At 40.7% G+C, this 277,517-nt stretch overlaps 34 protein-coding genes across 60 annotated transcripts; 17 read left to right on the top strand and 17 right to left on the bottom strand.

The window, feature by feature from the left end:
- Positions 1-932: 932 nt before the first annotated feature.
- Sf3b1 (splicing factor 3B subunit 1) lies at positions 933-7,894 on the bottom strand. The gene is made up of 19 exons (XM_025303811.1): positions 7,813-7,894; positions 7,357-7,535; positions 7,012-7,186; positions 6,793-6,872; positions 6,526-6,693; positions 6,124-6,340; positions 5,526-5,930; positions 4,824-5,287; positions 4,387-4,744; positions 3,954-4,246; positions 3,674-3,799; positions 3,209-3,430; positions 2,909-3,091; positions 2,635-2,823; positions 2,267-2,442; positions 1,909-2,181; positions 1,541-1,757; positions 1,094-1,433; positions 933-1,013 (listed from the first exon to the last, which is right to left on the bottom strand). Exons 1-18 carry the CDS (start codon positions 7,838-7,840, stop codon positions 1,275-1,277), a joined length of 3,912 nt encoding a protein of 1,303 aa, XP_025159596.1. The 5' UTR covers positions 7,841-7,894; the 3' UTR covers positions 933-1,013; positions 1,094-1,274.
- Positions 7,895-8,801: 907 nt separating this feature from the next.
- LOC105183418 (protein lin-54 homolog) lies at positions 8,802-15,548 on the top strand. 2 transcript variants are annotated; one of them, XM_011141512.3, is made up of 12 exons: positions 8,802-9,101; positions 10,123-10,517; positions 10,601-10,921; positions 11,055-11,291; positions 11,435-11,653; positions 12,025-12,141; positions 12,216-12,353; positions 12,438-12,686; positions 13,049-13,236; positions 13,684-13,927; positions 14,247-14,443; positions 14,543-15,548. In XM_011141512.3, exons 2-12 carry the CDS (start codon positions 10,134-10,136, stop codon positions 14,724-14,726), a joined length of 2,478 nt encoding a protein of 825 aa, XP_011139814.1. In that variant the 5' UTR covers positions 8,802-9,101; positions 10,123-10,133; the 3' UTR covers positions 14,727-15,548. The 2 variants fall into 2 exon arrangements, with proteins under 2 accessions (XP_011139814.1, XP_011139813.1); XM_011141511.3 differs by having other exon boundaries at positions 8,802-9,683.
- Positions 15,549-17,372: 1,824 nt separating this feature from the next.
- On the bottom strand, positions 17,373-19,180 carry LOC105183417 (uncharacterized). Its single transcript, XM_025303951.1, has 3 exons — positions 19,067-19,180; positions 18,196-18,975; positions 17,373-17,900 (listed from the first exon to the last, which is right to left on the bottom strand). The coding sequence occupies exons 2-3, from the start codon at positions 18,962-18,964 to the stop codon at positions 17,455-17,457; spliced, it is 1,215 nt and encodes a 404-aa protein (XP_025159736.1). The 5' UTR covers positions 18,965-18,975; positions 19,067-19,180; the 3' UTR covers positions 17,373-17,454.
- A 2,511-nt stretch (positions 19,181-21,691) lies between these two features.
- Trf (TATA-box binding protein-related factor) lies at positions 21,692-23,813 on the top strand. The gene is made up of 5 exons (XM_011141509.3): positions 21,692-21,963; positions 22,073-22,179; positions 22,411-22,654; positions 22,748-22,946; positions 23,019-23,813. Exons 1-5 carry the CDS (start codon positions 21,865-21,867, stop codon positions 23,093-23,095), a joined length of 726 nt encoding a protein of 241 aa, XP_011139811.1. The 5' UTR covers positions 21,692-21,864; the 3' UTR covers positions 23,096-23,813.
- A 568-nt stretch (positions 23,814-24,381) lies between these two features.
- On the bottom strand, positions 24,382-27,229 carry 7B2 (Secretogranin_V domain-containing protein 7B2). Of its 2 annotated transcripts, none has more exons than XM_011141508.3 (5): positions 27,044-27,229; positions 26,432-26,533; positions 25,611-26,022; positions 24,873-25,066; positions 24,382-24,684 (listed from the first exon to the last, which is right to left on the bottom strand). In XM_011141508.3, the coding sequence occupies exons 2-5, from the start codon at positions 26,531-26,533 to the stop codon at positions 24,613-24,615; spliced, it is 780 nt and encodes a 259-aa protein (XP_011139810.1). In that variant the 5' UTR covers positions 27,044-27,229; the 3' UTR covers positions 24,382-24,612. The 2 variants fall into 2 exon arrangements, with proteins under 2 accessions (XP_011139810.1, XP_025159657.1); XM_025303872.1 differs by lacking the exon at positions 27,044-27,229 and adding an exon at positions 26,956-26,979.
- Positions 27,230-33,604: 6,375 nt separating this feature from the next.
- LOC112589669 (uncharacterized) lies at positions 33,605-34,483 on the top strand. Its single transcript, XM_025303851.1, has 2 exons — positions 33,605-33,649; positions 33,902-34,483. Exons 1-2 carry the CDS (start codon positions 33,605-33,607, stop codon positions 34,439-34,441), a joined length of 585 nt encoding a protein of 194 aa, XP_025159636.1. The 3' UTR covers positions 34,442-34,483.
- LOC112589668 (uncharacterized) lies at positions 34,481-38,485 on the top strand (the record flags this gene model as incomplete). Its single annotated transcript, XM_025303850.1, has 2 exons — positions 34,481-36,910; positions 37,110-38,485. Coding segments are annotated over 2 exons (3,345 nt in total), but the record flags the coding sequence as incomplete, so codon positions are not given.
- Positions 38,486-39,894: 1,409 nt separating this feature from the next.
- Positions 39,895-49,151, top strand: VGlut (Vesicular glutamate transporter). 3 transcript variants are annotated; one of them, XM_011141507.2, is made up of 9 exons: positions 39,895-40,007; positions 42,530-42,662; positions 43,077-43,297; positions 43,388-43,707; positions 44,986-45,160; positions 45,227-45,519; positions 45,614-45,994; positions 46,331-46,540; positions 46,688-49,151. In XM_011141507.2, the coding sequence occupies exons 2-9, from the start codon at positions 42,589-42,591 to the stop codon at positions 46,937-46,939; spliced, it is 1,926 nt and encodes a 641-aa protein (XP_011139809.1). In that variant the 5' UTR covers positions 39,895-40,007; positions 42,530-42,588; the 3' UTR covers positions 46,940-49,151. The 3 variants fall into 3 exon arrangements, with proteins under 3 accessions (XP_011139809.1, XP_025159671.1, XP_025159672.1); XM_025303886.1 differs by lacking the exon at positions 39,895-40,007 and adding an exon at positions 40,014-40,266; XM_025303887.1 differs by lacking the exon at positions 39,895-40,007 and adding an exon at positions 41,171-42,266.
- An 11,980-nt stretch (positions 49,152-61,131) lies between these two features.
- LOC105183413 (pancreatic lipase-related protein 2) lies at positions 61,132-67,455 on the top strand. Of its 2 annotated transcripts, none has more exons than XM_011141505.2 (7): positions 61,132-61,953; positions 62,912-63,023; positions 63,601-63,749; positions 64,572-64,826; positions 65,060-65,197; positions 65,778-65,946; positions 66,375-67,455. In XM_011141505.2, the coding sequence occupies exons 1-7, from the start codon at positions 61,896-61,898 to the stop codon at positions 66,487-66,489; spliced, it is 996 nt and encodes a 331-aa protein (XP_011139807.1). In that variant the 5' UTR covers positions 61,132-61,895; the 3' UTR covers positions 66,490-67,455. The 2 variants fall into 2 exon arrangements, with proteins under 2 accessions (XP_011139807.1, XP_011139806.1); XM_011141504.2 differs by having other exon boundaries at positions 65,006-65,197.
- A 337-nt stretch (positions 67,456-67,792) lies between these two features.
- Syt1 (synaptotagmin 1) lies at positions 67,793-89,606 on the bottom strand. Of its 3 annotated transcripts, none has more exons than XM_025303910.1 (10): positions 89,188-89,606; positions 81,989-82,097; positions 81,693-81,812; positions 81,236-81,381; positions 81,056-81,154; positions 80,674-80,868; positions 80,389-80,565; positions 79,934-80,185; positions 79,342-79,558; positions 67,793-68,316 (listed from the first exon to the last, which is right to left on the bottom strand). In XM_025303910.1, exons 2-9 carry the CDS (start codon positions 82,092-82,094, stop codon positions 79,364-79,366), a joined length of 1,290 nt encoding a protein of 429 aa, XP_025159695.1. In that variant the 5' UTR covers positions 82,095-82,097; positions 89,188-89,606; the 3' UTR covers positions 67,793-68,316; positions 79,342-79,363. The 3 variants fall into 3 exon arrangements, with proteins under 3 accessions (XP_025159695.1, XP_011139802.1, XP_011139805.1); XM_011141500.2 differs by lacking the exon at positions 67,793-68,316 and adding an exon at positions 78,966-79,021; XM_011141503.2 differs by lacking the exon at positions 67,793-68,316 and adding an exon at positions 78,966-79,021 and having other exon boundaries at positions 81,056-81,148.
- A 3,575-nt stretch (positions 89,607-93,181) lies between these two features.
- On the top strand, positions 93,182-95,639 carry LOC105183409 (fibroblast growth factor receptor substrate 2). Of its 2 annotated transcripts, XM_011141499.3 has the most exons (4): positions 93,182-93,533; positions 93,826-94,145; positions 94,243-94,637; positions 94,722-95,502. In XM_011141499.3, exons 2-4 carry the CDS (start codon positions 93,837-93,839, stop codon positions 95,500-95,502), a joined length of 1,485 nt encoding a protein of 494 aa, XP_011139801.1. In that variant the 5' UTR covers positions 93,182-93,533; positions 93,826-93,836. The 2 variants fall into 2 exon arrangements, with proteins under 2 accessions (XP_011139801.1, XP_025159693.1); XM_025303908.1 differs by lacking the exon at positions 93,182-93,533 and having other exon boundaries at positions 93,837-94,145; positions 94,722-95,639.
- A 5,754-nt stretch (positions 95,640-101,393) lies between these two features.
- Positions 101,394-106,263, bottom strand: LOC105183408 (serine/threonine-protein phosphatase 6 regulatory ankyrin repeat subunit B). The gene is made up of 3 exons (XM_011141498.3): positions 104,458-106,263; positions 103,430-103,770; positions 101,394-102,787 (listed from the first exon to the last, which is right to left on the bottom strand). The coding sequence occupies exons 1-3, from the start codon at positions 105,345-105,347 to the stop codon at positions 102,225-102,227; spliced, it is 1,794 nt and encodes a 597-aa protein (XP_011139800.1). The 5' UTR covers positions 105,348-106,263; the 3' UTR covers positions 101,394-102,224.
- Positions 106,264-107,066: 803 nt separating this feature from the next.
- On the bottom strand, positions 107,067-110,941 carry LOC105183407 (serine/arginine-rich splicing factor 7). Of its 2 annotated transcripts, XM_011141496.3 has the most exons (6): positions 110,858-110,941; positions 110,652-110,730; positions 109,995-110,374; positions 108,005-108,052; positions 107,544-107,766; positions 107,067-107,426 (listed from the first exon to the last, which is right to left on the bottom strand). In XM_011141496.3, exons 3-5 carry the CDS (start codon positions 110,372-110,374, stop codon positions 107,547-107,549), a joined length of 648 nt encoding a protein of 215 aa, XP_011139798.1. In that variant the 5' UTR covers positions 110,652-110,730; positions 110,858-110,941; the 3' UTR covers positions 107,067-107,426; positions 107,544-107,546. The 2 variants fall into 2 exon arrangements, with proteins under 2 accessions (XP_011139798.1, XP_011139799.1); XM_011141497.3 differs by lacking the exon at positions 108,005-108,052 and having other exon boundaries at positions 110,652-110,936.
- Positions 110,942-114,357: 3,416 nt separating this feature from the next.
- LOC105183406 (ribosomal RNA processing protein 1 homolog) lies at positions 114,358-117,255 on the top strand. Its single transcript, XM_011141493.3, has 7 exons — positions 114,358-114,886; positions 114,977-115,200; positions 115,288-115,458; positions 115,528-115,710; positions 115,787-116,058; positions 116,145-116,338; positions 116,447-117,255. The coding sequence occupies exons 1-6, from the start codon at positions 114,652-114,654 to the stop codon at positions 116,311-116,313; spliced, it is 1,254 nt and encodes a 417-aa protein (XP_011139795.1). The 5' UTR covers positions 114,358-114,651; the 3' UTR covers positions 116,314-116,338; positions 116,447-117,255.
- An 804-nt stretch (positions 117,256-118,059) lies between these two features.
- Positions 118,060-121,005, top strand: Nnp-1 (Ribosomal RNA processing protein 1 homolog Nnp-1). Of its 3 annotated transcripts, none has more exons than XM_011141484.3 (8): positions 118,060-118,134; positions 118,351-118,537; positions 118,699-118,922; positions 119,010-119,180; positions 119,298-119,480; positions 119,550-119,824; positions 119,915-120,590; positions 120,678-121,005. In XM_011141484.3, the coding sequence occupies exons 1-8, from the start codon at positions 118,117-118,119 to the stop codon at positions 120,912-120,914; spliced, it is 1,971 nt and encodes a 656-aa protein (XP_011139786.1). In that variant the 5' UTR covers positions 118,060-118,116; the 3' UTR covers positions 120,915-121,005. The 3 variants fall into 3 exon arrangements, with proteins under 3 accessions (XP_011139786.1, XP_011139787.1, XP_011139785.1); XM_011141485.1 differs by having other exon boundaries at positions 118,106-118,180; XM_011141483.1 differs by lacking the exon at positions 118,060-118,134 and having other exon boundaries at positions 118,187-118,537.
- A 1,354-nt stretch (positions 121,006-122,359) lies between these two features.
- On the bottom strand, positions 122,360-125,162 carry LOC105183404 (lysocardiolipin acyltransferase 1). Of its 2 annotated transcripts, XM_025303940.1 has the most exons (6): positions 124,958-125,136; positions 124,462-124,573; positions 123,951-124,124; positions 123,635-123,842; positions 122,965-123,534; positions 122,700-122,866 (listed from the first exon to the last, which is right to left on the bottom strand). In XM_025303940.1, exons 3-6 carry the CDS (start codon positions 124,116-124,118, stop codon positions 122,700-122,702), a joined length of 1,113 nt encoding a protein of 370 aa, XP_025159725.1. In that variant the 5' UTR covers positions 124,119-124,124; positions 124,462-124,573; positions 124,958-125,136. The 2 variants fall into 2 exon arrangements, with proteins under 2 accessions (XP_011139789.1, XP_025159725.1); XM_011141487.3 differs by lacking the exon at positions 124,462-124,573 and having other exon boundaries at positions 122,360-122,866; positions 124,958-125,162.
- Positions 125,163-126,296: 1,134 nt separating this feature from the next.
- On the bottom strand, positions 126,297-129,329 carry LOC105183402 (regulator of microtubule dynamics protein 3). Its single transcript, XM_011141482.3, has 7 exons — positions 129,190-129,329; positions 128,561-128,743; positions 128,271-128,496; positions 127,976-128,161; positions 127,436-127,650; positions 127,071-127,309; positions 126,297-126,980 (listed from the first exon to the last, which is right to left on the bottom strand). The coding sequence occupies exons 3-7, from the start codon at positions 128,459-128,461 to the stop codon at positions 126,702-126,704; spliced, it is 1,110 nt and encodes a 369-aa protein (XP_011139784.1). The 5' UTR covers positions 128,462-128,496; positions 128,561-128,743; positions 129,190-129,329; the 3' UTR covers positions 126,297-126,701.
- A 427-nt stretch (positions 129,330-129,756) lies between these two features.
- On the bottom strand, positions 129,757-131,865 carry Vps2 (vacuolar protein sorting 2). 3 transcript variants are annotated; one of them, XM_011141477.3, is made up of 6 exons: positions 131,558-131,864; positions 131,259-131,371; positions 130,941-131,112; positions 130,687-130,862; positions 130,391-130,525; positions 130,050-130,254 (listed from the first exon to the last, which is right to left on the bottom strand). In XM_011141477.3, exons 3-6 carry the CDS (start codon positions 131,106-131,108, stop codon positions 130,050-130,052), a joined length of 684 nt encoding a protein of 227 aa, XP_011139779.1. In that variant the 5' UTR covers positions 131,109-131,112; positions 131,259-131,371; positions 131,558-131,864. The 3 variants fall into 3 exon arrangements, with proteins under 3 accessions (XP_011139778.1, XP_011139779.1, XP_011139780.1); XM_011141476.3 differs by lacking the exon at positions 131,259-131,371 and having other exon boundaries at positions 129,757-130,254; positions 131,558-131,863; XM_011141478.3 differs by lacking the exon at positions 131,259-131,371 and having other exon boundaries at positions 131,569-131,865.
- A 2,366-nt stretch (positions 131,866-134,231) lies between these two features.
- On the top strand, positions 134,232-141,277 carry Tango14 (transport and golgi organization 14). The gene is made up of 5 exons (XM_011141475.3): positions 134,232-134,720; positions 140,058-140,177; positions 140,532-140,781; positions 140,883-140,976; positions 141,103-141,277. Exons 1-4 carry the CDS (start codon positions 134,426-134,428, stop codon positions 140,971-140,973), a joined length of 756 nt encoding a protein of 251 aa, XP_011139777.1. The 5' UTR covers positions 134,232-134,425; the 3' UTR covers positions 140,974-140,976; positions 141,103-141,277.
- Bap60 (Brahma-associated protein 60) lies at positions 141,225-144,578 on the bottom strand. 4 transcript variants are annotated; one of them, XM_011141472.3, is made up of 7 exons: positions 144,485-144,578; positions 143,844-143,968; positions 143,555-143,730; positions 142,881-143,226; positions 142,597-142,794; positions 142,259-142,517; positions 141,225-142,107 (listed from the first exon to the last, which is right to left on the bottom strand). In XM_011141472.3, the coding sequence occupies exons 2-7, from the start codon at positions 143,955-143,957 to the stop codon at positions 141,701-141,703; spliced, it is 1,500 nt and encodes a 499-aa protein (XP_011139774.1). In that variant the 5' UTR covers positions 143,958-143,968; positions 144,485-144,578; the 3' UTR covers positions 141,225-141,700. The 4 variants fall into 4 exon arrangements, with proteins under 4 accessions (XP_011139774.1, XP_011139776.1, XP_011139775.1 ...); XM_011141474.3 differs by having other exon boundaries at positions 142,881-143,211; XM_011141473.3 differs by lacking the exon at positions 144,485-144,578 and adding an exon at positions 144,326-144,448.
- A 163-nt stretch (positions 144,579-144,741) lies between these two features.
- On the top strand, positions 144,742-149,485 carry LOC105183398 (mediator of RNA polymerase II transcription subunit 25). The gene is made up of 15 exons (XM_011141471.3): positions 144,742-144,807; positions 145,250-145,372; positions 145,478-145,523; positions 145,607-145,731; positions 145,943-146,162; positions 146,242-146,848; positions 146,923-147,218; positions 147,313-147,491; positions 147,614-147,776; positions 147,846-148,031; positions 148,121-148,276; positions 148,362-148,547; positions 148,619-148,678; positions 148,816-148,938; positions 149,017-149,485. The coding sequence occupies exons 2-15, from the start codon at positions 145,254-145,256 to the stop codon at positions 149,167-149,169; spliced, it is 2,619 nt and encodes an 872-aa protein (XP_011139773.1). The 5' UTR covers positions 144,742-144,807; positions 145,250-145,253; the 3' UTR covers positions 149,170-149,485.
- Positions 149,486-149,674: 189 nt separating this feature from the next.
- Rnft2 (ring finger protein, transmembrane 2) lies at positions 149,675-153,087 on the bottom strand. 3 transcript variants are annotated; one of them, XM_011141468.3, is made up of 5 exons: positions 153,013-153,087; positions 152,053-152,290; positions 151,345-151,977; positions 150,880-151,095; positions 149,675-150,801 (listed from the first exon to the last, which is right to left on the bottom strand). In XM_011141468.3, the coding sequence occupies exons 2-5, from the start codon at positions 152,281-152,283 to the stop codon at positions 150,568-150,570; spliced, it is 1,314 nt and encodes a 437-aa protein (XP_011139770.1). In that variant the 5' UTR covers positions 152,284-152,290; positions 153,013-153,087; the 3' UTR covers positions 149,675-150,567. The 3 variants fall into 3 exon arrangements, with proteins under 3 accessions (XP_011139770.1, XP_011139768.1, XP_011139769.1); XM_011141466.3 differs by lacking the exon at positions 153,013-153,087 and adding an exon at positions 152,682-152,977; XM_011141467.3 differs by lacking the exon at positions 153,013-153,087 and adding an exon at positions 152,526-152,686.
- Positions 153,088-153,810: 723 nt separating this feature from the next.
- Positions 153,811-158,520, bottom strand: LOC105183481 (citrate synthase-like). Its single transcript, XM_025303849.1, has 8 exons — positions 158,511-158,520; positions 156,698-156,969; positions 156,090-156,428; positions 155,028-155,233; positions 154,683-154,815; positions 154,374-154,568; positions 154,198-154,299; positions 153,811-154,014 (listed from the first exon to the last, which is right to left on the bottom strand). The coding sequence occupies exons 1-8, from the start codon at positions 158,518-158,520 to the stop codon at positions 153,811-153,813; spliced, it is 1,461 nt and encodes a 486-aa protein (XP_025159634.1).
- Positions 158,521-158,722: 202 nt separating this feature from the next.
- On the bottom strand, positions 158,723-167,642 carry LOC105183480 (ras-like protein family member 10B). Of its 2 annotated transcripts, none has more exons than XM_019841601.2 (5): positions 166,526-167,642; positions 162,936-163,096; positions 161,633-161,869; positions 160,790-160,993; positions 158,723-159,759 (listed from the first exon to the last, which is right to left on the bottom strand). In XM_019841601.2, exons 1-5 carry the CDS (start codon positions 166,593-166,595, stop codon positions 159,634-159,636), a joined length of 798 nt encoding a protein of 265 aa, XP_019697160.1. In that variant the 5' UTR covers positions 166,596-167,642; the 3' UTR covers positions 158,723-159,633. The 2 variants fall into 2 exon arrangements, with proteins under 2 accessions (XP_019697160.1, XP_025159629.1); XM_025303844.1 differs by having other exon boundaries at positions 162,936-163,075.
- A 2,590-nt stretch (positions 167,643-170,232) lies between these two features.
- Orco (odorant receptor co-receptor) lies at positions 170,233-180,384 on the bottom strand. The gene is made up of 9 exons (XM_011141465.3): positions 180,005-180,384; positions 179,277-179,411; positions 178,577-178,960; positions 178,068-178,322; positions 176,782-177,035; positions 173,955-174,054; positions 173,684-173,788; positions 172,739-172,894; positions 170,233-172,546 (listed from the first exon to the last, which is right to left on the bottom strand). Exons 2-9 carry the CDS (start codon positions 179,409-179,411, stop codon positions 172,496-172,498), a joined length of 1,440 nt encoding a protein of 479 aa, XP_011139767.1. The 5' UTR covers positions 180,005-180,384; the 3' UTR covers positions 170,233-172,495.
- A 1,924-nt stretch (positions 180,385-182,308) lies between these two features.
- On the top strand, positions 182,309-184,194 carry LOC105183479 (uncharacterized). Its single transcript, XM_025303848.1, has 4 exons — positions 182,309-182,441; positions 182,833-183,301; positions 183,379-183,706; positions 183,922-184,194. The coding sequence occupies exons 1-4, from the start codon at positions 182,309-182,311 to the stop codon at positions 184,180-184,182; spliced, it is 1,191 nt and encodes a 396-aa protein (XP_025159633.1). The 3' UTR covers positions 184,183-184,194.
- A 4,353-nt stretch (positions 184,195-188,547) lies between these two features.
- On the top strand, positions 188,548-194,459 carry LOC105183394 (alpha-tocopherol transfer protein-like). Its single transcript, XM_011141464.3, has 6 exons — positions 188,548-188,847; positions 190,812-190,950; positions 191,139-191,298; positions 191,422-191,527; positions 192,055-192,418; positions 192,738-194,459. Exons 1-6 carry the CDS (start codon positions 188,563-188,565, stop codon positions 192,887-192,889), a joined length of 1,206 nt encoding a protein of 401 aa, XP_011139766.2. The 5' UTR covers positions 188,548-188,562; the 3' UTR covers positions 192,890-194,459.
- Positions 194,460-198,241: 3,782 nt separating this feature from the next.
- Positions 198,242-203,825, top strand: LOC105183478 (uncharacterized). Its single transcript, XM_025303978.1, has 14 exons — positions 198,242-198,323; positions 198,454-198,597; positions 198,818-198,910; positions 198,980-199,144; positions 199,957-200,091; positions 200,178-200,353; positions 200,652-200,768; positions 200,812-200,915; positions 201,177-201,381; positions 201,630-202,068; positions 202,448-202,665; positions 202,757-202,925; positions 203,149-203,462; positions 203,584-203,825. Exons 1-14 carry the CDS (start codon positions 198,242-198,244, stop codon positions 203,737-203,739), a joined length of 2,517 nt encoding a protein of 838 aa, XP_025159763.1. The 3' UTR covers positions 203,740-203,825.
- Positions 203,826-204,898: 1,073 nt separating this feature from the next.
- LOC105183392 (glucose dehydrogenase [FAD, quinone]) lies at positions 204,899-227,551 on the top strand. The gene is made up of 9 exons (XM_011141463.2): positions 204,899-205,082; positions 213,012-213,181; positions 217,906-218,149; positions 218,414-218,672; positions 219,946-220,206; positions 220,902-221,132; positions 224,906-225,233; positions 225,767-226,035; positions 226,664-227,551. Exons 2-9 carry the CDS (start codon positions 213,012-213,014, stop codon positions 226,705-226,707), a joined length of 1,806 nt encoding a protein of 601 aa, XP_011139765.1. The 5' UTR covers positions 204,899-205,082; the 3' UTR covers positions 226,708-227,551.
- A 151-nt stretch (positions 227,552-227,702) lies between these two features.
- LOC105183391 (zinc metalloproteinase nas-4) lies at positions 227,703-232,175 on the bottom strand. Its single transcript, XM_011141462.2, has 4 exons — positions 231,552-232,175; positions 230,638-230,943; positions 229,349-229,482; positions 227,703-228,156 (listed from the first exon to the last, which is right to left on the bottom strand). The coding sequence occupies exons 1-4, from the start codon at positions 231,904-231,906 to the stop codon at positions 228,004-228,006; spliced, it is 948 nt and encodes a 315-aa protein (XP_011139764.1). The 5' UTR covers positions 231,907-232,175; the 3' UTR covers positions 227,703-228,003.
- A 1,285-nt stretch (positions 232,176-233,460) lies between these two features.
- LOC105183390 (leucine-rich repeat-containing protein 47) lies at positions 233,461-238,461 on the top strand. Its single transcript, XM_011141461.3, has 6 exons — positions 233,461-233,588; positions 236,028-236,203; positions 236,410-236,999; positions 237,127-237,597; positions 237,674-238,001; positions 238,101-238,461. The coding sequence occupies exons 3-6, from the start codon at positions 236,411-236,413 to the stop codon at positions 238,312-238,314; spliced, it is 1,602 nt and encodes a 533-aa protein (XP_011139763.1). The 5' UTR covers positions 233,461-233,588; positions 236,028-236,203; position 236,410; the 3' UTR covers positions 238,315-238,461.
- A 2,169-nt stretch (positions 238,462-240,630) lies between these two features.
- Positions 240,631-242,594, bottom strand: Pis (phosphatidylinositol synthase). Its single transcript, XM_011141457.3, has 4 exons — positions 242,180-242,594; positions 241,361-241,649; positions 241,093-241,256; positions 240,631-241,006 (listed from the first exon to the last, which is right to left on the bottom strand). The coding sequence occupies exons 1-4, from the start codon at positions 242,223-242,225 to the stop codon at positions 240,852-240,854; spliced, it is 654 nt and encodes a 217-aa protein (XP_011139759.1). The 5' UTR covers positions 242,226-242,594; the 3' UTR covers positions 240,631-240,851.
- Positions 242,595-243,200: 606 nt separating this feature from the next.
- Positions 243,201-262,777, top strand: tyf (twenty-four). 7 transcript variants are annotated; one of them, XM_025303867.1, is made up of 10 exons: positions 243,201-244,992; positions 245,396-246,213; positions 253,730-253,843; positions 253,931-254,293; positions 254,442-254,720; positions 254,875-255,262; positions 255,765-256,220; positions 256,741-257,116; positions 257,507-259,305; positions 260,389-262,777. In XM_025303867.1, exons 2-10 carry the CDS (start codon positions 245,818-245,820, stop codon positions 260,457-260,459), a joined length of 4,242 nt encoding a protein of 1,413 aa, XP_025159652.1. In that variant the 5' UTR covers positions 243,201-244,992; positions 245,396-245,817; the 3' UTR covers positions 260,460-262,777. The 7 variants fall into 7 exon arrangements, with proteins under 7 accessions (XP_025159652.1, XP_025159651.1, XP_025159653.1 ...); XM_025303866.1 differs by having other exon boundaries at positions 245,304-246,213; XM_025303868.1 differs by having other exon boundaries at positions 243,201-246,213; positions 254,445-254,720.
- Positions 262,778-265,268: 2,491 nt separating this feature from the next.
- On the bottom strand, positions 265,269-271,339 carry LOC105183389 (CXXC-type zinc finger protein 1). Its single transcript, XM_011141460.3, has 7 exons — positions 271,148-271,339; positions 270,814-270,935; positions 270,600-270,690; positions 270,302-270,522; positions 269,650-270,226; positions 268,906-269,431; positions 265,269-265,554 (listed from the first exon to the last, which is right to left on the bottom strand). Exons 1-6 carry the CDS (start codon positions 271,175-271,177, stop codon positions 268,916-268,918), a joined length of 1,557 nt encoding a protein of 518 aa, XP_011139762.1. The 5' UTR covers positions 271,178-271,339; the 3' UTR covers positions 265,269-265,554; positions 268,906-268,915.
- Positions 271,340-277,517: the final 6,178 nt, after the last annotated feature.

Raw genomic sequence — 277,517 nt, 5'->3', positions numbered from 1 at the left:
GAAGGAACGTCATGATTTTTCCAGCAAATGTGAAGGACATGCGTACCAACTTAAGAAAGCAAACGGATTTGATTTACAGTTTATATCGCGATTTAAAAAAAATAAAGTTCGGATACTTTTTGATCACAGTAGTGTGATATATATATTTTTAGATTTAAAAATAGTATACTCTAATTAAATACAAGAGCTCATTAACTATAGTTACTACAAAACAGGATCAATGTTGCCGTTTAAACGTAGTCAATGACACCAAAATGCAATGTCCACAAGAAACTAATTTTCTGAATCTGATAAAATGAATATATTGGAACATAGAGTGCTAATGGAGTAATTATCAGTTCTTTTCACTGACTAAAACTGTCAACTGAACCCTACATTAATAATAAGCATAAAAAAGATCGATTTTTGTGTCGGTCTGGGATCGAAATAATCGATTTACTAAAAGATCTAAAAAATTGATTTCCTAAAACTAAATCTAAAAAAAGAAATCGTACGCACTAAGATATTTAAATATATAAATAATAATACAATAATAGTTTATATATATATATATTTTGTTGTATATATTTATGATTAATTAAGACTGTTAAGATTTTCTTTCATATTAACAATTTCAAAGATATTTAATCCAAAATTATTTGATAATAATGAACCATTTGCTTCTTTGCTGTTACTATACGAAATGCATTTATTATGATTAATATTGCAGTTAAAACACAAAGAAATTATTTACAATTGGTATAATATAATAGGTACAATCTAATCTAAAGAAGATTCTCTATTTATAGTTGACAAGAAACCTAAGACCCAAGGAACCTAAAATTCAACAAAATATGGGAATCTATTAATCGTAAGGAAAATCCAGGATTAAAAACTACAATATAAAAAAATTATATAGGTTACAGAGAGAGAGAATACGATTCTTAATTCTTCTTAATTCTTGATACACATCTCCATCTCTCCAAAATTTATATCACAACTGACAACGTTTACAAGAGCACCATAACATGTCTCTGCAATTTAAATAAATTTTCAGTCCTTCATATGAAACGTCAGAACTGTGATTACATTCATATATTAACGGCACACCTACATATTCAGAAATTCACTCCATTTATATATCAGATTAATGAATTCCTTCAAAACTCCGGTTTTTATTTTGAACATTTTCAAAGAACTTGGAGATGCTGCAAAACTGAATCTTGCGTAGCACAAGTTTCCAATGTGGAGCATTAGAAATTTATGAACTGCGCCTCATAGCTGCTAGTTTTGTATTACAGTACATAGTCCAATTCGTATCTTAAATATTGGTTCTTTGGATCGTTCATAATACGAGGATAACCAGCCACGAGAGCATCCTGACCACCGATGTAGAGGGAATTATAAATCTTCCAGTAGACATCACGTACTTTGCGAGCCGGATGAAACAATCCCTGTAAAGGGAAAAAGAACATAAAATAGTAAGTAACATATGTTTAGTACATATCGAAAGCATGCTTGCTTACATAATATGTGCCATGTGATTCAACTAAATACATACTTGCAGTGTATACTGCAAAATCTTGATTGGTCCGAGTGCAACACGCAATCCGTCCACGGCATCCATAAACGCTTGTACCAAATGCGGTGAAGTTTCGAAAACATTGGGCCATACGTGATTTAGTAGATGTATTAATGCATCTTCACATCCAAAACCGTAAACACCCAATGCCATGTGTTTAATGGCAGCGCATGCGGTCTGCCTGTGTACCAAGTCCCTGATAAAACACGAAATTAATTAGATATAACTTACAATTTTTATATAATCCTGAATCACGTACCAATTCATAGCATGAATAACGTATAATATGAAATTGTATATGTAGAAATTATAATAAATTAAAATATATTAATATGTGGGCAATTTACCTGTCCATAAGAGCATCTTCCAACAATGGACTAACAGCGTAAATATAATCTTTGCCCATCTCGCCGATATATTCGAATAAGAACGACAAAGATTTCAACACCCCGTTTTGTACATTTAGCTCAGGTACCCTATATTCGTTCATCAATGCGGGTAAAACAGTAAAAGGACTACAAGTTTCAGCAACGATGGCAATAGCGACTGTGGTGCAAACGCGATTCTGACGTTCTTGGACTTTTAAGTTGTTTAAAAGTGTTGCCAAGACGTCATGCGGCCTATTTGAGGAAACAGAAAAAATGATATGTAAATATACATATATGTATATGCAGAGAGAACATCAAATTAATCAATTCAGCTTACCCAATGGCTTTGGCAATATAACCAAAGGTATTTACTGTTGCTCTTCTGATAGCTTTTTTATGTGCCTTCAATAGTTCCAATAATTCAAAGCATATCCTCATCCATTCTCGAGCAGAAACGTACTCAGGACCTCGATCTGCGATTCTGCCTACTAAGTCGATACAGTTTTCTTGCACCTGTAAAATTAATTACGGTAATTATGTAAAATTAAATTATGGTATTTGAAATAATCAGTAAAGAATACTAAGTCGTAATAGCAGTACGTATATCTGAGGCGAGATCAGTTCATAAAATATTTCAGCAAAATCTTTTTTCCCGCAACGATACAATTTAGATAAAAGATAATGAACAAAAAATTAGATTTTCACCTTTTCGTGTCTGTTCTTTAAAATTGGTGTCAGCCTCGGTAATAAATCCTTGATGGGTGGTGTCATCTTCGTCATTCCTATGACATTTACAATGGCTTTCAAGGCTCCTAAAATACTACCTAATACCTCTGGATATTCTTCGCCTAGATACTCATATAAGACGACTCCTAAATGTCCCATTAGTTTTTCCTAGAAGCATTATGTTCGTCATAAATTTATTCCAAATTATAAGGATTGCAGAAAAAAAATGCTATTTACACAATGTGTCTCTTACTTCTTGACAAGTCTTCATAACCACAGCGATACGTGAAATAAGATCTGCAGCTTGCTGTCTGACTTTTGCAGACTTGTTATTCAACCTCCATAATATCGTACCACAAATCTGTGGAAGATATGCCTTCACTCTTTTACCTAATGTGTTCACGATCGTACCAAAACCATTGAGCATGACAACATCCTACGAAAAAAAAATCGGTTAATTGGTTTTACAACTTACTTTATAATATATATTATCATTATTTTATTATTTTATAATTTTATAATTATTTTATAATTTTTACTAGGTCTAACAAACCTCGGTAGTTTGTTCCTGGAAGGCGTACAAAATGCCGTCAATGAGCTGCTCTTCCAAACGGGAATCGACATCTGCCGCTCCCAAATTACCCATTATCTTCTCGATAGTCTCCATTACCATTTTTCTATACTGTTCATTTTCATCTTTCAAATCATCCACTACTCTGTTAATGATCTCTGAAGCGCCCACTTTGTTAGCTATTTCCACAGTAGTATCTACAAGCTATCATTATATATTTTTAAAAATTTTGTTAATATTTATATTTATTTTGTTGCATATTTTAAAAAAAGTGAATGCGAGTAAATAATTCAGCTTTTAATATATATATATATATATATATATATAAATTGCATAAAATCTCATGCATTAACAAGTTTCATGTTGTACAATTTGTGGAATGTATGTAGATATACCTAGTTGTGCTATATACATATTTTAAAAATCTACTTAGAAATTTTAGATTACCTGTCTGTAATTTCTACGATCCAATGCCATACGGTGATTCCAAAAGTGTTTAAAAAAGTGAGGTAAAATTTCATCTTTTATATATTGCGCCTCCACACCATCTGTTCCGCAACATTGTTTTACTACCTATATAACAAAAGTGCAACTTTTTAAAAACAGAAATAAAATTTCTTTGCAATAAAATTAATAAAGCATATTATACGATAAATGTATGAGACATAATTTATAAATCACACAAATGTTATATATCACTTTAATATATAAACATCACTGTAAATACCTTTAATACGATCTTTTTCATTTCTTCATCCGGTGACTGGAATTCACGTATAAGGATAAGCATTACTTCTCTAGTGTAATAATTTGCATACTCCGCGTCCATGAGTGGGATCAGATAACCGATAGCTTTTAAGAACGCTGCTAGACCTTTACCTCTATGTGTGCGAATACCTTTCCATAGAGGTTTCAATACGGAGTCGAAACTTTCGATACCATACGGCGTCGCAGCTTCAGCTAACGCCGCAATGGCTAACGCAGTGATGGTTCGTACTTTTTGTTGTTCATCCACCAAACCTATAATTTGTTATTATTATTGTAATCAGTTTATTCTCCAAATAATTTCCATTTCAGAAATAATAAGACTTTAAGAAATACATGAGGATTATAAAAAAATTTAATTATAGGAAGATTATCTTATTAATTTATTTATTTACCATGTTCAATAATCTCCACCAAGCTCTTCAAATGTGGTAAGATAGCGCAGCCCATGAGGATAGCTATTTGTTGCACGATTTTGATGCCAGTGTGTCTCGCTTGCCAGGATTTCTTACTGCGACAAACGGCTTTTAAGAACGGAAGTAACGATGGGATTCCAAGAGCCGATGCCACAACAGCGAACGCTCTGGCCGTCGTGTTGCGTACATATTCGTCGATGTTATCGATGTCGGGTCTCATTGTAGAGATCATCGTCGCCAATCCTGCAGCTTTGGCTAAATTGGAAATGATTTCTCGGCCTTCGACACGGGCATAGTAGTCTTCATCGATCAATAAAGGCTCGATAACAACTAGAATCTAAATGTTAATGGTAGATAAGAAAATGAAATAGCACAGCAAAATTAAATAAAAAATTACATAATTGCAAAGCAATTACCTTGTGCACATATGGCCGCACCAGGTCATCGAGTTTATAAAGAATGCGATCGATAACTTTCACGAGCAAATGACGTTCCTGGTCCTCGAGAGTGGGTGACATGAGAAGTGGTAGGATTTGATTGAAAAGCGGACCAGCGCCAAATTCTCTCGCTTTGTCGGTAATTTGTCTTAGAGCAGCTTTACGCATCGGAGGTGTACCGTTTTTAATTTTCAGCAACAGCTTCATGATTTTCCGCTCTTTCTGCTCTTCGGGGCTGAGCGACTCTTCGTCCACGTCTACCAAAAGCTTGTCGAAATACTGCGCGTCTTCCGGCTTCATGAATGGCAAGTTACCCTTTGGTTGATTATCCACGTATTTGGCATTCTTGTCCTCGGTTTGAATAAAGAAACCCTGAGGCGTGCCGGCGATAGGTGTGGGTGTCGCGGTGAGCTTCCTAGCAGGTGTACGAATAGGCACATATCCTAGGAAAAGGTAAATAAATTATACATTTTAGATTATATATGTGTGTGTACATTTATTACAACACAAAATGTTCCAATATCTTATATAATGTTCAAATAACTTTCCCAAATTTTATTTATTATATAGTATCTTCAAAAATTTAGAAATTGAAACACTCGTAAATATTCAAACTTTAAACCTTTAAACGACAATAACTCCTAGTAAGCAGAAAACATTAATTTCCTATATATGTCTCACCTGCCGGTGGTTGAAGGATCTTGTATCCGGGTGGAAATAAAGCATCTAACTCGTCATCGGATAACGGTCTATTTCGTTCGTCTATTTCACGTTCCCAACGGTAAGCTTGTAACTGCTCAGGCGTCATAGACATCAAGTGTCCTGGTGTAGGAGTAGCCAAACCCATTGCTTTCGGTCCAGTTGGCGTAACTGCGTTGGGTGTCAAAATAGACGTTTGATGAGGAGTTGTGAGTGGCGTTGCCGGTGTTTGCGGTGTCATCGAACCCGGCGTTTGATTCGACGGTGTTTCGTCCCATCTACTTCGTCGTTTGCTTGCTGAAGGCGTCGGAGTTTCTTGTATCAAGTCACCGGCCACACGATCGGTCCTCGGAGTCTCTGCCCAACCACTACTATGTCCGGGAGTTTCTGCAATATTAGTAATATAATCATACATATACTTATGCTTGAATCAAAGGCACAGTTTAAATCTCGTTCAAATTATGAGTTATCTTATTCATAATTATAACCGATATAAAATTTTCACATAATGGTATCGTTGACACATACAATTTTATAATTAGTTACTTATTTATAAAACATGAAGCAAAATAATTTCAACCTCGTTCAGTTTTTGGAGTTTCATCCCAACGATTTCGTCTGCTTGAGACTGGCTTTTCATGAGAGGGTGTCTCTCTGCCTGGAGTTACAGCTCCTGGTGTTGCATGAGCTGGTGTAGCATCCCACATTCTCGTACTAACTCCAGGAGTGGCACCAGGAGTCTCTGCTCCTTTACCATGGCCTGGAGTTTCATCCCATCTAATAGCAGCTGGTGTTACCTACAATATTCGTGTAAAAATGATTTCAAAGCGGAACGCAAGAAAAATTTATAAAATTGGAGTCTTGATTTAGACTGTTCTAAATTAAGAGTGATTTTTTCAATAATTTTCAATAAATTGCATAAAATTACACAATTTGAATGAATATCAGAATAGATATTAAATAATATCAAAATGTGACATACATCTGCATTATCCCAAGATGTAGGTGTTGCCGAAGTACCAGATAACTTTCTCTGCACCGGGGTATCATCAGTTTGATCCCAACGACCTCTTTTTTTGGGTGCTGGTTTAGGTTCACCATTGGCTTTCAAAGTACCATCTTTAGCTTTTTCTGCTAATCTCTTTCTCAGCTATAACATGTGCAACATATATAGATTTTTCTTATTTTTTAAATATTTATTCTATTCTATCATCTTATATATTCTCAGAGTATTTAAACTTTTATATACCTCAGTCTCTTCACCTTTGAGCATTTGTTCTCGCATAATTTCAGTATAAGTTCTGGAACCAACATCAGGTGTCTTACCACCTGTGATCAAGTTACAACAATAACTGTTATATTAAGTGTCTAGAGAATATAAAAAAATATCTATATTTGTTTAAATACATGTCTAAATTCTAATTGATTGTTACTTTTACATAGTTTAAAAGAAGAAAACTAGACTAACCTTCAGCAAAAGGATCAACACGTTCAGGAGAGATAATCATCCTTCGTCTTTTCTGTCTATATTCATCTTCTCTATCAGCTATAGTAGGTCTTCGTCTATCTGCAAATGGATCAAAATCCTTTTCCTCCCTATCAGTTATGGTGGGTAGTCGTCTGTCCGCAAATGGATCATAATCCTATTTGTAAAAGCCATTAGTCATAAGGTGTTCTTAACATAATATTGTTACATAGAAGTTATATTTTACAATTAATTCTGATTATAAAACTTGGTACTGTTAATCTTACTTCTCAACTAAATAACGTTATAATGATAGATAAAATAAATATTTTATTAAGTTTCCCATACCTCAATCTCATCATTGGCTGCAATTGATGTAACATAGCCATCAAACTTATTATTACTGCCATCATAAATATCCTGATCATAAAATCCAGTTTTTCCTAGAGCAACTTGTTCTTTTTCAGCAACTGTATTCAAAATCTCCTTCTTTTTTGACTGTATTTCTCGTATCTGAGCTTCAATATCTGTAATACATATACATATAATTGTTTAATATCTTAGATAACAAACATTTTTTCACATCAAACCTATTCAATGTTCAGTTATTGATCTTTTATAACTCGTTTAATCAGAAACAATTATTTTTTTGATTGGACACAGGAATTACAATCTACTAACAGATGATTAGAGCCTCAATATTTGTTATTTGCACATGTAAATTTACACAATGCGCAAATAACTACAAACACTGATAACTAATAGAAATTAATTGGAAAATGCTAAACTGATATAAGAAAAAACCTTTATGCGTTCTCGGTATCGAATCCATCGTGGTGTAAAATCATGCGAAAGCCGCAAAGAGCGAGAAATGCATCAAGTTTAGGTTGAATTAATTGTGTGGCAGGATAACGTACTGTCAAATCTAGTAAACTCGACTGCACTGCACTCTTGTGTCAACCAACCATATTTCTTAGAATGTTTCAATTGTGCATGAATTACCGATTGCGGTAAAAAAATATATATTGTTATTAGCTAAAATCCGTAAAAAATATAATCTTCTATTGAGTATCGATGGTTTGTATACATGTATGCGTACAACGTCGAACACAATGTGAATCTTCCAATAATACATATATTGATATTAATTGATAAAAGAAAATTAATAATAACCCATTTTTTACAAACCATTTTTATTATATTATTTTATATTTGTTATTATTTTTTATTTAGTTATTACATTATATTAACCAGCAAATTGCTAAAAATTTGACTATTGTTTAAATTTATCAAAGTTTATAATTATTAAAAAATAGAATTAAAACACTTTTATTTTATTTTAGCCTTTTTATATTCTTTGATTGCTAATATATTAGATATTCGATAGGAAACTTTATTTTCTAATGATTCTCTCTCTCTTCTTCAAAAGTTAAATTTCCTATTGGATTCTGATGTACTCGTTGTATTCCAAAAACCATTGAAAAAAAAGCGTTGTTAAGCCGATGGCCTATAATTAGTGAAATCCAGTGTAATATGTTAAAAATGCTTTATTTTCATACATTTCTAATATATCATTCGATCTTATTAAATCCAACATAAAATTAAGCATCGTAGGCCTATTCCAAAATCGGTTTCGGAAACTGTTCCGAAATCGATTTCGGAAATTTTCTACATGCAAAGTTTTAACTGCCTTAAATATAAAATTTTACTATAAACCCGCCCTAAGTGCTGTCGGTTGTAACTTTTCATTCCTATTCTATTCAACCTGCCTCAGGTGGCGCTGGAATACGATTCAATTGACGACACAGAAGAGACTTCACCATCTTGCAATTAGTTTGGGATTCAATCTTCGACCCAGTTCGCCCGCGTAAGCGCGAAAAATGTTGCACTTGATAAAGTGCGTCAGATCAAGTTCGCGTTTCGCTGCCACTCGTTGTCGTTAATACAAGTGTTCGTCTGATCGATTTATTCGCTTTATTGCGCAAGGAGGTCAGTTTCTGCGGGTTTTGCACGCAAAAGTTCGCGATGCATTCTGGGCCAGCAATGGTGGGCGCGTGATTTTGAACAATTCGAGTTATCGAAGAAACGCGCAGGTACGTGTCTCCGACGTCAAATATTTAACGCGAATCTTGTTCATCCTATTTCCCCGAGTCGGACTTTTGAATTTGAAGATAAACAGTGTCCTCTTGATTACGGGTTTTGATTTCAGTGATTCGATCTCGACTTCGTCGTCGATTCGAACAATTTGAGGTTATGTTTCATGTTATTCGAGCTGCGCGCCGCTTACGCTTGACGGTTTCCTCGATGATACGACCGTTCCCGAGTCTCTAATCGTGAATTCTTCGCTATGAGTTCGTGCAACTGATTGTTTAAAATCGCATCTTCTACAGTACACTCGAAAATACATTTCACAAAAATGGCGCGTTCCACTAAATAAATGGCGCTGATGTTCTACGGGTTATTCGCGCTTCGAACTCGTTTTTTTGGCGTATTCGAATCTGTCGTTCGGCATTCGAATCCTCGCATGCTTCACTGGTGAGTGTTGTGGAGGCACAGCCGACAGCTGTTTCGCGATTTTGAAAGTGCAAGTGCAAGAAATCAAGTTTCCTCCGTTCCGAAAAGGACTATTGTGGGTTGCATCGGCGATGAAACGATAGAATTGCAGCGATTAAAATGTAAATAATGTTATACCATTAATAGGACGTGTATTTGTGCGCGATCTTAATATTTATGTTATTATTGACATTGATTACTTCGAATATTCAAGTGAATATCAATAAAATTCGATGTGAATAAAGTGGATAAGTTTTCCAATTGTTTATTAAGCGTTATTTTTTTTTATTTACAGCTCAATTATATATCTATATAATCATTGAACTATTCTACATTTATATTGTTACACAATTGTTACACAATGATAAATATTGTGACTAACTTAAAGTCAATATTTTCATAGTTAAAATTTAATCAGGCTTTATTTGTTCATATTATTTCTTTGTGATAATATAAAACATTTAAATAATATTTCCTGAAAATTATTCGAAAGATAAGTTTTTGTTATCATTATAATTTATTTAAAAAAAAATATTCTATGTTCAATGTTTCATCAATCAGGTGATATTATCATGTCCACGAATAAAGGACAAAATGCAAGGGCTTTGGTGGAGCCTGTAGCCTTGGATTCACGTACGCTGGGAGATAGTGACCTTAGTGCACTGAGCTTATCGCACAACAGTGAGCAATACAGTTCGAATGACTTTGATGCCTTTGCAAATATTCAAGCAGACTTCGAATGTATGAATGCCGAAGAAGTTATGTCAACCGATGAGGATCGGATAGTAATTGAGCGAAATATTGAGACTGATACGATAGTACCTGATGTGGAAATGACTGATATTTCTGGGCAAGTGCAGGCGGAACATGTTTATACAATGGCTAACCAAAACAGCCAGAATATCGTGTTTCAAACTAAGCCTACATTGCAGAGAGTGCCTGTATCTGCAGTTCAAGTAACATTATTAATTCTGTTTGCAGTTAATCACTAGATGATGCTTTATTTATTTGTAATTTAATTTATTTTTACTATTATTAGGTGAAGTCAAATGTCTGCCAAACTACACAGAGTCAATCAATTATGATAGTGTCACCTGCCAGTGGACAAGGCACTAGTCAGATTCTTAAGATATCACATCCACCGACAGCTTCACCTGAACAATTACAGTCATTGGCTCAGACTCTCATAACGGGAAAATCTACTGATGGAAGTGTCGTTCAATTGAGATCGACTCAGCCTACTAAATCTATTACGACATCTAGTTCTTCAGGAAATATCACAATTAGTAACATGCAGAATGTAAAAATAAGTCAGCCGACGTTGAAGCGAGCAACGCAAAATGTTCAGCAAGGGCGTAATGTACGTATGGTGATGTTGCAGTTTCTACAATCTGAAATTATGTCAAACAAGAACTTATATTTTAAAATTGCTGGATGTGTGCATGTGTATAAGATTTTGTTTTTCATGAATTTTGAATATTTTAATTGTATAGGTATATACAAAAATGATATTGACGGGAAATCAAACGCAGTCTGCTCAACAAGTTCTCATTACAAGTTCACAGAGTGAAAATCAACAGAGCCAAGGAATTAAATTCCTTAACAATAGTTCTTCCACTTATAGTGTTACGAGTCCAACAAAGACCATAACATTAGCGCAAGCGCAACAAATGGGTATACTTTCTACAAATAAAGTACAACATATTTTACCATCATCATCGCAGAAACAGGTATGTTGCAAATTTTTACACTGAGTATATAATAATAATTTATCATAATTCATTAAAATATCAAACACAAGTAAATTGTATGTGTTATATTTATAATTGTATCTGTATGTCTTTATGTAAAGTACAATTATATATTTTTTAAGGGGATGATTTTGAATAAATTGCTGCAATCTTCGACGTCGCAGCCATCAAAAGTAACCATAGTGCCCACCAGCAGTGCTGCAAAGTCACCAACAAAAATTCTCCCTGCACCAGCTACGACGATTCAGCCGAAATCTTCAACAACGACGAATCAGCAATCTACATTTATTTCAACCAAATCATCCACACAACAAAATCCACAGAAAGTGATAATCAGACAGGTCGGTGAGATTGCAAGTAATTAAAGTTTGAAAACAAATTTCAATATTACTATTTCTAGTTATAATTGCGGGAAAAGTAGAAGAAGAAAAATAACTTTCTTTCCTATACTTCTCTCTCTCTCTCTCTCTCTCTCTCTCTCTCTCTCTCTCCCTCTCTTTCTCCCTCTCTCTCTCTCCCTCTCTCTCTCTCCCTCTCTCTCTCTCCCTCTCTCTCTCCCTCTCCCTCCCCCTCTATCTCTATATATATATATATATAATATATATAATATATCTATATATTTTGGTTGATTAGTAATTTATTTTCTAATATTTCTGATGAAGTTGATGTCATGTCATAATATTTAACTTTTCAATAGAAATATTTTCCTCAGAGTTCTTTGAAACCTGGTACTGTACTTGGAAGTGGGCAAGTTATTAGAATACCTGCTAATCAAAACATCATGACTGGATCAAATCAAGTTCACCAAATCCAAATGCCTGGAAGACAAGTATTTTATTTTTCAATTTATCTAGTTGATGAATTGTTATAAATGAATATATATTATGTTGTCCTATTTTTCAGGTGCAATATGTGAGATTAGTTAGTACACCATCATCAGGATCTACCAACGTCGTTACTGTAAGCAAGTCAAAATCTGCCACAACACTTCAAACTGTAGGCATTGGTCAGAAAATAGGAAATCAGCAACAAATTGTAAAGGTATAGGATATTTAAAACACGCATGACATATATATTATAATATACATCAGATTATATATAACAACTCTTTTATATTTTTTTTAGGTTGTGCCTCTAAATACTAATCAATCTTTAAGAACTGTTGCACCTAAGACAACACTTACGAGCGGAAGTCAAAGACTGCTTATACCTGCAGCAGCTACTACTGGAACAACTGTCGGCAATCAGCCGAAAAATACTGTAGCTATTCCTGCTTCAGCATTAAGCCAATTAGCATCAGGTCAGGCAGTTTTATCAGCCAATTCGAATGTTGGAAATATCGTTGTTCTTCCCGCTCAATACATTCAACAACAGGTTCGTTAGTTTATTTTTTCTTGTTTAAATTTTTTTAATATTTTGCATAGATAAATTATTAGTTTTTCTAATGTTTTGTAAATAAATTATTGAATATCATTTATTTTAGTATAATATACTGCACAATATAAACGTATGTTTTAAATCACTTTTTTCCTGTAAAGTATGCATTATATATCAAAAAGAATTTTCCATTCATGTTTGTGTGCCGTATCAGAAAAATTGAGGATTTTTATACACAATAGTTTTGTATGATTGTATGATGTCTTAAATTAACTTCAATTCTTTTATTTACCAAATTATCTATCTATTAAATCTTGTAAAAAATTCACATCTCTATATCTAAAATGACATTAAAATAGTCGACGGATGATGCAAAGTTGAAATCACAACAAACAACATCAAACCTAATGGGAAGCTCACAAAGTTCCACGGCAACTCTATGTGTAATAGAAGGGAAGAATTCTCAAAGGGGTTACGGTAATATTGAACCGAACGGTATTAGGCCAAGAAAACCATGCAACTGCACAAAATCACAGTGTCTTAAACTGTAAGTACTTTATCAGAACATCGGACATTTCTTACAGTAATTAAATTTTTCTTTCTCTTGCGATATAAATGAGTCATATAATTTTTTCATAATTTTTGATTGAATATTCTATTTTATTATTTATTCGTAAAGAATAAATGCCGTGTAATAGGCTTTGAATTTTGCCGCTTTCCTTTGTTATCGTCATACGACGATTGACATAAATTGAGGAAGTATGACTGATTTTGAAATATCTTTATAAAAATATTCGTTAGAACATGCACGATGTTCTTCGTGAGCGAAATATAGCTTGGGCAGACTTAATCGAAGTAAGCACTATAATTATAAAGATATTTAAAAATATATTCAAGATGAATTAAAAATATAATTAATATTGTTTTATGTTTAATTTGAATTTAAATAGAATATCGAATGTGTATATTTAAGTATTTTGTCCTCTTGTTACAGCTATTGCGATTGTTTCGCGAACGGCGAATTCTGTCACATGTGTAATTGCAACAACTGTTCAAATAATCTCGGGAACGAAGAAGAAAGACAGCGTGCTATTAAATCCTGTTTAGAACGCAATCCTAATGCTTTTCGCCCGAAAATTGGCAAAGGCCGTGAGACCGGTGACGACATAAGAAGACATAACAAAGGCTGCAACTGCAAACGTAGTGGTTGTCTAAAAAATTATTGCGAGTGTTATGAGGTAAACTAGGATATATCCATACAGCTATTAAATGTGCTTTAAAGCACAACCATTTCTTTTTCTTTTTTTAATAAGAAAGCACTTGGATAATATTAAATATTTTTAGTAATTACATATAGAAAAGGTTACACATTTGATTTCTTTTATTTTAATTAATGATTAGTTTGAACTCCATCCTTTATAACATATATTAAAATCGAAGAAATCTAAGATATATGTAATATTTTCCATATTATTAATTTTTCAAATCTGTATGGTTTTCACCATATTTTTCAAATTTGTATGCTTTTCACAGTATAATTAATTCTATTTTTTTTAGGCTAAGATCCCATGTTCTGCAAACTGCAAGTGTATAGGCTGTCGTAATATCGAAGAACCAATATTGGAGAAGAAGAGTTTGAAGGATCTGGCGGAAGCAGCTGAAGTCAGAACGGCTCAGCTCAGTTTGAATAAAGCACAGCTGCAATTGTCAGAGATGGCATTTAGACCACCAGCAACGTCTAACTCTGGGACAAGGTATCTATGATAATTTCGATTGATTATTTTTTTCTGATTTTACTCTAATTCCTTTGGTTTTATGTATTGTGCCTGCTTACTGGCTTTTATTTGTTACAGACAACCATTTAATTTCTTGACGGATAAAGTGGTGGAAATAACATGTCAATGTTTGATGGCACAGGCAGATGAAGCGGAACGTAATATGTTTGACGACGAGACGTCGCAACGACTCATTATTGAAGAGTTCGGTCGATGTCTGAAGGAGATTATCGAATCAGCACATAAAGCTGAGGCTACCTAGCAGGTGCACTTGTGTATTTTCCCTAAAGTTATATCGCAACACTTGTTTTTCATTGTTTATTAACGTGTTTATGGGAGTCGAGTCAAAGTATGAAAACAATAGTGTAATGAGTGTTGCGTGCCAAAGACATTATCGTGGGGTACAAAAAAGTTCTTGGCATCCTTTTAGCCGGTTAAATTATACCTTAAGTCTTTTAAACTCTTACATACAAACAACGGTTTGAGGTTGTGGTTGGTTATAGTGTCTAAATAGCCATATTACGACTTACACTAAGTCTTCTTGGATACATTTGAAACTTTGCCTAAGAAAAAGCGAAATAATTTAGTATGAAAGAAGAATCAATTCTGCTTGAACTAGTTTCTTAACGATGAAATTATTCTGAAGGTTTATAGTCCAGACAGACGAATTGTTTTTTCTCTAATTTCTGACATAGAGCAAGGACAATTTTATTTTATTGTAAAAAGAGCAGAAATGATCAACTTCAAATTACTAACTACTATAACGAATCAGAAGATTTTAAGTTCTTGATGGGAAAATTCGAGTAATTATAATTGATTGTTTCCATAGAGAGATGTTCTTAAGACATAATGAACCAGAAATTATGAAATGGTAAATCAATACTACTTTATTTAGCAGTTTGATTACGTAATCACATACATCATTGACACTTCACACGATGTTACAAACACGTCGCGAGATATGTTGAAAGAAACGATAACATTCTTGCGAGTTTACTTTGTAGTCTGATTACAAGCTCGTATTCACATACAATTTATAGAGATAATTACTACATTTACATTTATAATATATATTAGACAGTAAAAACCAAATATATATACATATTTGCATATATATAATAATTATTCTGTATATATACAGGATGTCTTGCAATATTTATATCTTAAACTATCTCAAACAAATATAAAAACACATACATATATGTGTGTATATAAAATTTGGATATAAGCGTTGCTTGTAGGACATCCTGTGCATACATGTAAAATATTTGCGCGAGTTCACATATACACATACACATGCATACACAAACATTTGGACTTGATCTATTCACAAAAAAATATTATTAGTTCACCTTTTTTCACAAATTATCTCATTATTAATTATTTTAAGAAGATTAAATACCAAGTTTTGTTCAGTAAAGTGTATTATTGTATGAGAAATATAATGCTATTATCCAATCATAATAGAAATTAAAGTTGAATTACAATATATGTTTTTAGTTCTTGATCACATATAACAAATTATCGATGGCAAATAATACAAATATGTATTATAATCAGAAAAAGTTTGTTTGTCTGGTATATATATATATATATATATATATATATATATATATTTGCACTACAGATATTACGAGACCGAAGATGCAGTTACGTTTATATTGAGATGTTCATATGTATCTGCATTATACAATTTTAGTATATACGTTATGTTGCTTATAGCAATTTTCAGTTTGCAGCAAATACTGTTGTTACAATTTTTTTTTCTAAGAATAGTTCAATTATCTGTATTTCACCTCATTTAATTATTTCTTCATTTGTTCTTCTCTTTCTTGTATTTAACTTTTATTTTTGCAAGAAAGGTATTAATATATTATGATTCATACATACAATTTTAAAGAATCATTATTGCAGTTAATATCAATAAGTTCATCAATAGATTACACGATGTTAACCCTGAAAATATCAAGTTAGGCAAAGGTAAATAATATATTGTAGTTTTTAAATATTGTTGCTTATATAAATAAATTTTTTATTTCATATGTTTTGCACATATATTCATTGAATATACTTGTAAGTGTAAATGTAAGAATAACAGAAATAAATTGTAAAATCGTATGTAACGAGTACCTTTTATGCTGTATAATACTCATAAATAGAGAGTGCTTTGCTCGATAGCATATACAATAAAAAACTTGGTATTTTCAGGGTTAAAGTAAATAATATTGAATATATCACAATAAATTTTTAATAATAGATCTTACGATATTACTTGAAGAACTTTAAATGTATAATCACATTTCGAAAAATAAACAAATGAAAGTAAATTATTAATATGTACTTTTGTTTGATCATTTTGAATATTTTTAGCAATATAAGAAAATATGTTAATAACAGAATTCTTTAAAAAATTAAACATCCAAGAGATACTACAGATACATCTTAAGTTTTATTTATAGTAAAATACTATATAAATTGTATATTATAATATGTTAATAAATGATACATATTTACAATCTATCTACAACCATTAGATTCTATAAAATTACAAGAAGAATTTTTACACAACTCGATTGAAATTGTTTTAAAAATAAGAAATTTCAGACTTTGTCACCTATAAAGTATTAACAATTTATTAACTTGAAATATTAAGAACGATCAGAAATATGCGATGAGAAATAAAATAAAATATTTCTTTCAATAAAAAATATATATTTATATACGGATATAATTTGTTCTATCTATAAAAATTATAATATGCAAATGTTAACTGTCCAATTTTTAACTAAGGTCTTTTTACCTATTTTCGTGAGTACTATATGTCCTCATAAGTTGTGTATTTCACTTTTTTCCAATTATCTGAAATATAGCTTTTTAAAAGAAATAATAACACTACAATAAATTTATAACAACATGTATATATTATACATTATCTCCTAAAACTTTATTTTTAGATCCCTTGTTGCTCTGCTTTACTTCTTTATATCTTTCTACAAGGATTCCACAGCAGAATTATCTATTTTTTGTACTGTAATAATGTTATCCTCTTTAGTCTTTATTAAGTCGGGGCAGTCCTTTTTCAAGTGTGTCACGGCACCACATATCTTGCAACAACCACCATCAGGATAAACTCCTTTTGGGTTGTCAGGACATTGCGAGGAAATATGCCCCTGTTCACGACAAATGAAGCACTTAGCATATTTATAAGTAGAATCTTTGTGCACTTTACATTCAAAATGGGTATGTTCCGTCGAGCCACATTTAAAACAAATTCCTGTCCCGGCTTCTTCCCTTCCACCTAGTTCAGGACAATCCGACAAGACATGTCCAGATTTCCGACAATTAAAACAAAGAAATTTCTTGGCACGTGCCAGTGCTCTCTCAGCTTTACGTCTCTCTAACTTTATTGCTATATCTACTTCAGACTGTGGTACACCTGTATAATAATACATATTAATTATTAAATTATTTTTAAGTCGATATTGTTTTCCTATAATTATTAATCCTATAATTATAAGGACTAGCATTAAATTCATAATTTCTGAGATTCCATCTAGAGATTTCCAAAATAAAACTCTCGGTTCTTCTTGAATTCTGTAGACTTTTAGACATGTACATTATTTTATTTTTTGCATTTGTACTAATTTTTAAAATTAAAAATTGGAATATAATTGGAATATTTTTATTGTATGTAATATTTTATATAAATTTGTATACTTATGTACACTTACCTTTCATTAATAAGTCTTGTTTGAGTTTTGTCAATCTTTCCGCATCTTCTTTCTTGACAGGAAATCCATCATATTTGACAATTTCAATTTCTACACCATTAATTATAATTGTTTGGATGCCAGTATCTGGTTTTTTCCTTTTATATTCTTCATTATTTTTAAATTTCTTTTCTTTTACTTTGCTTTGAGAATTTACATCTGATATGGTTGTTTTAAACTTTTTGGATCCATCATTGTTAGATTTATTCAATTTTCTTTTTAGGTTTCGCTTTTGTCGTTTACTCAACATAGCAGAGTTTGAATTTATGTTATCTTGTAAAATGTTCGATTCTTTGTTATTAAATTCTGATTGTATATCATTAATATTATGTTTCTTGTTAGAAAATTTATTTTTCTTGTCTATACTTTTAATTTCCCCATTTTTTGCCTGTTCTAATTTTTCTATATTTTTATTCTTAGCTGTAATTTTATGAGCAGTGTCATCATTTCTAGAACCTTTCATGAGATTTACATGAGATTTATGTTTACACTTTAACTTTATATTTTCGGACTTGTCGTCAAACTCTGCCCAATCATGATTGTAGTTTGCAATTATATTACTAGTTTGCTGTCCTGCTAATAACTCCTTTACTGACTTTTTCTTTTCTTCCTTAGGTTCCTTATTTTTGCTCTCCTCTAATTGTTGTTTCATTAAATGCCATGGTGTAGCTTCATTTGGCAATCTTTCATTTGACGCTTTAGATCCTTTTGCTCTTGCATACCTAGTCATCTTTATAGGTACTAAAAAATATATATATATATATATATATTGACGAAAAATATGTTACGAGACATTTCAGATTTATTTTTAATGTAATTAAAATGTTCTTACCTGTTTTAAATAAAACTCAATATTCATAAACACTCAAATTATACCAACACGTGTGTGTACACGTGCAAAGGCATCTCTTCCTTAAAGTAAGGGAAAATAGACACATTGGAAACTAAAGTATCGAGATCGCACTGCCATCTAGTGAAGCTGATATTATTTACGTACCTGCTTTATTTCACAAAAGAGCTGATAATTTTTAGTAAATGCACCGACGAGATAATATAAAGTCTCTCTGATAATACCGAATATTTTAGCTATGCTGAAAATAACACAAACATTTACCTGATATTATATACTTCGATTACCATCGCGATACAGATTACTAGTGATATAAAAATATCGTATAAATATATCGTTACTATAATAGGTACCTGAAAAAATTGTTTACTTTTTTCCGAACATGGAGCACTAAGTTTCGAATACTTCCGGTGGTCGTAAAAAGTCAGGAGAGATGTAATTTTTTTCGTCTCGTCGAGCACAACTGAATGCTATTTTAAAAGTTCATACAAAATGTCTGGTTTAGATTTTCATAAATTTCATGGGTATATAAAAATAAAAATCTAAACTAGGCACTTTTTGTGAACTTTTAGAATAGCATTCAGTTGTGCTCGACGAGACGAAGAAAATGACACCTTTCCTTCTTCTTACCACTGGAACTGGACCACTGGAGGTATTCGAAACTCAGTGCTCCATGTTCCAAAAAAGTAAACAATTTTTTCAGATATTTATTATAGTAATGATATATTTATACGATATTTTTATATTGCTAGTAATCTGTATCGCGATGGTAATCGCGATATAGTATGAGATAAATATTCCTGTTATCTTCAGTATCGCTAAAATATTCGGTATAATCATCTCTCTTTAATTACCTCCGGGCCTCTCGGAGCCTCTTTGGCCGATATAAAAATTTATTTAGGGCCGACAGTCTTTAATATTACCTCGTCAGTAATAATATTTAGTAAATGTTTCTATACATCACTAAATTTTAAGAAATAGGTGTTTCATTACTTTCTATGATTTCAGATACATTAAAAATATGTAAGAAAAAGTTATAATAATTAATTCAATAATATTAATTTAAAAGCGAAATAAATAAATGTGTATAATATAAAACATACAAGAGAATGAATTTTATGGTGAAGAAGCTGATAGTGAAACAAGGTATATTAATAATAATATAAAATAGAACTACAAGATTGTGGTTCTGCTTTAAAAGTGTGAACATTATCTTTTACCCTCTGAGAAAATTAATAGACATTGGCTACGCAGTTTTTATCCATAAAATGGACATAGAGGCGCTTCAAAATAGCGCGTCACAGGAAAATCGTCGCCACGGCTACTTTCTAGTTACAGGAATAATCATTATCATGGCCACTTTCAAGAGCCTTAAGGCCCAGTTCCATAACTTGCTTTAAACTCCGTTTCTGGCAGATACTGGCAGGAGGAGATTTCATGGTATGGAAAATCTTTTTTGTCCACTCTCATGAGCTTATGAGAGCAATTCGGGGCTAATCTGTACCATACTTCTTTACCTAATTCTTTGGATTTTTCCCTGGAAGTTGGAAGTTTTCAGCCGGAGGGAGACTTTTGTTCGGATTTCAATTTTCAGATTAAATGCAATAAAGATAATATTTCCTCTGCTTTCATCATTGCTTCCACTATTTTCATATCACCCTCTGCGGAACACCTCTTTCAATCATATTTGAAAAATCATGGATGTCATGAACATACAATCTTATATACGGACGGTAGCAAACTTGGCTCCGGTGAAACAGGTTGTGCCGTGTTGTCTTTTAACCCTCTGATCGAAAAGAGATTCAGTCTTTCTAGCTTAATTTCTATCTTTGAGGCTGAACTCACGGCCTTGTTACACGCTCTCAGAATCATCGATGAGCATAATATCAATAAAGCTATAATTGCCACGGATTCCAGAAGCGCGGTCTCATCAATTTTAAAAGTCTCAGATTCGAAATATACGCATCCATGGATCATTTTAATAAAGGATATTTTGTATCAGCTCCACCGTAATGATACGGTTGTGAAATTGCTCTGGATCCCAAGTCATTGTGATATCGTGGGCAATGAAAGAACTGATGCACTGACTAAGAAAGCGGCTTTAAGAAAATCTCCTAGTGAACCTCATCAACAGATTTATCCCTATTTCAGCTTGTTTTAGTTGATAAGTTCATAAATTAAGGAGGGATCGTTCAAATTTTTGAAGATGTCTGCATTGATGAAGGGCCACCGTTATTTTAACAGAGTCAGAATGAAACTCGGAAATACGTGATTCAGGGATTATAATTATTTATCAAGGCACACTGACCCTTATAGGAAGACTTCGAACGCATCACGTGGCTGTTAATGCTCATTTATTCGATGAAGGCATAGCGGACTCTCCATTGTGTCCGTTTGACAATTATATCCAAACCATTGATCATATATTTTTTGAATGTTGCCGAAATTTGAAGGAATCTTATTGGCTAATAAAAGAACTGCACAAAGCGGGTGTCGGCCCTGCTGAGAGAATTGCTGATATAGTTTTTTCTAGTAATACCCAGGCTTTCCTCCTTCTGGAAAGTTTTGTACGCAAGGTTGGCTGCGTCACCTAAAGTATTATATTAACTATTAACTTGAAGTGGACAGAGAGATTGAAATCTCGGGCCCAAAGTTGAAAGAAGAAAAAGCCATTTTCAAGCTTCTCTTTGAGAATATTACTTCATGTGACTTCATGGTAGTAGTAGTGCTATGAGGGGCCATGTGATTTCAATGCTGGTTAAAAACCGCTTACATTCGAAATGACACCGGTTGTACACGAGGATAATGAGTTAAAGAAATTGCTCAATAATCCTGCAAAAAATGCGAACGAAGATGGATCTATGGCGCCTCCGTTATCGGTAAGTTATAAAATATGTTGACAAGTATTATAAGAATCTCCATTTGTATAAATTTATTTTCAAGGCATATTAATATGCGGTCACGAATATGTGTGAATTTTATTCGTAGACCAATGTACCGAGGCCCAGCACATCGCAAAATGTTAACCCGCAATCGATGATGAGCCCTATGACACCGGTTCACAGCACGAATGAAGTTCTAGAACCGTGTCTACAGTAAGTTTGTACAATATAAATAATATCTGTGTTCTCGTTTATTTTTAGTACGCACACAGGTAAGCATACGATTTTAGAGCTTTTTCATAACATATATTATGCCCTTTATTAGAATATAACTATGTCACGGTCATTATACTGATCTGTGTATAATATTTAGTTGTTAGTATGGATATTTACTAACATAATTGTAACATTGGATATTTGCTAATATAGATATTGGTTTTGCAGAAACGTAGTATCCACAATCGACTTACAAACGGAATTAAAGCTTATGTATATAAATGTAAGGACAAGGAATTCTGAATATAACCCAGCTAGATTTACTGGATTAGTTATGAGGATACAAAATCCTAGAGCAACTGCTTTAATTTTTCGTTCAGGCAAATTAGTATGTACCGGTGCAAGAAGTGAAGATGAATCATTGCTTGCAGCCAAAAAATTTGCTAGGATAATTCAAAAGCTTGGATTTCCTGTAAGTGACATTGCACTTGCTTTCTACAGTTATAGGGTATCTAGATTTAGGTTTACTAACAAACAATATAATATTTTATTATTATTATTGCAGGTGAGATTCACTTCTTTTACGGTACAAAACATCGTTGCAACTTGTGATTTGAAATTTCCAATCAAGTTGGAAAGTCTAAATCAGATGCATGGTCAATTCTCTAGTTACGAGCCAGAATTATATCCAGGTCTGACATATAGGATGTTGAAGCCTAGAGTAGTATTATTGATATTTGTGAATGGCAAAGTTGTAATAACAGGTATGATTGAAGTATGATGAAAAATAATATTTTGCAGATACTATAATAAATATACATTCCATGCTTTTATAGGAGCAAAAAAAAGGGAAGATTTGCATGAAGCATTGTATCACATATATCCGATACTGAAGAGTTTTAGAAAGCAGTAATATTATCTGCTCATAAATATACAAAACAAATAGAATGAGCAGAATAACATAAAAGAATATAAAAATTACTATTAAAAAGGAGAATAAACTCTGCATTTCCAGTTACCTGATAATCCTAGATGTATACATCTGCTTAAAATGAATCAAGTTAGCATTTTATACATTTGTACATTTTTCGTAATAAGACTATGATAAGGAAATATTCTTAATATTTTATTTATTAAGTTTACAATTATGGTTTTTCTTATGTTATGTAATATTTAATCACATTATGAAATACTTCTTTAAGATTTTAAAGCTGCAAATTGTACATATTGTTATAAAATACACCATACATTTTTGCATATTTAAAACAAATTACAACTAAGATGTAATTAAGATTGTAGATCAGGGAAGCTAAAATAATCGTTCTTTTATAGCGAAGGGTAATTTACATAAAATAAATTTTTAGCATTAAATATTGGAAAAGTGATATGAATAATAAGGACACCATGTACTATTTAGTTTATTGTTAAAATATATATTTCAGAGACTTTACACAGTGAAAATAAACATCAATATCAATATACTATATCAAAATAAAATACAATTGATAAACAATCGATAATGTATGTTGTGTGAACAGTTTTTACACAGTACATTGCTATGTTGGAATTATTTGGAATGTATACATGTCGGTATCAACGTCAACGGTAGCGCGTATGTATATATGTATATACACACTCTGGAGCTTTAATTGATGAAACATGTAAGAATTACATCTAGTGATGTGTGTGTACATGTATGTATGTATGATGTATGGTATTTGCGTAGCTCTTTCCTTTGTATTTCTGAAAAATTTCAATTTACATCGGTATATGTTGAAATTTAACGGAGTATTTAATCACCGTTAAGTACAGAATGCTGACGCGCAGGAATATCGCGACGAAGTACTCCGAGAAGTTTTGGCCCCGGCGAACTTCACGAACATTCTGCACATCTCATCGAGTCGAAGGAACACCGATACGTACCAAAAGTTACTTGCTCTTGTTTCGCAAACTGAATAATCCGTAACTGTTGCGTACAATTTTTATAACGGTTAAAGTGTAAACATTTATATATAATTATATGTTTCTGACAAAATTTCTATTAACATCTCTATGAGGAAAGTGTATAGACATTAATACAGCTGCTGATTAACAGTCATGGTCCATTTAAGAACTTTGTTCGGTGCATCGTTAGACTTGGAAATCGTACGACGTTTTTTGCAATGTTCGACGCTTTAACGCTGCGTAAATGCGTGTGTCTTATATTTATTAATTATCTGAACGCGTTAACTAATTACACGTCGTCGGTACCGAAACAAAAGCCCCGCTTTGCACAATCGGCATATACGCGTGTGTATATGTATATCCCTGGAGCTTTAATTGATGAAACATGTAAGAATTACATCTGGTGATGTGTGTGTACATGTATGTATGCATATATGTATGTATATTTTTGCATTCCCCTTTTTCGAGTCTTCACTTTCGCAATCTTTAGTCGATCACGTGTATGCCTTTCTTCGCGGCTATCGGCAATTTTTCCCCTTGGAAGAATGGGTTTTCTTCCTGAAACAATATTATACTTTAATCTAATAATTTGAATAATCAAATCGAATCAAGAGTTCTTCTTCCAAATAACGCAGGAGAAAGTAGATTTATTTATAAGTAGATTTATTTTCTCAACGCTTACAGAATCGAACACTTTCTTTCAGGTCGTTCGGAGATTAACGCACGACGAAGCGTACTACGGTTACCTGAAACTGCTCGACGATTTGATCAAAGTCGGGATTCGAGATTTGCATGTTTGACAAGTTGTTGTTGTTGTTGCTTCCGGAGTCGCCCGAGCATTCCAACATGTGTTCCGTGTCGCACATGCAGTCCTGCGCGCTTTGGTAATCACGACTAAAAGTCGCCGTGTTCTCGAAGTTTGTGAGACAATTGTTCTTACCTGTGAAAGTGTTGATAAGAAATTGCCGTTGAGTTATATTTCTCATGCATACTACATATATCTTTCCAATATATATTATATATTGAAAAGATATATATATATATAGTGTATATATTTATTTTGTAATATATATATATATATTCGGTATATATCGTACTATATATTATTATTGTTATTATTATATTATTATTATAATATTAATCATAATATTATAATATATAATATATATATATATATTATATTATTCAATTATTTTATTTTCTCATGCACGCTATATATATTTCCTGAGATGTAAAATAATATTTCCTGATACAAGATAAAAATTAATTTTTAAAGCTTCAAAACGGCTCTGTCGAGACGTTGCCGTTGTTCTGGAATTCTTCGCACGTCGAAACGAAATAATCGACGAAGGCAAATATTATATTGTATCGATACAAAGTCGATTCGAGGCGTGTAACGCAACCCATGATGTATGGCAAAACAATTAAAACGGTCTCCGGTCGTATCGATCCGAACGAATTCCGGCCGAACTCGATTTACTCACTCGTGTATCCGATCGGACAAGGGTTCGGTGGGGTGCAATAAGCCGGCAAAGGATTCTCCGTCTTCTCGTCCTTGATCCCCTTTATGCCGGCCGACTGAATCCTGTGCCTGCCGTTTCCCTTATTGTTGTTGTTGTTGTTGATATGCTGATGGCTCCACAGCGTGCTGTGCTGCAGATACTCCTGGTCTCGTATGCTCGGGTTCGGATTCAGCGTATCTATGGCGTCGTAATCGGCCGGCAACTCTAACGGCAGTTCCTTCGCTTTTTCCGGGTATTCCATAAAATACGGATCCGGCGCGTCCGCGAGTTCGTTTCCGAGCTGCTTGCTGCTGATCGAGTCGATCATCTCGCGCATGAAATCGGTCAGCATGTAATTCCTCCGGGAATTACATCCGAACAGACCGCATGGGTTCTGCAAGAAATGGATGAATGACGGAGAATCGCCAGGAACTCTCTTATGCATCGGCACGTTCAATGTTATCCGCAGATCCCGCAGAATGCGGCTCTGCGATTCTCACTTCTATTTGTTCACATCTATTCAGTCCAATCGATCGAACAAAAAAGAAGAAGAAAATGGGTTCTCTTACAGTCAAAGTATCTCGTGTGTCAATTTTCCTACGTCTAATTCAACATCGATTTACACTATGCACTAGATGTGCGGCGTGTCCATATGTTGGAATATGACAAGAGGATGGGAAAGAGGGATGCAAGCACTTCTCCAGATACAGACGGCCGATTTCGCAGGAACGATTCCTCTCGATCTCCTTTCGACAATTCATCTCCTTTTAACAGGGCCTTTTAACATTCCGTAACTCGCATACCTTCGCAATTACGTTGACCGACGGTAAATAGATGTTCGCTTGTGTAGCAACGGCGATCGAGAGAAGTAGAATGCAGTACAGCATGGTAGCGGATGTGCACATCTGCAAAACAATGCAAAAACATCCCCTTCATTTCGAGCGCCTCATTACCCTTCACTTATTCTAGACGACTTAATAGACCGGCTGTTCGGAAACCACCCTTCTTGTGAAACGAGAAAACTCTACCGTTATGTTTCATCAAGAAAAAAAAGAAAAAGAAAATCAGGGATACATAAACCTGCCTGCTCGTAACGATCGTATACTTGAGACTTGAGACGATCGTAACGATCGTCTCAAGTATCGCCACGGCGACGCTTCTCGCGCGGAATCGCGAACGGAGCGTCTCGCGCGAATTTCCCTTCGCCGAGACGCGTACGACTCGCATCGCGACTCGATTCGCTCGCGAAGACTCATGAATCGCAAACGAGGATGCACTCAAGAGCCACGAATTACACGCTCGATTACGTGCTTTAACTCGCGCACACCTACGCCATCCTCGAAGCAGCGCGGAGGACGGCCGACCCCGCTCGTCCGGCTTTTTCCTTCATCCGCAGGACGCGGCAATCAACTCACCGCGCGCGCGACGACGACCGGCTGGCTTGCGATGGAAGAACCGACGATACGACCTGGTCGACACACACCTCGAGCAGAAGATGCTCGAGACGCACGGCGCACCGGTTTTCGCGTCAGCTTCACGCACACATGCGTTCTTCGTCGCTGCCGCCTCCGCTGCCGTCGCCGCCGTTCGCCGTCGCCGTCGCCGTCGCCGTCATCGCCTCCGGCAACGCAACGAGCGCCCTTCGCGGTCTCGCCGAGTACCAGAGTATTGATTCGTCGAGTTACGTCGTCGTCGTCGTTCTCCCCTCGTTCACGAGGGTTGCCCGCTCACGACCACGCGCTCCTACATCCTCCTACGACTGCTCCTCCAACCCACATTCCGTATAAAATCGAGCGAGTCGCTGCCAAAGGTCACTCGACTGCCGTGACCAATGTGCGTCACGTGGTCGACAATGAAGACTCTCTCTCTCTCTCTCTTTCTCTCTCTCTCTCTCTCTCTTTCTCTCTCTCTCTCTTAGCGCTGAATATAGAAGGCATTTAGCGAGAGATCGGAGATGGTATATTTGTCTTGCCGCAAGTATAATATACCTTGGTTGCGCCGGAACGTACCTCTTATTAGAGCCGGTTGTTTTAACTTCTTGGTAAGTTAACGGATAGTTAAATCATTATGTTTGTCTTTGTTTTTCCTTCAACTTAGACAAAGACAGACGTATGATTTAACTGTCGGTTAACTTACCAAGGATCAGTTGTTCCGACCTCTTGGGGCTGGTTGCTCCAACTTCTTGGTAAGTTAACTGATAGTTCAATCATATGTCTGTCTTTATCTACATACGTAAACCAGTGTTCTTCAACCTTTTTCAACTCATGGCACACTTAAACTTATTATAGTTAAACTTCCGCGGCACACTTAAATTATGATGATCAAATAAAGAGTATAAAAAAGAACATATCCTTTTTGATTTATTTATTAACACAAACAATGCACCAATAAATAAATGCACCAAAAATAAAACAAAACAACTTATTAGAATTTGTAATAAAGGCTACATCCCACTTCAGAAATAAGCCGGTGTTTATTTATTATAACAATGATATATTCATATAATCAATTTAAAGAGGTTTTAATTTTGATGTATATGCTTACTGTGCTTTGAACTGCTTTCGAAAATAATTTAACTAATGATCTTTGAAAATTTTCGCAGCACACCTTAAATCCTCTCACGGCACACCGGTTGAACAACGCTGGTCTGAAGGAAACTGAAGGAAAAACAAAGATAAACATATGATTTAATTATCAGTTAACGTACCAAGAAGTTGGAACAACCGGCACCTAGTCGTATGAACACGGAACCGCATTACTCCCCGAAGATGACGGACGCATTCGAGGACGACTCAAATGCATCTGTTGAGAGAAGTTGCTGAAGAAGCTAAATATTCGGTCGTCGAGGTCGAATATTGACTGACTGGCAATTTTTAGGTCGGTGTTACTCGATAACGTAGCTTTTTCACGTTTAGGCGTTGTAAAATGGAGAGACACCTAGCTGTCGCTCCGATGTATTTTCACCGCGAATGTCCATTGAAGAAAAGCACGCGCTTGCAGTTGATTCAGAGTCGATTATAGTCGATTATAGACTTCTCTCTTGACCTCATGTTCAGAAATTCAGAAATTTGATTTGTTACGTCCCTTTCTCGACGCGGAATCCTTCGATTATTCTAGTTAACGAAACGTGTTGGCCATTCACGTGTCTGAATCGCGCTCGTAAGCGACGCTTACGAGCAAATATGATTTGTGTGTGGGACACACGTCGTTTGGATAATCCGATATAAAAGCCGGCGCGTATATATCTCGAAGTCCTACCGCGACGATAAAGCATCCAAAGTACGAGGTCACTTTGTCTCGCGAGCACGAAATGCGAGTTAATGTAATTTCTTCCTGCAAGAGACGATACCCCCTCCCTTTCCCGCAAAGTGAACGATCCTGTTTCCACTACTACGTACATTGTATGCCATTTTTATAGCCCCTCATATTAATCGTGTACTAATATCGCTACAGGTTGACATGAAGAATCGTTGTTGGCAATATGCAGCGAAACTTCCTCCTTCGCGAGACATCGCGGAAGAATCTCGAAACGAGAAATTGTAAAAATCTGTATATTTAAATAAGCATCATGGAGGATGATCACAAAAGAAATGCTGGACGACACGACGATGCAGATAAGTCGAAAGACAGACCCTGCAGAGGGATTAAATTCCATCGGAAATTACATATGCGCAAGCACGCATCTCGTTTCTGCAGCTGAAAAATATTTTACATTTTGCGAAATCGAGGGGGATAAAAATCTCGATTTTCACAAACGCCTTGTAGACAGGTACAGCAGCGGCTGTTTGTCAAACCGACGCTTTCATTAAGCGTATCAAATTCGGAGGGTTAAAATACAAAGCGTAGCGACGAGCAGGGTCGGTCGCTGGAAAGATCAAAAGATTCTCCCCTTCTCTCGTTACGGTTGCATATAAACGTCCATTAGTTACTGTCCCGCATTGCTTACCGGCAACTCAATTTCCAAAATCAAATTTCCGCTATGCCTTCATCCCGCTCTTCTCTCTCTCTCTCTCTCTCTTTCTCTCTCTCTCTCTCTCTCTCACTCCCCCTCTCTCTCACTCTCTCTTGCGCGCGCGCGCGCGGATTCACTGTGCGTACTCGTTGCGTTAAGACCACCCTCCTCGCGGTGTCTTCGGGAGAACCGCTGCTTACCGAAACTCCCCGCCGCTCTTCCGGACGTTTCAAGGAGCTGTTGAAATTTCGCCGTCAAGCTTGCGAGATTTCGACGCTTCGATATTATTTATCAATGCGAGGATCAGTGAGCACAGCCTGGCAATTGGCCTGGAGTGTCCCGAGAGAGTGAGTATCAGGACATTCTTGGGGCTGCTGGCGCTTTTCCAGCGCCGCGTCCGCCTGGCTTGTCGGAATCTTCCGTTCGAAAGAAAAAAGTCCTCGCGTCCTGGACGACTTCTAATGCCGCGGATTCCTGCACAATCAGGATCACACGCGTGCAAGCGACGTCCGCGTGATGTAAAGTAAATTCGCAGAATGCTCAGCCGCGACCGCGGAACGAAGTTGTATTTTACCTTTTTTTCTTCCTTTTCCTTCATGATATATCGCAATGATATATCGCGACGTGTGTTTCTATGGGGCGTGATGTGTATCGCGATTGATAGTAGCGAGACCGGAAGTGGAATCGCGCGGAGCAATCTTGTCACGCGCCTGATGATAAACGACGCGATATTTCGTGTGCTTAATATGTGCGGACGGATCGATGCTGGAAGTTGTTTACGTATCCGGGGGCATCCTCTTGGGATACAATATTTCGTAAAGTTTTCATTTCCGGATCGCTCCCTGATACTGATTTATTTCGCACTTTATTTAAGCGCCAGCGACAAGTATTCCATGAAATCCTACGTGGAATTTTGCGGATAATTTTCAGACATGAAAGAGGATCAACCTGTCGTTAAGGTAAATGTCTCACTAACCGGACGTTTAAGCGTAGGTCGTCACAAAAAATACAATATATAATATTAAGAATAGTTTTGATATAAATATTTGCATTTATTCGAAAACTTAAGATTCCCTTAAGTAGAGAAAAATTATTTAAACCAATGTATATATTAGAGATGTGCGAACTATTCGAATTCGAATCGAATCCCTATATGATTCGAATCCGAATAATTCGAATAGGAATCAAATACATTATGGTTTGCGTACAGTTACAAAACGGGCCATCTGGGCCTGTATGTTGGAACCCTTAACTTGTTATTAACTTAACTTATAATTAATAACTTAATTATAAATTACTTTAATTATTTAAATATATATTTTACTGTAAGATGATATTACAATATCAATATTCCCTTTCATATTAAAATCTTCCATCATTATTTGCATGTTTAATAGTCATGTTAAATTTTTTAATGATTCGATTCGATTTCATTTGATTCGATTCGAATTCGAGTGAAATTTCATAGATTCAATTTGATTCGAATTCGAATTTAAAAAATGAGATTCGATTCGATTCGATTCGACATAAAAATTCTTGATTCGCACATCTCTAATATATATACATATACATATATATATATATATATATACACACATATATATATATATTATTAATGAAATATTTACACAAGTAATGAAGCTCATTAATGTACCATGGACTAAACAGTAGAAATAGGTTATGGGCCAATGTTCGGTAATTTGTCCCAGTATCTGACCGCAATTAGAAAATTAGTATGTGCTAACGAGAAATAATATAAATATAGATGTTATCTCTTAATGAATTTATTAACAATTGACCATTATTTTGCCGAATGCATAGGTGCGTACTTATTTAATTAATTTTTATTTTAACACAAAAGTATCAAATTGGGTATTTTTTTCCCAACTAATCGTCAAATATTGGAGTTTTTTTACAATAATTATTACTTTCATTCATTCATTATTGCTAAATTAATTAGTAAATATTTTTTTTCAAAATGGTCGGATATTGGGACGTGTCCAGCCATTGGGACTAAGTTTACCTTACAACACAGGGAAAGCAAGCAGATCGAATCCCGAAAAATACTTTTCCCAAGAAAAGAAGTCGCGGAATGAGCCGGCGGACGATTACAGAGTCGACGGAATCGTCGTTGCCCCTGAATGTCGCGCGCAATTGGAAGGGAAATTTCGGACGCATTACCCTGTCCCATGAAACGATGTTTCCGCGCTCGTTCCCGGTTACCTCAGTCATCGACTCCGTCCGAATCCCCCGCTGCAGCTCGTGTTTCGCACAAAATGCAGTTTGCAAAAAGCGTGATATTTCACGTTTCCCAACACTGCAAATTTCCATCTAAAATACAATTGTTCCGCAAAAGAAAATTCCTGGGGGCAGAAGCAGAAATTGTGAAACACGAGGCTGCACGTATTGCGCTTCGTCGTGCGTCGTTAAGCATCGGATGATTAGTCGCGCTGAATTAACAAAGGATAACCCGATCACGCGCGATCCTGGCGAGGATGCTGTCGCTATCATCGGGACAACCTGCGGGCTTCTTCCCTCGGCAATAGACGGTATGCTGTGCGTGAGTAGTCAACGTGGGGTTGTTACGCTCAGTCTCGGCGAGTATTGATCCTCGTCGCGGAGAGAGAGAGAGAGCGAGAGAGAGAGAGAGAGAGAGAGAGAGAGAGAGAGAGAGAGAGAGAGAGAGAGAGAGAGAGAGAGAGAGAGTCGCTACGTGAATGGATTTACGGCTGTCGCGCACTGTACCGCAGATTTTCGGACGGTCTTCCCTTTCTCCCTCTCTCCTGCTCTCGCTCTCCATCTCACGCTCCTCGTCGTCTCCTCGCGATTCCGATCTCCCCCCTGCAGGAAGCTTTTATGCAACCTCGTCACGGCGCGGTGCCGCCCACGCGTGTTACGTCGCTGCGGCGAATGTCGCAGGCATCACTTAGCACTTATTGCTGTTCGGAGACTGGTTGCGACGCGAAAAAGTACAGATTGCCCTTTTATCGCGCACATAGAGTATGCCAAGGTAATAGGCATCTCTCCTCCCCGCGACAACAGAAGGACGGTTTTTCACGAAGAAAGCTGCCGTTACTCTTCGCCGTCAAAGGAATCGTGATATCGATGGCTCTTCAGCCGGCTGGGAGCAACTAAAAGGCGCATTTTAAGGAATCGAGATATTTCAAGTCGCGTCGGGAGAGACGATGTAATTTTGCGAATGGTTTTTCGTTTTAAAATGATGCCGGGGGGGAGGGGGAACGGACAGGCATAATGAACAAGTAAAATATTTTTCGGTCAATGATAGTGGCGCAGAGCGCGATAAGGGTCGTCAGACATTGGGAAGATATTTATCTCTGCCGCGAGCGTTGATTATTACGACGTGCATAAATTAATTCCGTTAGCTCGTCTCATCAGATATTCTCCTCGTTTATTTGTCATTTCTCCTACTTTCGGGATTCCATGGACATGTACATATATTTATATGTACCGTCGCGCTGCTGATGGCGAGCGTATTAGCATATTTGGCGAGTCCCGCATTTTGGCATCGTGACGGCGGGACTTAACAAAGTTAAGTAGTTTAACTGAAAGTGCTTTGCGATAAATTGTCTCGTATAATTGCGTCTGTGCTGGCAGTGTCGGTAATTGCGCAGTGTACAAGAGCGCTGGCTACCGCTGGGGTATTTACGATAAATTATCTCGTTTATTATGTGACAGAAAATGCCAATAGCACCTTTATTAAACGCAAGCGTGGACGCGCGCAGAGGGGCACTCAGCCGTTCGCATCGACTGAATTTTTAATTGAACCCATCTTCAAGGCGTCAGCGTTAGGAACGGTAGTGACAGGTGCGTTTCTAGGTTGTACTACGCTGTAAAATATCTGGAACGTCTATTCGAAGAACGATGTCTGAAATGTTGGACGAGCGCAAAATCGTGACACAATTTTAATAAATTTTAATTGTGTCTCTCTGTCTTCCACGCTCTCCTTCTCTCTCTCTCTCTCTCTCTCTCTCTCTCTCTCTCTCTCTCTCTCTCTCGTCTCATCATGACGCTGGAACAATCATCGAATGTGCCGTTTAAAAATGGACAGGTATTATGGATAATAAAAGAGACATTGAACAGATGCAATATTTATCTCCAACCATTTATTTTTGTATTTTATTCAAAAAGTTACAGTGACAGTAATAATTTTCCATGATTCATATAATTATTTCACAATAATATCATTCAGCACATATGATCCAATACTGTTCGTGAACGTGAAGCGACTGAATGTAAAAGCGTTCGTAGCGACTGAATATAAACGACATTCCGCGACTTCCGTCTCCTCTCGATCTAGTAGAAAATCAAATTGTCTTCCTGGTATAAAGTCTCCCCATCTATATTCCAGAGAAATTCATGTGATCGCTCGTGCCAAGACGCAGCATTCGATTTGGAGAAATATGGCCCTTATATCGACAAGATTCGAGCTCTTTTCGTGCCCAGCCTGGAATATAGAATCCGCTCTTTGCTGCGAGAGTTCGTGTACAGTGCGGATTCGCGATCGGCCGAGCGGTTTCCGCGTTTCAAGAGATTCGTCGACGCGATAGCCACGTGGAAGGATCCCCTGGACAAAGTCGTCGAATACGACGTCAGTACGATGGGAGAAGTGATCGGGAGTATCGCGAATTGCGCTTTGAAAGACGATCTGATTAGCTGCTTGCTGGACTCCACCGTTCTGCATCACAGACTAAGCAAGATCTGTCGTGAGCTGGACGCCTTGGGGATCGACGACAATATCTTGAGGAGCTTGAACGTGTGGAACTCGATGAATGAGAGATTCTACCGGGCAAGTCACGATCGTTTCATGTACGTGAGTCGTTCTTTTCCACACGAAATTTAACGCGTCGAACTAAACTACGTGACAATAAAATTGCGCTAAACTTTGTCCAATAGGAATCCCGACATCGTGGCGGCTCGCAACGCGAATTCACGCGTGGCCGCAACGCGCCGCGATGTGGAAAGACCGGTCGGGCGTGAAAAAGTCGCCGGGTCATCAACAAGGAGCGACGTTTATTACGACGGAAGTACTCGGCCAACCGCGTTAGACTACCGAACGCGGAAACGCCGGCAGGTTCTCCTCGATTCAAATCGACGTCTTCCTCGACGGGCGAAAGGCCATCGGAATCACCAGGTGTATCCTGGATCGCAGCGCGACAACATCGACCGAGTATGCGAGTTTCATGGCGAGAGACCTCACGTTGGCGAGTCCAAGAAGACGCGGAGCGCTTCGAGGCTGAAGGTAATCGTGCGCAAGATGTATCTGGAGGACTGCGGCTGCCCGACGCTCTCCAGACCCGTCGTCACTCGTCGTTTACCTGTGCCTTGCAAGCCGAACGATCTGATCGGCCGAATTTTCGAGGCCGAGCCGTCTCTGGCCGAGTCCTGTTTGATATTGATGAGACGGAAATTCCAAGCCAACGTGAGCAGCGTCTGTTCGTGCCTCAACGACGTCTTGGGCAGACTGAACGTCGAGACGTCGCGTCTCATCACGTTGTATCTCAGCTGCGAGATACGCCCGGGTTACATCAGCTTCAAGCTAAAAACCGACGGCGCAGGCAGCGCCCATAAGTACCTCTTCGTGGCGAGAATACCGATTTGTCAGAACGTCCACAAGCGGACGGCGATCTCACGCGATTCCGCTGCTACAAAAGCGACGGACGAGGTCGAGGGATTAAAACGCTCGGGACGATGTGAAGATAATGCGAGTTTCAATGATCTCTACGAAACTCTACGAAACATCGATGAGAAATGTAGCGAGCGTAAAGTAGTGCATGACAATGCTCCAGAGCGTGATTGTGAACTTGCGACCAGCTCTCCTGAGGAGTCCTCCGAGAAGATCGTCGAAACGGCTCACGTGACGTCATATAGCGGCGACCCGGAGGAGCGAAACGAGGAGCACGGTGAAGCTTTGGACTCGAGCGTAATCGACCGCGGTGAGAGCCGGCTGAACGGACGCATAAAGGAGAAGCGGATTCCCGAAGCGGACGATTCCGTTGCGAAGAATGACGAGTCCGCGCAATTAGCGAGCTGCGCTGACTGCGCCTGTCTGCCGTCTGAAGATTCCGCGGAGCGGAAACTGCGAAGCGACGAAGTCGAAGGTATCTTCAGCAAAGACCCGGACCGGAGTTCATCGCGGAGCGCGGAGCTCGACAAACGTGGTGACTGGACGTGTTCGTCGAAAGAATCAGACTCGAGGAGCGCGGACTGCAGCCGCATTACCTCAAGCAGCGTCGGCACGTTTGCGCAAAATTCCGAGCATGACAAGCAGTTGGTGGAACTAAGCTGCAACCGGTTCTCAGACGACGCCATCCAGGTCCAGGTCGACGAGCGATCGCGCGAGGCGGACGCCGATTCGCTGAATTCAGCGACCGTGGCTGCGATCGGCTGCGACTCGAATTGCCGCTGCGGCTACGACGACTTCATAGACATCACAGTCGTCGACGACACGGCCGAGGAAGATGATACCCGCCTCGCTCTCGAGACCCTCCGAGACAATCCGAACGCGGCGCAGCCTCGAAGCGCAATCCGCCGCGGACCGACGAAAGTCTTGTCCAGGAACAACGACTCGTTAACGACTTCCGTGCGGACGTCCAGACTGAAGGTGTCGTCGAAGGGCATCAACGTGGACGTGAGTTACCCCCGCAGCCGGCTAGCATCTGCCGGCGACGAGAGTACATCGAGCGCGGTAACGAACGGCAAGGATCTTCCCGCTCCGCCGGAAGGCGACGCTGCTTCTGCCAACATGGATGAGTCGGTCTGCCGCACGCCTGGTGGAACTCAGCGCGGCTTCAGCAGACCGCTGAAAAGACGCGCGGTCTCGAAGGCGAGGCTTCGATCGAACGCACACCCGAGGCATCCCCGCGCCGAGACGCGGGCAGATCCTCGCGCGGGCGACTGCTTCGCGAGCTTGGCTTCCGACACGTCGCACAGCTTCCGTTCGCCCGCGACGAGCGAGGCGTGGCGGGACGCATCCGGGAGATCTCGCGAGTCGAGGAAGCTCCGTCTGCGCTACGTACGCGCGAGCTCGTCGAACGGTGTTCGCAACGTCACCTCCGTCACGACCATCAGGTACCGGGCGACGCCTCGCGAAGCCCGCGACGGGCGACCGGCATTCGCGACGGATCGCCTCCGCGAATCCGTCGGCAGGTCCGTCCGCTGGATGAAGAGTCTGATTCGCGGCAAGCTGGCCGAGGGGGAGCTCCTCGAGCGCCAGCGAGTCAGGACGACTAGGACGTTTCGCGGCTGCGAACAGGGCGAGACAGGTGGAGATATCGCGGGACGCACGACGGCTGAGAGATACGTCGGGCAGGTATATTTCGCAGGGAGGGAATGTGGGAGAGTTGATCGAGGTCGAAGCGACTTGGTAAAGTGGATAAAATTGATGCGGCGAAGATCCCGCTCTCGCGAAAGTAACAATTCAATTTTCCAGACTGGGAATCTCTCTTTGCTTCAGTCTTCGAGTGAGTCGTGTGTGAGCCGGTAATTTGTTTTTATCGATTTTTCTGCAGGGTTACTGCGTGACTCCGTGCTCGAATTCCCATTGTCGCGGACGAGGCTACACTACAACACGCGTCGAGTCCTCGGACGTGACGCTGCCGCGGCGCAGGAATCGCGGGAAAGAAAGGAGCGAGGGAGGAATGAAGCTGCGCGACCGCAGATTGGCCGGCGGCAGCGAGGTCTTGTCGAGCTTCAGCTCGATCGACACCACTTACACGCGGTCTTACGATTTGTTGACTCTGGCAGCCGAGGATTGGCAAGCGCGGCGACTAGACGACGGCAGCGATCGACGGCATCTTGGGCGAGGAGCCGCCGAGGACGAGCGAGGACTCGTCAGTCGTAGCAAACACTGTCATGGCCGCGACTGCGGGAATCACGAGAAAAGTAGAGCCATTTCCTCGCGTTCAGCCGTGATGTCCCTCGCCGACGATGTTTCCGCGAGACATCTTGAGCCTGGCGCGAGCAAACGACGGAGGGCAACACTTGGCGGCGAGCGTGAGAGGGATCGACGAGCGAGTGAAAAAAGACAGCATCCGGCCGGACGATGCGGCGATCGGAGGAAGAAGCCGATCGGATACGCTGCGGGTGAATTTTCAGAGCTGTCGTGGTCGTCGTTCATCCGAATGAACGAAGCCAGAGATGCCCGAGCGAGAGGACGCTCTCATGGCGCGTCGAAATCGAGAAATGCAAGCGGACTATCTCCTTTAGGAAAAAATCGGGAGACTCTCGACGGGGATACGGAGATGGATCGTCTACGCAGGAGGCGCGCGTTCGCACTTTCGACCGACACGTGCCACGATTTGGAGTCCACGCTGTCGCGATACGTGCAGCTCTGCAGAAACGTCAAGCGTTCATTGATGAAGATGCTGTGGCTGGATGATATTCACGAAGTTAGCACGACGGCGACGCGCGGTAGCGACTCGTGAGAGATTCTGATTCAGCGCGACGTCATTCACGTCGCGTTTGACTCCAAGACCGTGGGGTTGTAAAATAATATTGTTCGCACACGTCGCGTGCGAATAATATTCGCGACGTTCACGTTGCCACGCTGTGTAATCCAACGTTCGTTGGGATCGATTTTTATGGTTGCATTTTTAAGGCAACGGGGATATTTCTCGAAAACTACCAACATATACGCGAAAATATCTTCCACGATGTGAAGAGAATTTAATTATTCTAACGTCCCAATAATTGTCTCATCGCCTTTCATTCATGTAGCATCGAATCTAAGTGGAGATTATTAATTGAAATGCGTATCGGCTAATCTGCCGCAGATTACGCAACAGGATCGTTTTTACACCTCACGCACACCCGGAGACGTGAAAAGACGAAGCGTATTGTGTATAAGACTTTAAATAAAAAAACAAAAACGTTACGTCAAATAATTCCGCGAAAATCCTTTATACATGTATGTATGCGTGTGTGAGCTGCTCGTTTCTTCAAGAACTCCGAACGAAGTAAATCTATAAAAATGCTGGTGAAACGAGAGCGCGATGTGACGGGGACCGCGAATAAATATCGGCTTGCAAATTGTCGTCGCGCGAGGAGCGTTAAAAAAGTGCTCCGTCCGGCGCTTGTTAGAGCCGGCGGAGCCGCTATAAGCCCGTCGGCAAATCAATTCTCCTTCATGGATTACGATGTTCCCGCAGGCGTCCGCTGGTCAGTAGGATAGTAAAATCCGAGTTATTTAGGACATACTGACGCCAAAGAGGAGATAAAGTATTGTACCGACCATTGAGAACAGCAGCATCCGTCCCGCCGGGCAGATCGATATTTCCTGGCAACCAGCGAAAAGGGTGCCTACCCCCGATCGCTCTCTGTTTGTAACAATGCGAGTCGACTATCCCGCGTCAGCATGAGGGAAGAGGGAAAGATGATCCGCTGTTATCTTGATACGGAGTTGTTTCTTCATTTTCGGTGCTCTCCTTCTTCGCGCGAGATTACCGAGACCTGCCGGTCTGAACATTACTCTCGCGGAATCTCGTGTCGCGAGTTCGAGCTCAGCTTGGACGGAATGACAAGCACTAGGAAATGTCGTTCGCAAATCTTTGAGAAGTTCGACCGGACGAATCGATCGATTCTCTGCTCTTTAATCTTCCGTAGCGAATAATCGTCAGCGTAATGACGTGGAATACGAAGAGAGAGAAAGAGAGAGAAGGAGAAAGAGAGAGAGAGAATGAGAGAGAGAGAGAGAGAGAGATATTTCTTCCCACTCTCGATCATTATAAATAACTCCAACCGCTCGCCATCTCAGTCCGTTCCGTTCGTCGTTCTCTCGAGGAACTAATGAGCCTCAAAACTTCGGCCTCTGCGCCGCCGATAATGCGTGATCCGAAAAATGGTCGCCAACTATATAGCCATTTCTGGCGATATGGAAGTAAACACGAAAAGTAAAAACAGAACTCGCCTGCAGATAAGCGTTGTAAAAATACACCTGGGATATTCCGTCGACCTCATATGAAGCGCTTAACAGGTTAATAATGTTAACGGTGTCTCTCGCGATCGTTTTTCCTGCGTGCCGTTTTGTTGTTGCAAAACTTTCGCCCGGGGTGTAGGAAGCTCCGCCTGAAGTCGATCCGAAGGGGGTTGCCAGCACCGTCGATTGGCCAGTGATATCGATGCGTCGCACAGCTAGTCCAATCGCGTGGTCGCGCCGGGATGCGCTGACGCCGTGACCAGAAGTCAACTTTGTTGCTGCCGCCGCCGCTGCCGCCGCCGCCGCCGCCGCTACCACCCACGCGCCGCCACCACCGCCGCCGCCGCCGCTACCGCCGCCGCCGCCGCCGCCGCCGTCGACGACGACGACGACGACGACGACGACGTCAGGCGACGTCGACGACGTTCTCCGTCGCGTACCCCGCGCTACAGTTACCCAGTCCGCACGTAACTGTATCTGGACTTAATTATTGGTGAGTCCCGCGAGTCCTCCGAAATCGCCGCGTTTTCCTCTTCCGGCCGCGCGATGATAACTCACGAGTATCAAGAGAATCGCGAATAACGATCCCACTGCTCGCGATTCCATTTTGCTCGCGGTCGAAATCCAGGCCGAGACTCGCGCGATACGCGCCTCCCGAAGAGGAAAGGACCTCGAGCGGAGGGCCACCGAGTGCTGACGAGACTCGTTCTCTTTTCAGTGGTGAAATGACGGGGGTTGGCTTTGAGATTTCGGTACGGCCGCCAAGTATAGATCGCCAAGTGAAATTCTTGCTCGTACGTTCTCGAGTGCATCGACGACGCGGAGATTTACGTTGAAAATTTCGAACGTCCGAAAGTGGTTCTTCTCTCTCTCTCTCTCTCTCTCTCTCTCTCTCTCTCTCTCTCTCTCTCTCTCTCTCTCTCTCTCTCTCTCTCTGGTCTTTCGCCGCTCTTGGTTGGATTCGAAAGAAGGATTCACGAGGTTGGAAATTCGATCAAAACGAAGGAAACACAGTGATGATAAACTCGTCCCCCGACCACTCGCCTCTTTCGTCGCCGAGGGAACTTGGAAGGCAACTTCTCTTCGTGGCCTTCATCTTCGCCGGAAAAGATTTCATTTCGGAAATTCTGGCACGAGTGGTGAGCCGCAGAGAGTGGTGTGCAATTCGTTCGTGCAATTTTAAGAGTGACCCGAGCACACGTCATGTATCAATGTCATTCTGTGTGTTCTCTCCCGCGATGTGAGAAAGACCGTGACGTTCTCCTGAAAAGCTCGCGGAAGCTCTTCATTAGTGACGGCTGTGATTTTCAGACGTGTGAAACTCGTCGCTGAGACTCGGTAACTGGTCCCACTGGATATCGATGCTTCTGCGACGCTTTCTCTACGACGCTGTCATAATAAGTTTATCTCGACTTGGACTGCGCGTGAGTGCCCGAGGCTGCGGGATGTCACAACGCTCGTTTGCGCCATTCGCGCGTCGATTAGCTGCGAATTAGGTTTCCTCCGCATAAATCTGCTTTGATTAAAACTCTCTTTGTACATCACTGGCGGATTCTACCTCTATTAGCGCCTTTTGTTCCTCGTTGGGACGGACTTCGTTTCTGCCGCGATGCTGTTTCTCAATATTTTGTTATTTGTCAGTACTTGTATTATTTTTCTCGCATATTTCTATAAAGAAGAAGAAGAAGAAAACGTTTCCTTTCATTTCCTGGATACGTTAACCGCACGACGTGTTGATACATGTTCCGCTACTTTCTACACGCTCTTCGTGCAATTATCATTCGAGAAGGTGACTCGAGTTTTTCCTTAAACGGACGTGCAGAAATTCAGAACGTTTCTTACGATTCCGCGCCTCGTCTCTCTCTCTCTCTCTCTCTCTCTCTCCAACATTTATTCTTATCAATCAGAAACACGAGGGAGGTTACACACGATGCAGGAAACGAGATCTTCATCGGGCCGTTCGATGTCCATTAAGTTGAGTCAGCATGTCCCATACTCGTCATTCCACCCCAATTCGTCAACACGTATTGTGCATTTTGTGCCTTTTGTCTGTCACGTGCCGTTTTAATATCCGAGAGCTATTGTCCTGCGATGCGCCTCTTTATGATCGGCGCAGTACCCCCGTAACGATTTTTGCAGGCCGCACGCTTCGTCGTGCAACCACGATGGACGATTATTATCTAACAAGACCGTCACTCTTGCAGAGCGAAAATAGTAACACGAGCGGCAAAAAGACAGCTGTTTAGCGTGAGGAAAGCGTGAGAAAGCGCGAAAGTACGGATGAAATTCTGCGCGTAACCAGAGAGGAAAACGCTACGAATGAGTGACATCGAATTTGTCCAAAGCGAGAGAGCACGAAAGAGAGCAAGGAGAAATGCGAAAAATACTTTTTATACGCAATTTCGCAATTTGTGTGATTCGACTTAGCGGAGAGGCTGCGCCTGTCGCATTTAATTTTCTCACCCCGTGAGGGCGGCGAAGGTGGTGCTGAAGTCCGCGATATTTTCCGTCGGCGCAGCGTGCTACGTCTTGATTAGAGACAGACCCGATTAAGATCTCGCGATTTAAGCGAGATACGCCGCCGAGAAACTTTAAGTGAAAAATATGATCTCGGTGTACGGCCGGCGCTATAACGTTTCTTCTCACAGTTTTCCACCCTCCGAAGATGCTCCCTCGAGAGTTCGGGGATTAGGGGTGGAGAGACTGCCACTCCAAATAAACACTCCTGCCACGGTCGCCCCTGTGCCGTTCTGTAAGGGATGCTCTATATAGATATAGCGCGAACGAACGGGTGCTGCAGATAGACGAAAGGGAAGTCTCTCCTCGGGAGATACCGCGTGGCGCCGCCGAATAAAACGCGGAATCTCGAATCTCTCGACGTCGCTCGTTCGATCGCGATCGCGTTAACGCGATCGCGATCGAACAAATCGAACGATTTTACACAATTTTTACACAATTTCTACGCAATCCTCGCGAGTTTAACGACGAAGACTGACGGGGCTTCCTTTGCTGCAGGGGCTGCCAATTAACACCGCAATTACACGAAATCCCGGAGCAACTCCAATAATTGGAAAATGTCCGGATTCGCAGCGGCGGGTCTTGTGGCCTTTGACTCCTTCAAGACCAAAGCATCGCTGAAATTATCCGGGTAACGTTGCGCGTTGTTCGTAACGTATTAGTTAAATGTTTAGGGCACGTTAAACGTCGCGGAGTAAAATTGAATCGTCACAGACAGAGACGACATGTTTCCCATCGTGCGTATTCTCTGCATCGTCAGACGGTACAGAGAGATAACTAATTACGCAGAGAATTACCGTATTACTTTTGCAAAATTACGAATGCAATCAATGTGTCGTTATCCACATCACGTTGGCTCACGTTGATCGCGAACGCGATTTAATTGAAGCAAGGCAACTAACTCATTTTGTAGAGTCGGACGAAGTAATGAGAAAATGACCGAGAGGATATTCGGATAAGCGAGATGACCGAAGAGAGTAGAATAAGCAACAGCAAAAGTTACTCGGGCGTGAGGACCTTTCGACACAGCATGGTAATTCCGCAGGTTCAGAAGAAGCAACGCCGGTTACGAGGAGTTCGAAGGGCCGCGCGAGGGTAGCAAGGACAACAAGGGCTTCGAGGATGAGAGAGGATACAGCAGGCAGGCGTCGTTCGAGTCGCTGCCGGAGCCGGAGAGGCCACCGTTGCGGCACATCGACACTTATTGCATGCCGGAGTGCCCATGCCTCTCGAAGAGGTACACCATCGCGACTCTGGCCTGCGTAGGTAAGACGATGATCGAGCATGAAGCAGCCGCGAAGTCGCGATTCGCGTCCGACCAATCGACATCGCATGTGTTCATCCGCACCTTCGCAGGCTTCATCATCTCGTTCGGCATGCGGTGTAATATGGGGATGGCGAAGCTGGCGATGAAGAACAGCACGAGAGAGGGCGAAAACAGCAGCATCAAGTTCAACTGGACGGTCGGTATGGAGAGCGCCCTCGACTCGTCCTTCTTCTGGGGTTATCTGGTCACACAAGTACCTGGAGGCTTCTTGGCGTCTTTGTATCCCGCGAACAAAATCTTCGGCACGGCCATCGCGATATCCTCCTTTCTGAATCTCCTGGTGCCAGGCGCGCTGAACATAGACCCCATCGTCGACATGTGCGTGCAAGTGCTGAAGGGATTGGTCGAGGTGCGTAGCCGGTGGTGCGACGCCGAATGTCGTTCGCCGCGGCCGATTGCACGCTGCAAGCTCCGAATGTGTCATTTCGACGCGCATAAGCGTGTAATTGGCTGAAGCTGCCTTCGCGCGTTTCTCGAGTCACGTCATTTGATTCTCTTAAACGTGTTCAATGACGTTTACACATTTAACGTGTTTTTAAACGTGTCAAATGCGACTTAAGACAATACGAAACGTGCGACGAAAGTTTCGGCCAATTACACGCTTACGCGTGTCAAAATGACACGCTCAAATTTGCAGCGCAGCCGATCGTTACGAGCGAGTACGCGCTCACCCGCAAAAAAGTAATTTCAACGGACAAACGGAATCATCAAAATTTTAGGGGATTTTATGGCTCTTATGTATGGCCTCAAGAGGATTCCTCTAAAATTAAGAGGGAAATATTATAAACACATTAGTCTTAAAATTAGTATAATGCAAATTTTATTGATTTTAATATAAATTCCCTCTTACACACAGATTATTTAGTCTTTTTTCAAGAGAATTATTATTTATTCTTACACTGCCATACTGCTTAATTTGAAAAAAATTATTATAATGTACAGCGAAAAGTAATATATATATATATATATATATATATATATAAATATATAGATTTATTTCTGGCTCCAGTTCTACAATAAGTAGGCACGAATGAAATAAGGTCAACAATACATAATGTAACAAATAAATTTCCAATCAATTTTGTTTGTTGGACCTCATAGATACTATAGATGTTCATCATAATCAGTTGTATGAAACGTAGTTAAAAGAAAGAATATATTATTCAACTTCTTGCAATAGATTATAAACTATATTTGACCAAATATGAGTAAATTATCTTTGTTATATATTACAGCAACACACATACCTCTTGTAAAAAGCATTCCAAATATTCTGACCTATGAGAGCATACTGATTATTTTTTTCGTATATTCGTATCTGGAGAGGTAGAGTAACTGAACAAAAGAAGCCGACATTCAAAAATCAACGTATTCCTCTTCGTATAAGAGGAAAATTAATTGATACGAGAGGAAATTCTCTTGAAATAAGAGGAAAACAGTTAGAATAATCTAATCTAATAAATTTCAGATGAATTGTTCACTTTAATCGCTTTATCGAAAGAGGAATCCTTTCCCTGTAAAAGCCTTAGAATATGAAACTATGGGAGAAATCACTTGACAAATAGAATACTTTTTCTCGAGTGCTCGTCGCTATAATAACCTTGGTGGACCTTGATGCCCCCCGCAGGGTGTCACGTATCCGGCGTGTCACGGTATCTGGAAGTACTGGGCGCCGCCTTTGGAGAGATCACGCTTGGCCACTTTGGCGTTCTGCGGCTCGTACGCCGCGATGGTGATAGGAATGCCGCTCTCGGGTTACCTGAGCGCCTGGTTCGGCTGGACCGCGTCGTTCTACTTCTACGGTAAGTACCGACTTCGCGACCACGAGGATTCAGGATATCGACGCAGCCTCGGCGTCGTGTTCACAGGCGTGTGCGGCTTGATTTGGTACTGCTTCTGGCTGTGGCTGGCGTTCGAGAAGCCGGCGAAGCACCCCAGCATCTCGGCTCGCGAGCTGCGCTACATCGAGGACTCGCTCGGCCAAGGGCAAGCGCAATGGCCCGTGCCCACGCTGGCTACCACCCCCTGGCGGAAGTTCCTCACGTCGATGCCCGTGTACGCCATCATCGTCGCGAACTTCTGCAGGTCCTGGAACTTCTACCTGCTGGTGCTCTTCCAGCCGCGTTTCATGCACGAGTCTTTCGGCATGCCCCTCGTCGAGGTAATGAGATCCGCTGATAAGAACATTCGATGCCCTGCGATTTCGATGCTTGACAACACGCTGTTCACGCCCGCTGCGTAACGCATTTCGACAGACCGGAGTCATCGGCTCGCTGCCGCACCTGCTGATGACGATGATCGTGCCCTGCGGCGGTCTGCTGGCGGATTACCTTCGCAAACACGGTATCATGTCGACGACGAATGTCAGGAAGGTCTTCAATTGCGGTGGCTTCGGCATGGAGGCGCTCTTCTTCCTGGTGGTGGCTCACGCGACCACGTCGAAGAACGGGGCCGCGGCTACGTTCGCCCTCGCGATCGGCGTCGCGTGTAGCGGCTTCGCCATCTCCGGCTTTAACGTGAATCACCTGGACATCGCGCCCAGATACGCCAGTATTTTGATGGGCATGTCCAACGGGATCGGTACCATCGCCGGCCTTCTGGTCCCCTTCTTCGTGGACGGAATCACGGAGAAGAAGGTACAACGACGAAGAAGCAAATTAGACCTATATTGGTTAACAATGGAACTACGTTCGGCGGAGGAAGCTGCTCTGCAATTGTTGTAAAATTCGTGAATCTGATTCACGCGCATGCTTTTGGATTCAGCCAAATTTAAGAGCATACGCCAATTGGACTCGCGAATTTTACAACAGTTGTGAAGCAACTAGCTTTCTCCGCCGAACGCAACCAATGCCATCGACGCGGAGATGATGTGATTTCTGAGATTACAATTTATGCGTACAGTGCATTCTATTTCAACTGAATACGTAAGCAAGAACAGAGCATAGATAAAGGATTAAACACATTCGGCGCAGGACGCTCAAAGCTGGCGGAACGTTTTCATCATAGCCGCCTGCGTGCATATCTTCGGAGTGACGTTTTACGCGATCTTCTGCTCCGGCGAGTTGCAACCCTGGGCTGATCCCACGCTGGAGGAGCAGAAGTCCTGGAATCCGATGGACGAATTCAGCCAGGCGAAGCCGCCCGTCCCCCCGCCGCCGAAGACCATGCAATCCGAGTTTATAGTAAGTGTGCCCAATTTGTATTCGCGAGGAAATATCGTTACTCGCCGCCATGACGCCGCTGAGGCATCAGAAGTAGAATTTAAGGTTGGTTCCATCCATGATCGAAAGAGACGAAAGGGCGGAGTGAACCGTTTCCTTTCGTTGCAGAAACAGCCGTCCCTCGAAGGGTCCGCCAACGACAACTGGAACAATTACGAGCAGCCAGCGCCGACCGAGAACCACCTGTACGCACGCCAGGACAAAACTCCCGTGATAAGCTACGGCTCGACGGAGACCAGCGGCAACAATCCGTTCCACTCGACGAATCCGTTCGCCAGCGACGTCAGCGCGACTCTCGTGCAGCCGCCAGCAACGGACGACTACACGCACGACGTCGTGCACAATCAACAGTGGAATTGAGAGTGGTTGACTTCCGGATAGATCGATCGGATCCGCGGAAGGCAGGCAGGCTGCTCTCCGGAGGATGTAGGTCGTTTGTATCATTAGCCATCAAGCTGTCAGTTCCTCAGACATGCCACGTCTTCGTTAATGAGGCTCACTTAATTGCAGGCCGCAGAGATCGCAAAGTTCGTCACACAGTAGAGAGCATGGTTTTATTTCCCTTGAGAGGAAGAGAGAGAGAGAGAGAGAGAGAGAAAGGAAGAGGGAAAAGTCTTTGAAAACGTCTTACACTCCTTGTTAAAGAAAACGAGGTGAAAGTTTAATCCGATTCGGAACATTGCGCTATCCTATCTTTCGTTTAGTCTTATCAGCCGACAAAGGATCGAGGTAAAAAGTCTCGTTTGATAGACGAGACTTTCAAAGATACACCACCGATTGTTATACACATTAGATATGTCTTTGATATGTTGAGACCACCTGAGGGGTGTCGGCCGAGTCGCCTTCCAGCGCGTCTGATTGTGGCATATCTGAGGTTCGCGCGTAAGAGTATAAATGAAAATATCGAATATCAAGCATGATTCGGGATTCAACGAATCGGGGGCGCAAGCACTTAAACGTTCGTGCACATCTCTAAGTTTCACGTTGAGGATTCTCGGTGAATATCTGCAAACAACCCCGCCTGCGGAGGTGGGGGGGGGAGGGGAGAAGGGTAACACGAAATTTCCGTTGCGCGTAATACCTAAGAGTGCAGAGAATGGCGCTGTGAATGGCCACGCGAGTCACTCGATCGACGAAATCAGCAGACGGGATCATCTCGTAAGATCCAGAGCGAGATCTGTCGCCCGTCATATTTTTTACAACAGTTTTGTGATAAAAACGAGGCCCGGGGCCGTACACACGTGGCCCGCCACGTTGGAGAACGACAATAAGTCCACGCTCTTCAGTCGTGCCTAAACACATGTCTAAGGATCGTTTCCCTTCTCGTTTGGTTACTCCTTCGTCGCGAGTTCCGCTTCTCAACGAATCCTCATCTCTGAAAGCAAACGCGATGAGCGGCCGGTCGCACCGAAAAATACTCTTGATAATGGATCTTACAATTAGCCGCGACTCTACTTATATTTTGCGAAAGCTCCGAGACTGAAGCGTATATCGTGAAGTCGAAGCTTCGTTGATTACGCCGCGCGTTATATCGAAACTCCGTTTGTAGGCAGGGACATTTGACGAGGAGGATACTTCGTCAATTTAAAGGAGAATCAATACGTCTTTTACATCGATAGTCCAAGGGATTCTTTAAAACTTTAACCCGAACTTTACCCCGTTATCTTTCATTAGAATTCACGCGATATACCCGCGTATGCAATATTTGCGGACGTCCTTCCTGCAAGAGGAATTAATTAATCGATCGGTTAGTTGTAGAATGCTGCGTGTCAGCGACTAGATCGAGGTATGTCCCGAAGGCGACAATAACGTTCAAACCTTCGCAGACAATAATTCTACGCGGACAATAATTAAACAAGGCGAGGTTTGACAGATAGCAATCGTGAGGCCTCGGTGCGCGTGACATAGCTCAATCGCTGAAACTTTTAGGTATTTCTTTATCTTTTAGGTATTCCGATACTTCTTGGGGTGGGGCTCGATTATTTATTTACATGAAATAATAGAAACATAGCAATAAAGGAAGAGACGGTGAGTAGGAGGAGACAGGGGAAGAGTCATGCGAGTCGACATGAGATGTTCGTCGAAATTAAAGTTATACAGGGTGATCCGGAACAGGGTTCCCTGTCCTTGAAATGACACATTCTCCAACGAATTCTAAGACGATTTCTCCTCTTGCAAAGTATTATCCGAAGATCAGTTTTTGAGTTATAAAGGCAAGTAGTTTGCCTCACTTTTGAGTCAGATATAGGAGATAGGCAAGGACGCAGCATAAGAAACTCACCTCGTCAAGCTTGGGCGCTTAATGCGACGAGCTTATCGATGAATGTGATAACATTATACATATCGTTTTTATAGCTTCCGTTAATGATTGTACATATCATATCGAGTGCCGCGAGAGAGGTCTGTGTGAGGCCGACACGCGTTTCTCTCCTACGCAAACGCGTATGATTGCACAACGAAATAAGATAGTCGATGGCGATGTTGTCTAGCATGAATAAATTGATTATTAAGCAGCAAAGATTAATGCGATCGTAATAACGAATGAAGAATGTTTTAAATCAGCGGGATATGATTATAACGTAACATTATTAGGAGGATAAAATATTTGATATTACGCGAGCACATTTCCAAAATAAACTTTGCAAATACAAGCGAGAAAGACAGAGCGTTAATCACTGGATTTGGAAAGTCTAAGATATTCTTGCCTTTAAGAAAACCGACGACGAATTTGTACTCCTTTGTTGTAAAGATATTCTTTTTTTTTAAGAATGACAGCTTTTACCATCAGTTTGCGCGCGATTAGTTTTATTTTCAATTTTACATTCGATTCGATCGTGAATTGTGAATTTTCCTTCCTCCTCGTGGCAGACAAAGTTGAAGAGAACAGTAGTTAACATACTTTCATCGGTCGCACTCTCTATCAGATTATCACAGAGTACGGTTTCTAACTTTGTGATAGCGCTGTCATCAAACAGTAAACAACAGAATCACCTTCCTTCTTTTTTAAACGCCACTTTTCAGTATTATTACTAATTATAATCATATCCTACTTATCCTGCCAATTTGAAACACTTCATTCATTATTATGATCGGTCTTTGCTGCTTGACGATCACATTAATCCCATCATGCCGGACAACATCGCCGCAATCAACTATTGCATTTCGCTGTGCGATCATGCAGGTCTGCGTAGAAGAGAAACGCGTGTCGGCTTCTCAGATCTTCTTTGCGTCACTCGATATGACACGTATCGGATCATTAACGAAAAATATAAAAATGATACGTACAATGTTATCACATGAATCGATAAGTTTATCGCGTCAAGCGCGTCACAACTACGTCACTGCCTACGTCTGGCGATGAGTTATCCCTTTAATAACTGATTCGTGATAGACAAATTACTTACCTTTATAGCTCAAAAACTAAATTTTGGATAACATTTTTTGCAAGAGGAAAAGAATTCGTTTTAGAATTCGTACAAGAACATGTCCATTCCAAGGACAGAAACTTGTTCCGGACCACCCTGTATACATGAAGACGCGTGACGTCTTCATGCACACTTCGATATAGTACAATTAAATTCGCGATAACGACGTTGTCGATACGACATAGATATCCGAGGGAAATATCTTAAATTGTAGATTTTCCGTAGCCAAGTGTCTTGCAAAATCCAATATTCTGGATAATCTAAATAATCGTTTGAAGACGATGTTGTATCAATGATGGTATCAAGATGGTACCGTCCTAAATAATAGGATAAATTTTCTTATTACGTTATGCATTATTTCACACTGAGCAGAAAGTAACGACGTCAATGAAGATTCAAAAGTCCAGGACCGTCACGAGACATTCGGATATCGGGAAAATTCGCGCAATACGAGCGCAATCGTAAGGTATCTGTGTCGTATGGATACCACGCTGCTCTAGTGAATACGAGAAACGCAGACAAACAAAAAGAAGGAAGACGCGGCTATCAACTGATTCTTCGTTAATCTTCATCGGGAGACAATGCGCTAATCGCTCGGGAGATCGCAAAGCGAGACGTTCGTAGATCGCGTTCGCGCTCGCGAGTACAAAACTGGATCCCGAATGGAAACATTCTCGCGCGAGTTCTCTCAATTCGAAGACGGACATTCGGACAATGCCCACGTAGCGGCTTAAAACTTGAAACGTATGAAAGTATTCGTAAAGGAAAAAAAAGTGATAACAAATTGAAAGTACAGTAAGAAAGTACCGATAAGCTATTAAGTAGACAAAAATCGTGAAAGTGAATTTACAGAAGTCGAAGTAAGATCGAAATATTAGGGAAAAAAAAAGAAGCAGTATATTATACATTGTCTAGATGTATTTCGTATACATACGTATATATTTGCATACATATACGATCTATATACAAGATACATACACATATACACACGAATACTCGATTTTCATTGTATACATATAAATATATATGTATGTTATTTACGACCGCTCGCATACACACACACACACACACACACATATAGGTATGCGCGATCGAAGGCAAACGGAACGTCTACAAGGAAGCAGAGTAGAAATCATGAGATGGATTTCGCGCCGGATTTCGCGGACGAACAACAGTAAGAATTGGATTCTCGAACTGACAAATTTCGACTGCTTTCGATTTTCGATAGTATAAGGGGAGGAGGAGGAGGGATGCTCTCGAAGATAGACACATCAATGCCAAAACATTAGGATGGAGAGAAAAATATATTGCGTGCAAATAAATCGCGGCAGAGAGGAGGCAATTGCGGAGATTATCCTCGCGTGTTTCCGCGATATCGGAAATTGGAAGCGACGCTGTCGAAATTCTTCGATCCGACTGTCCGATGCGAAATTTGGATGACACTCATATACGTAATGCGAACGAAACACACACGCACATCGCAGCTAAACGGCGACGTCGTAGTGCAACCCTGTGCGCGAGCTTACGAGTCGAGTAGCCGGAAAACTTTCCGTTGGCCGAAGATCCACAAAATTAGTCAATTTAATGCGAGACCTTTTTAATGCGATACAGATGTACCGATATACTCGCGTAGAACCGTGTAAAGTACGCGTGTATCGGCAAAAGTATCGCGTCTCGTGTTCCCGTCGACAAATAAGATTATAGTCGTACATGTCGTGCGTTATACGTTATTATATTGTATACGCATATATTAATATATATATATATATACACACACACACACATCGCGGTCATGTTGTGGCTGTAATTAAATACGTCAACGCGTGTGTGATCATCGCATCGGAGAATGCTTCGACTAACATTAGAGCGTAAAAGGCGCGCTTAGAAGCATTAATTTCTTCTCGTTACGACAATAATACTTCAGATAAAGCCTGATGCACGTGTTATGACTGAGCAACAAAGTAGAGTTTATTGTTTGTTCATTTGAACGGCGCGTTTTATTGCATCGCGATGCGATCACGCGTACGGAGTGTTTGGGAATCGTCGTCGAGCGTTTCTCGACGAGCGGATCTCGGCGTTTCCCTTTAGAAATCGATCGATTTGTCTAATGTGACGTGATTCTAACGGAAAAGGGGGGGGGGGAGTGAGGATTGTAGTAAAAATAAACATCTCGAGATGTGTCAATTAGTTGGCAAAGTGTGGGCTAATTAAAAGGGGGGAGTTCTTCGACGAATTAAAAATCCGAGAGATACAATCAGCTTTAACTTCAAGCCGATTTGAAGCTCTTTTGAAGGAATTTCAGCGCGAGACTCGATCAATGAGATGTCCCAAGCGAAAAATTTGCAAGTCATTTGCAAGGTCGTTTTCGATTAAGTGTCTAATTGGAAGAGCAACTTAACGGCAATCGCGATCTCAGGTTTCGCCGGAAAGGGAAAAATCGCGCGCTAAACTCCTGTTGCCAAACACCCCGTACACGCAACGATAATAAGTCTCACTCTTCGTGACATCAGTGACAATGCAGGGCGGATAATGACGGGTCGCGATTAGAGAGAGAGAGAGAGAGAGAGAGAGAGAGAGAGAGAGAAAGAGAACGCTTGCATTAATGACGACACGAAACGATGATGCCGCAACGGACGGCGGCAGCGGACACGTCGCATTTTTTTCGTGCGGTGCATCGACCGCGTGCGTTTTAAAAAAGGCACACACGAAGATAGAAAGTCGGAAATACTTGCGACACACGAAATTAATGACATGTACGCGATAACTGTCATCTAACCAGCGTACCGTCCGCGTCATCGTTGCGCCGAGAGAGAGAAATGATTCGTTGTCGGTTTAACGTTGGGAAAGGAGTACCTGAAACTCGGTCGGACAACTAATAATTTAGCTGAAAACACGAGAAAAGTATACAACAGCGAAACACTTTCCCTCGGCATGGTCGAAAGCGAATCAATTATGCCGCGAATCGTGATAAATATAAATAAAGTACGAGGAGCGCGAGAAAGGGGGACAAGAATCCGCCTGACGGCGCGGAAAAGTCGATTCTAAATTTATGAAAAAAATCTGCGCGTTCTCTGGGAGACATTTCGTTCCTTGCAACAGATACTGACAAGTCTATTTTATATTTTTATATTTATCTTTCTACCCTCTAGAGATTTATATTCTAATTGATTGCTTTTTGTCGTTACCGGCCGTATACCAGCTTAGCATCTTTATCGTATTCGATCGCGCGCTTTATTTTTAAATTTTATTCGAACCCAACTCTAATCGTGACTCGTCCTTTACACGAGAGATAAAGAGGGTTGTGTTTTAAGAGTATCTATATATTGTATATTCATCATTGTAATCGAAGTAGTGACGGGCCTAACGTTATCCACGATTTCATTCACCATACCAGGGGGACGGTTTCTGTGTGGACTCGAGATATCGATAGATTATAATTATTACGGAGAAGAACCTAGGATGTAAGTTCTAATGCTGTTCGAACAATAATACTGATACTTATATATATATATATATTTACATATACAAACATATATATATATAATATATGTATAGCTCCAATAATAATTTACGACAATAAATAAGTGAAACACGGGGTGGGCCGATGCAGCCTGTAGATGCAATCGCAATTTGCCCGATGAATTCGCGAACGTCACAGGAAAAGGTGCACTTGCGAAACGATCGTTGTTGATCGCGAGATTCGTCGTTGATGTTAGATTTGATTAGCATAGTTTTATTTTCGGCACACCCTGTACCGCTTTGCAGTGACGATTAGCTTTATAAAACGGACTCCATTTCTGCAGTCTCATTCTCCGGATCCAGTATATAACATCGGACATTCCCAATCATCGTGTTTGAATATTCGTGTATCGTAACTGTCGATTGTTCGGTGAATCAGCAACAAGAAATCAGCTAATCTGTCACCATTTATCAGCTCAACAGCCTTACGTCTATTAACAAATTCTCTGAAAAAGCAATTTTAGAAACATAAGTTGAAGCTGCAAACGAGAGAGAAGACGAGTAGATTTCTTTAGAAAGTTCCGAAAACTTTAAGATTGTATATAAAAGAAAATTGTGTCGGAATTCAAATATCCACATATTCATCGCTTTAAGGTTTTTGTATTTTGTATTAATACATTATACCCGACTCTTATATAATCTTGCCTATTTATGTTAAATCTTTTTTTGTTGTGATAGCTTTTCGAGAAATTGTCCATAAGCGCTGCTTCTTCTTGTTAAAAATGATTAACGGACACTCGGAATAATCATATCAATATTACATTCAAATCAAGCATGATTAATTTTCGCGCGGTAAACTTTATACGCAAAGTTGTCAGAACTGTCAAACTGACAGATGGTGATATAGTGACAGATCAGCTGCTGTGGAGCATCGTTATCGACTCACCAAATATGCAATTATAATGCGCCTGATTAGGGATTTCCGATATCACCGTGTCTGAAAAATGGGACTGCATAAATGGAGTCTGATATACACGTATAGTCGAGATTACAAATTTCTCTATTTTGCTTGTTCGCAAATTTCACTAGCGCTACACGAGTGAGATAACAGTTTTACTAACAGAGTGTACCTTTATTTTTGCTCGTGCGTGAGAGAGAAAGAGATACGTGTTTGTCGTTAGAAGAGGACTTTTTCCGAGTGTTCCGCGTGAGATCGAAAAATAAATGGAGAAAGAACGCGAAAATACGATGAGATTATCTGAGATCTTATTATATAAACATCTTCCTGTTAGAAAACACATATATTTTTGTGAAGAGTTTGCATCTCCAGACATTTTATTGTTCTACAAACGACACACGCAAGAAACGGCGAGAAGGACAGACTCAGATGTACCTTTACGGGAAACATGAGCCAAAATCACGAAACTTCTCTATAGGTAATACAAAGATCCGTGGGATGAGTGAAACGATGCATATTGAGTTACGGAGATACAGATACCGTAAATTCGATATCATATCTTTCTCCGATCCAGAATGGTCAAGAGAGAATCGTGTACACAATTCAACGGGATTTTGTATCTTGAAGATTATTTTCTTTTGAAAATATTTAATACGGAACTTTTTGCGAGCCGTAGAATAAAGAATTAGTTTTTCGTTGTGCTCTCGGTTGTGCTCTCTGCAACACACGCAATGTTACGCAAGTATATAATTTGCAAGATTTGTCAGCGCGCCAACTCAACTGCACCTCCTTGTGATTTTAATAACCGTGAGAAGAAGAAGATGCGTGCATTACACTTACTATTCTGGAGGAGAACACAAAAATACATTCGACGATTTACGGTATGGAACCACTTCCACTTATATATTTATATAAATACCTAATGTATACATATATACATACAATACACACATACACATATACAATATACTCGTACGTGTATGTATATATCTTATGTAATATGTACAATGCTGACTATACATACAGGCTGTATACATTCATGTATACATTCATGCTGTATACATTCATAGATCGTCGCTCTATTTGTACATCCTCCGTCGTGTAATTAAACGATAGTAATTTACGTATCTTGATTGAACATGTTTACGAAAGTGTATCAATTACTATACTGACAATAACGATGAAAGTTCGTAACAGAATGAAAGTAATATGTTGTAAGGACAATAAATATAGGCAGGAAAAAAGTTTCAGAGAGATATATATATTATATATATATATATATATTATATTATATTATAATATATATTGTAAACGACGTGAAGCTCTCGACAAGTTCACGCATTGCGTTCGCAAAGAGATTACATCCTTAATGTAACGAAATGTACATTTCCCCGTCTGAGTTGGATCAAAAGCGGGATCGGAGAACTTTATTTCGCATGTTGTTATGGACGTTTGTTACGGTTTGTCTGTAAAATGTACACTTTATCGCTTAACGTGGATAATACACGAGCGAGAATTTCACGCCGTGAGTACAGAAAGTATTAATCAATAAGTGTTACAATACAACTAAGCTTTCGAGTGGCTTGATATTACGAGTATCAAGTGTAGACTAGCGAACTTTCTCATTGTGTGTGACCACTTCTGTTCTGTGGGATTTAGAACCCGTAGTTATCCGATGTGCTCCGAGTGACGATCCGGGGGAGACTGTTTTGCGTCACATGAAATGCTTTGACGTTCACCGATATTCTGTCGCGACAATTATATTTCAACATTATAATTACGTAATTGAGTTGCGAATATACATACATACATACATACATACATACATAAATGTGTGTGTGTGTGTGTGTATGTGTGTGTGTGTGTACAAGGTGCTTGTACACACACACACACACATACACAAACACACACTTTTTTAGCCGTTTGCGTTTCACGCGTTCGCAATCTCAATGAGGAAGATGCGATGATTTACGATGCGTTCAGTCCCCTTTAGTGAGAAACATTATTTTTGCGTTGTGCTTTTTGCGTATCTTGTTTTCCTCGTACATACGCGTACATTGTTTCCATGAGTATGTCTCGCTGGTTGAGAAATACTGCGTTAAAGCTTAGCAGACAATAATATGATGTTAGTTATACACGTATATAATATATATATATATATACATCCGTTAAGAATATTAACGTGACTAGGATTACGCGTGAATCGAAAGGAGAATCTGCTCTTCCGCGCCGTGCACATAATTAACGCGCGATAATAATAGCGTTAATAACGGCACGCGCGCATATACCGCGCGCGATCATGATTCACGTCTCCGTGTTCAGAATTCTCCGGTCCGATGGAATCGCCCCGTAAGTATTAATTAAGGTTAACCGGAGTTTAATCGACCCTCGGTAACTCTCCTTCCCGTTCTGTCTTGACTCGGCCGAGGGTCCGTCAAATTTCACTTGACTTTAATTAACGTCTGCGTCACGATGGCACGTAGTAGATAACATCGTAAAGTTGGATGTTTAGCGATAATGTCGTATTCTTCGTCTTCACTAGAACACGATAGCGAGATTGATCGACCGACGAATAGTGATCATCGTTGAGACTGTCGTCGCGATGAAACATCCATTCTTTACGCTAACCTATTTTATTCATTGCCACGAATCCATTCTTCTTTACGAGAACAATTATAGCACACTTCGAGCGTTTTCTAACGATCTTCGAAGCGAAATGATATGTACACGATACGAACTCGAAACAAAAATATATATGTATATATATATATATATATGTTTATATATATATATATATATATTGTTTTTGATCGTTTATATATTAGTAGGCCTGTGCTCTATATACGTGTAGTCGCATATTAGAGATTATTGTTACACGCAACGGTGCAATCTGGTTTGTTACTGAATTATGGCATACAATAATTATTATGTAAAATATGTATATGTATATTGTAATTTTCAGTGTATTATGTAATTAAAACAAAAGAGAGGGAGAGAGAGAGAGGGAGAGAGAGAGAGAGAGAAAGATAGATAGAGATAGAAAGAGAGAAAGAGAAGGAGAGAAAAAGAGGTAGAGATACCGACGGCTATTGACAATAAATCGTGAGCCGATCTTTTTCAAAAGTCGTTCCTCCTCTGGATCTTTGATTAACAAGCTCGTACTTGCGGAGAGCTGCGGGCATAATAAATGCAACGTTCATGGTAAGAAGACTCACCTCGCATTCATTTCGCATTTATTTCTCTGTGTGTCGTATGCGCGCGACGGCCGTCCTATAAAACCGCATTAATGAACGATAGAGATGAAAGAAAGATGAGAAACGTCGCCGGCATAAAAACATCCTTACTGGGGCAGACTGTGAAGAGAATTGCTCAATCTGGAGAGACCATTAAACGCGGCGCGTTATACATATGCCCTCGTTCGCGTTTGCTATTATCATAAAAATCGTCTGTCGCACCTTGACTGCCGCGCTGTCATATGTTATTTGCATATCGTTTCGCGCATGTATGTAACATCTGGTTGCACGTAGTATTTCCTATAACGTTCAGCCGACGCTGTGGAGTAAGCGCACAATGAAGATCTGGAAGTAATGCTCGGACGTTTTAATCGTTGCTTTTGTCAAACGCACGATTTAAATCTCACAACGTTCTTGTGTAAAGAAAATGAATCGCAAGAAAAAGAGGTAAGTATATCGACTCATTAGCACCAGGAGTAATTCCAATGTTATTTATGATTATACACGTGATATCTCAAGATAATTTATACACTGAGAAAAAATTGTATTAAAATCAAACGAACAAATTTGTTTGAATACGACTGTGAATACATTTATTCAAATTAAACGACTCATTTCTAAAATGAAATACAGAGGTTCTGAATGTAAACTTTTTTCTTGAATTTTAGAAAATAGTTGCTTAATTTAAATAAATGCATTCACAGTCGTATTCGAACGAATATTTGTTTAATTTTAATACAATTTTTTCTCAGTGTATTATAAAATATGTGCAATTATGATTACAATTTTATGACAATTGGGTAAGAGTTCAGAAACGTCACGTTTTTTCATCTCGAGAGATCGCGTGGATAAGCGCACGGCTTTATGGCAAACATTCGCCGACGCAGTACGGCTATTTCGCGCGAACTCGAGGATCGCAGAAAGAGGAAGTTCGCTTTGCGCGGATAATTTTCACTCTCGTGCGTTTACCTCGCGTGAGCAAACAGGCCCCGCTCGTAATTCGCGACGCGAAACAGCCGGACACGAAAGTGAACGCGACGGTTCCAAGCGCCACGCCTCGAGAGATCATTCTCTCTCTCTCTCTCTCTCTCTCTCTCTCTCTCTCTCTCTCTCTCTCTCGCCCTCGCCCTCGCCCTCTCCCTCATTTCCCCGCAGTCACAACAGTGATTTGTGCATACTGCAATCGCTAAAGTGACGCTTCGAAGTCATTTCTCGCGTATTACGCACAAAGTATTGTCCGTCGTGCACAATGTGCCATTTAATTGTGCACGGCAGAGAGCGCAATTCAACGGGCGCAGCGCGCGTGAGAGTGAACCCTCTAATAATATCTTTCGGATTAATTGAGCGCGCGCATTCGCGGGAAGATGCTTTCGTGATTTCCTAACGCTTTCATCATAATCACATTTGTAACGCCCAGGAAAGCGCGCGTCCAACGAGGTGGAGCTCGCTCGTTGCTCTCGCTCTCCGCTGGCTGTTGGAAAACACGGCGGAATCTCAGTCGCTTCCGGTGCTTTATTTAATCATTTTCATTCGTCTGCCCCGCCTTCGCCGCAGGAGAAACGAATCTCGGCGATCATGCCGAGCGATCGTCAAGTGAGAGATTGGAGATCCTGCCGAGCCGGCGAGACAGAAGGAGCCGCGGCGTGGGGATTCGCAGATCGATACCGATGACGATGAAACTACGGAACTTTCGCTCCGGTAATCCCGTGTGTGAAATCGGGCGTCTCAACGACCAGCGCGACCGGCGCACAGTGGATCGAAACTTCCAATTCTGTGGACATCGACTAAAATTCTGTCCGGAAACAAAATTTTGTGCAGGAATAAGTTTCAATGAAATTAATTTTCATAAAATATTTTATTTATAATATTTTCATGTACCATTTTGATAATAATAGTATTGTAACGAATATATATAAATATATAGTGTTCCTATTCGGTTTCAACAACTAGTACCACGTCAAGGTAAGGAACAAGCTAGCCTTGAGCAAGTAATATCAAATCTTCTTGCATAAATTCAATTAATAAAATATTTGTTACATATTTTTGAAAATTTTACGATTAAACAATCTGTATGAAAACACAAGAGAAAATTGCAAGACTAGTGGATTTTGTAAAACAAAATTCGTGAAAACAGCCAAGGATAACAATACAGCATAGAGGTTCTTTGCAAATCCTTTGATTACGTGTACTATGAATAGAACTGGATTAAACGAAAGGACTATCCGAAATTTTGAGATTCTTTTTCAATCCGTTGCAACAGATTGAAAACAGAAAAAAATTTATGTCTTGTTTCTTATCTATGTGACGCTAACTTGAAACCAAACAGGAATATTTAAAATTCAATAAAAAATATTGTTTTCAAAAAATATTATGGAAATATAAACAGAAATTTTACTGAAATTTTCATTACAAATGATTTCTGAGCGAAATTCTGTCTCCGAACCGAATTTTCATTCATGTACAATTGTATTGGGTTGGCAACTAAGTGATTGCGGATTTTGTCGACAGATGGATTTTACACTTTCTTTTGTTTCGTTAACGTGTTCAAAGTACTTAACCTATATTTTTTTCTTATTGTTTGGACTTCTACCTTTCATTTAGTACAAAAATTATATCGATTAGTTCTTTAGTTTTGTTTTTATCCCAATTTAAAAATCGAAGAGCAAGACGTGCACTTCAGACATATTTTATTGTATTATTTCCGAAAAGGCAAGAACGCATCGCAAGCACACAAGAAGTTATGCGCCGTATATGGGAATGAAGCCTTGAAAGAAAGGCAGTGTCAAAATTGGTTTGCCAGATTTCGTTCTGGTGATTTTTCATTGAAAAATGCTCAACGATCTGGCCGTCCAGTTGAAGTCGATGAGACCCATATCAAGGCCATTATCGATTCAGATCATCATAGCACAACACGTGATATTGCAGAGAAGCTCAATGTATCGCATACATGCATTGAAAAAAATTTAAAAAAGCAAATTTAAAATTTTGAATTTTCATTCTTATTTAAAATCCGCAATCACTTAGTTGCCAACCCAATACATAATACATAGATTAGATGGTTTCTATCCACTATACGATGTATAGGAGAAAAGATCGCACGAGATTGCAGCTGAAACCTATACGGTTTTTTATTATATGAATGATTTCTTTAAATCCTATTTAGTAGATCTTGAATAAATATGGACATTTTTTTTAATTATTCAAACACGTATGAGTTGAGTTACGATTTCGTTCTAATTCATCATAGAGAAAAATACGTAAAATATAACAAAATCTAGCAACGGATATGATAAAAATGTTCTTGAAGAACCATAGAATTGTGTATACCATAAGATAGACAAGGATCGATAATTATTTATATAAAATATAGCGAACACAAATGGACGACTTATGCTTAACATATTTTACTTATCATAAAAACTCGAGACTTTAGACGTTTACAGTATCTATATTACTCATTACTTTATATTTTCTGCATTCGGATCATATATTAGAACTATTTTACAATACATTCTTGTAGATGAAGTTGTGAAATTCGAACTTTTATTTTTTGGCTCGATGTTCACCTTTTTCTCATCGTTTCAATCCACTGTGCGGCGCTCGCGACCATTTCAACCGTTTCGTATTTTTCTTTTCTTTTTCTTTCTTTTTTCTTTCAAGACAGAGCATGTTAGCCGTGTTAGCCCTCGTGCACCCTTTGCGAGGACAGCAAGACTTGCCTCCCGAGTAGAGGTGTAATTTTTCTTCAAAGTCTTCGTATTTGAAGCTTCGAAGCTTCGATACAAAATATTCGACGATCGAAGTTGCATCGAACCTTCGAAGTTTGAGTCTCCGAACTTCGAAATTTCGAGAATTCGAAGATGCTCGGGGATCGAAGCACTAGCCGAAACTTTTGTTATTCACGGAAGCTTCGAATGATTCGAAGCTTCGGGACCTCGAAGCTGTCGAAGAGAGTAACAACCCTACTGCCGAGTGGCGCGAAATGATCGGGCATACGAGAGGCTTCGGTCGTGTCCGCGTCCGCGTCAACGCGGCCGTCGCATAAGAGAGAAAGACGAGAGCCGGCCCGATGAGACGCGAGAAGAGCGCGGCTCGTTACTTTCTAAATTCCCCCGCGGGCGTATATATCCCCCGGTGACTTTACATTTTGCAATGCACCGCGCCGTGGCGGGAATCGCGTTCGCGTGTTTTTCGAGACCGCGTGCCTGGATGTTATATCACAAGCTACGGGATCGTGGGAGATGGCGGTCAGTGCCGTGAGACAGCTCGTGCTCGTCCTTTGCGTCCTGCTGCAGTACCGTAAGTACCGCCGGCTCGACGTCGCTTCTGCCGAGCGACGGCTCCTCCTCGCGGCCGCGCGATCCAAATCGCCGTTCGGTCGTTGTGCCGCGATCAACCGATTTACCTCGCGCAAGCTCTCGATCGAAAGCTCTTCCCGTGCGCGAGCGATCCGACCGGGCTGACGTGAAGACGAAGTAAAATAGCTCGGGAGCGAGAAACGCTCTTTGTAGTGCACGAGGGACTCGTTCTTACGTGTTTCAATCAGGACGACGTTGGTAAGTTGGAAGATGAAAGCGATGCGACGACAAGATGTGAAGATGTGAAATCGATTGCACGTCATGTTGAAATAAAACAGTGGATTATATTCGCCCACACTGCAAGAAGGTATCTGCTGGAACATTCCCTGAAAAATGATTCTTCTCGTAGTGATATCGGTAACATTGTTTCAGCATCTCTCCGGTAACTCCGATTCCTTTGAACATCCGAATTTAGCTCTCGCGGTCAATTTCTTTCTCGCAGAAAGAACACATGATCTGGCCATGATAGCTTTTATCCCAAGTCCAATGTAGTTGATGAAAGAAAGAAGAGTCGACGAGACGTCACGAAAGAATGGCTGCGAGGAAAGGATCGCAACGTGCTGAGTTTTTGTGTCGAGAACGACCTGGGTGACTTCCGGTTCACCGAGAAGGAAATTCGAAAGACGGCGGGAACACTTGGAGAGAGAAGCCGAGGATACCTTGCATCTCCAGTATTCCGTGTTTTCCGGTGTTGCACCGATGAATGATAAACTAACGAGACCGCGACATTGTCGACCTTCACCTGGTTTCGCTTTATCGATAATTTCCAGTGCGCGAGATACATAACTCTCATTACGCGACTGTGATCCACTAACAAACGGAGCGTTTAACGGAGCGCGTCGGTTTCAGTCGGAAAGTCGACAATGGTGTTGAGGCGATCGATCCGTTATATTTTGCAGGCCATGTGACGGCTCAGAATAAGACCCTCCGGGACCTCTTCAACAGCACGTCTTGCGCTAAACCTCCTTACATCTGCCCGCATCCGCAGATAGAGTTCTATCTGTACACCAGGTAGGTGTTAATATTTCCCCTGTTAATTTTTCAAAGTAATTCCATCCGGCTGCGACGTGAATTTTAATTAGCGAAAATTGGATCCCGTGGATCCAAATTGGATCTCGAGCGAGAATATCAATCCGAGTCGACTCAATCTCAATTAATATCTGTCTGTTTTCCTCTCCATATTTTACTCTCTTTGTATAACACATATGTAGATAATGGTTGATTTGTTCGGTCCGGATCGCTCGCGGATGAAACTTCGCACATTGAGGTGCCGTTTTCGATGTCAGTTTCTTCACTTTTCCCCGAAGGACGATCTTTGAAACGATATGAGGAAACAGACAGTCAACGTCACGACTCTCGATTTCAAGATCACGATCATTTCATGCTGTACTGAAAGTGGCCTCCTTTTCAAGGCTTACCTTTCTCCGACCGCTATAGTATCGTTCGCTGTCACGTCTCGAATGCTCTCACTACCGTCTATATTTGCGTAGCTGAGGCAACGCGTGAAACGCGTGAAAATAAGACAAAATAAAAAATCGCACTCGTTTGAACCTGACGCTACAAGACCGATGTCTCTTTTGACTTCCAGAGACACGCAGCAGGACCCGGTGCTGTTGGACGTACGGAACTTCAATTCCCTGCGAAATTCCAAGTTCAACAAGTCTCACTCCACGAAAATCATCATTCATGGCTTCGGCGGTGGACGAAACTTGGCACCCAGCACGGATCTACGAGATGGTAAGATTGGCGAGTTTCCGTCACGCTCAAATTGCACGCTGCTTCCGGCTCGTGGAGTTCCGGCTCGTAATGTTTCTTCGCCCACGTAGAAAAATAATAATCGCGACAATTGTAACAATTGCGATCATCGGCGATGAATGATGAAAATGAGAAAAATACACTTCGCACTTCGCACAGGGTTATACAGGATGTCCAAAAGGTCCCGGACCGGCAAAATATCTCGGAAACAAGACTTGAGAAAAAAATGTTTCACACAAGAGTCATATGGTTTCAAAGGAGACATAAAACAACTATATCATACATTTCGTTTACAGATGGCGTCACGAGATATTCATTACTTCTCTTAATCGTTACTTTTCTTAAGCGGATACCCCAGTTTTTTATTGTATCATCTTTTTCTATCAATCAATTTGAACAACTTTTGTCCGAAACATTCTTTTATTTGCCTAATATTTTTTGAGATATTTAAGGAAAACTTGGTAATTGTTTTAACTATATATATTTAGCTCTATATATCTCGCTGTTTGTCGGAAGAGAAAGTGGTACTAGACCTTTTTACTTTATTTAGTTTCAAGAATATATTGTATGCAAGAATATATTAACGCGCTGACTTTTGTTAATTTGATGATTTCGAAATTTCCAAAAGTCGATACTTTTCCGGGACTTTTTGGACACCCTATATATCTCTGTGTAAAGACTATCGAAAGACTGCAAAATAAGTTCCCGAATGGGAACCAAGTCCTCGGAGGAGAAGACGAAGAGAGTGATCTCTGCGTCGACTGGACGATCGTGGCGGTAGCCGTAACGCACCTTCGATTTCAGCATATTTCAAGCGGGGCCATTACAATATCATAATTGTGGATTACGGCTCGTTGGTACGCGAGCCCTGTCTCGCGCAGATCCAGTGGGGCCCGGACTTCTGCTCGCAATGCGTCGCCCAGCTGGTGAAGTACCTGAGGGACCATCCCCGGGGCACGCGGGTGGAGAACATACACGTGCTCGGCTACAGCGTGGGCGCGCATATCGCCGGGCTCATCGCGAATTACCTGCCCGATGACAAGCTCGGGAGAATTACGGGTAATTGCTCGTATGCCGATCTCGCAATTTGTCTGTCGCACTTGTTTACCGATACCACCGTTTACACGACGCGCACAGCGCACGCCGGCGAGATGCGCTCGCGCGCGTCTCACTTTGTAATCGCAGACGGTAACTCAGAGATAACTCACGTACGCTTCCTGTACGCGCGTGACACGCAGGCCTCGATCCGACGATATTTTTCTACATGAACGGCAACCGCTCGATGGATTTAGACGAGACCGATGCCCATTTTGTGGACGTGATCCACACGGGCGCCGGGATCCTGGGGCAGTGGGGGCCCAATGGCCACGCGGACTTCTACGTGAACGGCGGCTCGAGTCAGCCCGGCTGCGCCACTTCTTCTATACTCCGTAAGTAGCACTCACCGCTCCGGGATCCGCCGGATCGGCATAACGGTAGAATCCGTGTCTATTTTTTTCCTTTTTTCATCGAGTTTTCGGTAGACCGAAATTATATAGAACGCCAAAATTATTAGAGGTAGCAGAAAGTCTCCTCGTGTTTCCGTGTTCTTCACTCTTGGTTCGAACACTGCCATTTTCCAAGAGTAAGTTCGATCTTCTAATGAAAGTTGACCGTATACACGATAAAGAAATATTACTAACTAACCTGGAATTTAATTACATTAATTAATTAAATTATTAAATAAATAATATTAAATAAGTTAATATATATATATATATATATGTATAAACTGAATGATTTATTTAATTAATTAATTAATTAAATTAATTCTGAATTAAAATTAAGAGCCCGTACTACAACCACGGGAATTGAAGGCTTTAAAATACTTTAAAAGGACACACTTTCCGATACCGCTGATATATAGAAATTATATATAGGATGATATATCAGGGACGTCACGCTCGACGAAAGTGCTCGAGATAGATCTCTGTTTTTTTCCGGTGCGCCAAACGACCGTTTCCTCCGCAGAGACGCTCTCGTGCGACCACACCAAGGTGACGCCCTATTACATAGAATCCATCACGACGAAGAAGGGATTCTGGGCGGCACCGTGCGCGAATCTGTTCTCTTACCTGATCGGATGGTGCAATCCCAAAAAAGAGGAGTACATCTTGATGGGGGAGGATTCCCCTCATACGTGAGTGAGCTGCACGTCTCTTGGCGTTTCGTTCCGTCTCGTCCTGCAGTGAACGCTAAGCTTCAATTGAGTCTCCGACATTTACTATTTATTTTATTTATTTATTTTACTATATTTATTTTATTTTAGTCAATTTAAAACTCGCATTAATCTTCCTAATCGTTCGTGTCGTGTCTGAATACGAATATGCATTGTGATTGTTAATTAGCTTACTAATTATTTCTTTTTATAATCTGTTTATATAATATCATATTATTGCATATAATTTCGACCTAGTAGATTAAGAAATTTTTTAGTAGGTAACAAGACTTTATTGAAGTTTAGGGCATTAGCCGGCATTTCGGTGTTGAATTGCTTCTAAAGAAAGTTCAAAGTCAAAGAGGGGCCAACCTTTTCGTTTCATTAACGCTCACGTATGAAACCGACAGAGCACGCGGCATCTTCTATCTGTCAACAAACGCACGCAGACCGTACGCCCGAGGACTGCCCGAAAAAAGCCAGCGTCGGACAAGTCGGAAGCAATCGTCCTCCCGCCAGTATTAAGTCTGCTGAAGCAGCTGATCAACATAATTATAGAGTAGCGTTAGCTATGTGCGTCACGTCTCACCGAGAGAGTTTTCTCCTCTTAAAGTTTCACGTCAAATTACGTCAATCTTACTTCGTGAGATTTCGACCGAGAGTTCGCTGCTCGCCGCTCGCAGAAAAGTGCTGCTTCTCCTTCTCTCGTCGAAATCCTTCCTTTCGAGAAACGAAAAGCAGCGATCGGGTATAGTCTTCGTGTCGTAGTCCGACGTTCATTGACGTCTCATTAATCGCCGCGATTTCGACGTTTCACGTGTCCACGTAACACTTTCACTCGCCGCACTTCTCTCGCTCGTTGTGGAATTTTAATCGCGCGTTTATTTAAAGTCGCGTGCTTACCGGTCAACTCTCGATGCGTTTACGCAAACAAATCGAGTTATAGTCCTTCAGGTATATTCATGTATTTTTCTTTCTTTTTTTTTTTCTTTCTCGGCAAAGCAACGCTTTATCCTCGCGAAAGAAACCACGGAGAAGTGGGCTCAAAGGGTTTAAGCCACGATCAGTCAGTATAAATTTGCGCAATGATGAATCAAGGTCGCGATGGTGCAACGTGCGCCGTTAGTTTATAGTTTCGAGTATACATCTCGCATTGACACGCTTATGACGTAATCTTGACGTAGCGAGAGGAAATAATTTATTTCGATAAACGTAAGAAAGATCGTCGTTCCTTCGCACTTTTGTCGACACCGAGAGTTCTTAGCTCCGATATCTTTCTACGCTCCGGTGTAACGTTACACTTTATATGTATGTTTTTATACGTAATTTAGGTTTCGTGTAATCGTGTAAGGTGCAATTAATTTAAGAACCCACGACTCGGGGAGCGAAAAGCACTGTCGACCTGTAAAGAGATTTTTAGAATACAAACATCGCTCGGAGAGGATCGTAGTTACTTTATTTATTTCACGATCTGCACACACACACACACACTCACTCTCTCTCTCTCTCTCTCTCTCTCTCTCTCTCTCTCTCTCTCTCGCTCCCCCTTCCCTTCTCCTTTCAACAGATCGCACACGGGTGTACCACTCGAAACAATATCAGACCATTTATGTTAACAACAATATTTATTACATAATAATATTACGATATAGTAATAACTTCTATGGATTTACAGTACACTGCCGCACTAATCCTTAATAATATGTATAATATGCAATGGAATGATTACAAGTTCGTCGATACATCCTCGCTTCAAGTCGGAGGCACCTCGACGGCCTCGGGCTATTGTTCTTTTTCTATCTTGATGGAACTCCTTCGCGAGTCTTCGTTCGTTCTTTCTCAAGTGTGGATGTGCGATTCTTACGCGGCCGGTGCTCGCGACGTCAAACTATGCGCATGCACGCTATACACGGTAGACAAAAACGCATCCGACTTCGTTCCTTCGTAAATGTCTCTTCGACTTAGCAATTCTGCGAGCAGTTCGCCAGCACCGTCCGCATAGGTCTTGAGTGACACGAGATAGCTAGAAAACCAAGTGTTATCTTACGTGAAAGAACGTGATAATCTACCGTAAAAAGTGGACAGTACCAATCCCCTCTCTGGTTAGCTTATCGTCGTTAAAATGCTAAATTCTGATGCAAGGGTTTGCACATTTTGCATGATGATGACGGCGTGGTCGACTTTAATGATGCAAAGGGTAAACGTAACGAACGTCGTCCCGACACGATTAGCGAAAAATTTCGAGAGGAAGCGATCGCGTCGATCGCCCACGTCGACTGGCCTGGCTTTCAGTCGTGATCAACGAACAGTCAACAGCAGGGTTTCCCAATTCTTTTTTTGTATTTCGCACCCCTACAAAAATTTATTAATGAACATCCGCACTCCCTACAAATTTATTCGTATATATTATGGTAAAAATAACATAACATAATATAACACCGAGACGGCCAATCGACCTTTTCGAATGTATCGAAGCGGATGAAGAGAGAGAGAGAGAGAGAGAGAGAGGGCGGGAGGGGGAGAGAGAGAGAGAGAAAGAGAGGGAGATAGGAGAGGGGTGGAGTAGAGCGATGGTGTGAAGAGGAGGGAGGCGGGGAGTTAGTTTTTATATTCAGGACCGTCTTGAATTCATCTTCAGATGCTTTTTAACCAATAGAACGATGCATTTTTAACCAACAGATGATCTTGAATGGAAATATTAAACGTCGAAATCCATTGGTTATTCATTGGTTACGCGTTACTATATGCAGAAAATATATGTCATGGAATTTCAAACTGTATGCACCTAATACATCGTATGCGCTTAATACGTCGTTGGATGTTCAGATATTATTAAACTTATATTACACTACAGAGATGATTTTTATAATTTATAATATTTATTCTAAACTTTAATATGAATAAGCTAAAATGGCGCGCGCTACGCGCGCGCTTGTAGTGTTCTAGTAATAATAAAAAATATATAATTTCAATAACATTTTTTTTTAATTTGATGGTAAAAATGCCGGATTATACCAGAATTCATCTTAATCATTATTAATTACAATTACTTTTTCTCGCACCCCTGGTTGGGAACCCCTGGTCAATAGCACCAAATTTCGTATTACATCGCGATTGTGGCTCGATCACGCAAGAAAGTACGATTCGGAGAGTCGCGGGCCGATGATCGCGCCGCCTAATGTATATTTATCACCAAGAGTACAAAACGCAGAGGAATCGCCTTGTGCTTGCGATAATAAATATTAGGCTGATCAGCAACGCGCGACTGTTATAGTTTTCAGAGTACGCTTCCTCATCGCGAAATTTCCCAAAGAGGTCTCTGCCAACGGATCGAGACGGCACTTTTAATTTATTCATTATACTCTTTCACTCGGCGGATAAACATCTGGCCGATCTGTGCGATCGCTCTTCTCTCTCGATACTTTCCACTTACGGAACGTTAAACTTCAACATTTCGAACGCAAAAGTCGCACAACGCGCTGAGCTCTGTTCCTCTGATATTTCCTCTTTTCCAGTCGATAGCGGGAGAAAGTAATATCTCGATGGTTCGTGGGGCTAATGATCATGTCGCGAGATACAACAAAGTCGTCTCAAAGCAAATCACTTTGTTCTCGTTTCTGCGATGTGAGAAGAAAGGTCAATCTACAGTGGAATCGCGAACGCAAGACGGGTTTTGATACTTCGTCAATCACGTCGGGGACGTTATTTCCAGACTAACAACTACAGCTTTACAAACACTCTTCGTCCCGATTTTATTTACATTTTTCTTCGTGCGCTACGTGCTGTTCGAATCGGCATACATGTGCATAAATGGATTTAACGCTGACGTATATCGATTACACAGGCCGACAAAATTTTACGAAACTCCAGACCCTGAGACCCTGAGACTATACTTTCCCGAAGGTTTACGGTCCGCTGAATCCGAATCCGGCAGCGGAATTGCTCCGTCACATCAGGTTTTCGAGATATCCTAATCTGAAAGTGCAAAAAACACAGTTTTTCACTATATTCGGGGTTATATTACAACGTGAATTAATTTTTCTCTACAAAACTCGTTACAGTATCTGAAAGTACTACTCTTCGCCTTCAAAATGCATTTTGAATTTTTCATATATCTTATTTCTTCTCGGAGATATCGTCCGTTGAAATTTTTTAGTTTGGCGTTTTCGTTACTACCTTACAAAAAAAAAGAAGTTAATCCGGTGAAAGTTGTGTAATTATATGTTTTTTGGGACGCTGAATCCAAATTCGTTGTCGAAGATTTTCCTCAAAAAAGATCAATTATAATTGATCAAAAAAAGGCGAATTCGAAAATCTTTTTTGAGGTTAGGGACAAACCATGACCTGATGGGGTTGAACCGACAACGAATTCGGATTCAGCGTCCCAAAAAACATATAATTACACAACTTTCACCTGCCGGATTAACTTCTTTTTTTTTTGTAAGGTAGTAACGAAAACGCCAAACTAAAAAATTTCAACGGACGATATCTCCGAGAAGAAATAAGATATATGAAAAATTCAAAATGCATTTTGAAGGCGAAGAGTAGTACTTTCAGATACTGTAACGAGTTTTGTAGAGAAAAATTAATTCATGTTGTAATATAACCCCGAATATAGTGAAAAACTGTGTTTTTTGCACTTTCAGATTAGGATATCTCGAAAACCTGATGTGACGGAGCAATTCCGCTGCCGGATTCGGATTCAGCGGACCGAAAACCTTCGGGAAAGTATAGTCTTATCTCAGGGTTTTAAAAATGTCGGCCTGTGTTATTAAACGAAGATCCGCCTTTCTCCCTTCCCCCCTCATTCTTCCACATACACACGCACACGCACGCACGCACACACACACGCACACACACACACACACACTCTCTCTCTCTCTCTCTCTTTGTCTTTCTGCTTCCCTCTCTCCAGTCCTTTTTCGACTCCACTCAAAGCACTCGCAGAATTGTATTTATTTGGAGAACGATTCACGCTCGAAAGTCGCCCACCTCACGACGGTTTTCTCATCGAAGCTGAGCGGACGTGTCGCAGTTTTAAGGATGACCCGATACTAAGCGTGATTCCGAGCCCGAGCTTCCGTCGAGCGTGCATCGTTCGCGAAAAATATGGTGCTCAATGCGCAGGCAACACAACACAAACGCCGTGAGAGACCCGCTCGATCGAAACGCATTGCAGAAATATCTGGTGACTTCCGTGTCTCAAGCAAGCAGCTCGTGAGGAAAACAGCTTGCAGAGTCACACGCCAGTACTAACGCGCGTTTATTGTTATTCGAGAACTGCGGTCGGTGATTAGTGACGACCGTAGCAGGGAGAAGAAGAAAAAAGAGAAGAAGAAGAAGAAAAAGATGAAGAAGAAGTAGTCGAGAATCGATACAGAACTTTTTAACACTCGTGTGAGCTGCGTTGTATTCCGTTGGTCATGGATAATGAGACTCCTCCGTGTGTCATCTACGAGTCCTGCGAGCCCATTCGAGTGGATCGATCGCAACCTATCAACGATTCGCATGTTTCGTCCTGCATTTCGATCTCCGCGTCGACGTGCACATATATAGACGCGCATGGGCGCATACGCATACACCTACACACACATACAGACAGCAGACACACACACACACACACACACACACACACATACACACACACACACACACACACACGACCTACGTATTATCACACTACACGGTGCACTCGCTTACTTCCTATTTATTTCGTACACGATGACAATCGACTCGTTTTATTTGCTTCTAATGAATACTCGTTACTCGTTAAATGATACATGATAATAATCGATATCGATGACAATACAGAAAGTGCCGACATTGTACATATAGGACGTACATGGTTCTCTTTACTGGATTCCATTCCCATCGGCCGCATTCCCATTTCCTTCTCGCCCAGTGGTGCCGCCCGTAGTCTCTCTTCTTCATGAAAACGCGAACGCATGATATTCGCAGGATCAATAAATCGTTACGCGCGCGGAATCGATTTCTCGAGTGCAAAGAAGGCGGCCGAAGAGGACAGATCTACTTTTAGCTAGATTCTCAATTCGCGCGAGCAACGGCGTCGACCGATCATCTCCACTGGGCACCGTCGCGACGCTGACTTTCGCGAAGATCGTTCGTAAAAAGCGAATGAAATCGCCGTGAAAGTGACGGAGAGAGGGAGAGAGAGAGAGAGAGAGAGAGAGAGAGGGAGAGAGAGAGAGAGAGAGAGAGAGAGAGAGAGAACATCAAAGCTCCATATACCCGTCAATAATAACCGTAAACGTCCGGCACTTCCGGCGAGTCGAGCGAACGAAAAGTAAAGAGATTAGCTTCTGCACCTTGCCGTACGCGACGCTTTTACTTCTGTTCAATGTGGAACAATAGATATGGCTGCCGCGAAGAACCGATCGATGGAGGCGAAAACCGGGACGTGCTCGCAGAGAGGATGCGGGATCTTTAAGAGTTTTATCCGCACGGGATCAACCGAATGATTCGCTCCCGCGCGGCGTCGTCGAAAGCGATCGGAGAGTCGTGGAATTGCAATGTTGTGGAATTCGACATTGTCAATTCGACATGTCATGGAATTCCACGATCGGAGAGTCGTGGAATTTCTGTCGTTTCCCGTTTCTTCCAAGCGTGTCAACGGCGACTCCACGAACGATCTGTCGCAAGTGCGCGAGCACGATGCCGAGAGCCGAGACGGTCTCGAATCGGTCGACGCCGCTTCCCCGTCGTTCTTCAACAATGTAATTACACTTACATATAATCATTTCTCGCGCCTTAAAGTGATTTAAGTATAATTCTGTGTGATAATAACGGTGCCACGCGCGCACCCGCGCTACCGACACACAATCTCGTTTACGATAATTGGTTCTGAAGAAACAAACCCGGCAACCCAATATCGGCGTACCGCGCGCGAGTGGAGGAGGACTTCCGGCGCGGAGCGCGAGCTCGCGAGCCCGCCAGGAGAGACTCCCTCCCTCCTCGAGGACTCCCGAGTCGCCTGCGCGACGCACTACGAAGACGCTAGATAAACGTGAGACGCTTTTACCACACCGCTACTACGTACATCTCTACGCGCCTCAGACGCAGCGCGACCAGCCGGATTTCATGCATTTCCCAAGTGATCCGTGAGCGCGCACGATAAATGCTACACGTTGCTGAATCATGAATTCTCCCCTCCGATCCGCTCTTCTCGGAGTTCGACTTGTTGACATTGGACTTGTCGATATCGGCGGCTGTGTCGTTTCTTACGTCACCGCGAGCGGGGCGAGCGAGCAGCCCGTCCCTCTGACGACCGACGACGACGGGTGTCGGTGTCGTTGACGTCGTCGTCGTCGTCGTCGTCGTCGTCGTCGTCGTAGTATTTTTTTCCGAGCGCGAAATTCTTCCCGTTCTTTGCCCTCCGCGATTTTCCAACTTCGCTCGCGCGTCGACGTAACGATAAAAACGAGACATGCTCTCCGGGAATGTTAAATGTCACAGAATACGTAAGATGGGAATAAAAGTCTTTTGAAAATGACGGAGAAAGAGAGTGGGAGGAGTCCCTGAATAAATTGGGATCCAACGATCACGTAAACCTCTCATTATCATACGAATTGTGGAAACTTCGTATTTAATATGTAGATTATACTGTTGTAAAGAAGATACAAACGAGTTTCGATTTCCGTTCCATTCGAGTTTCGTTTGTTCGAAGGCTGGGAGTACTCTCGTGAGGTGTTTTAAAGCGATACGATTGCTTCGACGGGAATAGAAACGGAGCGAAATACGCAAAACGGAAACGCGGAGGATCGGCCTCTTCGGTTCTCATCGTTACGCTCATCATGAACGAACAACGACGACGATAACACAGTGGGATTCCCCCCGATGTATGATACAGCTCTCGTTAGCAGGATAGATATCACCGGATTAGCTTCGGAACGTCGGGAGATGGGTAAAGGACCGAGCGCCTTCTTCAACGGCATATCCCCCCTTCCCGCGAGGGCTTCATCTACAATAAATTACTTTAATCTCCACGTTGTAACGATAATAGGTGTAACGCGTAATTATATAATCTTATATACCGAGTAAACGCTACGATACAAAGCTAAAATCAATAGATATCACCCAATAGTCCATTCTCGCTGTCCTCGGTTATCGTTTAACAATATTATGATTATATTATTATTATTATATTTATCGTTAGTTATTATTATATATTATCGAGAGACGCGACGGAGTGCGTCCTAGATGTCGCAACATCCAGGGTGACATCGCCGGATGTCTTTCTTCCACGTATTCGACTGAGAGTCGCGCAAAGAAACTTACATAAAGGTGGATTCACACCTTGGCAGAAAAGCAAAAAGCAGAAAGGCGGCATCCTGTCAGAAGTCGCGCTGATAGTCTCTCTCTCTCTCTCTCTCTCTCTCTCTCTCTCTCTCTCTCTCTCTCTCTCTCTCTCTCTCTCTCTGTCACTCTCTTGGCTTTTGCTTTCTGCTTTTCTGCCAAGGTATGAATCCGTCCTCAGAATCCGTGATTTTGTAACGTTCTCTCTTACATATTATCCAGAAAATATCTCCAGAAATGAAGAGTCGTCGTTCTCAGCGAAATATATTCAAAGGCCGATGAGAGGGACTCTACGTTTTTACACGGCAAGAATCACCTCTTTCAGATCAATCACAGTGAAATTTAAGTATGAGCACGCACGCGTCGCTCAGCAACGTAATGACGTTCCGAAGCAGGCAAAGTCGAAAAGACATCCGGTCACCCTGAGTGTACGCTCATCAATCGGAGACGCTGCTGTTGTTACCTTGTTCCACAACTCCGTCGCCACAACTCGATCGCATATATAACTTCTTCCTCTCTTCTTTTTACGCTCATACGCATCGCCAAAGGATTCCAATTGAGAGCTGCACGAGCATAATTGAATGGCGCGGCACGGCGCGGCGATGAACCAACAAACGGCGGGCACAGAGAATCGTAATTGCCGAAAGTACTCCGACGTGTATATTTACAGAGGGCCGCCGATCGCGGCGACAGAGACTCCGGAGAAACGTGTGTTCAGGCCCTTTCTTCGAAACAACTCGACCGATTGCATCGCACTCGCGGCGACGTACGACATGAGTGAGTTGTGTCCCGCGAGATTCTCAGATTCTTAGTTTGGCGGACGAGCGAGCTTTCGTGTGCACTTTCCGGAACCACGTCGCGGAAGTAAATCGTACGTGTTACCCTCGACTCCCTCGAGGCTGACACTTGAGACGGTCAAGCGGCTATTCGCGAAGCGATGCGATGCAAAACGGTGCTCATCGTCCGCGTACTACTACCACCGATTTCTCCGTCCTCCGTTTCGCGCTTTCGGTGTTTCGTGTCGATCGGCCATTTCCCGCACGCACATCCTTCTAATGTCCGAGGATACCCGCCGGATATCCCCGCAATGGGCTCCGCTTCCTCGATATCGATATCAAGCTCGGCGATTGCGTACTAACGAATCGTCAACACAAATCAGAATGAATAGGCCCGTTCCGTAATTCACGCGCGGAGACGAAGAATTGCTCGAATGAACGCGACTGTGAGCGAACCAAGCGCGTTTACGTCGGAAGAAGTGGAATTTCCCAGAGCAGAATCCGCGCTCACCAGAAGCGGAAGAAGTTCCCTCTTCTTCGAGCAAAACGCATTCACTTTGTTCATCGAGTCACGTTGATTCGATTGATCCTTCGTCTCCGTGCGACTGAGTTCATTCAAAACGATAACAGTATCTGCAGATATAACTCGTAGATGGACAATGTGTATTCATGCGTGAATCGCGTCGTGAATGCCTACGGAGCTCTGCGAACGCACTAGGAATGGGCGGTTTTCATCGATTGAAAGAACCGACAGTTTGTTTTCAATTAATCGATGTTTCCAGATGATTTTATTTTTACTCAGTTAATCGATGTTCGATGATCTTTTCTCAATATCGGCAACAGATTTTTATTTTTTTTTTTTTTAGTAGAGAATTTTTGTAATATCGTCTTTCAGATACGGTAAACGAAATTCATGAACGTCAAACCCGGATCTACAATAGGTACGGTAAGCTTTAAGTCTTAAGAAATTGGCCAACCACAGTCAATTATTGTAAAAGTAGGCTGGGGTTGGTTAATTTCTTAAGATTTAAAGTTTACTATATCTATTGTACAGTCATGGACAATAGGATTGTCCGGTTGTTATTGATAAATTCCGGAATGTTGCTGAATGGCCCAATGAGCATACTTATATTCCCAAAATTAGTTCTCTCATCACTCATGGAAAATACATCAAATGAGATGTCGAGTTAAAGGCCTCGCATGCTGATACGATTAGCGACGAACAGTAAGCGATATCCAATGAGAGTTTTTCCGTTTTAAAGAAGAAATGAAAATTCTTTCTTCTTAAAACAGAACTCTCATTTCAGATGTCGCTGATAACACGACGTCGCTAGTCGCGTCCAGTGTGCAAGATCCTTTAGGAGGATTTCTAGTAATATTGAGAATACTGCGGGCGTGTTCCTTATTCCATCCTTGTTTACCATTCAGTGAAAAATAAAAATTGAATAACACCGGATATATCTGTTGCGAATTTAAAAACGCATCCAACATATAAGCAAGGAGAGCATCCGAGTGATGTTTCCGAATGCACCCCTGCAAGCAGTGTTTAATCTGGTGCTAACCAATTTAAATATTTATTTCGCAAATTTAATCGGTTAATCGGTAAATCGATTTCTTTTTTTAAGATTAGATTTTTAGGAAAGCATTCGAGTGATGTTAACAGTGCTTAATCTGGTGTTAGCCAATTTAAGTGTTTACTTTGCAAATTTAATCGATTGATCGGTAAATCGATTCTTTTTTAGAAAATCTTTAGAAAATAATTGACGTCGTTTCAATACTTTTTGTATTAATCGATATTTTAAACATCGTCCTTCTTAGTAGTATCTTCGAACATCGCCCATCCCTAGAACGCACACGCATCCTCCGTGCGCCGCGCGCGTACGCGGCGGACGGGCCGGGACGGCGGAGTAGAAAAAGTCAGCACCGTGCGGCCGCGCGGCGTCGCGCGCGACGTACGGATTACTTCTTCGTCGGGAATCGGACCGCGCGCGGTCAGCCGCAAGCACGGCTCACCGATCGAAGCGCGCGTCGCGCGTTTGTCTACGCGTGAAGAAGTATACCGAGGCAAGATCCAGTGGAACGTTGCAGTCGACGGATGTTCACGAGAGAAGCGAGGACTTTTCCACAAGACGAGCCCGAGCCTGCGTGCAGCCTTAGCCTCGACGACTCTTCGCGTCCGCGACGAAACGTGATGCTTGAAAAATCAACGGATGACGACGACGAGAAAGATATTACACGCGCTTCGATATGCTTCATATCTGATTAAATAACTCTGCGCATTCTAAGTAACGCTGCTCCCGTGGCTCAAAATTGCTCAACATCTACTTCAGATATCGCACCGGCACGTTAAAAGCACGTGACGTGCGTTAAAAGCACTTCCACCGTGTTCTACTTTCCGCAGGAACTTGCGAAAAAATATTTTCGCGGGCAAACGCGAATCTCCAAGAGGCGCGTATCTGGTGCATGCCACTCGACTCGGGTCGAGTGATAGAAATCAGCTCGCGTGGTCACGTTTGACACGTCGTGCAACGTTTCACTGGAACGTAGCGCGATTTCCCATTACAGCCATGGCGCGCGTAGTCTAAGCGAGCTTAACTATATTGTACACGGAGGATAGCGCGGAGTTCAAGCGTCGCCCCTTTGCGCGAAAATACAGGCGCATGATCGATACGGAAACGTCCACGTCCCTGAGCGGCGCTTGTGCACGTCCGGAGCCACGCTTTGACCTTTCGAGTGCAATGAGAGGGTTCAGTGCACGAGGCGATCTCGATTCTTCGAGGTAACTTAAAGCGAAGCGATGGGTGAGAATGCGCGCGATGTATAGACGATGACCAGCACCGGTGTTGACTGAAGGGCCTGGTGACGGAGGACAGAAAGGGAGAAGAAACACCGCGAGTGACAGCAATGCGGGCTGGAAGTGCGCAACAGGCAGCTTGAGTCGTGCGCTCGAAATTAGCTTTTATCGAGGGGACAGTCGTGCGAACTCCTGTCCTACCGGAGAAACGACGGATGATTCGACGAATGATCCGAGTTTCCGCACGCGGCACCTCGCAGCCCGCTCATTGATCAGCGTTGAACAGCGCTTTCATACCGAAGCTCCTCGATTCGCAAATCGCCTTCTGGAATCTATCCGTCGCGAGAGTTCGACGGCACACATTGTCAATCTCTGTCATTCAAGGCGCGCACAAACACAGCTGCTGACGCGCGCTATCGCTGTCACACGCGGCGTTTCCTCCCTTTTCCCGCTGAAATTATGCCGCTACTTTTCTTTTTTTCTTTTTCTCTTTCCTCAAGCGACGCGGCCGAAATTGTTACGCGGGATGTTCCCTGATAAAGTGTCGTCTGTTCACTTTTAGAATATCTTTGACTTCGGGCAAGCTTGATCGGGGAACATCTCGCCTAAAACGATGCACTTAGAAAATTTGTCATTTAGTCTGCGCTAACACTACATGTCAAACTAAGATGGAAGCGTATCTGCGATTTTAATACGATGTAGATATTTTTCTCTCGGATATTTCTCGGATGTGGATATTTTTCCTTCGCAAAATTCCAACGTTCTCGTCTGCTCGATATCTTGACAGAGACACGTTGCTTGAAATCATTATCAACATGTTACATCTACAGAGAGAAGTATATTAGATATATGTATGTATATACAAGACACTACACTCCACATGAGAACATATTATTTTAATGTTAAATCCTTCATGGTTGGTATTTATCGTTTAGTTTAATCATATATTATTAATATCTATGAATTATATATTTGTTTCTCTCTTTATCTCTCTCTCTCCCTCTCTCTCTCTCTCTCTCTCTCTCTCTCTCTCTCGCTTTTTCGTTCGTTCTCTCTCGCCCTTCCCCCCCTTTTTCTATATCCCTCTCTCTCTCTCTCTCTCTCTCTCTCTCTCTCTCTCTCTCTCTCTCTCTCTCTCTCTCTATCTTCTCCATCCCCTTTTCTTCCGATTACCCTGAAAAGAGAGAACCGCTTTCAGGATAACTCTCATCATCGCAAACTTTTCCGTAACTTTTCCGTCGACTAAACGAGCGAGCCAAAACGAGAACTGCCTAACGCCGGTTGTGCAGAATGTCCCAGAATTGCAGATCTTAGATTTAACGATCTCCCAAGCCTCGTCTCAATTTTGCGACCTATCGGCGCTTCGACAGTTCAATTGAGCAAATGTCCGACTTCCGATTGGTCCAGGAATTTATCATTAAGAGTAAGATCGGATGTTCCGAGACACCCTACATTCTTGGTTGCACACGCGAATCCCTTCGATACTAAACGTACCTTAACTGGAACGTCAACGTTCTTAATCTTTCTTATCTCCGTCTTCGGGGTCCTTCAGCGTGTGCCACTGGGCGATCGGGCGCCTAGGAGACGCCAGCATGTCGCTCCAATGTCTCAATTCCGTTCCACTTGCGTTCTGTCCCAACACGACCTTCCCGATGGGTTCCGATGTGCCGATACGATCGTAATCCACTACGGTGACGACGAGTTGCACTTTCTGAAAATAGAAGTCACGCGGGATCACGAATGCTTAAAATATCGCTCTACGCTTTTATTACTGATCACACATGTACCATATGTAAAATATTCGAATTTATGCATCGCTTGCATGGAGTCGGAGTTGAAGCGCCGAACTCATGATCGTAATGAGCAAACTCGATCGTAATTTGGATTCTTCCTACCAGCTTTTTCAGCTTGTCCGAAAGTTTACTTTGGCATTTTTACTAGTTTAAATATAGAACTTTTTAATTTTGTCCAGTTAATCCCAAGATTTTGCAGCGTACGTTTTTCCGACAACTTATCCCTTCGCGATATTTTATCGCGATCGTCAAATCCGCAGATCAATCTTCAGGATCAAACGTCCTTTACGCACCTGTATCTGCTCGAAGGGTACCTCGAAGGTGAATGATTCGTTGTAATACGGATTGAGGGTGCACTTCTTGATCGACGTCTTCTTCTTTTTCAGCCTCTTGCCGTTCTGCATCAAGGCGATCTTTACGTAAGGATCGGAAAGACCACCGACGTCCATTTTCTTCAAGTTCTTAGCTTCGAGAATGACCACCGTAAGCTTGCCAGCCGTCGGCACGTATCTCAACGAGAAGCATATGTCTCCTAGCTTGTTGTCCTGAAATCGACAAGGATATTTCGTTCACGACAATTCTTAAATAATACACGATCAACGTTAATTAACGCTCTAATCAGGCAACTTTAGTTTCGACAGAATGAAGATTAAAGATTCATACGATCCGGCATATTATCTTACTATTATTACTCCAATTGTATCATGTGTATATCAAATAAACTTGTTTATTCATCAAATCGACTCACCTGTCCACCTTCACCTTCGACGCTCTGCAGTTCCCGCCACTCCTCGATCGTCTGCGCCAAATCGACCTGGCAGAGCGGCACTTTGACCTCACCGATTTGATCGTGTTTCGAGAATCTATCAAAGTCGAAGATGGCGAAGACGAGGGTCTTGTTCATGGCATCGGCATAAGGAACGCCCTGTGTTCATTACGTTTGACAGTCAGATTTGTCAGTTAGACGTTGTGATACAGAAGAAGCAAGCAATTATGATTACTACCAGACGCTACGAGGATGCTCGCGACTGACCTTAAACGTGAACGTTTCGTTGAAGATCGGACTCAGTGTCTTCCTGTGAACCTTCGTCTCGAACTTTTTCTTCTTATCCGGTAGCAGATACACTTTTACGTATGGATCTGACGTGCCGCCCATATCTAGCGCCGGCAATTCCTCCGCCTGTATCACCGTTACGGCGAGACTGTTCGAGTTGAAGTCGTATTCGAGCTACAATCAAACGTGTTCTTGTCACAATATATAATATATATATATATATATATTCTCACGTGCCTAACATGTTATAATTTCTCCGACGTGCTTTTTTCCAACGTAATCCACACTTGATCTCATCGTCTATCGTTGAGCGAATAACGAGGACTAAAAAGCACGTACGTAGCGTGTACAAAGTATGTACCTTGTACTGCAGCTTGCCGAGCTTAACTTCGCTCTGCTTGCTCTCGGCCTCGTCCGGTTCCTCGGCGTTGTCCGTCAGCTCCTCCATATCCGGCTGGACCTTCGCATATCGAAGTGGATTCCACGAGTGTAGAATGTGTCTCTAGCGTCTACATGAAGTCACGGCACACCGAATACATACCTTGTCCTTGTACGTGCTGCCGAGAAGCTGCACGGACTTGAGATCCACCGCGCCCTTCAGGCCCTTCTTGCCGTCTTTGGTGCGTCTTTTGCGGCAACATCTTCGTATACAGCAGAAGCAGATGCCGAGGACAATGATACCAACCCCTGTGGCGGCAGAGAAAAACGCGAATGCGCGTTACAGTGATGGGTCCCAGCGATGGGTCCTCTTCGTGTCTGTGTCGACGGTCGACTCGCGCATCGCCAAGTGGCGGAAATATATATTCAACAATAATAAATGTAACAAGTACGGCTTATAGGTAAGTGTTTAATATCAGCAAACGCGACGGAACGCGTCTTACTCTCGCTGTACGTTAAAGTCGTATCAGCTAGAATAGTCATCCAGCTGCTAGATAATAAGGACCGATTATTCTCGATGGATTGGGATCAGACCGATGTGGCGAAGGCCGCTTCGTTACCTATTAAAATAGCAACAAGGCCCCAGGGCGGTATTCCTACTTCATCCGCGATCTCCTTGCCGATCTTCTCGATTTTATCCAAGGACCCAGCCGCGGCCTCGGTGACGGCTTCATCCGTTGCTGAAATCAACGGGAGGCTCGGATCAACGCTTTCCGCTGGCGAAGAGGACGATCGCGCTCACAGTTACTCCCGAAAGTCATGCTTAGCCGGGCTGTTTCGCGGCTAATTAGCGAACAAGTCATCGATCGTCACTCTTGATAAGGATTCGGCGAGCCGACATCACGACGGTACTCACTGATTCTCTCCTCCTCCGTGCTCAACAGCGTGTTCGGCGAGGTAGCACCACCGCTGCCAGCTTCATCGGGCGCTGCGGGCGCCTCTCTCTTGACGATCGGTGCCATTTTCTATGTCAGAAGAGCATCGTCGTGAGCGCACACTTCGCACGCAGGTTGCGATTATTACTACACACAGCGAGGAGCTTCCACGAGCTCGATTCTACTCGAGCCGACTAGTAGTGATTCTTCGAGCGCGCCTCGACAGACCTCGAATTTTCATTTCCACATAATCGCGTGCCCCGGCTCGAATTAATCAGCAACGCCCGGGAATTGGACACGCCACGGGCGTGCGATAATGGAGACGGTGGCGCGTGTGCGTAGCCGCCGCTCGAGATTTCGTAATCTACGCGAGCGTTTCCGCGCCGCGCACGACGCTCTCGAAGCCGCATGCGTATCGCAAAAAGGTCAGCTTCGAGTAGCAGCGAGTGATTATTAACGGGCACGCGGCACGACATGCTTCTATGCAGCCGTCGCGCGTGTCACGCGTGGACATGTAAACGCGAGACTCGATTATCCGGCTCTCGATCGCGAATGGAAAACTCAAAGCAGCATGATGATATGAGCGCGAAAAGCGGAAGCACTCATGAGTGGCGCGCTAGCGCGCCTTGGCGCTCTCGAAGAGGAAAGAAACACCAAGGGAGAAAAACGAGAGAGAGAGAGAGAGAGAGAGAGAGAGAGAGAGAAAGAGAGAGAGAGAGAGAAGAACGTCCCCCTGGAGGAATGCGAGGATGAGTCGCGACCTTTTCTCCACGTGTCGGATTACCTATCAACCCGGCGGCCTGGCGGCAACTTCCTAGGAAAATGTGCAAACAGTCGCGTGATATTAAATAATGTAGTTTTGAAAGCGAGTAATTCATTGCAAGGGTATTTGGTTTATATGAATTTTTAGACATTGAGGAACATATTTATGACAAAAAACTTAAAATTTTTATATCTTATATTTTTCTAACGTGTGGTAATGTGTGAAACGGTCACCGATATGCATTGCAGCTTCATTTTGCCATTGTTCTCCAAACTGAATAAATGGGTCAGAAATTTTTAACTGTAAATTACGAAATCATATAAAATAAAATTTATTAAAAGAATATTACTTTTTCGATTCTATTTGTCTAACTTCTACAAAGAACAACTGTGAAGAACCTCTGTGTGTCTCCGATTTCGACGAAACTTGGCATATTTGTAGAGTAGCCAAAAATAAGAGGCTCATATTTTTTTTATCGACAACGGCTCAGGTTTAAGAGGTGAAACTGTCTCCCGAAGTTTCATCTGCTTTATGCTATCTCGATAATTATTGCAGATAAGAAAAAACTTTTTAAACAAAAATTGTACGGTTTTTTATGCTGTATAATTTTTGTTCAGAAAGTTTTTTCCTATCTGCAATAATTATCGAGATAGCATAAAGGGGATGAAATTTTGAGGGGCAGTTTCTCTCCCTTAAACCTGAGCCATTGCTGATAAAAAAAATATGGGTTTCTTATTTTTGGCTACAATATGTCTACAAATATGTCAAGTTTCGTCGAAGTCGGAGACACACACTTCGCGGATGTTCTTTGTTAGTGCAGATAACGATCTGTGCTTCTCGACACTTCAATACGATCTGCTTTCAGCTATGAAAGTCTCTTTCTCTTAGGCTACAATCTAAGGCTTGCTTGTTTATCTTCTCAAATGGTACCATATCATCTGGTGTATCACCAAGAAAACATGTATTTTTGAAAAATTTGCGCTCGCACTAGTTTATCCTGGATAATCACTAATAAACTACTCTCCGAATAGTTTGCTGGACTTACGATGTCCCCTCAGAGGAGACATCCGAGTGAGAAGGATTTATTTGTATTGTGTGACGCCTGCCTGCCTATATACGAGCCCGAAATACTGCGCGTAATTTTGTCACTGCGAAGACGTCGGCCGTCTGTTGTTTCGAGCGTCGCCATAGCTTGATCCTCGAAGGAGAGGATACCTACGTACGCGGCGGCAGAGAAAACAATGTCCGTAGACAAGTTACGGAGACAGGGCTGAAAAGGTATAACATACATAAAGATACGTTGTGTGCCGCGCGGCGGCGGCGGCGGTAGTGATGGCGGTGGCGGCGGTGGCGTCGGCGATGTATTATCGAGCCGCGCGTGGGAGCTCGTGCGCGGCAATCCATAACTGAACGAGAAGCGAAAGAAATAAACGGAGGAAGGATGAGATGAGAGCAGAGCCAACTTTCCATATGAGGAACCATGAGGAGAAGAGCGGCTAACCAAGAGACAAATTGCCGCGGCAGTGGAAACATAACGAGTGCGGTACGGCGGCGGCGGCGGCGAGTCGCGAGCGATCGCGAGTTAAAGGGAACGGTAAGTTCTTTTAAATGCATCTCAAGGCTCCTCTCGATTATATAAAACCAAGCGATATCGAATAATGAATAATGAGAGCCAATTTGTTGGGCACTCGTAACACTTATTTACAAGAGTTTACGCGCAAATTGCCCCTCGCTCATTATTACTCGGTGTTATTTGTTTGTTAAATTATTTTCTTATCATTGTCAACTATAAGTAGCTATTAACGACGAACGGTATATTAAGATTTAACTCTTTCTTCATAAAAAATGCCTGGCATTTCTCTCTCCCTCTCTCTCTCTCTCTCTCGAACCGTGAATCGAAAATAATTCAAGTCTCAGTGGACAAATGAATGCAAATTTTCTCCAACGCGAGCTTTAATTAGCAAATACAGCGCGATACAACGATAACGTGAGTGAAACAATTAACCGATCGATCGCGCTCTGAGATGATTAAATTGCCTTCTTAATAGTCATCTTGCGACGAATCAAGCGTTATACAAGCGTCGTCGTCCAAAAAGCAATATCGGCGATCAACGGAGCGAAGCCGAAGAATCGTCAGACTGAAAGGTCGGATTATTTGAGAAAATGACGTTCGCGCCCTTATGTAATTTCCCATCCCACCGTAATCCTGCCCACAGGGACATTGCGATAACTCCGTTCTTCCGTTGCCCACTTCTCCATTCTGTCGATAGCTCTATCGTGTCTTTCTCCCTGATCGAGCATTTCTTGTTCTCGCAACCTTGCAGCCGGAGCCCGTCGTCATAGTGTTACGTCGCAGTATCGGATTTATTTTCATACTTTCCCTCGACTGTGTGTATGCGCCAAGTATCGCGCAGGGGACGTCACTGTGCGCCGACCGTAGCGTGTTATCCTGCTTATCAGGATTGAGAATGTCGGGGGATGACGTATCCGTCGACGGTCTCTGTCGTCAGCGGCTGGTTCAACGGCTTTTTACCGATCGTCTTCGTGATCTTCGGGGTTATACGCGGGAAGATACGACGAGATTTTGCGAGACTTTACGCACGGGGATTTTCGTAGATTAACGTTCGTGTCTTTTATACGCGCGCGCGCGATTGAGTACGTGTGTATAAACGCGCACCGCAAATATGTGTGTGCGTCTGTGCGTATGCGAGGGATCGATACGGATAACTTCCAATAGTATTACTTATCTTAAATACAGCGTACGAGGCTTTCTCGCAAGATGTTGCCAGCGACGTCTTTATCGCGATAAAATTGAAATTGTAGCTTCCGAAACTCTGAGAGAGAACCTTCGTGTAATTATCTGAATGTTAGCCAAGAGAGATATCGTTAAAAATTCAGAGGAAAAAGGGAGATGTAAAGAATAATATTAAAATACGTTTAGGTATGTTAAACATGCCTTAACATTAGATAACAGTGTGATGAAACATTTAAATATCTTATCACGCGAATTTTTTACGCACAACTATGGATGGATTGATTAATTCGCAAACTGACGTCGCAGCTTTGTTCACTGTCAGAGGCTAGAATTTTCGCGAAGAATTTCAATTATCGCATAAAGAGACTCACACTCTCTCTCTCTCTCTCTCTCTCTCTCTCTCTCTCTCCCTCCTTTTATTTTAGCCGCATTCGCGGATATGAGAGAGTGGCCGGTAATCGTATTAAAAATTACCTCGAGTTCAAAGGATTAATTTGCCGCGTATCGCGAATGCTCATCGTTTGAAGCTGGCACTTTGCAAAGAGGTAAAAATATATCTCCATTCCTTGTTCCACAGTTGAGGTCCTCTCGAACCTTAATATTTTATTTATCTTTCTCGAATGCATCAACGTTGCGAAAGTTTATCGTTATCAACAACGCGTCCTTCACTTTGTATACTCACAGAAAAAAAAATATATATAGATAGATATATATTTATTTTTAATACACAAAGAGTCTCTGTTTGCGAAAGTGCGCTTGAACAGCGTTTCCTCCGATGAAATTCGCCCTTTGATCAAAATAATCGAAGATCTTCTCGCTCCTCCCATTTACAAACTAGTGGGCCTCTCTCGTTGGACGCGGTTAAAGCGCCCCTTCAATTCCTATGATCGGGCTAGCGAGCCTCGCTACTCGCGTTAATTGGGATATCTAGATGCGTCTGAGCGCCTAATCATAGAGGCGCGTACGCGTGTAAATGAGAGCACATTTAAAACGCAAATCAATATATGGCCGATATGTTGACAAGTAAATTGTTCGGACAACACTGTCTAACGTTTCCAATCAAATTAATTGGGCTGTGCCGGTGAAGTGGAGTACCTCCCACTGCCACCATCCCAGCCGATGTTAATGTTGTGTAGAGTCCTACCATCTGTTGTAAATATTGCGTTAGATATTTTAGTGATACATGCGCGTATGTAACATTGTGTAACATATACAACGTAGAAAGCCAACAAAAATATATATAAATAATAAATTTAAAAAATAATAAATTTCTATTAAGTAATAAATTTTTAAAGTAATAAATTTCTATTAAATAATAAGTTTAAAAAGTAATAAATTTCTATTAAATAATAAATTTAAAAAGTAATAAATTTCTATTAAATAATAAATTTAAAAAGTAATAAATTTCTATTAAATAATAAATTTAAAAAGTAATACATTTCTATTGAATAATAAATTAAAAAAATAATACATTTCTATGCAAAAGAGAAGAATATGTAGGTTTTTGGTCGTCTCCCCTGGCGATAGATATCACCGACACATACGGTGTGACAGAAAGTTCACATTATTTTATTCAACGTCGTGCGACATCAGCTCTCGGAAATAACCGATTCAATTGATACGAAACTTTCCGCACACGGCGGACGCGGAAGTTGTTCTTTCTCTCTCTCTCTCTCTCTCTCTCTTCCCCATCTTATATCAACGTCAATGAGCGATTTATCAACAACACAGCAGTTGTGTAGTTCTGACACCTGTCACACGCGTCCCGCTCGGAGCACTCGGAGCGTTTGAAAAAATTTATTGCGCGTGTTTATCGCATTAAGTGGCGTATAAGAGCGCGTACATTCACGAAATTGCCGCGAGTATATGTTGCAAGTGCATTTTCTCCACTTCCTCCCCTCGCTCCCTCCTCGGTCCTGTGGCGAGTGTCGATGAGTTGACGCGAGTGGGCTTTAAGTGTACACACGATACGCGTTTCTTTTTTCTCTTTTTATTTATTCAAGCAAGCCGGTTCGCGTTCCGTACCGATTCGAACGCCTCTTTTTAGAGAGAAACACAAACGTGACAAAGTGGTGCTTACTGAAGCACGTTTCTAATGGAGAAGGACCGCACAAAGAAGCCCGAAAGGATTCGCGCGGCCGTCCTCGCGAACAACTGAGTAGCGAGTACTATGCGGTAAATCAATCGGCCGAGTGCAACAAGAGCGGGTTGCGACTTCCCTTCTCGAAATAACGGTCATTCGACTATCGACTGGCCTACATCCTTCTCAAGGACGACGACTTCGTCGGGGTCGTTCTTAAAGCATCCAACATGCCTCTTTCATGAATGAACATCCCCGTGACACCGCTGCGTGGCGTGAGCAAAAATGGTGCTTGCTTGGGGGGGAAGGGGGGGGGAGGAACGTCCTTTCATGACGTCTTGACTACTGTAACGCGGCTTCCATTCGTCCTCGTCCGTAAGGACTCTCAGTCAGGACCGTATCGAAATAGGGCCTCGAGCCGTTTATCGATCATGAGACTTAACGTGGGTTCCGTCGAAACGTATCTCTCGTTGGATTATGACCGTGTCTTGAAAGAAAGGCGAGACACCCGGTATATGCGAGAAACAAAAACGGCACTCGAGCACATTCCGACGATGCTCGGCATCTCGCGACGAACATTGAAAAGGAAATTATTACGGATCAAGAGGAGAGAGAGAGAGAGAGAGAGAGAGAGAGAGAGAGAGAGAGAGAGAGAGAGAGAGAGAGAGAGAGAGAGAGAGAGAGCAAAGGTAATTTCGTAGAAATAATCGTTACGAGATGAGATAATCGTCTCATTTCACGTCTTCGAGGGTCGTATCTTGTAAGAATGCGTCTGTAAAAATATTGCTTAGTCGGCGACATCTCGAAGAGGATTAACAAGCGTCACCTCGCGATTTTCGCCCACCACCATCGCTCGCTCGTTCTTATTTTTATCGGCGCCGATCGATCGACCGTTAAGAATCTCTGCTACATCCGAGATCCGAGATAAAGTCTTCCACAACTCTACTCGTCGCCGTGCACTATGGCACTCTTTCCGCCCCATACGCCAAAAGATCGCACGTTTGCAGCTAATAATAATCACCCTTCCCTAATCCACACCCCTTGTTCCTCCCGCTGCTCCTTTCGACAATGGCGATTCGACCACATGAGAGAGAGAGAGAGAGAGAGAGAGAGAGAGAGAAAGAGAGAAAGAAAGCTCGCGCATGAAACCGCTCGCGTGCGAAATCGCGTCTCACAGAGAGGAGTGCGACGGGAAAGAGGATCTTGGTCATTTACGGGCAAGGAAGCGACCGCTGCTTAGGCGAAAATGTTTACAGGCCACCCCTCGAAATCTGTGCCACCGTCGGCATACTCGCTCCGGAGAGAATAAAACGCGCGCGCGTGCACACACACACACACACATCCGCACACACGTATACACAAGACCGATAATCCTCGAAGATGACGGTCACATACACCGTCGTTCCCCGAGGCTAGTCGACCTGGCCTGCGTTTCCGAACCGTGTGTCCTCGCTCGGAGCGGTGATTGATTTTTTCCTACATCGGTCGCGACGGTTGCGATCTCTGCTCGCACGAGCGGAGATCGTTTCATCAAGACACGAACGGACCGTCCTCGGTCATTCGGCCGCGCAGTGCTACTCACGACGTGCTGTCGACGGTCCCGCAGCCGCTCTCTTCGAGCTGTTTGCACTTCCTCCCCTGGGCGTTACTCGACGGCGGTGGCGGCGGCGACGACCGTAGCGGCGGATCACGACTTGGCTGTAACTACTTGCGGATCTGCGACACGGCGGCGGCGGCGGCAGCGGCGGCGGCGGCGGCGGCGGCAGCGACGGTGGCGGTAGCGGCGATGGCGATACGGTCGATCCTGCGTATCGTGCGAATAATAACCGCAAGAACGACGGACGATTGCGGCGATTTGCGCGATTTCTCACAGCTGCATCGCACCCCGACGCCCTGTGGCGTTCGACGAGCGTGCGGACGGCGAACGGAAAGTCTCGATCCCGGCCTCTCCGTACGCGGCGGCGGCAGCGACGACGACGACGGCGGAGGCGGCGGAGGCGGCGGTGGCGGCGGCGGCGGCAGCGGCGGCGGCGGCGGCGACGGCGGCGGCGGCGGCGGCGGCGGCGGCGGCGGCGGTGGTGGCGATGATAGAACGAGCAGCCGAGTGCGCCTGACCGATGCTGGCGGACGCGAACATGGCCGCCGTAACGAAATCGATAAAACACGTTTTACGTTTTCCAGCGTTTCGACGCGCGAAGCCGACGTTTCGTGTCGCTCTCGCGCCGCCGCCCCCGCGAGCCTTGCCGCCCCCGGACCCCCGGCTACGTATTACGACGACGAAACGAAGCGCCGTACGACGTCATCGGTGCGCGCGGACCTTCGATATGAAACGATATTTTTCCGGAGTGTCATCGTTGTCACGATGACGATGATGACGCCTGGTCGCGGTGACGTCGCAGGGCAGGGAATTGTAATGAGCGATCGTTTATTGACGGTTAATGCAGCAGGAAAGAGCGGAAGCGCAAGGGAGACGTTGTTAAGGGAAAAGACGTTGTTAAGACCGCCACCGATCGGAGATGGCTTCTTCGCGACGGTCCTTCGCGGCATTGTGTGCGCGTGCACACGCAGTATGTATGCGGATACACACACACACACACACACACACACACATACGCACGCATACATACATACATTGCTCCTTTGCATGGGTATTCTTACGTAACAAGTCTTAATAAGACGATACCGCCCGCGAGATAGCTGCGATCTTTAATGAGACCTACATTTTCGCAGCTGAGTCTTACAGAGATGAGGGATATTAAGAGCGTGACTTCGAGATTGATTGAAAATTCGAAGATGCGCGACAATGTCCTGTGCGATTCGTCATGAATAAACAAGAAATCGAGCTGCAAGTGCGACGCGCGTCGGAGACGCAGCGTCTTATCTCGCCGGCGGAATCGCGATCTACCCTCTACGGGGAAGCCGTCGAGGGCTCATTGCCAAAACAGAAGGAAGTGGTCTCGCGTCTTATAAAGCTCGCGGGACGCGCCCCGACGCGACGCATGCCCGAATCGATCTATCGCGAGAGAAATCTTCCGGCATTTCACCGTGGTGGAGTCGCGCTTCAGGCCAAGTGGATACTTTTATATATTTTAGCCGACGAAATATAATAACAATGAGTCGCGTGGGGTGAGAATTCTGTGAGAGCGCGAGAGAAAAGGAATTACGCAGACGAGGAACAATTATAGAAGCGTAATTCTGATTAAATAAGTAGTCCGAGGGCCGGTATGTGAACTGAAGACCAATGTGTAAACAATGACATGTTTCGGTGTTTGGATCATTATCCAAGCCCCTCAGTAATGACTGCAAATTGAAACCTTGCAATATTTAAGATAAACGTCCCAATGGCCGAACACGTCCCAGTATTCGACCACTTTGAGAAAAAATATTTACTATTTATTATTTATTACTTTAACAATAATGAACGAAGGTAATAATTATTGTAAAAAGAAACTCCAATATTTGACGATTAGCTGGAAAAAAATATACCCAATTTGATACGTTTGTGTTAAAATAAAAATTAATAAAATAAGTATGCACCTATGGTTTGGCAAAATAATGGTCAATCGTTAATAAATTCATTAAGAGATAGCATCTGTATTTATATTATTTCCCGTTAGCACATACTAATTTTCTAATTGCGGACACTGGGACAAGTATATCCGAACATTGTAAATATTTCATTAATAATAGATACATTGATTTAAATAATTTTTCTCTACTTAAGGGAATCTCAAGTTTTCGAATAATTAAATAAAAAAAAAATTAATTAATTAATTAATTAATTATTTAATTAAATGATTCAACAGTCAAACTTGTGAACCTGCTCGCCTACGCAAAATAATTACTAAAATATACTTCATTTTATCTCGGCGTCGAATATTATTAATACTATTACAAATAATACAAATTTTTACAAATTTTATTTATTATAAAAATTTGTACTATTTGTAATATTATTGTACAATTGTAAATAAAATTAAAAGTAATAATATTATAAATATTACAAATAATAATATTATTAATAATAAAATGTTATTCATAATAATTTCGGCGCGCCGAATAGGAAAAACTTTTCAGTATCGTCATAGTCGCAAATTCTCGTGCAAGTCCGTCACCAAATTCGCATCACTGACTTGCACCCAAAACTGCTCGGAGTATTTTTGTTACACAAAAGGAGGGGGGGGGGGAGGGGTGTGCACGAACACAGGTGTAACTAGCCGCTAGCTAAATATACACTGTGCACCGACGACGGTCTGACCAAAGCCGGCAGTTTCCACTGGCTCGTGCGACGAGCACGGCGAATTGTGTGTCCGAAAAAGAGAGAGAACACCGCGCGTGTATTTTAGCTTCGTTGTTAAAAGTACGCCCTAATTGACCGGGGACCATCTCGGAATAACGATTTCAACGACGAAATGTTGCAGAGGGATATCGACCGGGAGCGGTCGCTGTTAATATAATCCAGAGCTCGCACGCGAACAGGCGACGATTCTCTCCGAGATGGAACATTGTGATTGGAGGGGAATCGATTTGTAATTTTATTCCATTCATAGCCTGCGTAGAAGATCGCTATATAAAGCCCTTGTGTAAATCCCTTCTGTCCGAAATAGTAACAAGCCATCGAGTACCGTATATATACCGTATACCTTTCTTGCTTATGTCGGCCTATATCGCTTAAACTGAACTTTCGTAAACACGAGTCGCAAAGATTCTCTCGCGGGACAGGCGTTCGATATGCGCGTCGAGCATTGTTCCATTAATCATATCCCGGATTTAGACTTGACGAATCGCGATTATCCGAAACTGTATTCTACAGTAACAACAATTTCTCGCTCTTTTTCACGAGAAAAGGTAGAAAATGATCTCTAAAAATGAACGTTGGGAAATGGTGTCACGATATGCTTCAACAGATCGTGTAATTCGTATGAAACGAACGTGTCGGCATTGCTGGTGTTTTTAAATATTGCAGGCATTAATTAATTTTAATTACACCATATCTTTCGTGTGTCGAATTACTTAACTGTGTTATGATACAATCGTATATTTATTTCCAGCCGGTAGAAATATCTGTTGATAATCAATAACGTGCCTAAATAAATCTTATTTTCGTACTCTCTTCTTCTACTATTGTTACCATTTCATTGCAATTATTGTTTTCATACTCGTCACATTCGTCATATTCATCGTATTTTTCCGTAAAAGAATAAATCGAAAAATTCGGCGCAAAAATAGAAGTTATAACCACGTGTAGAGGTTGGAACACTTTCGCAGGTATTCGTCTCCGCGTTGAAAGAGCGTCGCCACAAATTGGAAATATTCGCTCCAAATTTGACGATTACCAAGTGGCATACCAAGCAGAATGATAATTTATATTATAACATTACCTTACATAATTACAGCCACGTCACGACGTGCGATATTTTGCCTTCGGTCCCAAACTCCGACGCACGAATGACCGCGAACAATTCCGGCGGTTTCGAACAGTTTTCGATCGATAACGAGGTGGTTGCAACTCTTCCGATCGATAATACAGAGTCGTGCGTAATCGGCAAATTATCATGCGAGTTCGTTGATCGGTTTCCGAAAATTAACGGCTAACGGCGTTTGAATCGCGAGCGAAACTGTCGCGCCCCGAGTTCTCCCTTCCGCGAGGAGTCCACCTCTTCCCTCTCTGTCGCTCTTTTAAAACTTCGTCAAATATTTATAATCGAAACGTGCCTACATACATATGTCGCTTTGATGACGCATCTGGTGCGTTCCTCGTCGGCCCCGTTGCGCGCTTCTCCGCGCAATCACGCTTGAATCGCTCGGGATGCTGTGGTAAAGTGGCGTCAGCCGCGTCGACGTGTGCACGGACGCGTGGAAATATGCGATAGGCGAACAATACGCTCATCGGACGGCTCCTCTCGTCTGTTGGCTATGTCGTACTTGGTGCGTATACTCGATTGTTGTTGTCGCGCCGCTCGTAGAATACGCAGGCACGCGAGACAACATCTCTTATACGTCTCCTTTCGCTGCTGCGCGTCACATTTATTATCGTATTGATACTGCGCGCAATTTTATCTCCCGTTTAGTTTACTTCAATATTATTGAATGCGTAAGCGATAAACGAAGATCGTAGTAGCTCACTTTCCGTGAGCGTCAGCGATTTTGTTTGTTTTGTATAACAAACTTGTCGTAAAACACTGCACGAGTCTCGGTAATGATTTCAATGCGTTTGTAGATAAGCAAAGAATGGGTTGCATCAATAGCAGGGCAGATATTAACGATCTGCATCCAAACGTCTTTCAAGTTATAAATGTAGACGAACTGGGTAACTCGATTACTCCAGGCCGATTGGAAGTCACCGAAGTAGAACTTATACTGTACCAACGAGGTAAACAGCCGATCAAGTGGTCCCTACGTTGCTTACGTCGGTATGGATATGATGCGAGTATCTTCAGTTTTGAATCAGGCAGACGTTGCTTCACTGGCCCTGCCATATATGCCTTCAAGTGTCAGAGAGCCCAGCAGTTGTTTAATCTTGTACAAAGGAATATTCAGGTTTGTATCGGTGTATATGTCTCCTCAAGTTGATCTTATCCCTAATATACAAAATAAATATACAAAATAAAAAAAGAGATACCACTTTCACCAGCAGATGTTCAACAACAGTGGAGATGACTCGTTGTCGGACCTTCCGCTCGGCTATCATCCTGCTGCGCCGTTAACCAATACTAATAGATCATGCAGAGTAACAATACCAGAAGAGCCTAATTACTTGGACCCAACACCAACTAGAAGTAACCGTGTGGGTTCTAGATTTACTCACAGCCCACAGAATGGTGTCGGTAGATTGAACAGCGTTGGTAGCAGCAACAGTCCTATGTCACCTCAAGGAACCATGGGATCACCTTCACCGCCTCCTATATCGATACCCCCATCGATTTCGCAGACCCATCCGTCCTCCCTTTACATCAACGAAGAAGTCTGGTCGTCAATACCCGTGGAAGTAGAGCACAACAATAACAAGAGCCTTGGCAACGCGATGCAAAGGTAGTGTAGTTTAGTGAATATTCGCACGATCGATCGCAGATGAAACGTACCGTTCTAACACCCAACTTTTTGCAATTGTTACAGGTCGCTACAACTCAGCACCACGATCGACAACAGCACGACAGCCGACAGCGGTCTCATGGAAACAGAATTGATATCCATTCAGAATAACGCGGAAGCCAACGGCCAACAGGATGTGGCGTCACAATCGTTACCGGTGGCACCCTACGTGAACATAGACATCTGCGGCGATAAGAATCCGATCACGTCGACGCCAAATATCAGCGAGCCGACTCCAGCCAAAGAGGAAAATAACGACGCGGCTGAATCCGAATCTTCCTCCGAGCACGAGTATATGAACATTGGTCCCGGACGGGAGTGCATCGAGAACGTCGTCGTTAGAGTCCCGCCACCTCCGTTGCCCGTCTTACCTTTCTTGCAGACGGAGGCAGACGTGGAGGATGGCTCCAAGCACTACTATTCCAATCTAGACCCGAGTGAGATCGAAAGTCTGCGGAACAGATACTCCGGCGCCTCAGTGGCTGAGAAGTCACCCTTGCTCCCGTCCACGCCTACCGGATGCCCGATCAGGGAGGTAAATTATGCGGTCTTGGACCTGGACACGAAGGACGTGCCCACGACCACCGACACGTCCGAAAGCACCGTAAATTCCATGCCGCCACCGCCGCAATCTCCGAGCAAGTTGCAGAAAGGCTACGCCACGATAGATTTCAACAAAACGGCCGCCCTTTTGAACTCTACGAATCTCGTGAACGACAACGAGGGCTCCAGGAAGACACGCCACAACTCCACGATAAGCGATCTGACAGTACAGTACAGGCACAATTCGTCAGTGAGTGAGTAACGTATTTTACACTTGCGATTTCACAATTGCGTTCGTAGAACGATCCTTTCTTACATCGTGTTCTACGCAGCACAATTCTTATGAGGAAGATCTATTTCAGTTGCACTGTGTGTGTGTGTGTGTGTGTGTGTGTGTGTGTGTGTGTGTGTGTGTGTGTGTGTGTGTGTGTGTGTGTGTGTGTGTGTGTGTGTGTGTGTGTGTGTGTGTGTGGTGTGTGTGTGGTGTGTGTGTGTGTGTGTGTGTGTATGTGAGCTTCTGGAACTCGTTAAATCTTTCAGTTAGGTCCTGAAACCGGTTTTTAAAGCGCATGCAGGAGACTACGTAGTAGTTGAATACACCACGAGATATTCTAGCGTATTACGGATTTATATACATTCTAGTGCATCTCTCATCACACACGCGCAACACAGTATTCATAAATAGTAAGTCTATTTTCCAAGTTGAAATAAAACAGCATAAAGAATTTTTATACGACAATTGTATAGATAAGTTTGGGTAATTATTTGGTTTAGGGGAGTCCGTTCCGATCACCTCGACCTTGACATATGTTGTTGAGGTCATCTTATTGACCTCAATTTAACCCATTGTAGGTTTTAGCCATCGCTTGCTTATTCAAAAGTTATTAACAAAAGAAGTTTCATAAATAGAGCTTATTTTACCGACACAATGTATATTAAAAAGAATGTTAAACAGTACATATAAGCGGAGAAGGAGCTTAGCTTCTCCCTCTGCATCCTCTCTCCCCCAAAAAAATTAATCTGAGCTAAATAATTACCCAAATTTGTAGTACTTTAGGCAGAGAGCGATTTTTTACATTTAGCACTTTACGACGTGTTACGCGAAAGAATTGGAAGCTAAAGTTCCCCTGATCTTTTTTTGCAATTAGCGTAGAAATTAATACGGCTCAAGTAATTGTGACGATATATATGAGGTATGATGTAAAGAAGAATATGAATAAATTATCAGTCCGATAAAGTTATATACCATAGTGCTTAATTTTAAGTGGTTGACACGCCAATTAGTTGTCACATTGGAAAGATGATTGATGTATCGCAACAAATCATAACTTTAACATGAATACTTGTCTAATTGAATAATCACTTAAAGTGAAATCGTAGATAGCATTCGTTTAAGATTGGTGCGAACAATTCGTAATATTAATGAAGAATGTTAGAGCAGCTCTAATGCAGGAATATAAATTATTGAACTCCAAAGATTATATATGTTCTCGTTTACATCGTGAATATTTATTATCGTTTATCTGACAATTTTTTATTCCTGCATATTTTTACGCAATGTTATTGATGATTCAATCTAAATTAGGCAGCTTCTTCTTCCAATAGCTCTTAATCAACGGATAATGAGATTGCAATATATCCAAGATATAAATAAGTATAAATATTCTTTCTTGTGAATAAGCCTGAAAGTATATTGTTATCTATTAATCTCACACGATCATGATCATGAATCGTTATGAAAAATAGATTTTGATTCTTGCTTTTCACACACGCATTGAGATGCGTGGTAGTGACCGAAGATAAACCAAAAAAATGCAACATATTTATACGCATTTTATGTGATTAATAATGTGTATTTAGAAAACATAGAGACAGATAGCCGAACTGAGTCTATTTACTGAATGACAAGATTTTATGATACACACGCACATATAAGCATGATTATGTCCGTGTGCGTTGGAGGAAATGTAGAAAATGTTATTAACATGTATGCCAGTATCTTATTCTTTTTTATGTAGTTTGCATTTCAGTTTGCATTTCATTAGCGAAAACTCGATCTGAGACCTAATATTAAATTTAACGTGAGCTGTTAAGTTGTAAAGACAGATCAGATCAGTGAGAAAATTCCCATTAGGGAAAGAGACCTGACCTTCTTAAAAAATGGACTTGTACCGTTGGTACATATTTTCATGCGGACGTTATATTAGGTACTGTGTATTGTTTTTGTAAAATCAGAAGTAAGAATGAAGCCTACGTACGCCCTTAAGACTGTAGTTGAATCTGCTGTTTACAAATTTGTTTATACAGAATCTTTATGTATTTCTTGCTTTTTGTCAAAAATTTTTTTAAGTCATAGCGACAATAAGCAATTATTTAATGTAAGAGCGATATATCTATGAGAAGTGACTGAAAATGCCAAATTTTGATATGTTATATATAATTATGTAGACATGTTATATAATTACTTTTATATGGATATACGCCTGTCTTCTTTTTGCATTTCATTGTAACCACATTTTTGACAGTATAATTCTTCTTCTTCCTCTTTTAGTAGGACTTATGTCTTGTTCGTATCTAGTTCTGAGGCCGGTTACTAGAACATATTTACTGTGAACATATTTTAAGTTCCCTAAGTCGGTTGCTAGCCGGGCTTAGACAGTATAATTCTAATTATCAAAATTTTCTCATTATCCGCATATTAATTAAAAGACGCTTTTCTCAAAAAGGGGGCAAAAAATAATCGCGACACCCGAAAAAGCGTGATTTAGTTTTCTTGAAGAGATGGGTAAAATATATTAATGATACACGCATATATACAGGGTGTTCGATTTAATCTGTCCAGGCCGATATTTCGTGAACTAGCAAAGCAAGAAGAAAAATCAAAAAAGGTTCTTCAAAGGCCTTACTTCGAGATGATTTTCCGCGCGGTGGAACCGTACCTTTCCGTACCGGACTTCGAGGGAGGAGGGGCGCTCAAATTTTTTAAGTGGAAACCCTCTACGAAAATAACATTAATCAATAGGATTCGAGACGACAAATCCTAATACCTCTTCGTGACTCTTCCGAGCATCATTACACTTTAAACAATTTTAATAATCTTCTGCCATTACTGCGCTATGTGATCGTTTTATTTTGTGAGCCATGGATATCAACCATTTAAAAAATTTGAGCGTCCCTCCCCCCTTCGAAGTCCGGTATGGAAAGGTACGGTTCCACCGCGTGAAAAATCATCTCGAAGTAAGGCCTGAATAATAAAGGCATTGAATAATCTGTTTTTATTTTTCTAGCTTTGCTAGTTCACGAAATATCGGTCTGGATAGATTGTTCGAACAGCACCCTTCGTAAGTTATTTAAAAAAATCATAACGGCCGTCATTTTCACAATAAGCATATAAAAATATAGGTCGTTGGATTCGTCTTTTCGAGCCCTATCAACTGGTGTTATTTTCGTAGAGGGTTTCTGTTTAAAAAATTTGAGCGTCTCTCCCACCGTCGAAGTCCGGTACGGAAAGGTACAGTTCCACCGCGCGGAAAATCATCTCGAAGTAAGGCCATTGGAGAACCTTTTTTGATTTTTCTTCTAGCTTTGCTAGTTCACGAAATATCGGCCTGGACAGATTAAATCGAACACCCTGTATGTCAGCTAAATTCTAATATTGAATATACGGCACAAGCTCACGTGTATCCGCCTGCCAAATTAATATGTTGTTGTAAGATTGTTTTTTCCATCGTTTTTTTTTTTCTTTTTTTTTTTTAGTAGCCATGTGTGTGAGAAGAACGCAGGCTTGTATATTTCGTAGTAAATATTGCAATACTAAGCGTGCATATATATATGCACACAAAAGATTCTTTGTTATATATCTATGCCTTGAAGCTGAAAAATACTTCAAAAGCACAGCGAATAATAATGTGCAATGTTTGGCATAGATAAGTTTTTGTTCTCTATATATTGTTACAAATATGGAAAAAAGACAAATCTGATACAATCGGCCTGTCGGTAAAGGAAATCTTTTCTAAACTATTAAATATATATTGATCTTATTCGCATATATATTCTTTATATTTCATATATGTATGCCGCGCGATATATATAATTCCTTTGGCCTACTTGACTTTTGAAATAAAACTGTCGTCAGTGCTCAATATGTTAAATATAAATGCATATTGTAAAAACCGTACAATTATATATCCAAAGAATACGTTTGTTTTGTAAGAACATGTATAATTTTTAAGGTATTTTAGTTAAATTAGATAAAATGTAATCGACTTTTCTATGATAATGATATTCTTAGAGTCATTCGTCGAGGTATACATGCGGTTTTGATAATACCAGTCCATATGTTTTTCCTTGTGCCAGGATTATCTTTTGTAATTGACGATTCAGTGACATGTAAAGTTTTATAATTGATGATTCGGTGATGATAAAGTTAAGGATTTTTGAAAATTTAGGACACTAACTAAAGACTGTTGTATCTGAACGAAGTGTGCTCGAAAGGGACGAGCGTGTATGATCGAACATTTGTATGAGACACATTGTAAACAAAATTTGAAAAAGAAAGTGAAAAAAAACGAAAAAAAAAAAAGTGCTAAATTTACAAATATGGAAAAAAGACAAATCTGATACAATCGGCCTGTCGGTAAAGAAATCTTTTCTAAACTATTAAATTATATTGATCTTATTCGCATATATATTCTTATATTTCATATATGTATGCGCGCGATATATATAATTCCTTTGGCCTACTTGACTTTTGAAATAAAACTGTCGTCAGTGCTCAATATGTTAAATATAAATGCATATTGTAAAAACCGTACAATTATATATCCAAAGAATACGTTTGTTTTGTAAGAACATGTATAATTTTTAAGGTATTTTAGTTAAATTAGATAAAATGTAATCGACTTTTCTATGATAATGATATTCTTAGAGTCATTCGTCGAGGTATACATGCGGTTTTGATAATACCAGTCCATATGTTTTTCCTTGTGCCAGGATTATCTTTTGTAATTGACGATTCAGTGACATGTAAAGTTTTATAATTGATGATTCGGTGATGATAAAGTTAAGGATTTTTGAAAATTTAGGGACACTAACTAAAGACTGTTGTAATCTGAAACGAAAGTGTTGCTCGAAAGGGACGAGCGTGTATGATCGAACATTTGTATGAGACACATTGTAAACATATGGAGCATTTTTCGCAAATATGAGTAGAATGTGCCAAAAGAAAACGAAAAACTAGAAAAGGAAAGTAGCGTAAACCTGTTTTATAAATTGTTCACAGTTCAGATTTATAGTTCAGGCCTTTAGACCTTGGTAATTGTGGAACGTGCAAGATGTGAATATGGCCGAATAGACAATGAGATGTCATCTCGCATCAACCGCGAATACGCAATGCAGCAACAGTCTGTACTGTTATATCGTATACATCGAAATGTGTGTATAATGTGTGTATATCGTACACATACGTACATATATATATATATGTACGTATTTATATATATATATATATTATATATATATTATATATATATATATATATAATACCGTATCGTACGCACATACTCTAATTATGTGTAATACCGTAAGAGCTTCTTATTAAGTAGACCACAAGAAGTGGATACGTATCTCAGCGTTCGTTCGTAAACAGTATTACGTATGCGCTCGACATATATGCATATTTCTCGAATCTCCCATTTTTAATTTCATATACCCGTCGATAGGAATTTCCATAATTCGTTAGAAATATTCGTTTGACGTTGAACGTTAACGCTATTAAGTATCACGTGAGTCGGCATTTTTATACGCATTCTCGTTAGCGGAGATTTCTGAGAGTTTTGTACATATGACAGCAATGCAATAAGTTCTAAATCGGCTATGCGGATTGCAGCGTCAACTTGGAAACATTCAATAGCTGTTGCAATAAATGTTGTGTTGCAATTGATGTAACGTTTGTAATAGATAAGCATCGATGTTATCGCAAAAAGCATGCCTAAGATTTTATCTTTTTTTTATGTTAATCTATATTCTCCATCCCACGCATAGTAACGGAAAGAGTAGGAAGCCTGTATGTGAAAGATAGGGAGACGTATTTATTTTTATACGGTGTCTTCTTGATGTTGAAAACAAAAGGAGAGTGTAGTAGATTACATCATGTACATTGTACGGTATCGTTGTATGATATTTATTTCATATCTCTAAAAAGGAAACACAGCCTTCCAGATATCATGTGATAGTTTGAGAGGAATAGTTTAAAATCCGTTTATGGCGTAGTTGTACATATATAGACGCCTCATAAGAGTATGCTCTCCATTTATTCCGTTTTCGCTTCATTTCAAGTCATGGATTTATAAAATATACAATAATATTATGAGAATTCGCACCGTCTCGTTTTATTGCATCCTCGTCCAGATAAGTTGTATCCATAACAAGTAAACGTGTAACCATAAAACGTCAATAGCGATAATAATTACAACGGGATTATAGGTGACAACAATAATGAAAAGGAAACGACGATAGCAATAACGACATTGAAATTTATTCGCAACAATATACTTTCACACACACTCATATATATATATATATATATATACATATATGTATATATATTTTTTATTTTTTAAATCGCGAACGTGCGGACGTCGCCAGTCTTCTACATCAAGTGCACTTAGATCCACAGCCAAAATTCATGGCATCAACGATTTCCATATAATTATTATTTATACGCACGCGATACACAAATTTCGAACAGTCGACCACGCGTATCGCGCGATATTGAGCAACGAATATGACAATTACGTAGTATCGTACGTAGTAAATCCTTAACAATAATATCGGCAATTAATGTCTTCACCGTTTAGAATCTTCATCAACGTCGATGAAACCAACCTCAACTTGAGTTTAAACCCGAACAAGGACTCGAGTTCAGATTAAAGCTTAATTGACATTGGTGAAAAGGGAGCAGATTGATTCGTAGCCCACGGCGAATCAAGCGGCGAGCTGTCGACGTCTGGTCAATTCGTGGTTCACGAGGAGCGAAATGTCAGGATGTTGGCGCAGGACGGTCGCGCAATAGTGCATGATCTGGCTGGGATCGGCGCCGGCCTTTAACAGTATCCTCACGGCGTTGATGAATCTGCTCTCAGTGGCGACCTGCAGCGCGGTCAGCCCGTCGATATTGACATTCTCCAGTTGCGCTAACGGCGAGGTGACCAACAGCGACACAGTCTGATGGAATCCGCGAGCGGCTGCCAAGTGCAACGGGGTATTGCCGCCGGCGTCCTGCGCGCCCGGGTCTTCCCCGTGGGCCAGCAGCTGCGTCACCATGTTGACGTAGTTCTTGCGCGACGCGATGTGTAGCGGCGTTTCGCCGTATCGCGACGTGATGCCGGTCGGAGTGTGCGGTATCAGTAGCTCCGCTGTGTTCAACGCGCCGCACTCAAGGCTCTCGTGCAGCGGCGTCTCTCCGCGGTCATTCTTCAAGGCGGTGTCTGCGCCGGCGTCCAACAGCGTCACGATTAACGACTCGATGTGGCTCTTGTTGTTGTTATCTGCGAGATTGCGTAAAATCAGAATCGCATCGCGATTAGGCCGAATGCCGCCGACATTTGCGACACGAGCGGCAAGTGCCCTCCTGTTGTTCGAAGAAGTCACGCGTGCGCGCGGTGCTTCAACAGGGAAATATCACACGACTGTCCGAAAAACTGTTCAGTCGAAAGACACGCAACGCACTTGCGACTCGCACGCGGTCAACAAATTGCGATTGCATGATATTAATAATTCACGAAAAAAAATTGGAAATATAAAACAATTGCGAGACGTTCTTCTAATTACGCGACATAGCGTAATCGAACTACAAATTAAAACTACAAATTAATTATCTTGTAGCATTATCTTAAATTAAGATGTTAAATAAGTATAAATTGGAATGTTAAGACATATCTTGATCGCATCAAACAACAATTATATGTTCATTAAATAACGATAAATTAGGATCTACAAATTAGGACTACAAATTAGGATCTAAGATGTGTCATAATCACATCTTAATTTGTAACATGACAAGATATGCACGAAATATGCAAGATAGAAGTATGACCGGAATGTCTTCCACTCTACTCGTACTTTCTCAGTCGGAGCAATAAACTCATTATGCAACAATGATTGCATAATTGGTAATCAAAGTGCCATACCAAATATCGCCGACGAGGCCAGGATGTGCAGAGGGCTTCGGCCCTGATGATCCTTGATGTTGACTAGGCCTGCCTTGGCCAGCAGCTCGAGCGTTGTTAGGGCCACGTCGAAGTTATGGTGAAGGGATTTCAGTGGCGTGTGAGCAAGCTGACGGGAGAGCACATGCAATGCAGTCGAGCCGCTGCCGGCTTCTTTAACGCTCGGGGGGCAGCCGTGCTTCAAAAGATCCTCCACGAATTTCAACACGTTGCTCGGCCCACCGTTCTGGATCACTCGGTGCAGCGCCGTCTCGCCGCGCGGCGAACGCGCAGCTGGATCGCATCCGTTCGCCAGTAACGCGCTATAAAGGAAATTCAGCATTAGAAGTATATTATAGAGAAGCGTAACGATATCGCCCTTATCGCAATAGCCTTTAACGATTGTCGATCGTTAAAGGCTATTATGATAACGTAATCATGTATAAACTATGATAATAGTGCTGCTTATATTATCGTTAACAGAACGTGCGTCATTAAAACGTGAAACAACATTACAGCGCAGATATACTTTTAGCTTTCACGGCGTACTCGCCAAAAGATATTTTTACCGTATAGTGTATCGCACAGCGGCTGAAAAAGAAAGGTTTCAGACGCCGGAAGCACCGCGTATCGAAGAAAAGTTTTCCTTACGGCGATGATGCAACACACGAATACCGAGGGAAGCAGATCCGAAGATAAAGCATTTTGCGATGAAAATAAATCAGGATGTGTCATCTTTGAGCAAAACAGTTTTTTGAGTTCCCCAATTCTTAAGCAATGATAGTGATATACCCTGAATAAAGGAACAATGGGTAATCGGGGTTTCTGGATACCGTAGTTCACCGTAGAGAGCAGTCGGCGATTTTTTAAGTTCCACGTTGATATAAACATTGATAGAAATATTGACTGATAGAAATAATTTATTTATATAAATCCGTGCAAAAGACCCGTGGCTTCGTTCAAAGCCCACGACGCCAGATAGTCGCTTTCACAGCTGTAAAAAATCTTACCTGAGCACAGGTAGGCACTGGTTCGTGGCCGCTACCAATAGGGGTGGGTCTCCCGACACATTCCAATCCGGTTCGTCCAGGTTTTGCACGCAGCCGCTGGCGATCAACGCCGAGACGCGTTTGACGTTTCCCGATCGCACGGCGTCGTAGAAGTTGTAGCAGTCGTTCTGGCAACCTTGAGCGATCTCCCTGTCCGCTACCTCATCCTGCGCCTCGTCCGGACGAGGCTCCTCCGCGTTCTCGCAATGAGCTCGCAATGTGTGAGGCTCGTCTTGTGAGGCCGTCTGCGAGTTGCGAGAATTTTCCTCGGCGCGGTCATCGTCACACGTGTGTCGCTCCTGCGCTCGCGCCTCCAGCACGCTCTGATTCCTGTGGTCCTTGATCTGGTCCTTGACCTGCCCCTTTCTCGAGGTGCACGTGGCTGCATTCTCCACCGCCGGCAACACCGAGATTGATTCCTCCCTTTCGCCGTGTTGCTCATGTTCCTCGAGAAACGAGGACTCCTTGTTCCTAGTTCTATCCATCCGCACCAAAGTGTCATTCGTCTCGTTCGACGAGCTCGTGGAGCAATTCAGGTTTGCCTCATGAGTATCATCCTTACCGTCGACTTCCTCGTGTTCACCTGTCGTTTTCGGCGTATCCTCGCCGTGCACGCTCGTGGAGTTCTCATCGAACGACGATTCACCGGGTGGAAGACTGATTTCCGCCGAGGAGGAGGCCGCCGGAGCCTCCACGCCGGCGGAATCACCTGTTGCGAGGCTTGTGCGCGAAAACGATCTCTCTTCCATGCCGGCGAGAGTCTCCGGATTGTCCAGCTCTTGACCAGTGACGGGACCGAGCTTCACGGCGCCGCGTGGAGTAGTCGCCGCCTCGTCGTACGCGGAAGTCATCGCACGCACGCTGCCCTCAATTGGCCGCGATTACCCACTCGTGCAATAACTGGCTCGGCGCTTTCCACGCGAAACGATCTCGGCACGACGCTCGGCGTAATTAGCCCACCGAGGAATTTCGCTTTCGCCGACGCGACTGGACTGCGGCGCGCGCGATTGTTGTTATTGCGGTCTCTCCCGAGGAGTTTATAGCGCCGCTACTCGCTGCGCGATGGAGAGGCACGCGAGACCAACCGGACACGCGGAGAGCGGTGATTCGAATCGGACGAGCAGCCGACTATGCACCGGCGTTTTACGATGCCTCACTGCCGTGGCTGCATCGTGGTAGCGATAGCCTCGACTTCTCTCTTCCTTTTCCACCTCTTTCTCAACTTCTTTTTCTTCGGCTCCCTCCTCCTCCACCACTGCACGCCACTCCGGCCATGACTCGCTCCGTCTTTCGCGTAGTAGCGCGTTTCATTCGTTTCGTTTCTACCCCACTTCCCTCGCTAGCTTGCTCCTTAATCCCCTTCGGGCCTCGAGCCATAGGTGTCGAGCCGTTGGAATTTAGGACGGTCGCACCGAATGGCGAATGGTCAATGAACAATCTGCGTTTCTGTTAGCGTGACTCCCTGCAAAACGACGGAACTGTATTGTTCCGCTAACGATGCTTAGCCGTTAATCGGCCAATTCAACTCGCGCCAATTACATCATGCCAATTAAACGCATGGCAGACGAACGATCGAGGCGTTCTGAGACAATAGAGATTTAAGTCGTGTGTTTGTTAATATTTCTGGTATATTCTTGAATTTTGATCTTCAATCGCCTCGACGTCTGTCCCGCGTAGAAAGCGTTGTAACTTTTGCAAAGCAATTAGCCATGTTCTTCTTGGAAGCATTAGACGATCCTCTTTTGTGTATTCTCTCCTCTATTGATGAGTTCGTTCCAACTCTTTTGAAAGATGATTGGATCTTTTTATCCGGTAGAATTTGTCTAAACTTATCACAAACTGTCTCGTGAAAAACTGTATTGTATTTCATCATATGATGACTAATGTTCTACTTGTTCAATTGAGACAATGCAATTGGCACAAAGTGACACGATTGACTAATAACTAGAAATTAAAGTTTGATAATTCTACAAGTACAAGTCCACCGTTGCATGATTAAGAGCTCCAGATCACTGTATATCATTTTAATATTTTATATATTTTTCAATATTAATATTTTATCAATTTTGATTTTTAATTTGATTAATATTTCAATATTATATATTCGATATGATATATTTTAGTTGTCCATTGGATTGGATTAAAATATATGAATCATGTAGACAACAAAGAAAAGAAAGAGTACAACTCACCATTTACGAACTCAACATTTACCAATCATTCCAACTTGATGTTGAAATTGATCACCATTCGATAACTTTTATCACCCAACTTTTCATCTCGATGAATCATTTTCTACGATCTTGGAATATCTGACATAAACCGGATCGCGCCACCGGTCTCTACGCCTATTAACTCGTCTGCCGTCGAGTACCAATGACGCAAAAAAGCTTCAGGAGAGAAGAAAAGCCGGCGACGCTGCGTTGATCGCGATCAGACACGCAGATGTATTCCGAACAGGAGGAGGAGACGCAGAGAACTCTTACGCTGTTCAAACGTTATACTTGCGCACTTGTTCCATGGGAGCCTGGGGACTTCAGCGAGAGAAATGACGGGCACGGTGACGAGCGTACGATACAATCTCGAACACATGTTCGAAAAGCTATATTTTATTGAACATCGAATTACATTAGCTTCTTGAAAAAAGCAATGACAGATCTCGCGGCGGAACGCTTTAGAGAATGAAAAAAAACGACATAGTCGAAAATAAATATTACGTGATGTGCATGCTCCCTTATTGCGGCATGAAATCACAATCCATTATTATATTGTAAGGCGTATTATATGCGTCCGCGCATAACAAAAAAAAAAAAAAAGAAAACAGGTGGCTTTTATATGCGCCAACTGATCTGTCTTCAATCGATCGGACTGTTAGTCGCAGCTTTCTAATTGTCGATGAGATCCACTGACCATCAATCGACCATATTCACCTGAAACAGAAGCTAGCGATGTAATATTTGACGCAGTTATATACAAATGTTTGCTCGTAAAATCGTAAAATACATGTGGTAAGATGCGATAAGATAATCAGACGGATGAATGCTCACCGTTTATCTGCTGCGTGATCTGGAGCCCGACCGAGATTTCGACTTGCTTCGACTGCGATCTATGGAACCGGACTTCCGTTTGTTGCGATACTTATCCCTCGCGTGGCCGCTCCTGCTGCGTGAACGGCTGCGCGACGATGAGCGTGAGCGCGAGCGATTACTGCGGGATCTCGAACGGGAACGTGAACGAGATCGCGATTTCGATCTTGATCGCGAGCGGGACCTAAAGTAAAGATCGTAGTAAATAAGAGCGTTAAAATAATGATCGCGTGCGTAACTTTGCCTGCCCACTACTACGGAACACTATCATAAAGAACACATCTCTCAATCGTGTACTTTAGAAGGCAAAAGATTTAGGTAATACAGACTTTTCTTTAAGCCACGGAAATATAGTATTCCCCAAAATTACGCATAGCTCTTCCTAGCTCTTCATAGTTTTTACTAATATTGATAAAACGTACATTAGCCTCGTCCTTTTGCGGACCTCTAACTGCACATACCTAGCAAGCCTGTAAGAAATGCTTAAAGAAACATTGGAAATATACTTGTATTGCGTTTCGATATTAAGGCTCCTGATTAATTACTGTGGTTAAGTTGGATTGTGATGTTACGTAGAAATGAGAAATAACGCAAGATTCCTCGTTTCTGATATCACAGTCCAACATGCTAGTTAGGGTGACTGATCACAAGTCTCAAGTTGATTCTTGTAATCACAAGTTGTTAGTGCAATAAATATATAATTGTTACTTAATTTTTTAACATATAAATGACCAAGATGTTCCTATAAACCAAATACTATAGCGCTAATTGAGTTAATTGTTAAAACACACGTGTATTTTGAGTTACATTGTCTAACGTAATTTCTGTGCAAACCTCTTTCGAACATGTCCGTCCAACTGTCCGCGAATATACAAGAATGTTAAAAAAAAAGACATCGGGGCTAAAGCTCAGAGATCCTTGAAGTTTAGCCCCGACATTTTTTTAACACTCTATATACACGTGACCACACGCATGTTGCTCTTACGCGTGATAATGTGACACGCGTGTGATTTGTTCCTTATGTTTTATAAAATAGGCTCAACCGCTGCCACTATAATCGAATTACGTTAATCCATGTAGAATATGTATTTGATTATTTTATTTATGTACCATCTTCCCCGGCCGCTTATAGCACGCAATCGTGGAGCACGCGATGTGGCTATACGCCGAGAAGGGAGGAGCGGATGAGCACTTTATGCAGATGAAATCACGAGAGGGTCGGATGAACGGACGAAGAGTAGCTAGACGGGACCGCTGAAAGTTTGTTTCTCAGCCAGTTAGGTACTACGACGACAACGACGACGACGACGACTACGATGACTACGATGATGACGACGACGACGACAACGACGACGACGACGGCGTCGACGACGATGAAGACCATGACGACGACGATTATCGCAGAAATCACGGATAGCTGAACGAAGTACGTCAGAAGTGTGTCGACGTGCATAAACTCTCGGTATAGGATGATGGTCAGCGGATCGGTATCGTAGTGCGCAGAACTAGCCACCCTGTGTCCGGCCCGCGCGTATTTTTGCCGTTTCTCGCTCTCGCAGAGTGTGCAGAGGAAAACCCCGAAGTAGGTGGGTGCTCTACGCTGTAACTACGCGGTGTGTGTCACAAAGTGAACCCAAGGCGAATCTCGCGACAATGTCGGTAGCAACACACATTTCTCAATGCGTATGCCTGCGATCAGCCGCAACTCCTATAAATAACGGGCAGTATTATGTCGGCGTTACTCTCTGCCGCCTCATATAACCAGCTTTTTTTTTATGTTTGTAGGAATGCTATTTTTCTAATTATGAAATATTCCTAATTAACTTATGTCGTTATTTGAAGAACGCAACCTATACATATATCTTATCTTTCTCTTTTTTCTTTTTCAATATCGTACAGTTACAACTTGGTACAATAACTGTAATACTGTCATATTTCATTAAATATATCTCCTGTCTGACTTAATATATGTATATCACTATCTTATCTTAAGTACAGCTGTATTTGCCTCCTAAATATTAAGTATCAGATAATTAATAAAGTACTTACTAAATACCTAAGTTTAAGAATGACTAGTGATTTAAACAAAATAAAATCATTGTGCTGTAATTATCTCACAGAGGTCATATTTTAGTTTTCATGACAAGACAAAAAACTATAATTTTTTGTAATTATGCCACAACCTTTTTTCTCATTCTAAAGGATAATTCCTTATAGAACATAGAAAGGAAGATATTTGCGTGTAATATAGATCAATGTGCAATTTTTATATGTATACATTATGCAAATATGTATACATTTGATACATATCTAAATTTCAGACATATACTTTTATACATAATGGCTTCCAAACACAAATAAGGCATATTATAGTCTATTAATTCCATCTAAGGAAACATTTGTAAGACTTACCTCTTTCTACGAGAATTCCTATGACGCGGACAGTCTCTAGCATAGTGGCCTCTTTCACCACATTCGTAACATCTGTCTTCTGGATGGTAAGATCTCACAGCACCTCTTCTCATGGAACCCCTGTCTCTTAATCTCTTTCCATTTGATAGTTCCACTCGAGCACGTCTTCCACATATAGTACGACCATCCAGCCCTCTTACTGCATCCTCAGCATCTCTAGGATCTTCAAATTCCACAAAAGCAAATCCAGGAGGATGTCTGGCAACCCAGACATTTCGCAAAGATCCATAATAGGAAAATGCATCTTCCAACTCTTGCTTACTAGCATTACTTCCTAAATCTCCCACATAGACTTTACCATCGGAATGATAACGTGACATCTGATAAACATACACATATAATAAAGTTAAAGAAAAAGCAAAACTGATATATTAAATAGGCAAAAAGGGAGTAAATCGATCCTGCCATCTTTGTACGTCTAATTCCGAAATAAGTGTGTCTCGCATTTCTTCAAACTAATCCTTTTTTCTTCTTTTATATACAATACTACCTCTAATAATAGTCAATCGTTTATATTGAAACGTCAATAAAACTTCGCGAGAACATTTTATTATATTAAAAATATATTAAGCCTCGTCAATATAAGGATTTACGTACCTTGTTTATACTTTATAAAACCTGTTAATCGTTTCTGAACGCAGCGTCTACAGAAAATGTTGAAGCTGTATCATATTTTCTGGAAAATATCATACAATTGATCGCGACAACTCTCTAGACATATTGATTCAAGAAACAAATTACAAATTGATTAGAAACCGCTCGTAAAGCCAATTTTTCAATACGGCTTTTGCTGTGATATTTACGATAAATGTCCACCAATGTCCACTTGGTGCTGTTCAGTGTTTAACCAATCCCTAGCAGTGTCGTCAACAGAATAGAAATGGCGCAACCAGGTGCAACACTGAGATGGAATATTCGTCCAAATAATCGATTATAAAAAATATCGATTTCTATGTAATCAATTGTATTTTAAAAACATTGAAAATACTAAATAATTTTTTGTTATCTCTATAACTGATTAATATCCAATAAATCTAATTGTTAATAATAATTTTGTTAATAATAAAATTGTTAGTAATAAATCTAATTGTTAATAATAACTTTTTTATCGGCGCTCACATACTCGCCGTTGAATTTAATATGGTGTGTGTATATGTGTGCAATATATAAATAGAATTTTTTCCGAATATAATAGTGTAGAATAGTGTACGGTCGCGGACATAATAATGAGTGCCCGTTTTTTTGCAACTTTCGGAACGCATCCCGACTCGAGAAGAATGAGAATCACTGCTCCGTCTACGGAGCACGCCTGCGCAGTGACTCACAACGAAAGGCGAGAAATGAAATATACGCGGTGGGACATATTATAATAATACAGACTCAGATAAAATGAATACTCCAGCATTAAATGGAAATAAGGGAACACAGAACAGACAAGAATCATCCGATGTAAGTCTTATACTCCAGGGGATATCCGAAAAAGGTAAAGATAAATAAACATGTTTATATTTTTAAAACAATACGAACTTAATTAAGAGAATTAAGCTGCACTACGATAGTTACGATTCTGTTATACATTTATATGTGATTTATTGTTTCAGCAACAGCCATCTTCTATAGCAGAAGCAATGATATTAGATACAGAAATAGCTGTTATAGCGAATTTTGAAGTTTTGGGACATACAGACATGGACATGGAAGAGGAAGAAGGAGATGAAGAGGATGAAATTTATGATGCAAATACGGATACCAAACCAAATAAAGTAACATTTACTATTATCTTGCGTTCTAATAATATTGTTCACGCTATTTGTTAACATAATTTCTCATTTTTCAGACATAAATAAATCACATATAAATGTATAACAGAATCGTAGCTATCGTAATGCAGCTTAATTCTCTTAATTAAGTTCGTATTGTTTTAAAAACATAAACATGTTTATTTATCTCTATCTTTTTCGGATGACCCCCGGAATATAAGACTTACATCGGATGATTTTTGCCTGTTCTGTGTTCCCTCATTCCCATTTAATGTTGGAGTATTCATTTCATCTGAGTCTGTATTATTATAATATGACCCACCGCGTATATTTCATTTCTCGCCTTTCGTTGTGAGTCACTGCGCAGGCGTGCTCCGTAGCGGAGCAGTGAATGGCCGCGTTCAGTAGAACAAAGTGATCAGAGAGCGCTTAGTGATTATTGTCTGTGATTGGAGCATTCTTTTAGATTCTTCATAGACCCAGAAATATTTACCAATCAGGAGCGAGATTCAATGGAAAATCTAGTAATGTTGTCCAACTGTTGAGTCTGCTGAATGCGGTCATTCTCATTCTTCTCGAGTCGGGTTGCGTTCCGAAAGTTGCAAAAAAACGGGCATTCATTTTATGTTCGCGACCGTACACTATTCTACACTATTATATTCGTCAACGTTATTGGTCTGAATGTAATGATCTAATACTAAGGATCAATGGCCGCGTTCAGTAGAACAAAGGCTGCATTCAGCAGATTCAACAGTTGGACAACATTACTAGATTTTCCATTGAATCTCGCTCCTGATTGGTCAATACTTCTGGGTCTATGAAGAATCTAAAAGAATGTTCCAATCATAGACAATAATCACTAAGCGCTCTCTGATCACTTTGGCCGCGTTCAGTAGAACAATACTATAGTAACAATAGTTACTAAGCGCTCAGTGAGCGCTTTGTTTTCTGAACGCAACCAATAATCACTAAGCGCTCACTGATCATTTTGTTCTGCTGAACGCAGCTATTGGTTGCGTTCAGCGGAAAAAATTACTCCGCTTCCGTTCCGTAGCAAACGTCTCTGATTGGTACGTCTGTTCGGACTTGCCAAAGATTTAAAAGACCATGAACATTCGCTATTGAGTGGTAGCGTAGCAGTTTTCTCTGCTGAACCTGACTATTGATTGGCTACTGTGATCTTCCCTAACCAACTTCCGCCGCGCGGCAAACGTTGTCGAGTTCTATATGCAACCGACTTATCGCAGTGTATATGGGTGCGTTCCGTTTTACTCATATGCGCGCATTTTTTATAGTTACGTGACATAAACTATAGATAAATGCGTGAAACGGAATGCACCCTATGTATATACCAAACTTAAATAACAAAAAGAAAACCATTAGAGATTAAAATAAAGTTGAGAGAAAAGGAAAATTAAATTTAGGAATTAGATTATAAGAATTTTATATTCTTTATATTACAAATTATGACATAATTTATAATGCAATATTACAAATATTACATCATAGGATTACATCAAGGATGCTCAATCGACATCCCAGTAGTGGGGATAGCTGCTTATAAAAAACGTGGCTAGCCATGGTCACGCCGAAATCGAGAAAGAAGCTTCGAAGTGATCGTGTAGGAGTCAGAGCGAATCTTTAGAACGGTCGTGTCGGACTCAAACTATATCTTTCGAACAATTTAATTTAATTGAATAAAAATCTTTCAAGCCGTTAAATTGGAATCGGAAATCTTTACAAACAGAGTAAATCAGAAAGCACTCAAAACCTTTTAAATAGCCTAGTCACTACGAAATTCCAGGTCGAAATTGAATTTGGAAAAGAAAGGTAAGCAAATTATTATTATCAGTTCAGTTCAGTTCGGTATATGGCTTTAGGTAGAAAGGTGTACCCATACGCCATTCTCCAGCTACGTTAAGGGGAGGGAGGAGAAATTATTATTCTCGAGCCTTTCGATGTTTCCATCCATCTTCGGAAATGCATCAATCAAGGTACCTATTATGGAACTTATCGGAATCGATTCCGATCGAATTTATTCCGTTATTTCCTAGATTTCTATTGTCTTTTCTAGGAGAAACAGAATTATTCCGATCGGAATCGATTCCGACGAGTTCCATAAAGCCCGTATCAGACTACGGATTGGGATTGAGTATTTGATTGAAATTTAACCAATCAGGAGTAAGTTTACTATACTTGAGATTATTTTCTCTTTTTCAATTGGTCAAATTTCAATCTAATCTCAATCCCAATTCATAGTCTGATACGGGCTTAATAGGTACCCTGAACGCAGTATTTTCATGCAGCAAGTAATCCAGCACGAAAACAAGTACCGTTGGTCTGTTCTTTGTAGCTGCACTGTTGAACTGGTGCAATAAGTTAAAGTGAGACAAATATAGGTTTTCTCACTCTAGCTTATTGCACCAGTTCAGCAGTGCAGCTACAAAGAACAGACCACGTGTATCACTGGCTTTATAATTGTCTGATTATTCCAACAGAATTGACCAATCGCATTTGTCGTCATTAATTAGTATTGACAAATACGATTGGTTAATTTCAATGGAGTAACTAGCCGGTTATATATATAAATTTATAAATTAACCACAGTTAGAAGTTAAGAGAAACGGGCAGTAGCTCCATGAATTCATGGAGAAAGGTTAATGGCATATGACAATAGCATCAAATCATAAAGAAAAGAATACGTATACCGTTGTTTAAATAATCAAACATAAAACATTATCAGCATTGCACTATTATCACTATTATATTATATATATTACAAGCATATTTTTTGCGACAAATTACACAATTAATTTGTTTAGCTGTTAACTCAAAAAATGTCTGCGAAAATATCACGTACACGTGTGTCGTTGCACACGTTAAACAAGACAAAGATGTTGAAAAGCAATAATCAGCAACAACAATGTACGAAAGGAAAAAATAAAAAGACTCTCATTATTGCACAAGAAATTAAATTTGCACGGCTATTGGCTGATAATGACAAGAGGATACGGGACAAAGTATTAAAAAGTTTGAAAAAATGGTTGACAGTGCGCTCTCAAAGTTCGTTTGGTAAATTGGTTTATTTTGTCTAATCATATATATTTACATATAAGCTCTTTATAGTCAACAAGTATATACTTATTAGTACACATTTTACAGCATTTACCGAGATGGATTTTATGAGTTTATGGAAAGGCCTGTTCTACTGCATGTGGATGTCTGACAAAATGTTGATTCAAGAAGAACTGGCAGAATCTCTTAGTAAAATAGTGCATTGTCTTAATTCCAAAGATAATATTATACTTTATACAACTTGTGCTCTAAAAACTCTTGCCACAGAATGGTTTGGCATAGATCAGTACAGATTGGACAAATTTTCTATGGTACTTTTTTTTCTTACTGCTTCCTATAATATATTGTGATACTTCAAATTATGTACAAATAACCCTCGTACCTATTTGTTTCTCCAGTTGGTTAGAAGAATACTGCGCCAAACATTTGTAGTATGCAAGGATAAAGCATGGGATATGCAATGGATAAAAGAAATATCCCAAATATTTGAAAAACTCTTTTTATGCCCAAAGACTAACTTGGGTTTTAGTCTACATGTAACAGAGATATATCTAGAAGAGCTTGCTAAGGTATATTTAAAAAGTTAAAATAATAAGTCTTAATCATTTTAATGAAAAGTTATTTAAATCATTGTACAGATCAGCAATGAAAATTTGTCAGAAGAAGATGTGACTGAATTTATTAGGCCGTTTGTTATATATTTAATAACAACTAAAGATGAACATCAAATGAAGCATATTATGAAGCATATTTTTAGGTACCTCATATTTCAATCAAATATAGGTATTGAATACATGGAAAAATTTGCAGCCTGGAGACAAGTAAGTTTTTTACTTTCTAAACATATATTGCAAAATGTAATATAAATCTGCAATCATATTTCATTTCAATAAATAGGCTGGTTTTCCTTGCACACATTTGGATGATATGAAAAAGTTAGAATTATCAGACATGGAAGATAATTCTGAAAATAAGGATGAATTTTCTGAAACTGAGATACTAATGGATAAAGTTGAAAAACCTTTAGATCCACGAGCAGGTAGAGTCGATGTGGAATTGCCACAAATTTCATTTAATCCTGCACAGATTGTTCACTTACTCTCAAGTTATAAATTTCATCCATCCTCAACGGCAAAGTCACGGAGACAACTTACAAGAATTTTGCAAGAGTATGTCCTATGTTTTTAATTAATTTATCAAATTACAATTTATGTTTCTGTTATGTTCATTTATAAAAAGAAACTTTTATTATTAGGTTTAAAGATTTGTCAGAAGGAAAGATGCCTCTTGGGACAAAAAAAGTTAGAAACCCCATTTGGCAAAAAAAAGATACAGATTCAAAAAAGGCTGCTCTTCGCCTTATTCAATTTGAGAAGGACTTATACAGTGATAATATTAACAATAAAAGAAAAAGATATAAATAAATAATGGGTCTTATTTTGTAACATGGTAAGATACGCACAACATATGCAAGATGGAAGTATAACTGGAATATTTTCCACTCTACTAATACTTTCCCAATCAGAGTAATAAATTCATTGCATAATTGGTAATCAGAGTGCTGTACCAAATATTGCCGACGAAGCCAGGACATGCAGAAGGCTTCGACCCTGATGATCTTTGATGTTGAGACTAGGCCTGCCTTGGCCAGCAGCTCCAGCGTTTTCAAGGCCGCGTCGAAGTTGTGATGAAGGGATTACAGTGGCGTGTGAATGAGCTGATGGAAGAGGATATGCAAGGCAGTCGTGCCGCTGCCGGCTTCTTTAACGCTCGAGGGGCAGCCATGCTTCAAGAGATCTTCCACGAATTTCAACACGTTGCTCGGCCATCATTCTGGATCACTCGGTGCAGCGCCGTCTTGCCGCGCGGCGAACGCACATCAAACAAAAGTTTTCTGTACGACGATGATGCAACACAAATACCAAGAAAAGCAGATCCGAAGATAAACCATTTTGCAATAAATAAATCAGGATATATTATCTTTAAACAAAAGTTTTTTTGTTTTAGGATTTTCGACTCCTTTTCTCTCTCTCTCCAGGACGTTGTACTTGAATCATGACAATCTTCCTTTGTCTCTTTTTCCCTTTTTTTAACATAATGGGCGACGAATTCAGTTGAAGCGCCTAATAAAAAGTTGTTATAATCTGTTATAATATGTTAGGCACATTCAATTCAGCCATATTCCAGGATAAATATAGCCAAACAGCAACCTCGACAGTAATATCTGAAATCAAAAGAAATCCGTCTAAAGTCTCATACAGTAATAATAATAATAACGGAAATGTCATCAAATCTTTTCAAGAGATGGGAGAAACAAAATTTTATGTATACTATCTTCAATCATGATCAGGACTTGGAATTACTCTTGAATAATGAATATATAATTAAAATCTTTTATTATAAAAATATATTATTTAGGAAAATAATCATAAAGCGAAATAAAATATTTTATTTTGTCAATCCTTTTTGTGAAATAATGGCTGCGTTCAGAAAACACAACGGTTACACAACGGTTGAGTAATTCGTCAACGGCCGCGTTCAGCAGACTCAACAGTTGGACAACATTACTAGATTTTCCACTGAATCTCGCTCCTGATTGATAAATATTTCTGGGTCTATGAAGAATCTAACAGAATGCTCCAATCACAGACAATAATCACTAAGCGCTCACTGATCATTTTGTTCTACTGAACGCAGCCAATGGCTGCGTTCAGCAGAACTAGAGACCCTAGAATACAGAGTCTGGACAACTCATAGGCATCTTTCCATTGGTTCACGTTCTCAGACCTCTCAAAATGGCGGTGCAAATCACATTGCAGCGGGAACACGCATATATTCAAAGTATGATAAAGGTTAAGGGTCTATCCAAACAAACTTGCATAAGCGCGTAACGCATATGCATAAGGAAATTGACTAATCGTATGTTTAATACAAAAAATATTTTTTTACTACACGGATCATAATTAGTCAATTTCCTTATGCATATGCGTTACGCGCTTATGCAAGTTTGTCTGGATAGGCTTTAAGGGGCAGAGCACAGACTTCTACATAACGCATAATACACAACGCATAAGAGAATCAACCAATCAGAGTTCTTCATTTCTGTCCTGAGGAGGGAAATGAAGAAAACCAATTGGTTTATTCTTTTATGTGTTATGTATTATGTGTTATGCAGAAGTCTGTGCTCTGGCCCTTAGGAGAAACTAGCGATAGCTCCATGTGGCTCCATGTATTTTTGGAGAAAGGTTAACGGCATGTGAAAATAGCATCAAATCATAAAGAAAAGAATATGTATACTGCTGTTTAAATAATCAAACATAAAACATTATCGGCATTGCATTATAACCACTATTATATTATATATATTACAAATATATTTTTTGCGACAAATTACACAATTTATTTAGCTGTTAACTCAAGAAATGGCTGTGAAGATACCATATACACGTGTGTCGTTGCAGAGCAAGACAAAGATGTTAAAAAGCAATAATCAGCAACAATGTACGAAAGGAAAAAATAAAAAGACTCTCGTTATTGCACAAGAAATTAAGTTTGCACGGCTATTGGCTGATAATGACAAGAGGATACGGGACAAAGTATTAAAAAGTTTGAAAAAATGGTTGACAGTGCGCTCTCAAAGCTCGTTTGGTAAATTGGCTTATTTTGTCTGATTAACATGTATATTCACATATAAGTTCTATATATTTAACAAGTATATACTTAGTATATATTTTACAACATTACATATATATTTACATATAAGCTCTTTATAGTGAACAAGTATATACTTATTGGTACACATTTTACAGCATTTACAGAGATGGATTTTATGAGTTTATGGAAAGGCCTGTTCTACTGCATGTGGATGTCTGACAAAATGTTGATTCAAGAAGAACTGGCAGAATCTCTTAGTAAAATAGTGCATTGTCTTAATTCCAAAGATAATATTATACTTTATACAACTTGTGCTCTAAAAACTCTTGCCACAGAATGGTTTGGCATAGATCAGTACAGATTGGACAAATTTTCTATGGTACTTTTTTTTCTTACTGCTTCCTATAATACATTGTGATACTTCAAATTATGTACAAATAACCCTCGTACCTATTTGTTTCTCCAGTTGGTTAGAAGAATACTGCGCCAAACATTTGTAGTATGCAAGGATAAAGCATGGGATATGCAATGGATAAAAGAAATATCCCAAATATTTGAAAAACTCTTTTTATGCCCAAAGACCAACTTGGGTTTTAGTCTACATGTAACAGAGATATATTTAGAAGAGCTTGCTAAGGTATGTTCAAAAAGTTAAAATAATAAGTCTTAAACATTTTAATGAAAAGTTAAAATAATAAGTTAAAATAATAAGTCTTAACCATTTTAATGAGAAGTTATGTAAATTATTGTATAGAACAGCAATGAAAATTTGTCTGAAGAGGCTGTGAGTGAATTTATTAGACCGTTTGTTGTTTATTTAATAACAACTAAAGATGAACGTCAAATGAAACATATCATGAAGCATATTTTTAGATACCTTATATTTCAATCAGATATAGGTATCGAATACATGGAAAAATTTGCAGCCTGGAGACAAGTAGGTTTCTTACTCTCTAAACATGTATTGCAATATGAAATATAAATCATATTTCATTTCAATAAATAGGCTGGTTTTCCTTGCACACATTTGGATGATATGAAAAAGTTAGAATTATCAGACATGGAAGATAATTCTGAAAATAAGGATGAAGAATTTTCTAAAACTGAGCTACTAATGGATAAAGTTGAAAATCCTTTAGATCCACGAGCAGGTAGAGTTGATGTGGAATTGCCACAAATTTCATTTAATCCTGCACAGATTGTTCAGTTACTCTCAAGTTATAAATTTCATCCATCTTCAACGACAAAGTCACGGAGACAACTTTCAAGAATTCTGCAAGAGTATATATTCTATGTTTTTAATTAATCTATCAAATTTCAATTTATATTTCTGTTATATTCATTCTTGTAAAAAGAAACTCTTAATACTAGGTTCAAAGAATTGTCAGAAGGAAAGATGCCTCTTGGGACAAAAAAAGTTAGAAACCCCATTTGGCAGAAAAAGGATACAGATTCAAAGAAGGCTGCTCTTCGCCTTATTCAGTTTGAGAAGGACCTATACAGTGACAACATAAACAATAAAAGAAAAAGAAATAAGCGAATAATCGAACTTGATACAGATACAGTTTTAGATATAGGTCCTCCTAAGAAACAGAAAAAAAATAATTTAACACATGATGAAGTTGACTGTAAATCTGAATTTAGTGAAAACAAAACAAAATTAGAAGCAAAGAGCTTATCAAAAAAAAATAAAACAACTAAAAAAGTAAAATTAAATTGTGTAAACGATATGCAATCATCAGATACAAATGTCGATTATAAAATGAAATCGAGCGTAGGTGGATCAAAGAAAAGTAAAACAGCTAAAAAAATAAAATTAAATTGTGTAAACGATATGCAATCATCAGATACAAATGTCGATTATAAAATGAAAACGACCGTACGTGGAGAGTGGCCGATATCAGAACATGTAAATCAATGTATTTTGCCTGCGTCAGTTTCTCAAAGCAACATTTCGACCAAGAAAACTGCCAAAAAACGCGTAATTGAGAAGACTGTATCGGAAAAAAATATTGCACGGAATAATCAAGTGGTGGCTCTGAGAAATGTTAGTACTAGTAATTTTGAAAATGTTTATAAGTGATGTAGCTCTTTATAAGTCATGTGAAAGTATTCTTTTATTATTTTATGGCAGAAATCACACACATCGAATCAAATGAAAGGGCAAACTGACTTAAATAATTCTACGGAATCGAGAAAGAAGGTGAAAATCGTGCTGCATCGAAATACTGCGCAACTTACATCAGAATATATTCAACAGGTTCGTAGAAGTCCGACTATTCCTTTTGACGCAAATAAGAAACCGTTAGTTAGTGTGTTAAAAGCGAGTCCTATACCAAGTCCAGTTAACCCCTTTTACAAAAAGGGTTAATGCTAATTATATTAAAATTAGCTTTTGAAAATGTGTACATAAGACATTGCTTTTTGTTGTAATAATAATAATAATAAAACTATCAATGAAATATCTTTATGTATTTTGAACCTATCACTATCGAAGTGACTGGTGAAATATCAAATATATACGTTCCAAAAACAATTATTGTACAATAGTATGAATTTAATCATAGCTAGCATGTTGTTACATATTCTTGATTTGATATCTTATTGCTTTCATTGCACAATAATTATAATGGAATATATTGATAGATTTATATTATTTAAATATACACATGTACATATATAATTATATAGGGAATACATTATTTCATATATTCTACAACACATTTTTTTAGCTTGAAGACTTAATGCGTCATATGTAATATATTCGTTATTTTACAGAAATAAATATTGTATACGAACGCAATGTGTGCTCTTACATAAAATACTTTGTATTACAGTGCTGACAATACATGCAACAATGTTAAAGATTATTCACATGTTACATTATTATATCATTACACAACAGTTGAATTAACATTTATTTGCATAAGAAAGTTTTTAACACGTTTTGACTAGTTCATAGGACGTACGCACAGATAAGATAGATTATTCATCAATTTATGGTTTTGACTACTTCTTTGTTGGAGCTATACAAAGGAAATTATTGATTTGATTGAATATGTGGCTCCCAGGTACTAATTATGTAAAGAAAATATTTAACATATATATTAGGAGATATATGCGTATCATATATTGCTATATTTCTATTACCATATTTACTAAATGATTTTTTATAAAACTAATCTAATTGTTTATATCTCTCTTTGGCACATGAATTCACTTTTGCTCGTACTCGTAACCGTTCAATAGTTGAAGGACCTAAATTTTTTTATTAAAAAAATTCGAAAAAATAAATATATTCTAACATATACTTTCTATAATCTATATAAATTTTATATAATTATACAGCATATTTATATATTTTCTATCTTATAAAATGTCCGCAATTTACATTCAGCCTGTATAATTCAAGAAACATAACCATTTTTTTACATCAATTAAAAAGACACATGTTTCGTATGTTGCTATATGAAATTCTTTTCATAAATAATTAGAAACAAGATGGAGTAGAAAAGTGTAATGATTATATTTCTCTCTTCATTGTTATGTAATATATGAAAATTACTTTGTTAATAATATCTCAAAACACCATATTTTTAACAATATTCCATTTGTATCAACGTTTATCAGAAATTTGTTGCAGTAAAAACTAGTGGTTCTTTTAAAATGTTATTCTTTTAATAAGAAAATTTCTAAGAAATTTGTACAATTTATGTTTTACAAATATAGACGTTTCCACGAGATATATATTTATTAGAAATACTATTTTATGTATATATATATTTCTTTTGACATAAAACATCAAAATGCTTGCATCATCCATCTTTACATCTCTCTCTTTTTTTTAAAGATAGCATAATATATGATTGGAGGACAAACTTCAATTATCTATTATTAGGCAATTGTATACACTCTCACTTTGTTATATACCACTGTTTTTAAGACTAAGACGTTGAGATATATAAACATAAAAGAATTGAAACAGTGCAGTAAACAATTACACACAGACATACGTTTACAATTACATGATATTGCACAAGATTCTTGAAATTACATTTCTCTTCTAATTTCGATTTTATATGTACACAACATTATCACAGAGATAAAGAGAGCTATATAATCCTCTAAAGAACATCAAGTCAAAATATATTCTCGATTAACTACGCTTGGTTTGGAAAGGATAGTTCTTCCAACGCGAATACCATTCAATCTCGATCTGATTAAAGCTCGTACTGAAAATCGACAACGTGACGAAAAACGCTGTATGTATCAAAGTCCATAGTTGAAAGATTGGTGAAATAATGAGTAAAAGTACCATCATTCCTGCGAATATGAAATTTTATTTCTGGTATTGTTTTTATCGATACCAAATCTCCGAGATTATATTCTTTTAAGTTAGAAGAAAGATAAGAGAAACGTACCTGTCAATATACTCCAGAATCCAAACGCAGCTCGCAGTGGTAGCATTTTCGCCATCGGCCAGATTTCGGCGGAGGAGAAAGTTTTCTCTTCGTAAAATTGTTTCAATATTCTCTCCTTGTCAGACCATTTATTCTCCAGCCACTTTCTCAACGTCGACTCGTGCGTTGGTATCTCCGCGGAGGGTATTCGCTTTATATGGAAGTGCACCTCGCCCGGCAATTTGCCTTTGATCAAATCAATTTCAGACTGCGGTATGTAATCGGGATATGCTATCGTCAAATCATACACGGCATCGAGATAATTCGCTTGTTGAAGATGTTGCACCAGATAGGCGAAGCCAGTTGTCTTTGGATGTAGAGTGTAGTTGTATTGTGGTAAATGATGCTGTAACGCATATTTATCTGATTTTTCCTTGCTGCTTCTCGTTAAATCGGTACCCTCAGGAAATATCAACAATTGTGTACGACTATCTAATGCGATAAAATAATCGAGAATACGTGACAACCGGCCTTGATCTTCTTCCCAGCGTCGTGTTATGTAAAGGAAACTGTTCATTTGCATGATCCATCCTGTCGCAGGTGCGTGTGCAATGATAAAAATGTAAGATATATATGACTTTGCATATAGAAGCTTCGTGTACATTGTGCAAGAGAAGAAACAAAATGTTACCTGGACCGGGAATGTGTCGTATAGGATCCTTCAAAACGAATTTCAATCTATGACAAGCTACATTAGGCATACACGCTTGGTACATCGCCGCCCATAGAAAGTTCCAATCCACCCTTGTTCTGTGATTCATTACAAGCACAGCTGATTCATTAGGAAATATATGATCACCAGACACATAAATCTTTACACCAAACATGTTTAACAAGGCCTAGAATGTTTAAAATATTTCCGATAAGCATAATTAATAGCATAATCGAAAACAAAAGACTACATATATGTGAACGTATATGATGAAAATAATTAGTAATTTACTCACGGTAGGGTAAAGCTCCCAGCACGAAAATAAGAGATCTCCATATTTTCGGAATTTCGGTGGGCTGAACAAGAACAACGGTAGGGACGGACAGGCAATAAATAAAAAGCCTGCTACTATACTACCATACCACAGAGCACAATACAGTATACCACGTATAAATCCGCGCATTATAATCTGAAAATGGCCAAAGAAAACAATGTCTCTTATTTGGTTTCAAAAGTGAAAATAAGTTAGAAATAAATATACCTGACCTTCGTTATATACATCATAAATATTTTGGTCAAATACTAAGCTTCTTTCTGAGTATTATAATATCTTATAAATTAAAGTAGACAATTAGTAAACTTAAAGTAGAAAATTAGCAAAAGTAATATAGTATTATTCTATCTATATTACTTTCAAAAATTTCCGGTTTAATTTTAACAAAATATATAACGAAGGCCAATTATTAATAAATAATTATTATATTATGTTTAAAATCGTGCACGACTCTTACAGGCCAAGTACCTACTTCAATCTAAAAATGGATATTTTGCAGACCTGTCCTTCCTTTAACGTTTTCACGATCATAGTGATATGTTATTAGCATTATTATATATTAATGCAGGCGTCACTATGTGTCGCTACGTAAACGCATATTAATGAATGTTATTAAACATTTAACGCTGTTATCATTAAAAGTTCCAGAACACGCACATTGAATACAAAATGCAAAATATTTTCAATCTGAATTGTTTTAAGAATTTTAGATAGTGATGACACAAGTGACATCACGACAGGATCCTCACATTTATATTGAGATAATGTTTCCTCTGTTCTTTCAATAATGATTTCACGAGAACAAAGCAGATTTGTTCTTGCTCAGCTTGAAAACATTAAAAAGTTGATATTTGAGACTTTCATATTCTTGACACATAAGGAGGGAGGAAAACTCAAGTTAATCCCATGCTTCTAGAAGAGAATAGAAAAGAAAAATTAAATATTAGAGCAAAGTGTTCAAAACTCACTTTCACATGTGCACTGTGTAATTGAAGCACTTTTTACGGACATTGGACCTTGACTGTTTCCTTGTGAAACACTGTGTCTTTACTGGCTTCCTCTTGGCTTTACCAGAGGGGCTTCTCTCTACCACCCCTTTTACCCTCACTCTCTCATCCGCTCTCTACTACTAAGCTGGAGGATGCTGTGTTGGACCATTATTGATCTGTTGAGCACAAGAGGGTTGCACGATCCCAATAAAAAGATTAAAGTTTTTTTGCAACTAGCGATCAACTGAATATTTTTTATATATAATATAGTATCAATAAAATGTTTTTATTATATTAGCTTCCAGTATATTATTTATACAAAACAATATCTAATTATTTAATACAATGATATTTATTTCTGCCATATTCTGCCGAACTACATTAAATATTTGTACTACAAATATTTACAGTCTATGTATATAAAATTGGGAAATAAAAATTGATTAATACTTTACAGTCTAAACGTTCAGATAGAAGTTAGAGTTCTTTTTCTCTATTTATACATGAAAAATTAATTATTATAATTATATAGCATTCAAGATTTATTTTGGCGAAAACTTTTAAATTAAATCTAAAAAATGATCGTTTGTGTTTAAACGCATTTATTGTATTATTGTATCACATTATTTTACTAGGATATGGATAAAAAATCAAACCATAATATGTTATATATACAGTAGTAAATATTTAATTATTTGTATAAGGAATATATATATATATAAAGCATAATAGGCCTAACGTTTATACACAGCATAATGACAATTTTTAATTTTTTAAATATTTAAATTTTATATTTGTTATATATCATCGATATGGGCGCCTGTACCTTCATGTCATTTTATATTTTATTGGAAAGACTTGTAGATAAGAGATCATCTAGATTATTAAAATATAAAAGTTTTATATATGATAAAAATATTATACAAGTCCCGTAAGTCGCAGTACAACCGAAAAATCAATAATAAAAAATAAATTAAACATCTGGAAGAAATATTAGTCCTAACAAGGATCTACAATGTCTTGTTTTTAATAAAAAAATGTTAAATATAAAATTAATAAATTTTTTTTAAAAGACCAATGTTGCTAGTCTTATTTCGACAAAGGCTAATAAATATAAATAAATATGTACTTTATCAATGAAAACAAAGAAATGTTAATATCCCATTCATAAATTTACATATATACATATCTATAACATTTTTAACTTCCTTTGATGATTTAAAACAAAAATATCGTTTTGTTCATATTCATATGTAATATTGTTTGATTGTAATTACACTCAAAAGGAGTTTAACTACTTTAATATTCATTTAATAATCAGTAATTCAATTCATGTATAATTCAGAAGTTATTGTATGCTTAGAGTTTAAGGATTCTTAAAATAGTGTAAAAATAGTGTTAATTTTTCAATTTTTAAGATTAATTTAATAAAAAAAAGAGATATTTTGTGTTTGTTACCTTGTGTGAATTTACCTTGTTGAATATATTTTTATTTTATACTTGGTCAATTTATTTTTTCATACTTATTCCTTTTTGATTGTAACACTATTTACGGGACATCTATTACTTTCTTTTACGTTCAATAATTAAAACTGTTTGTATGCTTTCCTCTTCCTTTTCCATGCCGTACTTTATAAATTGCGTCTATATGTGTAACATGTTGATTCTTATAACATACTTATACTATAATGTATGGAATGAACAGATTTATTAACACCCTCTTTTAACTATCTTTTTCATAACTAGAGTATTTGTTGAGAAGATCATGAGCCTCGTCCACTACTTTTTTTTCGTCTTCATCTTCAACAATTTGCGAGGAGTCACAAATCTTCTTTAACCAATGGATGGCCTGCTCATAGTCGCTCAGTGCTATATAACATTTGCTAATATATAGTTGATTTTCCAGATTCACTTCGTCTAAAAGTTTTTCTGCTTTTTTAAAGGTATCTATCACATCTTCAAATGGGACGATTGGAGGCTCTGCACACAATGTCGCTACAATCTATACAATGATAGTCAATTACATTACCATATATAAGTATCATGATTTTATTTGAATCACTTAGCTACCATTGGAACTTATTATGCGTACCTTTTTTTCCACCCAACTTAACTTAGCAAACTCATATAAACATCTACCGAGTAGATGATGTAGCATGCCATCGTTTGGGCGTATCTCTAAGGCTTTCAGTATATGTTCTTTGTACTCAAAACCACTATATATCTTCTCTTTTATTGATAAAAAATTACTGTGTACTCCTATTAATATAGCATACCATTTGTGCAGATCTGCATTTGATGATGTATAAAACTTTTTGCAGGCAATAATCCCTATAAAAATGAATATTACATTTACATTTCTGAAGAGATGAGTATTGTAATTAAATACTGTAACCATAAATATGTAATTAAAAAGATACACATAGATATAAATATAGTAATATATAAATCCAATACCCTCAAGAAGAACAGCTTTTTTCATAGCTTGATCAATCATATCATTTGAATGATTGAAACAACTTCTGGCAAATCTCCATGCTATATCTATATTATTTGGATAATTGTTTGCAAGGGTTTGTAGCTCAAAATAAATATCATGTTGATGTTCCTTCTGTTCAATGCGTGCATCCAAGATGGAAAAATTTAATCCAGGGCAAGTGGCTTCTGTTGACCTGCATCACTAAACATATAATCTCTTCCTTTTATGTTTCGAGCTTTAAAAGTTGGGTGACAAAAAAAATGAAAAATAAAACATATATTTGTAGCTACATTTACAAATAAGGTTCAAGCTTGCGCTCAATCAATTAAGCAGTATCAAGTTAATTTTAAGTTTAGATAAGATCAAACTATAGATAAGGACTTAAATGTCCTATATACAAATAAGACTCATAAAAAATATATAGATTCAATCTACAGAATAATGTTTAAACTGGCACAATTCTTTTGTTTAAACAGAGAATAAAGTTATATTAAGGATATGATGAAAAATAAACTAACCTAGTTTCTATGTCACTTATACCATTATCACTGTCCGAACAGTCAAAGAATTCATCATTTCCAATATCTGTACCTGCTGTTGAAAAAGCATCTACATCTGTATCATTATCTGTTGCAGTATATGTATTGTCATTAAGAACACGTTTACGACTAAGCTTCTTCTTTCTCTGTTGATTTTGCTGTAATCTGAATAGAAACGATTAACATACATATTAATCTGTGTCACCTGTATATTTGCAAATATATTTCAAAATAAAATTGATCAATTAAAAAGGAGTAATTGTATTATTGTCACCTTAGTGCATCCAATTCTTCTTGTAATTCTGTAAGACGACGATTGAGTTCCTCATAGTTTCCATTCTTCATATGTTCATATTCATGTTTCTTCTCCAAAATTTTATGATAAATAAAAATACTAGCTGCGCTTATCACTCCAATAGTTGCTCCAATAGCAGCAGCTAACAGATTAGTTTGTAGCTGACTCATGATGATTAAACGAACTTTTGACTAACAACCGCTTTCTGCAAGTAGGAATATGTAATAGTTTTACATCGTACTTAACATACAAAGTGCATATATACTTACGAATTTCGCTGTGAAATGTGATCTGGACGACATGAATTTGCCGCGTTTATTAAACGATGTCACTATCTGTCCAAGTAATATATCATATTTCAGTCCTTTAGATGTATCCAGCGCCGTCAAAGTCGTTAAAATAAACTGCTACTTTCTTCTACCGATGCTTCTTTTTCATGAGCTATTCATGAGCTATATATAACAAATGTCGCAAGGTTAACTAACCGCTGACTAATTTGCACTCTATACTGAGACTACTGCGATTCTTTTTACGCAAGAACTTTTTGATAATAGCAGCGTATGCGGTGTTACGTATCACGTTCTAAAGGGCAATCCGACACGTCGCGTGAGTGTAACGAACAGTATAAAACATTTTCACCGCCACCGGTATGATTAGTTCTTCATCTCTGTCACTCTCGATTTTCGATTAATTCGGTAAAGTTCCGACTCCTTCGTAGAAATGAGTTTATCATTTCTCTCATATATGTATTATATAAAATAACTGTGTGTGCGTGGACTAATTAGTTTTAATATCTAAGTCGGCTTTTGAGAAAAAGAAAAAAAGAAAAAAAAATCATCAGTATCGGTGAAGGTCGTCATGCTATTTCCTCAGAAAAAGAATTTCATCGATAAGTTACCGTTAAGATGTCGAAGCGAACAATGTTTATTTGACATTGATATTTTTCTTGCTTAATTTTTAGCCGGCATAATTTCATGATAACACACGTCGAAATTATATTCACTATTTCACATTGGCTGAGTGATAACTCGAAATAAATCGAATTTCGAGAAAACGAATTAACAGCAATATTTGCGACTACAATATTAGCGGGAAATTTAAACGAGCCTATAAATATTTTATCTGAGCGATAATTTTACAATGTAATATCTAGAGTATTTTATAGATTGGTAAAAAAAAAGGTAAATATATTTATATGAAAAAATTGATCTTATTATAAAAATAAGATAACAAATAATCAATGCATAGGTATTTTTTTAAATTGGAAACTAAATTTCCAAGCTATAGCAGGCTACAAAGTCACATAGTTTTCTAAATATAAAATAAAATATGAAAAGACTTTAATATGATTTCATATAAATATGGTTTCATATAAATATGATTTCATATAAATATGGTTTCATATAAAATTATTGAGTATTATTAAGTATTCATTAGACCACAAATTGGTTACTATTATCACATATTTTATTATACAATATAGTCTGCATATTACAAGCATTTTTTAGGCATTTACAGAGAACATTTCTTACGAAAGCAGTTATAAAATTCGAGTGCATATAAAGTATAAGATTGGATGTTTAAGAAAAATAATAGATGTAATATGTTTAAATATATATATATACCAAGTATAGAAGCATTCTTGAGAGCACTCGATTCGACAGGAATCAACTGCTTTAAAGCTTTTAACATAAAGCCAATCCTTTTTTACATTTTTTAATACACTTATATCCTAACTATAATACTTAAAATCTTAATTTATTCACGTCGCAAATTCTCAAGTCTGGCCTGTAGATCCGCATCGGCATCTGCAAGATTACCACCCTCTTCATTGCCAGCTGCAGCAGCAACTGGCTGTTTAGAACCAACTACATTCAGTGATCCAGATGCTTGCGGTAGGCCAGATAGTTGATCTGTTAATTGCAAACCTAGCTCATCTAATACCTGAGCGACTACAGCATCACTGAAAAATAAAATATTAATAGTTTATATCTTTAATAACTGATAAATTTTATAATTAATTTTTTATTTGTATTTCTAATTAAAAACTATTTATATATTAAAAACTATTTATATATGTATATAAAAATGCTTGATACCTCTCTTCTTCATCTCCTTCATCCTCCATCGCATCATCTATTGCATCATTCATAATTTCTTCTTTCATATCCATGATCTCTGATTGTTTTTCAAATTCTTGTAATATCTTTTGTATTTGTGGTAAATTCAATTGTCTAAAAAAATTAATTGAGGTAAAGACCAAATAAGTGAAAAAATAAATTATTTAGTATTGCAGTTATACTGAAAAGCTATTCACTATGCTTTAGTATTTCTAATAAGTACAAGTATAATGAAAATATGTCTGATATATTGATATGTGAATTATTATACTCACTTATTCATGTTTTGCATTGCTTTTGTCACTCCTTTCATTGCTTGCGCCATTGTGTTCTGAGAACGTAACGTTTGTATTTTTAAGGATACTGCTTGAATATTTGCTTTCATAAGCATGAACTTTTTCACATAACGCCTTGTCCTAACAAGATCTTTGGCCATAATTTTCACAGCATCCTATAGTAATCAAGAAATACCTTAATATGATATATATAACAAAACAAAATATAATATAATATATATATTTAGTTATACCATTTGTCCATCCTTTGCAAGTTTCTTGATGTCTGCTATAATTTTCTTCTCCTGCTGCTCCATTCTCACTCTTTCTCTGTCCAAATCTCGCATTGCCTTATTCAATGCTCTTTGGTTTTTCCTGAGCATTTCCTCAGGAGTAATACGCTTGCCGAATAACCACTCCATGATTCTACAGATAGAGATGTATTGAATAAAATCTTGAGATAAATTAACAATTTAAAAACAATATGCGTGTCAATCATCGATGGCATCAAAATCGATGGCAAACATGAATGAAAATAAACCATGTCTCGAAAAATACATCTTATTTCTTACATGTCAAAATTGCGATTAACACAATTTCCAGTTACAAATGTACCACTATGCACTTAATCGCGCTATACCATTATATTGATCATCTCACATATATTTCGTGTGTACGAATCTTCCTGGAATATCAAACTGACATTAAGAAACACGCATTTTATGAGTCACAGTTTTTAGAGGTTAAATCGATCGGTGGAAGATCGAGATTACGTTGTCACGACGAATCATACAGGCTAATTTTATCCGATATGTTATCAAATAAATAAATATTATATTTGTCATTAATATGTCATTAATATCCGGCGTACGTGCTATTTACAGGAGCAGATGTGCATGAACGTCAAAGTTACGAAGAGGAAGAGAGAAAGACGACGACTTTATTAGATCTTTGTCACATGTATCTAGTACTAATCTCGTGTGATTGTCACAGATCTCGCCAGGATAATACCGAGAATGATATCACAAACAGTTTTGTCTTCTCAACATTTCTCATATGACAGGTCGTGCTTACAGCAACGACAAATCCCTCAAATTCAAAACGGGTCTAAAGTTTCAAGTCGCAATTGTGTTCAGTATCAAGAGAGACAGACTGCACAATGTACTCGGATTTTGGAAAGAGAGAGAGAGAAGGTAACAAATTATTTCTATTTATCTATCTCTCTCTTTATTCCGCTCCGAATCACTGTTATACCGACATGTTACTTCCGATGACTCGATGACACCGATCGTTATGACGCGTTGTGTCACCAGAGGAGGTCTCCTAGAACCACTTGCAACTAGAGACCCTTGAATTAGAGTCTAGTCATAAGGATTCCACTTTTGATTGGTCCACCAGTTTTGGCAACTCCCGCTCATATTTGAATGACCTTAGCATTCGCTCGCTATTAGCGTAAGTATAATTTAACAATACACATAGTTATACGAAATAAGTGTACAAATTATGTATTAAAATACTTTTTATATTGTAATATATTGTTGTAATATCTTATCATTGTTGTAAATCATTAATTCTAAATTCGACATTTTTGCTATTACATTTTTATTAAAAAGAGAAATCGCAATAGTTTTAGACATTTTCTTACCAATAGATGTTTTTTTCTTGTTTCTGGCTTGATAAATATTTAAGAAATCCTGTAAGATATTTGTCTTGTAGCCTACCAATCATAGCGTTCAGATTTTTGCGAATTCGCTGGCGACTTAAGAAGCTTGCTCAAAGCGAGTAAAAGCAGCATCGTGTAAATCACCCTTATCTTTCCCTCTTTCCCGCTCTCGTTCTCGCTCAACGACGCGAGAGCGAGGCTAATTCTTTCTGGGCTATAATCTGACAAGGGCTACTGCCAAACTTGCGGTCACTGATTTTGACGAGCTTTGGCAGAAATGTAGTATAGGTCTAGCAAAAGTTACTGTTAACCGGAGACGATGCAACACTCAAGCATTTGGGAGAAATTACAAATTGAAATTTCGCGATTTTAAATATGCGCTGTTATTCCAACATTTGCAGAGCTACTTCCAAGTGACGATGTGACGCAGCAGACTGGACGCGGTGCTGATACACGCTAGGGTGTATCGCACCGCGGGATAAACGCTTGCGTGTTTGCGCCTACTTATGTCTTGTTATTTTTTTTAATTTGTTTTTTTTTATTCTTACGAATAAAAATATATATATATATATTCCCAGACTGCACACGGATGTCCATTGGACGTCCGTTATATATCCATTTTTTTTACAAAAGACGTCCATAGGACGTACGTTTGTCACAACTTCGGACATAGGATGTCCGACGGACGTACATCAGACGTCCTACAGGTCCGATGTCCAATAAGGACATCCTTGTTACGTCCAATTTATGTCCACGGACGCAAATCGGACATATGGACATAAATTGGACGTGAAACGTACATCCATTGGATGTCCGGTGCTGTATGGGTTACAGAAGAATAGGAAGATAAATTCATTATATCTGGGAATATATATATATATATTTATTCGTAAGAATAAAAAAAACAAATTAAAAAAAATAACAAGACATAAGTAGGCGCAAACATGCAACCTAGCGTGTATCAGCACCGCGTCCAGTCTGCTGCGTCACATCGTCACTTGGAAGTAGCTCTGCAAATGTTGGAATAACAGCGCATACTTAAAATCGCGAAATTTCAATTTGTAATTTCTCCCAAATGCTTGAGTGTTGCATCGTCTCCGGTTAACAGTAACTTTTGCTAGACCTATACTACATTTCTGCCAAAGCTCGTAAAAATCAGTGACCCCAAGTTTGGCAGTAGCCCAAGGGCTACAATCTGACAAGTCAGATTATAGCCCAGAAAGAATTAGCCTCGCTCTCGCGTCGTTGAGCGAGAACGAGAGCGAGAACGAGGGCTGGAAAGAGGGAAAGATAAGGGTGATTTACACGATGCTGCTTTTACTCGCTTTGAGCAAGCTTCTTAAGTCGCCAGCGAATTCGTAAAAATCTGAACGCTATGATTGGTAGGCTACAAGACAATAGATACAGAATTCCAACTCGTCGGAAATTTTGTCGCTGTTGCCTGTCCCGTGTTCCATTCTGCATTGGCATATGCATTCCCTAGTGCCGGAATTTTCTGTTTCTATTGATATGTTATCGCTATCGTTATTGCCTAACGCTATCGCTATCGCCTAGCATTGTTTTGGGCTTTAGCCTCACTCGCGCCGCTGAGCGAGAAAGAGGAAAAGATATTCTCGCTCGCGTCGCTGAGCGAACACGAGAGCGAAAAGGAGGGAATGATATCTCTCTGTCGCTCGGCGCGCCGACGATTACCGAGCACGTGGTCCACACGGATAGACTGAGCCGGCTATGTGTGCGTGCGTGGTGGGGGAAATTCAGAAAAGAGTCGTGATACTGGCATCGTAGTTATGTGCACGGTTCTACAGAGGGCGCCTCACATTGGGCTCGGCTAAAAGCGGCCCATGACACCTCTCCTTCTTCTCTCTGGTGCTACACGTGAGAGATTCGTAGCTGCTAGTAGCTGCCGTTCGCGGCGCTCATCAGTCACTGTGTGCTGTGTGGTGTATATCAGCGTTGAGGGCACGAGTTTCCGCGTGACTCTCTGTGAGACGTGTGCTCCGATTGTGCGTTGTGTCACACTGTTGTGTTATACACGATTATGCTGTATAGAAACGTGATTGTGCGCGCGTCAACAGTATGTACACGCTATTACATATACTGTTAATACTAGCACACCGCTTGTACGCCACGTTCTGTTACGCCTGCACCGCGTTACAACGAATGTACACAGAATTCTTCTGGTACGCCGCGACCGTGAGCACGGCGACGGAGCTCGACGCGCTGGTGCACACTCTCGCGCGTGCCAAAAAGATCCCGAAACACTTGGTGATCATACACGCGCTGTGCGACCAGTCGCTCCTGGACTATGTGCGTATCATTGGTTGGTGCATCACACTTGATATACGTCATATCAGCTTCTTCGACCGTAATGGTAAAACTACTTGGTATCATTATATATCTGTATTTATATGTGCGATTTTTCCGATATTGCGTGAAGAGATAAGATACCATCTTGTATATACGTATATATACGAGAATATATATATATATATATGCTGCACGCCGAAACTCGATATATCCACTTCTTTGAAAGATGTATGATTTATCAAATCAGATGCAATACTTTGCTGTAATTGCACTATTGCGAAATATCGCGATGTAGATTCTATAAGGCCGGTATTCACAGTCAGGTCTTATATTTAAAATCGTTTTAAGTTCACTTTCAGATACCCCGTAGCCAATGAAATAATTTGTACAGCATCTGTAGATGAACTTAAGATGGTCTTAAATATAAGATCCGACTATGAATCTGACCGGCCGTAGATTCTAAAGTCAGCGGCACACGGTGCTTGTTTTTGTGCCGGATTGCTTGCTGGATGAAAATATTGCATTCTGATTGGTACATTTCCATCCATCTTCGGAAATGTATCAGAACGCAAGTAATCCAGCACGAAAACAAGCACCGTGTGCCGCTGGCTTAAGTTCCGTCTCATATATATATATATACAGGGTGATCCGAAATTCCCGCATTCGGAGTACAGGACATGAAATTTTATGCTAAAATAAACTACTTTTTTCTTTAGCAAAATTGCGTCTGATAAATAGCTTTTGCAGAAGAGCATGTTAAAGTTAACGAATAAGTGCTCTTATCTATTCTGAGTGCTACATAGATAAATGCTCTTAGGCCGGTATTCATAGTCGGATTTTATATTTAAGATCGTCTTAAGTTCATCCTCAGATATTCCGTAGCCAATGAGATAATTTGTAGAGCATCTGAGCATGAACTTAAGACGGTTTTAAATATAACATCCAACTATGAATACCAGCCTTATCTATGTAGCATTCAGGGCCGGCTCGCGTGCCTCATTCGCGTATATCTAATCAGTGAGTAATCTAGTATTCATAAGTAATCTTTTAAGACGTTAATACGGCTCTGTTGTGATTAGTTTACATCATAAAACTGCACTTAAGACAACCTTAAATAATAAGAATCAACTATGAACAATAGCGGGATTTGACCTTTTCCATATTGTAGCTTAAGTAATGAAAAGTTAATAAAATAAGTACTGCCTTTATTTCTTACGTAATAAATGAATAAAAAATTGTCTGATTGCACAATATCATCTGAAAATAAAAACAAATGTAAATAGTAATATGCTTTGCGAATTATGAAATCCCGGTATTGTTTATAGTTGTAGTAGTTAGTTCTTATTATTTAAGACTGTCTTAAGTACAGTTTTAAGATGTCGTAAACTAATCACAACAGAGCCGTATGAGCGTCTTAAAAGACATTATTTACAAATACTAGAATACTCATTGACTAGATATACGCGAGTGAGGCATGCAAGCCGGCCTTGAGTTCTAGAAATATACATGGACAAGAGCAATTATTCGTTAACTTTGTTTCGGATAATTGTTCCTGATAAGGGCAAGAGTACAGGCTTTTGCATAAAGGTCATTCTACAATACGTGTCGTAAGTTATAAACCATAAGAACTGACCAATAAGTGTATGTCTACAACCTTGCTTTAAGAGGATGTAAGCTCTAAGCCGTAAGTGTTAAGTGACGTCATTTCCGTCTCTAAAGCGTGGTCTACAATGGCAGTAAGAAGTAAGCGTAAGCGGTAAGAAATAAACCAATCACAGTCAATTATGACAAAAATAATCAACTGTGGTTGGTCCATTTCTTACTGTTCACGCTTACTTCTTACTGCTTACTGCCATTGTAGACGACGCTTTAGACATTCCCGCGCAGTATTTAAGCTTTAGCCGTTAGATCTAAGCGAATTGCGCAAAACTCAATTCCTACGGCCTAGAGCATAGAGCTTAAAGCCGACATATAATTTTCAGCGAAGAGGACGTTTTGTCGTGTCAAAAAGAATACACCGTCGATCGTGGATATAACCTCGCTCGCCGATATAACCTCCGATTTTGTACCTCCATATATTTGTAAAAGATGCACATTCCACGAACACAACACCATTGTTAGCAGAAGAGCTTGACGTAAATTCATTTTGGTTATGTAGAAAGTAAAGAAACTGTGTGTTTACAAACGCATTATCACCAACTACCAAGTCCGAATAACCCTTCTCTCATTGGCTGATTTACGTCACGTTTTACGCCTTACGTTTTATATTGTGGATTACCGTCTTTAAGGTTTATTTAACAATTTTCAGCTTACAGCTTAGAGCTTACGGCTTAGAGATAAAATATTTTCTTAAAGCGAGGTTGTAGACATACACTAAAGGCTCGTCTACATTAGCTGTAAGAGTAAGGCTGTAAGGTTGCAAGACACGAAATGAAATATTTTCATTCGCTGACAGCTTACGTTACAGCCTTACTCTTACAGCTATTGTAGACGAGCCTTTATGGAACTCGTCGGAATCGATTCCGATCGAATTTATTTCATTATTTCCTAGATTTCTATTGGCTGCTCTCAGCAGAACAAAATGATCAGTGAGCGCTTAGTGATTATTGTCTGTGATTGGAGCATTCTTTTAGATTTTTCAAAGACCCAGAAATATTTATCAATCAGGAGCGAGAATCACTAAGCGCTCACTGATCACATTGGTTGCGTTCAAAAAACAAAGCGCTCACTGAGCGCTTAGTAACTATTGGTCCTTACTGTTAGATCCTTACATTCAGACCAATAACGTTGACGAATTACTCAACTGTTGTGTAACCGTTGTGTTTTCTGAACGCAGCCATTGGCCGCGTTCAGTAGAACAAAGTGATCAGAGAGCGCTTAGTGATTATTGTCTGTGATTGTAGCATTCTTTTAGATTCTTCATGGACCCAGAAGTATTTACCAATCAAGAGCGAGATTCAGTGGAAAATCTAGTAAAGTTGTCCAACTGTTGAGTCTGCTGAATGTAGCCAAAGGCTGCGTTCAGAAAACACAACGGTTGAATAATTCGTCAACGTTATTGGTCTGAATGTAAGGATCTAACAGTAAGGACCAATAGTTACTAAGCGCTCAGTGAGCGCTTTGTTTTCTGAACGCAACCAATGGCCGCGTTCAGTAGAACAAAGTGATCAGAGAGCGCTTAGTGATTATTGTCTGTGATTAGAGCATTCTTTTAGATTCTTCATAGACCCAGAAATATTTACCAATCAGGAGCGAGATTCAGTGGTAAATCTAGTAATGTTGTCCAACTGTTGAGTCTGCTGAATGCAGCCATTGGCCGCGTTCAGCAGACTCAACAGTTGGACAACATTACTAGATTTACCACTGAATCTCGCTCCTGATTGGTAAATATTTCTGGGTCTATGAAGAATCTAAAAGAATGCTCTAATCACAGACAATAATCACTAAGCGCTCTCTGATCACTTTGTTCTACTGAATGCGGTCTTTTCTAAGGGAAACGGAAATATTCCGATCGGAATCTAGAAAAGACAATAGAAATCTAGGAAATAACGGAATAAATTCGATCGGAATCGATTCCGACGAGTTCCGTAAAGCCCGTATCAGACTATGGATTGGGATTGAGATTAGATTGAAATTTGACCAATTGAAAAAGAGAAAATAATCTCAAGTATAGTAAACTTACTCCTGATTGGTTAAATTTCAATCCAATACTCAATCCCAATCTGTAGTCTGATACGGACTTAATAAGTACCCTGGTCCTAATCCTGTATACAGGGTGATCCGGAACAATTTCTTGTCCTACTTAGTATACTTTATATACCATATTCTTGAACTCAAATTCTACGACTATGTTTCTATTTGCAAACTGTTAGCCGATGCTTAATTACTTAGTTGTTAAAATAAGTTCGTCTGTTATACAGGCCGGATGCAAAAGGCAGTCAAGAACGGAACAATTAACCGCGTAGGCGCTGACGTTGGGCACTTGGTACGATGTGCTGATCGACGCATGTAATAACATTCATACACATTATTTTTAAAACTTAAAAATTTTAATAGTTGCGGGTGCAATAGCAAATGTAGTTTAATTAAATTAGTAGGATACAATATTATAACGTAATGTTTGAGAGTAAAATATTCGATATTAAGCGAGCTTTTTTTAACTACATAAACTATAAAAATACGAACGAGAAGAACGGAATGTTAATTACATTTAGAAAGCATAAGATATTCTTTTAAGTGAATCTACGAATTTTTATTCTTTTGTACAAATTATACTCATCTTGAGATTAACGAGTTTAATCTTTAATTTTACGCCTGATTTGATCGCAAGTTACGAATATTCTTTTCTCTTCGTGGCAGGTAAAATTAAGGAGAACAGAAGTTGAAGACATGACGTTTATTCGCATCTTATAAGTCGGGTGATTCTTAGCCTGTTTTACAATTTTCCAATCGGTCTCGTCTGCGTATTTCACCAATCGGTTTCATTCGTGAAATATCGAATATTTTACTTTCAAACCTTACGTTATGACATCGCATCCTATTAATTTATAATATTTTATTTACTTTATTACGATTATTAAAATTTTTAAGTTTTAAAAATAATTTGTATGAATGTTATAACATGCGTCGATTAGCATCCAATGTCAGCAGCTACGTGACACGCGCGTAAACGGTCAATTGTTTCGTCCTTGCCTGCTTTCTATACCCGGCCTGTATAGACGAACTTATCCTAATAACTCAGTAATTAAGCAGTAATTAAACTCAGTAATTAAGCATCGGCTAACAGTTTGCAAGATGAAAAATGGTCGTCAAATTTGTCCAAGAATATGATATGCTAAGGACAAAAAATTGTTCTGGATCATTCTGTGTATACATATATACACATATATATGTATACAAATCATATGTTTGTTTTGTTTTTCTTTCAATTTAGGCAAAGACAGACATATGATTTAATTGTTAGTTAACTTACTAAGAAGTTGGAACAATCGGCCCTAAGAATATCTTTATAATACCTGGTCAAAATGGAATAGCCGTATATGTATTTTTTCTCTTTCCTTCATGCATTCTTACTTTATAATATGATAAATTATGTATATCAGTAAGTTTATGTTCAATGATAGGAACATAATCTGTTGCATTAATTTCATATAAATGAACTTAATGATTATGATACAATATGAGAACTTCATGTAATATTGAAATATTTTAATAAAACAAAATACAGTCTTATTTACACAAATTGAATTCTATAAACATAAATAGAAAAAATCATCTTACATAAAGCTAACTTATTAGAAGTATAAATAATTTAATATAGTTTTAAATTTCTTCAATATTTAATGATGTATATAATTATTGAATTGTTCTGTATTTCAGATTTAAAATTTAATTTTTACAGGTTTTTTTAAGAGAAATGAAAGCAATCTTAAAGAACAGTTTGCGAAAAAGTGGCCTGATTTAGTAGAAAATATTACCTGGAATTCTTATACAAAGGCACCTAGTCAAAATGGAATAACAGGTATAGTATATTTTTCTCTTTCTTTTTTTCTTTAAATTTTTCTTACTTTTTGAACTTTTCTTGGTTACTTCCAAGAACGCTAAGGTTTCAATATCATGATTTGTAAGTTGAGTTGTACTTATATCTGTACATGGATAACAAGGTGATAAAAAAAATGTATGCAAGTGATGAAGGACACTTCAAGGAAAGATTACATAATTTGCATATGATTATTGTAATGCTTGAACAACAACTATTGCTAGTTGTTAGCTGTTTTCTCTTTTCTTGTGACTTGTTTTTAGCTAATGGTAAATGATAAAATAACATTCTTCGGAGAACAATATCAATATCTCATAATGTTTTGAAAAATTACAGACAGCAGGACAAAAATAAATGTATCATTCTTATCCGACGTAGATGGTAAAGGAAAGATAGTAACATTAACACAATCATTGGCAAAGGCCGTATCTTCAGGGAAACTTGATCCAGAAGAAATCACGGACCAACTAATTACTGAAAAGTTACAAATAAAAGGGATGCCCGATCCCGATCTTGCTTTAATATACGGTTACAGTTGTTCCACACATGGTCTTCTACCGTGGCACACAAGAACAACAGAATTTTTGTAAGTTTTAATCATAATCACTAGAGTATCAACCAATACGTCTGCAAACTTCCTAGCTTGATTCTTATTTCCCCAATTGTAACCATTTGTTTTCTTTCCAGAATGCTGCCACTGTACGTTAGTATTACAGTGAAAGATTTCGCGTATATATTAGAGAGATATAATAAATGTGTACAACGGTACGGGAAATGATATGTAATTATCCTTATTTATATAAACTATTGCATTTATGATAAGAAAACAAATAAATTATCATGAAGACTGAGCTTTTCAAATACAATTATTTAATATACTTTAATTTAACATGTAAAAATATTTTAGGCTTGTACAATATATAGAAATGCTCGATTTTCAAATTGGAGCCACGTCCTTCGTGGATTTGTTTTCGACAATTGAAATCTTGAAAATAAATCTGAAAACATCGTTGAAAGCAAAAGATGTGGCACCAAACCAGAAACTAAACAGAGCCAGTGTAAAAATAAAACAGATCATCAAGGTACATCATAATCTTATGATGAAAAAAAGAGTAATAAAACAGTATTACGTAAAATGCGATAAAATGAAGATCGCGTTATTCTTTTTTTCACCGACTACGAATTCTCTTATTGCGAAATTTTATTTTCTCTTAGATAAAAATTTCATTTAAATTTGTCATTGTAAAATTCATTATATACACAAAAAGAAATTGCTTTCTTATATTTTTATTTTGATACATATGCATAAAATTTATCTTGTATAATAGATAAATGCGCTTTTATTATCGTTTAGATCAAAATATATAACTCGTGTTACAAATATATGTTTGAAAAGATAAGACATAATAGCGCCATGTTGTAAATAATAGGCTGCGAACACTTATGAATATCTTACATAAATTCTATAAGAATTTGTAAATACGACGTTGATAGTTTTTTTGTTTTTACGAATTTCTGATACCCAGTGCCTGCTCCAACTCTGCCCGTTTCTGCTGCACCTTCGTGTAGAAATAACGGCAAACTGCTTCTTGCGCCCATGGCTGATAATAAAATTCGGCCCTTCGTTCCTCCTCCGGATTGCCAACAACATCCGTCATGGTCTTCAAGTCCCTGGTCTGAGAGATAATCCACTTGTTGATGAATTGTTGTGGATCCTTGGCGAAACTTAAGAAAAATTCACGGTTTGTTTTCAACTGATTGATCGTCTCGACTGTCTCGTGAATTTTATTATCGAGACTCTGAATTTCTTGCTGACTGGCGGTAGATAGCAAAAAATTATTCATCTGCGTCTTCAATGTATCGTCAACTTCCACATCGATATCGTAGCAGGCAGTTTGCTTTGTTTCCGTACCTGCATAAATAAATTTTCATAGCAACTATTCGAAATTTAATGTCATTTAATTTCTTTGTGATACGATCACTCAACTCGTAACTTATCTTTCAAACAGTAATATTTGTTGGATTTTAATTGATATTATCTTTGAAGTAATAGTTTTACTCACCTTCCACACTTATTACATGATTTATCACAATAGGATCGGGCGGATGTAATAGCGGATTTAATCGCTGCGGTATCTCAGCAAATTTCATTCGCGGACATGCAAATATCTGTTCCAAGTATTTATCACAGTTGATAAACTCTCGTTCGTGACTATCTTGGAGCTTGTGTGTTTTTATATATTGCCAAAGAGCGGATATAATGACGGGCCGCGTCTGTGTGTGTACGCCTAATAATCGTGCTAATCGTGGGTCTAATTTAAACTGCAATAAAATTCGGATATTAATAACGACATTAAATTAATTTACAATAATAGTCAGTTTTATATAAATAAAATAATACCTGCAAAGGCTGGTAATCAAGAAGGAGCAGTATAGTGCAGCGTACGTTTTTATCACCAGGTCTTTTAACTTGAAAACCATCAGTTTCTTGGGTGGTTAAGGTACGATGCCATTCAACTAAATGATTGTCAGGACCATACAAATCCTTGTCTAACTCTATCACTAAACTTTTGAAAAAGGACGAGAATTTACGTTTTACCTGCAGGAGTAATGCATTATTATTGTGATTGTTATGATATACTATGATTATTTTATTATTCCTTTATTAAGCAAATATGTTATTACCTTATTAGGGTCATTTTTTGTATCATCTAAAAGACGACCTTCGACTCTAAGTTCCCAGGATGCCACAGATCCTTCTTCTCCTTCACCAGCTTCCTTAGCTGGATAAAATGTGTTTGAAATAAAAATCCGCAATTTTCGTTTCTGCTTCATCGGACGCTTTAATGCCTCTTGAATATCGAGGCGTTTCCGCATTATAGTTGCATCCAATTTCCTTTCGAATGCAAGCAGGTCCATGTATGCTTGCGATTCTGGCACCAAATCTCGTACTTTCTGAGGCAATATTTTATCCGCCAGTTTCTTCTTTTTCTTCGATGTGGAATGTGAAAAATCACTGTTCCAAAAATACCTAGATAAGTTTATTTGAAACCATATTGATGTAAAAATTATAAATAATTTCAGAACACTGGATTGAACAATGAGTGTGCCTAAATAATTCAACTGTAAAAATGAAATTTCCATAGCAATATTATATGTGAAAGATAATAAGATATAAATTTACAAGAAAAAACTGTATAAATTATTTTATTGCGGAACATATAAACATTCAAAGATATTATATACAATGTAATAAAAAAAACACATAGATGCATAAACATACATATATATATATATATATATGTGTATGTATATTGAACACTATTTCTCAAATTTTCTTAAATGATGTTAAAACTCACGGCTTTTGCTGTGACATAGGGATGCGTTGGTCTGTACTTCTTTTTCCAACAGGAGGTGTAGGCATCGGTCCTTGACGCATGTTTGAATAAGGTTGGTTTGGTCTCATTATGCCTCCTGGACCAGGTCCAGCATTGCCCATTTGAGGTGGTGGAGTAAAGCCAGATCTTTGCTGCATCTACAACAGAATTACATGTATCATTACAGTTTGTATTATATTAACTCAATTATACTATAATTTAAAAATATATCTTTCTTTTGTATTGTCAACTGTGTCAGAGTTATGTTTACCGGAAAATTAGGTCCAGAATACTGGCGTAAATTTGGTGGTACAGATGATGGTGGATACCTCTGAGAAGGAGGTCCATTATTTCCTGTATTTGGTACGGGAAATCTTTGTGCCATTTTTCTTCAACCTTGAGAGACAAAAAAAATTACTCAGATATATTTTTGGTATAATTTATATTCTTTCAGAATTTAATATAAAAATATAACATAGGAATACAAAATGACAAAATCGGCGGTAATTTAGCTAAATTATACAGGAAACTATTTGTATCACTTATTTGTTATAAATTTAATTCACACAATGGAAAAATGCTCAATAATTACAATAGACGCCCAACACACAGAAGACACAATATAACCTCATCGAGTGAACAGAATATCTACTATTAATGGCACATATATTCATTAACATACGTATTACTTAATCAAAGATGTATAATACATATTAATATAAAGAAAATTGCAAATAATATATGGAATTTTACACAAAATCGCGAATGTACGTTCGAGCGACGCTGGGAACTCAGTGATTTTAAATCGACAGATTTGACGAAATACATAGAGAAACGTAACTTTAGGCACTACACACATATAAAGTTCGACAAATATTTATAGAAGATAAGTGTAAAAATATCCTGAATAACCTTATGACGCTTCGAATTAACGTCCAATTATTCTTTTTCCGTTTCACTTATATACTTTTGCGACATTAACGAATTACCTAGTGCAATCTAACGATCGTGCAAGAAACTCGTTGTACTTAATGAGTTTGAGTCTTAGCTAAGTAGGTTCAAGTCTGTACTAAACCTTTACCACGTGACCCTTCACAATAAGACCCGTTACTTTTTTAGTTCCAAAACTCTCTGCTACGAGTCGCTTGTGTTATAATGAAAAATCGAGATTACAGTATGACTCAATGAATGATTGAATGAACCTTTCATTTCCAAATAGTACGAATCAACGGCACGTAAGAAAACTTATTTTTTTAGTAATAGGATTGAATAATAATTAATAGTAATAAAATAATAATAAAATAATAAAGTCTATTTAAGAAATAATTGTTACAGAACTCAATAGATTTGATAACATCAAAAAGATAATTGATTGAAAAAAGTTGAACAGTAATCCTAGATCAAATTTTAGGTTTGTTTTCTATAATGTCAAACTGGCTCTAGTTTTCTTCCTTTTTTTTTTTCTAACAATTTTATACTATATATCTTTTTAATTTTTGAAAGCATATATTATTAAGTGTAGAGAAATTTTTTATTTATTTCTATTTGTTACTCAACAGGCATGGTTTATGATATACTTCAAAATATCCTAGCTAGGTTAGATTATATATAAGATATTTTATTATTCTAGTACAATATGGATTATATAGAGAATATATAGGGTATTTTTTATTATAGAACAATGGTAATGGGTCCTATTGAAGGGATGCAAGCAGATGTCATATTTGTCATTGAGGGAACAGCTGTTAATGGTGCATATCTTAATGATCTTAAAACAAGTTATGTTATACCAACATTAGAGTAAGTACTGCATTGTTTGTATATATGTGTATATAATGATTTTATGCACATGTTGTAGGAATACATATTATAGGAAATCTTATTCTTATATTTGCTGTATTATAGATACTTTAGTCAAGGTGCCATAGAAGACAGAGAATATGTCTCTGAGGTATAGTATATTAAGAATATTGATGATTGATGAAAATAATTAAGTTAGATAATATTACAAAGTAATTGGAATTTGTATAACAGAACAGCACAACATTATATGGAATAGTTGTTTATCACGCCGCTGATTGCTTGCCAGCACCTTGTACAGAGACTTTTGGACCTTATTCAAATCCTCATAAGCTATTGATGATGCTGGATAAGCTTGAGTAAGTTCAGAATATATAATTTATTTCATGTAAACAAATTCTATCTACAAATCAAAATCTATCTTATATTTATCTTTATTTTTTGCATATCTGTCTTATATATCATTCTTGAGATTAAATATATTTTTTATTAATTAATGCTTTGTTTTATATAGTATTAGTTATTACAATATCATATATTGTAATTATATTGTAATGTTATATTCATTAGGATGATTGGTGGAAAAGGAGAATCGTATGCAAATATAGGTGAAGGTCTTGCAACAGGGTTACAATGTTTTGAAGATTTGCAGCTAAAACGAGAGCCTAATACAGCATCTCAAAAACATTGTATTTTAATATGTAATTCACCTCCGTACCAAATTATGATTCAAGAAACTTACAAGTTTGCTGGCCACACCACAGAACAACTAGCTGCTATTTATCAAGAGGTAAATAATGCAACTGTGAACATTATAAGCTATAAGTACTTGAAGATAAGTTACAATACATGTTTATATTATTCTTCAGAGGAATATTAACATCTCTATATTATCACCAAGGAAAATTCCAGCATTATTTAAGTTATTTGAGAAAGCAGGTGGTGATCTGAAGGCGTCACAAAAGAAGAATTACGCCAAGGACCCGCGACATTTGGTGCTTCTACATAATTACAACTTGAAAGAACGTTCTGTTAGCCCTGCAATAGGTGGTAATGTTCATAATACAGCTGCTACCACTGCACAAATCCCTCTGAGTCCGTTACAGAGCAACGATAGCCCGAACACGAATCAGGTGCAGCAAAATATCGCTCCGCCAAACCAACCGCAAGGTCCTCCTTTCCGAAATCAAGCACCTCAGAATATCACTTCCGTACATCCCGTACAAACCGTAGCACAAACCATGGCGGCTCCGATGAACGCCGCACGAGCGCCATACAATTCACAAATAGCCGCACCACCGAATTATCATCCAACAGTGATAAACCCCAGGATGCATACCAAATGGATGAGACCTTTCCTAACACCTGGTGCAACTACGCCTGCAAATACGCAAAACAGCAGCGCATTAATAGCACAGTTGACACAACCACCTTCGTTAGGACTCAATGTGACCACATTCGGTCAAAGATTAGATGGTAAGAGTGCCAGCATTCATATTTCATATTATTTATTGTACAAAATGACTTAAGTAAAAGATTTATATCAATAGGTAGCAACAATGTCATGGCGCCTAATCCGCAACAACAGCAGCAACAACAACAGCAACAACTCACGCAACAGCAACAACAACAATTGCGATTAACGATGCAATTACAGCAGCAAAACGCTCAGCAAGCCGCAATGTCCATGGCCGCCCAATCGACTCACAATCAGCCAGGACCGCAGCTTACTGTATCCTCTATGAACCAGTCTGTGCCTACTCAAGTGCCGCAAACTGTTGCAGCTCCACAAGCACCAGTTTCAGTATCTTCTGTAACGCAACAAATTGCTCCACCTCAGGCACAAGTAATTGAATTAGATTATATTTGTGTATAACAAGCTTGCTATTTATAAAGGAGAAAAATAGATTTTATATAATTTTTTCATTATAATACTCCAGGGCAATGTATCCACTGGCGCTGTGCAAGGTCAGCAAATTGTGCAACGCGAACGTCAGAATATCTGGCAAGGGATTTTAGAGTGGATCGATAAGGCGAAAAATCCTACAGATACACAAAAGCAGACAAGACACGTCCCGTGTCAAGTGTCGGCTAATTATAAGAATGGGGAACCAGAATTGTAAGTCGTATTTATAATATTATATATGATTATATACTATTATTATATGTGTCATATTGTATTTTATATCAGTCATACTAATGTAATTTATATATATTTTGCATGCTTTTTTTGTTTCTCAGGAAAACAGATACATGGCCGCCAAAATTGATAATGCAACTGATGCCGAAACAGTTAATAGGAAATATTGGCGGCTCTTACATAAAAAATTCCAAGTCCGTTATTTTCCATCCCACGCCATGCGAAGCGTTGGAATCTTTAACAAAAATGATGAGCGCCGGATTTGTAAGCGTATTAAAAAATTCTAAATATATTGCATATTATAATAATATTTAAACTGTGAATACTTTTCAGGCTGGTTGCGTCCATTTCACCTCGATTGCGCCAAATCCAACCTGCGAGATAAAAGTGCTTATACTCTTATATACTGTGGAGAAAAAATCGTACTTAGGTTTTATACCGAATGATCAAACAGCTTTTGTAGATCGTCTACGTAAAGTAATACAACAACAGAAAATATCTCATGCCTCTATGAGACAAGTAAGTACAACGGCAAGAGGCAAGTTACTTTTGCACACGAATCGGGAAGAGAACTGAAAAATTGGAGATTAATCACGTCGTTTTATTAGGGCAATCCTGGACCAGGGAATACAATTCCAACACCCATGCCTACTACAGCTACGCAGGGCGGTATTCTTATGTCTCAAACGAATACTACGGCAATGGGTGGTGCGCAGATTACGCAGAGCGTTGTATCTAGCAGCGCTCCTCAAATGAATATGCAGGTAATGCCAGCGTACTAGCATGAATTTCTAGATAGGGAAATAATTTATCTGAAAATAAATTAAATGCGTTATGTTGCGTCTATAGAACACTGGTATTAGTGGACCACAAGCAAACGTTGGTGCCGGAGGTATGATCACCCAGCAAAGGCCTCAATTTGATGATCTAGAAATCGCCAGACATCAAAATCTGTTGAAGATTCAACATCTGAGACAAACGTTAGAGGCCGCTCAACAACAGGAGGCACAGTATAAATCGCAGTTGGAAGTAAACGTAAATATATATATTTTTAAATTATGAATAGAACTAACTCTCGAAGACATGTTTATAATTGCAATTATTAGATTCAACAAAACCTGGAAGTGGCGCAGCAACAAGAAATGCAATATAAACAGCAGCTTGAGGTAATTCTCAATTTTTAATTAATCACAGATAGCTTTGGCATAATTACGTGATGTGTAAATGTCCTGCTCAAAATGGGTTAAAAGAGTTATCTCTCTGTGTTCTAAACAATATGGTTTTCTTTTTTTTTTTTTTACAGGCGCAACAGGCACAGAGGGGTCTCAATCCAGCCGCCATACCTAACCAACAGGCGAACACTCAACAAAGATTGATGCGTCCCGTCTCTACCAATAATATTGGTCTCAGACATTTATTGCAACAAGTGAGAAATGAAATTTTTACTTATATTAATCTACTATGTACAAGTCAAATGCATGTGGCAATTAATACTTCGTTGCAGCCGCAACCTCAATATAGACAACAGGTGTTTGGAGTGCAACAGCAAATGGTCGGTCCAAGAGGACAGATAGCGACGAGACCGATGGCACCAGCTAATACGCAAAATCAACAATTTGAGGATGTACCGAATTATGACTTCCTGAATTGTCAATAAACATTTTACTCACTTTTAACTTTTGAATATCAGGTAGTGTAAAAATCACGCGCACGGCAGATGCCAGATCAATCTTGACGCGTGAAAAAATTTAGATTTTACCTAAGAATCAGTATGTTGGATCTAATTCAAATGCTAAAAATAAACGCTAAATCAAATTTGATGTTGTTTAGCAATCAAGATTTTCAAACTGATTTCATTCAGAAAGGAACGGTACAAATATGCGTTTATATAGTTATTGCTGTTTTAATATATTTTGAGACGAGAGATCCTAAGTCTAGCTGAGAGAAAGAGAGAGAGAGAGAGAGAGAGAGAGAGAGAGAGAGAGAGAGAGAGAGAGAGAGAGAGAGAGAGAGAGAGAGAAAGACGTGACGTATATGTATAGTATTTTGGTATGCTGTTTTTAGTAGCGTTCTGCGTTTATTTACACGCAGTTTCGCAACATCATTGTATATCAATACTTAATATGAATTAAATAAATGAATTAAATAAATATGTATTGAAGTATATGTATATAAAAAATATCTGTACTGAAGTTACATAGATATTGAGAGTTATACACCAATAGCATGTACAAACACTGTATACCAAACTTGTGTAACGACTGCAATTTTCATTTATTAATTTTACTTTGTACATTAACATATCAGAGGCGAGAATTATGATATTAATTTTATACACTATTTTATACTTTAAGGAAGACAAGATCATATAAAGCAATCAAAATGAAATTTCTGTGGTATACCTTTTTTCCATACAAATAATTCCGTAATAACTATATATATTACATAGTAATCTGAAGAAATAAATTTTGCAAGAATAGTTATAATTTCAGATATCGATTTATCCGAGATAATGAGATATAAATATATTTCGTACATATTTGTGTAAAGCAAAGATTAATATAGACATAATGTTGACGGGCTCATATTTGAATATAACGAGTAAGAAATATAGATAAAATACAACATTTGGCATGAAAAATTTTTTTTTGCATATTTACAGAGTCTGATTTACAGAAACTGTATCATCAGAACTGTACCTGTTTCATATTCTTACTAAAGAAAAAAAGTTTCATTCTTGCTTCATAACGTTTCATTATTTTTCTATTGTAAGATTTATACGATTCTTACTAACATATGCCTATCGCTATTTTAGGATATTCTATATATGTTTAAATATTTATAGACCTTGAAAACAGGGTCTTTTTTCTTTAATCTTTTTTATTTTCTCTTTCTGTTATTAATTTGACATTAGTGATTAAATTTCGTCAAAATATACAAAATCCTGTCACTATTGTAGCCAAAGATTACGAGGAGAATATTTGTTAATAGAAGCTCTAATATTTTTTACATAGCAATAAAAAGACTGTACAAAAGATATCCACAGAGAGAAGAATCAATACAATTGGATAAAATGCGTTGTATGGCCATCCCGATAAATCGGATCGTCTGTGATAGACGCGCGGCACAGCGGACATGATCGCTCTCTATCCAACCATGTCAAGATACACACTTCACAAAATATATGTTTACAATGGAGCTTAACCGGTGTGGTATATTTTTCGTGACAAATAGCACATATACTACCGGATGCAATCACCTGTTCCTTTGATGGTAGCATTCCTAAGTTCTACAAAAAGAATTATGTAGATGCGTTGCGATAACGTCATAATTTTTAAAATACGATTATACTAAAAAATATACATACCACATTTTTGAAGAGTTTCCATATAGCAGTGCGGAAGAGTTTTAGACGTGGCAGTAAATCATTCCCTTTACTAAAAGTATAAGTCAGGGAAAAGAGAATTCCCACGATTTTCTCTGGACCTTGATACGTCTCAAATAAATAGTATAACCAAGGCTGAATGGGAGCAATGCACCGATAAAGCTGCGACATTGCTTCCATCAGAAGATAATACTTCCCCTGAAAATTTTTAGACATCTCGTACTGTATGTGCAATATGTAACAACAATTTATTATTATTGTGAAAATCTACAAATAAAATCATATAGCTATGAACTATATACTATGAACAAATTATAAAGTTTGATGCTCACAAATTTTCTACATAATAATAAAAATAAATATTTATAGTGTAATAATAAATTGAGTAAATATAATATATTAAACAATAGTAATAATACATTAATAAATTAAGAGTTAAATACTTACTCGATTCTGGAAAGCTAGTAATCGAACGGGGAGACAAGTCAGAAGCACTTTGCAAACAATGGTTATAAGTTTGAGGAAGAAATCCATTACTATGACATAACATAGCAAATCCCATATTGTGAGTGGCTGAGCATAAGGAACGAGTGTATACAGTTCGAGTGTGTAAGCAACAAACACAATACAGGCAATAACGTAACATAGGACCAGTAAAAGTAACCAACGACTTCGATTATTTTGTTTGGCGATTTCACGTTTAAGACTGTTGTTGGCATTCATAAACGTGATAAGCAATACGATGAACATCAATATCCCGGTTTTGTGATCGTAGAAAGTTTTGGTGAGGAGTATGAAGAGAAATGGAACATATTGCTGTAATATTTTCAGCATTGCACGAGTTTCCGGACTTATCTGGTCATTGTTTATAATGGTATTTTCCATAGTGTTATTATTATTTTGTATTTCTGCAACCATGTTTGTAGCCTCATGATGTTCATGGGTAGATTCATTGTGAGATGTTGTATTACTCGATGGGTGCTCTTCTAGGTTGATAACATAGCTATGACTTGGCAATGGAACTGGTCGAGTTTGATAGTGTAATCCGTACATCAAGAATGATGTCAACAATATACTAGGCTGTTATAAGAAAAGATTATTAGAATATTTTGGAATATTTTCTTTGTATTGACAGAATAATATAATAGTACATACTGCTGAGTGTTGTATAAAAGGACGAATTGTAGAGGATATGTTATCTGCAAGTATTCGAGAATGTTCTGCTGTTCTTGCACCAAAATTAAATGCTGTTCTAGGCAATGTGGAGTGATGACTGATATTTGGTGTTGCTGGATCTTGTCTCGTCTCGTTTATATTTGACACATGTGGCATAACTGGCTCACAATTAACCCTTGCTGTTTCTTCTGTTGGCCTGTTATCAGTCATATTTTATCTACAAAATAATTTCTTTTAATATGTAACCTTAGTGATAATTTTGTACAAATATTCCATATTTATTATTTATTATTTATTTTTATTACCATAAGAATATATTATGAAGTTTATATAAAATATTCTTAAATAAGAATATCACAGATAAACTATAACCTTACATATCATAAGATGCAATAATATAATCTTATTATTATTAGCTTCTTGGATCAAATTTTATACAACTTAAACATTACCTTACGTTATAATATTGTATCATCTATTATATAGTTTCCAAAATAACGAATAACACGTGTCATATGTCAACAATTTTAGAGATGAGAAAAAATTAAATGGCTGATGAGATACACATACGGATTAATTACGATTTTAAAGATATTCTAGAATTTTACCACGTAATATAATCACACTGCAATATCCCACTACGATTGCTGAGAATTGTTCATCTCTTCGTTTTATATCATACCATAAGAATTCAACAATTGCGCAATTTTATCATAATACGTGTTTATCGTAACAAATACTTATCGCTGACTCTATCGAATATGTATTTATCTTAATTTTGACATGAGAGATGTATGATGTCACGCCATTTTCTTTGCGATAATCTAGGTGATGTCGATTGGAGTTTGGTCGAGCACGCGTATTAAAATTGTTTCATATTTAAAAGTGCAACTTGTTATGTTGCATATATGCCATTTTGAATTAATTTTCTGTCCTTACTTAGTCGAAAGTATCATTCGCATGAATACGAAAAATATTCATTTGCGCAAGGTGCTCATTGAACATAAACTGTAGTAAGTTTAGGTAACTTTGTAACATGTCTATTTGACTGATGCCCGTTTCTACCAACTGTGATTAATTTAACCGGTTGATTACTCTATCGGAATTGACCAATCGCATTTGCTAATATTGGTTAACGACAGATGCGATTGGTTAATTCCGTTGGAATGAACAGCTGGTTAAGTCAACCACGGTCGGTAGAAACGGGCATTAGATGTACTTGTTGCATTAAAAATAAATATTTAGCGTCGTCTATAATGGCAGTAAGCAGTAAGAAGTAAGCGGTAAGAAATAAACCAATCACAGTCGATTATGACAAAAATAATCAACTGTGATTGGTCCATTTCTTACTGTTCACGCTTACTTCTTACTGCTTACTGCCATTGTAGACGACGCTTTACACGAACAGATTTACCCACACTACACAACAAATCTGCCTTACCTAAAAAATAACAAGACTGTCCCAACATAGATGCCGACACATATCATAAAAATTGTCCTGTGCGACGATCGCGCATGCGTTCCGTCGAACGTATTCGTTATTCGGAGTGCGGCTCACTTGCGTTTAAGTTCTGTGATTTTGCTACAATTACAATATAATTTTTATATCGTTTAAAAGCGCAGTTGTGTTGCATTAACAATTGAATATTACAGATGCGAAATAGCGGGATAACACTCGAGCGTAAAACAACATTAAAATCGCCGAAACAAGCAACGGAGGATCGGTAAGTTGAAGGGTTACTTTCGCGAGTGCGTTCTGCCTTTACGTTTCCTCTTTCCGTCATCTTGGATCTTTTCTATGTAGCTATGAGTGCATTTGGATACCGGATATTCGACGGGCGTGTTTACAGCTTTTGACCAGATGATCGAGGCAATTGCTCCCAAAGTCCGCGCCATGTAAAGTATCGTCTGATTGAACCTCATGTCTTTCAATCCTAAGGACTGAAGGTGAGTCGTCATGATGTATTTCGAGCAATCTATTAGAATAAAGATTCATCCGAGAAAACACACGCGTCTGATCTACGATCGACCTCTCGCGGCGAACGAAAAATCTTGCGCTTCGGTGACTTAATTTCCGCCGAGTTCGCTGAGAAAATATTGAATATGTTGAAACGTTAAACGTACGTGGAAAATAGGCGCGGCTATGGCACTTTGTTCCGGGCAAATGTCTTTTCCGTTTGATCTTTTCATCGTCGATCTCAGTATTTGCGTGATATCCTGCGAAAACTACCAAGGTTTCGATTTTATTACTTCGAGTCTAGGAGAGGTCGATGTTTTCCCGATCGTGTGCGCAAATGTACCTTTATCTCGGAATTATTCGGCAAATATTGCTTGGCATAATTTGACAGAGCCGTGTAACGCGGATCGCAACGTTTCGCTTCTTTGTGTCCTATCAATTTGTCCTTGTCATATACATGCAGCACGCGGTCTATCAAAGAATGCTCCGTCCACGCTTGGCCGAGAGTGCTTCGAATCTTCGTTTGCAATTCCTCCCACTGTAATTTGCAATGGAGACAATATTGGAAAAGTATTCTCTATTTATACTCTCTATTTATTTTTCTATTTACTCTATTATTCTTTCTTTATTTCTAAAGATTTTTAATGTCGACCTGTAGCATCGTGCCGGTCGCAGGCTCATCAGTGTATGCCAAAGCGCTGCTCGCTAACACCTCGTTTATATTGAGATCGGTTGATCCCAAAATGTGCGTAATATGCGCAGCGGGAGTTCCGCCATCATCATCGCTGACAAAATTTTTCGATTTTTATTCTTTGCTTTATCTTTTATTTGAACGATATCGCGATTACTACTTGAAAGATTAACACCTTTAATTGATCATTGTTCCGTATAATTTCTCTTTTAAATATATTTCACGTAAATAATTAACTTTATATTTTTAAATGTATATCAGAAATTTATAACATCCAAACGATCGCCAATTCGGAGCTGAACTTACGCGTTTAAAGTGACGTACAGTCGTAGAAAATCAGCGACTGACGATTTCCGACTGTCCAAGTTTTCTATCACGTTGGACAAACATTCCAATAGGAATTGCATCCAATCACTGTCGCTGCTTACGTTTGTTGATACCTGCCCTTTCGCAATCAGACCTATAATCGCCGGTAACATCGCTAGGAACTCCATACTGTCTTCATATGTATACTCGAAACCAAATAATAGATGATGCGTTAATTGACACTATCAGATAATCATATTCTTCCATAAAAATAAGAGTTTTATACAAATAACATGTTTTGATTTGTTCTGGCAATTTAATTTTAGAGTAGCATATTAAGAGAAATGCAATATTTCTCGAACCAAAGATTTTAATATCTCTATATAAATTTTGTTACTTGAATTACACACACACACACACACATACACACACACACACACACACACATACACACACACACACACAATTTTATATACAGTATGCCTGATTTAAGTGGATACGCTTAATTATTTTTTAGAAAATTAAAGATACAAAAAAATTGTTTCAACAAAAGTTGTTTGTTTGGTTTAGAGGGAGGCATAAAACAGTGATAGCATTTTGTTTACAGATGGCGCCACTTTCGAGATATTCACCGATCATTAATTTTCTTAAATAGAAATCCCAACTTTCTATTATATCATCTTTTTCTACCAATTAATTTAAACAACTTTTGTCTGAAACATTTTTTTATTTGCCTAATATTTTTTAAGATATTTAAAGAAAACTTTATAATTTTTTTCAATATTTAACTTACGATATCTTGTTAACTATTTGTCGGAAGAAAAAGTGATACTGGACTCTATTTGGTCTCAAGAATATATTGTTACAATAGCGCCCTGATATCGCTTCTACTACCTCATTACTTGCTTTTAATCGTCGTAGTTGGGTCTTCTATTTTTTAAATCAACAGTTTCCTCACATTGCGTCTTGACCCGAACGTCTTATAAATCTCGAGAAACAATGCCATACGAGTTTTCGCGCGATTATTCGGGTCTATGTGCCATCCAAGCATATTTTAGTTACCTCCCAATAAGTGTACGGCATAACGCCGTGTCTCTTGGCCTCCTTCGCACATTTGCTGACGTTGAAGATCGTGAGTGCGACCGACAACTTGCCTAAGGGTGTAATTGTCTCGGGCAGAGAACGCAATACGGAAAGTACCGTTTCACCTCGTAGTCCTGACCACCACTCGGCATGTTTTTCACGTCGCGACGTCCAATCGGCGATCAGCGAAGCCGTCTGCCGATGCGTCGGAACATCACCGGTCAGGAGCAGCCAGAAGACAGCTTCCGCACTCGGCGAGCCTCCTCGACGAGGCAACAGCGTCATCACTTCCGATATAGTCAAACCACGATATACGATCTGTCGGATTCACAGGATTTGACGATGGAACATTTCGCGGTATTTCTTCGAGAGTCGTATTTGAAGGAATTTTGCAATTTGGAACGAGTCTTTGCTGAGACTCAGTGTTGCGAACGCCTATCACGCGGCTTGAAACTTGAAGAAACTAAGAAAATGCGAAGGTACGTCATTGAAAAGTAAATGCAAAACGCAGCTGAATTCCGCGAAATCATCGTTGCCACGGGACATAGTCGCGACGATAATTTCAAAGCGCAATCCGCGATTATTACACCGCGCTCGGGGTCCATCTCCGAGGTTTCCCTGACGATAGTTTCAACGCCGTTTAATCCGCCATACAGGTCGTTGACCGTGATGTGACTGATAATATTGGGACCGTGGTGACGTCGAAAATTTCTCAGAAGATCGTGATACAAAGGAATCTTCTCGCTGAGAGCTTCCTTCAGGTTATCGCTCGTGCTGGGCTCTCCTCTCGTTCTGCTTATCTTGGGGCCACGAACTTGACGCTCATCGTACTGCGTTAGAGACGCATTTATCTTGAGTACTACAACAGTCTTTCACGCGAACGAAGCGGAGCCGTGCCGCGGAGAGACGGCGGTTACGCTCGCGGGCGCCGCGAACCGCTGAGTTTTCCCGCGCGCGAATTCGCGGCCTCGTATTTCGATAAATCAATTCCAACCGTCAGTACGCGCCGTTCTCCCGCTCCGAAGTTAGCCTTTCCATCGCCGCGCGTGATGCAATTTATCTTCCCGTCACGCAGAGTGGTTAGCTGAACTCTTTGACACCGGACTCCTCTCGACAGGTGAAACATCTTTCGCAATAACGGCTATTTTCACGATATAACGTGCCTCGTAACATGGGAAGCGTGAAAAGTGTCACGAGGCAGCGAGGTAGTAACAGATTCTCCTTTGAGATCCAGCGGGTGAAATTGAACGGGAAATTTTCACGTTTCTTCGGGCCGCATCTTGACGTTTGCAATATCGAGGGAAAACGAGCGTTTTCGACTTTGATATTTCTTTTTCTTTTTTCTTTCTTTTTTTTTTTTGGTTTCGTACTTCAAGCGACGTTTTCCTATTCGACTTATAAACGACGAAGGTCTGCGAGAATATTAACGATCTTAGAAGCGATCTTCCTTACAAAAATCGGAGATTTGATTTCTTTCGACCAAAATTTGATTTGTTTAGTGTTAAGTTAATCATTTTTCCACGTGTAAAAATATTCGATTCTAGATGAAAATTGCACGTTTAGATTGCACGTAGAGAAGAGGACTTAAACAGGCTCGATGTATCGTCAGTTTTTATTGCGGTCGTGCATGTGCATACAAAATAAGAGATCACATATCGTTTTTGGAGGTTGTACGTATGATGTCGCACTTCATACAACTTTTCTACTATTTTGTATTGTTTGTATTACATGTCACACACCGACGCCGCTCGATTCGGAGAGTTCCAACTCGAGGAAGAATCGTCATCTTCCAGCTGCTCGATGGTGCTTCGTTGTTCTTAAACGCAGTTGTTCTTAAATGCAGTTCCTTTCTTTTTTCCCCTTTTTCCCTTTTCAATGGTAACTCCCGTGCCGAGTCATCGATATTCCGTCGTCTACAATACTCGTTCCAACAAGAAACACCTGACGAACACATATTTGCGTATTACAAAACGTTCTTCCTGTTTCAATTTTTATTCGCGTATACGCGCGACTTGAGGTTGAGCGTTTACGTACTTATGACTGACGTCACACACATTGACTGAGTCGTATAATTCTTCAGCTTATTTGAGGACATGAACGCGCGTAACAAATAATAATATTTCTGTATATGTGTGTGTATGTATGTGGTAACAATAACATTCTATCGCTAACGTGTGTGATAACTTTACGCACGCGATAATGGCACGTTGCAATGGAACTAATTGTGCGCCATAAGGACACCTCGTAACGAATTCTAAGTCGTGTTTTTCCTCTGTCGCGGAATCTAAGATAGAAATATTACGTATGCATATATTGTATTCGTCTTAGAATACATACAAACGGTAACAACGCTAGTACACACACGGTATATGCCCGGTATAATCTATGGTGTATACGTACGTGATAACATCTCGCAATGCATTAACGTTCATGTCGCATGTTGATTAACTATTTAACGTTTAATTTTCGGGTTAACTCTTAACAATATAATAAAATATATTTATATATATATATATATATATGTATGTACTATTGCTTCGTCCTCTTTCTTCTCGCTCGCTCGCTTTCTCTCTCTCTCTCTCTCTCTCTTTCTCTCTCTCCCTTCCTCTCTCTCTCCCTTTTACAGTGTCAATTTTATTAGGCCGAATGCAGTGCGAGAAGATTGAGCTGGAAAGAATTCTGAGCTATACTTTCGCCTTTCCGACTCTTCCCGTTTTGCTTGGTATCGTAATTTTGTTATTTTTTATATCGATAATCCGCCTCCTGAACTGTGTTTCGACCATGTCGACCGTTAATCTTAATTTTGGCACAAGGTCTTGCGATGCTGAAATTATGAGGTGCGTTGAGATCGGTAGTTGATTCTGATAAGACATGAAAATGATTTCTGCCTACAGCGGTTAAAATTGCATCTCTTGATGCTCTGTGATTTGCTTCGGTGTGTATATCACAATCGCGCAACATTACATGCCAGAAGAACAAAGGACAAACACAGAAATTTGTTGTCGCGGAAAAAAGCGAGTCTTTCGAGGCGTTGAAGCATAGAGATTTTAGCGAGTGATTTTTTCTTTCCCTTCTATGCACCGGACTGCCGTGAGATTTCCGATATACTCAAGTTCGCAGAGCCGCTACCGCATTTTGCGCAGCGAAATAGATTCACGTAGGAAATTTCGATTATTATTGTCGCTTATTCCGAAATTATATCCACCTGTCCTCACTCGTGCATCATGCGATGACACACATGGCTTTGAGGAAAAATCTCGTCATCTTCGCGCGGTCTCTCTCGTTCTCGATCGCTCATGTCGACCGATGAGTAACGAACGCGATGCGAACGTCGAGATTTTCATCATTCTGACTTCATTGGCCCGGACCGAACGATACCGCGGATAGCGTCGACTTGCGCCGTCAATTGATAACGACTGTCATCGGTCGCGATCGCGACTGCTCACGATCGCGCGAGATCTTCGCTCTACCTCGTGTCCTCGCAATCTCATGTCGAGAACATGAAAGTTTCTTAATCTCTATGTCAGAGAAGAATGCACTTCTCGCTGGTGTCGTGCGGGTGAGATCGCATCGGTTGCGAAGGGGCGAGCGACGGCGAAGCTGGCCTACCCTCTATCGCCTGAATGCTCTTCATTAGTTCCCGGAATACCTGTGGAGTGTCGAGAGGCGGCTATTAGACGTTCGAGAGAGAAAACCCTGGTACTCCTCATACACCCAAAAAAAGTAATTTCGAAACAAGCGGAATCATCTAAATTTTAGAGGATTTTATTCTTATATATGGCCTCAAGAGGATTTTTCTAAGATTAAAAAGAAAATATTATAAACACATTATTTTTAAAGTTAGAGGGATTATATGTTATATGTATGATGCAAATTTTATTGATTTTATAATATAAATTTCCTCTTATAAACAGATTATTTAATCTTTTCTTAAGAGGATTATTATTTATCCTTACTGTACTTTATTCTTACTGGTTATACTTAATTAATTTAAAAACATTATAATGTATAGAAAAAAGTAATATATATAGATGTACTTCTGACTCCAGTTCTACAATAAGTAGGCACGAATGAAATAACATCATCATAACCAACAAATTTCCAATCAGTTTTGCTATGGACTTCATGGACTACAAAGATGTTCGTCATAACCAATTGTATGAAACATAGTTAAAAGAAAGAATATATTATTCAATTTCTTGCAATAGATTACAAACTGTATTGTACCAAATATGCGTAAATTATCTTCGTTATATATTACAGCAATGCACATATCTTTTTTAAAAAGCATTCCAAATATTATGACCCATGAGCGTATGGTTATTTTTTCCTCCATGCCTGGAAGTAGAGCATGACTGAATAAAAGAAGCCGACATTCAAATCAACATATTCCTCTTCATGTAAAAGGGAAATTAATTGATATAATTAAGAAGAAATTCTCTTGAAATAGGAGGAAAACAGAATAAGATCTAATAAATTTTAGGTCAATGGTTCTCTTTCGCTTTATGGAATCGCTTTATGGAAAGAGGAATCCTTTTTCTGCAAAAGGAGCTCCGCTCAGAATATGAAACTATGGGAAAAATCACTTTACAAATAGAATACTTTTTTTGGGTGTACTGTCTCTTCCTTTTTCTCTTTCATATTTTAAATGCTAGAATAGCGTGCAGAACGACACGTACCTGTACAACGCGACAGTTAAATCTGGCACTGCACTCGACGTAGCTGCACCTCCAGTGCTTCCGAACGAGGTTCACGATGTCCCGGTACCTGGTCCCGGAAGCGACAGCTTGCGACAGTTCGTCCTGCTTATTGCCGACGACCAGCAGCGGCACGCCTCTCATGTCGCGCGCCTCGTAAATCTGATCTCGTAACGTCCTAATGTGCTGGAAAAAAGTAACACATCGGTCCGAAACGAGAGAAGGGATACGGCATTGGCGACCGTGTAAATGTTAATTGGAGACCGTGAGTTTGTTAACAGGTATTTCGAGAGTCGCAGACTCTCTAAGATATCTCGATTTATGTAACTATAAAGTAACGTTACTTCGAAACTGTCAATCATTTTTCGCATATAAATATATAGTTCTTAATTTATGGACTAGGATGCTTTAATTCCGCCAAGCAGATTGTTAGGCATCTTCGACAGTCTTTAATTTACTTATTACGCCGTATTATTCGTGCATTATTTCGTAACGATTTTTTCACTCATGTTTTATTTATTCTTAATTAGTGAGCTCAACTCGTGTCACGTTTGTCGACTTTGACGAGGTTATGTGTATGTGTGCGTGTGCGCGCACGTTGTATCTGAAAGTCCAGTCATCGTCGCTTGGTGAATGCATTCAGGCAATCAAGTTTTTTTTCGCCGGCAATTTCAATACAACTTCGTGCTAGAAACCACAACTTTCTTGACAATCTCCGCTTGCAAAATAAAAAGAAGGAAAAAGAAGAAAGACCGGCAACGTTCGCAAAGATTTCCGATGGCGTCGTAACTTGTCGTATTTTAATGTAAAATCACGGCTACATACTTGAAACGTGTCCTGATTGCTGAGATCAAATACGAGCACGTATGCCGTTGCGCTGCGCAAGCCGTAGTAACGGAAGTCCGTCCATTCCAAATGCGAGCTGACCGGGAAGTACGGAATTGTCGGCAGATCGGTGATCTTCAATTCGTACAATCGATCGGCCAGCACCACGCTCGGATAGAACGTCTCTCGCCTCTCGGTCGGTCGATATTCCTCGGAGAACTCACTCCAGACGAATTGCTGGAAACGCCAGTGACAGGCGTCACATGACAGGCATGTTAATCTTCCCGATGTTCGAAACGAATGAATTCCGTCGCATAGTCGTTATCTCTTGTGAACGTAACGACGAATGCAGTGGAGTCATTAGCGGAGGCCCGGGTCGACCATCACGATAATAACGAAAACGAGAATCCCAATTAGGGGAGAGAAAAGGAGAAAACAATTGATCTGGCATTTCAGTCGGGCGCGGAAATAGCTTCCTTGAGATATTCATTATGCCTTTTAATTTCCTCGGGAGTCGATGGTTGGCGCGTCAGTGAGCGGAAACTACCGTCGGAAATGAACGGAGCGCCCGAGCTCACGATTTGCTCCCTCTTCCTGGCTTTGAAACGAAGATTCCGACACCTTGTCGGTATGTGTGCGTGTTGTGCGATTTGCATTTTCGTGCACGCTACTTGTGATGTAACTTGAGGATGTTTCTAGATTTACACGATTTAATATATTTGCAACATAACATTTTGGCATATCAAGATGCCTAGTTTGTAATTGGAGTGCATTAAAATGCGAGAGAGAGAAAGAAGGAGAGAGAGAGAGAGAGAGAGAGAGAGAGAGAGAGAGAGGGAGAGAGAGAGAGAGAGGGAGAGAGAGAGAGAGGGGGAGAGAGAGAGAGAGAGAGAGAGAGGTTTGTCAAATATAAAAAAGATCAGATATACTCGTACATTTTTTTAAAATTTAGGTGCATTAAAATGCGAGAGAAAGAGAGAGAGAGAGAGAGAGAGGAAGGGTTGTCAAATATAAAAAAAATCAGATGTACATTTTTTAAAAATTGATGTGCATTAAAATACGACTGAGAGAAAGAGAGAGGGTTGTCAAATATAAATAAAATCAGATGTGTATTTTTTTTTAATTGAGGTGCATTAAAATGCGAGAGAAAGAAAGAAAGAAAGAGAGAGGGCTGTCAAATATAAAAAAAAACCACATGTACATTTTTTAACATTCTAATGGTGTTTAATAAGTGTGTTTAATATTCTAAAAATTGATTAAAAGGAGAAATAATGTAATAATGTCGATAGATAAACGATCTTACTCGAATTATGCTGGTTTTTCCCACGCCGGGTGCACCCAGGAAGACGACTTTAACACGATCTAATGTGTCCGCGGGACTGTCCTCCTCTTTCGATCCACCTTCGGCGCCCTCGTAGGTTATTGTGTTTCCGCCTCTCCTTTCTAAATAATCGAGGTCCAGCTCTGCAGCAAGATCAGCGGGAATTGTGCAACGACGCGCGATAATGTGTAACGCGTGACATAGTGAAAACTTGTTGCTCACTGTGCAGACACATCGCGGAATTTTATGCCGCGTCTTTGCAGCCGGTAGTGCGCCGTATAAGAGCCGCGTAATTCAGATAACACAACTCATCGCCGGGATAAATCTATATAAATTAAACAATCCTGCGGATATACAGAGATGCGCACACGAATTATGTAACCTTAATGAAATGTCAAAGATATATTCGGTTCTGCATGATTTGCCAGGGCGGGTAGGATGCACGAGATAAAATTTCAAACGGAACTCATCGATGCGAATTTGAAACTTTTGTTTCAACTGGAATATATCGGAGGTAGAGTGCGTTTTTGCGCGTTTACTCAACCGAACAATCGAGAACATACATCCGTGTGAAAGCAATCAAAATTACTTTAAATGTTTCGATTTAATCGTACACGTGAAACAAAGTGAAAACGTCGAAATGTTCTCTTTTTTTCTTTCGCGTTCGCGGGAATTTAATCTTCAAATATAATAACTTCGCCGACGCGAGATGGAACGGATTAATTAATTAACCGGACATTATACGAGAATTCGAACAAATTGGAAACAAACGAGGCGGATGAAATTTCAGGCGTCGATGCACATTTTACACACAAACGTACACATATACACACACACGTACGCACAAACACATTTACGTGATTTATCTTTAGTCTCTGGGTATCTCTCTTTGATTAAGTTTACTAGCAGTCGAGAGTGCGTGAAGCAAACTTAAACACAAAGCGCGTGTCCCGTTGGAGGTACATTTCTTCGTTACGTTTGAACGCGAAATGTCATCTCATCGAGTGTAAGAGCCATTCCGCGAGATTTTCATGGAAAAGTTTTTGGGACATTCGTTTCGTCTACATTACGACACTTCGCAGTTACGATCGACCTTCGCCGTAAAAATATATTATTCATAAATCGAACTAATATTTTCGAGCGTGATCCCCGTTACCTATAAATCACAATATCCTGTCTGCTATCATTCAACATAAATATAGCATGTTTTCGTTTTCGTATTCGCGCAGATACTTTATAATTCTTAAAACGAAACGTCGCTTTTGCCATTTTCACAATTTGTTTCTTTCAAAAAATTGTATTAATTATATATACATATATCAACTCTGTATAAATGACAATTAAAATATAAAATATAAATTGCAATATTAATTGAGGAAATGTGTCTTCTAAGAATGGAATAATTTGTGATTCACGTGATGATACGCGATTTGCCGGAAAAATTAATTTGTAAGATTTGCATCAAGACGTCGGTGAATATTTTAATAAAATATAAAGCGCGAGATTCACGTTAATAGACATGGTATTTTGTCGAAATTCCATCATGAATTAATTTAGAAATTAATTTAGAATAATCGGTAGTACTCACAGCAAGACGATGTGTAGTTACTAGGTGCGCAACTAAGTTTCCGGGTTTTTTTATCAATGAAAAATGGAAAATTTCAAGAGAAATACAAAAAATAGTTTATTCAAAGTATCGTCCCTCGCTAGCTACACATTTTTGCCATCTCTCTGGCAATATATGAATACCGCGACGATAAAACGACGCGTCTTTGGACCGAAACCATTCATCCAACCAATTTTGCATTTCTTCGAAATTGGCCAAGTGTTGCCCAGCCAAGCCATGTGTCATCGACCGGAACAAATGATAATCGGAAGGGGCCAGGTCTGACGAATACGGCGGGTACGGTAGCAGATCCTATTTCAGCGTTTTGATGGTGTCCTGGACGATGGAAGTGCGATGGCACGGAGCATTGTCGTGCTGCAATATCACTCGTTCGTGTCTCGTGTCCCATTCTGGCCGTTTTTCGAACAATGCATGGTTCAAATTGATCAGTTGTTGTCGGTAGCGATGCCCATCGACAGTTTCGCCCGGCTTCTTTTCAGCAGCTCATAGTACACGATTCCCTTCTGGTCCCACCAAACGCAGAGCATTGTCTTCTTTCCGAAGCGATTTGGCCGTGCCGTCGATGTTGATGCTTCGCCAGGTGAAAGCCACGATTTTTTGCATTTGGGATTCTCGAAATATATCCACTTCTCATCGCCAGTAACAATTCGATGCAGGAAACTCTTTCTTTCATGCCGCAAAAGCAAAATTTCGGAAGTGGCTCTTCGATTTTCCATCTGTCTCTCAGTCAACTCATGCGGCACCCATTTTCCTTCCTTTTGAATTTTTCCCATGGCATGTAAACGTTCGGAAATACCTTGGCGAGTCATGTTTAATGCCTCCGCAAGTTGATTTTGTGTTTGCGTATCATCTTCATCCAATAACACTTGCAGATCGGCGTCCTCAATTGTTTTTGGTCTTCCGGAGCGCTCCTTGTCCTCAGTGTCGAAATCGCCATTTCTGAAGCCACTTTTAAACCAATCTTCACAGGTAGTTTTCGATGGTGCATGTTCGCCGTAAGCCTCTTCAAGCAAACGATGTGCTTCAGCTGCACTTTTTTTTCAAGTTAAAGCAGAAAAGCAAAGTTTCCCGCAAATGCTGTTTATTTGGCACAAAACTCGACATCTTCGTTGTTAGAAAAAATATTTTTGCGTTGCGATATGTGTTGGTATTACGACTGGTTATTGTTAACAGAAGTCCAAGCTATAAAAAAACACAACTTCAGACATGTATGTCGACTATATGTGTCGTTAACGCCATCCATGTGTAAAACTTAGTTGCGCACCTAATATAAACAACACGACGAAAAATGTTTGATTGGATGAATTAATTTTCTGGAAAAATATACCGTGAAGATTTCCATTCAAAATTAACCAGAAATTTGGATAATTTAGACTAAATTCTGATAATTTCAAGCGGAATTTCTACTTCGTTCATATTCCCCGAAAAAAAATTGTTTCATTCGACCAAATATTTTTTCTCCGTAAATTAAGCGAGATTTCATCCAATTCCGTCGATTTGGAAATAATACTTCACTTGATGTCGTCGTTATCAACGAGGACATCGTGCGACGGGCGCGTTTCATGACAAGACTCTATTCGCAATTCATGATCGAATAATTAAAGTCCAAGCGTGCCGGAATTAAAGAAGAATCGAGTGCGCTTGTATAATGCAGCGCGCCTTATGTCGCTAAATGAATGGAGCCTAATGAACGAGCAGTGATTAATTATATCGAAACTATTAGAAAGGTGTCTCGCGGAATAAGACAGCCGAAGTTGGATAAAACGAATGCGAATTGTTGCCGCCTCAGCGGCGGCGGCGAAATTTATTCAGCTCCGTACGCGAGTCGTATTCGCGTAAATAATAAATCACGACTAACGAAAATCAAAAACATCTTACATGCTTCTACAGTGACAGCGAACTTATGTCGGAACGTCTCGTGCACGGACAAGTGAATCTCGTTTACCCAGCAGCCGTTTATTCGCGTGTAAAATCGACCTGGACGATGCGTCGTCGTCTTTCGCCGGACGATCCATGGAATTTAATTGCAAACGGAAATCCCTCAATCGCGACGGATCACCAACTCCGCCGCACTCCTCGCATCGCGCATCTATCGCTTCGCTCTGACACCCTTCGCGGTCGAAGTTCGCCGATCGACTGGCGAGAAACTCCGGAATACTGTCCCTTATAACCGGGGATCAACGACCATATATATATACGACGAGCGTCGGATGGCCGATTATTATCGGATACAGCGTTTGAAGAATTTCATCCCCTTTCGATCGTGGCTCGATCGAATTGCATCGGGCGAAACGTGTTCCGCCTTGTGCGACTCGATTATAATTACGACATTGCGCAGATTGTTTCAGCGCCGCCATGTGGAGCGCGCTTCGAGCTGATAGATTGCCCAAGTAATACAAAGTGAAACAAAGTAAAACAAAGTTTTCCTTTGTCGCGAAATATATCGAAGCGCCGCTAGTATTTGATCGATTTTCTACGATATTTCAGTCGGATTTTTTTTACGTATGAACCGTGCGTTAAATTGCGCGTTGAGATCACGGGGATCACGTGTCGCGTTTATCAAGCCATCGTTTCCGAACTATTTCAATTCGGCTCTCTCGAAGCAACGTGTTAAATTATATGTCGAGTTACAGCGCGGTAGACATATCGCGTCGACGCATTAAGTGGATCACACTTAATTCGCACGGAAACACACACGCTGTTGCATTATAACCCGAAAGGTATCTTTCACCGACGGTATTATTTCATTAACAGGATACCGCGACGCGGAGGTTTTAGCGGCGCACGGTCGCGTGCGCGCGCGCGAGCTTTTAGAGCGAGGCTTTAACAGAGCTTTTAATTAATTTTAGCTCATGACGAGATGCATGTACATGATCGAGTAATCGATGTTTTCGCACGCGAGGACGCGCATTGATGCAATTAAACTTTCGAGTTGCGAGAAACAAACGCGAGCGAAGCGTCCTTTTTATGGGAAAACTTGTTTTATTAATCTCGCGAAGAAAAGGTCTCGCAGCAAAATCGCATGCGCGTCGTATACTCAAACGATAACAGAAGCTATTTTCTCTCTCTCTCTCTCTCTCTCTCTCTCTCTCTCTCTCTCTCTCTCCTTATGTGTGCGAGTGTGGTGTAATGAACGAGATGTATGATGTACGAAATTACGAGTGATACTTACGATATTGCTTATGCGGCGGGAGGCTTCGCCTCCTCCAGCCGCTCGCAGTTTTTGTACCTATGGTTATCGGTGATTCGCAAAAAGATTTTCACAAGTCGCGCCGCGGCCTTAGCCTCGGCACGATTTCGTTGTTATGAGCTTCATACACAATTCAGACGAATTTGATTCTTCTCGTTTTATTCATCACTCGAATACTCTCGTTCTCCCTGTGCAGCTCTTCCTTCTCTCCGCAACTCTCACTCCTGGTGTCTCCCTCGGCGCCGGTGTCTATTACCGATTGAAGGGCAACTTTGAGCACACATACTATTCCGTCTCCTCGTAGTGTCCTCTTCATTTCCAACGTTCGCGAGTGACGCCTACTATTGCGGCTCGTTACTTTACAGTTCGGTGCATCAGAGTTACGTAACACATTGTATCTCACGTACATGATTCTTGCCGCTCGACAGCACCGAACGATCGAGTCAACGTCACACGTGACAACTCTCGATGCCAGACGAATATCGATACTACGCAAAGGTGAACGAACTCTCGTCAAATCAGGAATCACCAATTCAATTCAGTTTTCGAGATAAGATGCACTTTGCGACCCGTTCGATTGTCATCGCGTGAAGATAATCAGCGATCGCTGTTGATCGCGTCAACAAGGTCGAGAGCAGACCTCGGCGAGTTTAGACATCAGTCGAGATCATTCTCGATCACATTTCGTGTACATTGCGATCGACGAGGAACTTGCTCCTTCGATCTCGGGATCTCTCCGGAGCCGCTATTGCGCAGGCCTGACTACTCGTCCGATCGACTCGTCGCACTCGTGATCCTCGAAACGATTACTCATACGCGACTCAGGCAACTGCTACGCGCTTCTCTTGTATTGTTTTTCTCCAGACATTGCATACATACACATACACACACACACACACACATATAGATATCCGAGGATGACGCCGAGGATGAGTGAAAGTAGTTACGGTCGCGCGACGCGTCAGTATTGCTTCGTATTGCTATAGGGTAAAGTCGCAGGGTAAGATCGTAGGGGTAAGTCGCCGAGCACACAACGATCATCACTCACGCGACAGTCACTGACGATCGTCGGTGAAATCTCGCGAGGCCGATGCCGGCCTCCTCCGAGTCTGCCCCCGGATGGAGCGACGGCGACGATTGGTCTCGCCGCATTTGCGCACGGTACATTTTCTCCGCCACGTACTCCGCGCGATCACAGTATCATCTCCGTGGACCAGCGGGAATCCTGCCGGACGTTGAGCACACCGTTGGCTTCCGATCGGGAGATAGGGAGAGAGAGAAAGGCCGGGCGCGCGAGCGGAAGTCTCGTTTCTCTCGCGGAAAACCGGCACGCGGGCCTCGGTCACGAGAGCACGACAGCGACGCGAGACCTCGGTACAGGCAGCATCGCGAGAGCTGCACGAGGCAGAGACGTCTCAGGCAGCACGGTCACCCCCGGACGATCGAAACTACCCCTCGGCGCTCGACTTGCGCCTGCGTGCTAGTCGGACCTTCGTCGAGAGAACCGGCCGCGCCAATTTCTCACTGACGCCTCGCTCAACTCCTCGTTCTTCCCTCCCTTTTGCGAGCGCCCGATGGAAAGGACGGCCGTCGTTTCGGCCGACGAGTACGCCTACGTAACTTTGTCGATGATGCTCATAATATCGGTACTAACATGGATGAGAAGTATAGAGAGAGAGAGAGAGAGAGAGAGAGAGAGAGAGAGAGAGAGAGAGAGAGAGAGAGAGAGAGAGAGAGCGCAGTCGCGAGTGCGCCGTTTGTCGTCTTATTTTGCATATCCGATATTTGTCTATTTTGCGACGGAATTTTATTAATATCGAGAGGCAAGCAGGTACGCGCGCACACACACACACACACACACACACACACACACACACAGAGGCGCGGTCGTGTGAACGTAGGAGTTTGATTTTTCATGTTCGCCTTCTTTCAAGGAGTTCCCATCAACTAGGTGAAAGCGACAGGACATGATCCTATTTTATTCACGTGACCCCATTCGCGCCGACTTACGCATGCGTTCCCTCCGACTCCTCATTTCCTCGCGCTATTGCCGCCCCGTCGCTTCGTAAATCGGATTTTTACGAAATACCAGTTACTTTCTACATGTCGGAAGAGAGTAGAGTATTCCCCGAAAGCAACGATCGTGTCGGGTAAGAAGAAACGCTCGGTCCCGGCGCTGGTAATTCAGTGGATTTCGCAAGGAGCCAACTTTTGCAACGCGAAATAAATTGATTTCGCGATTGCGGTGTATGCGCGCGCGCTTCGGCGCGTCTTCTATAATTTAACTATAATTTTCTATGTGGCGCAGAACAGCGTGTTCGCGTGTAACGAGTCCTCGCGACAGTTTGTTATATCGAGGAGTTGCCTCTGAAAACATAGATTTCTGCTGGGGAAATATTTGACGTTGCGTGACGAAGAAAGTTACGTAAAATTCCCTCTGGACACTTTTGGCGGCTTTCATATGAACGTTTATATATCAAGATTTTATTAAATAAATATAGTACAGCTTTACACAGAGAAAAACTATTTGATAATACTGTGACTTTTATATCGGTTAAGTTTGATAAATTGTAATAAATATACATATATACGTTAATTGTACACGTTCAATTAAAGTCGAAGTAGATATCGACCACCGATATCGTCAGGCATACCTCGTCGTGTCCGCTTTGGCGACGTTCAACGTATTTTCGTTTAACGTATACTCCGCTAACGTGTTCCGAGAGAAACATCGCGCGTCGCCTCGTGATACGATATCCGCGTCGATAATAGTTATAATAATATCTATGACTATAACGGGCAGAATGGGCAGCCATGCACGTGCGAACATCCGCTGTTTTCTTGGATACTTTATATATAAGTGACAAAATTAAATACCACCAGAGACACACCGAGAGATATTACGAGAGATGTAAAAAACGAGGTACATTAGGTATACGTATTGCCCACCCACATGATTTTACGTGTAATGAAAATATATGTCTTATTCTATACAGGCTGTTTCACTATTGTTGAGACACATGCGCGACACGGCAGATTTCTCGGGATATTTTCAGACGAATGTCTCGATACGGAAATGTCTCAGAACTACGAATCTACCATTCGTGATTGTCGCGACAGTAATGGGACATCCTATACTTATTTATCGTATGTAGATCCAAGTTGTATATATATATATATATATATATTGTTCCCCATAATTGTACCATATAATAATTGACGTACCGTCAACGAATCAAATTCGTTCCGTCGTGACGTTTGTCTCATCTCTCCTCTCATCATTATACCGACAGGACGACAGACAGTTCTGTTTTCCTCCCGCGATAGACTCGCTACGTATCTTTTCTTAATTGTTACGTATTTGACCGACGAATTCCTGTACTTAACCCTCCAGTAAACGTGTGGTAAGAAGCAAAGTCAATGGGATCGTTTCACGTGTTATTGTGTGCGCCTATCCTCATCGCGTAGGATTAAGTGCGACATAATAAATACGGAGATCAATAAATCGTTGTACTGCGTGCGGAACGTATTTTCTACGATAACTCGTGAAGGGTTAAGACTGTCGCTACTAATAATAAGAGGCTGCAAGAGACAGAAAGAAGTCAATTCGGGAAGTTAATTAGTGTTTGCGGCTTGAAACAGCAAAATCCGCAAGACTAAATAAAAACAGCATCTAACAATTTTCGCGATCTAATTTCGCAATCTTGAGCGCGAAGTTCTAATGAAAATTAGTAGTAATTTTACTTCCTACGTAATAAACGACTAACAACGAAAATTGCGAAGCGTTGCGTATACGATGTTAAAGCGTGCTACTGTGAAATTTAATAACGTTATAGTTTAGAGCATTATCGAGCTTACAAAAAATATAATCGCCTTATTTACACGTCATTCGAGCGTTTAATTATGTTAATATACACGCGCTGCTTTATCTGGGCTTGACAGTTCTTGAGTCTCGAGTTTTAATCAAATCGTAAGTCGTAAACACGATGATCTCAAGAATGCATTAACGCGAAATTATTAAACAATGCTGTAAACAGAGATACTAATTCTTCATTCGTTATTACGTGGCTCGTTGTCGATCATACGACACGTGGACCATCGGTATAAGCCGCCACAATACACCACGTGAATAACATTAGCGTATATCTTCCCCAAGCATTGCGACTTATGTGAAATTAATGTCTGCGTGAAAATTATTCGCGACTGTGGTGCTTTTACGTTACCGTTCTTCCTTTCACTGATACTACGCGCACGGTAGGCATGTAGTGGAAAATCATACTACGGAGTTACTCGTTAAAATTGTTTCGAGTGTTAATAAGCGAACTTTCCAATTCTTACGACTCTCTCCTTCCGAGTTGAGATTCGGGCAATAATAAAAATAACGATCTTTCCGCCACGTTAATCGCCGCGTTTGAAGCAGAAATCAGACAAATTTCCGTGTCCGAGGATGACGCATGTTTAAGTTTGTCAAAATAACCATTCGTTTCTCATTGTTGCGTGAAGCATTAGTCTGAAAATGCATAATTTCTTGTGACTTTCCACTCAGCAAGTTCGAATAGATTACTACTACGCGCCAATAAAGATGAAGCGGGACACATCCGGCGGAAACCTTCTTAACACGAATGTTTGGTCCCTCGTAAAAATCGTTTTACAAAATATAGTCTTGCGCAATCGCGTGCAACACGAATCGCTGCGCTTGCATTTGGAACACGCAGAGCCACGTGTTCACTTCAGTTGTACCAGCACCATGAAATAGGTCACCACGGCTCCCAATACCTACAAAGTTGAAACAAAAATAATTGTTTTAATCGTATTATTCTAAGTTTCCGCGAAACGTGTACAAACTATATAAATATTTCTTATATTGTGAATTTCTCTCTCTCTCTCTCTCTCTCTCTCTCTCTCTCTCTAATAACACGGAAGAGATTAATGGCTTTAAAGAGAAAAATAAGAAGACGCGAATTTTACCGAAGCGAAGAGATCCAAGGATACTGTGAAGAATTTCGCTCCCGAAATTGACATCGCTTTTTGACACTGCTGACACACGATTTGTACGAACGTCTTGGCTTCCTCCGACCCATCGTACCAATGGCAAGAGTAAGCTGCTTCCATCACCGACGTGCTCTGAAACGGACACGTGGATTTTAATTGCTTAACGTTAGAGAATCGTGCGAACACTACGAATCTCACAATTAAGTCTCTAAATTCAACGAGGTATATTCTTCAAGATGAAAAAGAAATTCTTTTTTCTCACTATGACATATCTATCTACGATATTACATATATCTCTCATTGCAATGTTAAATTCATCTTCTTACTTCCGTTCCGTTGTACGTTTAAAAGAGTACAAAAGAGAGAAAATATTGGCTTTACCCAAAAAAAAGTATTCTATTTGTAAAGTGATTTTTCTCATAATCTCATTTTCTAAGCGAAGCTTTTTACAGAAAAAGGATTCCTCTTTCGATAAAGCAATTAAAGTGATTGGAAATTTGTTTGTTATGATGATCTTATTTCATTTGTTTGCTATTTATTGTAGAATTGGAGCCAGAAGTACATCTATATGTATTACTTTTCGTTATACATTATAATAATTTTTTCAAATTGACCAATATGATCAGTAAGAATAAAGTAAGAACCAGTAAGAATAAATAATGATCCTCTTAAGAAAAGATAAAATAATTTGTGTGTAAGAGGAAATTTATATTAAAATTAATAAGATTTGCATTATACATATAACATATGATTCCTCTAACTTTATGAATAAATTGTTTAATATTTTCCTCTTAATTTTAGAGGAATCCTCCTCCTGAGGCCATATATAAGAGTAAATCCTCTAAAATTTAGAAGATTCCGTTTGCTCTGAAATTACTTCTTTTTTGGGTGTTTATGGGACAATCGAGCTCACATACGTACCTCCTCTATTAAACGATTTCCAAATATGCAGAATAAAAAGACCTGGCCAAAGGTATAGATTATGTAACCGATAGTGGAGGCCGCGTAGACGTTTACACCGTTCACCTGTAGCATTTAAGAGACTCGTACATATTAGCATAAAACCTTAATTCCTCATATGTTCACATCGAGCCTACCGACTTGACATCGTTTTATTAATTTATGCGATCGATAGCGGTCATATTTGGTGAAGACCTTGGAAGAAAAAATATGACTGACAACGCGTGCTCACCTTTGTCGCTTGATAGGCGAGCAACGTCAACGTGATGGTTGTCGTCAGCATGTGCAGCAAAAGAGCGAAACCATACGCGTCTCCGACCGCGGTGACCAATCTATGCGGAATAATAGTTATTAAAGTCTTATTAAAGTTCTAAATTGACAGGTGGTGCCTGTCATCACTACCGCGACGACGACGTCGAACAGTCGATGGTGACTTCCGTTCGGTCGTCGTTAAAAGCCGTCGACAGGTGGTACATGAAAGTTATGAATATATTTCATACACGTTTCTTTCGCGTATAGACGTACGTCACGTTTGATTTTCATACTAAATCAAGCGGCTAAAACCAAGCCGAACAATTGCGGCCGAGCAGGATATACGTTTCCGTTTCACCACGTATATCCTATTCGTTACGTGCATCTTGTTTCACCGATCGTGCGAGTTAACGCCGGTCCCTCTAAGTGAATAATCGATACGACGAAACGCCTTGAAGGAAACGCCACGGTCTATAACGCGTCACGTTGAAGTCGTCGCCGTCGCCGTCGCGCCAAGTCGCGATCGTTTCTGCCGGCGGACAGAAATTTTTTATTCCGTCGATCCGGCATCCTCGGGGGATGCCGGATCGAGGATTCGATGCCGCTACATAGGTCGCTAGTTCGCAGAAGCCTCGTCCCCTGAGACCACTTTTAGTTTAACCATAGGACATGACCTCCGTTGCGGTCAATATCTTTTGCTTCCGATACCGCGAGAGAGCTGATGACACTCGCGCAGTCATATCGCTGTTTAGATATCGCGACGATACGTCGCATTTGACACCGATACATCACCGATACAGACGTGCGACTTTCCTTCATTAACATTTACGATTGTTGATCGTGAAGAGCGGTCGAGCGAAGAGAAAAAGGAGAACATTGAATTTCAAAAACGTCGTGTAGACTCGGCATACGAAACCAGGAAGCAAGTCTTTCAATAACTCGCGCCGACTCGCATATTCGACGCGCTCGTTAAAGTTGTGTCAATTTTCAAAATTATCGGGACCATTGAAAGCACATAAAAGAGCTATCAGAAGAGCAACAGCAAAGTAGTAACAGTCCGAATAAGCACGAGTTCCGCGGTAAATCTACTAAATGGCGGGATTTGTCTGGAGAGATCGTGAAGATTTTCACATGCACGTAAGCGCGCCGTGAGAGCAGCGACGCCGAATCACGACGCCTCGAAGGCTCGAAGGTCCGCCGACGAAAATCTGTCGTCGCGCTCGTGCAGGTGAACCACGTGTGCACATACGAGCACATACGAGCCGCACGTGAACGCTCACCGACATATACGTCCCCATGAATCGCGCAGACCGTACGACACGACCCCCGTTGCGGTCAATATCGCGCTTTCTTAGAATAAATACTTCACCACCGTGGGAACACACGCATCCCGTGCCAGCCGACGAGTAGCTCTGGCGCCCCGGCGAACCTACAGGAACGGCATCCGTTCGCATCGCGCCGTTCTTGGCTTCTTTCTCGGAGGAGCGATCGCTCGCTCGCGTCGCCCTGATCGCCTTCCCTCGACGAGCAAAACGCTCGCTCGTGACGCGCCCGACGCGCTCGTGCGCGTTCAAATTTGAGGAAGGGAAACACACGTGTTCTCTTTTTGTTTTCAAACTGCAGCACGAAACTGCAGCACGAGACGGTGGTCCTGTCCGTCGCTGACTACAAGCGCCGACAAATCGAACGGTTATCGCGGTGGTGCGAGTTCTCCGTAGGAGAACTCCGAATTTGGAGAATTCCGAAGTAATACGTGAGATCCGCCGTTCATTCAGACGCTTGTTTTTCGCTTGATTTCACCTCTTGTCGGCGAAACTCCGCACATTAATGAGCGAAATATCGACTCGATCAATTTTGCAAAAGACTACGGACACTAATTACGGATTATGTAATCGCTGTTAGGCCGCGTCGTCAGAGAGAGAGAGAGCGTTTTTACGGATGTACTCGTTCGATCAGAGATATTTGTGGGGACGATTGGTGTAAATCCCAAAATACGTGGGAAAATAGTTGAAAGTATGAGTCGAGTACTTTGAAATAAATCGCCGAAATAACCTCTGTGGCGTTCAACGCGCCGAGTCGACTTCCGCGAAAGTACCGGTGCGAACATCAAGAATATCATAAGAATATAAGAATATCATAAGTCATGCATATGTGACGATCATTTCGTTCTACGCGCTTGGATACAAAAAGAAAAAAACATTACTTCCGTCGATTGAAAAAAATTGCTTTCGTCTCTACTCTTCGATTCTTCCTTGACTCGCATCGCGAGATCGCGAAATTCTTCTCATTTCATCGATGCTTCATGCCGCGTGTCGGATCACATCCGACACGAATCGCTTCGCCAGCTGATCGAAAAACAATATCGGATATTGGTAAATATTGTGAAAGCATAGACGAGATTCCGCTAACACGCGCTTTCCGGTAATCGACGGCGCAGCGAGCGCGACAAGCGCACGCGATGCAGGCTATATACTACTAAATACTTGCACGCCCAAGAGAGACGTGCAAGTTGTGGAAGATTCTGGGTCACTAGTTCACTCGCAAGATGCAGATAACTCTTAAAGAAATGATCTGTCGCTCAACATAATGGACGAGCGCATGAATTGATTATACTTCTGCGGCGAGTAAGTGGAGCACGGGGACGATTTGCGCGGTGTGTCTCTCATCACGATACGCTCGATACTGAATCTTTTATCTCGTGTGGTCTTGACACTTTATCTTGCGTTCTCCTCCGTGCGGAGAAAGCAAGGTGTGCGACCGACAAGCGTCGTGTGCTCGTTGTGGCCCGACTAAATCAACGGACTCACCTGACGATATGCTTGTGTCTTTCCACCCAGTATTTGATGGCGCTCCTCACGAGCATCTCTTGCTTCTTCGTTAACCCGTTGGGCCCTACACCACCGTTGAAAGTCATGCCAGCTGTCGGCCGGAAGGTTGCCGTGAAATCTTGCCGGTTACTGTATATATTGCGAAGATCGAGATCCAGCATACTGTCGCCTTGGGGCGGTACGGGTGGCGGCGGTTGATTCTCCGACTCGCGAAGATGCTCTGCGCTACCAGCCTGCACACACAAAAGAGATATCCGTGAAAAGAACGGAAAAGATTCGGTCTAACAAATAAACCTCGGGGAACGTCAGACGCCGATTTGTTTCCAATTTTTTATAGTTATTTTTTATGTCAAAATATGAAGAAATCTGTTATCATTTTTAGCTTAAATTAATTTTTTCAATTTTTTTAGAAATTTTTCAAGTTTTGCACAAGTACACTATTTTATATATATATATATATATATATATATATACATATATATATATTTAAAATATTTCTTAAAAATATATATATCTGATTTGTTGAAACTTCGCACACACACGTCGCCGATTATGAATCAGAACCATTTTGTAAAATTCAAAATGGCGGATTTAATATGGCTGACGTCATTGTTGAAAAAATGTTCAGTTTTACGCTACATTCGACGTTGGGTAATCTTTCGACTCACTATCCAGCAAACAAGCTCATTTTAACGGCAAAATCTGGTAAAAAATGAACAAGAAATGAACAAAAAAGAATAAACAAAAAACTTCAGAAATTTCGAAAAAATTGAAAAAATTAATTTAAGCTAAAAATGATAACAGATTTCTTCATATTTTGACATAAAATATAATTATAAAAAATTGGAAACAAATCGGCGTCTGACGTTCCTCGAGGTTTACTTGTAAGCTTCGTCTCTTCTGATATTTCCGTTTAAACGCGTTTTGGGCTTAAATTTTGGATTTAAATATGTGTGAGCATCCGCGGCCAAAATATCGCTTTTTATAGCTTATTAAAATAATTTGAAATCAGAGTCGTAAAAAATTGACTGATTCAAGTCTTACGGATAGTGATGATGTGATTCATATTACCACAAGGAACAGAATAATATTTGCAGAGTTTTTATAATAATAATACTTGCATTATCTTTTCCGGATTATACGTCGGTGCAAATAAAGATACCTGGATACACATTCTCCTTTTTTCCGCGTAAATCCATTTCGCAGTTTGGAAATATTTTTCTTACTCACTGCACGTTCGTGGGTTGTCGAAGTTCAAAGCATACCTTGAAGAGTTCACTACTATTGGGGACCACTGTGTCTAACGTCGCGCTCAGCTCCATGAGGGGCTTCATGATCTGCTTGAGATGTTGCAGTTGCTCGCAAGCGAACAGAAGCCACGAGCAGAAGAGTACGTCCAAGGAGTTTGCGTCGATAAGCATGAAGAGCACCCAGTAGAATTGGTATATCAAGACTATCACATGCATTATCCCTTTGCTGGCGTCGAACGGATAGTAGGAACGGAGCAACAGTTGCGGCAACTAGGTTCAGGGCAAATTTAGGACAATGGTTTAACAGTAAAACTTGCGAATTCGACATCAAATGAGAAGGTGCCTCAATTGTAACATCAAAATCAATCTTTCGTGCATATCTTGTAAGGTTTTACAAATAATAACGATCAGGATGTAAATAAATTCGTCTGGGAACATTTTTCTTCAAAAGTGACTTCACGAATATTCACCTCCTCTCGGAGGTTTACTCAATTTTTCATTCTGTAAATTGGTCGATCGATTACCTCGATGATCGTCGTCTCATTCGTTACTGGGTCTACAAGTTTCCTGATGGGGTGCTCGAAGAAAGTCAGCACAGTCCAAGCTATCGCGCTGAGCACAGTGGTAGCGCCGACCAAGAAAAGCAATAGTCGCATCTTCTTCAAGGCGATCGCATGGTATCGAGCGTTGCTCTCGGCGAAGAGCGGATGGGAGTTTGGATTGTTCCATATCGCCCACGTTCTGTAGAAGTACTTGCTCCTTACGGCGAAGTAAATGATCTTGACGATGCTGTGCGTGAAGAAGAGGAGGGTGATCGTGTTGGCCGTGAGGTCGTCGACGTCGGCGCTCTCGATTATCAGGTTCACCGCGCACAGAGCGAATTGCAGTAGCAGCAGGAATAAATTTACCTATGAAGAACAGTTCACACGGTACATCGAGGAACCAGCGAACCTTGCCTTGACCGATAGACTAAGACAGGCCGGTAGAATTGATTGAGAAAACAGATGTGGGACAGCGTTGAGAGATTTTAATGCTCGCGGTGAGATAGCAATTATTGGGAAGGTACGAGAATTTTAAGATTTAAACTGAAAGTTCAAAAGAACCCGAACCTCTTCAGCTTTGATTTGCGTGTAAGGAAAATTTAGAATTGAATTGAATCCGTTGCCGTCAGGTAAAATTGCCGACGGAAAAATTGCGAACGCTCAACTACGCTGAATTACTTACACAGCAGAATATTTTATGCAAATACTTGGACGAATTATCATCGTAATAATTGAATACAAAGTGGCCGAAGAACTTCATGACCCTTATATTGGGCAAGAGGTCGGCCACTAGGCCCTGCTGCTTCATCTTCATCATCTGCGGGAAGAGAAAAACGGAAACAGCTTGTCATCGTTATCGCCGATACGGGATTGCCGTTGGAGATTCCTTTTCGAGCGACTTTTCAATCCGCAAACGCACGATCGCGCTAATCACCGCTAATCTCGCGCACAACACATATTGCGACCCGGATCATCCGTCACAAGGCCACGCGTATATGAAATGCTGCCAATGAAGTTTCCAGAAGCATGAGACTGCTTCTCTTGCCGCATCGAGCGTGTGTCTCGGCGATTCGGACAATCACGAGTCACAAATAGCACGAAATGCGTCTAAGATCGTTCTGTCCCCTCCCGACCCCACCGTAATGAGATTTCAGTCCCGGCAGCATTCGGATAATTCCATCGAAACGTTGTCCCTTGCCAGCCCCCAGCAACGTCCGCGAGACTCTCCACAGTGTTTCAGACGTCCTTCGGAAACTCTAGACAATGCGAAGCCGTCCGAACGGACGTCTGAAACGCGTCTTTCAGACTCCCGGACGTTTCTTGGGTGGTCCTTTCCTAATCCCCTCGTCCCCCCCTTCCCCCGCTTCGTGCGGCAAGCGATTCCTTGTGGTAACTAGCGCAAAGTCTTACCTTGGCGGCTTCGGTTGTTCAAGATCACGGGCTCGAAGAACTGACGACCGCGGACAGCTAAGCGGCGCGGACTTACGATGTCGTCGATGCGGAGGACTTGAGCGCCTCGCGATTACGCTGCAGCAATCGTGCCAGGTATACGAGAAGAACGAAGAAGAGCAAGCTGACTAGCCGGCCTGCCATCAGTCGTTGTTTTGTGACTCGCCTTCGCCGTCGTGAAGAGTCGGTCGTCCGTTCTAGCCTGGGCCGCGCAGGTAACTTGTACCCTCTGCTTCTGCCTGTACCCTTCTCACGCTCTCTTCAACCCCCGGCTATGACCTGACCGCCACCACCACCCGCCGCGGGGAATCCCTTCCGACGGGGTAGCTACCAAACGTGGACCAATCGGGGCCCGGTAACCAGGCGCAGACGTTTCGTCGCGCTACCAAGCGACGTTCCTCCGCGACGCCATACTGCCATTCTTGCGCCGAGCCGGAGTACATACGACGAGGGGACTATAGTCTTCTCAATAATTCAGACCGCCGCGCCGCCCGCGCCGTTGCGCTCCGTGCTCCGCGGCAGTTTTCAACGTAAAGAAAGTTTCGACGAAGAAAACAGCTTGAAGTTCGAAGATGCCTTAGAGCCGGGGTTAGCAACTGCTGAAACGACCGGCGCGCCAGCTACGACGCTACCGGTCGCCATCGCCTATCGCTGTCTATCCTCCTTAAATCATCCCCGCGCGACGGGTTCGCGGGACGAACACTTGCTCGAGATCGCGGTCATTACTTTTGTTTAACTTCGCGCGTGCAGCGTGTTGTTGTTCACGGAAAGTACGTTGCTCTCTTCGGACGGCAGGAAAGGCCCACACCCGGAGCGGTTGGAGGATTCCAGTCGAACATACACGCGAGCGGCGTTCTGATGATATGTTTTTTCTACAGTGCGTTACGTCTCTCTCTCTCTCTCTCTCTCTCTCTCTCTCTCTCTCTCTCTCTCTCTCTCTCTCTCTCTTCCTCTCTCTTTCTCGAAATATATACTCGCCGGGCAAACCGCACGTGTGTGCGATAGAAATAAAATTTCACGCTACAGATCTGCCTGCCTTTTATTCGCACCACTTTCATAGGCAGAGAGCGCCCCAGAGGGGTACACGGGGGGAAGTTTCAAGTTTACGAGACAGCTTCTCGTGCGCTGGGAGAAGAGAGATCGCGATTTTTCCCGAGAGAGAATTTTACAGGAAGTCGTTACGTTCCGTCGCGCGACGGACTTTAGCACACATTCTGAGAATACAAATTGCTGCGGGCTAGTCGTATAATTCGCGGGCGTGCCCCCCGCCCGTGGTCGTGAGGCCGTATATTGGTCGATGAAAATTAATGATTCGTACGTAAAGAGAGTGTGCGCTTATACGCGAATGCGAATGCATACGAGACTACGAGAATGACGTAAAACAAATAGCGCAAATAACAGTTGCTCGTACTTCACCGCCGGCTGACCTATGTAAGTCTCAACGATTAAATATGTCACGTATCGACTCGAAACGAGGGTCGCGCGCCGACTTATGGACATGGATCGTGCATCGTAACGAATTCTTCATTATTTAGGCTGACAGTCCTTACGCCCGCGCCAATACGACGACGTAACACTAATACATTGGCAGAATCGCTCGCTAATGATATTTACCAGTGGCTAAACGCCGGTTAATGCAACCTTCACATGGTCGCGCGACAGCGAAGGATTTAGGTCAGTCGTTTCTACGTTTAAAGTCCAATTAATTCGACGATAATTACGCGGCACAGTAATCGAGCAGTAATCTAATGTGGCAATTTAGATGGCGACCGTTGCTGGTTGGAACAAGGGACATTATCTTGTATTCTTTCAATTTACCGGGGAAGAGGGAATAATTACTGTTTAATCAGGCAGACTTAACTGCTTGATTCGCGCAGAAAGCCTCTCCGTTACCGCTGGCACTCTCCGCAGGCACTCTCATTAGGTTACATCGCCAGGATATCATGTTTCTTCCTATATTTAATTCGAAAATTCGAACGAAACAAGGATGATACGTATCCTTTCCATTTTGGTTGATTTTTGTTTAATCGGTCGCTCGGGCAACTTAACTGTTTGTTAACCAACTACAGACGATTTAGTTGCTGCTTTGAAGGTAAACAAGATTGACGTAATTTTTCGCATAATAATTGCTACGAATGAGCTACGATTCAAGATTGAGGAGTCTCATAGCTTTTTCGGCGTTGTTCCTTGAGAGTTTTATTACGAATCAGTCAAGTTGATCGTGTCAGTAAGTGATGTGTACATAATTTTATATATAAATAAATGATGCCCAAGGAGAGATTTCAAGAATATTACGTTAATTCAATTAGCACAGAAATCACGATGTTTCGCGCTGGTATCTTCGCGGTATTGTGGTCGTTGGTGATATGCTCGTTTGGGTTCACAATGGATCGTTCAGGTATGAGCTGTTAACGCCGCGCGTGTACGCGTGTCAACTTTCGTTTTCGCGTTTGCTCCACGTTCATATTTACCCGGTACCACTATTCATATTTATGAGGAAGGAATGACGAATGTAAAATACATCGTCTGCGTATATTTAATTTCTTTAATAACCAACTGTCAATTTTGTCGTCAAGGATATTCTTCTGTGTGTGTGTGCTGTCAAGGATCTTCATTTAGATCAAACTATTATTGATCTCAAACTATGATTGATGATATTATTAGATCAAATTATTATTCTATTCCTGTCACATTATGTTCTCTATGAGAACAAAAAGAAATAAAACGTGTTCTTTGTAAATTTATCCTTGAATTTATTCCTCCGTTATCTCATAATGCAACATTTGCGTAATGCAAAGATTTATGTCCATTTTATTGGATAGCACTTGTATTGTCCACCTGGGATACGGCACCGTCTTTAGACACATATCAAAGGATATCTGTGGATCCCACGTTGAATAGCAAGATACAGACGACAGATACCGATAAGTCTCCGCAAATTGAGAATGCAAAAGTGATGACGAAATTGACAGACGGGATAAAAGAGAGTCAGATACGTGAGAAGAGATCGAGCACGGAAAACATCGGAGTAAAATCAATCGGTGACATAACATCAGTGAAGAATGATGACTCCGACTTCTCCGAAAAAGACACAGACAGCATCACTGGCCCGCGCAACGTTGTCTTGCTTCTAATTGACAACAAGACTCATGACGAGAAGAGAAGAGAGAATCGGCACGATCACGTGGAAACACTACCGTTCACTGTCGAAGGATCTCTTCAGGTATTCCTAGGTTATCAGGATGAATATTTAAAATAGTGATTGAAAGTTTGAGTTAGGGACTGGGAGAGCTATCATGATAGGTATGTCGACTTTTATAATTGTTTAACGTTAGCACTTTGTTGTTTAATGTGTATAATCTTAAAGCTGTAATTGCTTTAAAAAAAATGTCGAGTTTTTTTTTCCATATCTTTCGCGCATACCGAGATTCAAGTTGCGTGTTATCCGATTTAATAACTCAGAGCTGCTCCGATAAAATCGGGACTATTAATATCTCCTCGGAAAGTGCGCTGGTTTCGGAAAGCAAAGAAAAGGACTGCGATTGTGAGCGCCTGCTTTATTCCAGTATCGGAGAGTTGTTATCATGGGCGAAATACACAAGACAGATGGCAACAGGTCTGAAAGTTTTATTCACTGATTGTCGAAAAAGTTGCATATTAAAAAAAATATAAAAAATTGCTGAATATCACTGGAATAAAAAAAAAAATAACAGTAAATGGATTTTTCGTGAAGACACGCTCGTAAAGACTAAAGCTTGCCAAAAGTAAAAAAAGAGTAAATCTTAAAAAAATTATTTTTTGTTGAATACTGATATCACATACAACATGTGTTAAATTCTAAACGGTATTTTGTCTGCTGGTTGAGAGATCATTGATTCGATGAGTTTTGTCTATCAGGCACAGTCTCCATCAGCAACCTTTCCACCCCGTTGCTCTTCGACTACGTCGCTGGTCCAAGCGACATCTTGACTGGATTCGACGGATCTAATGAAGGTGATGCAAAATTAGAATCACGCAAAAACAAGCGTGATTCTAACAATGCGTGGCAAATGATTAGCCTCGCAGGTGATCGGTCGAAATCTGTCCCCACTTTGCTCGCGCCTGAGGCTAAGAGAGAAGGTAAGTCACGGCTGTATTAGCTAGTGAGGACAAAAAACATGATTCCTCATCCGATATGTATTAATAGTTTTTACTTGTTCTAGTATTAACGTATATGTATTAGTACTAGTACTATTAGTATTAGTACTATATATGTATTAATATTAGTACTATGTATTAGTACTAGTTAAAGTATATGTATTAACAGTTTTTACTTGTTCTATTACAAAAAAGAAAATATTCTTTGTTACAAAAAAAAATTATTACAAGAAACTAGAATTAATCGAGATATTCTCGACGGCATAAGATACGAGACGGACTTTGCGTTTGCATAAAAGAAAATTGATTACTTTGTAAACGGAATGTAAAGTAAACAGTATTTGATAAGAGAGCGAGTTTGTCGGTTGCAGAAACGACGAATTACGACGGCGCATGGAGCATCTTTGACGTCTTCTCCAAAATAAGAATGGCTTTCTTGCGTTCCCTCCTTGAGTCGTTAGGTGGAAAAGATAGCACGTTCGGAGATACATTTTTACCGTTTCCTCTCAAGCCAACTGCGACCAGTTTAATCAAAAACGTAGTCAGAGAGCTGAAATTTATTTCAAAAAACAAAGGTTACATGTTGATTGTTGTCATGCCAGAAAACGAACGAGTTGCCGTCGTTAACCTTGTGCTACGTGAAGTAATTGCTTATTTCGCAAGGATACGATATACGTCATAAAATAATTATGAAGAATTATAAAAACCAATAAAAAATACATTAATTCTGTATTTATAATATATTTGTTGTTCCATCGATGCAGTTCTCCGCTGATACGCTCTTCATAGCGACAGAAACCTGTTCCGCAAATAACAAGTCCATTATCCCGTTTGCCGCGCGAGGATCAAATGATCATATTCTCCGCGGGACAAGAAGAATCTGGGAACTTCCGACGGCGATCAGGAACGCGATAGCAGGTGGCTGGCATGGCCCAGAATGTCCGAATCGACAAAGGCGCGACGTCCCAACTACTTCACACGTGCCGATCGAGATTTTCTCGCAGGAATCTTCGACGTGGATGCGTGTTGTCAAGGACGTCGTGGAAAAACTTGTAAAATTAGTTCGCACTCAACGTCATGTTAATCAACATGATAAGCAAAAATGTTTTTAATCATTAGTGATCAAACTAATTGAGATACGGATCTAAGAATCATATTCATATGTTATCCGTGTTTTATATATAAATATATTTGTCTCTCGTACGCAGGACTATACCGACGTAGTATAAAAAATTTTCTCTTTTCTAAAGTCTTATTATATATGTAAAATATAAACGGATATGGAGACATCTTGAAGCATGTAATATCCGTTTATTTAACAGACTCGTAAAATTCGGCACTAATAATAATCTTTGACGTTTCGACGATATTTACACGCTTATTACGACATTCGCGCTTATGTTTTTATCTCATGATAATGGTCATTTGCACATTGCGCGATTATACTTTCTTTTGTGCAAGTTAAGCGAGATCTGAGAGCACACAAAGTGTCAAGCAATTTGTTTTTACGCTCGCGTGCAATTTGATTTCTTTATTCGTTGACGCAATCGCTGTGTAAAAAAATCATTTCCGGGCCGGAGAGTCCTGCGTATTTATCAAACCGTACTTGCGAAATCCGAGCGCGGTAACCTCCGGAGGTTTTACGCTTCGGTATGATCTTCGGGGAGATTTTTCTTACCTCGCGTCCTCCTTTTTAGGACATGACAAACATCGAGGAAACTACCATTGTCGAAAAACAAGCCAGAAGCTCCACTCCGCCGGAGACGGTACCGCACAGCCTCGCCACATTGCTCGGGATCGCGACTACGCTTCTAGCCGTGGCCGCCTTGACCTCCTATTAAAATTTACAGAAGTCAATAAGTCGACAAGTTCGGACTGTTATTACGCGTGTTTTATATCTCTATTCATTTCTTCCTTTCACTTATATTTCTCGCGCGAACAAATCAAACTGTTCGAAAACTCCCGACGCGATCGAGATTGCAACAGAGTGAGAGAGAGAGAGAGAGAGAGAGAGAAAGAGAGAGAGGGAGAGAGAGAGAGAGAGAGAGAGAGAGACGGAGAATGCTCACATGTTCAGAAAGTAACAAAATATTTAAGCAAAGCAGACAGGAGAGATGTTATACTACTGGCCAAATCCGTGAATAAACTTTCACTTACGCAAGCGCATATATATAACTCAGTCGACATTGCATCAGCGGACAATACTTGTTCCCTTGTTTGTTTATAACACGATATGTTTTGTCGCTGCGAAACTCCGCGCCGACTCGCGTTTTGAACAAGGTGAAAGGTTTTAATTAATCGCACAGTCGATCGGTTAAAGCAATTAACTATCCCGAAGTGGAACGGATAACAAACTAGATAGCGGAATCTTACTTTCTATCGAGCTTCTCAGCGCGGCTTCATGTCGGCCAGATTTCGATACACTTGCTGCTCGTTAACGGAGCGGAAAGTTATCGCGAACACTTCTCTGGCGCGTTATTTTCCCCGAGGGAGGCTCGATCTGAAAATTCATCGGGAAGCCGTTATTTACCGTTGCATCAGGCGGAAGAGTAGGGCACTACTGAACGCTAATAGCCGCGGAGTTACGCGCATAGCGCGTCAAACAAGTCGCTCCTAGAAGTTCGCGATCAGGCTTTCAGGCGATCAGAGTTCTCTGCGAATAAGTGCAGTAAGCGAGTAATTGTTCGCATCAGGCATGATAAACAGCTGTGTTTTTAGATATCAGTTAAATATGCATCGTCATGGATAAATCTGCCATACAAAGTACGACCGGAATTACGCAAAGTAATCCTTCATGATTATACATGAGTCGCTCGCGCGTATTTGTACACTCACCTGGCGCATCCTTTTGCACGCTTAAGAGCCAATTACAAAATCCCCCCGCTATTGCGGCCGGCAATTTCACATACACGCGAATTCCTGCGCTCGTGACGGTCGCCGTTCGCGTAATCTCCTGCCCCGTGCGACCGTGTATACTCGCGACTATATGCTCGCGAAAGGAAGTAAGACGAGGGCACGAGCACAACCGCGATTAGACAGTATGTAGTTGTATGTATACGGAAGTGAACGCGTAAAAAGCGTAAAAAGTCCGGGAGGGGGGACATAGAGATTAATTATCACGAATCTTCTTGTCGACATAGATGTAATGTAGATATGTGATTTTATGTGACAATAGGCTAAATTCTTGTTCCAAAGTTCTCGAGCTCGAGCATAGTCTGTCAATAATTTTTTTGCATCAGATTTATATTATAAATTAACATAACGAGTATCGATCTGTGGTTAATCGTACATGTCTAATATTGTCGCATCGTCGTCATGCTCATAATTCGCATCTGATGCATCTTAGATTTGAATTAAAAATAAAGGAATATATATTTGCATACCGATGACGGACAAAAAAAAATTTGCCACTGAAGTCTAAAATCTAAGTTCAAACTTCAGATGCTTTATTTGATATAAAGTTTACTGCTGGCAATTATTAACGGTAAGTCTTGCGACAGTGAATCGCATCTTAAGTGTTATAACTTACAATCGCGATTCACGGAGAAATTCATTTTATTGACATGATATATTGCCGTCGTCGATCTACATAAGATCTACGTAAAACATTCAAGCATTTTAACACATATATGTTTTACTTTTTCAATTCACTTGAACAGACGCATAAGTTGCGCGGCTCGTTCTCGAGAGGAAAGTTACAGATTTTGTTGTTCATCAGAGCAAAAAAGCCGGTGTATGTTCACCAAAGCGGTCATGCGCGCTCATTTGTGTGTTACATAAACGCACCATTTCATGAGTTTCTAAAATCGTGAAATTATAACATGAAACGATGGTTATCACTGTTTCCTTGTTTTGTTGCGAAATTATTGCGATTGCGCTACGTCAACATTGATCTTCCTCAATCTGTATTGTCATCCCTCTTATCGCTATTATTATTGTATAGGACATGATACAGTGTCGCGTGGTTCATTTACACTCGAAGCGTCGCTCCTCCATCTAATTGTATAATTCAGGCACTCGTAGCTTTCTTTAGCGCAAATAGGATTACTCCGAGATGGTATAAGCTGATCCACCTGAGCATCTTGACGTAAACGCGAGTGTGTATTACGTCGAAAGCTTGCAATAAGTGCAATAAGCTTTGCAAGCTCATGAATTCTGTGATATATGAAGAGCTTTCGAAACATGAAGAGCCGAAAGACGATTTGGAAGCGCAACTTCGGTGAGAGATGTATGATGATCGGCGTGCAACTCGTTATCCCGCAGGAGCTTCGGGATCCTTTCGAGATCGTTCGGAGCGCGGGCGATATCATTCAGTCGACAGTACGAATAGGACGCATCTGCCGGATGTGAGCTGTCGCAAATTCATCGTCGCGAATTCTCTAATGGCCAGTTCCCTCCAAAAGTCGCTCATCGGTCGCGCAAGGATTTTCCTTCTATCGGGTGCCACTACGGGAAGCAAGAGTGGGGTATCTCTACGGTATAAAGGAGAACCGGTCCAAGAGGTAATCGTTCCCACTCCGTTGTTCGTTTGCCGTCTCGCGAGTTCGCCGCTCGAGTCTCATTTCTCCTTCCGTAATAATCTGAAAGTCATCGTCGTCGCGATCGTTTGCGCGCCGAGCGTTCGCCCGCCTGCGTCTGGATTGTGTGCGTTTTCTCCACCGGTCAAGGTAAGTCCCGATCTCGGCGCGTTTCACCGTGTGACACATATTTCGATTGTGCGGGAAACGATATTTTCCCTCTGCGGCGACACTTCGAATCAAAGTGGATGCGCTGTTGTTAAATTACTCGCGTCGAACTCAACTCGCGCCCGACCCGTCATCGTGCGTGCACGCCACCGGGTAGCGCACGGACTGGCAGATGACTTTTCGAACAATGCAGCCGTGTCAATTTTGTTCTTGTCTCTCGAGCAATCCTTTACCGCGACTCTACTCCTTGCAAGCGTAACAGCTTAGAGAGAGAGAGAGAGAGAGAGAGAGAGAGAGAGAGAAATTTTATTCAAATTAGCTTAGAGGGAGAAATTTTATTCAAGTGTGTCCAAATATATTTATATGTATTTATTCAAGTGTGTTCAACAGTAGATTCGAGTGTAATTAAGTTTAGAAAAACCAATTGTTGCAATTTTCACCGCTGAATCGTTGACTAACGACTGATTTGCGTCACTGCGATTTTAGCTCTGAATTTTTCACCGATTTCTCCTTCGCCTTTCATTTCATTCGGTTATCTGTTCGCGGCGTGTTGACTAACCACTAACATCAAGAGAGGCAGTTGCAATTTCTTTGCAATAGCCCGTGTGCTTCGAGATACGGCGGTCGTTTCGACGTAGTTTCGACAGTGTCTAGAACATTTCGCAATACGGACTGTGCGTATCGAAGGGTCGCGGCGGTACCACCGATTACTTTCGAGACCGCAAACTAAGTGTCTTGCGGATTATGAGATTAATTGCGGAAGTCGCTCGCTAATTGGCCGTAATTCATAAAATTTAATATAACGTGATATTGAAATTTAATTTGTATTTCTACTTTTCTTCACATGCTCGAGGAAACCTGGCGACAAAGTTGGTCCAATCGTCGGTCTATCGATCCGTTCGAAATCAGGTTTTGTCAAGGACATTTTTTAGCATTCTTTATTCTCAACTTTTATCGTTTTGTTTGCCGCGATCCTCTTTACGAAACGATGAGCGCGATAGTGACAACGTTGTAGCTCGAAAATGCACAGTTCCGATAGACTGTCGACAAGAAATTTAATTATCCTTCAGAGGCCTTAGCAGTCTCCTGCTATTTCTTCCTCTTCTTTGTATGACTCGTCATAAATTGTGTGTAAACGCTGTAACGATAAATCGTATCGATAATAAGTCTGTAACGAGATTCATCAGATGTAAAACGAAAAGAATTTTTGTAAATTTTCCGTGACGCGTGGATGTAAAGGACGCTTGAAGAAATCGTGTTTAATCTTTCCCGTAGGAGAGAAGTAGAACAATGTCTTATAAATGAGAAAAGGCGAGGACACACACACACACACACACACACACACACAAAGTGTTCTCTTCGTGTCTCTCTGCGTCCGCAGCAGCAAGGAGTTAGAGAAAGTTTTGGTTGAGCAAGCCGCTTTGGTCAGCATTAATTCCTGACATAAGAGCGATGGGTATCTTAGCCGCTTATATAATTCGGTGGAGTGCATATTATTCGCGTAACACGTGCAACTGAAAAGGAGCCCCCCGAAGGCACACAGATTGCACGTCGTCCTCGTGTTCGGCTCATTTTGCGGTAACTTCACGCTCCGATAACGCGAGAAAGTATCTGATTCACCGTAAAATCTCCCTTTGATATATGACCTTAATTATCTAATCCTTTTTTGAAGTATCGTAAATATATATCTCCCCGCGCACGCACGCGTGCGCTCGCGTGTGTATGTGTGTGAGGGAGGGAGGGGGAGAGAGAGAGAGAGAGAGAGAGAGAGAGAGAGAGAGAGAGAGAGAGAGAGAGAGGGAGGTGAGTTAGCACCTGACGTTAGGCTGATGTGTAAAATGGAATATCATATCACTGCGGCATTGTTAGGCAAAGATTTTAATCGCGAATTTGTTCCTTCATATGACCATCTCACAGCGATGCTCCTCATCGCGATCTGTTTGTAGATGTTGCTGATACAACCTACAGAGGAGATGTCCAAGCAGATCCAGGTGGGTCTGAATGAGAATCCAGCTACCCGCGACAAGGACCTCGAGGCTATCAAAGAATGGCTAACTAAACAACCGCACTTACCTCAATTCGACGGTACAAACAATCTCGAAGTACATTTGCGTGGCCCCGAGTAATTTGCAATCGCGTCGTTGCATTTCTCTACGCGGCGATCCCGCGTAGATTTCTGTTCACTGGAGAAACAACGAATGATTGTATTAACTTACGAGCGATCGCTATCGGGGCTGTTGCTGCTCGATAATAAAGTGCTCTCGCTTCCGCAGATGATCAAGTAATAATGACGTTCCTACGTGGTTGCAACTTCTCTTTGGAGAGATGTAAGAAGAAGCTGGACATGTACTTCACGATGCGCGCTGCACTCCCCGAGCTCTTCTCCAACCGCGACATCGCGAGGCCAGTGATGCAGGATGTACTGAAAGTTGTGTAAGCAGAGAAGCTATCGTAACGCGATATTACATCGAGTTGGAATTTTTGTCTCTCCGATCAGCCGGCGAGAGACGTGCGCGCGCGTGCAAACGAACTTCACCTCGTCTCTTCTACTTGCAGACATGTGCCGGTTTTACCGGGTCTCACGAAGGAGGGGAACCGAGTGATTCTGATGCGAGGAATCCACAAAGATCTCCCGACTCCCAATGTCTCGGAAGCCATGAAGGTATAAACTCATCTCGATCACTGGCGGTGGAACCGCCAGTAAGATAAAGGAGTAACGAGAACTCTCTCTCTCTCTCTCTCTCTCTCTCTCTCTCTCTCTCTCTCTCTCTCTCTCTCTCTCTCTCTCTCTCTCTCTATCTTCTAACTATAGGCCTGTTCTCTTCAGGCTCAAATTAGTGCTATATAGGAACCGAGTTCCTTTTTTCTCCCGTGCTAAATCATATCTTTCCTTTACTCCAAAGAGGCAAAAAGTGCAGTGCTGCAGGAAGAAAAAAGATTGGTTGAGTTATCGCGACAGGGAGCGAAAGCAGACGCGTTTTGGTTGGAAGAAACAAAATTTCTTTAAGTCGAATTTAGTTCACAAGAACTAAAAATCCGCCTCTTTTGCGTGAATTCACTGCGAGGGTATTTTAGGAATATCCTATCTTTTATTTTAAATTTTATTTTACATTACTTTATTTTATTTTACACGCTCCGTTAAATAGCGTTCCGTGTAAAACTCATATTTAGTTTTCGTTGTTGTCGCAGCTGGTGCTGATGATCGGTGACGTGCGCCTTAAGGAAGAGTCCCACGGGGTGGCTGGCGACGTTTACATCCTTGACGCTGAGGTCGCGACACCCACGCATTTCGCCAAGTTCCCGCCAACTTTGGTGAAGAAGTTTCTGGTTTGCGTGCAGGAGGCTTACCCGGCGAAGCTCAAGCAGGTGCATGTGATCAACATCAGCCCGTTCGTCGATACCATCCACAATTTCGTCAAGCCCTTCCTCAAGGAGAAGATACGCAACCGCATCTTTATGCACAGCAACATAAACACTCTTTACGAATACATACCCAAGGAGATATTACCGAGCGAGTACGGCGGCGACGCTGGACCCATCAATGTTATACATGGTGCGATTACTTTGTTACTTGCTGAACTCGCGATTACAGTATCTCTTTTAGCGGTTCTTAATTTTATGCTTTTTTTGAAAAAGATGTGCAGAGTAAATCTCTCTCTCTTTCTCTCTCTCTCTCTCTCTCTCTCTCTCTCTCTCTCTCTCTCTCTGAAAAATAAATCTGACGTCTCTCGCGACTTTCCAATGTTCCACGTGAGAAACTTTCGCGTAAAATTGACGATCCAAGCTCGGTGAGCTGATGCAGAAGAGATTTTATGTGGAATATCACAAACTCTAAGATCTTCCTGACAAAAGTCGTTGAATTGAATTTTTAGACAAATGGATAAAAAAGTTGGAGGAATATCAACCGTGGTTCACGGAGCAAGAGAACGTGAAGGCCAACGAGACTCTGCGTCCGGACAAACCAAAGACGCACGACGACTTGTTCGGTCTCGACGGATCCTTCCGGCAGCTGACGATCGACTAAATTGAAGTACACCCCCAGGAAGTGTCGCGACCCGTAATCATCGCCAACGGCAGTCGTTAATCGAATTATTCGTTCATGTAGAGAGCAGAAACCTCGAGGCCGATCGATCGTGAAATTCCGCCGCGTGACGACAACGTGTAATGTACATCCGTTTTCCAAACAACTATAACCGGAGCGTGAGCGACCCGCGTCCGAAATACACTGCGCAATGCGAACGTAATTCGCATGATAACGTCTGAAATCGCAAAAGGTGGACACACACAAGGCCAGACTCGCAATCGATAACGGTCATCGTCAACTTCATCTGTGTGTTCTCACCGCGTGCGCGGTTAAAGATAAAACTTTACCAAAAAAGCTTCTGTGCTCTTTGACAGTTACCAGGTAGCGTTGACCGAATAAACAGCAGAAAGTATTTACCTCTTCGTAAGTTTTTTATATAGTTAGCGTATGTAATATAGAAAAAGTTTATTTACAGAGAAGCCGACAATCGCCGACAAACGAACGTACGGAGATTCACGACGCGACGTGAACGATGTTTCCGTCGTTCGCGTGATATATTTTTCCATTGTGAAGAGTACCTTTTAGATTTCGGGACGAAATATGTAATAATGCTCGGGCAATCGAGCAATCGTTTCGTAAATAAATTGTGAAAAAAATAGATTCTCACTTCGTGCTTCAATACTGAACAGTCAGCTAAGTTTTCTGCATGTCGCACACACGACTCGTACAAAGATATTTTAGACGCAGGATTTTTATCACAGTGTTACATGAGAAACCTGTAATTAGCATAGCAGGAGAAATATGTTGAAAGATTTTGCAACGTGAAATTTCCTGCAGAAATCCTGCAGCGAAACTCGAGAGAGGTGTCCTATTCTCGGAAGGAATGAGTCTCCCGCGGGAGCCTTCGGCTATTACCGATCGCCATCATTCATCTGTTCCGGAGTAGAACAGTCGAAAAAGGAAAAATTCGATGAGAATGTCGAGTTCAGTGAAAGCTGCAGTTGCGCGGCAGTTTAAATCGCTCTAAAATCGCTTGAGTTTCCGTTTCACGTTCACTTGAATTCCCGCGATAATTATTGTCAGTGCCAGATTCTGATGACTCATTGGCTTCAAGATTACCAAGATATGTTACAAGGACTCTTTTTATAAATAGTCTATAGGAAACGCTACAAAATATGAAATATCTGTAGTTTTTAATTTTTGAAGAAAATTATCCGAAATAGTTGACAAAAATTAAGTTATCGATAATGGATAAAGCGTGAAAGACAAATATAAAGGGAAAAGAATAAGAAAAATAAGAAAAACCAAGAAGAGAGAATAAAAGCCAAGAAAGTTCCGCTGAAATATATATTAATAGTTTCTGCCTCGAAATCGACGCAAATCCAGTTTCGAAATTATCTGTCATCACGACGCTTTATAAATTCCTGTGTGTTATATTATATTAAAATTTAGAATAATTTCAAGTCGGACTTACATGCTGTCGATACAAATCTATCGTTATCTATCGTTAAGGTAAATAAACTATATTGTTATAATATATAATAAATGGAACAAATTATGAAGATCATAAGTCGCTTGTATGCGTGAATTTACGAAACAAATAGTGTATACGTTCTTATTACGTTACATATGAAAATCAGACAGAAATATAAAAATTCAAAAATAAAAAAAAATGCGGTTAGTTCCGAAAAGAAAAGAAACGTGATTTTAGGGTGCTTTAATTTAATTAACTCAATATTATCATTAATTTCATACATTATCAAATATTATATTGTTAGTATGGTACCTCTATAATAAATGCGACATATTGTAGAAAGGATAGAACACTCGTGCGTACAAACGTCCAGGTGTATGCTTTTATGTGCAACCGTCACGTGTACGTCTAATATATAATCGTCGAAAATCAATCGGTCGTCACAAGTAGGATGACCAACATATTAAGATATATTTACGTTACACTTTCATGTTAGTTAATGGAATTATTTGATACATATAATAATCATTAAGAATACAAGATCGCTGATACCGTTTATATCAATATCGTTTTAAGTTAACATTCAGATGACTAAAATATCTCTTCCAGTGTAATATTCGTTTAAATCGGTTTAGCTTTAATTTGCAACTTATTTTGACAGTTTAATGCAGCCAGCCAGCTGCCTTGTTAAGTTTTACCAAACTATTCAACCTAATATTGCTTAACTATAATAACTCAGAAATTAACGGTTACCACGGACTGAAACACTTCGCGTCGATAAACAACCGTTAAATGCTAAATGTCAAAACCGATCGTGGCCCTCGTTTTACGACCACAGAATCGTTTCTTCATCAAACCGTTGTATCTGATAAATCCCAACGTTTTCTTTTCTTTCAAGAAATCGCACGATCGATGTTGTTGCTCGCATGAAAAAATAAACGACATTTAAAGTTTAAACGAGATCAACTGAGGAAAGTCGCGCGAGCGAATAGACGAGGGAGGATGGGAGAATAATAGTAAGACGTGGTACGAGCGATCGAAGTAGAATAGAACGAGAGGAACGAAGACGAACGTGCTTATTCTGTCGCAAGTGCACGAAGACCGATGGTAGAAAGAGGGACTTTCTATAAAAAAAAAAAAGAAAATGAAAAAACATAATAAGAATGATAAAAAATGGATATAATTATAGATTATAAATATAATCATATTAAGAGAAGAGAGAAAAATATTAAAAGAAACTGCCGTCAGGAAATGACCTCACTTGTCTCGTTTCGCATTATTATTCATTATCCATTATTAACAGGTGCGACTAAATAAGACTTTATCATTTGTTCCTCATTTTCAAGCGAATCTTACTGATCTGTAGTCTCAACGATTTATCATCAGATCTCTGTTACGATTGATATCTTGTTGCAGCGGAGACATAAGAGTTGCAGATCAACGTACTTCGTCGTGTTCACGTCGTCGGAGAGCACAAGCTCGAGCAGGCAAAATAAAACTCAATTACATCATCACATCATGGTGAGTCTTCTCATAGAAGATTTTCAAGCGTGATTTGCGATTACTTGTCGCATACACGGATACAACTCCGGCATGCGTTACCGTATTACGTGCCACCGATGTGCCGAGTTCAAAGTATTAGCGCATGCCTCGCATACAGGAACATCTCGCAAGTTAAGGATGAACAAATAATCGAGCGCAGAAACTGAGCAAAATGGACAGATGGTCAATCAATTTTTGCCATCTTAATTATTTTCGGAGAAGAAAATTCCGACTAATTTTCGAACTACGATCGTAACGTTACAGTTACCAAATTGATTTTCTCCACTTCGGGTCGTTGACACGACGAGTGTTTCGTTGGGATTCTTGCATTATTAAAAAGCGATACGGTTGCGATTTCGCGCGACGATGGTTAACGACGATCCTTGCCGGAAAATTATTACCATCCTTCCCAACATTATCGATCTGCGCATTATTAAATCCGTGGTTTGCGATTTCACCACATCATCAGTATATTATAGACAAGTTACCCCCGTGACATATATATATTATACATTCCGTGCTGTCATGCTTTTTTAATGAGCAATTTGCTACTATGATACGCATGCGCATTATTCCTTTTTCGAAGAACTCACGTCAATGCAAACTGCGCATTGGCGTGACTTTTCTTGGAGAAGGAGGGATTGAATAATGCAACAATTAGAATACGAAGACATCGATGTCTCCTAATTTCATGTATCTATTTGAGTACCTTCCAAAATAATTCAATGCAATTTGCGTGCGGTGCGGCTATAAATGTAAAGTGGCAATTAAAGATTAAAGTCTAAATCAACTTGAAGATCTATAAACTTGTGAATATTTCATCATACTAATAATTATATCCATATTTAAGTGCAAGAACATTGTATTCAAGTATTGTATTCCTGAAACCGGGTCGATCGAACAATAAGTGATTAACCGAAGTGTAGCGAGCCAAATTCAACGATTATCCTGTAACGTCAGAACCAACGGTGATGCTCGAGTTGTACTTGAAAACCATTCATCGTCATCGTCCTCTCGCCGCGACGCGAGAAATCGACTCTACTTGCCTTCGATGAAAACCTTGATTTTGTAAATTACACTGCGCGCAGTTTACGTTACGAGACTCTAGTGCCTACATGCAAAATTTAAGACTCTACGTGACATTGTGCTACATCGGACTTTCTTTCATATATGCGGTACACCTACATTGAAAATTATCATTACGCCCATTCTCGATGAACAGGCTCGCTGATGTTGCCGAGTGACTGTTAACGCGTGCCTTATCGACAGATTCTGTCGTCAGCGTTATCGATTACTCCTCCGTCGGACCTGCCGAATTCGGGAAATTCGTCGGGCTCGTCGAATCTGCCATTCGAGCTCCAGCTTTGTCGGGCATATAAATCACACAGGACAAACATCCTGCTTCCTCTTGGATTCCTATATTTAATCCTTTGCACTCGGAGCCATCTCGCGAGTTATCTACCAACAACTCAGAGGCATCTTTTTAGGAAAGTATGCAAACAGGAATCGCGTCATATTAAATAGTGTAGTTTTGAAACCAAGTAATTTATTGCAATGATATTTGGTTTGTATGAATCTTTAGACATCGGGGAACATATTTATGACAAAAAAAATCAAAATTTTATATCTTATAATTTTCTAACGTGTGGTAACGTATGAAACAATCATCGATATGCATTGCAGGTTCGCTTTGCCATTGTTCTGTAAACTAGATAAATGGTCGGAAATTTCGAACTGTAAATTACGAAATCTCAAAATGGAATTTATTAAAAGAATATTATTTTTCCAATTTTACTTTTCTGACTTAGTGCAGGTAACGATCTGTACCACTCGATACTTCAATACGATCTGCTTTCAGCTTTGAAAGTCTCTTTCTCTTAGGCTACAGTTTATTTAAAGCTTGTTTATTTATCTTTTCAAATGGCATCGTATCATGTGGTATATTGCCAAGAAAACATGTGTCTTTGAAAAATTTGCGCACGCATAAGTTTATTCTTATATTCACTAATAAAGTCTTTATGTCCGCTGAAAGGGGACATCCGAGTAATTTGTTAGATTTACGATGTCCCCTCAAAGGGGATATTCAAGTGCAAAAGGTTAATCTCGTAGCTGCATTAGATATCGAATTTATATCTCTCAATTTTATATCGGAATTATTCCACTCGCTGTATGTAGTGCATGACGATCATTGACAATCGTTATGTTGACGATACATTTTTCTATGCAGTGGCTCTCGTTACAATGGTGCTTACATTGCGCGTCGTACTTATCACTGCGTAACGTCGCAAGTGCGACACACGAATGCTGAAATACGCGAGTCTGTCGGTGCTATCGCCATGATACGTAAACGCGTCTTCATCGTCTGGTATTTGGCTCTGGTTTTCCTCCTTCTGCATTCCGGAAGCTTCCGCGCGAATGGTGAGTGATAATCAGAACTACTCCTACGAGTTCCCATTGGAAGATAAAAAAATCAAAGAGAGAGAGAGAGAGAGAGAGAGAGAGAGAGAAAGAGAAAGAGAAAGAAAATTGTGTTAAAATCGTGCTCAAGTTGTAGCAGAAGAAACAGGACAAGAATACTTGAAGGGATGCACACATCTTCGATGCGACAATGGCGGCCAATGTATCAAACGCAGATATTGGTGCAAAAATCCACCTTGTCCAGGCATGTTGTATTGCTCCAAATCTATGCAAGGTGAGGAGAAATTGTATCAATTATTGTCTACATTTTCTATCGAAAGTCACTTCTTCCAGGCAACTTTACGCGTCTCTTGGCTATCCTTCGACATAATTAAGCGCCGTTCTAACATTTTCTAGAGATCTTGTTTCGTTTGATCGAAGTCGTTCGAATCGAAGTGACATTTTCGTTCGGTTAGATCGGCTTAATTTCACGTTACATAATCCATTTGCTTCAGAGTCATTGAAGGGGCCGTCGACTTGCGACAGTGTGCGCTGCAGCAGCGGACATATATGCGTCGTTCGAGTTCGAGGGTGTCGTTGGGATGAAAGTAATTAACGTATATTAGAGAAATATCCGTTATACTTGTGTAGTTAGTTTACAGTGTGAATATTCTCAGAATGCCAACAGCAGATTGCGCGCTGCATATCGGAGAAGGAGTATCACGAAGGAGCGGCTTCCTGCGTCGATTTCGAGTGTTCACCAGGGAAACGTTGCATCCTGCGGGAATCACGCTGCGTCAACCCACCTTGCAAACTCATCAGGAGCTGCGCAGCAGCGAAAGGTCAGTCCAAACCGGAGTACGACTCAATTCACATTTTCACGATATTTCCTCGCGGGACGTTCATTTTATTTTCTTTTACATATTTACGTTGCTTTCGTTATGTAGAGCGAGTCATTTTAAGTATGTGTTACCCACCTCAATAATTTTCTTATTTTTGATTGTAGAAACAAATGTTTCCAAAGTTGTATGGTTTCAAGAGAGACATGAAACAACTATATCAGTTTGTTCACAGATGGCGCCACTTTCGAAATATTCTGAGCCTGACTTTTGTTAATCTGATGATTTTGAAATTTCCAAAAGTCGATAAGTTAACACAAAAGTTAGGGCACTGTTGTAACAATATATTCTTGAGACTAAGTAGAGTAAAAATGTCTAGTACTATTTTTTTTTCGACAGATAGCGAGATGTAGTAAGTTAATTATTGAAAAAGTTTTCGAGTTTTCCTTAAATATCTCAAAAAATATTAGACAAATAAAGAAAATGTTTCAGACAAAAGTTCAAATTTCAAAAGTCAAAATTAATCGGTAGAAAAAAAATGATATAATAAAAAATCGGGGATTTCCATTTAAGAAAAGAAAATAATTAGCGAATATCTCGAAAGTGGAATCATCTGTAAACAAATTAATATAGTTGTATTGTTTTATGTCCCCCTTGAAACCTACAATTTTTGTCCGAAACATTTGTTTTTACAATCATGCAAAATAAGAAAGTTACTGGAGTAACACTTAAAATAACTCATCCCGTATATATTCGCAACAAGTTGCGACGAAACATAAGTTCCAAAATCACGGCGATCAATTGTGAATCTGCAGACGTGCAGGTTTGGTTCGACAAGTGCAAAGCTTTAGACTGCCTCTCGGAGTACGAGTGTTTCCTGCGAAGACCGGACGACGATTGCCGTGCCGACACGTTGTGCGCGCATACGCCTGACTGTACCTTGACCGCAGGTTTGTTTGCATGTTTGATGAAGTGATGAAAGACTAAAACGAGAGTCTGTGAAAATGAGAAGACTCGACAATCTTCCGATTTGCAGAAGACGAGCTGATCAGCAAGCATTGTCGCGGCTGGATCTGCCCGCGAATGCAGAAGTGTGCGGTACGAATCGTAGGCTCGTGCAGGGGTTTCGATTGCACCATAGAAAGAACTTGCCGACCTCTCATCGTATCCTCCAACTCATCCGCCGGGCACAAAACATTTGCGATCAACAAGGTAGTCCGCCGCTCTCCAGGTGATATCGCTAAATTCATCGCGAATTTCGAGCAATTTTAGCAAAGTGACTTTATTGACTATTTTTTGCAATCGTAAGTGATCGCATAATGGGCGAATTTTCTCTGGCTCTATATGATCAAGACGGTTTTCTTCCTCTCTCGAGTCCTGTCTGCACTTCCGCGTCGGTAAATTCGTCGTGAGCTTTTATATTACGAGAATATTGAAACGCGGAGAGGAATACGCGAATAAAAAAATTGCTGGTAGAAATAAATAAGTAGAATAATAGAAATAAACGTAGACCGAGGCATGGTCGACCGAAAGGAATCTGGTGCAAATGAAAACCGAGCAGGTCTTTGAAGATGCGGAGAGACGCGGAATGAACACGGCGACGCGTTATCCAATCACGAGGAAAAAGGTGATGTACTTTCGCACGAATGTCATAAAGGCTTCTGGGAGGTTTAAACGCGCTAAAACTCGATGGAGATTTTATTCTACAGTTTATTCTACAGACGACCTCGATAGCGGCTTCAACGACGAAGCAAACGGATTATACAACGTCCCAGTAAGAAATGGATTTTAAACATTTTCTTTCTCTTTCTTATTAAAATTATAATATTAATCTCTATATCTCTCGTTCTGTATCTTGTTAATAATATCTCTATCTTATTAACATTATTAACACTGATATTAAAACAAATATTCATAAAATATGAATGTGCTCGCATGTACATTACATACACATAATATACACATATATACACGACGCTTTCGGAAATTTTTTTATTGTTAATTTATGTGATTTTTTTTATCTTTTGCGCATTAGGAAACACGGGACGGAAATTTCGGTGATTCATCAGCAGACCACGACGGTATCAAGCTCGATCGTTAAGCCACCATATTTATCGTCGACCCAACCACATTCCACGCTGACTTACCCTCGTTCTTGGCTGAATCCCGATGAACTCTTGACAACAAGCACTATCAGCGGTGGATTGGAAATTAGAGACAAAGACGACAAAATTCTCGCGGTACCGACGTCATATTTCCGACTTCTGATTTATGAAAAGAAAAACTCTGCATAATCGGATAAATATACTTCAGAAGCGCGAATACAAGTCCACTGTGAATTGACTAGCGTTAAAAGTAGATAAGATTGTTGCGAGGGAAATGACATGAAACACAATAAACGTTTTGCATTTCTTACATCCTTGTGCTTCTCGAGTACGACTATCATTTTCAAGGTAGCAAGTGTCGTAACGCAAAGATCTTTCTCCAGACTTCTTCGACATTCTCCGATTGGCCGAGGGACTCGAGTTTTCCGGCAATCTCGTTCACCGACCGGAAAGTCGAGTCCACGACTTCACGCGACACGGCAGGATTGGAGATGCCGAAGAAGATCTACATAGCGACCGACAACGCTATGCTGCCGCTTCCTGTGGTGTTGGAGGGCATCAACTTGTTCGGACAAGGATATCCAATCTGGATAGAAAACGAGTCACATCGTTCGATGTTGTTAGGAGCGGAAGACGAGGACGAGAACAGATGGAGGTACCACGCACCGGGGGAGCCCTACAGGATTTTATTGCCGCCGTACGAGCCAGTGATCCTCGTCGAGAGCGCGAAACAAGGACAGTTGTCTTCGTTTGTCACTTACGCGCTTGGTTACCCTTTTAACGAAGCGACTTTACTGTCCTTGCAAGAAATCCCGTCCCGAGGTATTCACAGTTAATTGCAGTTACAGCCTGTCTTTAATTTTCGCCGGAGGCTGTCTCATTACAGCGCAAATTATAATCTGAGAGAGAGGATAATAATTATTAGATCTTGATTCTGATGTTTACGATCAAATCTTCGTACACATATTTTGTTTTTATTTCACCATCAAAGTTTAGATCAGTACCGCGATTCTGTAACTCGTTATTGGAGTTAACGACATTTTCGTTATCGTTACGCAGCTTTTGTATATCGTAGAAAAACTGTGCAACAATAACGAAACTGTCGTTAACTCCAATAACGAGTTACAGAATCGCATCACAGATATCAAAGTTTAGACGAGCTCCCGATATTCGATATGTTTCAACACAACGCTGGTTTCAGACACAACAGGAAATTCAAAGAGGACTAATCGCCCGATGAGTGTGCTTGGCGGGGATAATGGTGATACGAACGTTTCTGCAACTGATGAGATGAGAAACCTCAAGACAAATCATTTCGATGATTCGCCCGGCGATTATGCGAGTCTCCGCGCGACGAAGAGAACGGACGTCGTTCCACCGAATATTCGCGACAAAGAATCGGATAAGAATCATTACGATGTGAGTATAGTTGCTTGGAGTGACCGGCGTTTACCGTATCCTTCGCGAGATGGAATCGACATGGTAATTGTTTACTCCATTGTCCGTACAGGATTACGAGTGGCGACCGTGGCGTGTGAATCACGACTATTTAGAAAGGAGCGAGTCGCATCCAGCCTATGAAAGAGAGTTCACATCTGACACCGACGAGATTGCGACAGATGACTCGCGTCTGAATAATTCCGATAATATCACGTTATCTCGCGCGATACTTGGGGAAGGTAATTACCTCAAAAGTATTTTTAATAATTTGAGTTCGCGTCAAACGTTGTACTATTGCACGTTTGATTTCTCGAATCTCGTCAAGTGACTTCAAGCTTCTAAATCGTGTGTTACCTTGAACATTTCAGAATACGACGGAATAATATCGATTTGATTATTCGGTAACCTTACAAAGAGCCATAATGATAATAATGCTCGAATTCAACATGTGATTATTTGTAGAGACGCAATACGAAACGCACACATCGACCGACGCGAAGAGGCCTCTCGTAAGAGGCGAAATTACGGACGAAAACAGAGGCCGAGTTTTCGATACGCGATACGCATATAGGCACGATCAAAATCTTGCGACATTCGATCCGATACGAGACTACGTCCCGGTAGGACGAAGCGATTATGGCCCCGAGGACGACGAGGAGCGTTATGGCCTTGTAAATTATCCTTATGACACAACGAACGTTCCCGACGTTGATAGATCGAGCGAGCGGCGAGGATACCCTTTGAACAAAATTTTCGACATCTCACGGAACCAGGAGGTAAGTCATGCACGCATCGCGGGAATTGCGTCTCTGCATTCTTGTGTTTTGTGTTGCATGACTCGCAGAAAACAAAAGAAAAAAAGAATGGCATAAACCGGTTTGCGATTTTCGCTTTCAGTCGGCCACGTTTTCAATCGGCGAGCTCGACGAGTGGAGCAGCGAACGCCCGTCGTTGGCGTTTCTCCGCGGGACGTCACCCTACCGTAAATACAATGACAATAACGAGAAAAACGACGATCGTGAATACGATGAATATTACAGTCACGAGAGCTGACGACGTCAGCTACGATATATATATATATATATATTAGCGACGTCGAAACGACGCACGGACTCATGACGGGAAATAGCACCGTTAATCGAGCGCAAATTTTTATGAGTTTTTTATTGCCACTCCCTCTTCCTTTCCCGCGCGGCGCTTAACTTCACAAATGAATTCGCTCACGAATGCCGAAAATCGCTGCCGCGAGCGTCAGGCTAGGTAGACTCGGGCGAGCAGGTAATCTTTTTCTAGACAATAGATTTTTGCTCGCTGACGTTTAATATTTAAAATTTGTTGGTAAAAGTTCTTTCTGGACGCCTGATTTTTATTCGCCAGCGTCTAAAATTAGAAGACGCGATGTCTAGCGATAAAAGTTGAACATGTCCAACTTTGTCGTCGCGACCACTAGACGTCGTGTTTCTAATTTCTAGACGCTAACAAAATCTATTGTCCAGAAGTTTTTGCCAGCAGATTCGCTGACGAATGAAGAAGCTTGCTCAAAGTGAACAAAAGCGACACCGTGAAAATTACCCTCAACTCACGGTGAAAAACAACGGCACGCGGACAACGGTGGCAGTTTACACTCTGTAACAATCGAATTTATTCCGCATGAAATCCTTGCTTCTTGCGCGTGAATTATGCACAGGCTGCATCGCGGACGGATTGATCGATCCGACTTCCCGTCGGACTCGAGCAGAAGACTGTTTCTCTTTCTCGCCGAGTCGCGTAGCTTTTTTAGTCAGTTTTGTTAGAGTGCCGGTATTTTTGCACACTGACGTGCAACAATTATTCCACAATCGCGGTAATTGGCATTCTTGCGGTAGGCAGGTGATAATAATCGGATAATTTAGCCGGGCGTTTTTCCCTTTACGACGACGACGGACACGATTCGAAACGACAACCTGAGCGACTCGAGATGATCCTATCGTTGAAGGCAACGCTCGAAGGTGTTCTATTGCTCGCGAGATGTCATCTGCTCTATCTTCTGCTCTTTCTTCTCTCCTCTCCCTCTCCTCGCCTCTCTCTCTCTCTCTCTCTCTCTCTCTTTCTCTCGTTTTCTCGTTTCTCGTCATCGCGAAATTTCCTACGACGGAACTGCCGCGTGTGCGAGCTCCCGAAACTGCTTCCACGAGAGTGCGAGAAGCAGAAGAGAGACGGCGGGAAAGGTGGTGGAGGTTGTCGAATATTACCACGGCGATGGGGAATGGTACCGGTCTAGTCGGCCGTTGATCGCGGTACCGCGAGCTACGGTTCTCTCGCGAGTCTTGGTCGCGCTTCTCCTTTCGTACTACTTGCGCACCTCAAGTCCCAGCAATTATCGCTCGAGGGATACGGGGTGACCATCCTTGAGAAAGGTGAGTTTTCTCTTCTTCTTTCTTCTGCTTTTCGATCCTCACCGACCGACCTTGAGACCGGTGTAATTTCCAACGAGCCGAGTAGCGACTCGCAGCTTGGACCCGCCGCGGAAAATAATTTCTCTGTGTTTTGCTGTCGCGGAGCAACAGCGAGACGAGTTTAATGCGAGACAATTTCTTTCTTCGCCTGTGAGTATGAAATGCCTCTTTAAAGTACATCGATTCAGCATCGATTGAGAATCAGTCGTCGCGTGGTACGCTTCCCGTAAGAACGCGACCGGAGGAACGATTTGACGACGACGTGAAGAAAAAGGACTGAGGACGCTCTCTCGAGCAATGTAGATATTTAAACATCCGCCAGCTACATAATTATTTTACGTACGACGTGCCGGCGAAAGATACGACGAACATTTATGTGAAAAATGAGTGTTGTTGTACGCCCACAGAGCTCTCGGAGAGGCGCGCCGCCGAGTCGCGCAATACCTCGTAAAAACGTTCATATTTGCAGGCACATAAATATTCGTGTATCCGTCCACCGACGGGAAAATAAGTGAAAGGCATGTCCTGGTCGCTTCTTCGTTGTGTTTAATTTAATGTATGCTACAAACATCGTGCGCGCGCGCGCGCGTGCGCGACGCTGAAGCCGTACGGCGCGCTTTAATTAATCGACGAATCCTCTTCTGGAAAAAGAGGCACCGGCTGATGAACGGTGAGTCGCGCGTGGATTAATTCGCTAAACGCGTGCCTTGGCATTAAGCGTCGTCGGATCGATCCCACCTTTCCCTTGAAATGTTGCGACCATCGTATGGACGCCGCCGTCGCCGCCGCTTTTCGTGCCGTGCTTTTCGTCAAGTGTGACGTTTCTCTCGTTTCTCTCACGCCGAGATGAGCAGGATGTGCTAATCATTCGCGGATCTCCCGAGGAGGAGATCACATCGCGAAATAGAGCAGGGAAAAGACGCAGCGCGATGTTCGCGAGATGAACCATAACGCCCCGCCAGCGCTCTTCTTTTCTTCGAGTCGCGACGACACGTTAGATCGAGATCGCCGCCTCTCGGCTCGCCAGCGTTCGCTGGCAAAATACAAAGGTTTCGTTGGAAATATCGCGCTTATAATTGCACGCAACAACACGAGGCTCTCAGCGTGCCGACGTGGAAATGCCGATTCATCCGACGACAAGTGGGCCCGTGTGAGAACTGTGTGATATTATGAGAATGTAAATTGCGGTCGCGCTCGAGATCCGCCTTACAAGTGCCTCGCGTTCTCGCGCGACTACGTTCATTAAAATGCGATCGAGCTAATATCCGGCTGCGTGCATGAAAGAAATTGAAGTCTCTCTTTATTCGCGTGGTTTCCCGACCAGCTCGGCAGCTCGCTCGGCTCGCCGTCGAATATCCTACAATTATGCAAAAATTCGAATTACGTATCCACTCCAGAGAGCCGGACGTCCGTTTCACGCGATCGTCGCGGGCACGTCGTAACGCAACGTCGGCGCATCGATTAATGCTGTAATCGATAACATCGCGATAACGAGGGCGAGCCCGTCCGTACGTAAGACCGCTCGCATGAGACTGCGAAACCGCGAGGAAGACAGACGGCAAAGGAGGGGAAATCAACAGTCGGAAAATCAGCCCGAGTAATGTAACGCGCCGTGTAATATCCACATTTTCGCACTCGAGGATAGAGGAGGTGCCGACGTAATTGAGAGAAACGATACTCCGCGGCGATTACGTTGTTAACGTCGGCGTTTTCAGTTTTGCCAGTTACATAAATCCCGATTAACACCCTCGTGCACGCTGCGCGGTAGTCTCGCGCCGACAACAATTTGCGGTGTTGCGCCTCTTAAGAGGAGGAAAAAAAGAGGGAGGAAAACCGCACCGCTGTCTTCGAACTGTTGCAAAAGTCGCACGATCGATCGTACATGCTGCGAGACACGCTTGCGTGTCAACAACTAGAGAAGTTACAATTAATGCATGCGAGATCTCATTAAAATTGTGTCGTCTAGTTGCGAAGAAGTCGAATTCCGCAGAGCGGTTGAAAAGTGCGGATCGTAAATATGTCGTCGTTCTCTTTCAGCAAGCCAAAATCTCCTCGGCGATCTTTCAGGATGCTGCGTCCGCCGATATCCAAAATCTATCCGTAGGAGAGTCGCTTCTGCTTCATCCAAAAAGAAGTATTCTATTTGTAAAGTGATTTTTCCCATAGTCTCATATTCTGAGCGGAGCTCCTTTTGCAGAAAAAGGATTCCTCTTTCCATAAAGCGATTCCATAAAGCGAAAGAGAACCATTGACCTAAAATTTATTAGATCTTATTCTGTTTTCCTCCTATTTCAAGAGAATTTCTTCTTAATTATATCAATTAATTTCCCTTTTACATGAAGAGGAATATGTTGATTTGAATGTCGGCTTCTTTTATTCAGTCATGCTCTACTTCCAGGCATGGACGAAAAAATAACCATACGCTCATGGGTCATAATATTTGGAATGCTTTATAAAAAAGATATGTGCATTGCTGTAATATATAACGAAGATAATTTACGCATATTTGGTAAAATACAGTTTGTAATCTATTGCAAGAAGTTGAATAATATATTCTTTCTTTTAACTATGTTTCATACAATTGGTTATGACGAACATCTTTGTAGTCCATGAAGTCCATAGCAAAACTGATTGGAAATTTATTGGTTATGATGTTATTTCATTCGTGCCTACTTATTGTAGAACTGGAGTCAGAAGTACATCTATATATATTACTTTTCTCTATACATTATAATGTTTTTAAATTAATTAAGTATAATCAGTAAGAATAAAGTACAGTAATATAATCTAAGAAATAATTAAGAAAAGATTAAATAATCTGTGTATAAGAGGAAATTTATATTAAAATCAATAAAATTTGCATCATACATATAACATATAATCCCTCTTTTAAACTTTAAGAATAATGTGTTTATAATATTTTCCTCTTAGTCTCAGAGGAATCCTCTTGAGACCGTATATAAGAATAAAATCCTTTAAAATTTAGATGGTTCTGCTTGTTCTGAAATTACTTTTTTTTGGATGTTGCTCGAACGCGACGAATGAAGCTGGATGAGAGAGAGAGAGAGAGAGAGAGAGAGAGAGAAAGAGAGAGTTCCGCGGACAGAAGTTCGCTCTTTGTCATTATACTTTAGATCGCGACAATTTGTGCGAAATGAGAAGTCCCAGTGCGTCGCTGGGAGTGCGCGCGAAGGAACCGGCAGTGCAAAAAGCAATTTCTCAATGTCCAATATACGCACTCACGTACGCACGCATGCACGCACGACGGAGTTGCGCAAAACGATACCTCCATTAGTCCAAAGGATTGGAAATTGCCTTCATCGCGGTTTTCCATCTCGAGCGAGATATATCCGACGGACTAGAACGAGGCGCGCAAATTAATCTCGCGGAGATCCATTAACGTATCGCACTGAACTCGTAACGAAAAAAAAAGAAAAGGAAAAATGAAAACCACTCTTATATAGCAAAGGTGGATTACAAAATATCGGGCTAATTAATTTTACTTCTCGAATGATCGCCTCGTACGGCTCGGGATTAATTGTTACGGACGAAATCCAGCCGTAAAATTGTCGATGCTGGCTGTTTAACGACATCCTGATTTCACCGAACAATGTAATGACAAAGCGAGCTTCCTCTTTCCGGGCTTTGATCGCCACTTGCTTGTTTGCCACAACTAAACGCCAAGCCGGCAGCTATGACGTTACGATACTTTTGTGATGTAAAAAAAAAAAATACGAGCCGCGAGTGCGCCGACGGCTACGCTCCTCGAGTGCGTACGCTCCTTCGGAGTCAACACCGTTACGTTCACTGACCGAGAACCGCGCACTGTCTCGCCGTCGATTGCGAAAGTCATGCAATTTTACGGCTTCTTTTTCTGTTGCCCTGGCTATTCGCCGACCTGCCCTGTGTCATGTATATTCATACGCCTCTGCTATCACGATGGGTTTTTCCAGTTCCACTTGTTAACGATGGAAGTGGCAATTTTAGCGAAGGAATTCGATTCTATCGCTTCGACGCAGATCATTCGTCGAACTTTGTCGAGAAAAGCCGGCTGTCTCTTTTGAATTTTCTCCTGGAGAAGATTCAACGGAATTTACCGATCCGGAAGGGCGAAGCATATATGAACTTTGGGGATAAGGCGGAAAAATATGCACAGTTGCATATGTAATACCAAAAAAAAAAAGTATTCTATTTGTAAAGTGATTTTTCCCATAGTCTAATATTCTAAGCAAAGTCTCTTGCAGGAAAAGGATTCCTCTTTCGATAAAGCGATTAAAGTGAACCATCCATCTAAAATTTATTAGATATTATTCTGTTTTCCTCTTATTTCACGAGGATTTCCTCTCATTTTAATTAATTTTCTTCTTATATGAAGAGGAATATGTTGATTCGAATATCCCTTTTTTTTGTTCAATCATGCTCTACCTTCAGACATGAACGAAAAGATAACCTCATGTGCTCATATGCTCATAAGTCAGAATATTTGGGAAGCTTTTTAAAAAAGGTATATAAAAAAGGTGTTGCTGTAACATATAACGAAGATAATTTACCTATACTTGGTCAAATACAGTTATAATCTATTGTAAGAAGTTGAATAAGATTTCTTTTAACTGTGTTTCATACAATTGGTTATGACGAGCATCTTTGTAGCTATTAAATCGATAACAAAACTGATTGGAAGTTTATTTGTTATGATGATCTTATTTTATTCATGCCTACTTATCGTAGAACTGTATTGTAGAACTGGAGCCAGAAGTGCATGTATATATATTATTTTTCGCTATATATTATAATAATTTTTTCAAATTAACTTAGTAAGAATATAAAGTACAGTAAGAATAAATAATAATCCTCTTAAAAAAAGATTAAGTAATCTGCGTATAAGAGGAAATTTATATTAAAATCAATAAGATTTGCATCATACATATAACATATAATTTCTTTAACTTTAAGAATAATATTTATAATATTTTCCTTTTAATCTTAAAGGAATCTTTTTGAGGGGTCATATATACCAGGTCTGTAAATATGAAACCGGAATTTGCCCATAAATGGCCCTAGCTGTCAATGTATAGTTACCGTCAAACCGCGTCATTGGTGCCATTTTCATTTGTTGACATCTGACAAAGATTTTCAACTCACAACAATACAAGTTTCATACAATAGCATAGTTTGTAATAGCGTTGAACATGTCGAATTTTGTGCCTGGAAGCTACGATTTGCAGACAGCATTGATTTTCTGTTACCATTTGAAGAAAACTGCTGCGGAATCGCATCGAATGCTTGCCGAAGCTTACGGTGAGCATGCTCTTGGTAAATCACAGTGCTTTGAGTGGTTTAAAAAATTCAAATGTGGCGATTTTTACATGAGAAACGAAGAACGTGGAAGACCACCGAAAAAGTTTGAAGACAGCGAATTGCAAGCATTGTTGGATGAGGATAACGCTCAAACGCAATAATAACTCGCGGATCAATTAAATGTGACACGAGAAGCCGTCTCCATACGTTTGAAAGCTATGGGAAAGATGCAGAAGATGGAAAAATGGGTTCCACATGAACTGAATGAAAGACAGCAGGAAAACCGAAAAACCACTTGCGAAATGCTGCTCGCCAGGTACAAAAGAAAGTCATTTCTCCATCGAATTGTGTGACTGGCGATGAAAAGTGGATATATTTTGAGAATCCTAAGCGTAAAAGATCATGGGTAACTCTAGGCGAACCATTGGCATCGACTGCAAGGCCAAATCGCTGGACGGAAGACAATGCTCTGTGTTTGGTGAGATCAGAAGGGTGTGATCTATTATGAGCTGCTAAAACTTGGCGAAACCGTTAATACTGAACGCTGCCGACAACAAATGATCGATTTGAATCAAGCTTTGCGTGAAAAACGACCAGAATATGAAAAAAGGCAACACAAAGTGATTTTGCTTCATGATAATGCACCATCACACACAGCAAAACTGATCAAGGAAACGATTGAGGCGTTTAGTTGGGAAATACATACTTTCGCATGCGGCTTACTCACCAGACTTGGCTCCGTCCGATTACTACTTATTTGCATCGATGGGACACGCGCTTGCTGAGCAGCGCTTCACTTCTTACGAAAATGTACGAAGATGGCTCGATGACTGGTTTGCCTCAAAAGAGCAACAATTTTTTTGCCGTGGCATCCATAAATTGTCAGGCAGGTGGGAAAAATGTATAGCTACCGATGGACAATACTTCGAATAAAATATTTTTTATCATTTTCATACAATAAACGTGTATTTTCTATACAAAAATTCTGGTTTCATATTTACATGCCTGGTAAAAGTGATGTAAAGTAAAGTAAAATAAAGAGTAGGAATAAAATTCTCTAAAATTTAGATGATTCCGCTTGTTCTCAAATTATCGTTTTTTGGGTGAACGAGTCATTTCTTATGTTGCACGTAATTAAATAAATAGGCAAAGCCACGATAAACGCCGTGTATTCCTATCGAGCGCCGTGAACGTTAGCGCTATCGACGTGAACGCTATCGACAGTCTTCGACGGTATAGTCCTTGGCACCGAAAAGCCTCTTCTTCGAGAAGACAATCCACGGCGTATGGCGCTTTCTGCATTTTTCTCTTCAAGTTTCTTTCACACCGAACGCCTCTCCGTGGTTGCCGCGCCGGAAATTGGAGCACAGCGCGGCATCATCATCACGCAATTCGCAATCGCGAGGCACGTACTCGAGCGGCGTTACACACACATCCTCCTGCGATTATGCATTCCGACTTCGGTGAGAAGCGGTCGGCAGAGGAAACACAGCCGGTGCATGGAGAGACGGATAGAGGCAGGAAGAAAGAGGGAAAAAGTTTCACCGGGCCGGCAAGGCGCGCGGCGTATCTCACGTGATTCGCGAGCACGTTCGTTCCCTCAATCGCGCGCCGATGAAGCTGAATGACTTTACGGCTGGTCGCAGTCTATTACGGGGGCTGTTACACGTTCGTTACGATGACAACCCGGCGACGACGTCGGCCGGGTATACTCGCTCTCACTCTCACTTCAGCTTTTGTTGTTTTCCAACGCGGAGAGCTCGCTTCATGGTTCGCCGCCGGTCCGCACCGGAACGAAGATAAATGCGCTCTCGGTGGAGCAGATGCACCGGTGCGTGACCGGTCAAGGGATATCTTTAGACGCTGCGGCTTCTTGGCCCCCACTTGGAAGTGGAAATATTATTGCGTGCTACCTCGTGCCTCCCGCAGTGCTAAGCGATGAAACGAGATTTCAGCACAATCTCCTTTCTTCTTTCTCTTTTCTCCATCCAAACGCCGCTGGGGTTTCTCTCGCGGATGAGCAAAAGTATCGAGCAAGAGAAGTGCCGCGGGACGACGACGGTCGTCGATACTTTGATAAGTAATCATGCTTTGATCTGTAATTATATAGTAATCGGGAGCCTGCACGACTATGTTTAAGCAGAATTAATTACATCGTCGGTTTTACGTAATCATAGGAATGCGTGACCACTCGCGGCTCGAGTGGTAGTCAAGAAGTAATCGTTTATTAGGATTTACGCGGACGTAAATGTTAAGTGCGTTTTGCGTTTTGCGGAAAAAAAGAAAGAGAGAGAGAGGGAGAGAGAAAGAGAGAGAGAGAGAGAGAGAGAGAGAGAGAAAGAGAGAGCGTCGAGCGAAACCGCGTGTCACCGATGAAAAATCCGGTAAATCTTGTCTTTCTCCTCGTTCCTGCGTCTTCATCTTGATACAAGCCTCCCAGACGCCGATGACGGCCACATGAATCGTCAGTGGCAGTCACGACTCTCGTTATGCCACTGGCCAATCTCGCAAAGGCGAATCCCGCGCTCCCGCTGGAGCTTCCTTTCATTCAACCAGGTCGGAAACTTTGAAACAATTATACGTGTGTTCCAGATGAGTTGCAACTGCCCATTGACCACGTCGACCGGGCCGACGTTGGCTTCGACGTGCGGCGGGCCGTCTTTCATGCTTTTCATGGGGCTGCTGGAGGTCTTCTTACGTAGCCAGTGCGACCTCGAGGACCCGTGCAACAGGCCCGCGCCGCCGAGCAATGTCAATACGAGGTGAGCCCGGCGAAGGCCGTTCTGGACGCCGGTGATCGTTGCTCGTTGATTCGAATATGGGTCATGGGTAAACTAGAACGACGAAACGACAGACCGCGCCTTTGAGAGTCGATTTCTTTGAGAGCCGCTTTGAGACCGCGCGATAACGAGAGAGATCTCGCTCACGAATCGCCGTGGGTGTTACCCACCGGCGTGTGATGTATCCAGTTCTCCCTTCCCGTGAATTTTCAACGACACACAAAAACATAGGCTCGGCCGAAATTGATCGAACGCGTCTCCTTCTCTCGCGGGAGAGAAGCGGAGAAAGGGAGAAAAGAAGGGAGAGACAAATTCCCCGTTGGAGATTTGGCTGAGCCGCCTTTGGTCATCAGCCGCTGATAATACCGTTTGACTGATCATGGCGGCTGCCTACGGTTATCGCGGTTATTAAAGTAGACCAACGCTCGGGAATCCGCAAGGTAACTTCCTCGTTTCGCGTCGTCTAATTACTCGGCTGAGGTCGACTCACTCGGCGAGGCTTGAATTCACCGTTGAGCCGAAGCGTTTCCTCGTGACTGTGTGTCATCTGCCGCGGCGCATCTGCTACGGCTGCTATTGTATGCACGCGTCGAAGATAATAACGGTGCGTCTTCCTTTCCCCGGAGATCTCTTGTCACTTATCGACGAGAGAGATTTCTTCCGCGAAGAGAGCATCTCGCGCGTATCCGAGGGAAGCGTTCCACGGCGAATCCTAAATGTGGTCCCGAGATTGTGTCGCAGCTGCGCTCGCTCACGTAATACCGTAGGAACGTCTGGCTGCGCGCGCCCTCCCTCTCGGAAGTGAGCATCCACGCACGCCTCTATCCGCGGAGTCGTTACACCTGTACGCACGTACGTAATACCGCGGGCCATTGTTCCGATGCGCCGCGCGTTGCGTCACATCTGGCCGCGGCATCTACCCGCGCGCCGCTGGCGCTGGGCCCGCGACGAGACGCGAAAGGAGCAATTCTCTCGCGGGAAGCCTCGAAGACGCGGCGAACCGCGGAACGGCAGGATGTACGCGGGAGAATGAAAATCAAACATGAACAACGGGCGAGATGCATTTCTTGAGATATCGCGAGACGTGGCTGTGCCTGTGTGTTATACTATATGCTGCACTATTTGGAAATAATTGTTCAGAGAAACTTGGAGAGAGAGAGAGAGAGAGAGAGAGAGAGAGAGAGAGAGGGAGGGAGGGAGAGGATACGCTTTTAACGACTCACCCAAAAAAATGTAATTTCAGAACAAGCGGAATCATTTAAATTTTAGAAAGTTCTACTTTTTTATATATGGCCTCAAGAGGATTTCTTTAAGATTAAGAGGAAAATATTATAAACACATTATTCTTAAAGTTAGAGGGATTGTATGTTACATGTACATAATGCAAGTCTTATTGATTTTAATAGAAATTTCCTACACATACACAGATTATTTAATCCTTTTTTAAAAGAATTATTATTTATTCTTATTGATTATATTGGTTAATTCGAAAAAAATTATTATAATGTATAATGAAAAATAATATATTTATATATATATAGATGTACTTCTGGCTCCAGTTCTACAATAAATAGACACGAATGAAATAAGATCATCATAACAAATAAATTTCCAATCAGTTTTGTCATGGACTTCATAGCTACAAATATATTCATCATAACCAATTGTATGAAACATAGTTAAAAGAAAGAATATATTATTCAACTTCTTGCAGTAGATTATAAAACTGTATTTGACCAAACATGGGTCAAATTATCTTCGTTATATGTTACAGCAACGCACATAACTTTTTTTAAAAAACTTTCCAAATATTTTGACCTATGAGCATATTTATGTTATTTTTTCGTTCATGTCTGGAGATAGAGCGTGACTGAACCAAAGAAGTTAATATTCGAGTCAACATATTCCTCTTCATATAAGAAGAAAATTAATGATATAAGAAGAAATCCTTTTGAACCAAGAGGAAAATAGAATAATATCTAATAAATTTTAGATGAATGGTTCACTTTAATCGCTTTATGAAAAGAGGAATCCTTTTTCTGTAAAAGGCTTCGCTTAAAATATGAGACTATGGGAAAAATCACTTTACAAGTAGAATACTTTTTTTTAGGTAAGAATTTATTTGGAAATGCCAGTTCAAACAGCAGACAATTGTCGAAGAGCAAACTGGATACGATTGCGATGGTAAAAAATGTACAGTAAAATTGTAATTTTACGAAAATCGAGGATACACACGGATACAATGTAGACGTACGCTTGTCTGCGTGCAATTAACAGTAGTAAGCGAAAGGCTCTTCTTGCCCTGCGAAAGGCGGGGGAACCGCTCATCCGGCATTTTACCACCGACTTATCTCGCCGTATCCCGTATTCATGAGCGATTCGCGAAATCTGCTTGACTGTTAAAATAACAAGAAGAGAACGTGCCACGAAATCTACACGTGCCGCACTAGAACTTGTTCCACGAAGATGGAAACAGGTTTTATCGCGCTCGCGGCTTTTTTCCAACTCCCGCGATCTGTCTTACGCCTGTCGCCGTTCACACACAATTAAGCGAATCTGAGTCATTAAACGTAATACATTGATATTAAACGCGGAATTGCAAACCGCTAATTTATATCTGATATCGAACGTTCTCTCATTTTTAAAATCTATCGAATTGCAACACAGTTTCTCGAGCTGAATTTCAAAGTACGACGAGACGTCGAAGTCGACGACAAGCGCTGATGTAATGCTTATTCTATTTTATTTAGTCGCAATATCGCATTCTGCATTCTTGCTGAATCGTTTATTGCGATTCATGCTCCGCCGGGAAATGTCATTTTCCAGACAAATCCGCAAATCAGAGTTACTTTCCAGTAATAATTTGATCATCACTACTCCCTCTCGGAATATCATATCGTCGGCGAGAGCGCTCTGTAGCAATAGGGCAGTGGGCCCCCAGCACAGGAGAAATAATCATAACATACGCTTACACGCGTAACGAGAACATGCCCGACTAACGGCTATCGCGAATTACCTCCGACACAGAGTACCTCTCAAGTGAAAAGTACAGCAATCACCGTGGACCGATGATTAGAGCGGGGAGAAAAGTTTCCTCGAGTTTCCCGCCAACAGATTACCTCAGCCGCGCGGCGGTACAAAAGGGATCCGCTTCTCCCCTCGGAGAATTTGCGGAGCACGTGGAGCCGCGACGACGACGATTAACGTTCAGTATTAAATACCGCACTAATCAAGCTGCGAATTGAGTAAAATTAAGCCAAGCAGCGGAGGCTATTATCCGTCGCCAGTATCCTATGCGACTCGTTCGCGGAGAGCCTCTTGTTATCCTGTAATTATTCCCGCGACTACGGTGTCACCGGTAACAAAAGGATCGATCTGCTCGGATCCGAAGCCGAAGAGAGCCGGTCGACGAAAAGAGCGGCGAGAGAACCGCGCGCCGTTCTACAGAGACTCGTGCGTAAAAGTGTGTCATTGTCCCGCACGCTACACATACGGATACGTTCGTGCCGTGGCATTCAGCCGAGAGAGCATACCACGGACACTCGCCTGTGAGATCGTCCTGAGAGTTCCTGAGAGAAACACACCTTTCGCCCGGCATTCGCGCGCGACGCGGCGCGCGAGGGAAAAGGGCGGCCTCCTCACCGCGCGCGGATTCCGGCGGGGTACGAAATTCACGGAGTTTGCTAACGACGATGCGTCGCGACGCATTCATCAGCGATTCGAATCGATACTTGGATTACTCGCGTCTCCCAATGTCCGCTTAGTCTCTGGGCTGAATCGAACTTCCGATTAACGACGTAAAAGCGAGTGAGAAATCGAGTCGATAAGGGCGACGAGAAATGGCCGATCAGGGTAACATATCTCGACTGTGCATGGCTCTCTTTGCATTGTTTTCTTTTATCTCGCGTCATAGAAGCTTTGCTCTCTTCTGCTTTTTATAGAAAATTAAGCTGAAGCAATTGGGAGCGATCGGGAAGATTGATATCGATCGAGTTGCGACAGAAATTTATCATAAGAGAGCGGATAACTGAATTTCGTGATAGTTTGACTCAATAGGGTTGTAAAGTCTTTTACTCGCGAGAGGGAGAGATGATAAAAAATGTAAAAAGGGGTGCTCGTAGCGTTGCTGTTACATCATGAAGATAATATTCGCTGCTCCTCTGAGCCAGTTACTAATCCGTCAGGTGAAGGATCGCCTAATAACGCGACTTCGCTAATTAAGGTGCCTTTCGCAAACGAGCGTGCACCGTAAAGCTGAAAGCGAGTAACCTTCTGCGCCACGACAATCTTACTTTCGAAACGTCGTCTTCTCCGGGTAAGGAGAGTAGGCGAAATTCCGGTTGGCGGGAAGCTTGCCGCGTACGCAAGGTGTCCCTGCCTGTCTTGTGTCCTTTATGTGACGGCGAGTTCGATGACCTCGCGATAAACGTGCAAACCGAAAAAAAAAGAAAAGGTAAAAAAAAAAGAATAAAAACGAGTACTTACATAAATAAATACATAAGTAATATACTTAATATACCTAAATACCTAAGTAAGATATTCATCGGTATAAGTCTTTAGAAAAAGTCTTTAGACAAGTCGCCGAGGCAGAAGGGGGATACATTTCTGTGCACAACTCGCTGATTTACGTCGCGACACGGATAATCGAGTCGATGGTCAGTCGACGATATCTCACCCGCGAGAAACGGAACGGATTCCTCTTTCAGGTACGACTTCGTGGTAATAGGAGGCGGTAGCGCAGGTGCGACCGTCGCGGCCAGATTATCGGAAGAGCCCCGATTCTCCGTGTTGCTACTGGAGGCTGGCCTGGACGAGCCCACCGGCACGCAGATACCCTCGTTCTTCTTTAACTTCATCGGCAGCGACATCGACTGGCAGTATAACACCGAGAGCGAGGACGAGGCTTGCCTAAATAAGGAGCACAACCAATGTTATTGGCCAAGGGGAAAAGTAAGTAGGGTTCAACGCGCCACTGGGCAATCCGCTGACCCCCGGCGAATTCTTACCTCAGGATTACAGTTGCGTCAGATTTGGAAAGCGGCGGTGTAATGTCGTTCATTAAGACCGAGGCTCCGAGTTAAACGCCCCCGGAGATTATAAGCGCGCGCGCTCTCGATAATCCATCGACCGCGCTCACGAGTCCGATCGCGTGTGAATCGCGCGTCCACATGTCAAATGGGACTTTGCGTTAAAGCCGAGACGAAATCACGATAGGTTCTCGGCGGTACCAGCGTGATGAACGGGATGACGTACATGAGAGGATCGCGCAAGGATTACGACGACTGGGCCAGGCTCGGCAATGTCGGCTGGTCTTACCGAGACGTCCTCCCGTATTTCATAAGGAGCGAAGATAATCAACAAGTCAATAACATGGATTACGGCTATCACGGAGTCGGCGGGCCGCTCACGGTCACGCAGTTCCCTTATCACCCGCCCTTGAGTTTCGCTCTTTTGGAAGCCGGCAAAGAACTAGGTGAGTGTAATTGGACGTGGACGGGACCGGCGACTGCCATTTTTACGTTTTATCAGGTTGGTGATAAAATAATTGCGGTTTTTATCGTTTTAACTTTGACGCCGATTTTTCTAATTATCGTTATCTTTTTCAGAATTCTATCTTGTAGGAATAAATAAACTTGTCTCCCCTTGGGAGAAATGTGTGCAGGCCAATGGTCTTTGTTTTGATTAATAAATATAATTTTTAACTGATATATGCATCTTTATATTCGATACGTAAAACGGCAATTATTTTTGCACCAATCTAATAAGACACGGTGCTGCTATTGGGAGATTGCCCGGGATGTTGAGATTATGTCCATTTTCTTGCTATGCGTTCGATTAAAGAGGGAATTACATGCGAAAGGCCGTTTTCAAAGCTATTTTTATTTTTATTTTTATAAATTTTTATGTTTATAAATTGTTTTAACAGAAACGGTAAGATCAATGGATTTGAAATTTTCACAGTGTATTCATTAATGTTCAAAATATAAAATAAATTTTATTAAATCACGAGAACTGATCCAATTTGTAATTATAGATAAAAATCCGTTTGCAAGCTCTATATTTGCTGTCGACATAATTCCGGGCCTCTCTCACTACTCTGAAACCAAAAACTGAGAAAGATTTTTAAAATATACAGTTGCCATTATAGCCCGTATCAAGATGAAGGCAGTGAAGCCAAATTTGGAAAAGTAATGACTGTACAAAAAAAAGGTATCAAAAATAAAACTTTGTTCAACTTATAATCATGTCCAAAAAAAATGAATAAAATAAAATATGATTATGTTTGAGGTAGGAGTGCGAAAACTACATGTCTATTGTATATTGTGTAAAAATTTCAAGTTATTCGGTTCAGTAGTTTCTGCGTATAATCGTATCGACAGTTTAAGTAAATGATGTTTTCAGATAAACGCATTTAAAGTTTTATGTTGTGCTTTTTCCACACAGATAGTAACAAGTTTATTTTATACTTTAAACATTAATGAATACACTGTGAAAATTTCGAGTCCATTGATCCTGCCGTTTCTGTTAAAAAAATTCTTAAAGAAAATAGCTTTGAAAACGGCCTGCTCTGCATGCAATTCCCCCCTTAAAAGTCGACATAATTCATAACAATAATTAGCGAGAAATAATAACTGGTGGCAATAATTAGTAATGGATAGTGGTGAGCGGCGGAGTATAATCGGAAAAAGAATCAATAACAATGAATAATAGATACTTAAGAAGTAATTCTGATCTCTGTGCGTCAGGATACGACACGGTCGATCTGAACGGAAGGACGCACACGGGATTCGCCATAGCGCAGACCACGTCGCGAAACGGCTCACGGCTGTCCACGGCACGCGCTTTCCTCCGTCCCGCCAGGAATCGGCCGAACCTCCACATAATGCTCAACTCGACAGCGACGAAGATCCTCTTCGACGACAGCAACAGGGCGGTCGGCGTCGAGTTCGTGCACGATAACATGCTTAAGCGCGTGTCGGTGGCGAAGGAAGTCGTCGTGAGCGGAGGTAATGTTTTCGCTCGACCGATTACGATCACTTACGAAGAACTAACGACCGTTCCTGTCTCTCGCGTCCAGGACGCGAAGGAAAGCTGGAGAGGAGCGCTCATGCTCCTTTCCACGACGAAGGTCGCGAAAGGAATAAACGATAGGAATCTAAGTTTAGAAACGTCACATCCCGCGGAGGCAGTCTTAATTACTCATCCTTCCGCAAATTGTCTCTCTCCCGGCGGCGGCGAGAGAGGGGGAGGGATGGTAATCGCGCGTATACGGTTTCTCTCGAACAATACGGATTGTGCGCCGGTGGGCGCCGGTATCGTCGATGTCCTTGAGCCGAAACCGGAGTTCGCAATCACGTTGGGGGAGAGAGGGGGAATGATGGGAGATACGACGCGTGCGTCGACGACGAGCTCAGCCGCGCGGAAAGAAGAGAAGAAACTGATCTCTCGGAGATAACGGTTCTCGCGCGCAGGTTAATCGCGGATTAATCGGCAAATTGTTAGATATGATTTACGAGCGATTACACGCCGCCATCCTACAATCCATCTCGCTGGAGCTTTTAATTCAGCTAATTGATGCGCTCGTGCTATTACGCGGTATTCCGCACGCACGAGCGACCGCTGATTATACGGATCCTCCGCGTTATCGCGGCAACGGCACGAGTCCGTGTAATTGGGCCGTTTAACGTTTTGTTTGTCATAGGCGCCGTTAACTCGCCGCAGATCCTCCTGAACAGCGGCTTAGGACCCCGGGAGGAGCTCAACGCGGTGGGTGTGCCGGTCGTCCGTGATCTTCCGGGAGTCGGCAAGAATCTCCACAATCACGTAGCCTACGCTCTGGCCTTTACCATCAACGATACCGACACCACTCCTCTCAATTGGGCGACCGCCATGGAGTACTTGCTGTTCAGGGACGGTCTCATGTCGGGCACAGGTAATAAAGCGTAATCTACATCGCAAATATCGACGGCGTCTTTATTATCCTTCGTCGAATTATCCGCTTCGTACAAATCTGCTTCGGGTTGCTCGTTGACTCTTCATCAGTCGTTTATTCTCACTCGAACTCGAGGAAATTCTTCGAGCGAAGAACTTCCTTGTTCCTCCATATTTCTTTACAAAAAGAAATTACATTACTCTTACGAGAGAAAGTTTTTCTCGCCGATTTTACCGAGCCTCGAATATCGTAGGGAGAAAACTCGTAGATAAAAATAATATATCTATTGGGGGTAGAGTCTTTTCGTTATTTTAACCCTTCAATTAGCGCAACTATAATATTGCTACGTTAATTGAACGAAATTTAATTATGATTCTAAATTAATTAGCAATATTTCTTTACAGTATATGTCAATTTTCATCAAGATACCAAACTTACCCTTAGAAAATAGCAGCCTTCGAACCAAGTGAAGAACACATACGTCATTTTATGTTACTTAAGCTTCATTGTGGATCGGATAAAATTTCGTTCTATTAATGTAGCTATATTACAATTGTGCCAATTAAAGGGTCAAAAAACGGAAAATATCGTATCCAAAAATAAGAGTCTAATTCCTCGCACGTTTTGGTGGCCTCGACGAGCTCTCGCAACCACTCTGCGATCTACAAGCGAGACAGACGTCGCGCTCCAAGTAGATACAGACGGTCGCGTCTGGTCGAAGTACGGCAGTAGAGACGACGGGCGCAACGCGTTTGTGACTACTTGAAGCGCAGCGCTCGCAGCTCGTATTTCAAAGGTGCGATTTCAGTGTAAAGGAGACACGTCATTCTTGTCTCTGGCTTTTCTACGACATTACTCGAGATTACTTGGCGCTATTGGTACTTCCTTTGTTTGAGTAACCTCGTGCTCGCAGTACTCGATGTGTCGTCGGTATGATACTGAAGGTGCCACTTCGCTCGACATAATAACCGTCGTCCGTGTATTTCTCGCAACTAAATAATGCGATCGAACTCGTACCTCGAGGTAACGTCGGCGATTGCTCTCGCTAGGGACCACAATCGCATTGATCCGACAGACACGAGGAACGACCGCGTCGTCGGGGGCGCCGCCTCGGTGCAAACGCCACGTTTTCCTGTTTACCGTGTCGAAGATGTTGCATCTCGGGGCATTAATTCGCGGACTTCGTGCACAAGCAGTGAAAGTATATTGCACAATGATCACGTTCGTCGTGTCTGCCGATCCGACGATTACGTGACTGTCCCAACCCCAATGGGTCTATTTATCGTCATTCAGATCGCCGGACCAATTTAAAACCGGTCATCACTTCACGCTCGTGACTCTGCTCTCTTCATGGTCCGTCAGCTGAAATTAACCGCTGATCCCGATTCCTTGACGTTATTTCACACACACACACACACACAACACATACACACACACACACACACACACACACACACACATTTATAATAATTTGTAATACACTCGAGGTAATTTTTTGAACAGCGTCGAAATGAGGTTTTCATGAGGGGAAGGGGAGAAAGAGAGTCCAAAAAAGAACGCAGAAACGTGGTCATATGTGTGCAAAATCATTACAACTAAATGAACCTTATGCGCATAAATGCCAGCGTTTATCGAATACGTTTCTGCGAGAGGCAATCTTACGTCGTGCCATCAGCGATGCGCGTGCGCGCGCGGTGACATTTCCCTCGTTATAAACCGGACGATACTATCCATTAATATCGGCATTACAGCCGTTGATATTCCCATAAATTAATATTAGCCACTCTAACCTGCGGAAAACGGCCACCGTCTCTCTCGCCTTTCCACGTCTCTCCGAGGCGCTCGTTCGCATTTACATTTCTCCCATCGCCACGGTTAAATTATTACATCGCACGCCGTTGACCGGCGTGGTTTACCGCTCAGGAAGGCGTATACGTACGTCGGCTGCGGTCGTGCTTGCGCGAGTATTCGCGTTTGTTAGCGGCCGCTGGTCGATAAACAATACGGAAAGAAGGTATGCGCGAGAAAGTCGCGGCTCTCGCGGGGCTGCTGCCGGTCCCTTCTCCCCTTCATCCCGCGACCAGTGTTTTCATCTCTTCCGCTCGTCCAATTAATGCGGCTAATTAGGCTACCGAAGGCCGCATCGGGGAGTGTTAACTTTGTTCCACACTCGCGCGCTCTACTTTGGATCATTAATCAAAGATGCCGGGTGGAGGAGAAGGGCGCTCGCGCGACAGCGGCACGAGCGGGGAACGCTGTCCGTTGGGAATGAAGCGAGAGCATAATTTCACAGCGTCGAGAATTCGCCCGAGTAAATTGTCCGGGAATTTATGCAAATATCTCGGCGTATGTCCGTAAGTAACGTGTATATCCCTTTCACGATACTCGCTCGCCCCGCTCATAATCCGGAGCGCTTTTTAAGGTATTCGGCACGATCGATCGCCCCGAGCTGAGCTGGTTCTTAACGAGCGTCACCTCGGGGCTGAACTCCATATTGGCTCTCTCTCTCTCTCTCTCTCTCTCTCTCTCTCTCTCTCTCTCTCTCTCTCTCTCTCTCTCTTTCTTTCTCCTTTGCTCCCTTCAGCACGAAACGCCGTAATAGTGCTAAATGCGAGCCTCGGAATCGCTTCTCTTACGTCGGTTTTATCGCGGCTGACTGCGATTCGTGGACGAACCGCGACTCGACGAAATTACATAAGGGCTCCGGAAATGCCCCCGACGCGCGCGAATATGCCGTTGCGAAGGAACGAACTTGTCGATCGCATCTCGATTTCGCAACACCGACACCGACCGTTAGCTGTGCCACGAGTTCGGGGGTAGTGATTAATTACTGGTCGAAATGAAACGTATCGGAACGATCGGAACCGTCATCCATCGATCAGAAAGGCCGACGATACGATCGCTGTGATTGATCGGTGCTTCGCGAGAGAAAAATTACGCAGATGCTGTTAATTTCTAAGGAGCGATTCTCGGGAAGAGATAGATCGCGATCAACACTAGTCGACGTTTGACGTTTGGCAGCGATCGATCATAGGTACCATTTCTGGTGAAATGTTAGATGATATATTTTGTAATGTACGATCATACAGAGTGCGTACGATAATTTTTGATGCTCTAAAGCAGAATTTCCCAACCTTTTTTGTATTTCGCACTCCTAAAAATTTATTAATAAACCTTCGCACCCCCTAGAAAAAAAATTATTCGTATGTTTTATGGTAAAAATTAGTTGTTAGGGCTTTAAGGTAAGAAGTTAAAAATCAAAAATGATAAAAAATTATTCAATTTTTTATTAAACCATAAAGAGTTCAGTAATGTATTGTAGAATATAAAGAAAAAATTTATAGAACTAATGCATTTAATTTGTAATAATTTATTATTACATAGTATTGTTTTATAGAAATTAACCATCATTTTAATATTATAAAATTATCATCGTATCAAGTTTCGTATAGTGATACGTAATGAATATATACGTACAGATATATAAAAAAATATATAATTTTAATAACATTTTTTTTTTAATTTGATGGTAAAAAAGTGCGGGATTATTCCAGAATTCATTTTAATTATTATTAATCACAATCACTTTTCCTCGCACCTCCAAGAATGTTTTTTCGCACTCCCCAGGGAGTGCGAGCGCTCCCGGGTTGGGAACCCCTGCTCTAAAGTATTTTGTGCTGAATGATATGCGTGACGTTTCATGAAAGGTATGACATTTTAGTTTATGGTAATTTGATGAGTTGACAACTGAATACCCGCACTCCGTCCGCCAGGGATCTCCGAGGTGACGGCGATGATCAACACCAAGTTCGCGGATCCGCGGGAGGATCATCCCGACGTTCAGTTAATCTTCGGCGGTTACCTGGCCGATTGCGCGGAGACCGGCATGGTGGGCGAGAAGAAGGGCGCGAACCGCAGCGTATACATCATCCCGACGATCCTGCACCCGAAGAGTCGCGGTTATCTGCGCTTGCGAAACAACGATCCACTCTCGAAGCCGCTGATTTACCCCAAATACCTGACTCATCCCGACGACTCAGCCGCTCTCGTGGAGGCTGTTAAGTTCAGCGTCAAGCTAGCGGAGACCCAGGCGCTCAAGAGGTTGCACGCTTTCACTTCTTTTACTAAATTATGCGGACACGAAAGTGACGTTCTCAACGAGAGATAAGAGCGATATTAATTATGTAGTTGCATAGTTTTAAAGCGAGGATGTTAATTGTGATGAAGTAAACATTTTTCTTTCCGTCTTTGACGGGAGACGGGAGGGAGAAATTATTAATTATTATTAATTACTTATTATCAATTATTTATTATTAATTATTTATTATTATTGACTCATAATTTATTATCGCTATTTTATAATTATATCATATATACAGGGAGTTAATATATTCGGCTGAGATGTTTTTATAACGATTCTTTTTTTATAACGATATTTTTATTGCGATTTCTTTCTCTCTTATTCGAGCACGTTATATAACGTGCTTATTTATATTTCTTCTCGAAATATTCTACGCCACGAAGCGACATATCTTTCAATTAATATGAGCTTGCCATCGTTAGCTTTGCCATCGAGAGCACAAGCACGAATTTGCGAATCCTAAACTTGATTGAACTTTCATTCAATCTCTCAGGTACGGATTCGAGCTGGACCGAACTCCGGTGAAGAGTTGCGAGCACCTCAAGTTCGGCTGCGACGCTTACTGGCATTGCGCGATCCGTCATGACACGGCTCCCGAGAATCATCAGGCGGGTTCCTGCAAGATGGGTCCCCCGGACGATCATTTGGCCGTGGTTGACAATCAACTGCGAGTCAGGGGGGTGCGAGGCGTGAGGGTGGCCGATACGAGCATCATGCCGCGAGTGACATCCGGCAATACGAACGCGCCGGCGATCATGATCGGTACGTAACGACTTTCGTCGGGTACAGTATTATTACTTTTGTCTCTGACAAGATATTTTCAGCTAAAACGTTTCAGCTAAAACAATAATCTATATGATGAAATATTAGATGAGTTCAAAAGTTCAGACGACTTTCTTCAAAAAGGTCGCGACTGATCCAGTTGCTGACCTAACAATGCTTGCAAATATGTAAATGCACAATATATCAAAAATAATAGAAAACAACAGCGATTATTTCGGCGATTAATAGGAAAAGAATAAGACGTTTTTGATTAAATTACTCACAAGGAAAAATTTTTCAAACAAAAATTGTACAGTATAAAAAATTTTTTGTTCAAAAAGTTATGTCCTATCTACGATAATTATTGAGATAACATAAAGGGGATGAAACTTTGAGGGGCAATTTCATCCCTTAAACCTGAGCCATTGTCGATAAAAAAAATATGAGTCTCTTATTTTTGGCTACTCTACAAATATGCCAAGTTTCGTCGAAATCGGAGACACACACTTCGCGGATGTTCTTTGTTAGTCCATTTTTCTGTCACGAAATTCACCGAAACTTTTGCACTTGTTCAAAATTGTCTATATAATATATATATATATATATATATATATTATTTTATGTACAGGTGAAAGAGCAGCGGACTTCATCAAGAGGACCTGGATCGGTTGATTCGAACTTGCTTGACGTTCGATTACGATGTTCTACTACTTCGCGAGAAGCACCGTGGTTCCAAGCGACACGAATATCTGAAAGATGTCGCGAAGGAGTCTGAGTGACGCTTATCGATTATTCAGACGATTCTTTGGACGTTCTTCGGATCTTCGAGTTATTTCGAGTCTCCCATTCTAGTATGTATATTTCGCGGGACACAAATCCATATTCTCCCGGCGATCTTAAAATGTTTGTCGACGATTAATCATTACGATCCGTGGCTGCAATTAACCGTCGAATTATCCGTTCGTTACGCGCGTACTTCGCAAGACTCGGAGCATTATTTAATCTCCGTTTATCATCTCGCCTCTTTCGGCATCTTTCGGTATCATTCGTCTGTTGTGTGTGCGTGGAGCGGTTTCACCCAACAATTTCGCCGACAAGACGCGAATCGTGTTACCGGTTTTTCCCAGCTGCAGTCTAGATTTTTATCTCACGCCCGTTCTCGGCATACCGAACCTTAGTTAAGCACTCCTCGCGGTAACAGGCTATCGGTGATCGTAATCTCTTACCAAATAGATCATTCGCCGCGAATCGCGAGAACTCTCGACAAGCAAAGGCATCCGACCGCAATCCTGCTCCGTGTCTTCACCGAGTGAGTAAAATAAGTGAACTCGCTACTGTAAATAGTACATTACCGCCACAGTGTATTCCCCCCCCTCCCCCACGAATCACTTGTAAGATGATGTACAAATAAAGAATGTCCTATCGCGGAAGAATATCCTTTCTCGCTATATCTCAGCGGAAGTGTGCCGTTGTGAGCTCCGCGTACATTCGACGACGGAAACGTGTCACTTGCCGAGGAGTTTACCCAGCGCAGATTAACGCAACACTTCGCATTACCCGTCCGTTATCTTCGCTCGTCTTCGCTCCTTGGAGTTGGACGGTCGATTTATCAGCGCGCGTTCACCGACAGACAAGGCAAGGGTGGGGTGCTTGTTAAAGAAAAAGAACCACCGCATCAGCGGTGTGTGTGTGTGTACGTGTGCGACGCACTTAAGCGTATATATTTCATGATGCGCGTGTGTGATATTGAAAGCTTAAGATAGGCATACTCGTGACATTACGCTAAACGTTAAACGACTACGGTAATACTGACCACGCTCGCTCTCTCGCACGTTTCGCGCCTAAGACTAGATCTCTCTTCTGCTTTCGCTTCGCCATCGCGCTCTTCTCATACGCAAGTCTAACACGCGACATTCGAGGTGAATCAAGATCGATCGATTGCCGAATTATCGTCCAGACTCCGTTCGTTCAGTACTGGCTGCGTTTGCGCTTGTTGCACTTGTACATCTTCCTGATCTTCTGAATGTCCCTCTTGCTGAAGCCCTTCCGCTGACCGATCTCCTGGCTGGTGTTCTCCTGGAAGATGTCAGTGATGATGCCTAGGATGCCGGCCGACTTCTCCTGCGGATACATATTACATAGTACAAGCTGTAACATCAACGTATAGGTCAGTATGACGGGTTGCGCCTGCCTATTCGGACGATAATACAAAGGTTGTCGAAAAAGTCACTCGATAATGATATTTGCAGTGCTCTCAATGATGATGAGTGCAACTAACTCTGCACCGTGATCGTTGTGACAGTTTATCGACTGTTTAAGATGTTTAAAAAGTGAAACTGAGAAGTAAACATTAGAGTAATGAATAAAGAGTAAAAAATAGCCAAGATAAATAATAGATAAATAATACAACATATTTTCTTGTTTCACACAATTTCCTAATTTCTTTCTTGCGTCGAAAAGTTCCATAGGAATTGGAGAAAGAACGGTACAGAAATATTTAGAAGTCTTATGTACTATGTTCCATCCATGTTTCTACAAAAGATCGCTTCTGATCGACAACAACTATCGAGCCCTATTTTCGATAAAGGAAGCATCAAGAGACTATGATGTCGCTCGATAATTGTCGCCGATTAAGCCGCAATCAATATTTTTAGTGCATTTCTGGCCGATCCATACCTTTACAGAAGCAATCTTTTGTAGAAACATGGATGGAATATAGTACAAGACTTCTATGACAAATGTCTCTATACCGTTCTTTCTAATTTTCAATTCTTATTAAACTTTTCAATGCAAGAAAAAAATTAAGAAATTATGTGAAACCAGAAAATATGTTGTGTCATTTATCTCCTTAACTATTATTCTTATTTACTCTGTTTAAATCCGTAATATTTATTTCTCAGTCTCACTTTTGTAAACATCTGTTTTAATTCAATGAGGCTGGATTCCTATCATAAACGGTCGATAAACTCACCATAACGATCACGGTGCAAAGTTAGTTGCACTCGTCATAACTGGGACCACTGCAAGTATCATTATCAACAGAGTCGACGAGTGACTTTTTCGGCAACCTCGTCCGAATAAAGATAGGCAAGCCGTCATATTGACCTGTATGTTAATGTTACATCCCGTACAAATATCAAGTACGACAAATCCGCGGTGATTCGTGTTCGCGAGCGCGCACGGAAGCATTCTCGCTGCTTTATCGCGCGGATATAAACCCCTTCGCGAGACAACAACGGGATCCAAGTTGCGGGACGCAGAGGACGCAGAGAGCGACGCGAGTACCATAAAAATGCTATCAAGGATCGCTTACTCTGGGTACTATCGTGGGCTGGCCGTTCTTGGAGAATGCCTTCGACGAGTAGTGCATCACGCTGCTGTAATCGTAGCCGACACCGAAGGCGTCGGTGGTCTCCTTGGAGGCCTTCTCGAAGTTGCCGCCGTGACCTGGATGCATAAGGGATGTCGTACGTGATAAAGATAGAACTTCATAATGCAAACGATAACCTCGGGCTTTCGGTTATGGCGACTTCGGAGAATTGCGGGCGAGCCGCGAGCCTTTGAATTAGCCAGCTCGGCCGATCGAAAGTCAAGAAATCATCACTGATCGGGCCACGGAGATGCAGGAAGATGGAAGAAGCGAGGGAGAGAGGGGGACAACTTCTCGGGAAACAATCGAGAGTGCGTTCGGAGTTTACAGTAATCGATAAAAATTTAATACATTACACTCCATTTTTTATACGCTATCGTTAACCCCTTCCATGGTAGAGCAAAATTCAGTAAAATGCACTGAAACCGCCCCAAAAAAATGACGGGACGGATTTTCTCAATAATTTGTATACTTCAGTTTTTTTGGTCGCTGAAGCCGAATTTGAAGTCAAAATATAGAAATTCAAAATGGCGGATCGAATATGGCGACTAAAATGTTTAGAAATGCTTAATATTATAAATAAAAGTAATTGGTCATTTCTCAAGTTACTAAATTAACGATTTTTATATAAAATCGCTCTTAACGCTCTTGCTGCTCGCTGCGAACTGACTCGTTCGCTGCTCGCTCTTCGTCGTACATCCTCTGTTTTTTGGTACTACCGAACACTCAGATTCCTTTAGGCGCTGCGGTCAAACGACGCCGATCCTTCCATCGGACGCCGCGGTCTCTCCTCAGTTTCTCCCTCTTACCCTTTCTCACTCTCACACATCCCGTGTGTGAAAAAGAAAATTTACAATTTTCCGACATTTTAATTTGATTATAGTTTTTTTATTAACAAATTATAAAAAACCAAGTTGAAATTCGTAATCAGCGACTCAAAAAATACTTGATAAAAATTCTACAACAATAGTTATTACACTTAAAATTCAATACAACACGAAAATGATCTGGACGCACCGGTGCGTCCGTGCCACGGAAGGGGTTAAATTATCGTCGAATAATTCAGGATTATTCAAACAGGTTGACCGCGTAATATATGTATTAAATTGTTGTCAAATAATCCCAAATTATTCGAGTGTAATTAAGGGCTGTAAAAGGGGGATTGTTTAATATGAAATTTTGCTACGCGAGCTTCCTCTGCTAAATTTAGAGACACGAAGATAGTAACGTACCATTCAAGATGTTTTGCCACAAGATGTGCACGTAGTCGTCGCGCTCGTATCTGCTCTGCTCGTGCAAGAAGCCGACGGCGTGCATCAGCTCGTGTATCACCGTGCCCTTCTTCGTGACGCAGCCAGGCACCTGAAGGTTGACGTCCTGCCTACCACCGATCCTGCCCACGCTGCTCCAGCAGCCGCTGTTGCCGGCCGTGATCCTGATGTAGTCGCTCTCCTCGCCTCTGTACGGTTTGAACTTGATGCACGTGTACTTGTGGTAATCGTCCATCGCGTCGAATATCAGTTTTTGCTGCTGCGCGTCTGCGGTGCAAATATCGCAGAAGTGAGACAAGCGAAGTAAGCCAGAATTGGGTCTTGAACGGCGAGAGAGATAGCCTTCAACGACGGTTGGAGGCGTTTTTGAAGATCGAGTTGTCTCGAGGATTTTCGAATGGTATCATTGTTTAATAATAATCCTTATTCACGGAAGAAAGTACCTTGACACACATATAAGAGAGACACACGGGTGAGGCAGACAGACGAAGAAAAGAAAAATCGGCACGATAAATCGTGAAGAAAAAATATTTGTTAAAGGTATGAAAAATGTTATATTTATGACGTCGAGAGGAGGCTCAAATAAATGTGTTACAATCTCTAATAAACAAGTAATATCAAATTATATATTTCAACGAAATATCCCAAGTTTTTCGAATCTCTCATTGTGACATAATTTTATATTTCTTCGACTCTTTTGCGCATATTACCGTTTCAAAGAGACATGATGAACATTTGACTCCCCGCTTGTCTTGTCATGAGAGAAATATTAATCCAAGGTGAGCTATCAAGGATACCTACTCAAAGTCTGCACTTTACAGGGTACATCGCAACATTCCCTGCGTGATCGGGAAGTTTCAGGGACATATACTCACTAAAGTACGGACTGATCATGAAGGGGATAACGCCGTTGGGCCACCGCGCAGTCTCGGCCTTGAGACCGTTCCTCCCGAAGACCGACGGGAAGAGGATGTCACCCTCAGCGTAGTTGCCCAACTCCTCGGGATTCACGCCCATATTCTCGTGCCATCGCGCCACCTTGAGGCCAGTCTCATTGTCGGGCAGCCCATAGAGCGATTCGCCGAAGTGTTGCAGATGAGCGATCAGTCCTTCGGGGTTGTCCACGGCGTTATCGAAGACGTCCCGCCGACGAAACGGCCAAGCTGACGCGAACGTCGTCAAGACGAAGAGCGCCCACGTAAGGCCACTCGTTAACGATCGGCTCCACATTGATCGTCTGTTCGCGAGACTGGATCACGATCGGATGTTGATTCGCCTACCTACCAGCCCTGTCGATGGTCGCCAAGTGTTTCAGCCGCAACAGTCGTTCCTGGTTTTATATGTCGCGGCCGAAGAAGCTCGCAGCTTGCCCCACCCGAGCGGGTGAAGTCGTCGCTTCCGTAAGGAAGTGATCGGGGCCACTCGTTGATAACCGTGGACTTTGGGTGACGCCGCGTCCAGATTTGCACCCGGTGTCATTGTCCGTCTCTCTCTCTCTCCCCCCCCTCTCTCTCTCTCTCTCTCTCTCTCTCTCTTTCCCGCTCTCCTTCCTCTGCTTCTCCCTGATAGGCGCGACATCAAGCTCAGCCATTAAGCGTTGTCGTGAGTTATTAATCCTTCAGACGGCGATTGTGCTAGGAGGCTGTATTCTCGGTACGAGACCTACGGTACCTACGCACGCCGGCTTCGTGTTTCGATGATGATGAAGCGGCTGAGGTTCAATCGCCCGAGTACACCGCCGAAATCCGGAGTCACTCTTGAAGAGATATCTGCACGAGTCGGCCACCTGAAGATTCTCAAGTTAGACGAGTTCATCGAGTTAGGGGAAAGTACAGGTAGGCCTAAGTCAGACACCGAGAAGGGGTTGCGTTGTTTGTAAAAGAACAAAGGACTAAGTAATCTGACTCGTGATATGCAAAATTTTGGGAAGAATGACTCTTTTGAAGGCAGATCGTGATTAGAGGTTTGTTGGCAGCACACCATGAGCCGCCTTGGCCGCAGCAATCCATGTAGAAGTTCTTTCAGGAAGAAGATGGTCTCCACACCTATGTATTTACATTTTTATTCACCATTGACTTAATCTCACGAGGTGATACCACGTCGAGTGAAAAGCCTGAAAGCGCGAAATAATGGACTGTCTCTGTCTTCCCGTTTCGGAGGAAGCGCGAAACCTGTTCTCTCAGATGGTCGACATTACAGCTCGCGGAGAGCGTCAAGTACGTCAACGTGACGGGAGGACAGCATTATTTGCACATCGTCGTCCCGTAGTAAGCGTTGATACACTCCCGCTCAGATCATTCACATGCAAATTCCGTCGTACAAACATTTGTCATCTTTCGTTTCGAAAGAGCCTCTCTGTCGCGCGCGCACAGCTCCTCGGAAGTGCGATATTAAATAGCCAAGGTCGCCTGTTCAATACCATTTGTCATATCGTGATTTCGCGGGCGGATAAGATTTTAACGCGAGATACGCGATTTACGAGGACGACTCGCCACCTTGCCGGGTTTTTACGTCTGATCGACCGACCTTCTAAGATACGGCGACACGGCGACAGCCGAAGTATCACATGATGTAACGTGGCGCGATTACATTTATGTAATGAAAACGCTAAGCTAGCGGTTATTATATACGCAATATAAATGTCGCGATAACGCTTATACGTCTCTCTCTCTCACTCTCTCTCTCTCTCTCCCTCTCTCTCTCTCTCTCTCTCTCTCTCTCCCTCTCTCTCTCTCTCTCTCTCTCTCTCTCTCTCCCTCATCGGGGTTACCTATTTATACTTTGTAACATTTAATTACGCGCTGATAGGAGTCGAGAAGGGAGCGCTAGGAGAAAAAAGTCTACTTCGCGGTATCTCCGGAACCTGTTTGAAGCGTATCTACTAGGATATTACGACTAAATGTTAGGAACTGGTCTGTATAATTACCCTTTTCTATTACACGGATAGTACGATAATTTTAGACCGAGACAAATCAGAGTTCCACCCTCGCTCTATTTGCATACGCACATAGATCGTATGTTCCGTTGATTTCGGAATTTACATTTATACGACGAGTTTAGACGAGTACTGCGGACTAAAATTGAAGCAACATGTTTCCCGAAGATATGTTCGTGTTAATTGTATCCATATAGAGTGGCGTGCAAAAGTTTCGAGCCATAGCGTCTTTTTAAGATACATGACAATATATTGATTTGCTCTAAAAATTAATTATATAAAATAGTTGACATAACATTCTTACAAATAATAGTACAGTTAGAAAATTTCGAAATTACATAGTTTCTAATTATTTAGTCATCTAATATTTACATGTGTTCAAAAGTATTGAGCCGTATTCTTGTTGTGACTTCATGAGTCCGGTTTGTTTACATTTCTTATGAAACTCCTTCGTAAATATTTACTTTAACTAAGGTTCAGTCTATTGTCTACAATAGAATTTCGGCAATGCCGAAACATACAAGCCTTCAGTTACGTGAAGCCGTGATTAATCTTTCTCAATAAGGAAAGGTTTCTTGCGAAATTGCTAATTACTTATTAATTGATAAAAGTACTGTAAATAGGATTATTGCTAAATATCAGTTGACGAATTCTCTAACTGATAAATCACGAAACAGTAGACCTCGCAAAACTACAAAGCACATCGATAAAATGATTAAAAGAAAGTCGATAGCAGATGTTAGAAAAACTGCCATGGATATTTCTCGAGAACTACAAGAAGAAAATCTTGCAGATATTAGTCGAAGTACAATGTCTCGATGTCTAAAGGAAGTAGGATTTTTAGGATGTGTTGGTGTAAATAACCCCATTAATTAGTGCAAAAAATAAGAAAGCTCGATTAGATTTTGCAAAGAAATTTGAACATTGAACTGAAGTTGATTGGCGAAAAGTACTTTTCTTTGACGAGTCAAAGTTTCAGTTATTCGGAAGTGACGGTAGAAAGTATATACGACGTCCAACAGGCACAAGATACAATAACTCAAGATATCAAATTCCTACCGTAAAATATGGTGGAGGTAACGTGATGGTTTGGGGATAATTTTCTTATAATGGAGTTGGTCCATTGGTTGAGAACACGGGTACTATGGACGCTATAATGTATCGAGATATATTGACACAGCATATGCTGCTATATGCAACTCGAAACATGCCACGTAGTTAGATTTTCCAACAAGATAACGATCCCAAACATTCATCAAAACTAATAAAAGAATTTTTCATCGTGAAAAAAATGCGAGTTCTTGGCCCTCGCAATCGCCAGACTTGAATCCTATTGAGCATTTGTAGCAAGAACTCAAACTACGTACAGGAAATAAGAAACACTCCAATAAAGCTGAATTGTGGCAAGATTTGCAAACTCAATGGCAAAATTTACCTCAAGACCGCATTTCTAATTAAATAGCATCAATACCTCGTCGTTGTGCTGCAGTGATTGCTTCTAAAGGCATGACAACAAAGTATTAAGTTTAAAAAAACGTTGACAACATTTTCTGTTATTATTTTTCAATAATATATTTTTCTTATGCACAAGAAAACTTTTTGGCGTAATATTTTTGCACTGTTTGTAACAAGACATTGTGTAAAAATGAAGTATTTAGAATTATTAAGAGTTTGTAAAGTTTATATAATTATAGGACAAATAAATACATTTTGTTTATATATATGTGTAAAGTTTTTAGCGCTCATTATGAAATGAATATATAATAATAATTGTGTGGCTCAAAAGTTTTGCACGCCACTATGTATGCATTGTACAGGGAATTACTTCGATGCTGGTTTTGCTTGAATTTTCGTTTATTAAAATAATTATTCAACAAATTCTCATTATCTAGTATATAATATATCTTATTCTAGTAATATTGTATGTAGTAGCATATCTTATTGTCTAGTACACAAAGATATAAAAATGACGCACTTTCTAATACATTTTAAATAAAATAAATAATGTACTAATTAAAAATATTAATTAATTATAACAGAATTATAGTACTTATATATATATATATATAAAATATATATATATAATATATATATAAAATATATATATATAATATATATATATATATAAAATATATATATATAATATATATATATATATAAAATATATATATATATATAAAATGTCTGACAAAAAATATGTAAAATTCTGAGTTATTATTTTAAAAAAATTGGTACATATAATTACGCGCAATATTATTTATAAATATTCTGCGACCTCGATTCTTTATCAAAATCAATAGCGACTCATAGCGAAGACTTTAAAACTAAAAATAAATATTTTTACCAAGATTCGAATCCTATTTAGCAAAGACTCAAACCTCATCTACATCTAATGAATTTGTCGAAATGCCGACAGATGGCGTTATGTAAATCGTTATCGCGCAAATCTATTTGCACAACATTGCTAGATGACATTGGAAGATAGTGCGTCGGTGACGTTTTTAGCAAGCTTGGTGGTTAGTCCGCGTTTTATCGATGAAGCAGACAGGATTTTTTTGTACTTATCAATAATACTATCAAACAGTGTCTAGAGTAAGTATTAGACTAACTTTACTAAAAAAAGAATAATTGACTCTTTTACAAAAAAGAATCGGTGATTGAATAATTCCGCCGCCGAATTATTGTTCAGTTTACATAAAACATAACCTAAAACCACTTTTCGTCGCGTAACAAAGCTCGATTCGCACGTGAATTCGCGAATGAATAACATCTACGGATAAGGAGAACTGATATTACAGGATGACGTTTGAGGATTCGTGGGAAGCTGTCAAACAGGCGGCAGGCGAAAACAGGCACGAACTGGTGTTGACAGGCGCGTCGGTGTCCAAGTTGGTCGAAAAATCAGGCTTGGACAAGAACTTGTTTGATCTTCATAATTTAAATTATCTCTGTATAACACAGACATGTCTCCAAAATGTACCGGACGAGATCGAGAAACTGACAAATCTTACAACTTTGGTGCTGCATTCAAACCAGATCGACACGCTACCAAACACAATCGGCAAACTGATCAAGATAAAACTGCTCGATTGTTCAAGAAATAAATTAACATCTCTTCCGCAGACATTAGACAATCTTCCTCAGTTAAGCACGATGAACTTTGGTTCGAATCTATTACGATCTATTCCGTCACAATGCACAAATACTAAATTAAGCATTCTGGATTTGTCAAACAATCGTTTGGAAACCTTCCCTGATGTGTGCTATGCAGAACTTATTCATCTGTCAGAGATTTATGTCAACGGGAATCAAATAAGAGAAATACCAATTGCTATAAGTCGACTTCAAGCCTTGAAAGTATTAAATATTGCAGATAATTTGATCTCTGGTAATTGAGCTTAATATTTCTATAAAATTTTTTCAATTTCATTGTTAATTTTCTCCCAAACTATAAATTCAATTGTTTTAAATATACATCACAAAGAATAATGCATATAATAAATGTGTGAATTTAGTTATTCCAGGTGAATTAGCAGATTGTGGCAAATTAAAAGAAGTTAATTTAAAAGACAACAAATTAACTGATAAGAGACTTTTAAAACTGGTCAATCAATGTCGTTCAAAGCAAATTTTAGATTATGTCAAATTACATTGTCCAAAGTGTATATCATCTGTAGAAGTTGATAAATCAAAAAAGGGAAAAAAGAACCAGAAACTTAGCGAAAGTGAAAATACCAGTGAAGTAGATAATTTGACACATAAATTGAGGATATTAAAAGTAACAGATAGTACACCTGTAATAAAAGTTACAAATAAGGTGAAGACTGTCAGACCTTATATAGTGGCATGTATTGTGAAAAATATAAATTTCACAGATGCAAGTTTCAAAAAGTTTATTCAGCTGCAGACAAAATTACATGATGGAATATGTGACAAAAGAAATGCTGCTACAATAGCAACTCATGATTTTAAACTTATAGCACCTGGTAGATATATTTATTATAATGGCAATGAATGGGTATGATTTTATTTATATTTTATTTATGCATGTGTCTTTTCAAGGTGACTTAACATATACAGCGATGCCACCAACAGAATTAAAAATTAAACCTTTAATGCGCAACAATACTTACACAGCAATAGCTCTGTTTCAACAGTTGCAAACAGAAGCTGAGAATCTACGTAAGGAGAAGAAACGAAATGTGTACTCTGGAGTACACAAGTATTTATATCTGCTAGAAGGCAAACCTTTATTTCCATGTTTCATAGACAATTCACAGCAAGTTATATCATTACCACCTATTACAAACAGTGATGTAACAAAGATGTCTGTCTCCACTGACACAATGCTCGTGGAAGTAACAAGTACTATTTCATATATAATTTGCAGGTGAGATTTGTTCAATTTAGATATATTCATCAAAAATATATCAATGCGTGAATTGTAAAAAGTGAATTTGTTAATTATATCTCGAATTTTTATTCACAGAAATGTGTTGGATGAATTTCTGAAGGAACTAGTAATCTTAGGTTTTACTGACACGTGCAAACAGAAGGAGACTAAAAAGTATAATAATTTAATTGTCGAGCAAATTAAAGTGGTCGATACTGAAGGAAATATGAAATTGGTGTATCCTTCGAGAGCAGATTTAAATTTTGATGATCATTCTATTATTATAATGCGAGAACAACAAATGACGTAATGCTATTCAAATATTACTTTAACATTATAATATGTTACACGTTGATTGATTTGTATAATGTTTATACATGTTTATTAACTTCTTTTCCTGCACAAATGTGAGATTATATCTTGACATTAAGTTTATATTACTTTCTGATGATACTCAAAATAATTTTTGAGAGAGATATATATTCTTCAAATAATTGTGTGAAAAAAATTTTTTTAATGTTCACTCATTACTCTTGAAAAAGTTACCATTTTTTCTTTATTTAATTAAGACTATACTGTCTTTGTTATTTATATCATCAAATATTTATTTTCAATTTATTTGTACTACTAGAGTTTGATTATTTTCTTGCATTCATGAAGTTATTATTTTTGTATTGCCAATACATTTTTTGTGTTGAAAATGCTAAATAAAAGTGAAAACTCTATTTCAGATATCTTTTATCTTTAACATTTTACAATAGAAAGAATCGAACTTTTCTTATTTCTTGCATTCTCATGTCAATTATCGTACATAAGAAACTAAGTTAAAGGTACGTAACCTTCGAGACCGAATGAACCAAAAAAAAATCAGTCTATTCAAACCGCCACCAAACACTTGCAAGCACTCCACGTTTTTTCATATCTTACCTCAATTATCGTACTTTTTTGGATTTTGCAAATTTTACAACGCATATAAGTTTACAAAAATATTCTCGAAACATCAGACGTCACAGAAATATAAGAAAAGGGAATCAATATTTCCGACTCATTTGCAAGTCGTGCGCGCACTCGTCAATGAGGCCTCCGCCCTTAAAACTTCCGCATGATGATCGCTGTTTCGTGCACGCAAGAAATCGCGGATGCATTTATAGAGGGGAGTCCGCGTCCATTAAACGCGCGTGTACAAGCCGTGTTTAATTTATCGCATTGATTAGAGGCGTTTGGGTACAGGATGTAGCGGTTATCCGCAACTTCGAATATCAACGAAAGACCGCCAGCTGGCTCCGGCGCAGCTGAGCCGACGGTGGCGCTGCTGTATACACGGCGATTCGCCCCGTCTGCGTGCCGGCGTTGAATTCTCATCTGTTTTTATAAATATTGTACTTTGCTACGCATGCCGCGATCACGTTTCAAACAGTGATTGTTCGTCGATGGACACCCTCTTGCGCGTCTATGCGAATTGTACGCTGTGAAAAGTCACTTCGATGACACCGTCGGTACGATAAGAAGAAAGTCGGGGCGAATTTTCCACGAACTTTCCCAACATGCGCGAGTGTTTGAAGTGATAACATGGCGCCGAAACATGACTGGTCATGATGGGGGAATGAGAGTGCGACGTTTGAGGTTAGTCTGTTATTTTTTTCTCGTCAATCGAAAGGTCATCAATCTGCGAGAGTCACTCTTACGTTACTTCTCCGTGTAGTCCTTTTTTTTTTACACACGTGAAATCTGTTCGTATCTCCGAATAATGTGCTACTGATTACTCTGGCAAACACACACTACCTGTCATGTTTTATAATTAACATGTTTCGCCATAAGTCTTGCTACTTTTATACGAGTTCTTTACGATGTTCAGTTCATCGTCAGGCTTCTTTTCTACAATAGAAATGTGATATAAAGTGTTTGATATTCTTTTATAATATATTTTTCTTACAAGTCTTATGTTTTTTCTTAATTATACTTTTTTTTTTAAATTATATAAAAAAGGGAAAAATATTGCTTTGTCTTATGCTTGATGGTTCTGTCACACATGGCATGTTAATATTTTTTATATTAACTTTGTACTTTGCAAAATTCATATGGATCTGCTTCAACATTTTCCATATGTTGCAAATAACAGAGAATAATTTTTTAATATAATATATATAATAGTATGTATATAGCTATTATTTATAGAATTCTACTTATAACCATTTTAAAAAAGTAAAGGGATTAAGTCAGATCATAAACTTATATTTTATTAAACATATTGTTTGCACTATACAACATTGCCTAAAGTTGTGCAATGTTGCTACATATGTTTATCGCATGAGAAATCAGCATATATTAGATATCTGAAATTCTTCTGCTATTGGGAAAATATGAAACATAGAGAGCATAAAAAATATTGAAACTTGGTTTCTTTAATAATAGTAAAAAAATAAAATAAAAAAAGACATCAATAGTTTTAAAAATAATAACCTATTGGTCCAACATGATAAATGCTAAAAAATCTTATGTACAGTAACAAACTATTCTAACAATTCCTTTTTGTTGTTATTGACAATATTTAAAAATAATAGGTCCTCTATTTCCTCTCTTGCAAAAATGTGCATACACATGTTTCAATATGAGTAAATGGTTTGGCCATAGTCTTTGGATTATATCGAGGAAAGATAGTCTGCTAGATGTTAAGTATCGATTGAATAAAATAGAAACATCCTGACCATGCATCTTTAACCGTCTACTCTGCTCTCCAAAAATATACTTGGAAATACCTTATACATACACATGTCGGCTTATGGAATAGGAAGATCTGTAGATCACAACATTCAGTCTAACTAGTAGATAATGTATATACTTAGAGGTTTAATTCATTTTAAGTCGCTCTTGGCGTTCTTTCACGTCAATGATGCCAAGATTAATACACGACACATATCCATGTAACAGAGAAATAGCTGCCTTGATCAGCGCCACTGGAGCGCTTAGGTATACGAGCAGCCTGTACAAACCTATACCAGCCACTGAAAAGTCAAATGTCATTGTGAGTATACATAAATTTGTATAGTGTAAAAAATAAAAGAGAGAATAGAATATACACAATACTCACAAATGGGTCCTTCGGTAAAATGCAGCAAGTACAGGCAGGCATAAAACGCTTCGTTGCCGGCGCACATGAAAAATAACACCATACGATTTGTGTAGTACAGTCTCATGATGGGATTTTCAGACATGTCGATGAACTTGTGACTGGTTTTTCCTTGCAAGAGGGTCCTGTTGCATTGCGACAAGACAGAAACATTTAGTTGTGCCATTTCCTTTCAGTCTCTACAGCTTAAGATGTTGTAAGAATGTATGTTAAGCTTTATGTTCCTTACGTGTGCAAATATATCCAGTGGCAAGCTATATCGATAGCCATGCTCAGTTGAAACCAGAAGGTGTAGGTGGGATAAAACAGGCACAACGTCACCATAAGGCACATCGTGCCGACTCTATCCGTCAGCTGATCCAAGATCGCACCGAATTTTGTGCATTGATCGTAATACCTCGCTGCATGACCGTCTATCGCGTCCAACAGAGAACTGACCACGTAACACGTTGTGGCGATCACATAGTGGGTGGGCATGAAGTAAAAGGAAATTAACGCCAGGATCACTCTGGTAAAACCTGTCGGTGGCAAACGTGCGCGCAATTAGCGCATGAATTTCTCTCACTCGGATTGCGCGGCTTTGTTACCCGTTATCATGATTATTCATCGATCGATCGCAGAGTGATCGCGCAAAACTAGTCATGAAGGAAAACGTTAGCTGCGAGGCAGCGAGTTTGATTGCCGGCTGACTGACACAATGTTACATAAAGCAGCAGTGCAGACATTTAATCGATAACAGAAGCAACCATAAAAGCGCCGCAAGGCCAGCTTATACGGTCATCGTTGATATTTTGCGCCGCGTGGCTGAATTCGATAGAATTACTCGACGAAAAGGAAGCTCGATCTTTCGACACGCATATCGAGCGATGCGTCTCGCTCAGTCGAATCTTGGCGGGCGCCGACGTGCTCCTGCTACCGCTACTGCACGCGAGCGACAAACAAACGAGCGAATGCAACCTAGCGATTGATCGTGTAACATAATCGTGACAGCAGAAAAATTGTCGCGAGACGCAACAATGTCGCGAGACACATGTGACGACGTATTTACCGATGACATTTGGCACGAACAGGAAAATATTCTCCGTCTCGGCCATTTTGGTGCGTGCCTCCGACGGCGAAGTCGTTCACGGGAGTGTTCTGTCCGCACGAGAGATAACACGGCGGCGGCAACGGTAACGGTTTATCGGGACGACGGGCGCGCTCGTGTCAAGGATTATCTCGACACAACTCGCGTATCGCGAGAGCACTTCTGGATCTACTGAGAACGCACACACGTGTTACTCCTTTTATCTCACACATACATGTACGCACGCACGCACGTCGCCCGTACGCGGGTGGCAGCGACGAGTCAATGAGAGGTTTCGCCATCGAACGGTGTATATTCGCGTGATATACCGACCTTCGTGCACCGGTCGTAATCGAAGCCAGGACCGTAGCGTGAGTCACGGATACCCATCGCCGTTCTCGCTCGACTAGTTCTGAGAACACAAAGTCGTTCTCCCTCTCCCGTTTCCCGCCTTCTTCACGCTCCTCGCCTCTCCGATCCGCTCCCGAGTCGGCGGGCGCCCTGCCGAGCGGCTACGCGCCTGCACGCCAGACGACATTTTCGGAGACCAAGCGGCTGGTCCGCGCCGTTCCTCTGCGCAAAAGCCGCCCGCTTATTGTGTCGCAACGGGAAAGCGTCCGCCACGGCTTCTCCCGGAGCTAGTCGTCCGCGTGTGCGAGCGGACCGCGCCGTTGAAATCGCGAGTCTTCGCTCGCGAGTGGCTTATCCGTCGTCGACCGGGCATCCGGGTGTGCATCCGCCGCGTCTGCTGTGCGCAACGTATGTGCAACACCACCATCCCTGTGTGATCCGAACGAAATCGAGACTCTTGGCGGAAGGCTACTTCGCGGAGGCGGACGGTGGGCTCCGCGGCGCGTCGTCGCGCCGTGCAGCCTCTCGCAGCCCTGGGCTCTCCTCTCCCGGACGTGCGCGAGGCGCGAGTTTTGCGTCTCGCCCGGGCCGTCGTCATCGTCGAGGTCGAGATATACAGAAGCTGACCGCCCCATGAAGAAGGCGCCGTTACGCGATCGATAACCCGCCAACCCGACGATCTCGGCACTCTCGGACGACAACCAATCGACGAACCAAACGCGCTCGTCAAGCCGACCACCACTTCGACTCGGCTCGCTCGCACCCTCGCGAGTGAGAGTGCCCGTCGCGTCACGTCGAGGCTGTATACCGCGCGCGCGGGCGCGCGTCTACTACGTGTCTCTACTGGCATCTGCCATGCCGACGGCATTGCCGTGAACCGCTCATCGTCGTGCACGCCACGAATCGCGAGGCGCCGGCGGCGACGACGGCGATGATGAGTCCCCGTTTATCAAGTTTCTCCGTACGCGCGCTCGAAAGAGCAAGTAGGCGACGCGTCGTGTGAGCTAGCGCGCGTGTACGTGCACGCGGGGGGAGGGAGCCACGCGCGGGCGAGTGCGCGCGCGCGTGCTGGAGGTGTGTGTAGGTGTGTAGCTGTGTGCACGGTGAGTGGTGTGCGTGATCCGCAAGATTCCTTTGCGGATGGACTTTTCCTCGAGACGCACGGCGTGCGTTATATTCGGCCGGCCGAGCAACGGACGCGTACGTTCGCCGTCGGCTCCTGCGCGCCGACGGCGGCCATTTTGAATCGACGTGCTCAACGCGGCGGCGGCGGCGGCGGCGGCGGCAGCGGCAGCGGCAGCGGCAGTTGTCAACGTAGGTCGTTGCGCGCGCCGTGAAACGCCGAAATCGGATAACTTTTCGTGTAGGGCGCGCACTGGCCGCCTCGAGAGACGTCGCTTCTCCTCTGTGCGACGAGGCGAGCCTTCCTCGTGAGAAAGCGAGGGAGAGAGAGAGAGAGAGAGAGAGAGAGAGAGAGAGAGAGAGAGAGAGAGAGAGAGAGAGAGAGAAAGAGAGAGAGAGAGGGAAAGAGAAGTGTCTCTTCCCCCGGGGCGTTTATACTCGCGCACGCTCTCTCACGCGAGGACGCCCGCGCGCGCGGCGTACATTACGCATATGTACGTGCGTACATACTTAGCCATGGTACCGCGCAGCCGGGCTTTCTACTTTCAAGAGGAAACGCTGATGGACGCAACAGTGATATTCGTGGAGCCACTCGCGCATTCGGTTCCAGTAGCGCAACTCGAGAAACCGAGACATCGACTGATACCGAGGAAATAAGAAAAATCCATACTCTCGAGAGTTGCAAGTACTCGGCATTGACGCGCAAGGAGAGAGGGAAAGAGGGAGAGAGAAAGAGAGAGAGAGAGACTCACACACATTCACATACATAGTCGGATCCACCCGCTCGCAATGCGTCGCTCGTTCGAATTTGACATGTGACCGCGGCAGTTGCGTTTACGTAAGTTGCCCCTCGTCCGAACGGACGCTCGTCCTGTCGTGTCCGCGGCCGAAGGAACAATTTCGTTCTGTGAATTTTCTTTCGTATACTTGTCGTGCGTGCGGTACTTTTCGTGAGTGACGGACAACGCCGAACGGTGCGTCGCGAATACGATCGATGACTCCACGAGACAGCTGTGTGCGCGAGTTGACAGCCCATTCGAGGAGCTAACCTCAAATCTCGACGAACGAACGAACGAACGAGCGAGCGAGCGAGCGAGCGAGCGAGCGAGCGAGCGAGCGAGCGAACGAACGAACGAACGAACGAACGAACGAACGAACGAACGAACGAACGAACGAACCGCTGTTGAGGTCTATAGTCAAGTTAAGTATTATCGCCAGACGAGATTGCGCGATCGAGCGCCTACCGTTTTCCCGCACGGCAGCTGGAGAAACGGGAAGATCCTTCGAGAATTCGCGAGGAACCTCGTGACTAACCGTCAACGGTGAGCGACCATTTTTCGGGGCCATTTCGTCGTTCTTACCGCGAGAACCAAGTTGCACCGATATTATCGAGTCATCCTAGATTACAAAAATTCGTATTTTTCTAGATTGGCTATCTCTAGATTAGCGTGTGACTCGATCTTTTCTAGAATAAGTACCTCCTAAATCAGCGACTTGCACTGTCTTTTTCTAGGTTAGCAGCTGACTTTCAAATTAAAGTTCTTCGACCGAATTAACGATTCGCGCGCGGTCGTTTTCTAGAATATCAAGTCTCACATCGGCGATTAGACTCTTTTTCTTTTTGCATTTTTAGGTCAACGTCTAGATCAGCGACAGACTGTCCTCTAGGTTAATTCTCCTAGACTAGCAACTTGTCTCGTCCTTCTCTAGACTAACCAATTCTAGATTAGCGACCGCTCGCCTCTTTCCTGATCTACATCAACACGACGTACTTTCCAAATCACAATCCCATCCGCAACTGAGAGCAGGGAAAGAAGACAGAATTGAATCGGGATTAGGGACTAAAGTCTCGCACATCGTCATCGGTGCAACCGGTTTGGATTCGTCGACGTCGTTAATTTATTCGTCGTCGGTACACTGAAGCATATCAGTGATGTGAGACGCGCTCCAACTGCGAGTCGCCAGCGCAGCACAGCGGGCTCGTCAATGCGGCACGGGTTGCCGACAAATCCGCGAATGGTGCTCCCGAGGCACGGTGGCCCTTGAGGGATTGAGAGAAAGAGAAAGAAAGAACAAAAGAGAAAAGACGAGAAAGAGAGAGAGCGAGAGGGGAAGAGGGTGGGAGAGATGATGAGGAGGGGGGAGCCATGAGCACGGCGGATACCGCGCTGTCAATTTCAATCAAGATGGCCCCAGGGCCGGAACACCGCCAGGAACCGGTAGCTCCTGACAAAATTGCCGAGAGCGATCGCGCAGCCGCCGCAGCCGATGTCGTTGTCGACGTGGAGAACAACGTCAGCAGCGCGACGACCGGCAGCAATAACAATAACAACGACGCAGCCTCTGTCGCCTCAGCTCCTGCTTCCGTTCCCGCCGTCACCGCCGCAGCCGCAGCTGCCGCCGCCACCGCTGCCGCCGCCGCCGCCGCCGTCGTCATTGCGGAACAAAGTTCGAACATCGAGATCGCCCCGGCTAATTCTGCCGCTGGCGCCGATCCGACCAACCAAAGCTCACCGCCAAGCAGCGCCGTTGACAGTAAACAGGTGAGCAGAGAGACAATCGAGAGTCGAGGAACGAGTCGAAGTGCGAAGAGTCGCCTCGACGAAAGAGAGAGAGAGAGAGAAAGAGAGAGAGAGAGAGAGAGAGAGAGAGAGAGAGAGAGAGAGATGATCCGTTTAAATCGCGGATATTTCATAAGATGAATAACACAGACACACACGGCGTGTCGCGAATTATCAAAATATTAAATTGTTAAATTATTGCATTATGTCGCGAGGCTCTATGCCGCAAGCGGTATGTCGTGGTGTATATAATTGCCAAAAGTTTCTTGTCAATCGTAACGGTCGCGGCGGATTAAGCAACAACATGCTGAACGACTTGTTATCTCGTTCAACAGTTCCGCGCCCTGTCCACTCGCTGCTCGCGTCTAAAAAGTCATCGAATTTCAGCGACACGCGAGTTTTGATCGGACCGGTCAGGTGCTTTTGATTGATTTCGTACCTCATGATCGAGTGGGCGGTTATCGTCTTTCCGAAAAATATACGTCTCTTTGCGTGTTCGTCGTTGCGTGTCGGTGGTGCGGCACGCGTTAGTAAATTAGATTGTCTATCGTTACTGGCATCTTCTCGGGACGAAACATTCCAATTTCCCTCGTGCCTTACTTCGGGGAAGAGAAATATCGGCGACACGATATAATCCAATTCACTTGAAAGGGAAACTCGCCGATGCTGTGCTGATGACGTATGCTCATCTTTCTGCATCTTCGCGTGGGCCGCGATGAAAAGAAGAATGTTCGCGTTCTCTGTCGGTCTCGGAATACGTCGTACGAGACGGCGTAATTATTTTTTTCTCTCTAGGAACTCGCACGGGTGCTTCTTGCTATTTGAGGACACGCTTCGTTACGCTCCTGAAATGGCCGTGCTAGCCCTCGATAGAGCGAGGACGTGTATCGCACAAACGTTCCCGATACCTCCTTTGGGTGTTCGATCGGTTCGTGTGATTTCTTTCGAGCAGTTAAGCAACACGATCGCGAAAATCGCACAAACGCGGATCGCGCGAATCAGCGTCAGTCAGCCTGGCGCTTCATCGCGGTCGTTGTGTAGTGATCATAATAATAATAAGAAAAGGGAGAGGGCTTTCTTTCGGGCTCTGTTATCCCGGATTTAGCGGAAGTCAGTGCAGCAAAACGGTCAAGCGATTAAATTAAGGTTGCAAGTCACAGTGCGAGACACCTTAGAAGCAAGAAACAAAGATGGGACTTTTACACACGGTGTCTCAATACGCGCGTTCCGCGTGCCAACAATGAGTGTTTGTGTTTGTGCTCCTTGTGTTTTATTTATAAAACCAAACGACACTCGCAAGAATGCTCCTTTATGCCGCGTTACTCATCCGTTTTATCCTTTAGTCATATCCGTCTCTTCCGATTCTCGTTTTGTCCCTTACAGTTATTATCTCTCCTGTTGTCCCGTTCGGACCCGCTGCGTCCCATCTCCGATTTCGTGCATCTTTTCCGATACGTTATCTCGATTCCCTACGTGCGCTTTTATTTCCTGCTTATTCGTCTCCGTCGAGACAGAATAAGTTAGTCAGCCGTTCGACTTGCTAGGCGATATCTGCGAACGAAATGCTGTCGCAATCGAACGAACGAGACAATCTCTCTCATCGCTAGATATTTTTTTCCATCGGTCACCGGAGTTCATCGCAATAAAAAAACATTTCCACGCACGTGTCTATTTTATTGTTATTATTATATCATTGTCGTTGCGCAGCACTCGTTATCGCACATGATACTCGCGAAGCGTGTTACCTCTCGTCGGAAGAAGGTGAGCGAGAGCGGCTCACACTGACGACTTGCATCTCCACTCGTCGCGTTGTTAGCAGAAGAGAATCCCAGGGACGCGTTCGAGGAGAATGCGCGATTGACAGACGCAACTTACGGAACGCACGGGCCTAATATCGTCGCTAGCGATGCACGTACGCGCACACTCTCGTGACGATTTAGCTCGGTATTCCGTATACGGCGCGACCGATCGCTCGGCGACCGCGCGTCCGTCGCTTATTCTCCTCGCGAGGTGTCCTTCCTTCGGCGATGATCGAAACCGTTATAATTATTTCGACGAGTTCGGCTCGTCGACGCTCTTGCTGTTACGTCGGCGAAAAAGAAGGAGGAAAAAAAGAGAAAGAATAATCGTCACACTGCGCGCTTATTGCCGTTGATAAAAAATTAGCGTGGCGGCGCGTTTTTCTCCCCACGTCGCCCCCCGCGGCCTCGAAGACTGAATTTGCCATCGAGGGTGGTTTTACGTCAGTCTCCGTTCTCCCCCCGACTTTTGACTCAGATAACTCGACTCTCACGCGCTTCTTTTTTTGTTGATTTTCTCGACGAGATTAATCGCTCGATAAACAGGATATTTCGAGGCTCTAGAAAGGTATGACAATGACGGGCTCGTCATTCGCATAAATGGCAAATGTTAAGTAAAAAACTGCATTTAGCACTGAGCTCCAAGTTTTTTTGGAGCCCTGAGAGAAGATTGTTTGCCCGATAAGCGATGATAATTCTAACATTGTAACTCGTAATTTAACGTTCGTTTAACGTGTCTGTAATACGCGCGCACGCACACACACACACACACACATACACACACACACACACACACACACACACACACACACACACTTGCATTTCTAATTTCGACGTGAAATGAAAAGAACCATGGAATTTCGGTCGTTCTAACTGCTTTTATGCTCTGATTGGTCAAATTATATCTCGTGGCGCTTCCCTTAATCGGCGGTGTCATGAAGCATCGTGAAGATTGTCTTTAGCAAGATGGATAATTGGCTCACAAGACAAATTGTTTCTTTCGGTGTTTCCGATTACTGAGAATTATTTTTGAGAGAATCAGACGTAGAAATTTGAAATACGTATACGTATTTATGCCATTTTACAAAGAGATCTATGAATTTCTTTGAGATCCTAAATAGTCTCGGAAAAGAAGCAGTGATCTGAAATCAGTTTGAACGATTTAAAGGACGATTTGCAAGGGCAATCATTGTAGGAAATCTTTGCGATAAAAATGCGGGTGAAACTTTGTACGATGTTTTAATGTGGATAATGAAAACTTCTTTCGCTATGAAAGAGAACTATTTTTTCCTCGAACATTTATCGCTGGACGATTTGTTTGGCTCTGTTGAAGACGATTTGTCAATGCGTACTTTGAAACTTCACCGGGTCTGCGTCTCTGAAAAACCTTTCCTGTCTCTTGGATAATCTTCCATTTCCTCTTCTTCAAACATGTCATCTCTTTCTCTGGACATTCATGCGAAACATCGTCAAAATTTCAGGTATTCTTTTCTTCAATGAGAAACATATGGGAGTTTGAATTACTGCACAGTGATCATTATGTAGAAACTTCGTCGAAACATCAATTTCCACCTATATATATTTTTACCTGTCCTTCGACCAAAAACTTGCTCAACACCTCAGGGTGCAAAAAAATACCAGGGGAAAATATCGGTCTTTCGATTCCGAGACAAAAAGTCCTCCCGTTAAAACATGTTTCTCGAGTTTTATAATGTCGAAGGTCAAAGACATTGAGCTCTCTCTGTGCTGTGTAGGACATTAGTTTCCGTCTGCCTAAACCGAGAATATCTCGAAAGTAGAAGTGCTGAGGAAACGCGTACTCGAAGGACTTCACTTTGGCGCACTTTGAGATCCGTTTTCGGCGATGAACGCGGAAACAATTGGAGACGTAGCTGATCGGCGATTGTGCGTTATTGACGACGCTGACAAGTAGCGTCAATTCATATCGGCTGTGTACACATCAGTTCTTCCCAACATTTCGTAAATACGATTAACATATTCGAGACGTGTCCCTGCACCTTTGACATTAAGGCTGACTAGCGGATATTTATCGAGTTCATCCTATGCGCTTATCCAAGTACCTTCGACGTCGTTGATACCTTCATGCATTTCCGTGTCGAGCGCACTGTGTGTTTGGATATTCGTTCGTCATGACTCAGAGAACATCGTGTTTGACAAGCGGACAGCTGTGAATGTTTCGCGCACGTGAACGATCCAAACGTAAGATTAAAAGATAAGTGGTGTGTTACACGATATTAAATTATGAACCAACATACCGACGCGTGGACATCGACGTCATGCATATCGAGCGAGACAAATATTTGCAAACTTTTCGATAGGCGAATATCCCGATGCACATTTGACTCGAGAATGCTGAAATGGGACTAGAAGGGTGCTTTTAATGATACTTTGCGTAGATATGACACGTTTGACCCGGAAATGTCTAAACCGGCGGAAGCCTACGCTAAAGGTATCGAAAGGTACCGACGTCGTGTACGTATTGACAACAAAGTAACGTTAAACGTCAAATTGCAGTTACGGTTAAGTGTTAGATTTGCAGTTCACGGAGGAAAGAATAAGAAAACGTCATGATTCCGGGGATTATGTGCTCGACGGTCACGTTTCGCGAGTACGAGTGTTTCGTAACAAGGTGTTACTCCTTGGAAAAAAACAAGAAGCCAGGAAATCTGGGAAAATTTCAAATTCTTTCCACTTCAAAAAACTTAAAAAATTCTCGTGGACTTTTTTCCCCGAAATTTAAGCTAACACCCTCGACATTAACGACAAATGTTCGGAGTATCGTTAAACAAAAAGAAATCGTCTTGAGAAAGAAGCATATTCTTTTACATCGTCATGAGAGGCTCAATAAAGGAAGGGACTCACGCGCGTAGTCGCATGCCGCATTTAGTGTCGGATATGTCGTCCGATGTTCGGTTCCAGATAATATAGAGTCGTGATCTCCCAAACATGAGGTATGAATACGCGCTACAGTTGTAAACACGAACGTTCCATATCGCCCATGACAAATCAAATTTCAATTTTGCCACGGACGCGTGAAAATTATCCGTTATACAGATTCGCTCGCGCGAAGATAAAAATGCGTGAGGCCATAGGTATGTTTTCGCGCGTCCATCGCGTTAGAAATTAACCTTGCCGTAATCATGTTGATTTTTGACCTCCGATCCAGAAATTGAAATATACTTTTTTTTTTCTTGTATTTATTTTATTCTCATCGGAACATTTTGCGGATTATCGAATATCGCGATGAGAGAGTTAGAGGGAGATAGAGTGAGAAAGAGAAGGGGGGGGGTAGAAAAAGAAATAAAATGAGAAAGCGTAAAGAGCAGCAGAGAAAGAAAGAAAGAGAGAGAGAGAGAGAGCAGAATAGGGGAAAAGAAAGTAAGAAAGAGAGAACAGAGTGGAAGGGAGATTGCGTTAAGAACAGTGTGTCAGAGGGCGCTACTTACTTCACCGACTTCGCATGTTCTAGGCTTGCTCCGTGATTTCAGTCCAATAGTGGCAGCCATGCCAGTGACAATGTTCTACACCTGCTCGTCGCATTAGCTTTCAAAAATCGGGACACACTTGCCGCATCTCGCTGACACTTCTTCGTTGTGCGTCGACGATCGAATGATATTGTGCTTGAAACGTACGTTCAGACGCGTTTCGCGATACGCGTTGTTGGTGCATTCGTTCAAATCAAGAGTCACCAACAACGACCGTACGGTCCACGAAGAAGAAACGGTAGTGCGAAGAAGAGGAAGAGTCGAGAGTGTGCGGCCTGTGAGCGACCCGGCCTCCGATCCTCTAAAAATATAAATTCCGTGCCAGCACTGACTAGCGAATTTTTTCCACCGCTTCTCGTAAGTTAGCCCTGATATCTCTCTCTCTCTCTCTCTCTCCTTTTTCCCCTCAGTCTCTCTCTCTCTCTCTCTCTCTCCCTCCCTCCCTCCCTCCCTCCTTCCCTCCCTCCCTCCCTCCCTCCCTCCCTCCCTCCCTCCTCGTCTTCCCCTGTTTCTATCTTGCTCGCGTCTTAATTAGCTAATCGCAAGAACGCTATCGATCTCTCACGGATGGCATCGAACTCTTTGCACCGCTGTCCTCGACGTCGATTCACTACATGAATCGTTCGCCTTTTTGCGTATCCGTCGACTCTACTCTCGTCCTTTTTTTTCGTTAAATCGGACAATCCTTTCTGAGGGAAAAACTTATAGACTTGTTGACGATTTTCGGTGATATCGTGTTCGCGTGAACTCGTTACTCCGAGATCATGTCATCCTCATTACCCCGAGGCCTCTCCTCTAACCTCTTTGTCTCTCTCGCTCCTGGTCGCCGCCTCTCCCCGCCCTATGTGTCCATCCTGTCTCATTCTTTTCCCTTCTCAATCTGCCAACGTATTTATCTATCTCTTTGACTCGTTAAGTTTCTTGTGCGAGCAAACATAATTCGCATTTCGTAGTACTCGAATGAGACTACGCTTTCTTACGTCTCGGTACAATTGTACCCAATAGCATAACTGCAATTCAACACTCAACGTTGTTTCGCCGATAGTTTTCCTTCCGGTTTAAGCATTTTCAAGTCAAGCACACCGTATCTGGATACCAGATATCACCTTTCCATCGCTTAGTTTAATATTGTATAAAATCTGTGTTTTATCTCTTAACCTCTAAATTTATCTTGTCACCTACTAATGTCAAGACTGTCAGATGTGAGTTATGGTGGACAAATATCTAGACACATTTGGCTCCAAAATGTCTAGACATGTACTCGACTTGAAAATATCTAAACGGAAACTGCAAAACGTGATGATGTGGATAAATGATGAAACGATAATGACATTTGGCACGATCGACGATTCTCATCTATTAACCTGTTGTATCTTTTCGACGCTGTCGTCGTACAAATCTGATTGTATACATAATTGATTTAGTGCTGTTATATATATATATATATATATATAATTCTAGTGAAAACAAAATTATGTTATTACTTAATTATATGTAAAATGTTGAAAGCAAAAATAAATCTAATTACTTTACATTGAATATTCGTCTGAAGTAATCTGAATGAAGTCTCGTAGCAATTTTATAGGGAGGTTAATTATATCTTTTTTTTTTATTTCTATACTGTAGATTTTATAACATGGTTGCTGTAAGCCTTAAACAGATCCAATAAGGGAAACCTTAAATTTACTCTACGAACCTATCTATGCTCGCACTTATTCACAAGTTGTGAACTAGTTTCTATCATAATATAAAGTTTTAATAACATAATGATGCAAAATTATATTAAGAAGAATGTCATGTATATCTCTCAGTGAGTCTCCTGTATATATTAGACTTTATCAATGAATGTTATTGTGACATTTTGAATAATGTGATTTTTAAAATATAGTCAATTGTTTTAATAAAAATCATTTAAAAATTGGTATTTTGTTTCAATTATTGCAATCTTATATTTTACAGTAAAAATCAATATTTTGGTGTGTGTGTGTGTGTGTGTGTGTGTGTGTGTGTGTGTGTGTGTGTGTGTGTATGTATGTATGTATGTATGTATGTATGTATGTATGTATTGTCTTGTTAATATCTTACATATTTTTGAGAATATAAACATTCATGTATTTATTATGATGACATATATGATACAATTTCTGCGGTATTGCATAAATAACGTAATTTTTCAGTTATTCTCATTTTTAGGAAGAACCAGCCACTCTTTCTGCATTAAATGAGGGTGAACTACGCGCTTTGCTGGACGAAGCTATAACATATAAATGTCCAAAAGACAGAGAAGGAAAATCTAATCTTTTTAAGGTATTTTATTAAAATTCTTTAAACTATATGTGAAATAAGAAACAAAGACCTGTTGATGTTACAGTTTATACACAATATGTTTTTCAGGAACTTTTACAAGAAGCAGAAGCAGACGAGACTGAGGAAGGACGTAGGGTAATATCCAATTCGCGTTGTTTGCCTGGTTCAAATCGCAGAAGACATAAACGAGAATCTGTATCCGAGCGTCTGACACACGGAGGATCGTTACAAAATTTAGCACAACCTATCGCTTCAGAATTCGATAGTAGTTTCGCTTATCTGACATCTGGATCGTGTCACACTTATGGCAGTAGTAGGAGGAAGAACAAAAAATATACAGGACCCAGTGTCTCCGCTAGACAGAGAGAAGGCGGATCATTACCGTCAAATGTGAACGCATCGCATAGCCTTGCTTCTTTGGCTAACTTAGATCTAATATTTGACAAAAAGGTAACACAATCATTGTTTCGTTATGGATAAAATGTACATATTTTTGAAAAAAATTTTACTATTGATAAATGTGGAAATTTCAGAGTTTTTAGATACAATTTATATATAAAGAATTTCATGTTTTCTTTTCTTTTTTTTTTCCGCAAAGAAGGGCTTCTGCGAGGAGCGACCTGTGTACGATTGGACCAATAAGGAGAAATCCAAGTCTCTGGACAAACCATCATATACTAGTACAAAGAAAGAAGATAAAGAGAAAGACAAAAGAGACTCGAAGAGGGACGTAGTGAGCTCGGGCGAGACGGAATCTGAGACACGTGAGAAGAGAGTTTGCAAAGGAAAATACGGGACAAATGAGATGCTGGATTCCGATAATCCACCCCCAGAGTACAAGTCGGACTACATGGTGATCGATTTAGGTGATGTTGAGGTAAAGTGTTGTTTATACTAATATGTAGACTGATATATATTTATCTGCATAAAATTGTGTCTTTATCTTAACATCACGTTCTGAATACCAATGAAGTTTATGTTGCATCTTATAAAAACTAAAATATAATTCACGTGTTATTTTTCATGTATAGCAGGTAGGTGCTATCAGTGAGAGGAATATAGGGTCCACAGCAAGCGGAGTTCAAAGACCTCGCTCTTTAGACACCGAAAACGACGAAGGAACTGAAATGAAAATTATTGAGCCACGTAGGCCTGTTCAGTATATCACACGGGCAACTTTTGACATAACGCAGACTCCTGTGGACACCACTATAGAATTCCCTATTCGTGAACACAAGCAAGAAAAATCAAAGATATCTGTTAATGGTACGGAGGTGACGGGGGCTCTGTCATTTCAACCGCACAACAGCGTAAAATGCGGTATAGCTTCCAATAGTTCCAGCAGTAGCCAGGGTAAGGTTGTACCAAGTTTGTGTTCCGTAATGCCAGCATCTTGGCAAGCGCAGAATATAACGATGGGTAAGATTACATATTAATATATCATTGACTGCTTATGCCATAATTACAAATCTGCAAGTTTGTAGTTTTGAGAAAATTACACTTGAAACATTTGAATGGCTGTTATGTTCCAAATTGTTCCAAAAACCTGTTCACCAATTGAATATCGTTTGTTATATGTGACTGTTCTTTAAAAAGAAGTCAAGAATGCAATCTTTCAGATATTGTGGATTTGTAATTGTGATATAATACACGAATATTGTTTCAAAAAAGATATAAGTAAAATACAGTAATTTTATAAATTTGCGATTCTTGTATAGCATCTCTATTTGTATAATTGTATAATTTTGTGTACAATTTATAATATATATTTGATATTTATATAATACACAACATTACGTATTTCGTAAGAACTATATGAATATATTAAAATGTATACATTTTTTTCTCAGAATGTCTTTTTCTCTTGTTCAAAGTTGATAAAAGTATTTATTGTAATCTAAAGTATATGGATTGTGCACAGAAGGTCCCAGGTATGCAACGCAGCACATCACGATGAAGGATCCATCAGCATCCGGAGAAAAGAAATCCTTGGACGAAAATGGAAATTCCTTACAAACATATAATGGCGAACGAAAAAAGCCTAGGAGAAAACACACTCAAGAGCACAACGTGAAAGTTTATAATTCCGAAAACGTCGAAGGTCATCGTTACGATAATGATATCGAAACTCTGGTTAACTTCATCGAAAATAATAACTCCAAGAGCAAGAAAGGTAAAACTGGTAATCCTGTTAGGGTGAAAACTAGTTCGGGCACAAAACCGAGAACTAGAGAAAAGGATACGAAGAGGGAGCAATTGCCTTCGAAGCTTCAGAAGTCCAATTCTCTGGAGGAAATTTCGAAAACCAAACTAGAGGACTTGACCACAGAGAAAAGTGTTAGTTCCAGCGGTGCTAGTAGCATATCCAGTCAACATGGCAAGTTAAAATTAATATTATTTATAATATATTTCTAGTATATGTTGAATGTTATTTATATATCACACATTAAATAAAAAATATGTATATTATATAGTGCTTAACAAATTTAATACTTGATGACTTAACCCTTTGCACTCCGCGCGTTTTCTTATCACTGCCTACTCTGGCAACTTCAGCAGTGGAGCGTCTGGGAAAGAGAAATTTTACTTTGGACGGAAAAAATTAAAAGTGCTTGTAATTTCAAAACTGGAGATATTGATGTTAATACTAAAATGTCTCCACAGCGGAGCCACCGGAGTTACGAAATAAATGATGGATGTCTCCACAGCGGAGCTAACGTAGTGTTAAGGGTTAATTATTACATATCGAATTTTTACATAAAGTAAAAATTTTTACATAAAGTAAAAATTCGATATATCGATAGAGAAATAAATTCTCTTACATATATTTTCTAACATTACAGTTATCGCACTACATTGATATATTATTTTACATTATTTTACATTATTCTTTGCAGGTACGATAAATGTGGCTTTGCGACGTGCAAAGCAGAAGAGTACTGGAGACGCGACAGTTGACAGCCGAGGTGACAGAAGATCTTGGGGCACAGAGGAGGGTCAGTCGATATATTGCAACGACACAGGAGAGGATTATACGAACCGTCGTAATTCTAACAAGAAAACGAATCCAGAACCGGAACAAGAGACCGAATTCCTCGTTGTTACGAAAAAAAAGAAGAGTAAGAAGCAGAGAAGAAGCTCTAGCGGTAGCAGAGCGCAAAATTTGACAACATCGAGCTCCTACCTCCAGAATTCCAGAGGGTTCTCTAACGAATATAGAACACCGGTTTCTCCCGAGCTCCGAAGAAAATCAGCGAGCAGCATGCCTCCAAGGTAATAACTAGATACGAGAGACTCAGTTAGATATAAACCCTTATGCATACTAACAACGATGTAAATTTGAAATTCAGCTGCAGTAATTCCAAATATGTAATTGTACCGTTCTATAACTCGTGACTGATTTGTTTTTCTTCTCTCTCTCTCTCTCTCTCTCTCTCTCTCTCTCTCTCTCTCTCTCTCTCTCTCTCTCTCTCTCTCTCTCTCTCTCTCTCTCTCTCTCTCTCTCTCTCTCTCTCTCTCTCTCTCTTTCTCTCTCTTCTCGGTCAGTTGTATAAATTCACACAAATTACTCCCATAAATACCTAAGTGAGATTGGCTAAAACGTACTTCTAAAGATTTCACCAATTGAATATCGCTTGTTATATGTAACTGTTCTTTTTACAGCGACAAGTCTGACAGTAGTGATCTGGATTCAGTCCATTCGTTGCCGGTCACGTCGAACAGCACGAAGCACAATTTGTCCAAAGTCGCAACGTCATCGGGTGGCACACCACAAGCGAGTTACGCAGATATAGCGCGCATGGCTACTATTAACATGTCTCACAATTCGGTCTTGAACATGTCCGCGATCGTACCGAGCATGCTAAATGCAGCGTCGTGGCCCAGCGTTCCACCCAAGACCCCTTCGGAGCCGGACAAAGCGCCTCAGGATTATTATCCCAGTTTGGACGAGATACAGCACCCGGAGAGAAAAGTGAGGCAGCAAAACCCCGGCCAAACGAGTTCTACGGCTGCGAGTTTGAGTCTCTCTTTCGAGAAGCCGCTCTCGCCGACTCTGACGAAGGGGAAGAACTCGTCAGACGGAAAGAAGGCTGAGGCTCAAGAGGAGGCCATTAACAAAAATATCCAAGTGTTTAAGTACGTGCAGGATATTGAGAAAATGACGCATGAACACGAGAGTGTGACGCAACAAGAGCAGAAGCACACGGTTTCCGCTAGTCACAGTGCAAATTCTAGCGAAATTGTCACTGCCGTGACAAGTTCCGCAACCACGAATTCTATGACGCCCAGGTTAAACAACAATACAGTGACGAATTATAATCCGGTCGATGTCGATACCAACATCAATTGCACCGTCAACAGTAAGGATTCTGTCGTGCACTCGAGAGCCAACAATCCTCGTTCTCGTAGGACTTATGTACATAGTAATCAAAACATACAAGCTCAGGGACCGTACGAGGAGCAGCATGTCAAGAAGACCGCATACTCTTACCACGACGAAGCGGTTAGAAAGTCGCACAACACGGACACTTCACAGTCCGAAGGCAAGGCTAATAATTCGATGAGCTCGTTATCCGACAACGCAGACGTGCAAAAAGCGAAGACGCCCGCGAAGCCTGTACAAGAGTTACAGAACGCAGACGAAGCTGACGGCAATAATAAGACGGCTAGACGGAACAGCGACCCGAAGCCAACGACGAGAGTTGCGAAGGAGTATCAGAACATCGCGATAAAACACGATGTGGTGGTGGCGAAAGTTGTTGCATGTGGTCAATCGCAGAACTCGAAGCAGGACAATCAGCGTGAAGACGAGAATAAGAAGACGAAGTCACAGAATACGACGCAGTCCGATAACAAGGAGCAGCAGCCGTCGCAAAGAACGTCGGAGATGCAGCAGACGAAAAATTCCACTCCCAGGCCAGCGGTGATTCTATTGGATGAGACCTCATCGGATATTGCCAAGAACAGCAATCTACCAACGGAACTCACCTTTGGCTTTGAAATAAACGAGCAACTGCTGCTGTCGGAGGACTCTGGCAACGAGGAGACAACGACGCCGACTCCGAGTCCCGTCTTCACGGCTACTGTGCCGCCTCTCATCAGCAAGCCGCCGCCCAATTTCGCCGAGAGGAACCCGCCGGCTGCTGTGTTCGAGAAATCTGTGAGATACGACAAGTTTTCGCCTAATTATCACATGCAACAGCCATCGAATACTCACGTCACACCGCCGCCACCGCCGCCGCCTGTTCATCCAGTGATGGTGCAACCATTACCGTACATGAGCTATCCCACGAGGTTTCCGCCGCCCACGTATCTGCCACCGCCGCCGTCACCTCCACCTGGAATCGTGGAAAAGTTTCATCAGCCAAAGGAGGACTTCTCTATGCTGTATGTCGCGCCGGAGGAGGAGTTAAACGTGCAAATGTACAACCACGATAAAATCGTGACGTTTGTCGGTTTAGGTAAGAGATAGCTATATGCAACAAACGGTCTCTCTCTCTCTCTCTCTCTCTCTCTCTCTCTCTCTCTCTCTCTTCTCTTCCTCCTCTCTCTCTCTCTCCTCTCTCTCTTCTCTCTCTCTCTCTCTCTCTCTCTCTCTCTCTCTCTCTCTCTCTCTCTCTCTCTCTCTCTCTCTCTCTCTTCTCTCTCTCCTCTCTCTCTCCTCTCTCTCTCCTCTCTCTCTCTCTCTCTCTCTCCTCTCTCTCTCTCTCTCTCCTCTCTCTCTCTCTCTCTCTCTCTCTCTCTCTCTCTCTCTCTCTCTCTCTCTCCTCTCTCTCTTCTCTCTCCTCTTCTCTCTCTCTCTCTCTTCTCTCTCTCTCTCTCTCTCTCTCTCTCTCTCTCTCTCTCTCTCTCTCTCTCTCTCTCTCTCTCTCTCTCTTCTCTCTCTCTCTCTCTCTCTCTCTCTCTTCCTCTCTCTTCTCTCTCTCTCTCGCTCTCTCTCTCTCTCTCTCTCTCTCTCTCTCTCTCTCTCTCTCTCTCTCTCTCTCTCTCTCTCTCTCTCTCTCTCTCTCTCTCTCTCTCTCTCTCTCTCTCTCTCTTCTCCTCTTCTTCTCCTCTCTCTCTCTCTCTCTCTCTCTCTCTCTCTCTCTCTCTCTCTCTCTCTCTCTCTCTCTCCTTCTCTCTCTCTCTCTCTCTCTCTCCTCTCTCTCTCTCTCTCTCTCTCTCTCTCTCTCGCTCTCCTCTCTCTCTCTCTCTCTCTCTCTCTCTCTCTCGCTCTCTCTCTTCTCTCTCTCGCTCTCCTCTCTCTCTCGCGTCTCTCTCTCTCTCTCCTCGTCTCTCTCTCTCTCTCTCTTCTCTCTCTCTCTCTCTCTCTCTCTCTCTCTCTCCTCTCTCTCTCGCTCTCTCGCTCTCTCGCTCTCTCGCTCTCTCGCTCTCTCTCTCTCGCTCTCTCTCTCTCTCTCTCTCTCTCTCTCTCTCTCTCTCTCTCTCTCTCTCTCTCTCTCTTTTTAATTGCCTCTGACTCACGCACGAATCAATTGTTCACACGATTCTCCTGATAGTTATATATAGTATACTTAATCCTTTCTTTCTTCGTGTGTTAACAGCGTGGGACGCGGTTATGAGGGAGATACCAATTACTTCGAGCGGTCGCATACAGTTCTACAGTGGACAGTGAAGTGATTGTTTCTAACGCACTGATTGAAATAACAGGCAATAACAGTCCTTTTGTACTGGTAAAACTACTTCCATTACAAATAGATAGTTCGATGAGAGTCCTGTCGCTGACACGAAACCAAGTACTCTACGTGTTATGCAGTTGCTTTAGTCAAGCGCGAGAGCAACCTTTCGCTTGGAGAACCATCTGTTTCACTTCATTCGAGTCGTATGCTAAGTCAGTGCGAAATTAGTGAAGCCGAACGGCGCGAAGTGTGCCTCAAGAGATAATAATAGCGATGTATATATAATCAGTCACCAAAAAAAAAAAAAGAAAAAATACGAAGGAAAGACGGGGAAAGAGGACAAAGTGTGTATATGTACTCAGCACGTACATTATGCTTGCGTAAATCTTTCACGATGACAATGGTCTCGTAAGCAAATTTCAGTATTGACAATTAGCAACGTTTTTGGATTGAGAGTGGTGAGACTTCCTCTCCAAGGGACTATGTATCCTGTCCCTTAAAACGAAGGAAACTTGCAGTGTTCGAGTTACGCGTGTACATACGTTAAGTATCCATATGAAATTTTCGAGAATTGTCCTTAAAACTCGTGTATCAGTGTACGAAGTTTCAGACAAGATGAAGTTTGAAGAAGTGCTTCAAAAAACGCTACAAAGAGAGGAAGAGAGACACACTTGCAATAAAGCCAGGACTACGGTGAAGCGGGTTTATCGAAGGAAGTAATCTCGCACACTGACAGTGGTGTCTCCTGGTGCCTTTAGACTCACGAATCTTTAGGCTAGTCGGAGAAACCTGCTATAAATTAAAATTTCACGTGGAACCGTGAAATTTGTGAGAGATAACGCTAAATACTTATAATTAGTTTCGAACTCTGTGAGCTGGGGATAATCTTAAGTGAGACACTGAGAGGAAGATTACAAACCAGCTGGGTGAGTCTATGTCGAAATACCATAAAAAGTCAAAATATACAGATATTGAAAGCTAGATGTACTTTATTCGACACAGTGTAATGCAAGTTGAAATGTGCGGATATGTATCGGAGAGATAATGAATGTAAATGCGCGGTTGAACATGTGTACAATATATTAAGATAGCGTGTTTGACTTTTAAGAACTTCTCAGAGTGGCTACTTCTTCCAACTGTGGCAGTCGATAGTTAAAACAAAAAAAGGAAAAAAAAAGCGAAAACAAAGTCGTCATTAACTGGGTTTTGAAAATGTCGCGCTCAAAGTCTGGTCAAATGACAGTGAGATAGGATGCGAGTGTGTCGAAAAGCGTTAAATTTTTACACAGACCCGCTTATTTAATAAATAACTAATAATTATTCGTAATAATAATTATAAGATGATACCTGCTTGTGATCATAAAGAATACGATGGTGTGAATGCGTGTAATTCGTGTAGACATTCTTCTATTGCGTGATTATGGTGATGAGACCGCTGTTCGATCGTAACTAAATATATGCGTCACACAAATACCTTGTTGTAGGACGTTCGGAATGGAAGTTATTCCAAATTAAATGCATTTCATGAAGTAACGAATATTGATACAGTGACACTACGCGTGCATATCCGCACGAAACATGTTCGCCTCATGTTTGAACGGTGATTGTTTACAGTTTAACGGGAGAATCTGTTTATTTGAGAATCAACAAATTTCATATTATACTTATGAATCACTGACAATATATATATATATACATATATATTTTTTTTTTTTAAACTGCCTTGCTTACATGTTATCGTCTACAGCATATCCGTTACTTCTCTATTATTCCAAGATTTTGTGAGAAAAATTAACAGTTTGCTGGTATGAGTTTTCGACGCGTAAGGACCTCGTCGATCTACGATGGGCACACGCCGCAGGTACACACGTCAAATCTGGACGATTAGTGCGGTTAGTTGACTTTCCATTCGACTCGCGAGGTTTCGTTATACTTACTGTTACCTGCATTCTGCCGTCACCGTGGAACAGACGTTGTCTTGACAAACTGCACAAAGATAATCCACGTGCATTATATTAATAATGTGTATTGTTTGCTCATTAAATGTAACTCGACTTTTATAGGACTCTACGCGCGAGATACGTTCCTAGTTCCTAAGTTCACGTTTTCTCGTATGTTACGAATCAAACGATAATTCACCGATTTCGCAAACGCGCGGTTTTGCATTTTTCGAGGCGTTATTTACAGGCGTAATAAAAAAAGGGAGTGGGGGGCAGAGGAGAAAGAAATGACCTTCACTATTTCAACGATTGTGGGATGGATACACGCCGGCGAATCTTAATCGTTTTAACTCGTTGGGAGTACAAGGAAAAAAGAGACGGGAAAAGAAATCAATATTTAAGTGTACCTTTTAAATCTTTATGCCTGTAAATGCCTAAGAATTGAGCCTAAGAGATATCGCGTGTAACATCGCTTTTAACTACTATAATACACGGCTTTTAAACGTAAGAAATATGAATTTTATGACCTCAGCCCATAACGATCTGCGTATTGTTGCTCCAAATATGAAACCGGTTAAAATTATTATTAAGTGTTCATTCTTTTACGTTTAAACTAGCCTTAGTCACGTTTGAACTCGTTTTCGTGATAACTGTTTCGTATTACCGAAACAGGGATGTAAAAATATATTCTATATTTGGAATAATTGTTCTCACATTGTGAAACGTGTTATTCTTTATGAGAATAATATTCGAACAGCGGTCTCGTGCAATGAAAGAAAGAATGAATGAAATGATGCAGAAACTTATCGCCTTTATAGGTAACGATAAAGTAAATTATCATAGATAAGTTTCATATATATAATATATGTATGTATATGTGTATACATATATACATATATGTGTATATATGTATATGTATATATATGTGAAAGCATGAGAGTGTACTGTCTATTTAGTATTAACGCGAATTAATTATTACTCATGAATTAGGATTGATAAAGTTTGTTATATATCGTTTTCTTTTCTTTTCGAGATATCAAAATTATGATGTAAGAGAGGGACGACAGGATATCGTGCTCTATTGATATTTTTTATTTTGTCCTGTAAGTAGGAGCAGATCAGCTGGGAGTACAGCTTTCAGATAAGTGAGGAAATTGAGATGTTTAATTATATGAAGGAACATTATAGAGGACGCATATCGGAGAGTAACTCGAAAAAAGTGCAATCATATCACTACCGGCAGAAATTCGTTATGAACATGACGAAAGACATGATGAACGAAATATTTCTCTTTTTTTTTTGTTTTTTTTTCTGTTTTCTTTTTCTTCAAGCAATTCCGCGGGACACAAGTCGGGCATTATATTGATCTACTGGACATTACACACGCGTATGCTTTTAGTTGCAGGTTTTCTTTCTAATGCAAAGTTTGACTTTTAGCTCGATCACCGATATCGAGGTTGCATTCCGAAAGTTACTAGCATTATTTCTTCTACATTTTCGACCGAGAGAATTTTCTTTTACTCGTTTTACTTTCCTACACATGCGCATACACACACATACACATATATACGATTTTTCCTTACATAACGTCCTAACAAAGCGAATTATATATCGACAAGGTTCATAATTTTTTTTTTCTTTTCATTTTTTGTTTTCTATTTTTTTATGTGTACACAAGACTACAAATTACATTTATGACGACATTATAGCTTTGCGTTTATATCTACACGTCATATTACTTTGACTGAACCACCGATGAATTTGCGTTGTTTCTGAATAAATGATTACTTTTTTTTGAGCTATCTTAATCCGATATGCAAGGAGAAACTATTCAAAACAGTCAGGTGCTCCGATCGCCTTAAAAGTAACAGACTGCAGTCTCAGCCTGTGCCATTGACCGGTTCAAATGGCTAAGTTATAGGAGTTCGCGAAGAGTAGTGCAAAAATGTACTTGTGCAAAAAGAAAGAAAAAAAGATTAAGCGGGAAGTAAAATGCAAAAAGGAGGCAGGGGAAAAGATAGGACCATTAACAGTATATATATAACGAGTGCGGGGAGGCAGCTACGTTAACCTGTGTGTCATTACATGCAGAATATAACATAACTACTTAACAATGTCATTCGATGGACAGTGAGAAACATTACGTGGATATTGGCTAACCCAGGACACTTGTTTCTCCGATTTGCGCATAATAAGAGCTGTTAATGAGAGGAGACCGTAACACAACTCTGAGAAACAATAAAATTTGTAAAAACGGAGGAGAAAAGAGACTACGTTATATGGCTAACTAATGGCGGTCCCTGTTTTCGTTTATAAGCGTTTATGAGAAAAATAAATATGTTTATTTTCTTTCATATCGTTCTGTGCACCAGTTTATTGGTAAATTGTAATCTATTTGCTAATATTGTAATGTAAAAATGTCATTTGAATCGGTTTATAATTTCCGTCACGAGTTCGTTTAGCGAAAGAATTCGACGAACACAAAAGCGATACGAACGCTACTCCACCAGCTTGTAATTTATTTTGAAAAGTTAACGATTGTTTTACGCGATCTATTATTATTATATGTTATTACGTATTATATATTATGTACAAGATTCAGTTTATCAGACAGTCGTTTCTATCCTATCTTCTATACATCAACGTTCTGCCTTACCTCTGTTTCGTTTGTGTGTTTCATCGTTGCTTAAGCGTCGACTGATCGAGTATCGTTTGCTCGTATGAATGTGTATAAAAAAAACGAAATTTCAGTTCAAAATGTTTCCATGTCCGTCGATATTCGTCTGGTACTAATGCAGCCGGTTATCGTAACTACCTGGAAGTAAACAGGAACGAGGAACGAAAGTTGACGACGATCGAAGGAAATGTTTCGACGATCTCGATGTTAGTCTCATAACGCTGTACAATTTGTTAAACTCGATACGTAACGGTTTTTTCCCGTATATTGTACATACAGTATATATTGTATGATATAACTACCATATTATTATTATCAACGCTACGACGAAATTATTCGACTAAAATTATATTATTATTAATATCACTATATTACATTAGTGAGAGAGACGGTAAACGAGATAAAGAGAACTGTCATGAGCGACTGTGTATATCGAAGCTACTCTGCGTGCGCTTGAAAGGCTGTGCTGTCCAGCTGCAAAAAAAAAGAAACATTATAATACGAATGTGTTTGTTGCCAAAGTTCCCTCTTACAAATGTGTGAGGTACGGTAAAAAGTAATATCCGATGTCTGTTTAGTCGAGCCGTGTTATTGACGCGACAAAATTGTCATGATGGTGAATCGAAATCACGCTGTAATGTATTTATCCTTTTTGATGAAAGGATGTATTATAAAGTCGAGATAATGGTATTTAAAAACCGAAATTTTTCGGGAAATTGTTTTATTTTATTTTTATCTAATTAGTTTCGTTAAGATAAGGCTTTAAAAAAAATTCTAAGTTTAGGGAGTTTATTTCTTACTTTTTACGGAGTGATTTGAAATTCTTGAATTTAAATTTAAAAGTGTTATTTCTAAAAGACTTTGTATATATATTGTCTAACTATAATTATTTCATTATCAATCGTGTAAAATGATACAACGTATGTCCTTTTTGAGAAAGGATATAAAATCAAAATTTCATATATACATATATATATATATATATAATGTATGTATGTATGTATATAAAGAGAACGTTTTGTTTTGTAAGGCATTTAAATTTAAGGCAAACCTATTTGTCGAGATTCAATTTTTTTTAGACATTTGAAAATATTAGTTTTTCATTAAAATATTATTATATTCACCATATTATTCACCATGGAATCGAAACCATCCTGTTTGTGCGTCAGCTCAGAAAAGACAGTAAACATCGCGAGATGTTGCTTTTATACTGTATCCTTTTATAATAACTACAACGTCGACGACTCGTTATGACATCGTCGATTATATATACTGTGTGAGAGGGCAAATTGTATGTCAAAAAAAAATGGAAAAAGAAATCAGAAAAAGTTAATGAGGGAAGCCGAGATATATCACGATTTATTCTCAGGTGATGTATTCACACACACACACACACACACACACACACACACACACACACACACACACACACACACACACACACACACACACACACACACACACACACACACACACACACACACGCGCGCGCGCGCGCGCGCGCGCGCGCAATCAATACATACATTCATACAACTACACACATACATATACATACACACAATGGCCATCGCTTATTATTTTGTTACTAACGATAATGTCAGAGATATACGTGCGAAGCTATCATGGACCATGGGTGTTATGAAAGGTCATTCGGAGTCATTGCCATGAAATGTAAAAAGGATATAACAAGGTGTATAAGTGAAAATAATAGAGAGAGAGAGAGAGAGAGAGAGAGAGAGAGAGAGAGAGAGAGAGAGAGAGAGAGAGAGAGGGAGGGAGGGAGGGAGGAAGAGTGAATGAGAGAGTGAAAAAGACAGGGAGGAGGAGGGCGTAGATAAACATTTCGCTACTTCTAACAAAATAGGAGAAAATTCAACCTCCCCTGTATTTCTGAAACGAAAGCGTGTAGTGTCGTCGCCGTTTGGCCTTTATGCTATCTTACTTGCGATTTCGTACATGCTTTGCGTGCAATACTGTGATAAAATGAGTCGCTCTATTTCATCCTTTTTCCTTAAAACGCATGCACGTATGTACATGTGCGTACGTTGAGAGACAGGCACACATTTTTTCCAGGTGAGTCGTCTGTTTTTGATCGGACCTTTAAAGCGAGTCACACCAGTTGACATAAGAAAAATCGCATTATTCGTTTCCGAAGACAGTTATCGAATTTTGCAAAACATTATTCAAGAAGATTCATCTCGCATGGCCTATCCATTTTTTTTCCTCTTCTCTTTCTGCTAAAGTATATGCGTGCGATCACTCGCATGATTCTTTTACGCATAATAGCACCGTCATAACAATATCCTTAGGCAAATATCGTAGTTTTATTCGTAAACACCTTACGTCAATCATTATTAATCGTACTTTGTGTCGCGCATAATCGAATAATTTGTATGCATGTCGCATTAGCTTCGTACTGCCATTGCATTGACAGATTCGTTCCTAATGTTTAAGACGCAAGTATGTATGCGTAATAAACATATATTATATGTAATATAAAGTATATATGTATACACATGTAATATAGTATATGTTTATTACTGTGTTTTTGTTACGTATATATTGTGAGTAAAATAGAGAAAGAGAGAGAGAGAGAGAGAGAGAGAGAGAGAGAGAGAGAGAGAGAGAGAGAGAGAGAGAGAGAGAGAGAGAATTGCCAGTTATTTATTAGTGTCTTTCTGAAATTGTTTGAAAATCTCGATTATTCTACAGATAAGAGACGGCAACCTTATCATTGCCTCTTTAATATTTTACGTAAACTTCCAGGACTACCATATTTCTAGTAATAATTAGTGATAATCTTAATGATTACGTCGACAAGACACAGAGTCGGTAGAATGTTGCGTTATCAGTGCGCATTTAAGGAAACGATTCGAAACAGGCGGTTCTCCTGAGGGAAGATCAATGTCCATATTATGCGCTTCGCGCGATTATTTTCCGAAGCTAAACGATAGATCGCTAGTTTGGCGTGTTATTTTGCATCCGCAGAGGCTATGACCTGTGAATAAATGGTTTTTGTTGAAACGATCAATTGTCAGAGTGTGTGAAATCCTGACGTTTGCGTCTCCATACACGAAATGTAAATAATAACGAAATATTACTGAAAAAGAGTAAAGCATCTATATCTCCATCTGTTGCATCATTGCTCAGAGAAAGTTACTTCATTTTAATTGTTAAGAATTATCATGATGTGGTCACACATACTACATATAGAAGTACAATTTATACGAAGAGACAATGAATATATTATTTTAAGATATCGCATTTCCTTTTTATAGATGGACATATTGCTCGAAGGTATAAGCATAAATCCAGAGATACACGGGTCTCAAATGCAAGTTTATTAAAAAATGGCAGAGATAGACAAGTGGCTCGAAAGTACAATATATATTTTATTATCTTAATTCCGCACGCAGTTGTACTAACAGGTACATACACGCTATGTTACATTATACATTTACAATCATTGTACCGATTTTTTGTAATGCTTCAGGTTTGTTGTAAATTTTCGATCGATCGCACCAACAACTGTTAGACAAATTTTCTCATACCGGTTGTGTCATAATGAAAATTCTAATAAATACATACACATACAAATATATATATATATATATATATACACGTGCATATATATATATATATATATATATATATACGTGCAAATATATATACATATATATACGCGCATGCATACACACATACATGCAGTCTTCGGAGGAAAAGAGAGCAAAGATACCAAGAAAATACAGCTAAAGAGAGAAAAATCTAAAATACAATGGTATTGCAATCCAATGATGAGATATTAAATGGAGAAAGAACGATCACCGTTTTATTTTTATTGTTCCACATTTTGCTCTTTTTGATGTAAAACGTATCTCCTTTGCAGCTCCTTCTCCATCGCCTCCAACTGCTCTCTGTTCTGCTCCTTCGTCATCTGTTCCATCAGCTCATGATTGTACGTGGAATGCAGCATAAGAGCCAACACACCAGCTCGTGTTGCCATGTTTGATCGAATCTGCCTCTCTTGCTCCACAAGCTCGTCGATCTTCAGCCACTGCCTCACCCTCTCCATATCGATCTCCGCGCGTCGCAACTTCTCCCACATATAGTGCCTCACGCAGCTTTTCTTGGGCGCGCGGCAGAACTCGCCTGTGGCGTCGAACACGTTCGTGACCAACGGGCAGCCGCACACCTCGCTGTCACCGATCTTCGGGTCCTTACAATGCTCCGGGCAGAGAACGCGCAGCCTCTTGCAGTAGGTCCTGTTCCCGGGATTGTAAAAGTCGCAGAACATCACCTGACCCTCGATGCGTGTCTTGAAGATTGAACCGAAAGATGCTTGCGACTCGTACTGAAAGACAATACAGATTGAATGTTACACAGATTTTTATGCGATATAATTCTTAGTTATAGACTTTAAACGAAATCGTATTAAAAAATAATATCTAGCGAAAGAAGTACTAATGTTAACCATGATATGTGTTAATTGTAACTTTAATCGAAAGTTGGAAGCTACAATGTGCAAGTGATCGCCGATAATCGCGCGTGATGTATAATTTTATGTAATACTTTATTGAAACATTTCTCCATGTGTTTGATGGCGGTCCTTGAGTGAATTTCGTGGCCACAGGTGATACAGTACATGCTCATCTCCGTATCATCATTATCGTCCACTTCGGCATGCGGATCAATGCTTGCAAGTTTCGCACGTTCGATGATACGGTCTAACTCGACGTGTCGCTTGTCCAATTCCTGGAGTATTCTACGAACATCATGCTGCTGCTTCCTCACGGATTCCAGAGCGCGTCGGTTGTTTTGCTCCGCGATGCACGCAGTTAGCGACCACTCTTGCAATCGTTGCGGTAGCACCTGGTATATCCTGCTAGTCGCCAACTTCAAGCCACAGTCGTCGGAGCAGTATTTGCTGCCGGGTCGGGATTGCTTCGTGCACATGGACCCGTAGCATTGACGTGGCGGCTCCAAGTAATCGTTCCTCTCGTTACTTGAGTCCCGCTTTCGCTTCTTAATGAATTTCGTACCTTTGTTGAGACTCTTTGACGGTTTAAGCGGATCGCCCATTACGCGACAAGTTCTTTGAATGCATCTAAGCTTCAATCGCACCGAGGGCCCAAATTTCTTCAGGTGCCTGAAACATAAGCATAAGATTTGAAATAGGTTTCGAGAAAGTTTATTATTTTCTTTGTATGTTTGTATGTTATACCTGCAAGCATCGCACTTCCCACAGTTCTCTGTACGTTGACATCCTGTACACTCGCCACAACGTTTTGAAGATTTCTTCTCTACATTTGGGGCCCAAGGTGCATCATATTCGTATCGATGTCCTCTTTCCTTCTCTTTGTATTTTTTGTGTTTCCTGTCCTCTTGATCTGTCCTGCGTGGTTTGTATCGTGTTATCAAAGTTGGATCTTCTTCCTTGCATCGCTGTGTACAATATATCATGATTAATTTATTATCATCTTTATCTAAAATTAAAAATTCACTAAAGAACATTTATTTACAATGCAGAAGAATTGTTTAATATGCTTGGCATCCTTTTCAGTTATGTTTATACAATCTCCATGGTACCATTCTTCACAAGCATCGCATCCTCTAAAATAGAGATACAAGAGTTGTAAATTTGTCTTCCAGGTATAAAAGGTAGGTACACACTCAATATATCAATATATAATATTAAAAGTGTTTTAAAATGTTAAAATATTTTAATTTACTTACATCATAAAGCGAGAACTATCAGAGCTTCTACAAATACAATATGCTTGGCCATCCTGTTTCAATAATGTTGCTATTTTGCTTTTCCTCTCTGGCAGCATAAATTGCTTTGCTATTTCTTCTTTCTGGATAACATTAAAATTAATATGAATTTAATATGAATTAAAATAATTTTTTTCTCTTCAACAAAGAGGTTAAGTGGCATTTCAGATCTTGTAATGCTTATAACGTTTATGTAAGATAAATTTGAATAAATATCATTCCATGTTACAATACTTATCACGATTCCAATTTATAAGTTAACATAAGCTATAAATATATAATTATTTGTACTCACTGACAAATTTTGCTGTCTCTTATCAGCCATGATGATGAATTAACAAATTTATATAACGATTTCGAACAAATAAAATTACATGTCTATTGATTTCACGATATTTACACTATTTACATGCATTTTACTCGTAAACGTAACAAGTTGAAGTCGTTCATAACGGTATCAAGAAACGAATAGATAAAAAACAGCCATGTTGTGTAACTATCGTTCGTTCGGTATACGGCTTTAGGTAGTAAGGTGTATGTACCCATAGAGAGAAGCCTGAGAGCGGGCATGGCTGCATTTACAGCGTTATGGAAAAGTTGGCTGATTCGAAGCGCCAACTGGGTCCATTTTTCATGGACATGAACTACTAAGCCAATGTCCACGATTTGTTGGTACTATTCCGTGCTATGTCCATAATTATTTGGTTCTGTTCTGTGCTATGTTCACGAGCGAGCTAGATTAGTTAGATAAAAACGAAGAATCAGTCTTTGTCTCACCACCAGCGGATAGACAATCGCGACGAAGCGAGCCAGCAGCGATGTTATCGTAAGGCAGACGTCGCCGTCCCTCCCTTTCATCCCCTTGTTTTCCTTTCCACATTGTTTTATATTCATAATTCGGAAAGAAAATAATTTCGAGAGTTCGGACGATTTCTAGCAATGACGCGACAGAGATAACGCGCGGCCACAGTAATTTGTCATGACTTTTATATTACTTAAGTAATTACTTTATATTATACTTAAGTAATATAAAAGTCATGAAAAATTATTGTGGCCGCGCGTTATCTCTGTCGCGTCATTGCTAGAAATCGTCCGAACTCTCGAAATTATTTTCTTTCCGAATTATGAATATAAAACAATGTGGAAAGGAAAACAAGGGGATGAGAGGGAGGGACGGCGACGTCTGCCTTACGATAACATCGCTGCTGGCTCGCTTCGTCGCGATTGTCTATTCGCTGGTGGTGAGACAAAGATCGATTATTCGTTTTTATCTAACTAAAGCCAGCGGCACACGGTGCTTGTTTTCGTGCTGAATTGCTTGCTGGATGAAAATACTGCGTTCTGATTGGTACATTTCCGAAGATGGATGAAAATGCACCAATCAGAACGCAGTATTTTCATCCAGCAAGCAATCCAGCACGAAAACAAGCACCGTGTGCCGCTGGCTTAAATCGTGGACATTGGCTTAGTAGTTCATGTCCATGAAAAATGGACCCAGTTGGCGCTTCGAATCAGCCAACTTTTCCATAACGCTGTAAATGCAGCCATGCCCGCTCTCAGGCTTCTCTCTGATCTAACTAATCTAGCTCGCTCGTGAACATAGCACAGAACAGAACCAAATAATTATGGACATAGCACGGAATAGTATCAACAGAGAGTAACCTGAGAGCGGCCAATATATTTTCTGCGACACCGACTTTCCGCACTGGGAAAGGACGCCATCTGCATCCATTTTCCCAGAGGGGAACTACGATAGTACATCCACTTTCAGGTCTCGGTGGTAAAATCTGCATATGGTGGAAGTCCATGCTACATCCACTTTCAGGCGGTTTATGTCCGTGCTGCAATGACAGTTGCCATCTCTATGCCAGACTATGCCCGGCGGTCTAAAAAGAGCGGGGGAGAGGGGGGAGGAGCAGAAAAAATAAAAGTACGTATTAAATGTTAAATCTTCGAATATATATTGCCGTATCAAAGTCTCTTCTATAATAAACAATTTGACATGTATGGAGACGCATGATGTATCGTTGTCCGCGTCCCGTTCACTTCGTCTTGTTTTTTAATTCAGCATCCCATCCGCTCCGGACATTCGCTCGTGGCACTGACAGTGGCCGTCGGTGAGCATCTGATCCGCTCGGAGAAGCACGTGTTATTCACGTAATTAACGTGACGAGACTCCGATTATAAATATCCCGCGAGTCGACGAAATATTTGAACTTTTAAAAAAAGCATCAAAGAAAATCACGTTAATGTTGTCATGGGTAAAATCTCACCCCGGTATATATTTTCTTATTTTTGAAATAAAAAAGCCAAACGAATGCAATTAAATGTTATTTATCATCATTGAATATTAAATGAAAAGTAGAAGAGTTATTGTCCGCAGCGGATAATCTCCCTGTATAAAATGTCGAACTGAAACATATTAAAAAGTATTGACATTTTGAATACGTCTGAATTCTGCTTTCTGATCCGAAGAAAGGGAAAATAAAAAGTATTAGTTCCCATTAAATTTCACCGCGCTAAATGCGAGATGGCAGTAGTGAATGCTTCGCATTAACAAGGATTCAATTCGTTTCAAATATGCCTTGTATTCAATCGCAATCGATAATTTTTAAATGCGAACTTTCGTATTGAAAAATATTCGCTTCTTTTCCTAATCGTTTTCGGATTCAGAGGCATACAAGATTTTCACGTTATATTCCCCGTCGCATTAAAAAGTATTCACCCGCGATCCAATCTGAGAGCAGAATTCACGACAAAATCTCGTGAATGCGAAACAATACTTTTAAATACAACATTTTATACAGAACTAATATTTAATAAGAGCGCGACTAAATTCGCATAGGATGAAATTCCATTCTTTAACGCTACCATGACCTTTAATTATTCTCTGAAAACGGCGTCACAACAACTTACACTCTGTACAATTAGTTGCTAACACATTTTCTAATCGTATACATTCCTCTTTAATTAACATAAAGCTAACAAATGTCCGATGCTTCGACAGAGTAATTTTCTTTATTTTTAGTAATCAATAAATAGAGTGCATCAATGTCGCGTACAGTTGAAAGGCCTCCTCGCATTCCCCTCGTCGTTCCGAAACCTTCGAGAAAACAAGAGACGCTCAAAGGCAAGTCTCTCTTGCTTCAACCGCCGCCGAGGCCCGCAATGTTTACATCGCGCCGATTGTGTTGATCGGCTCGCGAGCGACGACACTTTTTGCTCTTCGTATTATAATACTCGCGCACCTCATGTATTCGACCTCATTCCATCAGCAGCAGCCGTGCGCGACGCTCTCGTCACTTCCGTCTCGTGTAATTAAAAGAAATATATCTCGTCGGTCCTCGAGATACTCAATCGGCATCGCGTCGGCATCTCATTCATTAACTGCACGGTCGAATCGCGAGTATCAGCATTAGAAGCGTGAGCGAGTGAAATCCGGAGGACTTCAGCAGTCGAGAAGCAGAACGCCGGCAGCGATACGTCACGTTTCCAGGTATGTGGAATCATTTATTACGCGGGAGGTCTCCGATAACGAGAGCGTACGTTTGACGAATTTTCCGGGAATAAGAAGTCGGAATTTCGCGCTCGGCATTCACAATCCGTCATCATCCGACTAGTAATCATCACTTTATGAATTTGCAATTACTCTCGTCAATCTCTGTCTGTCTATCTATTTATTGCGTTGTTGTATACAAAAGATATTGATCCAGACAGAGACGGATAACGGTCCATGGACGTGGATCTCGAATTCATCATGTTCTTAATCAAACATTCTGAATCATTCCCAATTCCTGTGTGAGAATATTGGTCTTGTGTAGAATATTCAACGTCATATCGCTTCTTAGACCGCGACCTATTTTGTTTTCAGTCAGCGCTTCTTTCAAGTTTGTTTACTCTTGTTACGGGATCTGAATTTAAATGTCCATCCGTAAAAGAATATTTTCGAGAGCACACAACTGTTGTCTCCGCTTCTTATTGTCATTTTCTTTCGTCAGCTTTTTCAAGAGCTCCTATCTATACATTCAATGTCAATAAAGAAAAAAAATCGTAGCGAATATTCTCCACTCATCCCGGCCAACCATTTTTTCTCTACTGCAGCTTACCAACCAAGAACGCTAAATTTTTGTTCCAGACGTTGCGGGAAGCAAGTCCGGCGGACGCGGATGCCGCACCGGAGGATCCGGTTCGGGCAGAGCAGGGTCGGCCGGAAGGTAAAGTTTACAAGTTTCCTACACATCTGTGTTCAACTCTTTACGATCTTTGCCTTTGTAACTTGTTCCTCATCAGCTCTCTTGAAAGCTTCAAGTCCCATTTAAATTTTCAATGTTGGAACAAAAATATAAAGATAAAAATTCCGTATCAAAATATATCCGTATTTTCGATTGGTCCCGATCAAAGATATTCTCTCTCTACCGCAGGTTATCAACCGGGAAAATTATTTTTCTGTTTCAGTTGTTGCGGAAAGCAACAGCAATCCGATGGACGCGGATGCCGCACCGGAGAATCCGGTTCGGGAGAAGCAGAGTCGGCTTGAAGGTAAGTTTACAAGTTTACTATAGTCCTCTGTTTGACCCTTGGCGATCTAGAGCTGGGATATAATTTCCGACTCGACTTGAATTACGATCGCAGAGGGTAAACTACTCTTTTATTCGCCCGCACTCGTTGGTCAAATCTGATGAGCAAATGTGAATTTTTTGTTACAGAGTTGAAGCGGAACGTGGCCGGCTATGACTGCGAGTCGTTTCGGTGAGTCAAAATGAAAAGAGAAACAAAATTCTGCATGACGGATGTGGGACTAAAAAATATCGTTCGAGTCAATGCGAATTGCAAATAGATACTTGCATGTGTGTATTTATGACGTTGAATAAAATACATTGCTCGAAACAATCAGGGGATTACTTGATCGATAGCCTGCATTACATACAAGATATAAAATACTGAATGATTCTCTTTTGATGTTCAGTCATCTGAATAAGAGAATATTCATATGTACAAACGCGACACCGACATCAGCTGCTTTATTTTTATTTTTCAAGCGGGCCGCAGAATTACTCAACGATTTAATTATTTGACAATATTCAATTGTCCGTATAAAATATATTCATACCTAAATGCCGATATCGTTAGCTACTTTTCTTTTATTTGCAAAACAGGCTGTAGAATTATTTGGCAATATTGTCCATTCATCACAATCCCTATTGTCTCGAGTAGCGTATAATGCGCGTAGAAATTGCGCCAGCGCACGCCGAGCTTGAGGTATCCTCGCTCGCGTGCCTTTGAATATCACGACCGCGGTTGTCAATATACGCGTTTTTACTCGCGTTGCTAACAAAGAAAACTTAAATTCTCATTTCGCCAAAGTATCGCGAACGTAAGCTTCGTCGTGACAGAGCTATAATGCGTGAAAACTTTGCCCCGCTCCTCTCTCTTGCGCTCCCTAAGGGGGACCGATTTCTGATTGTCTAATCTTTCCTCGCGTACATTCGCGTCGCGAATATTTCACTCGTAGATATCGATAATCCCACATTTTCGCGACTTTTCGGACGCAATCGCGAAAAGCACCGTAAAAATCCGTTGGACGAGTCAATAAATTTTCACACGGTTCTTACTCCTCGCCGATCGAGTTTATAGAGTCCGTTTCGCAGCGCGCAAAAAGTTTCCACCGATGGCGAGTAAAACGTTCGTTAATTGATGTAAATATCGCCGTTCTAATACCGCGTATCGACCGCGTCGTGGAAGTGTGATGAAAGTGTAGCGATCACCGTGGGACGAGCTGCAAGATGGATGTTGCGCGACATGGAGAGCGGCAGCGGACATGGGCGGACATTGGTGGATCTGGTTGGATGCAACAGGACATCATCAATATCATCATTGGTGAGTGTCTGACTCAAAGCTCGCAGAAAGAACTTTTATTATTACTTTTATTATTACATTGTGCATGCCGCAAATTTGCATTGACTCTTGTAACGAAAAATATATTCCATGGATTATTGTCCTATACTATTGCCATATATTGTTGCCACATATTGTTGCCATATATTGTTGCCATATATTGTTGCCATATATTATGGCCACTTGAAATCGCGACCAATCAAGGAAACTGAATTTATCGGTAATCGCAAAGGCGCGGCAGACGTCACAAATGGATGTTAGCAGCCGTCTCAGGGTTGACCGATAACAATACTGTTGATGCAATTTAACTTTAAACAACAGCGGCCTCAGATCGCAAGAAACTTTTTATCGCGCACTAACCTTTCGAACGGAATGTCCCCGAGAAGAGCTCTTGAGATAAATGGAAGTTATAAGCGAACCTCAACGATAGCATATTTAACCTTCGATATCTCCTAAAGGTCTCAAGATACAGGAACGCTTTTTTGCAATATAGTTCTATATCAACCCTACTTTGACCATAAAGCTCGACTTTCAATTCACAGTAGAAACGGAGATATTAACATCACAAGTTAAACATTTTAACTTACTATATCTCCTAAACGGTTCAAGATACAGGAACGCGCTCGTGTCACAATCCTATACCAACCCTAATCTTACCATAAATTTCCACTCTCAATTCCCAGTAGAAGCGGAGATATAAAGGTACAAATTGGAAAACTTTAACCTTCGATATCCTAACGGCTAGAGATATAGGCCTGTTTCTTGCACCA

The sequence above is a fragment of the Harpegnathos saltator genome, unplaced genomic scaffold (assembly GCF_003227715.2).
Source record: "Harpegnathos saltator strain DR-91 unplaced genomic scaffold, Hsal_v8.6 scaffold58, whole genome shotgun sequence".
NCBI lineage: Eukaryota > Metazoa > Arthropoda > Insecta > Hymenoptera > Formicidae > Harpegnathos > Harpegnathos saltator.
The sequence above is the reverse complement of the archived record's forward strand: the minus strand, read 5'-3'. Positions and strand labels throughout refer to the sequence as shown.

What these genes read in the sequence shown, in the direction of transcription:
- LOC105183408 (XM_011141498.3), bottom strand. Translation starts at nt 105,347, where the DNA reads ATGACTTCCGCGTACGACGAGGCGGCGACTACTCCACGCGGCGCCGTG. An exon ending in CAGTGCCTACCTGTGCTCAG is followed by an intron (nt 103,771 to 104,457) that starts GTAAGATTTTTT and finishes TTTCCTTTATAG; the next exon opens with CGCGTTACTGGCGAACGGAT. An exon ending in GGCCTCGTCGGCGATATTTG is followed by an intron (nt 102,788 to 103,429) that starts GTATGGCACTTT and finishes GCAATCTCGCAG; the next exon opens with ATAACAACAACAAGAGCCAC.
- Pis (XM_011141457.3), bottom strand. Translation starts at nt 242,225, where the DNA reads ATGGCCGAGACGGAGAATATTTTCCTGTTCGTGCCAAATGTCATCG. An exon ending in CACTGGATATATTTGCACAC is followed by an intron (nt 241,257 to 241,360) that starts GTAAGGAACATA and finishes GCAATGCAACAG; the next exon opens with GACCCTCTTGCAAGGAAAAA. An exon ending in TTTTACCGAAGGACCCATTT is followed by an intron (nt 241,007 to 241,092) that starts GTGAGTATTGTG and finishes TTGACTTTTCAG; the next exon opens with TGGCTGGTATAGGTTTGTAC.
- LOC105183389 (XM_011141460.3), bottom strand. Translation starts at nt 271,177, where the DNA reads ATGGCTGATAAGAGACAGCAAAATTTGTCA. An exon ending in GATAGTTCTCGCTTTATGAT is followed by an intron (nt 270,691 to 270,813) that starts GTAAGTAAATTA and finishes TCTCTATTTTAG; the next exon opens with AGGATGCGATGCTTGTGAAG. An exon ending in TGGAGAAATGTTTCAATAAA is followed by an intron (nt 269,432 to 269,649) that starts GTATTACATAAA and finishes ATTGTCTTTCAG; the next exon opens with TACGAGTCGCAAGCATCTTT.
- LOC105183479 (XM_025303848.1), top strand. Translation starts at nt 182,309, where the DNA reads ATGCCCAAGGAGAGATTTCAAGAATATTACGTTAATTCAATTAGCACA. An exon ending in GTTCACAATGGATCGTTCAG is followed by an intron (nt 182,442 to 182,832) that starts GTATGAGCTGTT and finishes CAACATTTGCGT; the next exon opens with AATGCAAAGATTTATGTCCA. An exon ending in CAGGATGAATATTTAAAATA is followed by an intron (nt 183,302 to 183,378) that starts GTGATTGAAAGT and finishes GTTTAACGTTAG; the next exon opens with CACTTTGTTGTTTAATGTGT.
- Tango14 (XM_011141475.3), top strand. Translation starts at nt 134,426, where the DNA reads ATGTACACGCTATTACATATACTGTTAATACTAGCACACCGCTTGTAC. An exon ending in CAGCTTCTTCGACCGTAATG is followed by an intron (nt 134,721 to 140,057) that starts GTAAAACTACTT and finishes TAATTTTTACAG; the next exon opens with GTTTTTTTAAGAGAAATGAA. An exon ending in ACAAGAACAACAGAATTTTT is followed by an intron (nt 140,782 to 140,882) that starts GTAAGTTTTAAT and finishes TTTTCTTTCCAG; the next exon opens with AATGCTGCCACTGTACGTTA.
- Sf3b1 (XM_025303811.1), bottom strand. Translation starts at nt 7,840, where the DNA reads ATGGATTCGATACCGAGAACGCATAAAG. An exon ending in TGCGGCCATATGTGCACAAG is followed by an intron (nt 4,745 to 4,823) that starts GTAATTGCTTTG and finishes ATTAACATTTAG; the next exon opens with ATTCTAGTTGTTATCGAGCC. An exon ending in ATCGTAGAAATTACAGACAG is followed by an intron (nt 3,431 to 3,673) that starts GTAATCTAAAAT and finishes ATATAATGATAG; the next exon opens with CTTGTAGATACTACTGTGGA.
- LOC105183407 (XM_011141496.3), bottom strand. Translation starts at nt 110,374, where the DNA reads ATGTCACGTTATCATTCCGATGGTAAAGTCTATGTGGGAGATTTAGGA. An exon ending in AGGAATTCTCGTAGAAAGAG is followed by an intron (nt 108,053 to 109,994) that starts GTAAGTCTTACA and finishes CATTTCTTACAG; the next exon opens with GCTTGCTAGGTATGTGCAGT. An exon ending in CGCAAAAGGACGAGGCTAAT is followed by an intron (nt 107,767 to 108,004) that starts GTACGTTTTATC and finishes TCTTTACTTTAG; the next exon opens with GTCCCGCTCGCGATCAAGAT.
- LOC105183418 (XM_011141512.3), top strand. Translation starts at nt 10,134, where the DNA reads ATGTCCACGAATAAAGGACAAAATGCAAGGGCTTTGGTGGAGCCTGTA. An exon ending in AGAAAGTGATAATCAGACAG is followed by an intron (nt 11,654 to 12,024) that starts GTCGGTGAGATT and finishes TATTTTCCTCAG; the next exon opens with AGTTCTTTGAAACCTGGTAC. An exon ending in CTCAATACATTCAACAACAG is followed by an intron (nt 12,687 to 13,048) that starts GTTCGTTAGTTT and finishes ACATTAAAATAG; the next exon opens with TCGACGGATGATGCAAAGTT.
- VGlut (XM_011141507.2), top strand. Translation starts at nt 42,589, where the DNA reads ATGTCCGGATTCGCAGCGGCGGGTCTTGTGGCCTTTGACTCCTTCAAG. An exon ending in CGCGTCGTTCTACTTCTACG is followed by an intron (nt 45,161 to 45,226) that starts GTAAGTACCGAC and finishes TCGTGTTCACAG; the next exon opens with GCGTGTGCGGCTTGATTTGG. An exon ending in ACGGAATCACGGAGAAGAAG is followed by an intron (nt 45,995 to 46,330) that starts GTACAACGACGA and finishes CATTCGGCGCAG; the next exon opens with GACGCTCAAAGCTGGCGGAA.
- 7B2 (XM_011141508.3), bottom strand. Translation starts at nt 26,533, where the DNA reads ATGTGCACATCCGCTACCATGCTGTACTGCATTCTACTTCTCTCGATC. An exon ending in TTGTCCGATCGGATACACGA is followed by an intron (nt 25,067 to 25,610) that starts GTGAGTAAATCG and finishes ACACTTTCACAG; the next exon opens with GTAAGAACAATTGTCTCACA. An exon ending in AAATCGTCGAGCAGTTTCAG is followed by an intron (nt 24,685 to 24,872) that starts GTAACCGTAGTA and finishes ATATTGTTTCAG; the next exon opens with GAAGAAAACCCATTCTTCCA.
- Rnft2 (XM_011141468.3), bottom strand. Translation starts at nt 152,283, where the DNA reads ATGACTGATAACAGGCCAACAGAAGAAACAGCAAGGGTTAATTGTGAG. An exon ending in CTTTTATACAACACTCAGCA is followed by an intron (nt 151,978 to 152,052) that starts GTATGTACTATT and finishes TTCTTATAACAG; the next exon opens with CCTAGTATATTGTTGACATC. An exon ending in TACTAGCTTTCCAGAATCGA is followed by an intron (nt 151,096 to 151,344) that starts GTAAGTATTTAA and finishes AAAAATTTTCAG; the next exon opens with GGGAAGTATTATCTTCTGAT.
- tyf (XM_025303867.1), top strand. Translation starts at nt 245,818, where the DNA reads ATGAGCACGGCGGATACCGCGCTGTCAATTTCAATCAAGATGGCCCCA. An exon ending in TCGATTTAGGTGATGTTGAG is followed by an intron (nt 254,721 to 254,874) that starts GTAAAGTGTTGT and finishes TTTCATGTATAG; the next exon opens with CAGGTAGGTGCTATCAGTGA. An exon ending in TAGCATATCCAGTCAACATG is followed by an intron (nt 256,221 to 256,740) that starts GCAAGTTAAAAT and finishes TATTCTTTGCAG; the next exon opens with GTACGATAAATGTGGCTTTG.
- LOC105183413 (XM_011141504.2), top strand. Translation starts at nt 61,896, where the DNA reads ATGGCGGTCAGTGCCGTGAGACAGCTCGTGCTCGTCCTTTGCGTCCTG. An exon ending in TTGCGTCCTGCTGCAGTACC is followed by an intron (nt 61,954 to 62,911) that starts GTAAGTACCGCC and finishes TATATTTTGCAG; the next exon opens with GCCATGTGACGGCTCAGAAT. An exon ending in GGGGAGGATTCCCCTCATAC is followed by an intron (nt 65,947 to 66,374) that starts GTGAGTGAGCTG and finishes TGAAACCGACAG; the next exon opens with AGCACGCGGCATCTTCTATC.
- Trf (XM_011141509.3), top strand. Translation starts at nt 21,865, where the DNA reads ATGACACCGGTTGTACACGAGGATAATGAGTTAAAGAAATTGCTCAAT. An exon ending in CTATGGCGCCTCCGTTATCG is followed by an intron (nt 21,964 to 22,072) that starts GTAAGTTATAAA and finishes TTTTATTCGTAG; the next exon opens with ACCAATGTACCGAGGCCCAG. An exon ending in TTCAAAAGCTTGGATTTCCT is followed by an intron (nt 22,655 to 22,747) that starts GTAAGTGACATT and finishes TTATTATTGCAG; the next exon opens with GTGAGATTCACTTCTTTTAC.
- LOC105183392 (XM_011141463.2), top strand. Translation starts at nt 213,012, where the DNA reads ATGAGTTGCAACTGCCCATTGACCACGTCGACCGGGCCGACGTTGGCT. An exon ending in GAGACCCAGGCGCTCAAGAG is followed by an intron (nt 225,234 to 225,766) that starts GTTGCACGCTTT and finishes TCAATCTCTCAG; the next exon opens with GTACGGATTCGAGCTGGACC. An exon ending in CGCGCCGGCGATCATGATCG is followed by an intron (nt 226,036 to 226,663) that starts GTACGTAACGAC and finishes TTTTATGTACAG; the next exon opens with GTGAAAGAGCAGCGGACTTC.
- LOC105183404 (XM_011141487.3), bottom strand. Translation starts at nt 124,118, where the DNA reads ATGCGCGGATTTATACGTGGTATACTGTATTGTGCTCTGTGGTATGGT. An exon ending in GCTGGGAGCTTTACCCTACC is followed by an intron (nt 123,843 to 123,950) that starts GTGAGTAAATTA and finishes TAAACATTCTAG; the next exon opens with GCCTTGTTAAACATGTTTGG. An exon ending in ATTCTGGAGTATATTGACAG is followed by an intron (nt 122,867 to 122,964) that starts GTACGTTTCTCT and finishes TCATATTCGCAG; the next exon opens with GAATGATGGTACTTTTACTC.
- LOC105183478 (XM_025303978.1), top strand. Translation starts at nt 198,242, where the DNA reads ATGATACGTAAACGCGTCTTCATCGTCTGGTATTTGGCTCTGGTTTTC. An exon ending in GAGCTGCGCAGCAGCGAAAG is followed by an intron (nt 199,145 to 199,956) that starts GTCAGTCCAAAC and finishes GTGAATCTGCAG; the next exon opens with ACGTGCAGGTTTGGTTCGAC. An exon ending in TCGCGCGATACTTGGGGAAG is followed by an intron (nt 202,926 to 203,148) that starts GTAATTACCTCA and finishes GATTATTTGTAG; the next exon opens with AGACGCAATACGAAACGCAC.
- Orco (XM_011141465.3), bottom strand. Translation starts at nt 179,411, where the DNA reads ATGATGAAGATGAAGCAGCAGGGCCTAGTGGCCGACCTCTTGCCCAAT. An exon ending in TGCATAAAATATTCTGCTGT is followed by an intron (nt 178,961 to 179,276) that starts GTAAGTAATTCA and finishes TGTTCTTCATAG; the next exon opens with GTAAATTTATTCCTGCTGCT. An exon ending in ATGAGACGACGATCATCGAG is followed by an intron (nt 178,323 to 178,576) that starts GTAATCGATCGA and finishes CCCTGAACCTAG; the next exon opens with TTGCCGCAACTGTTGCTCCG.
- LOC105183391 (XM_011141462.2), bottom strand. Translation starts at nt 231,906, where the DNA reads ATGTGGAGCCGATCGTTAACGAGTGGCCTTACGTGGGCGCTCTTCGTC. An exon ending in CATGATCAGTCCGTACTTTA is followed by an intron (nt 230,944 to 231,551) that starts GTGAGTATATGT and finishes TTTGCACCGCAG; the next exon opens with ACGCGCAGCAGCAAAAACTG. An exon ending in AGCCCACGATAGTACCCAGA is followed by an intron (nt 228,157 to 229,348) that starts GTAAGCGATCCT and finishes ATGTATCCGCAG; the next exon opens with GAGAAGTCGGCCGGCATCCT.
- LOC105183481 (XM_025303849.1), bottom strand. An exon ending in TGCCGTACACTTATTGGGAG is followed by an intron (nt 155,234 to 156,089) that starts GTAACTAAAATA and finishes TTTGGTTTCGAG; the next exon opens with TATACATATGAAGACAGTAT. An exon ending in CGACCGGCACGATGCTACAG is followed by an intron (nt 154,569 to 154,682) that starts GTCGACATTAAA and finishes TGCAAATTACAG; the next exon opens with TGGGAGGAATTGCAAACGAA.
- LOC105183394 (XM_011141464.3), top strand. Translation starts at nt 188,563, where the DNA reads ATGGCCAGTTCCCTCCAAAAGTCGCTCATCGGTCGCGCAAGGATTTTC. An exon ending in GCACTTACCTCAATTCGACG is followed by an intron (nt 190,951 to 191,138) that starts GTACAAACAATC and finishes TCGCTTCCGCAG; the next exon opens with ATGATCAAGTAATAATGACG. An exon ending in ACCCATCAATGTTATACATG is followed by an intron (nt 192,419 to 192,737) that starts GTGCGATTACTT and finishes TTGAATTTTTAG; the next exon opens with ACAAATGGATAAAAAAGTTG.
- Nnp-1 (XM_011141483.1), top strand. Translation starts at nt 118,312, where the DNA reads ATGGCTGTGAAGATACCATATACACGTGTGTCGTTGCAGAGCAAGACA. An exon ending in GCGCTCTCAAAGCTCGTTTG is followed by an intron (nt 118,538 to 118,698) that starts GTAAATTGGCTT and finishes CACATTTTACAG; the next exon opens with CATTTACAGAGATGGATTTT. An exon ending in AATTTGCAGCCTGGAGACAA is followed by an intron (nt 119,481 to 119,549) that starts GTAGGTTTCTTA and finishes TTCAATAAATAG; the next exon opens with GCTGGTTTTCCTTGCACACA.
- Syt1 (XM_025303910.1), bottom strand. Translation starts at nt 82,094, where the DNA reads ATGGCACCGATCGTCAAGAGAGAGGCGCCCGCAGCGCCCGATGAAGCT. An exon ending in CCTTGTTGCTATTTTAATAG is followed by an intron (nt 81,382 to 81,692) that starts GTAACGAAGCGG and finishes CTGCCGCCACAG; the next exon opens with GGGTTGGTATCATTGTCCTC. An exon ending in TCGGCAAGCTGCAGTACAAG is followed by an intron (nt 80,869 to 81,055) that starts GTACATACTTTG and finishes GTTTGATTGTAG; the next exon opens with CTCGAATACGACTTCAACTC.
- LOC105183398 (XM_011141471.3), top strand. Translation starts at nt 145,254, where the DNA reads ATGGTAATGGGTCCTATTGAAGGGATGCAAGCAGATGTCATATTTGTC. An exon ending in TTGCTCCACCTCAGGCACAA is followed by an intron (nt 147,219 to 147,312) that starts GTAATTGAATTA and finishes ATAATACTCCAG; the next exon opens with GGCAATGTATCCACTGGCGC. An exon ending in AATATAAACAGCAGCTTGAG is followed by an intron (nt 148,679 to 148,815) that starts GTAATTCTCAAT and finishes TTTTTTTTACAG; the next exon opens with GCGCAACAGGCACAGAGGGG.
- LOC112589669 (XM_025303851.1), top strand. Translation starts at nt 33,605, where the DNA reads ATGACGCTGGAACAATCATCGAATGTGCCGTTTAAAAATGGACAG. An exon ending in TGCCGTTTAAAAATGGACAG is followed by an intron (nt 33,650 to 33,901) that starts GTATTATGGATA and finishes TCGATCTAGTAG; the next exon opens with AAAATCAAATTGTCTTCCTG.
- LOC105183406 (XM_011141493.3), top strand. Translation starts at nt 114,652, where the DNA reads ATGTCTGCGAAAATATCACGTACACGTGTGTCGTTGCACACGTTAAAC. An exon ending in GCGCTCTCAAAGTTCGTTTG is followed by an intron (nt 114,887 to 114,976) that starts GTAAATTGGTTT and finishes CACATTTTACAG; the next exon opens with CATTTACCGAGATGGATTTT. An exon ending in GATTGGACAAATTTTCTATG is followed by an intron (nt 115,201 to 115,287) that starts GTACTTTTTTTT and finishes TTGTTTCTCCAG; the next exon opens with TTGGTTAGAAGAATACTGCG.
- LOC105183417 (XM_025303951.1), bottom strand. Translation starts at nt 18,964, where the DNA reads ATGACTAGGTATGCAAGAGCAAAAGGATCTAAAGCGTCAAATGAAAGA. An exon ending in ACAAGACTTATTAATGAAAG is followed by an intron (nt 17,901 to 18,195) that starts GTAAGTGTACAT and finishes ATTATTATACAG; the next exon opens with GTGTACCACAGTCTGAAGTA.
- LOC105183409 (XM_025303908.1), top strand. Translation starts at nt 93,837, where the DNA reads ATGGGTTGCATCAATAGCAGGGCAGATATTAACGATCTGCATCCAAAC. An exon ending in TTGTACAAAGGAATATTCAG is followed by an intron (nt 94,146 to 94,242) that starts GTTTGTATCGGT and finishes TTTCACCAGCAG; the next exon opens with ATGTTCAACAACAGTGGAGA. An exon ending in CTTGGCAACGCGATGCAAAG is followed by an intron (nt 94,638 to 94,721) that starts GTAGTGTAGTTT and finishes CAATTGTTACAG; the next exon opens with GTCGCTACAACTCAGCACCA.
- Vps2 (XM_011141478.3), bottom strand. Translation starts at nt 131,108, where the DNA reads ATGGAGTGGTTATTCGGCAAGCGTATTACTCCTGAGGAAATGCTCAGG. An exon ending in GCAATGCAAAACATGAATAA is followed by an intron (nt 130,526 to 130,686) that starts GTGAGTATAATA and finishes TAATTTTTTTAG; the next exon opens with ACAATTGAATTTACCACAAA. An exon ending in GAAGGAGATGAAGAAGAGAG is followed by an intron (nt 130,255 to 130,390) that starts GTATCAAGCATT and finishes TTTATTTTTCAG; the next exon opens with TGATGCTGTAGTCGCTCAGG.
- LOC105183390 (XM_011141461.3), top strand. Translation starts at nt 236,411, where the DNA reads ATGACGTTTGAGGATTCGTGGGAAGCTGTCAAACAGGCGGCAGGCGAA. An exon ending in TGCAGATAATTTGATCTCTG is followed by an intron (nt 237,000 to 237,126) that starts GTAATTGAGCTT and finishes GTGTGAATTTAG; the next exon opens with TTATTCCAGGTGAATTAGCA. An exon ending in ATTTCATATATAATTTGCAG is followed by an intron (nt 238,002 to 238,100) that starts GTGAGATTTGTT and finishes TTTTATTCACAG; the next exon opens with AAATGTGTTGGATGAATTTC.
- LOC105183402 (XM_011141482.3), bottom strand. Translation starts at nt 128,461, where the DNA reads ATGAGTCAGCTACAAACTAATCTGTTAGCTGCTGCTATTGGAGCAACT. An exon ending in AAAAGCTGTTCTTCTTGAGG is followed by an intron (nt 127,310 to 127,435) that starts GTATTGGATTTA and finishes TCATTTTTATAG; the next exon opens with GGATTATTGCCTGCAAAAAG. An exon ending in TAAGTTGGGTGGAAAAAAAG is followed by an intron (nt 126,981 to 127,070) that starts GTACGCATAATA and finishes ATCATTGTATAG; the next exon opens with ATTGTAGCGACATTGTGTGC.
- Bap60 (XM_011141472.3), bottom strand. Translation starts at nt 143,957, where the DNA reads ATGGCACAAAGATTTCCCGTACCAAATACAGGAAATAATGGACCTCCT. An exon ending in CAAAAAATGACCCTAATAAG is followed by an intron (nt 142,795 to 142,880) that starts GTAATAACATAT and finishes TTACTCCTGCAG; the next exon opens with GTAAAACGTAAATTCTCGTC. An exon ending in TCATGTAATAAGTGTGGAAG is followed by an intron (nt 142,108 to 142,258) that starts GTGAGTAAAACT and finishes TTATTTATGCAG; the next exon opens with GTACGGAAACAAAGCAAACT.
- LOC105183480 (XM_019841601.2), bottom strand. Translation starts at nt 166,595, where the DNA reads ATGGATCGTCCGGCGAAAGACGACGACGCATCGTCCAGGTCGATTTTA. An exon ending in CGCGAATAAACGGCTGCTGG is followed by an intron (nt 163,097 to 166,525) that starts GTAAACGAGATT and finishes ATCTTGCTGCAG; the next exon opens with AGCTGGACCTCGATTATTTA. An exon ending in GAAAAACCAGCATAATTCGA is followed by an intron (nt 161,870 to 162,935) that starts GTAAGATCGTTT and finishes TGGCGTTTCCAG; the next exon opens with CAATTCGTCTGGAGTGAGTT.